At 38.4% G+C, this 288,358-nt stretch overlaps 5 protein-coding genes across 5 annotated transcripts in view; 4 read left to right on the forward strand and 1 right to left on the reverse strand.

The window, feature by feature from the left end:
- The first annotated feature begins 8,437 nt into the window (after positions 1-8,437).
- Positions 8,438-46,446, forward strand: LOC145994275 (protein takeout-like). Its single transcript, XM_083130379.1, has 6 exons — positions 8,438-8,560; positions 13,855-13,947; positions 29,699-29,846; positions 42,748-42,881; positions 43,885-44,037; positions 46,222-46,446. Exons 1-6 carry the CDS (start codon positions 8,485-8,487, stop codon positions 46,371-46,373), a joined length of 756 nt encoding a protein of 251 aa, XP_082986505.1. The 5' UTR covers positions 8,438-8,484; the 3' UTR covers positions 46,374-46,446.
- Positions 46,447-48,250: 1,804 nt separating this feature from the next.
- On the forward strand, positions 48,251-204,182 carry LOC145994038 (circadian clock-controlled protein daywake-like). The gene is made up of 9 exons (XM_083130121.1): positions 48,251-48,398; positions 92,189-92,281; positions 93,851-93,998; positions 95,189-95,322; positions 186,018-186,110; positions 191,241-191,388; positions 195,536-195,669; positions 196,009-196,161; positions 203,943-204,182. Exons 1-9 carry the CDS (start codon positions 48,251-48,253, stop codon positions 204,095-204,097), a joined length of 1,206 nt encoding a protein of 401 aa, XP_082986247.1. The 3' UTR covers positions 204,098-204,182.
- On the forward strand, positions 95,190-114,457 carry LOC145993837 (protein takeout-like). Its single transcript, XM_083129673.1, has 3 exons — positions 95,190-95,322; positions 99,120-99,273; positions 112,933-114,457. Exons 2-3 carry the CDS (start codon positions 99,171-99,173, stop codon positions 113,085-113,087), a joined length of 258 nt encoding a protein of 85 aa, XP_082985799.1. The 5' UTR covers positions 95,190-95,322; positions 99,120-99,170; the 3' UTR covers positions 113,088-114,457.
- Positions 128,797-142,694, reverse strand: LOC145993836 (protein takeout-like). Its single transcript, XM_083129672.1, has 6 exons — positions 142,541-142,694; positions 139,646-139,738; positions 138,025-138,172; positions 137,332-137,465; positions 133,892-134,044; positions 128,797-131,859 (listed from the first exon to the last, which is right to left on the reverse strand). Exons 1-6 carry the CDS (start codon positions 142,605-142,607, stop codon positions 131,705-131,707), a joined length of 750 nt encoding a protein of 249 aa, XP_082985798.1. The 5' UTR covers positions 142,608-142,694; the 3' UTR covers positions 128,797-131,704.
- An 81,150-nt stretch (positions 204,183-285,332) lies between the features above and the next one.
- The window catches only part of LOC145994276 (protein takeout-like), a 16,828-nt gene continuing 13,802 nt past the window's right edge, over positions 285,333-288,358 (forward strand). Inside the window, exon 1 of the mRNA XM_083130380.1 lies at positions 285,333-285,515. Within this exon, the coding sequence (XP_082986506.1) occupies positions 285,446-285,515 (70 nt within the window). The 5' untranslated portion in view covers positions 285,333-285,445. The remainder of the gene's footprint in view (positions 285,516-288,358) is intronic.

A 288,358-nucleotide genomic window follows, 5' to 3' on the forward strand; every position in this document is an offset into this window, starting at 1 on the left:
ATTAAAAATACATTTTGAGATGACAAGGTGAAAATTGTATTACTGGGATGTCAAAGCTTTGTGAAAATAATGGACATCCTGAAACTACAAGTTACACCATAATTTTTTTTTCAAAATTAAAAAAATGAACTTCACCTTCTAAAAAAGAACCATAATGATTACGGAAAAATAATATCTGAAGTAAATATCGAGGCTTACCAGCAACTAAAAAATCTCAATTTCAAGTAGTCTCGATTAACAGTTACGTTCTCTGAACGAGTAATAGTTTCAATACATATTTTCCTATTGGCACGCAAATAATAACAAAGTTTTAGACTGCAATTGGTGTGACGACAATAAAATACATTATGTAGCACTTATATGGTAAGAAAAATATTTTGGAGACACGGGGATCCGAACCTAGGATTTCAGCTTACAAAGCTAGTAGCCTTTTACCGACATGGCCACAAGCCACGGTAAAAAGACGAAGCTATTAGAATAATTTATCCATAAGTATGCATCTTTTCCTGTCCAGCTCGAAACTTTTGATGTCGCTTCTCGCTAATTACATTAATTTTAATGCAATACGCTTCATCAGATAGTGTTTGTGTGCTGTGCACATTACCGACAGAATGCAAGTCAAGCTTGTGCATGAAAATGAAGGAAAACCTTGCAAAGTAGTGCTTTTGCGGAAGGCGAGTGTTTCCAATCCTAAATGATAATCGTGTTCTATGTAGCTTCCATCAACATAGCGGATTCTGTTACGTGGCGTGGAATGTTTTTAACCAACGGCACATATATTATATTATTTTTAAACTATTTATTTAAAAAAGAAGAGTCATTATTCTGGAATCTACGGAGAAATTCACTCAGCCGGTAGTGATTTTACGAGTCACAATTTTATTTTTTTGCTCCATTACGAAACCAAAATGCACGTGTAAAAAAGGAAAGCCCCGCAATTTTCATTTTACAAAGAATCCATTTACTGTTAAAATTAAATGAGAGGAATAACGTTGACTTATTGTTAATAGCCTGGATGACTGATGTGTGTGTGTTTGTGGAGTGGGGTACCTCCTCTCATGTGCCTCCCTGGTTGTGACATAAACTCATCTTTCTTCGGGTTTCTATTATTTTTCCCATCGCATATTCAGTGCCGACTTTGCGGTTATTTTTGCCAAAGTGGATGGGAAAGGAGTTTATATATTCTTCATGTCTTCTCCCGGGCTACGATAACACATTTTCTGAAAGAAAAAAATAAATTTTCATTTCTTGCATCATTTTCAGGAACTACAACAGCACTATTTCCGCCTCGGTTATTCAAATTACGTTTTTCTTTCGTTATTTAGTGTTTCTTTTCTTCCATTTTCGGCTACTCGCAACGATGAGTAGAAACTCAAAAAGAACACCCATGCTCAGGCCAAATTCGAACCCGGGACCCTCACATTCTAACGCATTGTGATAACAACTTCTTCACGAACGTGAAAAATACGTTGTTTTTTTAAAATATATTTTTCACTAATTTTTCGCATTTACATTACTTTCAATGTAGACGTGGACAGTCTAGTCAATTAATATTTACACTGCAATTTTTCCGTTTGACCTTTTCTTTGAGTCTGAGTGACACAAAATTCCCTGCATGTGGTTAAAATGTTTGACAGTAAGGAACAGTGCTGATTTCCGAACACTTACTTCGGCTGTACTGCCAGACCCGAAGCTGGACTTCAACTCAAACGAGTGTGCCACTTTCTGTGAACAGAAGTGTACAAGGTGTACAACTACACCTGTGATTATAAGTAGAGAACAGTGCTTCAAAACAAACAAAAATGCTGTTCTAAAGATTTTAGAGTGTATGAAGAATATCGATTCGGGTGTAGAATACTACAGACTCTAGACAGGATTCTATTTTGAGTCTCCCACGTTCGAACATTTGCAATGCAATATCATTTTAATGTAACAATAATCGTAGACACATGTATGCATAATATCCGTCCTAACTGTTTTAGCCCACAATCATCTTTTCATTTTCATATATCACTGCAATGGTAAGATACTAAACTACATTTTTACTTAGTTTAGTTTCAATTTCACTGTATCTTTCAATTCACGATCCATATTTGAGGACCCAACTCCACAGACAAATTACGACTATACGTATACTACTGGGCTTTAAGTGTACAATATACCGCTCGTTCTGCCTGTTCGAGGGTTATTCGCTCGATCGACGAAGCTTTCAATTCCGTACGCTATCTGGCGTCGACCGTGCGAACTATTTGGTGCTCGAGCAAAATGGTCTGTCTCCCTGCAGCACTCTAGCCTATACTAAACGTGACTGCCTGTCGATAATTTCTCTCTGGCACCATCACTGGAAAACATTCACATCGTCATTACGATTACCATCAGGCTAGCGAATTACATTCCTTACGTCGTTAAGCGATCTTGTACCTGCGTAATTATCTCCTTTACGACCGAAATGTCTCAACGTTACGTGCACAACACTTCCACTGTCTACATTGTGTTACGTAACCTGGAATCGTCTCTTAACAGCCAATCGCGATAAATCATTTCCTACTTGCACAAGGACAATGTTGCATTGACCTAACCTTGAAGGTGCAACGCGAGCACTCAACAATGTTAATTGCAGAAGCATTCTTGCACTAGCAAACACTTAATGTACGCAATTTGCTGGTGGACATCCTCGAAATCCTTCACGCTTGGGTCTAGACTTGGTTTCCAAGTAAAAACCTAGAGATCATGTAACATCACGGAGGGGATAATGTTCCCTGCTAATGCGCTTGTATTGACAAAGAAATCGACGCTTTGAACACAAAGATTACAAAGCGTTTTAGGGTATAGATCAGAAGAGAAGATGCGTTACCTGCGGAGGGGGAGGGGGTATTGCTTTTCTTGAAATAGTCACATCCCAAAATAGCCAGCGTTAGGAATTACCAGAATCATAGATCAATGATTAGCAACAAAGAGAGGGAGGGACTGAGACCAAAACACATTAGAAATGGGCTCCATGACAGAATAAGGAACTACTGAGAGGTTCCAGGTTCGAATCTTGAGTAGGGCATGGATATATATGTTGGTCGTCATATAAATCACTCCATTCCATCACTTCATTATTCAGACACGGTTTCGCGTTTTAGCCAAGATTATAAAAACAATAAACCCAATAGAAAAAATAGATCGAATGATTTGGTTTACTTTAGGCGTACTTTCACTTTTCCGCCACTTTCTGCTAATCGCGAAGATGAGGATGCGTGATGATATGAAATCGATGAAAGAACACTCACAAGGAGCATCCAGGCCTAGATTCGAACACGGGACACTTGGCGTCGTAGCGCGCTGTGCAAAAAGTATATAGAATAGAAATAAAAAGAAATAAGAAGGAAGGAAGGAAGGAAATAAAGGCAGAGAAATATAGGAAGAAAAAGGATAAAAATAAAATGAAAGAAATAAAAACAAAGAAATGGTAGAAAGGAAGAGATACATTGAGAATCAGATATAGAAATTAACAAAGAAAGCAAGAACGAGAGAGTGGGAAAGAGAGAAAAAAGAAAATATAAATTCAGAGAAAGAGAAAAGAGTTGAGAGAGAGAGAGTGAAACTAAAGAGTAAGAGAGGTATATACAGAATAGGAGTTAGAGAAAGGTATAGAGAGAAAGAGTTAGAGAACGGTATAGAGAGAAAGAGTTAGAGAGAGATATAGAGTGAAAGAGTTGTAGATAGGTATAGATAGAAAGAGTTAGAGAGAGGTATAGATAGAAAGAGTTAGAGAGAAGTATAGAGAGAAAGAATTAGAGAGAGGTATAGAGAGAAAGAGTTAGAGAAAGGTGTAGAGAGAAAGAGTTAGAGAGAGGTATAGAGAGAAAGAGTTAGAGAGGGGTATGGAGAGAAAGAGTTAGACAAAGGTGTAGAGAAAAAGAGTTAGAGAAAAGTACAGAGAGAAAGAGTTAGAGAGAGGTATAGATAGAAAGAGTTAGAGAGAAGTATATAGAGTAAGAGTTAGAGAAAGGTGTAGAGAGAAAGAGTTAGAGAAAGAAGATAGAGAGAGGTATAGAGTGAAAGAGTTAGAGATATGATTAGATATAAAGAGTTAGAGAGAGGTATAGAGAGAAAGAGTTAGCGAAAAGTATATAGAGAAAGAGTTAGAGAGAGGTATAGAGAGAAAGAGTTAGAGAAAGGTATAGAGAGAAAGAATTAGAAAGAGGTATAGAGAGCAAGAGTTAGAGGTATAGAGAGCAAGAGTTAGAGAGAGGTATAGAGAGAAAGAGTTAGAGAAAGGTATAGAGAGAAATAGTTAGAGATAGGTATAGAGAGAAAGTGTTAGAGAGAAGTATAGAGAGAAAGAGTTATAGAAAGGTATAGAGAGAAAGAGTTCGAGAGAGGTATAGAGAGAAAGAGTTAGAGAGATGCATAGAGAGAAAGAGTTAGAGAGTGGTATAGAGAGAAAGAGCTAGAGAGATGTATAGAGAGAAAGAGTTAGAGAGAGGTATATAGAGAAAGAGTTAGTGAGAGGTATACAGAGTAAAAGTTAGAGAAAGGTATAGATAGAAAGAGTTACGGAGAGGTATAGATAGAAAGAGTTAGAGAAAGGTATAGATTAGAGACAAAGAAAGAAACCGAGAAACTTGCCATCCACGAAAATATTTCGTAACTTTTGAATTCAATGAAACGAAATCCCACTCCTCGTTCGTATTTACACCCCCCCCACACACACATATATATATATATATATATATAAACACAGTCAAAAAAGTTTTGCATCAGGACGCAAAATGACAAAAGATATATGAAGCACAAGGTTTAATGACAGTGACAGTGGGAATACAAAAGAAAATATGAAGATCAAGACATGTTGAATGAAAAGGGAACAAAACACGTACAATTTTCTCAGAAATGTGTTTAAAAAGAAAATGGCAGAATTCATGATGGAGGCGAAGAAACAAGGAACTGTCACAAGAAGACTGTTCGTCATAGCGGATCCATCAGAAACATTTTCTACCACCAAGCGTGTCCTCCCCTGGTTGCAGGAAGGTCTTAAACACGCTGTGGCATAGTGAGGATGCGACGATCAAGATGATCTTGCGGTAAGCGATCCTATTCGTCCTGTGCCGCAAGTTGAACTTCACAAAGATTGGTGGGAGCCACAGGACGGTTTGCAATGGCATTTTTTAGCATTGCCCATGCATGTTCGATGCAATTCATGTCGGGACTTTGCGCTGGCCAGAGCATGCGACGGATGTTCGCCGCCTGCAGATAATCGTGCACCATCTGTGAGCGGTGTGGACGGACATTGTCATCCACCAAGTCAAGTTCGTCACCAATTTCCTGATCAAATTGTTCCACAGTCGTCTGGAGAATGTTCCTGACATAACGAACAGCTGTTTGTGTCCCTCTAATTGAAATTAGGGGCGTTCTACGTCCGAGCATGATCCCTGCCTACACCATGATTCCTCCTCTTTGGTATGGATGGACCCCCTGGACACCACGGAGGCGCTCCTGCAGTCCAGGGCCTCGCCACACCCGTCCTCTTCGTGAATCTGGCCTTACACAGAGCCTACATTCATCGGCGAAAAGCACATGAGCCCAATTACCGGGTCCTTAATTTCGATGTGCACGGGCCCAATGCACACGGTCGCGCCGATGTCGTGGCAATAGGTACTGGCGCCGGATAGGTCTTCTGGAACGTAAACCACTTTCTCGGAGTTTGTTACGGACAGTTTGGTTTGACACATCACACTAGATGCTGCCTGGAGGGCATGAGTGATGTTCCTTGCCGTCATGGTATTCTGTCGCCGAGCTGAGAGTCGTACATAGCGGTCATGTGCTGGTGTTGTGACCCGTGGACGACCTGTCCGTTGACAATCTGCTACTGTTCCTGTGTCTGTATACCGCCTCCAGGTCCTACAGACAACGCTTTGCACCACTCCAACAGCCCTAGCTACAGCCAGTTGTGACATGCCAGTCTGCAGTAGCGTGATGATCCTGGCCGATCAAACTGCACTATCGTACGCCTAGGCATGCCTTGCACACAGCTGCACTCGCTCGCCTTTGCTAACTGGACACAAGGAATACCTACCTAACCTTCGCCGACAACCGTGGTGCTACTCTCGAACACACGCATGCGCTTGCCGACTCCGGTAGTCGTCTATGGTGATCGGTATTGCACGTCGACCGTGTTATTTCGCACAATGAGCTCTGCTTCATCGTTTCTTGTCGGCTTCGGCATGTTGCGGACGCTATTTTCATCACTTCTCGGGTGATGCAAAACTTTTTTGACTGTGTTTATATATATTGATTTTCAATTGTTTGCCTACCATAGAACGACGAACGCAAAACATAAGATGATTGAAGTCACAATAAGACAGTAATCTGCAGTTATTTTAGTAGAGTTAAGTACAGTAGTGTCATTAATTCTGGACACTTTTAGTAAAATGTTATTTTTTAAAAAAATCTCGAATGTACAGTATATGTATATTCTGTATAGAAATATTAAACAAGTTTAAATGACATCGTTCAGTAACTTCAATAATTGCATCTGAGTGTAGCATTGTTGTCTGATTATAATTGTTATTGCTATTTTCAACCAACAGAACGCTTGTGTGCGATTGTTGTATAGTAGATCAACTTCCAACTGCTGCAAACAATGAAGCTCACACTTAACCCACAGTACAATACAGAAAATACCAAAAATCAGAGAACAATGCTGCAGTAAGATGAAATTCTTGAAGCTACTGAACAATATACAGCAATGATGCTTCCAGTTGACCTACTATACAACAATCGCACACAACCGTTCTGTTGGTTGAAAATAACAATAACAATTGTAATCAGACTACAATGCTGCACTCGGATGCAATTATTGAAGTTACTGAACGATGTCATTTAAACTTGTTTAATATTTCTATACAGAATATAGTTTCTACATTCGAGATTTTTAAAAAAATAACATTTTACTAAAAGTGTCCAGAATTAATGCCACTACTGTATATTTCTATCTCGAACAGTTTGTGAGTAATCGATTATTATTCGATTATTTATTTATGATTTTTTCATTGTTGATTATTCCATTATTGAATAGAACAGACAAGTGGGCAGACCAATCGAGAAGATGGATATCGCGTCATTCGACATATTCCCCTTGAGAACGCACCAACCGACAGCAACGTTATACACCGTACTGGCATGACAGGCCGCACAAGCATGTATTCATCTGCTGGAATCCTAAAGTAACACGTCATCATGTGTCCCTTGGAAAATGAACTTCAGAAGGAAATGCTTCCTTTTGAACCGAAGCGACACGAACAACTTGGCGTGTCATTTGTCGCTTGTTACTTCGGTCTGAAAGCTACCTAATGGAGCTTACAGATCATGACTACAATCGGCACGAGGGTTTCACACCGAAGTGACAACTGGTAAGCGACAAGCTACATTGATCCTACCCAATCCTTAGAAAAGCGTTTACTTCGCATGCGCTATCAACAGACCGAGGAAACACGATGCACGCCATTGAGAAAATAGCCCAGTCCGAGCAACACATAAGCGACAAGCGACTGAAGTTTTTCGTGTCCCCTCGTTTGAAAGGTTGTATTTATTTCTGGATGTTGGTTTCCAAGAGACACGTATTGCTTGTAGCCAATCGCCTGTTGCTCGTTCCTGTTGCATGTATCTTTGGTCTGAAAGCTCCCTTGCACTATTTCAAGGTCTGTGACTCCCTGGTGGTGAGGCCCGCGACACCTCACCCCCCAAACAAGATGTTTTATTCGGCTATGCGGTCTAGTCGGTAAGGATTCTGACTTCCACGCGGGGGATCCGGGTTCGATTGCAGGGATGGGTGATCTTAGGTCAATTTTTTCAGGCCTTGTCCCAGCATAAAGTGGCTCTGGGGTTCACCCAGCCTCAAATTAATGGATACCTGGGGAGAAACCTGGAGGATATAGGCGACCAGAGCGTGGTGCTTATCACATCACCTTCAAAATGGCCCAGATCGAGAATGTGTGGGACCCTTTCATGCCTTCATGTTACGATGCTACGTATATGCACGGGGAACTTTACCTTCTTACCTAAAAAAGATTGAAACTACAACCACGTACACTTCTCCTCGTTAAAATCCGTCTGATAACGGCTGATATACATAAAACTCATCGCATGGACACCTCTGTAGGTCAAAAACTCTAGAATCGCACAATCTTTCAGTTCTGTTCAAACCCACGATGCGAACTTTAGCGAATCCTGTGCATTTAAGCTAAAACGTAGCTATTGGATCCAACATGGCCGACCTTCACACGCACTGTCAATACGAGTGGGAGTCTTAAGTGTGTGCACAGATAAAGACATTTCAAGGCCATCTCTCTCTTATTGATGATAAACCATGTTTTCGAACGAAACGTTACGAAACGAGGGGTGTGAGGGGGATCGAATGCAATGGGAAGGAAATTATTCAAATTAAAATCATTACTTATAGACTAGCCCTTGCAGAGAGCTGTCGCAGTTGCAACCATGGCAATGAACAGAACGGTGTGCCTCGTGTTAATCCTAGCTGGGATCATTGAGGGTTCTCTCTGCCTGGAATTACGTGAGTTGGTCGAAGTGTAAAAGTGTGGCGTGAAGTAACACCTACAGCTTACCGCTCACGAGAGGATCCCCAAACGAGGGTTGACGGGGAGCGGGTGTGAAGGAAAGGATCGGTCCATTTGCAGATTTTAGGGGTAGCAGAAAGCCTTCCGCTACGGCTTTTCGAAGTGCGTGAGAGTTGATTTGCGTCAATCACGCAGAGCGTGTGTCCGCAGCAACAGTTTGTTGCTTTTCTTTCAGTGGCCAGAATACTTTTGTATTGCTTATCCTGTGCATTATTTAGACTGTATTTCAAAGAATTTTAAAAAGAATATACGGCAACGAATTTAGGGTTACCAGTTGACAAACTTAAAAAAGAAGGCATTTTTAGATTGCAAAATGTTGTTAACCCTTAACAGGAAGTATGATTTTTTATTACATAATTGGAAGTATGTGTCTGACAGACACGGAACGCCGAAACTTTTGTTTCCTTGCAAAGTATTACATAGATTTATTCTTATAATCTAATATTATAAAATTTATTTCAAAATACATACACAACGCAAGTGCTACGTAAGAAAAAATAACTATTATTGAGAAAAACTTTTCTTTTTTTATGAAAATGCAACTTTGTTTGTCTCCTTCCGTGTTTCTCTTGTTTGAGAGTCGTCAAATCAGAGGCAGAGTAACAAAATTTAGAAACGCTTCACTGACATAGCTGATCTAAATATGGGTCTATCCATAGAATCAGTAGAAAATAGGAAAACCATATCCTCATGTCCAGACTTACAAATTGATGTAAGCATAAAAAGAGCTAAAAGTGCCTTTATTTCACACTTATGAGTTGGTCTGTAATTGCTCTTTTGATGCTCTTTGACTTTAATTCTTGTTTTCTCTAATTTTACATTTGTCCACAACAGAATATGATCAATAATGTCGTCATCAAAAATTAGAGACCAAATATCTTCCATTTGAGGATTTTCACCTAAATTTCTAACAATCTTTGTCAAGCTTGGAATTCCTCGTATTATATTTTGACGAGGAACACGTCTAGTCTTTGTTGGTTCTTTAGATTCCCAAGAATATCCTTCCTTACCTTGAAAGAAAGCTGGAACGTCATTCTCTTTACTTGTCCTGCAACTTACAGACGAAATACTAGCTTCGATATTACGACAATCTTCATCATCAGTGGAAGAACCATATGTCACAAGAATGAACATGGAGTCCACATCGGAATCATCATCAGAAAATAGATCTTCCATCTCCTCTTCTAGCCCATCTTCTTCTTCCACTTCTTCCCACATTTTTAAAACCTTGGCGCAAAAATTGGGTTCACCCAGTTAAGCTACATCGCTTAGTTTCCTTTTCCTAGATGTAGAAGGTCCTTCCTCCATTATAACTAAGTTCTAATCATCAACATCAATAATACTTGTGTGTAAGAAAACTACACTACTGGAAGTATGTGTCCACGGGACACGCAAAAAAACTTACGTTATTGGAAGTATGTGCCTCTCAGACACGGTAGGTTACAAAAAAGGTCTTATCAGCTAACACACAAGCGCGACCGACAACAATGAATCACACCACCAAACTAAGAAAAAAAAATTATGAAGGTATGAGGAGCTCGCTTCACAGAAACATCCAGGGTTGCCAGCACAACGAAAAGAAAAACCATGCGTGTCTGTCAGACACATACTTCCTGTTAAGGGTTAACTTTAGACGAAGAGACACGTTTTGTGCTTACTGGTGTTTTGGGGGCTTATAGATCACACACCCCTGTAAAATAATTTTACACCTTTTTCGTATAACTAATAATAGGCCTCATTGTAGGCAAATGTCTTAATACTCTAATATTTATTCACTATGCTCCTAATATTATATGACTATGAAGCTTGGTCTTTTTCTTTAAAAGAATAACATAAATTAACATTCTGCCTCGGATCTTTTCTCTTACAGGCCTAAAGTCAGAAAACCGTTTTTGTAAGACGTTACTAAAACACATTTGCATTTTGGCATGGTTCAGATCGCTGATCGACAGAACTTCACTAGTCTTCTGCCATATAACAACTAAGAGTACGGCAGTTAAAAAATACTGTTTATTTCTGAATTCTGGCATGAAACTCAAATCAAAGTAAGCCGAGGTGAATTGCATATTCTTACCTATTGTCAGAAACTTGCTGCTCACCAAGAGCCGCGGTAGATGTCACAAATGCTTTGAAATCAAAACCTCACGCGGCGCGGCGGTGACAACAGACGAGACGCAAAGGTCCAACAAATTTTCTTCGTTGTAAGAAAAGTTTATTTTCTTTGCGCTTCCAACTGAGAGTGTTGTATTTCTTTACTTTGAAATTGAAAACGGAAACAATATTAACAATTGTTTACAAATAACCTTTTGTTACTAATCTTGAAGTTAAGCAGTTGTCTATACTACAAAAAATAGGATATTTGCAAATTTTCCGAAAAACCCGCCAGGAGCATATTTAGTACCCGAAAAACAGTATTTGTCCGGGTAAAAGAGAACTTGTGGTAACCCTAAACGACTTGCGTCGCTGCACCGGTTACTGCGAGCCCACATGTGTTTTTCACTCAGGGTGCACACCCACGACCCTAATAGTGGAGTCGCCTGCTCCTACGTCACTTCACTTCCGTCAGGGATCATCTCCTGAGCGGTCAACTGTAGTTTGGTGTTACAATACAAGCATAATAGAACACACCTTCTGGTGATAATACGGAATTGGGGGTGTTTGGTGTAATGTTACCAATGCTCGAAAATATACTTTATGAAAGTAACTGAGTTACTTTGGCACAAAAAGTAATTGGATTACTTGGTTTGAAAAGTAACAGTTTCACCCATTCATTTCAAAAAGTAACTCTCTGTTACAGTTACAGCTATTTACTTTTAAAAGTACCTAGGTACAGTTAAAATTTCTCAAAGAAGTAACGGTTACTTTCAAACACGGTTTGTTACTAACGTTATATCTGTCTGCTATCATCAACGATGTACAGTAACCCCTCGAGTTACATAAGTAATGCGTTCCGTAAACGTTTACGTAACTTGAATTTTACGTAAGTCGTATTTGTAAATTGCTTAAGTGTATGTATGTATGTATGTATATGTGTATATACACGACAATAGAAGCAAAAAAGTCTCAGTAAACATGGGTCTGCAAACGAGCCGTTTTCGAGATAATTACGAATGTGTGTTTACAAGCCGCCATTGACTTAATTGATTGTAAACGTCGTCCTAGTTGGTAAAATGCTAATAATGTGTGCGAATGTGTGGTTAGAATTCGTCACTGATTGCATTTTGTAAACACTGAGAGCTTCACTCCTTGCGCGTTCCGAGGTTTGCTCTTTGATTACAAAACAGAACATTTCCGAGAGGTGGCGTTGTAATCAAACTGGATGGATACAATCAGTGCAGAGAATTCTACATGCTTGTGACCAATTCGAAATGAACCGGGGGTGTTCAAAATAATTCGAAACTCAATCAGTACTGCTTCCAGATGCAAGGACGACACTTTGAACACCTCCTTTAACAGGTACGAGTGTACAGTAATTGTAACATGTGACATACTATACGGCGCACGCTTTTAGAAGGAACATGAGTTCGGCCAATGGCCAGCCAGTGCTACTGCTCTGTTGCCAAACTAACTGCTAGCGCAAGGGAAGGACAGCAAATTCGCGACGTGTCCATTATTTTGATAATGCATGCACAGTATATATGAGTACAGTGAAATAATATAGTGAATATTTCTACACAGGATTATAATATCATATCACTGTAGCATATACGAGAAACCCATACTTGAAAGAAGCTTGAAGGAATTAATTCATCACCGCTCTCGTCGTCTTCCTCGGTCTCCGTGTCACTGATTTCACTCATTTCCGAGTCACTCTCCTGGAGGTTAATGATTCGATTTTGGACCCTTGGTGCCTGCTAGGTTTTCAGAGTGACATTATTTAAAATAAAAAGAACACACGGAACACACACTATCGCACGAAAGGGCTGTATTTAATCTTTTCACAAACTGTTCTTTGTGGCGCACGAGTGAACGATAAGCGAATAATTTTACACCGGCCTTGCTACGAAAACAGTGAACTCAAACTGACTCAGACTTTCAATGTTCGAGAACGCCCAGAACAATGAAGGGTCATTGTTTATATCGAGGCGAATTTAACACCCACAGTTTTCCCTAGACACAACAACTCAGCTGCGTCAACACGGTGGCAACGGAAAAAACAGGCTGAAGGAAATGAAAGGTGTTGTTTCCCTTGTTTCTTCAAGGAACGATAACTCCGGCTGTAGGCGACGGAAATTCATGGGATTTGGACAGTCAGGTTCAAAATGTCTTTCCCCATCTTATGATGAACCTTAAAGTGACGTGTTTTATGAAAACTTCTTGCGCGCAAGAAATATCCAGAACCCGGCTTTTAACTTCCGCGCCGCAGTCTCCTAACTGTACAACGTTGCACTCCTGCCATTGGTTGATCGCCACGCACACCCTCTGCGTGGCCCCACCTGATATCGCTTCTAAAAGCGTGCGTCGTATAACGTTTGTTAAAGTAAGTAGAATGTTCAATAAAAGCAATGAGATCTCCAATTAATTTTCTTACTGTATTATTAGCATTTTACCAACTAGGACGACGTTTACAATGAAGTCAGTGGCGCCTTGTAAACACACATTCACAATTATCCTTAAAACGGCTCGTTTGCAGACCCACGTTTACTGAGACTTTTTGCTTCTATTATCGTGTACTTTCAACTGTGTCAGTTTGCGCTATTACTTATGATACACCCTGAATATATGTATATTATTTACACAGTATTATTTTATAAATGAAACATCATCCAGCAGTATTTACTCGGATATAAACTATAAAAGTATGAAAAATATATAAAATAATATAAAAACAAACTGAAATAAAAAAAATGTCTTGCGACAGCTAGGTACGTACAGTTATTACGTAACTACGAATTTACGTAAGTTGCGTATTTAATCAATATTTTAGAAATAATTAAACAATAACAATTATAGGTATTAGAAACATCATTTCTAGTGTGATTAATGTGAATTCTGTAGAATATTACTGAGGATCAAAGGAATTATTGATTTATCCTACTATAACCTGTATTAGGACATGTAAGTAATCAATATGTAAGATTCACATTTGATATTAAGATATCAATGTTTGCAACAAGAAGGTCGTTTTAAGTTGTAGAATAGCGGTCTCACATCTCTGCTTGGCTGGATTGCAAAAACGCAGCGAACGCTTACAGATTATTAATAACTTTCTTTCTGCGTTTCTTTTCAGCTTCCTATGTAACAGCGTGCAGTAGAAATGACCCCAAAATCAACGACTGCGTTCTTAAGTCAGCAACCGCATTGCTGCCACATATTGTGTCAGGTAATAAAGGTCTAATTTAAAGGAATTTACTATGTCACTCATTTGCTCTGCCTCTCTGCCAGTCATATATTCTCTCTATCTATCACCATGCCCCCGGTACCGAATTTTGGGACCTTTTACCAACTACAGTAGCAGATCACAACACAATCACATGATTTTTTTGTGGAATATTTCATAATATATATATATATATATATATATATATATATATATATATATATATATATATATATATATATATATATATATATAAATGTATGTGGGTGTGTGTGTGGTTGTGTATATTTGTTTGTTCCGGCATAACTCTCGAACGCCTGGAGCAATATCAACCAAACTTGGTACACGTATCACTTGCAATCTGGAAATTATATTTTGGGGTAAGACATCTCTGGCACCATTAGGGGTGGGATGGGAAGGGGTGACATGTAAAAATAATCGACAACAACCGATATTAAATTCCTCACAAACAGACATCCGTGACTCTATGCAATCCGCACAGCGATAGCGTTTCTCGGGTTGTCTAGCATTCAGGCTGTGTTGCGAATGGATACCATAGTTTTCGTGACACTCCCAATGCGGTTCAACTTCAAGTTCATCACCTATCGGCATGGGGGGGGGGGGGTGAGAGGGTGTGAAAAATAAAATTTCACAAATTACCTAGTTAGTGTCGAATCCATAGTTTTCAGAGTCGCTAAGCTAATTGGTGACATTCACGATCACATTTAAAATTAGTTAAATTTTACACTACAGTTACAATTCATTATTTTCCTCTCTAATACAAGATTGGGATAAATAAATACCCGGGCAACGCAGGATAGTAGTTGTATATAAACATGGATAAGGTATGGACTAGAATATTATTCACCAAATAAAATAAAACTTTTAAAGAAGTTTCTTATTTTGAAATGTTTTAATATACATTTTGAAGTTGGGAAAGGCATGTTCCATATTAAAATGAGCTAGAATTTTAAGAGAAACATGATGGTATGCTTAATCTTTTACGTAACGTTAAATCGAACCTTGTCCTTAAGAGTCTTTACCGACAATGTTCTATTCGGTATCCATAGATTACTAGAATGAGTTTTATAATTGCTATATATATTCCTCTTAAGTAATATTTGATTGGGCATTTTCTGTATGTTTGTGTTTATACCTTCAATACATGCTATTACGAGGACACAAATAGTTATAGGATAGTTAACAATGGTAATTGGTACTTTTAAAAGTTGTCAGTAGATGGCAGTACAACCTAGCGTGGTAGCATGTTAGGTAGAATGCACTGGATATGTCATGCGCCTGTGCAGTTCAGTATCAAAAATGGCGAAAATATTCGAGGAGTATGCAACTGAGAAGCCAAGATCTGTTGTTTTAATTTTCGTTGCCAGCAGAACTTCGGTAAATATGCGATATCGCCCGGACGGATTTCTTCAAATTTACAGGAGAAAGTACTTACTGAAATGAGTTTATTTAGCATTCTGGACGTTCTTGGAGGTATTTTCTTTCACGGAAAGTAAAAACTTTGTAGTTTAATGCTGCCGAACAAGAATTAATCACTTTTTACGTAAAAAATTGGCATTCCTGCCACATTATGCCGTTGTTTCCATTGTGTGTGTGCAGATGGCGAGAGCGTTGAAAGTCACGCGATCTCTGCAGTGTTTCCAAACGTGCCTTCTTTTTACGAAAATTTCTATTTTCGCCGCGCTTTCTTTTTTCGATGAATTTAGGGGTAAAATGAGTGCTAATGGAACCTAACCTAACAGGCCTAACCTAACATTGAGTGAATGGTTTGTGGGGCTAGCCGTAGATGGATTTTGGGACTAACGTCAATGGTTTGTGGGGCTACCCATGGATGGATTTTGGGGTTAAGGTCAATGGTTTGTGGGGCTCCCCGTGGATGGTTTTTGGGTCTAACGTGCATGGTTTGTGGAGGTAAACATGAAAAAAAATCGAAATAGTACGTAATTTTCCGTCATGAAGGTTTGAAACACTGCTTGCGCACTGAAAATCGACAAAACACAAGCTGGCGCGTCATGACGCGCGATGATCCATTACGAGTGCACGCCATATTGTCTATTACAGGAGCGGAACAAGTAAGACAAATAATCAATCGTAATATGAAAAGTTGACAGTATTTTATGGAAAAAGTCATAACTTCACCTTAAAGAATGTTCCGCAAGGCAAAATAGGTAAGTACCAGTGGTAAAATTAAGGAAATAAATGAGCGAAAGGTGTCCGGGCGTTATCGCATATTTACTAGAACTTCTTACTAAGGATGTTCATAACGAAATGGTTCTTGTTTGCTATACAGTAGTGTAGCCACATAAACAGTTTTCGCCCATTGCTTCTCTCATCTCATCTACTTTCTACATATTGCTTCGGTCACAGTACCAACAACGCTACCATATCACAGGTCAACGTCCAGAGCCTAATTAGAAAGCCAGTCTCTCTGTTGGATAATAAACCTTATTTATGCTCGAACAAAGGTTTATTATCCAACAGAGAGACTGGCTTCTAATTAGGCTCTGGATGTTGACCTGTGATATGGTAGTGTTTGGTACAGCAATTAAGTTAATTATTGGAAGGGAGTTTCAGGAACATGATGACGTCAAACTGAATGAGCGTTTTTTTTTAAGAGGGCAACATTATTATGGGGGAAATAGTGTATCGTCCTCCCTGGACAAAGTTACCTTGCTTGCCCCCTGGAAAAGTTCTGCGGACGTTCATGGTCACCAATACTTCAAAGAACCAAAATTACGTGTTTATCCGTTTCATGTGATATACCGAAAGTGCATCAATATTTGTTTGAAGCATTTCGAGTTCTGTGTCTACAGCGAAATACATGATTATTTCTTTTGATTTGTTTTATTTTACTTCGCTTTTTTGTGCCACTTTTGGATAATTTCCGAAGATGGAGATGAGTGATGACATGATGAAATTGATGAATGGACACTCACAGACTTTCACGCCCAGGCCGGGATTCGAACCCAGAACCCCTAGCGCCGTACCGCGATGTGCTAACCACTCTTTTTTTCATTTTAAATCAAACAATTACAGTAAATCTTTACAATTCTTACAGATATGTTATTCAAGTATTACATTTAAAAAGTTGGCATAATGTAATTTTCTATCATCTAAAGACATGTGTTCATATTCTTGTATTAGAGTTAGTCCAAAATGCAAGTAATTATAATTTTCTTCCACAGGAAATAAAAACATTAGGTATTGTGTTATGAACCACTGAACTGATTTTTGCTTTCTACTTGGGAACAAATGAAACTCTGGTAAGATAATGTATTTTGCTGATACCTGGTTTGGTGAAGTACGACAAATTCTACTGAACATTGTTCTTAATTTTGACCAAGCTGTGGCTGCTTTCTTACATTCTGTTATCTTATGGTTAATCGAATCTGGTACTTGGCAATTATAACAATTTGGAGAATTACTAAAACCATATTTATGACATCTATCTGCCGTTACAATTACTTGTTGAATCAATTTGTACCATATAGATAATGCCTTGTTCGTTAAATATTTCGCCGTTACATTGTTTCATATTTGTTTCCAATTACATTTTGGATTTTCTCTTTCAATTCGAACGGTTATTATATTTGCTTTAAGTAAATCTGTTTGACAGAAGGACTGTCATAAGTATGTTGCACAGTTCTATAAAATGTATGAATAGCGATCTCGGTATAAAACATTAATTCTCTGGAAAAAATTTTTATATCCATTGGTGCTGTTAATGGTACATCTTTAACAGTGTAGTAATTATTTGTTGCGTGGTAGGGTCAATTGGAGAATATATCGCTGAAAGACCGCTTTGAATAAATAAAGCTCTTGATTGTATCGCCACACTCTTTAAGTTCATACCTCCCCTCTTTTCCGGGAGATATAGCTCGCTCATAGCCACGCGAAACACCGAGTCATGCCAGAGAAATTAGCCAACCTGTTGCTTTACCCTAGCCATTTGCTTCGCTGACAAGGTCAATGTCTTGGATAGATACCAAAGCCTTGACAAAGCGTAGATGTTTACGTATCTCACTCGCGATTTCAAACAAAGAAACCTGAGTTGATTTGCACGTAAAGTATATATCACTTTGATACGTTCTTGAAATTAGACGCGTCATATTATTATACTATTAATATTAACTTAATAATACTCAGCGGTGAACGATGAGACTCGGTGAAGTACACAAACTCCTCTCAGGTACAGGGATAGTGTTAGGCAAAGACAATATTCACAGCACAGAGAAATAAAACCACATTACTGCAGTATGTATAAACTGAAAGGTTTTATTCTTTATTTATTGCAATTTTAATGCAAATGTACTTGAGACGAAGGCGAGGATTTCGCTTTGTCGATGAATTGACTCAACTAAAACGCATAAACTCAATGCGTGGCTATCGGCAAGCCTATGATCACATAGACCTAGCTTGCGCCCCGAACTACCACACCAAGAGATATGCCATGATAACTGAGCCAATATTTGCTCTTTAGCCTTTTATTTCCAAATTAATCCTTAGGCTAGCTTTATTATTTAACGTCGAATGGTTGCAGTATTGTGCATATCATCAATGCATGGCTATCGGCGTACCTATGATCACATAGGCCTAGCTTGCGCCCCGAACTACCATACCAAGATGTATGCACAACACCAAGAAGTTCTTTTTAAGTTTTAAAAGCTTCGTCGATATCCTCGCTTTTATACTATTTTCGAGAACACAGATTAAAGTACAGATGAATCACTCACTATCTACAAAAGAATACTACCAACAAAACTGACATCTATACATCTTTAGAAATACAAATTCGTATAGTGCACTCTTGCAAACATGAAGATACATTAAACTACTCATAACAGAGCATAAAATACAATAAACATTAAACAAAATGTATATATATATTACAAACAAGGTGCAATATTACATAAAATAACAAGGAAATTACGCTTTCTTTCACAAAATAAATATATTAGTGACATATTTTCTACTGGTGACGTCACATAAAAATATGGATCATATCATCTGCCCCTTCCTTTCGGAAACTAAGTTTCAGGAAGGAAGTTATCTACATGGAGGAAACTTAGTTTTAAAGTAAAGTAAACTCTTTCTTTTTATCGTCCGAAAAACGCACCAGTTTTAGGTTATCCAAGTTAACCTTATCATATAATTCTTTAGTCCTTGGAATTAGCAATGTCACAACACTATTTTCCACTTTGTCCACTAGATAAGGTCCTATCCACAACATAAATAACTTTTGAATGGTCCTATCTAGTGAGGAGCTTAAGGAATGGTTTTTAACCATCACGAAGTCTCCAACTGTCACTGTCTTGGCGTTTCCTTTCTGTTTTAAATCCTTCGACAGCTTCTTCTTCTCCCTGACTTGGGCTAAGAATAATTTGGACTTCCAATCCGGTTGGGCTTCTTCCCGTTCGGGCCAATTGAAATGAGTTAGGATCTCTCTGGGTATAGGAAGATTGAAGAATAGTTCAGCAGGCGAATATTCAGTGGTCTCGGAAATAGAATAATTAATCAGAAAAACGACTGGACGCATATGTTACCATCAGGCTCACCAAAAATTAAGGAGCTCATACAAGATGAATATCAAGGCACAGTAACATCTCATTGTTTCATTTTATCAGTTCTTTATTCAGGAGCTTTCTTTAGGCTATAGGTATGGGATATGGAAATCGATACACAGGTTCTGTGGTGGTGAGCTCAATCTCACACTGGAAGTTTTTAATAGTACCTGGTCTCTCGGAAAATACATCTCTATGCTTCAATAAGACTGCTTTCAATTGGCTTCTACCCCTTTCGCATAAAATCTCATTCGCATTGACCTTCTGAAGAAAGTCGTCAGGACTATCCGTCCACTGATCGACATGGGAATCTTCACGGATATACATACGTCCCTGTCGAAGATCCATTATTCACGAGGTCCTGCTCTACCGGAACTCCGTCTACGGTGAGGGGTAATTTCTCGCGCTGTAGGTCAATTCCTGCTTCATATTTCCTGAGGAATGGGTAGCCCAAAATAAAGTCAGCTTCGATGTGAAACGCCCTCCCTTGCCCGGGAAAACAAATGCTACCACTACCAAGATAGAGGCGGCAAAATCTCCCTCGGACAAGCGAAATAGCGTTACGGTCCAGGTTAAGTTCGTGTGTAGGAACCGGTGACCGACAGTGCATAGTGATAAGCCATATCGAATAAAAACAAAGACATATGTACTTTCAAATAACCACCTCTTTACCTGTAGCGGCTAGCTGCATACCTGAAAATCACGGGTAGCGACATGCGTACGAAATGATATAGCCCAAAATTAACATGAAAATAAAAAGTATATTCTATTCATAATCAACAAAAATCAATTTACTACATCTCCCCCTCTTTCACTCTCACTTTCACTCACAGAATCAATCCTCACGGGGTCATCGACACAAAGAATGATACATGACATGTACAGGTGTTATGACGATAAGCCCTAATTATTGCATTCTCAATTAATTTTACCTTACTTTTTGTCTAATCAGGTCATTTGTGATTTTGCTCCAGTGCTACTCAAATCCTAGCCAGCCCTTACTTAAGTTCACTCTTTTTTAAAAGAAACTAGCCGGGGCGGTGACAATACATTATTTGACCAGCATATACAAAGGCGTCTCAAAGGCAATTACATTCACGTGGGCGGACGTTTTCCTTTTACAAGACCTCACGTGGTTCAAACATAACAAATAACCTCCGTTGAGTGACGCAAACATATACTCTCTAGCAGGCGGGACTTAAACACTTCGCCGCGACGAGCAATTCATATTACCAGGCAAATACTTTTAACAAATAATCACACATGCGGCCTGACGTAGCTAGCAGCGACACAGCACTGACACATAAAAAATGAACAAACCTCAAGTAGATTAAACAATTAAGTGGGCGGCGCTTTACTCTAATAGTACGCACTTTAAACAAATACAAAGGAGCACAAACAACAATGAATTTAAGATCATAAAAAAAATATCACAAGGAATAAGAAAAATTGACCTGAGACGAATAAGTTACAAATGACAAGCGCGACGGGAGTTTTGATATGAAGTTTCGAGTTGTGTGGGCGTTTTCAAAATGTGGACGAATTTCAAGGGCGTTCTCTAAATCAATCGGGCCGTCACGTGCTGACAATCACACAGATGAATACATTACCATCTCTCAGCTTCCGAGGTGCATCCTGGCGTCTTTATGGGCGATTGAAAAACACATAGTATTTACGCGAAAGGTTTCCTTGGTCGCGACGATGAAGATGCGAAAAGTGTTCATACTTCTGGTTCCTCGGTTTCTCTTCCCCTCGGGATCGGTGAACATCTCCGTGGTCTGGGCGTCGGGACGTCAACGTGGCGGCTGGTAGGCATCATCGGCGTATCAATAGGGCGGCGTTCGACGTCTCTCTCTCTCTCCCCGTGGCGGCGGATAGGCATCATCGGCGTATCAATAGGGCGGCGTTCGACGTCTCTCTCTCTCTCCGTGGCGGCGGATAGGCATCATCGGCGTATCAATAGGGCGGCGTTCGACCTCTCTTTCTCTCTCCATGGCGGCGGATAGGCATCATCGGCGTGGCTCGTCGTTCCTCTCTCTCTCCGTGGCGGCTGGTAGGCATCATCGGCGTAGTCTCTTCTGACATCGGGCGAATCGACGGTAACGCCCTCACCTCTCTTCTTCCTCTAGCCCGTCATAGTTTACGGTGTTCCTCGTTTCTCAAAAATTATGAACGGCGTAAGGTAATCACGGAAACACGGTCTCGCTTCAACTTCTCCCAGCGGTTGAGGTAGGCGCACTCCTGTAGACTTACTGTCTATCACACACACTGGTGTTCGCAAAACACAACAAAGTCCACTGTACACGCAGAGGTAGCACGAAGGTGCTCTCGTTACAAGGATCGCGGCAAAACTGTACACGGAGAGGTAGCACGGAGCTGCTCTCGCTACAAGGATCGCGGTAAGACTGTACACGGAGAGGTAGCACGGAGCTGCTCTCGCTACAAGGATCGCGGTAAGACTGTATGTCGGAAAACCATGTACTTCGTTTTATTTGGATTTTGAAAAAAGACGCTAGGCGTTCGTTGAAGGGACGCTTCCGAAGAGGTCGTTCCACTTTGCTCTATTGTCTCCCAACTGGGACGGGCCGTGCTCGAAGTTGAGTTTCTGCGGATTAAGCTTCCGCCTGGCCGTCGCCCATAGCTCAATTGCAACCGGTGTCCACAAACTGATCAATTACAACCGATTTGATCTGGCGTCCGTAATTGTTGCTTGATCGCGACGAAACTCCACACATCCGTCCTTGCACACATGCCGCTGCGCTGGTATAAGTTCACATGAATCTGACCGTTGGAAACCGAGATATTTAAATGTTTGTCACTACTACGGTCGAATTTCCTAAGCTTTAGACGCATAACGTGACCCTTCAGGTGCTCACCCTTAAGACACGCGAACGTCTCGTTCCTCCCGTCGGCTTGGCAAAAATCAAATATGTATTCTTACAAATTAAAACACTCAACACTTTGAATCAACACATCTTTTTACCGCTACAGACATGAATAATAATAATAATAATAATGACGGTAAATCTGACTGTCACATCGAGACCTTTCAAGACAAACATGTCCTCCAATAAATTTATTCCAGCAATTTCCAGATATACTTGTCTACATCCCACAACTCTAGTTTTGTTTCTCACAGTGAAATCAGTCAGCCTAACATCTGGACATGGTTGTAACTGCAATGACGGCAGCTTCTCTTTAATCTTCTTCCAAATGGCGTAGCTCATGAGATTACATTCGCTGCCAGTGTCCAGTACACAAATAAAATCAACGCCTGTTACAGTTGCTTTAATTAACGGAGCCCTGGGTAAATTTTCCTTTCTAACTGCCTGTTGTAGTGCTCTATCTAAACTTTGTTCTCCTTCATTGAGAGTCAGCACCACAAAAAGATAATTGTGTTCACTATTTATAGCGCTGTCATCTGTTCCCAGAGAAGTCCAAGATTTTAGCCCAACCGTGATCGGGAACGAAGAATTCACGTTGGGCGACTGGCTAAATCCGACTGCATACCACTCGGATTAGCACTAGTCGATGGTGCCCGACAAAAGTCTCTTGTCATGTCGACGCTTTGCCGTTGCTCGTTCGTCAAACGTGAAGCAGAAGGTTCAAACGGAGGCGCCGTCGCTCTGAAGTTACTGGGTTCCGAGGCGTTACGTGAAGAGTCACGGGAATGGTCTTCTGGATCAGATCTGGAACGACACAGCCCACGTGCGTAGTTGTTCCTGCCATCCCTTCTCGGAGGATTACGCCGCCTGTTGTAATTGGAATAACCATTTGTATGGTTCTGCGTAACTTGTCTCACCCGGTGGGGTTGGTTTGCAATTCTATTTTGCCTAGGAGCATTTCCCTGACCAGCACCTTCTCTATTCCACACCGGCTTCCAACTGTACTGCTCCTCAAGCACCTCGAATCTTTTCAAAAAACTGTCGTATAGTTCGAGGAGAATTAGCCAAACTCAAACTGCGGGCTCTATATGGTAGCTGGGAGATGATTAAGTTCACTATCTCTGGTACTACATAACGGGCAGATTGCGGTAGGCTGAGTAAATGGACCAAGCGTATTCCTCCATACTCATGCCAGACTGCTTTGAACATCTTCGAGATATCACTGCCGTCAGCTGCCTCTCTTTGGCCTCTTCAGAAGCATATTGCTTGCGAAAACGGCGGCAGAAATCAGAATAAGACCTGAACTCCAACTGATTTGCTCGAAACTAATGCTCAGCCTGGCCTTTGAATAACCGAGGAATAATTTCCAATCGGTATTCGTATGGAACTTGCATTAAATCAAAGTTGATATTGAGTTCTTTTAAATACTGTTCAGCATTCTGGGCTTCCAGTTCTCCCTTGAACTTGGACAAGGAATTAAGGTCTGCCATCCTTCGGGTTCCTGTCGCCGTTGATCGCTGAGTTCGCGGTGGTGACTCATTTGACCCGCTTCTCACATTTCCATGCCTTCGTGTTCGCTTCCAGATACTCGCTTGATACTGAGAGTCAGAGTTGGTGCTGGAAGAAGAAGAACTGCGATCTTTCTTCCTTGCTAGACGTTTCCTCTTTGCCCCTTCTTCATAACGACGATGCCGTGTCCTGGGAGATTCACGCTCTCTGTAACCTCTATCATCGCCCGAAAGACTAAAGGTAGGTGGAACTGCAGAGGCCACTTCATTAGCTCTTGAATCAGCAGTAACTCGTGGGCGACATACTTGTTTGTCTTTTCTAGTTCTCTCTACACCTGTTCTGTCCATCGCTTCATTTAGTTCAATGTTAATGGTTGGCAACACTGCACTCTCAGCAACTGCAGACGGATGACCAGCTGTTCGAGATCTAGTTTTTGTTTCCGTTTGCCGGGAAACGTGCATAGTCTCTAACTGATTCGTAAGTTGTTCTACTTGAGTCTTTATTTCCTCAACATCCTTGCTTCTTTGAGACACTACGGAAATCTGACTATTTTCTTGGACTTCAGCCCGGAACTGTATTTTGTCAGTCTCGGCCTCGGCCAATATCTCTTCCATCGTCAGCTGTTTTTCAATAATCTTACTGCACTCCTCAGTGAATCTCGAATTAATATCCTCTACATCGATGCGAACACTTTCCGTGGCTTTATTAACATCGGCTGCCAAGCTACGCCGGAACTCATCAAAGTCCATCTCTCTAACCTGTTGAATTTCTTCAGAGAATCGGGTCCTAGTTTTCTCGTTCTCAGACTTTAGTTGTTGTATTTCACAGGCCATCTCGCCTATTTCAGCCCTTAAAGCTTTCATAGATTCATCGTGCTGCTTACCGATATCATCCTTTAATAGCGCACATTGTCTACCGATATCAGCCTTCAAGTCGTTAATGAAATCAGCTTGCTGTTTAATGTCAGCCTGTAATGTTTCAGACTGTTGCTAATATCAGTCTTCAAGGTATTAATGGAATCAGCCTGCAGTATTTCAGACTGTTTGCTAATATCTTTGCTAATCCCTTCAATCATGGCTTTTAATGCTTTGAACATATTTATTTTATCAGATGAACTATCCGTAGACAATGATTCACAATCTATACAAACCAAATCGTTAGCATCGTGGCTTTCAGTTCGAATATCTAAGCCACAACACTCATAATGTAGAAGCCTTGTACATTTCTTGCATACAAATGTGGCTCTTTCTTTATCAATAGCCCGACAACAATCTGGAGCATTAAGCTCTGAACTTGAAGCAAGATTTTTATTTGCGCTACGCAAATGTTTTCTTTCCATTTTGAACGAAGTAATTCTGTGCTTTTCTACAAATATAAAAGTTTAGTGCTCTTGCACAATGAATCTCAACTTTAAACAATTGTCTTGCCCTTGTACACTACAAAATCGAGCCAACACGTTGAGCTGCCACTTGATACGTTCTTGAAATTAGGCGCGTCGTATTATTATACTATTAATATTAACTTAATAATACTCAGCGGTGAACGATGAGACTCGGTGAAGTACACAAACTCCTCTCAGGTACAGGGATAGTGTTAGGCAAAGACAATATTCACAGCACAGAGAAATAAAACCACATTACTGCAGTATGTATAAACTGAAAGGTTTTATTCTTTATTTATTGCAATTTTAATGCAAATGTACTTGAGACGAAGGCGAGGATTTCGCTTTGTCGATGAATTGACTCAACTAAAACGCATAAACTCAATGCGTGGCTATCGGCAAGCCTATGATCACATAGACCTAGCTTGCGCCCCGAACTACCACACCAAGAGATATGCAATGATAACTGAGCCAATATTTGCTCTTTAGCCTTTTATTTCCAAATTAATCCTTAGGCTAGCTTTATTATTTAACGTCGAATGGTTGCAGTATTGTGCATATCATCAATGCATGGCTATCGGCGTACCTATGATCACATAGGCCTAGCTTGCGCCCCGAACTACCATACCAACTATTCCTGTTCGACTTGAGGACCCTAATTTCCCACTCTGTAATACATCATTGACCCATTGTGTGATAACTTCCCCAAAGAGATTCCAAAAGGTTTGATAAAAGTCTGAGGGTAAGCCATCCTCTGCCGTTGATTTATTTCTGGCAGCTTTGAAAACTGCATTTCTTACTTCGGTGTTCGTAAAGGGTTTACTAATTTCCGTTCGCTCTTCTTCAGTTAGTCTTTCTGTTACTTGGTTCGTAAAGTCCCAATCGGATTCTAAGGGATTATGAGCTTCACCCATTAATTTTAAATAATATTGTAAAAATGTACACTGAATTAATCTGGGATTAGTTGTAAACTCTCCTGTGTCATCTGTTATCTCTGTTATTAGGTGACTTTTAACGTGTCTATGCTCTTGTAAAATATGATATAAATTTGCCTCTTCATCATTATCCATCATTTTGCTTTTAATTTTTACGATGATTCTCTTTTTTCGGTGTAGAGAGAGTAATTTTGATTTCATCTCGTTAATGTAAGGCATATTTACATTACCTTATAATGCTAGACTTTGTAAATCGTGTAACACGGCATAATAGAAATTATACATGTTGTTAAAATCTCTACTTTTTTCTATACTATACATTTTACTAATATAACGAAATTTTGGTTTTACAATGAATTCACACCATTCTGTTAGGGTATTACTGGGTGATCTACGCCTAACAAGCTCTAGCCAAGTGTCTTTTATTAGCAGGTCATAATTTTTATCCGCCAATACTGAACAATTTAGCATCCAGTATCCTCTTCCCATACATGATTTGTTTTGTTCCAATTTTATTTTTAAAATTAAGGCACTGTGATCACTGAAGCAAACGGGAAACACACTTACACTATGTACGTTTTCTTTATAACCCTTCGCTATATAAAAACGGTCAATGCGTGAAGAACTTTGAGTTGTAAAATGTGTAAATCCTGGTTGGTCTCTATGTTTACAACTCCATGCATCTTGTAACTGTAAACTTCTTGTTAATTCATAGAGTGCCCGAGAAAAATTATAACCAGGTTGTTGATCTTGCCTATGTAGGACGGAATTGAAGTCACCCGCCACTAACGCATTTAATTTATGCGATGTTAATTCTGGACTTAGGATTGTAGAAAAAAATGTTCCCGTTCATGCTTATTGTGACTTCCTGATGGCGCGTATACATTGCATAAAAACAAAGGACCTAAATCCGCACTTATTAGTCTTCCTGATGGGTGGAGGGTAACATTATGTAAATCAATTCTTTGATGCACCGCTATTGCTGTGCCTTGATATGTGGCAGTAAAATTACTGTGAACATTGTACCTTGCCAAAGATGAAAAATTGTCAAATCCTACCTCTTGTAGGAAGGCTATATCAATATCCGACTTTGTCAAAAAATCATTTAACGCCATTAGTTTATTCTGACTTTGTAATTTGTTAAGGTTAATCGTTGCTAATGTGAATATGTATATTATGGCTGTAAGGATCTGATTTAAGAAATGCATTAATAATTGTTAGTACTTTACGCTTTGCAGTTGTTCCACTTTTGACGTTGGGCAGAATCACTCATATCACTTCGTCTCTACCTGAATCAAGAACTGTACGCATTACCTATTAGTTCTAACTTTTTTCTTCTTTTCCTAAAAAAGGGGTAGGTTGAATAGGTTTTTCACTCTTGGACTTAAGCTGTACTTCTACTGCTGTACTTACCACGTCATCCTTTTTTTGTTTCTTCGGACGTAAGGTTATATGGTCTGTAACATTTTTTCTCGCTTTCCTGGCGGATCGTGAGCGGGGTTTTTTGGGGGTAGGTTCTGGAAATTTGTCTTCTGCGAACATCGAACTTGTAGGGATTTGGGGGTCTTGATTCGGGATATCGAATAGGGTAATTGGAACTACAGATTCGTTCCCTCTTACACTTTCACTTGCACTTCCGTGCACACTTTCCATGTTACCATCACTTGCATTATCTTCTTGCTGATTTAACTGTGGGGGGTTGGGAATCGTAGTACTTGCCTTTGGTTCGCTGTCTTCATTGACTACCATCTGCTCCTGTTGTTCCTTGTGGTCCTCTGGAGTGGCCTGTCGATATGCCGGTAATGGTAAAATGGTTCTGGTATTTTGGTCTTTAACAGTTGATTCCGTGTGAGGGTTGAAGAACTGGGGAGTGTATCTTCCACGGCTGCAGCATATCCTGTAGTACGTGTTGACCTTGCCACCCTATGCTGGCACTGATGCTGTAAGTGGTTCTGTGCGCCACATCGAAAACAGAGTTTGGGTTGCCCTTCATACGTAGTCCAATAACGCACTTCATTTAACATAATATAAGAAAGCACCGGTTTTTGTAGAATGATACGGACTATCTTCCTGCCTGTTCTGAATGGATAGGGGAGGGAGGTGGAATACATTTCATCTCGTACTGTTTGTACTATTCCGTATTTAGACATTTCAGTTGTTATAGCACTTTCTGGTAATTCCATGGGAACTAGATGAATACGAACGATTGTAACAGGTTTATCTGCTCTGTGTACTGGAATTTCATATTCTCCCGTGTCGTCTGAGAATACGAAAGTTCCCGTACTACGTGCTATTACTTCCTTGCAAAATTGCTCGGTACTTACTTTGAAACACTTGGTGTTTTACAAAGTCTACTTAAATACTCAAAACATTCGACGCGCAATTTCACTACACCTCTCAGCCATTCGTGAATGGCAAGCGTGGTCGGTCTTTGCTGCACTCTTGCAAAAGAAAATTGCAAAGTGTTTAAGCTTTTGACCGGCATGTCTGAGAAATTACATACGTTCACTTAACTTCACTGCTACAGAGCTTCTCGCTCTGCTATAATATATTCACCTGTCTGTATAAAGTAAATTCCGCTTGTTGATTCTACTCTACTTGACGAATATTCGGGGAGCGCTCGCTAGACACGTCTGTTCTCTACCTCGCCTCGTCGCGGAAACGACTCCGCCACGGAGGCCGGGAAAATACATGATTGTTTCAGTTTGTATATTTTAAAAGTGTGCTCACGGAAACAGCTAAGTATCGGGAAACTACACCGTGTGTCTAGGAAGTTCGGTGAATATCAGAAAACAAAAGATGCGAACAAAAGAATTACCTTCATTGGCCTTCAAAATAATCGCAATACGCCACAACACACGTTTGGCAACGTTCCTAATGCTTCTGGAAACTGTCAGCAATGGCTTCTATAGGAATCTATCGCAGAACCCACTGTCACACTTTCTTGGATTTTCCGTGTCACACTTTTTCCGTGTCCTTGCTACGTTCTTGGATTGCCGTCGACAAGCAGAACCCCAGACAATATCGACTGAGTGCAACAAATGCTGCCACATATATTTTGGAAAAGTGTATAAATTTTGAATTTTATAGTATTTGAAGGGAAAAATTCCCCAAAAAATCTCGATGGCGCAATCTGCGCCATAATCCCCTCACCCTGTAGGCACCCCTAACTTCACGCTAGATGGCGCTTCCCGACATGTCTCTGGATAGCCATGTGCATGTGCGTGGAGCTGGCTCATGTTGCCGATGATATATCAGCATTCACCAAACTTTTTAGACGCAGGGTGTAAAATAAATTGTTTTAAAGTTTTTAATTTTTAGTAGTGCCTTATTTACACACACATATCATCTTATTTCTGTTTCCATATCATTATTCCCCTTAAATACTTGAAGTCACCAGGCTTCTTACGCACCTGTGTGAGTAAAATTATAAGAAACACTCCACCACTTTATCCTCCACAGGTGACGAAGAGTACGACATCCCAGCGATCGACCCTCTGGATGTTGACGAGCTGATTGTCGACAAAGGCATCGGAGCAGTCGCAATGAACATACACTTATCCAACGTCAAGTTCCACGGGTTGAAGGATTCCGTGTTTGTAAGAGCAAGGTGAGTGGTAGGTTGAAGGATTCCGTGTTTGTTAGAGCAACGTGAGTGATAGGGTGAAGGATTCCGTGTTTGTAAGAGCAAGGTGAGTGATATTTTGAAGGATTCCGTGTTTGTAAGAGCAAGGTGAGTGATATGTTGATGGATTCCGTGTTTGTAAGAGCAAGGTGGGTGATAGGCTGAAGGATTCCATGTTTGTTAGAACAAGGTGAGTGATAGGTTGATGGATTGCGTGTTTGTAAGAGCAAGGTGAGTGTTAGGTTGAAGGATTCCGTGTTTGAAGGTAAGATCAAGGTGGGTGATGGGTTGAAGGATTCGGTGTTTGTAAGAGCAAGGTGGGTGATAGGTTGAAGGTTTCCGTGTTTGTAAGAGCAAGGTGAGTGATAAGTTGAAGGATTTCGTGTTTGTAAGAGCAAGATGACTCACAATTCTTAGTGTTCAGATCTTCAAAATTTGTAAAAAATCGTTATCACCAATTTTTGGGAACAAATTTTTCTAAGGATTGGATAGTCCTACAAATAAAATATTGATCTTGTTTTGAAGCTCTTCGAATCTGATTCCAAAATTCCTTATCACTGTCAATTCACATTACGAAACCGATTTTATACAGATTTTTATTCAACGGAGTAAAGATGTACGTGGAACGTGCCAACACCGTACGCACTGGCTGGCAATGACAGCCCGCAGTTCCCACGGTTCAACACTGGATGCTAGACTCGCGCAGTCAGCTGGAGATGTTACGAAAGTAATCTGACTTTACATATGTCGATATCTCATCTTAATGGTGACGTCACGAGCTGACAACTGAGCAAGATTGAGTCCAAACAAGTAATATAAGTTCATTGTTTCACCGAACAATCTTGTACAAGGTCATTTGATACCATAGCTTATTTTGGCCAAAATTAAGCAATATTTTCATATCTTCGGATGGATTTAGTTAATTTGTAGGTGTAGCAAAATGCCCAACCCTACTACGAATTCTAAAACCCTCGTACTAGGGTTTAACATAGTAGAGGGCTGGGGTAGGTGCTGACTCATCCGGAAGATCCAAAGCCATTTATGACCTTACTTTTACAGTTTTTGTGTGTGTTTGTGTGTGTGTGTGTGTGTTTTATGTTCTATTTTGCTCATGCGTGTGTGTGTGTGTGTGTGTGTTTCAAAGTTTTTCATGAGCCTCTGAGGTAGAGGAAGTTTATTTGTTTCTGCAGACAAGTTTTGTTTGATACCATATCGTATTTTGACCAAACGTAAGCTATATTTTCATATCTTCTGGTGGATTTAGCTAATCTGTAGCTGTAGCAAAATGCCCAACCCTAGTACGAACACTAAAAAAAACTTTCTACTAAGGTATCTAACATTCTTGAATATCTAGCTTGGGAATTCTATTCTTAGAGTCATGTGACACTCTGTTGATTAGTTGTGAGTGTATTTAGGGTTATGCTCCAAGCAGGTGGCTAATTTTGTTTGCGAATGGTCTCAAGGTAGTTTCTTAGGTATGAAAAACTACAGACTACTTGAATAATAGTTATTTTTTAGATACTCATATTTGCTCAGATCTAGTAAATACTACAAGTATGTTACTTATTATATACTCTTATTTAAGAGTTTAATCTTATAATATTTGGATCTAAATAATATTAAAAATCATCAAGAGAGTTTTGACAACTTTAATTGTTCTGTGACTCTTTCATTCTTCACATCATAAACAAAAGTCTTCTCTGCAATAAGAATAACACTACATGGAATTCACATACAATCTTGATATTAGTTTTGTCATTGTCTACCACTTGTTTTCTTTTTGATGTGTTAATAACAAACATTGGTCGTGTGCCACAATTTACATCCTCAAAACCCTGGATACGTTCGTCACTATAATAAAGATTAGAGGTATTAAGATAACTAACTAAGTCTGATGGTGGTATTCCCCCAAAAGAATAAAAAACAAAAGCTATGTTAGCTTGTTTGTAATAACAAATCCAGTGAGTGCCTTGATTTTTCAAACTATCTAAATTGACTAGTCCACACTCTATTTTATATGGTCCCGTGATAGGTCCCATTCATCTGACATGAAAACACCTCTGAAGTGTTTTCAGTAACTTAATCATATTTTCAATATCATAGTTGGATAATGGTTCTATTTTTTATATATTTTCTGAAAACATTAATACCCTTGCCTTTCTACTCCATTGCCAGATTATGACGTTTTTGCTCATCTAGTTCACCTTTGTTCTTCTTTGCGTCAATTACTGTTTTGCTATAGCTGCACTACCTCCTGCTAGAGTCCCCACAGCACCCAGAGCTGCTAAAATAGCTGGAATACTGAATATGTATCCACCAGTGTGTTTCTTTTTTCTAGAACTCTGCAATATTTTCAACTGAGGTGTAGTAAGTGCTAATTTCATTCCATGACCTCCACTCAAACAAGATTATTTTCTTCTCCTGTTGTTTTTTTAGTGAGGAGATTGTCTAAGGATCCTAGAGATTTTAGATCTGAATAAGGTACTTGGTATACAATACCTTTAGGTTTCATGGGTATTTATATATATATATATATATATATATATATATAATTATAGTCCCCACCCTAAATTTTTTAATTGTATTCATGACAATGGTTATACCTAATGCTTCTATTTTTTCACCAAAAGAAGCATCTTTGCTGATTAGTCTTCCAAATGGTACTTGTTCCAATTTTTGATCAGCCTTATGACGCACTAAGATCATTGTGAGTATTGTAGGCAATGTCATGGTCCTTACCAGCTGCATCCAAAGGATTAATTCCTTTGTCTCCTTTCTCCAGTCTTTGTTCTAGTTTAGTCCCTGGACCACAGTATTGGTAACCAGGTAAGTGCATTTCGAAAGAAAGTTTGTTAATAATGTCATTTACTAAAAAGACCCTGACCCTTCCAGAATTTTGGAGGTAGAGTATTAATAATTTTAATTAAGTATCCTATGCCTTTACTGTCATTTACAATAAAATTGGCTAGTTTTGCACTAATCATATCCACTATGCCTATTTTCTCATTATTTAAATTATTATTGCCAGCATTTTCTTCTCCTGCTATGACCAACAATCTATCTATGAGTTTTCTCACATCATCCACCCACACAAACTCTCTTGGTAGAGTATTGTAGTGTTTAATGGCACTACCAGTTTTAACTTGGTTCCATATAGGTTTAATCAATTCTTTGTATTTGTCTCCACTGCTAGATTTAACTCTATTCTGACTAGCATCGTTGTTTTAGTATAGAGCATCAGATAGTATTAAAATTTCTGAGTAAGTCTGGTAATCTTCATCTGTATACTCTCTAGGATGTTTCTTGGTGATGAGTTCCCACTGTCCCACAGTGCCAGGATATCTGGACCAGCTATTTGCTCCACCCAAATTGATTTTTACGTCATCTCCTTGAAATGTAATTCTAGATTTTCCAATTTTCCAAACTACACCCTCATTAGGCTCCATGGTTGGATATAATCCAAACACTTCATCTTTGTCAAATTTCCCAGTACTCAGGTATTCTCTTGCCAAGGGACCCAAATCATTTTTTTTTCTGAATCTCCTATGGCCTTAGTAGGTGGTTGTTGGAGTACTAGAGGAGTATGAATAGTAGATAATGGTGTAGGAGGAAAATCTGCGTAATTTTTAGCAGCAAGAGGCACTAGCTCATTTATGAGATTCATATTTTGTTCTGTGACACCCTTAATTTCTCTACCAAGACCACTGATAGCATCAATAATTGGTTGATCTTGACGTTTGTGTTGTTCATAGTATCCTCTATTCTCAGATTTCCAGCCTTGAAATCTTTTAGCCAGATAGTCACGTAAATTCAAATTGACTTCAATTTTATGTTTTGTCATTTTTGTTTATAGGTTATTTATAAAGTCACAACGTATTTTATGGGGTCTCCCGATGGCGCAGTGGTAGCGTCGTCGCCTTGCAATCAAGGGGTCCCGGGTTCGATACCCGGTTGGAGGCACAAGTGGTTCGGATTCCACTTTAAACTGTAGGGCCAGTCCCGATTAGCCTTACTGTGCATAAAGTGGACTTTAAAACACCAAATCAATCAATATAATGACTCAACATTTATAAAATTGTTAATTTTGTTTCTATATTTTTCATTGTTTGGCTTTTGAGTCATATAAATTGTGACAAATCCAAAATCATCAGTGTTCCAGCAGGAAGAACAGAATTTTGAAAATTGACTGTAGTTTAAATCTCCTCCTACATAGTCATCATATACATGTTTAAGATTAGTGTGGTCCTGACGAAACAGATAAACTAGATTTGTATTATCACGAAGTAATCTTAGAATAAGTCTGTGCCAGATGAAAGCAGTATATTCCCCTATGACGACCCTGAGTAAAACAAATTACGTACTTCATTTTTTGATTTTCTAAAATTACATCATCAAAAACTACAACTTAGTTTTCAAGACAATGGTCAAGTGGTTTTATTTCTGATTTAAAGGTAGCTATGCACACTCCCTTATACAGTTTCATAAGCTGCTGGTATTTGGGTTGTTCCAAACTTTTTGAGAAAACATACAAGTGTCTGTTCTTCCAGTCTAACCAATTGGGGGCAAGCAAAAAAATTATATACAAGTAGTGTAGTTTTTCCACAATCAGATGGACCTACAATGAGACACCTAATATTGTTAGGTAGCAACTCACCATTTTTCTTTCTAGTTTCTAGTAAATCAGGCAAACGTCTTACCACATTCCATGTTGTTGTCATAGAATTATTTGGTCTGTGGTAATCCAACTTTTTTCTGGAAGTCCCAGCCATTTCACTAATAACTTTTTTGTTTTTCTACGTAATACTTTCTCAATAAGATATGTATCTGGGTACTCAGTTTTGCTAAGTTCTTCTTCATGAAATCTTCCTTTCAATATTTCATTGCAATTGTATTTTATTATATAAGTATATCTGTTCCCTGTTAAGACTTCAACCACAGTGAACAACTCTGTACTCCAATTTTTAGTAAAACCCTTTTGAAAATGATGTTTCAAATTACTAACTCTCACTTGATCTCCTACTTTGTACTTGCGTTTCGTGGTTCTATGTTGATATTTATAATAGTAAACAGTAGAAATCAATTGTAATTCGTCAGATTTAGCTACTTCAGCAGGTTTCATAAGTATGGTTCTATGTATAGAGTTATTGTAATTATGAACAAGATCAGATAAAATTGTTACCCGATTATAGTTACCCTGCAAACAAAACTGTTTCCACATATGATTTTTTAGTGTCCTGTTGAATCTCTCAACTATGCTAGCTTTCAAATTATTGTATGTAGAATAATATCTAATATCATGCTGGACCATTAATTTGGTGAATGTGGAATTGTAAAATTATTTTCCTCTGTCTGTCTGTAAGAGACGAGTTATTCTGCTTGTTCTAAAATAGACTTGAAGGTCTCAGTGACACAAGCTCCTGTTTTAGATTTCAGGGGAACAGCCCAAGCATATTTACTAAAAGTGTCTATTAAAGTAAGCAAATACTTAAAACCATGATTTATCTTATTCAGATTTTTCAAATGTCCTGCGTTCATTTCAATCAAAACAGCCTGCAATAGATCATCAGTTCGTTTTGTAACCACAGTTAGTCGTTTGTAGTTACGACGACGAGCTGGTCTGTGTAGTTTGTTGACTATATCTTGTCTAGACATTGAGTCTGGTAAGATAAATATACATAAAAAGGATTATCCTCAGGGTACAATTGTTTAACTTTAAATAATAATTGGTCACCAGTTCAACATCAAAAACAGACAATTGTTTAACTTCATGTATTTTATGTTTGTTGTTTGACCAAAAATATCATTAGGCATTTTGGTAATGATTATTTATTATAGGATAAGTGGTTCTCAACTCTATAAATAAAGGTATACGTTTATCATAATCTCCCAACAAATTCTATATACAAACAATCATTTTCAAATATATCATATATAGTGACAGTACAGTAGACCGTCGATTATCCGAAGTAATTGCGGGACATGGGTGTTCGGAAAACTGGTTTGTTCGGATAATCGAACTGTACATGTTTATTTGCCAAAAAGAAGTACTGTACAGTAAATTTATTCATAAAAACAGGCATCTCTTTAAGTATTACAAAGTAACGTACAAAGGCAACTTTAGTAGGAATATATAGTATGTGGTACAGTTTATTAAACAAAAATATGTACATATTACATACGCATTTTGCATGAACAATACACACAGTACACAAAATTAACGTTTAAAAAAATCCTTTATTTTGGTCTGTCTAAGCAAGCCTACACGCTTACGAGCAGCTAAGTCACGTACTTTTTTCATTAACAGATATCTGAAAGTGGTCACTTTCATCTTGGGCTTCAAACCATCGCGACTACTGTGGGAAACTTGGTTTGGGAGTGAGGGGGATGATGGACGGTAGGGTGGGAGAGTAACAGGTGCGAGCGAGTACACAGTTCGGTTAAGCGGTCGTTCGGTTGACCGACGTTCGGATAATCGACGCTCTACTGTATCTATTTTATCATATTTAATACGATAGATATTACTCCCAGTAAATATTTTTATCTCACCCTTGTTCTCAGGATTTATGGTGAATTGCAGTTTCCCACCAATAGGGAATTTGTAATAATTTAGATTATTATTAAAATATAAAATATTTGACCAGTGTCATCATTATATTCTGTTAGGATACTGTTCAAGTGGATAATTAGTAGTTCATTTAGTTTAGACAAGAAATTAGTGAAATTTGGTAATACTGTTTGAACAGGCACTTCCATAGCTTGTTTTCTAAATCCAAATAGATTTTTTGTTAATTTTATTGGCAAATATTACATTGGTTGTCATCTCATAGGCAATAGTGACCCCATGGTGATGTATGTATTTCACATGAGAGAATCTGTCTCTTGTCAGTCTCTGAATCCAGGGCAATTTTTCTTATTTTATTTGTAGTTAATATATGATCAACACTTTGAATTCTTTTTTCTTCCCTTAGTTTGAGACACTTAGTTTTGAGACAGTTGCAATAATCATCAAAGGAGAGTTTATTCTCTACTATGGTTCTACCTACTCCCTTGGCTTTTTTTTAATAATATCTTTTTCTGATCTAATTGCATACATCTTTACTCGTAATCCAATAAATTCCTTAATAATACCATTACTTTTTCATCTTTTAGTTTCTGGCCTCCCCGATGGCGCAGTGGTAGCGTCGTCGCCTTGTAATCAAGGGGTCCCGGGTTCGATACCCGGTGGAGGCACAAGTGGTTCGGATCCCACTTTAAACTGTAGGTCCAGTCCCAATTAGCCTTACTGTGCATAAAGTGGACTTAATACAACAAATCAACCAATCAACCAACCAATCATCTTTTAGTTTGACAGGCACCTTTTTGTTGTGGGAAGGAATATCAAAACCAGGAGGGTATGAAGATGTGCCAAAATAATCAACCAACTTAGGATGTTTTATATCTTCATACAGATTAGGTGTCTTGATATGATATATAAAACTATCTGTGTCCATATTCAGAAGAGAAAGGTCATCTTTATAAAAAGGCTTTATTGTATCATAGTAAAGTTGCAACATGTGGAGCTTAGACATATCCAGAACTGCAGCTCCCACATAGATAGGTTTGTTAAATTTGAACCATGGCTTCTCCATTTGAAAAAGTGACAAATCTTCATGATATATTGTTTTCCATTTACATTTTGGATCTGCCACTAATTTATTTCACTTTTCTGAATCAGAGACTAGTATTACATCTACATACTTTCTAATATTCTCCATGGTCTTACCATAGACAGAATTAATCGTTAATTTATAGAAATTCTTATCTAAATCTGAAGTAGCAAGTGTCTTGTGTTAGTTTCAATATAAGTCCTCAACCACTCTGAATGCTTGAATCTAAGAACTCTTCGAATTTGCACTATATGAACCTTATTCTCTATAAAAAATTTGAGATTCTTTTGTGTATGACATATCTCTCTTTAGGGTCAAGAGTCATCAGAAGCTTCTTTTCTTTTGATTCAGGTTGACACTTGAACTCAGGGGGTGGTGGCAAATCAGAAAACAGATTATGTAACTCATGAGGAAAAACAAGATCCACCTCAGCAAAGAAAACATACTCAGTGTCATCAAAATTTTCTATGTCCATTGATGTAGGGTTTATCCACTGAAAATCACCATAAGGAAGTTTCTGCATCATTCAATAACCATATAAATTATTCACATCAACATAGAATATATAGCTAAAGGGTTCATTTGGATTATATTCTGTCATATGTATGATGTTGACCCTAGCATATCTTTGTGTGCATTGTACCATCCCCACGTATAGCTTTTTCTATAAAAAGGAACATGTCCACATCTGAAATTAGTTCCAACTCAATTTTTGTTTTTTGCAACATAGCTGACCAAGCTAACCCTGGCAGAAAAAATGTGCAGGGTCCAATTTATAAATATTCATAGACAATTTTCTAAAAGCTTGAAATACGTCAGCAAGAATTGTCACATCTAATTTTAGATAAGCATCATGGTAATCTCCCAGTGTCTTACACCCTAATTTCTTCCACATTAATTGTGCATGATGGTAATCTTTATCTGTAATATTAATTTCTCTGAGTTGGCTGTAGAACTCCTTGAAAGGAGGAAGAGTTTCATCATTAAAGTTAGTATGGTCAGTCACATATTCATATGGATAAAACCATTTTTGTCTAATATGTTCTATGCTCAAGCCAGGAAAACTATTAGCTGTAATTTTGAACTGTTAATCAGATAATTTGTTGGTAAGAGCATCCAGGCGAGCAGAGAGAAATCTCATCTTAATAGTAGCACCACCAGGAATCTTCACTGTTTTACTAAGACTAATGTATCTTTCTTGATTTTCTGCTAGAAGATCTATATGCTCTGTCTCATAACTTAGATGCCTAATTAAATAGTGGAAATCATACCTACTGCCATTATGAAAGAATATGGAGACAAATTTGTCTTTTTGTATTTTGAGTTTACAGCTATTACACAAAATCCACAAATTTGTTCCTGTGAAATGGTCATGATGATGAATTTTCTTATTTTCATTTGTAAAATATGAATTGCACTGTGGGCAAATATCAGTAGTATCGTATAATTGTTATTCATCAGCAGATAATGGTACTCTTGGTTTTGACACAGATAATATTTTACCAATTTTTCTTACTTCTTTTATTTTTTGGAAAAAGTGTTTGACAGCATTAGATCCTCTGTATACAAAAGGCTCATTAGTTTTTAATGAATTACGCCACACAACTACGTAACCATAACTACAGACCTCATGGAGCTTATAAGGTGCAGTAGAACATATTTCAGGCTTAGGGTCTGAATAGTTGAATGTTTTGAGTAATGCCTCAAAATCTGCTATTATTATAGCTGGATGCTCCAACAGGGCCTTGTATTGTTTGAATTTCTCAACTTCTTTTGGTTTGGGCATAATCATACGTACAGGCTTGTTCTCACCACAGTATTGTTTGTGTTTTTTAAGTTTCTGGATGGCAATTTCTTGATTATTATATTTAACATAGTTCTGTTGTTTACGATTATCAAATGTAGTCAAACACCTACGACAAATTTTAATTTCCCCAGGATATTTAGTTATTTGACTTCTAACCAAACGAGAAAGATTACGAATAACACAGTAATGGAAATTCTTGTCATCTGAAATAAGCAACAAATTAATCTCAGTAGCATTATCATTATTGATGGTATTTATTCTGAGAGGATATACAAAATTATTTTCTGTATAGGCATACACATTGATTGCTAAGAGTTCTTTTGCTTGTTTTTCAAATTTTGTTATATCAGATACAGCAACAGGATATTGGATATCTGACATAATATGTTTATACTCTGTCTCATACTGTATATAATGATGAACTAGCTCTGGTTTGTTTTTCCAATGAATTGGGTAAAGTTTTGCAGACACACAACAGAAAACACTCATTATCTTTATTTTTTATATAGACCTCTGCTCTCTTGTTCTGAATATCTACTGGAAGAAGGACATAAGTAGAAGCAGAGAGAGGTGGAAGTTGATTTAATTTATTGTAAGTTTTACTTTGTGTGGAAGTCCACATAATTTCCAACCAGATCCTTTAGCCTCAAATTCCTCATGTTTTGTAAGTAATGTGTCCATATGCTGGGTATAAATTTGTTCCAAATTATCTATATCACTTAAATATAGAGGCTGAGTCTTGGAACAATGGCAAAATGTATGATGTGTTTCATAAGGTTTCTCATATTTAGAAGATAGAGTAGTATAAAACTTGATAGATTTATTTTTAAGTTCATTTTTCAGGAGTTCTATTATTGAAGATTTTATGTTCTTCAAAAAATGATTGATATCACAGTGTGATCAAAGGAGTAATCTGAATCAAAGGAATTATCACTTAAATATAGAGGCTGAGTCTTGGAACAATGGCAAAATGTATGATGTGTTTCATAAGGTTTCTCATATTTAGAAGATAGAGTAGTATAAAACTTGATAGATTTATTTTTAAGTTCATTTTTCAGGAGTTCTATTATTGAAGATTTTATGTTCTTCAAGAAATGATTGATATCACAGTGTGATCAAAGGAGTAATCTGAATCAAAGGAGTAATCATTGCACCTGTTGCACTAGGTGTAGTCAAAAATTTACTTTGTTTTGATTCAGGACCATCAGTTGGATCTATATCTGCTTGTCTTTTTCTAGGATTGGTCAGGCTAGTTAATAGTTGAAATTTGCAACTCATTTTCTTATGTCTGTCCATTTGAGTTATGCTAATAAGATTTCCACAATAGGGACAGGGTTGAGTTGGTAATTTAGGATTTTTGGGTTGGCCAGTGCATATTACCAAGTGTTTTGACAAATTTGTTTTAGATATGAATTTACCACAAATGTGGCACTCAGTTTTACAAGTAGGATTAACCATTGTTTTTATTTGGTATTTATACATACATTTTTCTGAATATATCACAACTCAAGAGTGTGTTAATATTTCAATCTCACTTAGAGATAATATATTTAGCACAAATACTTTTAAAAAAATTGAATAAAAACTAATCTGTGCTTAAGTGTAACAAAAATAGTAAAATATTTTGGGTATTGTATTTATATAGATTTTGCTGGAGACACAAGTCTATGCTTGGCCTCCCCGATGGCGCAGTAGTAGTAGCGTCGTCGCCTTGTATTCAAGGGGTCCTTGGTTCGATACCCGGTGGAAGCACAAGTGGTTCGGATCCCACTTTAAAATGTAGGTCCAGCCCGACTAGCCTTACTGTACATAAAATAGACTTTAAAAAAGTATATGCTTAAGTGTATCAAAAATAGAAAAATATTTTGGGTATTGTATTTATATAGATTTTGCTGGAGAGACAAGTCTATGCTTAAGTGTATCAAAAATATTAAAATATTTTGGGTATTGTATTTATATAGATTTTGCTGGAGACACAAGTCTATGCTTAAGTGTATCAAAAGTACTAAAATATTTTGAGTATTAGTATTTATATATAGATTTTTGCTGGAGACACAAGTTTATGCTTAAGTGTATCAAAAATTGTAAAAAAATTTGGGTATTATATTTATATATAGATTTTGCTGGAGACACAAATTTATGCTTTAGTGTTTCAAAAATTGTAAAATATTTTGGGTACTAGTAGAATTTACATCAACAGCACAATTATAACTAAACATATATATCACAATTGCTCTTGCAAAATCTTACTACAACAACTCTCAGTAACAACTACTTTTTAACAACTGATGAAAAAACATTTCTCAAACAAAATTAGTAATCTGTTTGGAGCACAATCTCCAAATACACTCTCAGCCAATCAACAGAATGTCACATGACTCTGAGGGCCCAAGCTAGATATTCAAGAAAGTTAGTCACCTTAGTACATACGTTTTTTGTTGTTTTTTAGTATTCGTACTAGGGTTCGGCATTTTGCCACACCTAGAGATTAGCTAAATCCACCAGAAGATATGAAAATATAGCTTAATTTTGGTCAAAATAGGATATGGTATCAAACAAAACTTGTCTGCAGAAACTAATAAACTTCCCCTACCTCTGAGGCTCATGAAAAACTTTTAAACACACACACACGCATGCGCAAAATAGAGCATAAACACTTCCAGGCACACACACACACACACACACACACACAAACACAAACACACACACACAAAATCTAAAAATAAGGTCATAAAAGGCTTTGGCTCTTCCGGATGAGTCAGCACCTACCCCAGCCCTATACTATGTTCAACCCTAGTACGAGGGTTTTAGAATTCGTAGTAGAGTTGGGCATTTTGCTACACCTACAAATTAGCTAAATCCATCAGAAGATATGAAAATATAGCTTAATTTTGGCCAAAAATGGCTATGGTATCAAATGAATTTGGACAAGGTTGTTCGGTGAACCAATCAACTTATACTACTCAAACAAACCCGTCACATGGTTGATTGATTGATTTTGAGTTTTACGTACACTTTAAACACAGTAAGGCTAATCGGGACTGGACCTACAGTTTAAAGTGTGATCCGAACCATTATGTGCCTCCACCGGTTATCGAACCCGGGACCCCTTCATTACAAGGCGACGACGTTACCACTGCGTCATCGGGAGGCCTCCGTCACATGGTGTCTCCTTATGCAATAGTATTGTATTTTATATTAGGGTAAATTTTAAAATTGCGTCTGATATAATTATGTGTATCGTACATCAATGTGAAAATGAGATTTCTGATAATACTAGCTATATTACACCTAACTACACCACCACTAATATGGTCCATTTTAAGAGATGTGGGTGCTTAAAATTCCTAAAAATTGGGACGGAGAATAACCATAATTATCAGTATCGGTAACAATAGCTGCAAATAATATCGTTTGAAACATGTTCTTTCAGAACTGAATTGGATAAGAAGAGAATAACCATCGGATTGAAAGTACCCAGCGTGAAGGTGGTTGGACCTTACGAGATCGACGGCAAAATCCTTCTCCTTCCTATCCAAGGAAAGGGTGACTGCAACCTCACTTTCGGTAAGTTCTGTTCTTGAGATGTGGTGCATAAGTAAGGTGGTTCGTTTGAATTGTTGAGGGCAGTGGTGAAGGAAAGAATGACACAGAGTCAAAACCAATAGTTCTTTCAGAGGCGGGTGCAGTCTCTTACTAAGTTATGAATCGAAATTGCACCTCATTGAAATACAAAACCCTAGAATTGCAGATACTTCAATTTAATACTAAGACACTCAGAGCCGGGGTAGGGTGTCTGACTGCCACACGGGGGACCCGGGTTTGATTCTTCTGCATGCAGAGAGGCCTGGGTTTCACCTAATCTCTAATACGTGGATACCTGGGAGGCGTAGAGGTGACCGGAGCGTGATGCTGATCACGTCACCTCAACGAATGTCAGAGATTGTGATTGTTTGGGTCTCTACCTCCCCTCATGCTTTTACGGTATGATAAAATGTGCACGGACTATACCCTGTTCCTCCTATCTCTCGAGCAAACAAACGAAAAGAAGTCTCTGCGCAAGTAATGACTTGAGACTACTCCACCAATGAACACGTGAGATAAATTTGTTTACCTGAAGACGAGGCAGTACAATGAATATTGTCCAATTAACATTGCATAGCTACTATGGTAGAATCATTGTCACTAACGCAACAAAACAAGCACATAAGTAGTGTACCATTTTATTATTAAAATGCACAATCCAGCCTGATTTCTGCACTGGTCGTAGGTTCAATTCCCTGGGTTAGTGATCTCAAGTATGAGTTTTCTTCATTATCTCTGCTCTCGGGTTTACTCAGCCTCTCATCAATCGGCTACTGGAAGTAAGAGCAAGAGAAGCAGCTAACCGAAATCGAGAATATGCAGAGCAGTGTACTCATCACTGTGTATCTTCAAGACACGGCGAGATTCACGGCATATGTACATAACTGTCAACAGTTAATTAATAATTTTAATTTCAAACTTTGACTGATTCTTTTAAGGTCTCTGCAGCGTTCCTTTTCCTAATAAGATTTTTTTTTCCTTCCAGCCAATGTCGACGTCCACCTGATCATCAACTGTGCAAATTCGAAGAGGAGTGACGGATTGGAGTACCTGAAGATCAGCCGCACTGATCTCGCCCTACAGGTCAAGAGAATGTATGTGCAGCTGGATAACCTGTTCAACGGAAACAAATTTTTAGGTGAGTATGGGAAGTTTCAGAACTTGTGGTAACAATTTTTTAGTTATTCCTGAAGTAAGGATTGAATTATGGACTGAAGACAGGATTGAATTCAGTAATGGATTAAGGCAGGGGTTCCCAAACTTTTCCGTTTTGCGGCGCCCATACTGTTTCAATTTCTTTCCGCTGCGCCCAGGTCAGAATGTAGGCCCAAACCTATCAAACAGGTGCAACGCTCAGCTAGTGTGGTTAGGTTGCTTGCCTTAAGTTAAAAAGTAAGCAGATACAGAGTGAACCAAAAGTAGGTGGACAGTAGTGGAATAGGGTTTGTGTTGGGGTTATACTATGGTCATTATAACTATGTAGTTTGTGTCTGCAAATGCTGAAACCGTTAGAAGAAAATGGATTGAATCATTTAGTACCCAAGCCCCAAACAGACACACCATTTACAATAAATGTTATCATTCACTGTCCACGTACTTTTGGTTCACTCTGTATTTCAAATTCCGAAACATCTTACACAAAAAAGTACTAAATAAGCATATACATTGGAATAAGTGTCATATCAGCGAAGGAAGGGCGCTAAGGAGCACACTTTGGGAACCACTGAATTCAGTATTGAATCGAGGACTGAAGTGAAGTTTGAATTAAAGACTTTATTCGGTTCTGGTTTTAGGACTGAATTGAGTACTGATCTAAGGCCGGCCAACGCCAGGACAGCTGCTGTTTTCGAATTTTCATCTCCTTTCCAAAAACAAAAACCGCTATGTTATTCCAAAACCTGAAAAATTTCATCTGCTTCTCTAGAACATTCACGTGAATCTAAGTATGGTTTACTCTCGCTGGTGTCTACACACAAAACCCGAAACGTGTCAATTGGCACATACATGTTGACTCCAATAACACACTAACATGAATAAACAGCAAATGATACACTTTTTGTTGTGTCAAGATACACACAGGATTCATAAGAGGACACTTTTATCAGCTGGTGTTCCGGGTGACGCACAAAAAATGCATGAATTGGTAAGATCAGTCAGATCATTTCAAGCAAAAGAAAATTACACACTTAGCTATGTCAATTCGTGCGTTGAAGTGTAATTTTGTTGTCTGTGTTTTATTGGAGTCATCATATATGGGATAATTGACACGTTTTGGATTTTGTGTGTAGATATTCTCAATAGTTTCATGGCCATGTAATTCCATTAAATTATTGAGAATATCTTGACAGTAGTGAAAGAAAACCACACGGATATTTACGTAAATGCTCTAGAAGTAGTTCTAAGGATATTTACAGTCGCCGGGAATAAAAATGGGACATGTAGATTCTGAAATACTTGCTTCTCTGCAAAGTGTAACGCTAAGGCTGTGGTAGAATTTGCCATTGAAAATTTGCTGTTAAAATCCACTTATTGCCGTAGATTTAGGCAACACACATAACTCCTTGGAGGATCTAGGTGTTCTATTTTTACGGCCTGTTTCGCCTTATTGCATTTTAACCTCCCCAATACAATTTCGCGTGATTTATGTGACATTAACTTTCTAAGGCGAAACGGGACATCCCATTTCGCCTTATTCTGTTTCGTCTTACACACAAAAAATTCCTACTAGGGAATATTATCGACATGAAGGGTCATTATTATTAATGTATTATTAACCTAACCTAACCTAACCGACAGGACAATGGGATCCAAGGTAGGCAACATCACAAGCTCTGCGCTCCCATTATGAATTACCCTTCAGGTCGATAATATTCCCAGGTGGGATTTTTTTGTGTGTGTAAGGTGAAACAGGATAAGGCGAAATGGGATGTCCCGTTTCGCCTTAGAAAGTTCGTGTCACATAAATCATTTGAAATTCTATTGGGGGAGATGAAAACGCGATAAGGCGAAATGGGATAGGGCGAAACGGGAGGACACGCCGGTGACCGTAATTTTTCAGAATGTGATATATCATAGCGATTTTCCGAAAGGTGAGGAAAATTCGAAAAAAGATTCGCTTATCTCAGCCGAGCCTTAAGTACTGAATTCAGCTCGGACTTCAAGACAAAATTCAGGTCCGATTTAAGGATTGAATTTAGTCTTGATTTGAAGACCGAATTCGATGCAAAATTTAAGCTGAATGCAACTGAGGACCATCAGAATCCTACAATTATAGGAAAATGTACTTATGCAATCCAATAACGATCTACTTTTGTCATTACAGGCGATCACATGAATAAATTCATGAACGAAAACTGGGAAGCCATCTTCCAGGAACTGAAACCTGCAATTGAGAAAGTCCTTGGTAATCTAGTCACGAACATACTGGAAAAAATTATTACAAAAATTCCTTACGACACTTTGTTCCCCGAATAATATGAACGTCTCTACATAAATAATAATAAGAAATACACGATGCAAATTTGTTAGAGTGCTATCGAATATTGTATAAAATTATGATGATAGTTACATGCAAGTAACTATACTTCTTAATCCAAACCAAGTGATGTACAGGTTATGTAAATATGAATAAAAGCATATATTGTGAATGATACATTTCTTGACTGTTTATTGTAATATGTTATTGTCAGTGGCGCATACTGAGTCCAAGATCTCGGCTATCTCACTATGTCACATGGTCCTAGGCTATGAATAGAAATAAATTTACCAACTCCTAAGAAATCACGTTGCCAACTCATAAGAAATCAGGTTGCCAACTCATAGGAAACCAGGTTGCCAACTCATAGGAAACCAGGTTGCCAACTCGTAATAAATCAGGTTGCCTACTCATAGGAAATCAGGTTGCCAACTCATAGGAAATCATGTTGCCAACTCATAAGAAATCAGGTTGCCAACTCATAGGAAATCAGGTTACCAACTCGTAATAAATCAGGTTGCCCACTCCAGAATCATCATCATCATCTCACTGATATGAATAATATTATCTTCAATTATGATCGATTTTTCTCCTGTATTTTATTCTCTAGACTTCAGGCTTTGCAGATAGCGTAGCTAGCCTAGAATATACGCTTCTGGTTATTTTGTAACGGATGTTGAAAGAAAAGGGTCACAGGAACACTCACTTACAACATCCTGGCAAGTCTTACTGTAAGCTGATGAGGTTCTGGCGACCGGACTCAAAGCTAGCAAAATCCTCTGTTGAGCATAGTATTCTATGTGTTTGTGACTGTTCCTTCGTCACTTTCATCTAATCATCATTCATCCTTATTGTCGCGATTAGTCAAAATGGCACAAATGTAACGTACACTAAAAAAATCAAAACACATTATCTACCCTTGTGTACTCTAACCTAATGCAGCCATATATGACCTAACCTATCATTGTCTTGCATTTACTGTCCTAACCTAACTTTACCTAACCTTGCCAAGCCTAACGTAACCTAACCTATTCTTGTATTGTCCATGTGTTGAGAGGCATGGACCAGACCCTGTGGCCGAGTGATCCAGTCTGCCTGCAACTCGTGCAGGAAGCAGTTCGAAGCGAGCTCCGCTCTTCGCGTGAGAAGGTGATCGAACTGTCCGAGTTAGCTAGGGCCGTATACGGTTTGCTAGTGTTGTGTTAGTTTCTTCCCTTGGAGTGTAAGCGAGGTTTTGTATGCAATTACCGAGAGCCAGTGAAGATACGATTAAATAGATCACGATGAACAAACAAAGAGAAAACACCATGAAATTTGTTTTCACTGACGTAAAAACGCGACCCACGTCAATGGATTTTCATCGATGGTTTCGTGAGGTATACCAAGTGCCTACGATCCAAGTGCTCAGTTTTTAAATAGATTTCTTTCGTAAGTGTTTGTACGTAACAATTGTGAAAAAGTGGTAGGAGAACGGTTACTAAATGATTTTGGTGCTAAGGTAATCTATAGTGACGTAGATGGTGACCATAAGGTTGAAGTAGAATGGGCCCAACAGCGACTTGTAATTGTCAGAATCCATGTAGTCCCAACTGAATTAAGTGCAGAAGTGATAAGTCGAGTCATGAATTCTTATGGGGAAGTGGTGAAACTTGACGACGAGACATACTCTGCGAATCACTTTCACCCTACTCGATCTGGACGTGTCTTGATCAAAATGATACTACCTAAACCCATACCCTCATATGTAATGATGAATCGAGACTCATATTGGGTTACATACCCTGGGCAGGCCTGTACGTGCCTCGCGTGTGAGGAAGTTGGGCATAATGTGGCCCCCCGCAGGAGGCCCGTCAATATACCCGCTGACAATGTACCGATGGTATATAAACCCACCGTGCTAACCGTGCGGACTAAACCAAGAGATTCAGCTCCAACAGGTGCAGAAGTCACTGCGTCAGGAGATAACAAAGTAGGGAACACTGACAGCCTCATAATCACCGGAGGAGACAAGTACCAGACACGAAGTTAGTGTGGAGAATACACCAACAGGAAGGGAAGAGATGGATCAGCCAGCCTTGACCACTTCAGAGGAGATGCATCACATACCCTCACCCCCCCCCCCCAACCAAGTGCTTTATTTCCGGAGGCAGAATTCCCCGTCGTTACCTCCCCTAGGAAATCACGGTCAAGATCTGCATCAAGGTTACGGTCAGTGGCGGAAGAGTCAATGGTGCTACGTAGAAAGAAGAAGAAAAATAATGAATGCGTAAGTTCCACAATAGTTCATAACGAATTTAGAGTAGAAACTGGTACCCCAAAGCAAGATGTTCCAAAGGTTAGTTTAACAAGTAATTCAGCAAATGTAACTAAAGAAAAACCTTCAACGAGTAACAAACTTACTCCAGATTTATTTAGTGAAAGCATAGTTAATGCATTCTAGGCAGAAGTTGGAGATCTGTAATGTTGAAGAATTTAAGTAACTTTAGTTTTCTGTTGTGGACAGTTTTAATCATGCAAACATTTACCTTGGCATCTATAAATTTGAATCAAATGCAAAATAAGACCAAAATAATTGCTCTCAATGAATTTCTCATTAAATCGGCTATCGATGTCGCCCTACTTCAAAAGAGGTCGAAATAGACGATTTTCCCGTACTGAGCATGTTTAAAGTATACAACAATTTTACTCCCTTAGCACAAAGGACTGCCATAGCAAGAAGGCGACACTTGGATTTAAGTTATGTAGTGCCCCATCCTACTGGCAGGCAAATAAGTGCAAAATTAGGCTCCGTTTTTCTCTGTAATGTGTATGCTCCGTCAGGAAGGCCAAACAGACGGGCACGAGAAGATTTTTTTTCAACAGTTGTAGGGCCTGAGTTGACATCCCACACACTAGACACTATACTATTGGGGGATTTCAACTGCGTAACTCGTTCACAAGCTCAAAACTCAGGAAACAACTTCTCACGTACGCTCTATGAATTAACGCAGGGGTTACAACTGCGTGACGCTTGGATACACGCCAACGGTGAAAGTCCAGGTTTCACACATATCACCTCCAATAGTGCGTCAAGAATAGATAGGTTTTATGTCGCACCAAGATTTCAGGAATATATAATTAGTGTTCAAAATTTTCCAGTATGCTTTAGTGATCATAGTGTACCAATTCTCAAAATAAATTTAGGTTTGATCAAACCCCGACAAAGTAGAGGATACTCGCTTTTAAATAGCACATTATTACGCAATGGTAGTTATGTAAAGCTAATCAGGGAAACGTGGAACGAACCGAAGGCCTCTCGGCCAGTGCAAAAGACACTAATCGAGTGGTGGGAAACTCGAGTTAAGCCTAAATTTCGTCAGATCAGTAAAGTTTTCAGTGCAGAGGTTAGTAGAGATCAAAGAAACAAATATATTTTTTTGTATGCAGTCTTGAATGATCTCCATCGTTTAGCACTGCAAGGTAATTTCGATCGTCCCTATGCAAATGAAATAAAAGCGCAATTACTTTCTATACATAGGAAACGAAAATCTGCAGCAATAATAAAGAGCAAGATTCTTCCTATAGACCGGACGAGCAAGCCACACTAAGTCACATTCTTCAAGAACATAAACACGCCAGGAGTCACGTTATTCCGGTGAAGTTGTCACCAGCCCTCATAGTATACACGACAGGTTTATGCAATACTATAAAGATCTTCTTGGACTTTAAAACAACAGAAAATCAATGTAATTTTTTGAACTACCTCCCTGCATCACTGACGGAAAATGAAAGAACTGAGCTCACACAACCGTTTAGTAAAAAGGAGGTTCATGATGCAGTATTCAAAGCTCCGAGAAATAAAACTACAGCCGAAGATGGATTACCATCAGAATTATATCAATGTTTCTGGGATTTAATAGGAGACGAATTAGCGAAATGGGTCAATGAAGTGTTGACAACAGGGACAATAGGGAAGACCAGTAGCACGGGAGTTATAGTGTTAGTACCTAAAAAGGCAAATCCAAAGTTCGTCACAGATTTTAGGCCAATTTCAATATTGAGTAGTGACATCAAACTTATCGTTTCGTGCGAGGTGCGGTTTGTTTTGTAATTTATTTATCATGGAAAATCTTTTGAGTGAATTGGAGTGGTCAAAGGATCAAATACCGAACTTACGTTAGTTGAATAGTTGCGCGAGAAGCCTGCCCTTTGGGACCAAACTTACCCATAATTTCAATACAAAGACCCCAACAGGTCACTTCCGCTATAATTAGCTCTTGCCGGCAGTGAATGTTTCACCCAGAATCTTCTTTGTCGTCTCTCTTGAGCAAAATGACACATGCTGCCGCAGAGAGTGCAACTTCCTCCGCAGTCTGCGTCTTGCAGCCAAAATGTTAACAAAAGTTATTAACAAAAAATAAAGTCAAACTAGTGTTCTGGTTACCAACACCTGTTGTTAACCGTGTTGATAACAAAAAGTTGATAACATTTGTTGGTAACATTCGGTGAAAATGCGACATTAGTTGAGATTGTACTGTTGCAGGGTCCGGATTTTGATGACCTAAAAATGCTGTAAAATGACCTAAAATCTTTGAAAAATGACCCAAAAATTCGTACAAAACTCAATCTGCTTATTGAAAATACAGAGTGTCCGAAAAGTCACGCAACCCGGTGTTTACGACCGTATAACGGAATAGCGAAACGGAATGAGAAGAAACGCTTTCTGCCAAGAGAATGCCCTGTATATTGGGAAAATTTAGAGAGACAAACATATGTAAGAACATGCACGTTTTAATAACAAATAAGCAAAGTGTTGCCAAAGGCGGAAAAAAAATATTTGCAAATCGTGTATATTGATGCACAGAACTCACTCAGGTAAATTATTGCAACATTTCACAATACCAACGAACAATTTGGATGGCCATCTAATGAATTTGACACAAAAAGAACTTTGACGAAGTTTCAAAAACATTGCAGCAGGGAATAAATGGGCTGTTCCAAAAATCGATGTTTTCACAATATTACGAGGGACACTGGCTACACTGTTGGTGTCACGTGTCACTAACAGACGTGTTTCACCTCAGGCTATCACACTAAGGCACTTTTAACGACAAAGGAGAAAGTTGGTTATTTTCGAACATATGCAATAAATTACATACACCTTGCAACCCTGAAATGTGGGTATCATTACAAATTAAAGCAAATGTTCGAAGTGTCCACCATTTTCTTGGATACATAAGTTGGTTCGCTTGATCATGTTCTCAGATACCTTCCTGAGGGTTGCAGCACCGATATTATTAATTTCCTGTGTAATGTTTCGTTTCAGCTCCAATGTTCTGGGTCCCGTTTGGTATACTTTCCCCTTTAAGTAACCCCACAGAAAAAAAATCGGGCGAGCGAATGGGGCATAAATCCTTGGATATTAGACGATCACCAAAAATTCTCTCAGCATACGAAGAGATTCATCAGATGTATGGCAAGTTGCTCCATCTTGTTGTAGCCAAACATCACGTCCGTCTTCTTCCAGGAGAGCAACGAATTGCATTATGAGATCCCCGTACACAGCAGAATCCACTGTTGTCTCAAAGAATAACGGCCCCACAATACGACGTCGCGATATTCCACACCATACACCGATTTTCGGAGAGTGCAAGGGTAGTTCATGCAACTGATATGGGTTTTCTGTCGACCAATGCCTGGAATTTTGGCTGTTGACATACCTATCCAATTGAAACCACATTTCAGGGTTGCAAGGGGTATGTAATTTATTACATATGTTCGAGAATAACCAACTTTCTCCTTTGTCGTTAAAAGTGCCTTAGTGTGATAGCCTGAGGTGAAACACGTCTGTTAGTGACACGTGACACCAACAGTGTTGCCAGTGTCCCTCGTAATATTGTGAAAACATCGATTTTTGGAACAGCCCATTTATTCCCTGCTGCAATGTTTTTGAAACTTCGTCAAAGTTCTTTTTCTGTCAAATTCATTAGATGGCCATCCAAATTGTTCGTTGGTATTGTGAAATGTTGCAATAATTTACCTGAGTGAGTTCTGTGCATCAATATACACGATTTGCAAATATTTTTTTTCCGCCTTTGGCAACACTTTGCTTATTTGTTATTAAAACATGTATGTTCTTACATATGTTTGTCTCTCTAAATTTTCCCAATATACAGGGCATTCTCTTGGCAGAAAGCGTTTCTTCTCATTCCGTTTCGCTATTCCGTTATACGGTCGTAAACACCGGGTTGCGTGACTTTTCGGACACTCTGTAGTATATATATTCAAAGACAAACAATGTAACAATTGCTTCTTCACCTTGGTGTGTTGTACGGACTGTGAATAAGAAACTCGACAATGTTGCATTTCGCGATTTTCAGACAGGCTTTGTTGCGCTGGTAGTTAAACACAGAGTAAGTACCGCAAGATAACATTCAGACAAACAGAAATTTTTGAACTTCTTATGTTTCAGCATGCAATGACACAAAATTTTTAAAAAGATGACCTAAAAATGACGCAAAATTTTACAAAATGACATAAAAGTGGCGAAAAAGTTTAAAAAATGACCGAAAAATAAAAAATGGTAAAAAATGACCAAAAAATAACCCAAACAATTACATTTCTACAACCTGAGGAGGGTGTTCAGGATTTCTGTACTAGTTAGCAATGCCTACGTTTCACCAGTTAAAAGATGAAATGTCATCAAAATGCGGGATCTGCATGATAAGCTATGAGGTGAAACGGGTCTTACTGGAAGTTCAATACGGCGGGCCAAGGGACGAGAAACCCGTGAATAGAAGGAAATTACTATTTACTTTGGGAGCCCTCAAACATAATTAGCTCTCCTAACCACCTCTGTATACAAAACTCAACGCGTCAAACCGATAGAAAGAAAGAGAAAAAATCGTGGCGGAGTGGTAAGTAAATCTCGCTACGATGCCAGGTGTCCCGGGTCTGAATCTCGGCCTGGGCATGAATGTTTGTGAGTGTCCATTCATCATTTTCATCATCATCACTCATCCCCATCTTCGCAATAAGCCAAAAGTAACACAAAAGCGAAGTATAATAAAGTAAATCAATCAATGTTAGCAAAAATAAAACGTCGAAAAAAAGCAACGTCATTTTGAAATTACTGCAGCCTTTTGGTGCAGGATGAACAGTCCGCACTGAAGCACTGACATGTTTCGATTTCGATTCTAACATTTTGGAAGCTAAGATTATGTAAACGTCTAACATGTTAAACATTTCGTTTCCAGAAAAATTAATAAAAAAACAGATATTGTTAAAATGTGCCTCACACCTGTTAGAATATTTAAAAAAATCCTTTATACAATATTGACAATTAAAATTACTTTAGAATTTGCTACTTAGCTTGTAACGCATATGAAGCACATCTTCATCTTCGGGTATGGAAGAATTTTTCATACCCTGAGTAATTTGTGCATTCTATGGAGCTTCATGTTTATGTTTTCTTGTGGTTTAGCCGACCTTCGTGGAGAAGTGGTTAGAGTTCAACGTGCTGCGATGCCAGGGGTCTCGGGTTCGAATCCCTACCTTGGCAAGGGTGTCTTTTGTGAGTGTCCCTTCATCAATTTCATCATATCATCAATCATCTTGGCGATTAGCCAAAAATGGAATAAAAGCGAAGTAAAATAAACCAAATCAAAAAGTCATTAACAATCGTACGTTTTTTTTTATATAAAAAAAATAACGTGTTAAGTTTTGTTGGAATCATTTGCAACTTTCGACTGTTCTGAATTCTTTCGGTTTGTCTCCTTGACTAGACCTTCACGTACATTACTACAACGGATGGGGAAAACTTGAAAATTTGTTTGTGAGAAAAAATTTGCAAAGAAGCTCATGGCGTGTCGACAATTTCGGAACTCCATCTGCGAGGCGCGTGTGTACTAGATGTTACATTGTGTAAAGCGTGGTTAATGCCCATGAGGAAAAGAACGGAATCTGTTGGAAATCTTTCCTTCTGGCGGGAATGTTGGGGAAGTTCAAGGTGAAGAATGGAGTTAATTGGCTGCATGCCGTGAACAAGAAATGGATTCACAATTGAGGCAGAATCTTCAGTCAACAATATGGACTTCCAGAAGACGGTTGTTCTCATCTTCATCGCCTGTGGTGTCCAAACTTTTTGTCTTCCACTACGTAAGTATTGTCTTAGTAAGCATTGGCGAATTTAGAGGGATGGGCACGGGTGCACGTGCCTCTCCTAAAAGATACGACTAAATATCGTTTTTGTTTTTCATTTTTGAAACAAAAACTGTTAATTTCAAGAAACGTCAGACGCCTTTAGTGGAGAGAATACCAAGAATTGACCACTTTTAAAATACGATCATTTCGAATTTTTCGACTGTTCGGGATCCAGAAAAGTTAGGAAATTATATCACGAAGTTAGGCTCTGACTTTATCAATTCACACGCCGTCGTTTTAAATTACTTAAATTCTTACCGTAACCTTCGGCGCTTAAAAATACGGAATAGCTTATATTAGGTGTTATCTCTTTCATATGCCTGCATCATGACCAAAGAAAAAAAAATAACTATTCACCAACAAAGTGAGAGATCTTTATGGAAAAGAAGCAAATTGAATCCAGTTTCTGTTTAAATAGGGGGCTTAAGTCTGAATTGTCAATAACGCCAAAGTATTTTCAATTCAATTTCAATTTTTGATTTGCAAAATAATAATAATAAGGTAAAAAATAGTTTCTATGACTGAACGGCAAGATGTGAGATCTCACTCTGCCCCCCCCCCCCCTGAAAGAAAATCCTGCAGGCGCCCTTGGTTGAAGAGTAACACCGCATTCATATGTTGCATCGCGTCATTTTTTGGAGAAAAATGGGACATTTTCAAAATGCGTTCCTTGAAAGTTGTAACAATAAGTACCTAGGTGTATTGTTTTGTCATTCCAGTATGTAATACCATCATATGTACGTACATCGTCGGTAACGCAAAAGGTTTCTTGCGCGACAAATGCCGACGTTACGGTTCCAGCATGACGGTAAGTATGACTCAATCTCCCATGAGAACCCCACCACTTTGCTCGGGTCCCTACAGGTGGTAAGATTTTGTTTAGGAAATCACTGTAAGGTTTCGTTAAAGGGATAGATTTTCGTTTGCTCATGCAAAGACGCCGACCTGCGTGGCGGAATGGTTAGCACAGAGCGCTACAACACCAGGGTCCTGGGTTCGAATCCCGGCCTGGGTGTGGGTGTTCTCTGAGAGTGTCCCTTCATAAATTGCATCACATCATCACTCATCTTCAACTTTGCGATTATGCAGGAGTGGCAGTAAAATGAATTGATTGGTTGATTGATTTTCTTTATTTAAGTTCCATTTTTGTGCACCTTTTGGCCAATTTATTTACGAAGATGTGGATGAGTGATGATGTAATGAAATTGATGAATGTCCTCTCACAAACTTCTATGACCAGGCGTCGTAGCGGTGGTAATAAAATGAAGTAAAATAAACTAAATCAATAAGTACCGTGCGTGCATTTCCTTGCGAAGTATGACGGGCGGCGCTAGCGGAGATGCCGACAATTACGACCAGTTACGTCCCGCTTAAGTTTACCCTCGAAACCGGTTTGCTTCGCTCGGAATCGTTTGGAGGTTTTGAATGTGCAACAGTGTATCAAAATTACGTTGCAGATTAAACCGTTAAAGGTCAAAGGTTTTCGTGCGCCTTGTTTGCAATCTGAAAGCTCCGAGCTTGAGTTGTACAGGTGCCCTGGAACCGAGCTGCGAATGGACTGAGGAACAGACCTTGAACCAAGAGCGTGTTAATTTCGTACCGTGTAAAAGAGTGTGGTTTTTGTTACTTGCCGTGCTACTTCTTTGTGTAATTGCAGTGTGTGTGTGTTGTGTGTGAGGCGATTGAAATGCCAGCCGCAAAGTTCACGTTAGAACAAATTGTTTTTATGTATGACACTTACGTGAAAACAGACTCGTCTCGAGACGTGTGTAGGCAATTTGCACAGAAATTCCCTGGTGTTTCACCTCCAGGTAGAGAGACGGTTAGGTGTCTAAATTACGAGAAACTGGATCGTTAAATTTTAGAACCCCTAAGCAAAAACGACGGACTTTTTTCGTGTGAAACATAATTTCATCAAACGATGACAAGAATGTGTGAATGTAGATGGACATAACTTTGAACAACTCTTATAACACAGGTTAGTGCTAGTTTTGCAATATTAATATAAATATCTGCATGCTAAAGATATGTCCATAAAAATAAGCGGGACGTTACTGGTCGAAAATGCTACAATTCTACCGATCTCTCGGCCTCGCAAGGAAATGGACGCGGCGAGAAAAATGCGTCTGTACTTACCAAAAAAACGGTTGAATCCTGTTTTTGTAAATTAAGTGGTAGACAAATTTTAACGGTACATTATTTGCTGTAACTAATAAAGGTGTACCTGAACATAAGTGGACTTTGAACAAATTTTGCATTTAATTAACATTGTTGCAAAAGTGTTGAGTTGTTGTTTTAAGTCCACTTTATGCACAGCAAGGCTAATCGGAACTGGGCCTACAGTTTAAAGTTTAATTCGAGCCGCTATGGGCCTCCGCCGGGTATCGAACTCGGAACCCCTTGATTACATGGCGACGACGTGTTTTAAGTCCACTTTATGCACAGATAGGGTAACGTAGGGCGAATCGGGTCAAGAAATAAAACAATATAAATATTTCTTACAATTTGATTCAAATTTAAAATTATCGGGAATACGGTAACAAATCGATCCTTGAACAATAATTGACATTAAAGAAGAATTTGTTAAGTTCTCTTATTTCTTGCCCACACCATTCAGACTTCAACTCTGCATGTCTCTATTCACCCTTTAGAATTTGGATGAAACGTGTCACATCTTGGGATGAAACGGGTCAGCTAATTAACATTGGAATATTCAATATTAATATGTAATTTCAAATACAAATCTTATGTTCGGAGTGTAAGACCTTATATTTTGTTCGCACATCTTCCACAAATAAACGTTTATATTCTTTGTGCATCCACACATTTCTCGTGATACCAGTCTTGAGATTTTCCTTGGCGCTGTATTCAATAACTCAGTTTCAGAAACAGGATCGTTGTATTACCGATCCCACAAACGTCATCGGCTGGGATAGGATTTTAAGGTGCAAAATTTTGGTAGGGAAAGGGGAAGGAAAGGATTCTGAAAATATTTTCAAAACGGTGCAAATGAAAGGTGGTGATAAAATGCCGTTATTCAATGCTCTCTTTTTCTTCGCCTTCATTATATAATGAGCGTGGACCGCATAGGGAACCTGTGGTTCAGCCGAATAGGTTTTTTTGAAGTTTGTGTTTTCTCTCGCGGATTTTGCTACATTATCTTTGGAACTATTGGGTTGCTTGAATTGGTGTTTAACAGTAAGACTAATCTGGACTGGAACTACAGTTTAAAGTGGGATCCGAACCACTATGTGCCTCCACCGAGTATCGAACTCGGTACCCCTTGATTAGGGAACTCTTTGGGGTGCTATGATTAAAATACACCATTTTATAGCTCTCGTTCTGCTATACAAAATAAGACTATAGGATTTTATGTAGCTCCTCAAGAAGAATGAAAGTAATTTATTTTTTGGTCCAATCTTTTAACAAAGCATGAAAGAAATTGAAGGAAAAAGGTGCTGAAGCATTAAAGAGGGTGTAAAAAGAGGATAAAATTGCTAATCTCACAAAAAAGTGCAAGAAGAAAAAAACAAAGTCTGTTCATTTTACATGCTTTCGTGTCCTAAAATACCGGGTGACCAGAATTAAAATTACCCAACTCAGAGCCCTCTGTAACCTGTTTGAGGCATCGTAGAACTCTGAAACTTGGTGAATCCACTATGCACACCATGGGGAAGAAGATGGCGATTAAAAAGAAAATAGTTCAATTTTCCGCCACCAGGTTGAAATGTGGCGCTGTAGTAATGAATATTGAAAAACATAAGTGATTTAGCTGAGTTATTAATTACAAAGACTTTTGTTAGTGGCTGGAAGTTGCGAGAAAATAATCTCTCGTTTTTTGCAAGTTTGCAAGGTAAAGGAAAATTCATAACCAATTAGAGCAGTTTACGTCATTATTACAACCCATCATGGAAGTACAGCGCCACATTTCAACCTGGTGGCGGAAAATTGAACCATTTTACTTTTTTTATCGCCATCCTCTTCCCCATGCTCTGCAGAGTGGATTCACCAAATTTCAGAGTTCTACGATGCCTCAAACAGGCTACAGAGGGCTCTGAGTTGTGCAACTTTAATTCTGGACACCCGGTATATATCTGAAACGATCTGAAAACAGCTATATTTTTGAGAAGGTGCTGCACCTTAAAATCCGTTCTCTATTCATCACTAATTTTTCCGATCCTGACATGACCACGATGATTATAGCGTGCGGGTCCTTGTCGCACTTATTTTTATATATGCGTTCTTTTGTTTCATCTTCTCTCTGATACTCGCCGGGCCCTGTAGCCGAGTGGTTAGTTCATCGCGCTGCAACGCTAGGGGTCCCGGGTTCGAATCCCGTTAGGGCTTGGTTGTTTGTGAATGTCCATTCATCAATTTCATCATTTCATCACTCATCCCTATCTTCGCAAATTAGCCAAGAGGCACAAAACGCGAAGTAAAATAAACTAAATCAATCAATCAATTCTCTCTGATACTCGGTTTTGGCTTGGAAGTCCTGAATTTTTTTCAGGAGATTTCAAAATAACTGCTTTCTGCTTCTTTCTGGGGTGGTACTGTGGTGGTCCCTGCTGGAGACGGCAGCGATCATGGAACGTTTTTGATGCCGACGGAATAGAGGAAGCAATGAGCAGTATTCCCATCTACATCTTCTGGTAGTACTTGGGTTGAGGAAGGCATGAAATCGTGCTACTTCGTTCATTCAGAGTATTAACACTTGTGGAACGGAAACCACTCTCTGTAACCCGCTGGAGTTGCTGCTGCCTTCAAAATTCTTTATTTCTTGAAGTCGTGTAGCCAATCCATTCCAGGCATTATTTTTTCCTTAGAAAAATGATTACACTGGACTTGGCAAAATTCGAACGTAACCTTCCTCACACCATTGGAGTCGAAGCCAAAACCACATGAACAGAATTTTAGTAACTGTGATACCAGTTCATCTTCATGTTGCACTGTGAAAGTAGTCCCCCCCTCCCTTTTCTCAGGAGTTTGTCCTGGCCTCTTTGTCTCTTCTTTGGAGGCACGGAAAGGAACACCAAACAGTCCTAAGGCATGTCGTTGGTACCTTCCCTAAATGCCTCAATCGCCTTCTGCATTTATTCCTTATCCCATGAAGTTGACGATTTCCTTGTATATTCACCCATCTGTGGAAGACAATTTAATTTAGAAGCCTCGGTCAGGAAAAATTGGAATAAATGTGTTGACCCTATTTACCCGATTTTCCTGACCTTATTCCCCCCAAAAGTGCAACATTTTTCTATTAATTAATTGGATACACTGAAAGAACGACAAAAATGACTGGAAATCTTATAATCCTTTCTACGACAACTAAATACCATGTTACGCACAAATGGTCTTAAATAACCAATAAATACACATAGCCATTTTTAAAACACAGTTGTACTCGTCTACTTACATTTAACAAGAGTATTATCTGTAATTTTTAGCAATTTACACTTATTCTTAGTACCCATACAGCACAACATGGTTTCAGATATGTTACGGATACGTAACTCGTGAAACATTGTAACATTGCTGCAACATTGTGAAACATTACTGTGATGTTTCAGGTATGTTTCAGCAATGTAAAAATGACCGCGAATCTAACATAACATTCGTAGTGTTACAGAAACATGTCAGTGCAACATTACAGAAACGTGTCAATGTAACATTGCAGAAACATGTCAGGGGAACATTACAGATACATTTCCGTACAGTTTTGTGATATTTCAGTTACATTGCAGTGATATTATTTCACATTATTGTTATATTGAATGGAATCAGTACTGTATTCATAAATGGCATATTTGAGGGGGGTTTGGGGTTAAACCCCCTTCAAAAATTATTACAATACTTACTTGTAAATAATTTCCTGAAAATCGAATTCACAGTATTTCTTTTAAAATCAAGTATTGTGATGCTGTAAAAGTGCCAGAGGTCTTGGGTTTGAAACCTCATTAGGCATGATGCTTAATATTTATTTTATCTCCCATCAATTGACCACATATCTCAATTAATCTAGTCAGGAGAAAAAGTGCATAAAATTGCCGATTATGCATTCGTTCATGTCAGACAAAGCTAGAGTTAAAAAAAAAAAACTTTAGACACCTCAAAAGAAAATATGAAACATTAAACTGGTAATCATCATTAATACCTTCAATTGTTTGCAAAGGAATAGAGTTTTACATGCAATAACAAAGATCTTTGTGGTTTGCTGTGCCACGTCACAAGGAAGGTTGTATTGAGGGTGATGTTATCAGCATCATGCTCCAGTCACTTTTCGCCCACTTTACCAATTCATGATAGACTGGAAGCATGTAAACATTTTACAAAATACTAAAATTTACTTTGTTCATCGTGTCACTTTACGATGAAAAATCTGGTACAATAAGGTATACTCTATATTTGAATTACAAAATAATGAACAGGTAATTTTAGAATATCATCCCAAATAAAAATTCAAAATTAATGTAACAGTAATTTATCACCAACTTGTACATAGCTATTGTAAATTATTGACAACATTTAGATTCTAATAATGTTGATTCTGAAACATTATGCATTATTCTGGAAACATCTGAGATACCTTACTGGATACTTTCTGGAGATCATGCAGAGTGAAATACAAGTTACCTGAATTGGCAGTCTATACATTTGATAAGAATATCCTACATACTTACATGATTGGAGAAATTGACCACAAAGTTGGCAACCCTTAAGTATGCCGTGCCACTCCAAGGTCTGCGGAGCCATGGATTATTATTATTATTAAAAGAATCAGTAAAAAATAAAAACTTGGAAAAACTATCAATTAAAAAAAGAGCAAAATGGACACAAGCTAAACTTGGGCAATTTTTGGGAACTAACAATATAAATAAGAATTGAACAATAACAGCAAATCAAAGTTTAAAAATTGATGAAATGTGTTTTGACATTCTCTATAATCTCGAAAATGTGCAGTATCAGAGGTTGTGCTTGCCAGTCAGAATTATTAATGCTATTACTGTTTCTTGTGAGAAATTTCCATTGTCTTGTTGCTTCAAAGATGTTCTACTATTTCCTACATTACCATTTCTTCATGAAAACAATTTTACATAGATTTCCTAACTTATACCAAAACATTTCAAAATGAGAACGTGCAAGACATGATTTTTGAATGATTTATATTATATATTTCATTGACTTTCAAAATGGTTGTGCTAGGCTAGGTTCGTCATTTTCAGAAGATAGATTTTCTCTCTCTCTAACTTGTTCAGTAATTCCTCTTTCTTCCATTCCCAAAGCCTCCAAGTGTGAGCTGCACTGTCCTGGAAGAAAAATTCTAGCTCCCTTACAAATTATTCAAACTTCTTTGAAATTTCACAACATTACCAAAATAATAGAAAGAAAATATGACAACGAATCACATTCACATTTTAGTACACCAATAAATTAGTAAAATATTACCAGATTTTAGGCCAAAAACAATGTTTACTAGAATTTCGATTTTTCTTAAGTTTGATATATCATCTAACTAGCCCAGAAATAAAACAGATGGTGATTCATTCCTCCTCTGCTTTTTTTTAATGACTACCGTATTTTATAGTTTTCACATTAACTCTTAAGAATCTAGATATCATTGAAGCACATTTTTTGGAGTATAAAATTTTAAATAGCGTTTTCATGGATGCCAGGAACGCAGGGCATGGAAGGAAAAGCCAAACTGATGCCTTACTGGTGGACCACCAGATCAACTTGGCAATTGGACAATATCTTCACTACTTGAGAAGCGGTTGGAAAACTATGAAGTGCTTTTTGTTGAAAATGGCTGGCTAGTGCATGCTAGTACCTTGGTATATCAGTAGCCATAACGTGCTCAAACACTACACAAAGTCTCATCCTACACCGAGTGATCAAATCTACAAATTGTAATACAAGTTACATTCCTCGTTAATTTTATTCCATGTATTAAAAAGTTCTAGTAGTATTCAACTACTTTTTAAGATGTGTCTTTGTCATAGTAAATGTAAATAAACTAATATTAGTAATTATAAAGGTAAGAACAAAACATTCATGGTTGACCACAGGATGTTTTCAGGTAGGGCTAAGCACTGAATTTTTTTCAAAACGGAGGGGGGAGGCATATTTTCTCCATAATAGTGTCACTCCCTGAAAGAAACACCGTCAATTCAAAGTTATCATATTTCTCAAATGACTGTGACTGAAATAAAATTATATAGGTGAAGTATGAAATTTTAAGGTGACACCTTCCTGGCATCCATGAAAACCTTATTTAAAATTGTATACTCCAAAAATTGATTCTGTGATATCTAGATTCTTAGAGATAATTTGAAAACTATAAAATGTGATATACATTTTTAAAAAATCAGAGAAGGAATGAAAACACCATCAATTTTATTTTTGTGTAAGTTCGATTATATATATCAAACTTTACTTTAAAAAATATTTGAGTTGGTGTTGCAACTTTCCCTTTAAAAAAATCGAAACCTTATTAGTACATGTTTCTAAATATCAGAAACAATGTTCAAAAATATTTATTGTCTTTAGTTCTCCTAGAACATCATTTTTCCAACATTGCAAGGTGTTTTTTTTTCTCATGTAGCAAATTACGGAAACCTTAATATCTCAAAAATCAGTAAAGCTAGAGACCTGAAACAAAATTCATTCTGTAGTTAATGAATCATACTTTCTATGATACTCAAGTATGCTTTGCTCAAAATTGCATCCTAAGAACAAAAATTATGGTGGTAATTTGGGTAACAAGACAAAAAATTGGATTTTTAAGCCAGATGTTTTTATAGGCTTATCAAGGAGTTTAGTCTAAGGGTTGATTTTTTTAATGTGCACACCTACCTGCAGCGTGTTTGCTAATAAAATATCAGTGCTTGGAAATGCAACCCTTTTTTCAGCATGGGCTTAAACGTGGCCGATTATGGAATTCTGACAGTTTCGGTTTTAAATATCTCAGATGGGTCCTCTTGAAAAATTCTGATATTTGGCATGGAGGAAGCCCTGCATGAACCTAACTCACAGTAAAAATCTCAACTTTTAGACTCAACTTGTTTGGTGAATATAACGTAATATATGCGATCTAATTTGTGACATTGGTGTGTAATGTTAAGCTACATGTATACCTAGAATAATGAATGAAGCATTTCCTTTTTCTTTTTTAAAGTTGGGTTTAAAAAATCAGAAATATAGTAACATAGGATTTTAATAGTTGACTTACCAGAAATTAAAATTACAAGGTATGACAATTGAAGATCTGTGAAATCCATCAACTTCTACATGAGCAAAAAAAGTCACGGGCAATGTTGGAAAAATGGCTGGCCCAGGAGAACTAAATACAATATTTTTTTGGGATATTGTTTTTAATATCTACAAACATGTACCAACATTTGTACTAATTTTTTTTTTTTTTCTAAAATGGTCATGCAACCAATTACTTGGTTGGTTTGACATGGAATGACCCAGAATTGACATGAAACTATCCTTGAGTAAAATAAAAGCAAGCCATATATTTGAACTTCTGCAACCCATATCTGTTCTACAGGGCTACAAAATATTTTTACATTTCAGTCTTATTTCTAAAATAAATACATTGTGGGTGTGTTTGTTGCAGCCAACTGATAAGAGGACGTGATAGAAATATGAGCAAAAGCATACTTATGCCTCGCTAGGGCTTCTAACCAAAGGCCACTTTCCATTAACCAAAAAGACCATTATTCATCACAGTTTAAGACAGAACATCGCACAAATTTTCATGGGGTGGTTAGCACATTGCACTGCAATGATAGGGGTTCCAGGTTAGAATCCCAGCCTGGCCGTGGCTGAACTGCATCCATGAATAAAGAATTTCTAATAATAATAATAATAACACTGGGGAACAGTGAAATTGCGGCACAGTGTTTGAGAGCTAATTTAGGGCAATTTCATGCTGCTGAATAATGATATAATAATATATTTCCTGAATTGGCTCTAATTTATGAAATAAATGCAACTAAACCAAAATGGCGGAAACATAAGACATACATATAAATGAACTTCCAACAACAATTTAATATTTCTTTTTGTGATTAAAATCATTATTATAAAAATAAATTTATATAGGCCTATGATCAAAATAATTAAGAAAATATGTACACAATGAAGTAACAAACTATATGTGAAACGTTTTCTATACGATTTCCTGCTGTATTGCTTTTGAGGACAATCCCTGTGTAAGCTCCAACAGTAGTCGGCCATCACGTGGCGATCCCACCATCCCTGGTACCTTTCTTCCATTATCCTTATATCCTGATGGAACCTTTCTCCCCGTTCTTCACTAAAATCACCAAGGTTCTCAGGGAATCTGTCAATGTGGCTATGTAGAAAATGTATCTTCACACTCATATTAGCTCCCAATTTCTCAAAATTTTTCAACATATTTCCAACTATATCGGGGTACTTTTCTGCTCTGTGATTCCCCAAAAAGTTTTTAACGACGGACACAAAGCTCGGTCAGGCCTCAGATTCGATGTAAGACATGTAAGTTGTAAAATTGGCATCATTTATGAGTGTACGAATTTGTGGTGGTCCGTCAAAGATTCCTGCCTTCAATTTTTCAATACTTAGTCCTGGAAAAGTGTGGCATATATATTTGAAACAATCACCACTTGTATCTAAGGCCTTGACAAACTGTTTTATCAACCCAAGTTTAATATGCAGTGGCGGAAGGATGATTTTGTCCCTATCTATCAGCGGTTCATGAATGATATTAGCTTTTCCCACTAATATTTTCCCTTGTGGGCCAAACTTTTATCGTCCAATGCTTTTCTCTAGCACGACTATCCCACAAACATAGGAAACAGGGATACTTTGTGTACCCACTTTGCTGTCCTAGTAAAAAAATCACCATCTTCAAATCCACACACACGAGCCACTTATGTTCAGCATATTCAATTTTTTTCTAAAACCATTTTTATGTTTTGGTATTCTTCCTTAAGGTTTGTTGAGTGTCCGATATATTGCCTAGCAATGCTTCATAAGTTGCCTAGCAACAATTTACAAATAAATAAATAAGTTTATTATGGGAATTTCAGCCCATTATCAAATTTTGATATTACCGAGAAAAGCGTAGAGTAATTTTACCTCCTATATTTTCCATGGTGTGTTTATTTTTATAACTGGAGTCAATTCAACTGAACCAATCATACAATTGTCAATAACAGCTGTTTTGTGTGCTGAAACTGTTATTAAACTTTATGCCGCAAAATAAAATCTTTTTTTTGTTCCCCAGTGTAATCTTTACGATTAGCAAAAATGTGGCAGAAAAGTGAAGTAATATAAACCAAATCAATCAATCATCACCGGCGGTCGGTAGATAGGCCTTGGTCCTCACGGGCTGTTGCGCCACGGGTTATTACTATTTGGAAAAGAAGTTTGCATTTCATTGTCACTGGATGAAAAGAAAGAAAATAAGGTATGACTGAAGACGACCGGACCCCTCTCAGATTTTCTTCATATTTGGCATACTTACTAACTGAGGCCTGCTAATGATGAATCTGAAGTTAAAATTTGTCAAAAACATCTAGAAATTGCAAAATAATTGTGAATCATTGACGCTAGCTCCACGAACCATTGACGTGTGGTTAGGTTAGGCAAACATAGTTAAAATTTCATGTCGTGGTAGTATCAGGATCTAGAAATTGCAAAATAATTGCGATCCATTGACGTGTGGTTAGGTTAGTTTCAGTTAGGTTAGGCAAACATAGTTAAAATTTGGTGTTGTGGTAGTATCAGGAATATATATTTGCTTGTGAAACAAAAAATCTTGCGAAAATCGACGGTTACCATCCCGAAAACTAACGCCTTATTTTAGCTTATTTTGCAATTTCTAGACGTTTCCGACAACTTTTAACTTTAGATTCGCGATTTGGAGGCCTCAATTAGAGAGTATGCCAAATATGAAGAAAATCTGAGAGGGGTCCGGTCATCTTCAAATAACTACTGTGTTTACACTTGGCAAATATGGGGAGGGGGGGGGAGTTTTGCTAAGATTTCTTGCTATCTTTGACTTTACATGAATATTGTGGCTAGTGGCAGATATAAAAAAGGTGCTGATGCCATCACTGTACATTATGGAGTATATAATGAGAGATTACACTTTGAAACAAGCACAATAATGAATCCAGCACATGTGTAATTTCTACATGTTAATTTGGATCATCAACACAATGTTTTGTATGACTCCTTGAGCTAAGAAAATACAAATTAGCCCATTACCGAACGTTATTGCTTACTTGTTTTCTCTGTCTAGCCAAGTTTGTCCTGCATAAACCACAACATCAGAGACCTCTTGCTCTTTAGTATTTGGCTGGTGTTGGCAAACAGTGGCTAGAAGAAAAAAATCAAAAATTGTATAAGGAATAATTCATTTGTATGCAAACTGAAATGCAAAACTTTCTATAATTTGAACCCATTGACTAAGCAAGTAGAAAATATTGCATTTCACATAAACTATTTATAAAATTACAGAACAGTAAAATAAAACATTCTAGAAATCTGACAATACTTCCAGTGCCTGCATAAAATACCATACTGCTACACCAACACAAAATATAAAATGAGTGAAACATGCTGCTTATCCATTGCTGATTAATATGTATCTCTCATAACTAATAAATAAGTAATAAAAAAGGCTCTAGCTGAATCACCTGGCATAGCTAGTCACTCTATTATAATATACACTGTGTCCAGTCATGGCACTGTGTCACTTTCAGAGGATTGCAGTCATTTAAACCAGTACCACATCTACTTTGTTTACAATTGCACTTCAATGTACATGGGCTATTTTTTATTGAAGGGTTTAGTCACCAAATGAGAGCTGAACTAGTAAGAATTAAGTTTCAGAAGTAATTTAAAATTTGGCTGTAACTACTTTCACCAAGTGGTGAGAATACTCATGGAACTCTTTCACCAGGTTGTGAGAATAGCAGGAGGTGCTGAAGACCAGAAATCACATTATAAGATGTTGGAAGGGTAATGGTTCCGAATGTTTAATGATCTTTTTCAGTTTCATAGGAAGATTAAGTATTGCAAAATTGTAGAATTTATTGTTACAATAAATTTGAACCCTGGTGAAAGTAATTACCACTGTTTTGAATTCCAAAGTGCAACTCATTAGCAAATAAATAAAAACACGAAAAAAGTACCTTACGCAAGCATTTGTCGACAAGGCATTTTTCATTTGGAACACTTGGAGCTATAAAACTGGCCCACCCAACCTAACTACAAAAGCATTTAGAGGCGTTTTTTTAAAACTAAAGAGCCCTAAACCTTACTTGCCTAACTTCATTAAGAAACCCCTTTACATCACGCACACATGGCAGTAGTAGTCCGTAATCAAGATGGCAGTAAACAAATGGCTAATTGCAATTGAGAAGTACATGTAAGTGAAACATTAATCTCAAAGCAAAAACACAGAAAGTGATTGCTATAACTCTGAAGTACATGTGTAAACAGACATTAAACCATGAAAAAAATGCCTGTGTACCATAATGAAATTGGAATTAAACAATTGGAACTAGGGCCAAACCATTTATGAATGTAATATTATCTTCATCACGTGATACACTAGTCCATACATGAACACATTTTTCCAACTGCATGGTGTGGAGGTAAAAAAGTAATGATCGCCTGCATGTAAACACACACCAAAGTAATCTTTATACCCACCAATAACTAAAGAATGTGTGTGACAGTGTAACAGGCCAGGTCAGGTCAGAGATTATTCGCATGCACAGATTAAAACCTGGTGAAACAACTCTAAGCTAGATTCACTACTGGTGAAGCTAGTCACTCTGTCAAAATTTGACTTTGGTGGATGCTGTATATTCCATATTTAGATCAAATTCTGATTACATAAGTTTGCAATAATGTGACAATTATATTTTGAAGCATTGTAATCACAAAATTGGGAAAAGTATTTCTTGTGTGCATTGCTGATTAAAGGTAAATTAAATCACAAACACAAAAATTAGTTAGCAAATAAATTTTAAAAAAAATATTGTTTCTGTTACTTGTTCTTTCACCCACTTCAAGCTGTGGTATTGTAATGCAGCAACATTTCATTGCGTACTGTAAAATTAGAATCTGAATTATATGAGCACCATGTAAATCATGCTGTGATCTTCAGTAGTAGCCTGTTCGCTAAGACTCGAGCTACAATCCACACAGCTAAAAAAAAATTGCACGTAACAATGCTGCAGCCTTCGATTTACGTATCGAAATCACAGAATGAATTAGTAGAAACGTATTTCTTATTAGATAAAAACTACTAACGTAACAACTTACGTAGTTCAAAGTATTCTACGCCTCTTCACTATGCACAGGGAGGTGAGAAACCTTTTTAAGAGGGCAAGTTTTGTACAAAATTAGGAAGGTGGTAATTATAATGTAACCGAAAATTGAGATATTTTCAGCAACAAGTACTTTCCGTCTCTTCCATTCAATTTATTTTCGTTATACTATAAATGTGCACTGCTTATAGGTAAGCACTTTATTCCCTGTTATTTTAGTTTCATGAGGTGCGAGAAGTTCCATGCTTCTTCACATCATGTATTTTCAATTAAACAAACAAGATGAAATACTTCTTTAAACATTGGTTTGATAATGCCTGCCTTGTTTCCACTCACGTTCTCACACAAGTTACACAACACAGATTAAATATATAGCGTGCATAAGTATAACACAATTAAACACACTTTGGTATTAATAATATTCAACTTACGGCTCAAAAAACAACATTATTCTTCATAAGATGTGCACAACTCCCGGTCAGCGTTGAACGTAAACACAATGGCCGCCTCAGAAAATTTCCCAGATGGCCGATGATGACCGAATCCAACGTTGCAATGTCTCTGAGACGTTCCAGAAACTAGACAATGAAACGATAACATTGCAATGTTTCAGAAACAAAACTGGGACTTCATGTGATGCTTTCTGTAACGTCAACGCGAAACCAGAATGTTAGAAACGTATATGAAAGATTGCAATATTTCTGAAATATGTCTGAAACTTGGTGTGCTGCATGGGTAGTTTTTACAGTCAACAGATACTACAAGTTCCAAACTTCAGTGCCAGATCGAAACACTTCCTTCAATTGTTTGGCTTCGTGTAGGGAGAGAGAATTTCAAAAGTGACCCTATTCACCCTAAGTTATTCTAGGCTAATCGGGATTGGGCCTATAGTTTAAAGTAGGATCCGAACCACTATGGTCCTCTACCTGGTATTCAACCCGGAACTTCTTTATTGCGAAACCACGACGTTACCATTACGCCACCGGGGAAGCACCTTGTTCCAAACGAACGCTAAAAAAACGATATAGGAAGAAGCTGATCCTAACTCAATAATCTTGAAAAATAAAATGTTTTGAAGGTCAACGTAAAGCTTGCTTGTGATCAAGTTCGTGCGAATCTCTTCATCGAATCTTTTCCTTACATGCCACAAACTATTAAAAGTTGTTGGATCCAGTAAAAGGGCAGGACAACGTGTACACACCCAAGGCCGTCCCGCCAATAGATTACGTAACGTCTGCATTTCTTACACCTTCATATCGCATTCATATATTCCCTTGAGTGCACGCTATCCTAACCGATCTTGGGTGTTTCCTAAAAACCGACCACAGGCTTGCACATATAAAAGTAATTATGCTTATCGCTACTACTCGAATTTAAATCTTGAATGAGAAAAAACTCTCTAAAAAATACACCGTAAAATAAGTTGTATCGAGTCGGTCGGTCTAAGACCGTTAATTGCCGTTAATTGCCTCCGCCACCGTAAAAATTAACTTGACTGTAATGTATAAAGGTGAAGGTAATGTACAGCGATGGGTATTGCAACGTACCATGAGACATATAAGAAACTAGCCTGCATTTGCCTCTCCCCGCAACTTATAAAACTACTTGCTTCATATTTACAGAATAGACGACAATAGTCATGCACCAAAGACTAAGGTTTTCCTATTACATAGCCAGCTCCGGTGTCCCACAAGGTTCGAACCTAGGTCCCCTGCTGAACTTGATTTCCATTAATGATTTACCCGGCGCACTAAAAAAACTCCGATAAGTTAATCTTGGCTGACGATGTCAAAATTTTCAAACACATTAAAAGCGATCACGACTGCACGAAATTACAAGACGAACTTAACGAAGTACTTGATTGGTGCAAGAACAACCAGGTTAATCTCAAGAAATGCAAAGTAGTATCATTCACACGTAACAAACATCCCATCCAATACTCGTATAACATTTCCGACGTTGAAATCGTAAGAGAGAATATTGTAACTGACCTTGGAGTCACATTCGACAAAGCTTTAAATTTCCAGACACACACTGCGCGCATCCTCAGTGAAGCGAACAGGAACCTAGGATTTGTGATGAGAATAGGTAGCCAGTTTAAGAAAAAAGAAACCTTTTTGCTACTTTACTATACGTTTGTTAGATCAAAACTTGAATATGCCTCAGTCGTTGGGACCCGTTATTTATAAAGGAAATCGAAAAAATAGAGATACTCCAAAATAAATTCTTAAGGTATTTAGTATATAAATTAGATGGCATTTATCCAAAATTCACTTCGGGTGACATCTTACTCAACATGCTGAGTGTCCCGTCCCTTGAAAAAAGAAGACAGATGCACCAATTAACCTTCCTTTCGAAACTTCTCAATGGAAAAACAGACTCCTCCGCACTTCTCGCAAAAAATAAACTTTTATGTTCCATACTCAAAATTAAGACCCAGAAATGACCTCTTCCAAATTTCACGCGGTAGAACCAGGATGGCCGAAACGGATCCCATGAGGAGGATGTGCGTGTTGAATAATAGCATTGTAACCAAATATGTTGTTACTTTATGATATACCACCCTTGCATTATATATTTTTGTTATGTAACGATTATTCTGTTCCTTCTTATAGTTTCTTCTCTTATTGTTTTTGTTGTCAAATTCCAATTCTTAATTACTTTTGTTTGGTCAACATATGTGTGTGAAGTTAACTCCGAATTTAACCTGAAAACACTGTAACTGGACATTTTGCCTGTAGTGTTTAATAAATAAATAAATAAGGAGTATGTGGGTGTAGGGTCGCACACATTCTATCAATTTCGGCTATTTTGGAGGTGATGTAATGAGCACCACGCTCCGGCCGCCTTTACATCTAGGGTTACCCAAGGTTTAATTGAGGCTGGGTGAGCCCCAGAACCGCTTTATGCGTGGACAAGGCCAGAAAAAATTGTACCTTAGATCTCACACCCCGGGAATTGAGCCTGGGTCTCCAGCGTGGCAGTCAGATACCATACCGAACAAACCATCGCGGCTTGTGTTCACGTAGTCACACATATTCACAATCTTGACCGTTTGTGCAGATGATGTGATCCGTACCAAGCTCCAGCTGCCATTACTCACCGCAATCCGGCCTTGGCAGTGGAGCAGAATCAGACGACGCAGGGGGCACATTGTAGCCCCTCAAAATTTTAGGAAATGGGTACAATAGGCCGTGAACCCTTTGATCCGAATTGTATCGCCTGGAACTTCCCTCAAACACATGTGTAAATTGACGCTGGCCTTCAAAGAATCTAGTTTTTAATAGCTAAACTTTAAGAAAAATGTGCTTACAAACAATATATTCCATTGCGCGTCCCATAGACCGAACCTAAAGTCTGACTCCTTCAGCATATAGGCCACTGAGATGCAGGAAAACGCGGCAAGAGAACTTCTGTTGTCTGGTTTTATTAAAATCAAATAATGTAACGCTCACTACAGCGAAACACGCGGAACCGAAGCGCGGTATTTCCGTGCCAGAAGTCTGCAGGTTTCTAGGCTGGAAAATTTCCGTTGGCAGAGTCTCCAAATGCCCTCTCGTGTAATTCCGCGTCTCTTCGTTTAGCTCCGGCAGCTTCATGCTCGGTTCCGCGGTTCGGTATGACGTGTTTCCCCGCGTCTCAGTGGGCGATAGGCTTTAGACCGTACGACTACGGTACGAGACCTCCTACCTCAAATACATATGTAAATTGACGTACGCGCCTCTGCACTTCAAATAACCTCGTTTCTAATATTAAAAATTGCCGGGATTCGACCTCGGGACCATGAACGTCAAAGCGCGCTGTGCTAACCACTCCGCCACGAAGTCAGCATGTAAGAAATATTAAATAAACCTTGACTACGTTTTTTAAAAACTTATACAATGGCGATAATATAAGATTGAAATTTGGCTCAATAAATGTGACATTTTTTTCGCGCATCAACCACGCCAGGTGTAATTTCAAAAATGTTTCTACGTCAAGTTAAGGTCTTTCATATCCGTACGCAATACTTTAGTTGATCTTCAGTGTTCAGGCTTGAATCTCCGGCTGTTATGGCAGATATCGTGGTCATTAAATTGGCGACCCGAACCTCCCTCTTCCCTCCTTTGTTACGGAATATTTCAGAGGTTTTTATTGTCAATTGCTGCAAGTGTTTGTTGCCCAGGGACTCAAGAATGTAGTGTATAACTACTTTAAAACTGTCAAAATTCTGTAAACCTGGATATGCATAGGAGATTTCAAACCTAAGTGAAGAGAGAAAGAGATAGAGCGACTTAGAGAAGCTAGACAGGGAGAGAGAGAGAAAGATAAACTAGAAAAGAAGAGAGAAAGAAGGAAGACAAATATAGAACAAGAAGTTTCAAAGGGATAAACAAGCAAGAGGGAGAGAAGAGAAAATAAATAAAGTATTAAGACAAACGGAGAAAAGGGAAGGGAAATAACGAAGACGGAGAGAATGAGAGAAGAGGAGAGATGAAAAGCAAGGCAACGACAAGAGAAGAAGGGAGCTATATAATGAACTGGATCAGGGAGAGAGAGGGAAGAAAGAAATAAACTAGAAAAGGACAAGATAAGAAAAGGGAGGGAAAGAAACGACACAAAGAGAGAAAGAGAGAAAAAGAGAAGAGACAAGGTTAGAGGGATACAGTAGTAATGCAGAAGGAAGAAAAGAGATAAGGAAGAAATAAAGACTCGAGGCAGACACAGGTGAAGAAGGTTCATGAGCAAACAAGACAAGGCAAAAGAGAGAGAGGAGGGAAAATGAAGTACCTGAGACACTTGCAGAGAAGGTAAACAGAGAAACTAAGCTAAATATACGTAAAAGAAAGGACACTGCGTAAACAGTAGTGGCAACAGAGGAAAAGAAATAATCAAGAAGGGTAAAAATAAATCATAGAAAGACATACAAGGTCTGAAAAGTAAGATAAGAAAAACAAAAAATGGATGGGAAGAATAAGGCATTTTTCCCCTCATTCCAAGCCAACCGTATGACTTTCCTAGCGGTCGCACTTGATGCTACCATACTTTGCTTAAATATCTGCACGTGCGGGAACACGAGTAACTTGAGTCAAGGCTGACTCTGCTTACAATTAGATCCGGTTATTGCTCGCACGGATATCTCACGTCCTTTCCCAGAGTTGCAAACAAATATAATTGCTTGAGGAACATGTTGGAAATTCCTACAGCCCTTGTAGTAAACTAGTGGGATGCTCCATAACCACTTAAACTGGTAATTTATGATTCACAATTTTCGTGTGAAGATTGGAAGCTGTTCTGGTATTCCCAGGCAGTTTGGTATTGTTTCGGGAAAGGTTTTTCTAGGTAATCCACCTTGTTCATAATCGCTACCGTTCTTCATTTGTTTGGTAGTTATTGTATTTTGCCTTATACCTTCGTGAGCCCGTGGTCTGTTAAATTCGTTTTTTAGAAGTCGATGCAAATTTCTTAGCAGAGAAAAATAACTGTTTGTAGCCTTTCTGGATTTAAAGGCAGCATTTGATACATTACCACGACAGCAACTATGGTCAGCGTTACAGAAAATAGGAGCCTCAGAAAAATTAGTAAGAAGAATACAAAGTGTCTACAAGACAGTTAAAGGAATATTGAGAATAGGAGGGGAGAAATCAAAAGAATTTAACATGAACGAAGGAGTTAAACAAGGAGATAGCCTCAGCCCCTTACTATTTATAATACTAATGGATCAAATACATAAACAAAGTAGAAGAAGAACACGAAAATGTAAGGTTGGAAATAGGAAACTGAAACCAGTTTATGTACAATCACTTCTGTATGCTGATGACATAGCATTAATAACATCCACAAAACAGGAACTACAAAATACAGTAATAGAATGGGCCAGTTCAATACAAGATAGAGAAATGATAGTGAACCCAAAGAAGAGTAATGTAATGCATATATCAAAGCATGGAAATGAAGAGAGATTGTAAATAAAATGGCAAGGAGAACAGCTAGAACAAGTGAATAGATATGAATATTTGGGAACAATAATAACAGCCGACGGAAGAAGAAATAAATAGCAGGGTTCAAAAAACAAATAAAATATATTACCAATAAATAATACAATAGTAGGGAAAAAGGAGGTACAAGAAAATACTAAATTAAGGATTTAGAAAAACCATAATTATACCAACAATGCTCTATGGCATAGAAAGCTTAACGCTCCAAAATAAGCATAAAAGTAGATTAAGAGCAACAGAGATGAAATACCTCAGAAGAGTCGTAGGAAAAACCAGACGAGATAGAATCAGGAACACTAAAATCAGGGAACAGCTACAAGTAGAATCAATTGAAGAGATAATAGAGAGAAGAACACTGGGCTGGTATGGCCATGTCATGAGAATGGGAGAAGAAAGAAAACCGAAACAAGTAATGGAAGCGAGACCAGAAGGAAGGAGAGGAAGAGGAAGACCTCGGATAGAATGGGAGCAATACCTGTCAGAGATGGTTACGAAAAGAGGGAAGACACTAATGGAAGTGAAGAGAATGGCACAAGATAGGAAGAGTTTTAGAAGATGGCTGAAGGACCCCGACACCTAACAACCCGAAGGGGAAGAAGAAGTAAGTAAGTAAGAAGTCGATGCCCCAATCACAATAATTTTACTCGTAAATAGTTCTCGAATAGCTGTTTAACGTTATGTGTTAATTACTATCTACCCTTGAAATTTAATATTAATAAATAATTTATGCCATAATGAGAGTTTTAGTTCGATTATGTCCAGGCTTGTTCTAAAATACGAAATTTGGTTTAAATTAGTTTACAACCACGGGATCTAATGTGGAATCTTTTAGTTTCCTCTGGCCAATATCATTAAATTTATTTGGTATTTATTTTGGCATTTTCCATATCGGGCACCAAAAATGTCCAATGAATCAGAATATTTTCCCTTATTCGTTAATGAAGATTGCTGCGCAAACAAAATTGACCGTGGTTTCCGTCCGTCAACCTCCAAATTTGGAGGTGGGAAGCAACCCCCCCTTTTTTTTTATGGTTAGAGCGTTTGATCGCTCATCACATCACTACTGTCACTAATAGTGCAGTCAGTCACTTTAGACGATTCTTTTCGAAATAAAGGAACTAATTCATAACAAGCTCAAATTTGGTATATAACTTCTTAGTAACATTAATAACAACGTATCAAAAGTTCCCGACGATCAGCCGTACGCTAAGTCCGCCATATTGAAAAATGGCGGACAATGAGAAAGTTTTCACGAAATAAGGGAAATATAATTCATAACAGGTTGAAATTTGGTATATAACATCTTAGTAACATTAATAACAACATAGCAAAAGTTACCGCCGATCACCCTGCCACTATGTCCGCCATATTGAAAAATGGCGGATGGATTCAAGTTTTCACTAAATAAAGAACTAATTGACAATAGTGTGGTGTTTTATATATATATATATATTTTCTTATAACACTAGTAATATCAATTACAACACGATAAGTTTTCTGCAGATCATTGACAGGGTATGTAACGGCGCCATATTGGAAGCACTGCGGATAATTTCAATATTTCGCATGAGAATGGAATTGACTTGTAACAGAATGGGATTTGGCAAATGTGTTTGGTATGATAACGTGTATCGTTCTGTTCACAAACTGAATCAGATTGTCACTATACGAATGCACACATGTCGGTAATACACCACAAAGGCTATCAGAGAGTTTCTTGCTTTCATCGTTGTCACGTTGGTCATCGACGTCTTTACGATCGTCTTCTCTGGAAAAACTGAAGACAAGAATGAAATCCGTACAGGATACACCTTGGCAAGGGACACATAAACTGAAACATCTTACGCTTGCTTCCATGCAACTACATTCTCCATTACTGTTTCCTTGGAACAGCCTCGTGAAAATAAAACAGCATTTTCTTTTATTATAAAACATAAACTAAACGTATATAACGTTTTCTTGCAAACAAGAAAAAGGAAAACAGAGAAGAGGAAGGGATTATCTAAGAAGTGAAATGTAAAAAATGTCAGAGTGTGTACATAGGAGAAACGAAAAAGAGGCTGAAAGACAGGTTGAAACAACATAGGGATGATGTACGACTTAAGAGAGAGAGAAATGCGATATTTAAACACACGAGAGAAACAGGACATGACATAGAGTGGGATGAGGCTAAGCAAATAGGAAGGGAGAAGAGAATACTAGTGAGAAAATGGAAGGAGGCCAAGGAAATAGAGAAGAAAGGTGAAGAAGACGCAATGAACTGGAATGGGGGACTGAAGATAAACAAAGAATGGAAGAAGGTGTTAAAGAGTGGAAAGGACAAGAGAGAAAGAGGAGAGAAGAAGGAAGAAGAATGAAGGAAAAAGAACATGAGATAAAAGTCCAACCACATTCTACATGGAAGTAAATATGTTTAGCCTTTTAGGTGAAAGCTCCTGCTAGAATGTTCCAGAACAACTTTCTAATAGTCTGGAGATTAATGTTTATGTATATAAATCATCCTGTTTTTGGATCTTGTTACATTTGTACTTGGTACAGAGTCCGAAGAAGACCTTGCTAGAAGGTTGAAACGTTACGTTTAGTTTATGTTTTATAATAAAATAAATTACTGCCTTGGTCATCATATTCATATCATGGAAACAAGGCTTAATGGTGTTATAACAGCATTTTCTGAAAACCTTACGAAATGCCATCTTTCCAGATGGTTGCCAGCTCGGGCTGCAAGTCAGCCTTAACTCGAGAACGGACTCATGAGTGTAATTCAAATTTGGAAGCTGCACGCGTGACTGTCCGCTCTCAACAGCTAGCTAACCAGCACTGGCGAGAGAGAATTATCTCTTATCGCTGGTGAACGCTCAACGAAAGGCCATCTTTCGAGGTGGTTGCCAGCTCGGGCTGAAAGTCGCAAACTTCAGAGAACCTCTCGCGACCCGTTATAATCGACGTCAGGGCCCGACGATTTAGAAACTCTGGTCTACACTCTAAACAGTTCAATTCATATTTAAATCGTACTCTCCCCTTCTCCCAGTGTAAATCTGATTTGTCTCAACAAGTTTCAAAAAACGTGTTCTCTTCTTCATAGTATTTCTACCTTGTTAAAGAAAAGAGCACAAAACACATAATTACCTGCAAAGATGCAGCATTCTATAAACACAATAAAGACAATTTAGATCTGACACCCTAATAATTCCATCTAGTAAGCAAACTAAGAAAAAGTTCAAAAATATCACTGTAAGACTAATGCATCAATTTGTAAACATATAAGGACGAGCAAGATAACAGACAAACTGCAAGCACTGCCGTCTACTGGATATTACTGAACTACCGTCACATGATCAGAGCCTGCTCGAATGTTGCAAAACAAGATAATTTTCGTAGGGGAATGTTTTCACACCATTTTAATCATTCTATTTCATTTTTGTGAGTCATTTTCGTGAATAACCTTAACAAATTTAGTGAATTTTGTTCGGCGTTCCCGAAATTCTCAAATAGAATCAGTAGCATAACTAACATGCTATCCAGCTCGTCCTTTTTTTCTTTTAAGCTTTCCTTTCTAAAATGTTAATTCACTCCTACATTTATATTAGATATGTACAAATGTTGAAATACATACATGTAATTTGAATCAATGTAAAAACTGGTTAAAAGAACAGATAAACTCTAAAAATGTAGTATATATTATAATTATATTTGAAAATATATTGTTACTACAAAAATATGATTTTGCCCATTACCAATCCTCAGTAATTTTTGATGGAAGCAAATTCTTGTGCTATTTTGGTCAAGTCCAGTTTTAGAGCTAGATCGCTTTCGATATTAAACAGCGCCACTCCACTCAATCTCACTCCTGTCATTGTGCTCCTCAAGTTATTAATCTGCAGTGCATACACGTCAGGAATGCTACTTACTACCCAGACTTTTGCTTTCTGTGAAGAGGAATTCTTGCAACTTCGCTGATGTTCGACAGGTTTCTTCTTTTGATTTCAGTTGACACTACATTTGAAAACAAACAACTCCTGTAGCCATAGGCGTAACTTAGCGGGGGCAAGCCAAAAAATTTTCAGGCTACTAAATTTAAAAGTTAATTATACTTTTGTTAACCTCTTGGTACCTAAGTAGCAAAGTATTGAAGTGTATTTTATTATGATTGTACAAATGTAAGCTATTCAGCAAAATAGTTCTGGACGCTAATTTTATGGGATAGGGAACTTATTAATTCTACCCCCGCCAAGTTAAGTCCGAAGTTTCATTCTGCCCCCCAAGTTAAGTCCTAAGTTTGATTCTGCCCCCCAAGTTAAGTCCCAAGTTTCATTCTGCAACCCAAGTTAACTCTTAAGTTTGATTCTGCTCCCCAAGTTAAGTCCTAAGTTTGATTCTGTCCCCCTTAAGTTAATTCCCAAGTTTGATTCTGCGCCCTCAAAAATTAAGTCCCAAGTTTGATTCTGCCCCAGAAGTTAAGTCAAGTTTGATTCTGCCCCAAGTTAAGTCCTAAGTTTGATTCTGCGCCCTCAAAATTAAGTCCCAAGTTTGATTCTGCCCCCAAGTTAAGTACGAAGTTTGATTTTGCGCCCTCAAAAATTGTCCCAAGTTTGATTCTGCCCCCCCCACAAAGTTAAGTCTTAAGTTTGATTCTGCCCCAAGTTAAGTCCTATGTTTGATTCTGCCCCCCTCACGTTAAGTCCCAAGTTTTATTCTGCGCCCTCAAAAATTAAGTCCCAAGTTTCATTCTGCCCCCAAGTTAAGTCTTAAGTTTGATTCTGCCCCCAAGTTTAGTCCTAAGGTTGATTCTGCCCGCTCAAGTTAAGTCCAAAGTTTGATTCTGCGCCCTCAAAAATTAAGTCCCAAGTTAAGTCTTAAGTTTGATTCTGCCCCCCAAGTTAAGTCCCAAGTTTTATTCTGTCCCCATAGTTAAGTCCTAAGTTTGATTCTGCCCCCCCCCCCAAGTTATGTCCCAAGTTTGATTCTCCAGCCCCAAGTTAACTCCCAAGTTTGATATTGCGCCCTAAAAATTAAGTCGCAAGTTTGATTCTGCCCCCCAAGTTATGTCCCACGTTTGATTCTTCAGCCCCACGTTAACTCCCAAGTTTGATATTGCGCGCTCAAAAATTAAGTTCCAAGTTTGATTCTCCCCCCCCCCCAAATTAAGTCTTAAGTTTGATTCTGCCCCCCAAGTTAAGTCCCAAGTTTTATTCTGCCCCGAAGTTAAGTCATAAGTTTGATTCTGCCCCCCCCAGTTAAGTCCTAAGTTTGATTCTCCAGCCCCAAGTTAACTCCCAAGTTTGATATTGCGCCCTAAAAATTAAGTCCCAAGTTAAGTCTTAAGTTTGATTCTGCCCCCCAAGTTAAGTCCCAAGTTTTATTCTGTCCCCATAGTTAAGTCCTAAGTTTGATTCTGCCCCCCCCCCCCAAGTTATGTCCCAAGTTTGATTCTCCAGCCCCAAGTTAACTCCCAAGTTTGATATTGCGCCCTAAAAATTAAGTCGCAAGTTTGATTCTGCCCCCCAAGTTATGTCCCAAGTTTGATTCTCCCGCCCCACGTTAACTCCCAAGTTTGATATTGCGCGCTCAAAAATTAAGTTCCAAGTTCGATTCTGCCCCCCCCCCCCAAGTTAAGCCCCAAGTTCGATTTTGCCCCCCCCCCCAAAGTTTGGTCCATAGTTACGCCCATGTCTGTAGCTTTAGTGCAAGATACATCTTGTTCATATTTCTCCCTGAAATTAGTATCGGATTCTACTAACTGTCTGTCAGTGTGTTCCGTTTGGGCGGTGGAACTTAAAAAGGTGAAGCATTTATTCATTTGTTTCATACTCTGAAATCAAACAATAGATTTGCTAGAATAACTAAAGCATGGTAAAAAAAGTTAATTTTCTTGCCTGCCATCTACCCTTCGGCGACGCAATTAATTATATGAACTATTCAGATAATGAAGGTTTTCTTCTAATCTGGTAATTTACTTTCTACTTTTCTAGTGATTATTTTTTTCTGTTTGCAGTTGTAAGGCCATAAAAATAAAATATGTTTGATTGAAAATATATTTTAACGCCGAGAGGACTATTTTTTTTTTAACTATTGGTCTTTCTTAATTTATCATTCTTACTGCGGCACCCGCACCGTTGGGGATGCGGGGACGTTATTTACGCCACTGGATGGCATCAAAATGCCACAAATTCGCAGGTTAAAAATTGTATTATTTACTGATGAGTATCACGCCTACTTGTTCTTCATAACATTTTCTGTTTTTCAAATTTTCGCGTAGTTGGGAGAGCATACTTAGGTGTGCACGAATGGGAGAGTTTACAGGATTCTTGTTGGGAAACCTGATGGTAAGAGACCTGCAGGAAGGTCAAGACGAAGATGGTGGAATAACGTTAAGATGGGTGTAATAGGATAGGGACAGATGGAAGACTTGTGTTCCTGCAGCCATAAACCTTCGGCTTTAAGAAGGCTAGATTGGATTGGATTGAGTTGGTTATAAGTCCACTTTATGCACAGTAAGGCTAATCGGGACTGGATCTACTGTTTAAAGTGGGATCCGAACCACTATGTGCCTCCACCGGGTATCGAACCCGGGACCCTTTGATTACAAGGCGACGACGGTACCACTGCGCCATCGGGGAGGCCCTAAGAAGGCTAGAGAGATGGTTAGTAAGCGTATTTGGGATTCGCGAAATTTCACGGTTTGTAGTTACAAGAATTTTGGAAAAGCATTATGTTATCTAAAAAACGAACGGATATATTTTCTCCTAAAGCGGGCCATACACTTTACAAGATATAGATGGTAGCACTGTCGCATCCGAAAGAAGCACTCGCATCTAACCTGAAAACGAAAAGTATGACCTACCATGCTACATCGTCACGTTTCTACGTATAACACACGTGTATACGGCAAATGTTCCTAACCTTGGTCTAATATACGCAATGCTCCTTACAATTATACCAAAAGTAATGATATGGGAACCCGTGAACATTGAACATATGCACGCAATGTTTTCATTTCTCAATTACTACTTTTGTGTGAAAAGTTACTTTCAGGCTATCCCAAGAGAATAGAACATTAGCATACAATCCTAATATGGCAACAATATATTCTCTAATTGTCGTCTCTTTCTCTTGTTATCAGCCGAAATAATTATTACTGTATTTTCCATAGAAAAATATTCTAATGGCCATCAAGCGCCCCAAATGTGTTTTCCCTCAGATTTCAGGTCCGCCATCATTAGTCGTTGAGTCATTAGAGCCAAGATTTTGCTTAATTGAGACCAATGACTACCCTCGAGGTACCTCCGTGGGCTGTTCAATAAAGAATAATCATTATTTTTTATTCACATAATTTAGCGCGCTAGATTTTTATGTTACATTGTTAGCTTAATGTGTACTGTACACGCGGTACTAGTTTCATTGTTCTGACCTTAGTTGTACCCCTGTGACAACCGTTGAGTTTGAGACATGTTCAGTTCCGCCTGCGGCAATAATGGAGGCAACACGCTGAAAGAACAATAAGCTGCGTTGAAATTCTGCTTTCGTCTAAGGTGGATTGATTTAAAACAAATTGATTTAACTCAAGATTTGAATGAGGTGATTTTTTTTAAAAAAAAATCACTCATTTAAATCACTTGAAATAATTAAATTATAGAATAATGTAGGCTACATAATGATTTTGCAGATATCCGAATCACTTTTGGTGAAAGTACATTCATCTCGCAATCATTTAATTAGGCTCCAAGATAGGAAAATAAAGGAAATAAAATATATGTACTGTTGGTGTGAAGCTCATGAAGAAAATGTAAACACATTGTTTTTATTTATGGTCAAAAATAGCAAACATTTTATGTAGAAAAAATATACATAGGCCTACTACTAAGCATGTTAAACCATAATAGTGTCATTATCACTAAACTGTAAATAAACATAGCAACTGATATTTTTCAAACCATCATTAAAAAAAACTCCAAAATTCAGCAACAGAGAATATAAAAATATATAAGTTAATATTTTATATTTCAATTATAAAGTACATCCAGAATGTTTTATTTTCACTGGAAGAAAAGTTACGGAAATTATTATAAGTTTCATTAACACACTCAACAAACATTTCCATAATAGGTACAGTATCAGAAACAGAAAAAAAATATTTGCTTTAATCAAACTGTTAAAATATTTTACAGTGCAGTTTACTAGGAAAAGCCTTTCTATAAAAAACATACAAGTATGGTGCCAAAAATCAAACAAGCAATTTTAAACGTGTGTTTATTAATCGATTTGAATAAAAAAAATCAACATGGGTATTTTTTTAAAAATAAAAATCATGATTTCATATACTCTGCTTTCTTCTGAACAAATCGTCAATTGAGACCTACGAAATGCTACAGGAGGCCTATGGGGAGACTGTTCTTCCCTATAGAACAGCTAGCAGGTGTATTAAAATGTCTAAAGAGGGGTGACATTTAACATCGCTGTTACGGAAGAAAATATTAACCGTTGTGAGAGAAGATCACAAATACTATGACAAATACTGAAAATTACCCAGATGTTGGTAACAGAAAAATTTACACATGAGACATGTGTGTGCGGTGGGTTCGTAGACTGCTCGTACCCAGGGGCGCCGACTTGTCAAAATTATTGGGGGGGCTCTGATCACTGAAATAAAGGAATGAATGACTTGCTACCTCCCTTTTTTAAAAATAAAAATTACGTCTTCGTATAGCAGTTTTTAAGCAGCTATTATATTCCTCATGCAAATGAAATGTAACATGAAAAACTTTTAGAAAATGTTTCAAAGTCTCTTTATGTCTTTTGTGTCTGCTCATTTGTTTATTAGATAACAATTAACATTTTTATTGAAAAGTATGTATTTACATTAAGAGACCAACCTAACAGTTTTATGCCGGCCTCGGTAGCTGAGCGTGTTTGGTGGTCAACTCAACTCGCTTTGATCCAGAGATCTCGGGTTCGAGTCCCGGCGAGGGCATGGGTGTGTTTTAATGTCCACAACAGACATGTGATGGGTTGCAAATAACCTTAGTGTTGACATACCCATAAATAACCAATATTTAACAGTTTTATTTAATTATTTACATAAATGCTAACACAAATCGCAGGAAAATAGTTTTACTTTTTTGTTATTGCTACAATATTTTACTTTTTAAATTTAATTTTGCAATAATAAAAAAAATAGCATGTACACTAAGATATAAAGTGACATACACAACAAAAACATATGAACATGATTTAAAAATAAAGCAAAAGTTGTTCTACGCAGTGGGTTATTTTTTTATGAACTCATTAACGAGCTGTCTCAGGTCCAAATTATCAAGCACAGTTTGGTGTGCTAAGCTGCTTAGTCTCTTCTGCCTCATTGTAGATCTCAAGTATGTCTTTAGTCGGCGAATAGCACTGAATGACCTTTCGGCTGTGGCTGTCGTCACTGGCACAGTGCGGAGGACCATCATGAATTTGGCAACTTCAGGCAGAAGCTCCTGGAGGGTGCTGTCTTCCAAAAGAAACTTCCTTATATCACACATGCTAGTTGGAACCACTTTCTTCTGTTTGGCGATATCACCAAGCATGGACATGTGTAAGGAGATCCTATCGGCATCCAAATCTTGGAGAAAGAATTCTCGCGTTTGCTGTAAGCTTGTTGTGCAACTGCTCACAGTTGAGATGCATTCTTTCTCTACGGCTGTTATTTTTTGTAGCCCTGTAGATTCATTGATTGATTGAGTTAAAATTTATGGGTGCGTCGGCACTTAAGGCCATTTCGCACCCTTCTATGTATACGGGGAAATGTCCCCTTATCTAAAATTCTGACTTAATTTTAAAAAAGGGGGTGTAGATAGCCCCTTGGGAAAAACTAAAAGTGCAAGGTTGTAAAAAGACCTGCACGAGACAAACACAACACATTAAAAAGTCAGAATAAACTAAAAACCTCCTTACAGACGGTGGAAGAGTCCAGCTCTTCGCAAAAAACTAAAAACACGTGATAAAATACTGCTATCATCACCCAAGAGGGATGACAAACAGCCGGAAAGGTTAAAAGTCTGCCGGAGGTAAGCAAGATCGACACATTCAACGAGAATGTGTCGGATGCTTAAAATAACATTACAAGTACGACACAACGGAGGGTCCAGCCCTTGCAGTAGGTGACCATGCGTGAGACGGCTGTGTCCTATACGCAGGCGGGTAAGAATAACGTCTTCTCGCCGAGAGGGACGAGACGAGGAACGCCAAACACCTATGGTGGGCTTAACAGCGTGAAGCTTGTTCCCCGTTTCCACATCCCACTCGGTCTGCCAAGTGTCAAGAAGGCGAGAACGGAACACATTCTGCAGGTCGCTAGCTGGCAAAAGGTGGACGAGAACGTCGCCATCTGCATCAGCAGACTTGGCGGCAGCATCAGCTGCTTCGTTCCCCTGGATGCCCACGTGGCTAGGGACCCAACAGAAGTGTACATCTGTGCTGGCAGATAAGGACACAAGCCGTCTGAATATGCGTTGCGCTACTGGATGCCGGGAATACGGCGAATCCAGAGACTGCAACACGCTGGTCGAATCACTGCACACAAGGACTTTCTTCAGACCATTGACGTCTGCAAAGTCCAGTGCCTTTAGAATGGCGTACAACTCTGCCGTATAGATGGAACAGGCAGGATGTAGCAAGTAACTGGAACTTTGAGAGTCTAGGACGAAGGCGCAACCAACTGATTCGAATGTCTTGGACCCATCCGTGTAAAACACATTAAAATTGGGGTGCTTCGCACGAAGTTCTAAAAACCGTTGCTGGTATACAACCATTGGTGTCTCTGACTTTGGAAGAGCAGTCAGAGAAAAATCGATAGAAGGTGCAGGAAACTCCCAGGTAGGGAGAGGCGAAATGAGTGGAGAGACGCCAGGAAGATCACTGTCAACACCAAGTGCTGAAAGGATCTCGTCTGCACGAACACCAAATGGTCTAGTGACACTGGGGTGGAGCCGATACCTTGCCAGCCTACCCTCGTCTGAGATGGTGTGGAATGAAGGATGTGAAGGCATCGAGCGAAGATGGAGGAAGTAGTTAACTACCAGCCGCTGTCTTCGCAGAGACAGCGACGGCTCAGATGCCTCTACGTACAAACTGGCGACTGGACTGGTGCGAAAGGCACCAGTGCACACACGTATACCAGCATGGTGGACAGTGTCTAGGATGCGAAGTCTAGATGGGCGAGCAGAAGAATACACAACACATCCATAATCAAGCTTCGACCTGATGAGTGCACGGTATAGACGAAGCAATACCGTCCTATCAGCACCCCAAGAAGTATGAGATAAAACGCGTAAAAGGTTGAGAACTCTAAGACAAGAGAACTTTAACTGGCAAAGGTGAGGTAGCCATGTTAATTTCTTATCGAAAATGAGGCCCAGGAAGCGGACCTCATTCACGAAGCACAGGGGAGACTTCCCCATGTACAGGTCAGGATCTAAATGACATGTACGCTGACGACAAAAGTGAACACACACGGATTTCTCGGATGAGAAGGTGAAACCTGTTTGGGAGGACCACTCAACCAAACGGTTTATCGTCAGTTGGAGTTGACGAGAAGCTGACGCGAGATTCCGTGAGCGACAAAAGATCGTGAGGTCGTCGACATAGAGGAGGCCATGTACAGGGGAAAGAATGTTTGCCATAACACTGTTTACTGCTATGGCAAACAGAGTCACACTAAGTACGCTGCCCTGCGGAACACCGTTCTCTTGTTCGTGAAGATCCGAAAAGGAGTTCCCAACACGTACGCGGAAAAAGCGATCTGATAAAAAATGTTCAATAAAGTACGCCATATGGCCACGCACGCCCCAAGAATGGAGCTGCTTTAGGATGCCAAAGCGCCACGTTGTGTCATATGCCTTTTGGAGGTCAAAGAAAACTGCAACTAAATGTTCCTTGTTGAGGAATGCATCCTGAATATGTGTTTCCAGCTGAACCAGATGGTCCAGTGTGGAACGGTTGGAGCGAAAACCACATTGAAAATTACTTATCAATGAGTTTTCCTCCAAAAACCAGGTGAGACGCTTGTTGATCATGCGTTCCATCAACTTGCATACACAGCTAGTTAAGGCAATAGGCCTATAACTCGAGGCTGCGGTGCGTTGTTTACCTGGTTTCAGGATGGGAACAATAATAGCTTCTTTCCAGGAAGTGGGGAAAGAGTCCTCCAACCAAAGCCTGTTGAATACCGCCAAAAGGAAATTTCTTGCTCCAATGGGCAGATGACGAAGCATCTCATAGTGGATCTTGTCCACTCCAGGAGCTGTGTTCTTAGAATCTCGAAGTGCCTGATCGAACTCCCGTTCAGTGAATGGAGAGTTGTATGGCTCGGTGTTATGACTTCGAAAAACTAAACGGCGTCGTTCCTGACGGTCCTTCTCACGGCGGAAACGTGGTTCATAATTTACAGAGCTAGACGCATCAGAAAACTGCGTGGCCAAGATATTAGCTATGTCTCCGGAATCTGTGTACAACGTCCCATCGTGCTCCAGAGCGCTCAGAGGAGTACATGCACCCCCCTGGATGCGACGTACTTTGGTCCAAACGGCTTTCGACGAAGCCTGCTTCGTCAGAGAAGACACGTATTGGACCCAGCACGCCTTCTTACTGGCTCGAATGAGCTGACGGGCACGGGCACGTTTAATGCGGAACTGCTCGAGGTTTGCGGCAGTGTGGTTCCTATTAAATCGATCGAGAGCATGATTGCGGTCCTTGATGGCTGCACCGATCTCCGCAGTCCACCAGGGGACTGGGCGTCGCCTCGCAGGTCCACTGGGATGTGGAATGGAGGTGCGTGCAGCATCATGCACTACTGACACAAAGACATCTAAGGCGTCGATTGGTGGTAAAGTCGACGCAAGATCGACTTCAAGGTCCACTGCACGCTCGAAGGCTTCCCAGTCGGCCCGACTGAGATTCCAGTGAGGGTGTTGTTCACGTGATTGCTGAAGATGTTCGAAGGTAAGAATAAGAGGGAAGTGATCACTCCCACAGAGATCAGGATGAACGCTCCAAGATGTGGTAGGAGCAAGGCTGGGACTGCAAAAGGACAAGTCCAACGCAGAATATGTGCCAGAGGAAGGGCTGAAATATGTGGGAGTCCCATCATTCAGCAACGTTAAATCTGATGCCTCACGGAATTGGTCTACAATTTGACCCCGGGGCTCTGTACGAACGGAGCCCCACAAACAATGGTAGGAATTAAAATCGCCCAAAAGAACTACAGGAGACGGAAGTTGTTTGAATATAGAAAGGAGGTCCTCAAGAGAGAATCGCTCCTCCCTTGTGATGTAGACACAGCACACAGATATTGGCTGTGGTAGATGGACCCGCACGGCGACAGCTTGGAGGGGGGTGGTGAGAAAGATTGGCGTTGAGTGGATGTTATCTCGAACACCGATTGCAACACCACCGTGTGCACGACGACCCTCAGGAAGCTTGTCGGTGCGGTAAAGCGTGTATCCGTTCAGAATCACTGATTCATTTGGACGAAAATGTGTCTCTTGGAGACATATAATGGCAGGGTCAAATTCAGATATTAGAATTTGCAGTTCCTCGAGATGTGTACGGAAACCGTTAAGGTTCCATTGGAGACAATAAGCCATAGCTGTAGGAGTGATTGTTACCTTTTAAGGCGTACTCTATTTCTAGGCCCTGTCACCTTGATAAATTCTTCATCCGCGGCTTCGTCCTGTATCATGTCCTCGGGTAAGGACACAGAGGGCGAACGGGATGAAGGAGGAGGAGTGGGGGCGGGTGCTTTGAGCGCCCGCCGGGCAGCTTTCAGCTGCGCCTTAAGTTTCAGGGTGGTGGCTGCCACCCTGACTGGAGAGCTACTGGTCTTCAGGAAGTATTCTTTTGTGTGAACCTGCTTGAACTTTTTCTCTGTGGAGCGAGGAGTGGTTGCTGGTTTCCTCGAAGCAGGACGAGCTACTACAGGAGGCGTTGTTGTTTGCGTGGACACGTCGCTGGTTTGTACCCCTATACTGCGACGGGTAAGAGCAGCTGCAGCAACTGTAGCGAATGGCACAGGTAAAGTGGTGCGTATACTGTCACGGAGACGTTGTTTTGCTTCACCAGCAGAGATTTTCTCTGTGACGACCAACTCTCTGATTTTCTTCTCTTGTTGGAAAGAGGGGCAGTCACGATGCCAGACTGGGTGCTCGCCTTGGCAGTTAATGCATTTGGGACCTGAAGAACAAGGTTCGGTCCCATGATCAGGCTTACTACACTTACCACAAAGGGCGGTAGTGGCCTTGCAGGAAGGCTGAGTGTGCCCAAAGTGCTGGCATTTGAAACACCGCATCGGGTTAGGTATGTACGGACGGACTTTGAGTCTCAAATATCCAGCCCGTACAATATCTGGGAGAGTGGTCGTTTGGAAGGTCACTATGAGTGAAGCAGTTGGTACTAGTTCTCCGGACTTACGAGTCTTTATTCGCTGTACTGCGGTCACATGTTGGTCCGAGAGTGCTTCAAGAATCTCTTCCTCCTCAGCATTTAGCAGATCCCAGTGGCGAATCACACCTCTACTACTGTTAAGTTGACGGTGAGGTTCAACATTAACAGGGAAGTCGCCCAAAGATCTTAACTTTAAAAGGTTGTTGGTCTGGCGATCTGTGCTGGTCTGGATAAGTAGACTCCCGTTTCTCAGTTTCTTTATTTCTGGTACGTCTGAACCAGCGGCGTAGTCTAGCTGTTTCTTGATCAGGAACGGTGACAAGTCCTTTAATGTAGCAGCTCCATGTTTCTTTGTTGTTGCAGATTCATCGTTACTCTCGGTCTTCTGCACAATACTAATCACAAGATAACGTGGCACGTTACTTGTCTTTTCCAATAATTGAAGCGGGCTCGAAGGCCGCGCTCGTTTTGGGGGTTTCCCCCCGTTTGAGTTGTTTTTTGTACCCATATACAAAAAGATTTATTGTGGAGGGTCCATAAATTGTCGCCTCGACATGCCCTCTATGCCGAGGAAGGCCTACCCCCAAAAATGGAGGCTACTCGAGGACCAAACCGAAATCCCCGAGGCCACGTTCGCGACTGCACCTACCCCTGCAGCCAACACTGTCCCATCGGCACGTGCAACTCACACCTTGGGATAGGGGTTTTTTATCGAGGTTGTCTCCTCTAGCAGGACCCTTAGTTATAGGGAGGTCAAAGATATGGAGATGAATGACGTGATGGAATGGTGAAAACGTGAGATATGGATGTGAAGAATGAGTGAAATGATGAGATGAAAATGACCTCCCTACATAAGTTTCTTAGAGGGAGGTCAAATATATGGAGATGAATGACGTGATGGAATGGTGAAAAACGTGAGATATGGATATGAAGAATGGGTGAAATGATGAGATGAAATTGGCCTCCCTACTAAGCCCCCTCGCCCCGTCAAGGCAGTCCTACATGGAGGGGGCCCTGTAGATTCATGTCCTTGTTTAACACATGATTTTGCTGTGTCACACATGTCAGTGTATATTGATTTATAATACTATTTTTGAGTGTAGAACTTGTGATGTTTGGCAGCATCAGGATTTTCAAGTCTCTTAGGGACGTGACGTTGCCGGGGCAATTCTAACTCATCAACGAGGCTGGGTTTGCTCTCTGTGCATTTCTGCCAGAACTTCTCAAAACACATTCGCTTTTCTTGAAAGATGTCAGTCAAGAATTTTAATTTTGATTCCACTTCTGTAGCACCAATGCGTGGAGACTGAATATTACAGTTTACCTCTTCTATTGGACCCATCACATGGCAGTAGAGGGAGAGAAAGAAAAATGTCTTGAAGTGAAGCATTGTCTCCAGGTATCCAGCACATTTTAATGCTGCGTCAGTAGAATCTTCTTCAGAAAATTTCTCAACAAAATTTAGAAGGTTTTCATAGTTCCTTAAGATCGGTTGCATACTGGAGGCTCTCAACGTCCACCGACGTGGGCAAATCGGTCGCAGTCCAGTATGGCCAGCCTTCTCATTCACATCAATAATATTCCTAAATATTTGCATTCTTTTAGCGGATTCCCAAACAGTCTTTAACAAGTCGTTGGCTAAATTCATTATGTCTCTGATTAATATATGTATAATAGTAAATAATAATTATATACTTAGTATATAGTAATGAGTCATGTGTTTTGCTGTCTCCGGTCATAGCCCCCCAAAAGTTGATGGTTTAGCGGTCTCAGCCCCCAAAGTTGATGGTCTAGAACATTTCAAATGTGTATTTAAAGTTAAGTTCATGTGGCACAATTCAGAGTAAATTTTCCAAGAGAAGAATAATAATACATTAGATCCTCTTAAGCAAAATTATTTTGGGGGGGCTCTGCCCCCACATCATTAACATTGGGGGGGGGGGGCTCGAGCCCCCCTAAGCCCCATGGAGTCGGCGCCTATGCTCGTACCCGAACAACAGGACGTTCGCGTGCAACTTGGCTCGCACTTGAAGATGATGTTACACGAAGAACAGGAGTTTCCTTCAAAGGTAATCACTGCAGATGAAACTTGGCTACATCATTTTCATCCGGTGAGCAAGACAGCAAAGCCTTCGCTGGAAGCATTTTCTATCATCAGAAGCAGTTGTGAAGGCTACAGGGGCGATTCTGAAGTACCTATAAAAAAACGGGTTCTGCCATGTCTGAAAACTGGCAAAAGCACTGGGCCAATGCATTGCATCCAATGGGGGATACTTTTGAGGATCGGTAAAGGCATGTTGTCAAAAAAAAAAAAGTTTAATGGTCATTCTTTATTGAAGAGCCCTCGTAGATACCACAAAGCCAGCTTGTTTCCTCTGCTTTGAGCTCAAGTTTTTTTACAAAAATAAAGTGATCGGGTCCTTTGAGGGTCATAGAGTACGTTCGGTGTGGGATATCCCTACCTTCTGGGCATGCAGTCCTTATGGGAAAAAATGAAAACACAAGGGGCATGGCCGAAAAATGTTGCCCCAATCCCAAACTTAGTGTAGGGTGTTTTCAGGTCTATTGGCACCCATCTAGAAGGTGAGTAGCTAAATTCCCACCTTTTGAGGATATTGAACCTTGATAGTGCTGAGGCTCTTGCCACAGCGTGACATGTATATGGAAAGACAGTTAAAGTTATCATTAAAATTACCGTTTTCCTGAGATGTTTTATCTTTTCAGTGAAGGGCCAGCCACTATTCCCAACTGGTTATGTGGTTAGGACCTCATTGCACTGTGTTCCCTTACCATCACTTGAAATGTTTACTAATGGACATTGTTCTTTTAATTTTTTAGCACTAGTGGAATATTTACATTCATTAAATTTCTAAAAATTAATTTCATTATCTTTCTTTTCAGCAAAATATGTCACCCCATGTTCCTTGAGAGATCCACAGCTGAATGAATGTATAAGGAAATCTGCCCAAGCTGGGATCAGGAGTATTGCAGGAGGTGAGTTTCATTGTCCATTTGCGTCATCGAGATTGTTGTGCATGTGAGTACAATTAATCTTCCCATGAAATTTCCTACATTGTATTCTTTGTACATTTTATTTAGAAACCAAATTAACCAACGCGAATGACTGAATTTTTAAGTCAAGGGCAGCATCGCAACAGCAGTATCCACTGTCAGACAATTTCTGTTCTATTCGTGGTTAGACCGTGTTGCACCATGCGTACTTTGAGTCATAGCTGTCCGCCGGCTGGTCTTTTCCAGAGAGCTTGTTCCGCAGTTGACTACCAGAAGCCAACTGACATTTAGGCAGTCTAGAACACCTTATATACAGTTTGAGCCGAAGCATCAGCGCCTCTAGTAAGGCTTCAAATGCACTACTTGTACGTTGGTCGCGAGAGTCGCTATCTATGCGCAGCACAAATGAATTCCGTGCTCGGATACCATGATAAAAATTAAGGTGCTAAGATATGAATAAACATATCTATACTACAAGATGGTGCAAAAGTCATCACCTGATTTTCTTAGCCTATAGCTTGCGTTTTAAATTAAACAAAGTAGGTTTTTTTGTGTTAAACTTTTATTGATACATGTAAGTTTTATGACCTCGATTTTTAAAGATAACATTCAATAAATGACCACCATTCGAATTGATGCAAATTTGGGTTCTCTTTATTGCATTGGTGGTGTTGGAAAGAATCTGCGGGGAAATATTTTCAGTTTCATGCTGAATATTGTCCTTTAGTTGCTGCAACGTATCTGGCTTATTCACATAAACCAATGACTTCAAATATCTCCAAAGGAAAAAGTCTGGAGCGGACAAATCGGGGGACTTGGCTGGCCATGGCAAATCACCAAAATGGGATATTACTCTGCCCGGAAAAGTGTCACGCAAAAGAGCTAATGTTTCGCGGGCTGAATGTGCGGTATACTTATTCATTTTCGCACACAATACATTTCGTGAGTATCTTCTATTTAACTGACAAAACACTACTGATATAAACAACAAGATGTCAAAATAAAGGTCAGTTCAAATAGGATGATGACTTTTGCACCACCTGTTAGATTAGCATACAACATAAACACTCAACAATAAAAGATATATATAAGATAAACTAAAGCAAGAGATACTTTATGAACTGTGTGCATGGCATCAGATCGACCACCAGTTGCAATAGAGATCTTACCAGAAAAAGTAGTTTATGGCACCGTGGGAGGAGGACCGGAAGAAGAAGAACAGAAAGGTAACAAAAGTAAATACACATATAGGTCGCATGATATATTTGTGAATCTGGTAAATTTGGACATTTTTTTTTATCTTAGCCTTCCCTCCACATCTTGTCACACAACACAATGGTGTCTATACTAATAAAAAAAATTCCAGCAGACTCGTGAAGGTGGTTACTCTGCAATCTCGATGAGTTCTTGCAAGATCTTTGCATTTCCTTTAATCCATGTTAGTTTAAATATTCTTTATTACTATCCACTTCAAAATATTCCTCCTTCACCACCTATTTTTTTCAAAATAAATGACAGGTAATAAAGTTATCTATTACGTTATCGTTCCAGGTGACCCAGAGTATAACGTACCGGCCATCGATCCTTTGCGAGTGGGGGAGCTGGGGATAGAACAAGGTATCGGAGCGGTCTCAATAAAATTGAAGTTCAAGGATTTCGATATAATCGGGCTACTGGAGTCTCGGGTAAATAAGGTTAGGTAGGTAAATCTTAGGAGGTAAAGAATCAGTTCCATTTTACCTCACTGGAATTTTCTCATTGGTTTTCTTACCCACCCCTGGAATGGAACCTTTAACGAAGGCCACGCGCACATTTCTTCTCTGTTTCACATATCCTTCTCTCCATCTACTCTATGTTGGTCCTTCACATATTTTGAAAATAATTATTTGTTTCTTATGGTTACAATAAGTTCTCTCGAATTGAATGCTTTGATATTTCATTATTTTCTTGCTGTAAATTATCCCTAATTGAAATTTATAAATTTATTTTTATTGCTGTAAATTCTCACAAATTATATGTCTAATTTTTTCAGCCTCTTTTAAGCAAGGGCGTAACTTGAGGCAAAACTTTGGAAAGGGGGGAGCAGGTACGAACTTGAGGCTTAAATTTGGGGGGCGGAGTCGAAAAGTTTTTGATCCCATAAAAATAGTGTCCAGGATTATCTGCTAAATAATTGTTACATTTGCGAAATCATAAATATTATTATTATTTATTACTTAGCTCCTCAGGTCTTAGGATGTTAACAAAAGTGTCCTTAACTTGTAAATTTTAACAAACGTTAAAATTTCGGAAGGGCAACTGCCCCTTACACACGCCAAATTACGCCTATGCTAATAAGTGTAAATTATCTTGAAGTACTTTAATTTTTAATGTTCTTATTGCTGTGCATTCAGTGAAAGTGAACGGCTTGATTTACTTTCTCTTAGTTATACATTTTCTCAAACTCAATGTACCTATTTCTTACTTTCTTATCCAGATATGAATTCTGTTATTGAATGTCTAGTTTCCTTACTGTCTTATTGTTGGAAATTTCCTAATAAAATGCTTCGAGTTCTTATTTTCTAAATGTATGCTTTGATTTCTTATTTGTTTCTTCTTCAAATTCCCTCGAACTGAACGTCGTAATTTCATGTCCTTCTTGCTGTAAATTATCACCATTTATATGCGTGAATTTCTAATTTTGCTTTGCCAGTAAATTGTCTTATTAAACATTTTGATTTTCTAGAAGTAAATATTTTGGATTTCTTACTTCCTTTTTGCAGTAAATTCTCTAAAGGTCAAGACTTCTATTACTTATTATTGTTATTACTGTAAAGACTCTAATAGATCCTTGATCCTTTAATTTCTTGCTGCTTGAAATTCTCAATAAATTCTATCTTTAACTTCCAGGACAGATTTGAAGGCGAGATGGATTGAACTGGATTTGACGCTACCTACATTCAAAATCCTAGGTCCTTACAAAATCAACGGGAAGGTGCTTCTGCTTCCCATACTTGGAGAAGGTCAGAGCAACGTAACATGCAGTAAGTACAAGCAGCTGACGTGATTGGCTGAACTTCAAACATCTAGAAATGTTTAATGACACTTGTATGTAACGCCTTATATTTAATGCTAACATCAACTTTCAAGCATAAAATTCAAGCGTCCCAGTAAACTTAAAACACATTCGTTACATAAATTAAATAAATCAATAAATCTCACCATTCAATTACAGAGTTAACAACAATAATAAGGTAAGAAATTGATTACGTTTACTTCTAGAGAATGAACGTCTTAAATAAGGCAATTTATAATTTTAAAAAAATTGAAATTAATCGTTAATTTTATACTACAGTGAGCATTATCAGGACGTACGATTAGAAAAAGAAATAGCTTCTTGCCATTTTACAAGTTTAATAACACATTTTACCTTTAAACAATCACTGCAAAATAACACAACGATATTCACAAATACAATCACATTTCAATTAAGCTGCGGGTTTTCCTTTATAACAGTGTTTTTCACAAAGTTAACATCATCTCACGCAACTCAACTTACTTTTCGTCTTTTCACGCCCTGTTGTCCTGGCAATGGAATCAATAAAAGATTGGACAGTTCTGCAAATGTTTATAAGCCGAAAATGAATTTCGCTTCCGTTATCACTTGAATCACATATAAATCCAGAAACTATAAATTTTGATAACATTAACAGAAAACAAATAAAACATATTCATGTTGAAAATAAGCAAGGCGTATCAAAATTCAAGCACAATTCGTAAGAATTTACATCAACAAGAAAATTATATTTTGTACTCAAATATAATGGTTATTATTAAAATGTTTGTCATGTATGAATGTTGCATTAATAACACAGGCCTGCGAAATTGAAGTTGTTGAAAAATACAAGAGACGTGTTCGCTGAGTTTTATGTTATTGGGTGTGCTGATTTCGAAAATGACCTCCATTTTTTTCCATCACGTCAGGATTTTTTGTAAAATCGATATCAATATTTTTGCTAAAATCCTATGTGAAAAGGAATTTTCGCAAACAATTTTGCATACACTATCTGGAAACAGTGGTTTTGATCCATTTAAATCTATGTAAAATCGATGCTTGGTGATGCAAATTGATTTATTGCAAATTGATTACAACCACTGTTGCCAGATCGCACGAGCCGCCTCTGGTCGAGAGAAAAACACAAACTTCCCTTGCGTTTACACTTTTTACATCCCATTATGGTGAAGTTTCTAGAAAAAAAGCACCAACGTATTCTGTTCATTTGTGTTTATTAAGGTAACGTACATAAAATAGACGATTGACCACGAGGAGCAATGTATGTGTACATGAACGTTTGACACAAATTGTAAACTGAACAAACAACAAAACCAAAAACAAACAAAGTTTATATTTACGTACGTACCCTTTTGCCTTTGAAACTTCTTTTTGACGTTCTTCTTTTATATGCAATCTCAGGCCTCTCTCGTGTTAACATCCAACAGTAGTCGGCGAGCATGTTCTTGTCCCATCGTCCTTGATATTTGCGCTCCATATCTTTAATATCTTGGTGGAACCTTTCACCCTGTTCTTCGCTGACTGCTCCTAAATTTTTGGGGAAATAGTCCACATGTGAGTGAAGGAAATGTAGTTTGACACTCATGGAGCAACCCAACGCTTGAAATTTGTCCAGCATATTCATAACAATTGCTTTATAGTCAAGATCCTTGTAATTCCCAAGAAATTTACTGACCACATCTTTGAAGGTAACCCAAGCTTCTCTCTCCTTTGTTGTCATGCTAGTCTCAAAGTCTTTATCCTTCATGAGCTTGCGGATATCTGGACCAACAAAGATTCCCTCTGTCAACTTGGCTGCGGATAAACCTGGAAACTTTTTGCACAGGTATTTGAAACAATCGCCATCTTTTGGAATAGCCTTGACAAAATTGCTTCATTACACCTAATTTGATATGCAACGGGGGTAACAATACTTTTTTTGGGTCAACTATAAGCTGTTCCGAATCACATTCTTGGTGCCTGGTTCAAGATTTTGTCTTTTAGCCCATTCTTTCTTGACCCAATGTTGAGTCTTTGCACGGCTGTTCCACTCACAAATGAAGCATGGGAACTTTGTATATCCACCTTGTTGACCAAGAAGCATGGAGATAACTTTCAAATCACCGCAAATGGTCCAACTGTGGTCGGCATATTTTATGTTGTTGAGGACGAGAGCCAGGTTTTCATAGCGTTCTTGTAAATGTACCGAGTGTGCAACTGGTACAGATGCATACTGGCTTCCGTGATGAAGAAGGACAGCTTTCAGGCTCCTTGTCGATGAATCTATAAACAGTCTCCATTGATCTTTATCGTAGGTGATATTAAATTTGCTCATCAATCCGGGAATATCAGAACAATAGACCAGGTTCTCCGCTTCCTCAAAGTACTGAACAAAGTCCTTTTCTCTATTCCTGTACCAATAAAAAGTGGTTCCTTTGGGCAATAAATGTTTTTCTTTCAATCTGGAGCCCAACAATTCAGCTGCCTCTTTCGAAAGACCCAGATCTCTAGTCAGATCATTAAGTTCAACCTGAGAGAAGGGCTGAGGTGAATCGCCTCCAGAGGGCTTATATTCGGTATCGGAGCCTTGGCCGTCTGGATGTTCCGAGTCTGAAGACTCTGAAGAGATGACTGGTAATTCAGTTGGAGGCAAAGGCACTGGCACATCAGGTCCATGAGGAACGGGGCGTATGGCCGATAGAATGTTCTCAGGATAAGAGATTAGCTTATGATTTTTTCGGTTATACCCACGGACATGGCAGGCACAAAAGTAACAGTCATCACAGTGGTTCCTCGGCTCCCTCCATGTCATAGGAATTCCAAAGCGTAAAGCAGTCTTCTTTCCGTTGAGCCATAAGCGTAGATCATTGAGACACTGCACACACACTTTATGAGGAGCCCACGATTTGCCCTGGTCTCCGAGTTTCATGCCAAAATACGGAAGATAAAGTTTTCTTACATAGTTTGTAATGCTCCTCATGCGATGTTTAAGAGCACTATATTCGCCGCATATGTAACAAAAGTCATCTGGCACATTTTCACAACGTCTCGAACTCGAAGCCATGGTTCACGAAACGCACAGAGGAAAACACCAGTTACAATTGTTTTTGTGATGCAGTTTCCACTTGTCACTGTATCAGCGCACGCACGACACTACACATGAAAGACAAATTGAGACGAACCTACAAATTTCCACGTCTTTTATCTTACTATGAACATGGTAAGTACATGATCTGCTGGGTTAAAGAGCGATAAACTGAGTCCCTCATGAGGACATCTGTTTTATATCGTTTCTGCTGCCTCCAGACAAGTCGCGAGAATTCAGTCTTACGAATAACACGTTCAGGATCAATCCAGATAAAGCTCGACACAACTGGAAGGTGACTGCCGATTACACTGGCTTAGCGAGCGTTCCTGCACAGTAGGCGAACCAAGATAAGGATTTGCGCGACGCTATTGGTCGAGAGCGATTGCGACAGGGAGGGAGGGAAGTCGATGGGGAGTCACCGAGGGGTAACGTTTCACCACGGTAGAATGATGGTCAGGCAGGGAGGAAAGATATTCCATGCCTAAACAACATATTAATGGTAAATGTTCATACAAATCCAAGTACAATTAAATTTTTCAAGAAAACGTGACGTGATAGACATTTTTCTTTATTTTTTTTTTAACTCAGCACCACAAAATACATAAAGTTCACCTATCACTTCCCTTGTATTTTTTTCATCGCAGGCCTGTGTAATCCATCATAAAATTATATGTATGAGTGATCACTTCTTATTCTTACAGTTAACACAAACGTGACAATGACGAACACATATGACCTTATAACAAAGAAGGATGGCTTGGAGTACATTAAAGTTAAAAAAAATATTTTTCAAGTTTGACACCGAAAGAATGTATATCGACCTTGAAAATCTTTTCAACGGTGACAAAACGCTTGGTAAGTGTAAATCGTATGTAGAAGTCTGCCCTTGTATGTTATCAAAAAAAATTGGATTAGTCAAGTATAGTCCATTTACAACATTTAACAAAGTGCTTTGTAACAGTATAATATTTAGTTTTATGAGTGAATAGTCCCCTCTTATTCGTTCAGAATGTTGCTTTCCCCTGAAGAACGTTTCAAATGTTATATGACATTGAAAATACGTAAATAATATTGATAAAAAAAATCGAATCTTTACCGTTCTCCATAAAGTACCTTTATTTTTCAAATTACCAATGGAAAAAAGGCGATCTCGTAGATAAAATGTCATCCTACATTTGGAACTTACGGCAAGGTCGTAAAGAATTATCGTCGTTAGTATAGAGGAGAAGGTCTAAATATGGGCGTAGGTTTAAATATGGGTTTTGGGTTATCAGCGCTTCCGGGTGCTGCAGGCTGGCAGAGGCTATGGGAACTGGTTATCTGTCAAGGACAAAGGTTGCGACACTAATTCGCAAGAGAGAGTAGTGGTTAGTTTCGTCTTTGGACGCTGTTATAGAATTGCGACCTCCGAAAACTTTTTGAAGGTATGTTTTAACTCAGCGTTTTCTGAATTCTCATCTGCTTTGTATAGGCTATGATATTAGCGGTATATAAAACAAATGTGGGCTTTTATAATGCCATGATTTGTTTGTGAAATATGTACCACAGAGAGCGAAAATAAATTGAAGAAGAAAAATAGCGTGATGATCTAAATATGAGTTATGACATGAGGTCTAATGTTGGGATCACATTTCCAACAAATATTTGGATGTTTTTTTAGTTTCGATTTTTCCAATTTCGCGTGATTTTCAAAACAACAGATTATTCATAAATATTAATTTTATAATGTTTTAACGATGACTGTTTTTTTAAAATTTTGGTTGCTTTTGTGATATTGTCACTAGTAGCCCATAAGTAAACCACAATTTTAAAATACATCATTTTACCATTTTATGGAAATTCCTTTTTTTTAAAAAAAATGGAGACCTTCTATACTTTAGCATGCTATTACATTTAAGTATATATTTTATACATATGCATTTTAAAGACAGGTACTTGATATATTAATTTTTTCCCTCCGAAAATGACAACATAAAAAGACCTTTTCCTCTATAATTGCTATTAATTTGCTGTGGAATGAGAACTTACTTTCCAAGTTATGTATGCAAGATAATTTTGTAAACGTTTACGTACAGATGGTTGAGGAAAGAGCTTGTAAGATCAGAATTTCGTATTAAATAAGCTTTCCAACTTTAGAAACTCAATTCCCGTGTCTAATTTGATAAATGTTTAATTTTCTAGAAATGTGGTAAATATTTGGATGCACAAGTTCCCGTGGTTTGGTTGTAGGTTACAGTTTTTTAAAAAAATCTTTTCCGCATCAAAATCTTAACATGCAGCAAAGAGAGAAAGTGTACAAATGATAATGCAACAATCGTCTAGCCTAACCTATTCGCAATACCTAAATGCTAGGAATAGCAATCTTAAATCACCTAACAGTAATTCAAGCCTATGAAAAGGGATTTTCGATCACACGGAACATTAAACTCGTTGAGAATATTATTGCAACTTGCAAGCAACTTACTTTAATTAAGAAGCCCAAAGCAAAAAGCAAGAGGATGCAATAAACCTCATGCTCTATCAGGAGATTATTGTTAAAAGAATATCGTATTCTAAAGTCCTTATAATTATATTCCTTTTTGGTAAGCATACTAGATAATGGTAAAAAAAAACAAGAGACAAGTTAGCCAAGTTATTTTCAGGATAAGGCGTAAGATATATATATATATATCAGCGTGTTTCATTCACCCCTAATAACGACAATTTAGTTCTAACTATACCTGGACATGTACTGAAATCATGTCATGCAAATATTTGCTGACATATAAGTTGATAATTATATTTTCCCCTTGTTCTTGCGATATTTAGAACAGGTTGAGAGGTTGAGATAATATCTCGCTCTCCTACTTTTCCACAGAGCATAAATGTAAATCAATCAAATGTGTTACATGAAATCACAATGACTGACTATCAAAATGTAATAATCGTTATTCTTTACATAGTATATTTTCACTTTAGTAACTTGTCTACAACTTGTCTACATTCCCGAATACCTTAAATGCTGGTGACACAAGTACACGTTTTTATATAATTAGTTTGTTAACTACGTTGCAATAACCAAAAAGATCTTCCTGTTTTTGACAGAAATAATCGACAAAGCGAAAATATAACATCCATTACCGAGTACAAAGGTACAAAATTATCCACAATGTATTTGTGAAATATGCTAATAAAATTGAACAAAGTCGTAAAATTCTATTGATGTATATTGTGTTTCTGTCACGTCATGTATATCAATCACATAATTCTTGTAAACTGGAACATAGCGTGAAGAAGTAAGTGAATATCCTTTACTGTGACTGGAAAGAAAATGTGTTAAAGACGTGACTCTTACACTTTAAACTGCACAATTTCAGACAACGTATGAGCAATAAAACAGACACATAAATAACAATCAACATTTTTTCGTGTTAAATAAAGTAATATAATAGATGAGTCATTCCATGCGAAATCAACACAGCCTTTGACCTGACCATCTCCGATTTTCATGAAATTTCGGGAATTGAAACTATGCATGGAACTTAGTAAGTATAAAAATTTTTAGTTTCGTGCGTCTTGTAATTGTTAAATTATTCAAGGTCAAAGTTAGCATAAATTGCCCTTTTTGAGCCCGCTTAGCTATACTAAATCTGCTGTAACTCCGCCCCTATTTTGCCTAGGAAGCTCAAATAAAGCTTATTGTACAGGCAATTGAACAAGCTTTCCAGTTATATATAACAAGCCTACCTTTGGATAAAAATATAATTTTGTCACGTGACCTTGACTTTTGACCTTGAATATCTCAAAACATGTCATCACCAAAAATCGTGACAAAAATATATTTGGTCCCTCATACCATACTCTAAAACATACCAAAAAATCATTCTGGGACTGCAATGGGATCAGAAGATACAAAATAATATGTGTAACTATGTGACTGATAAAAGCCCCATTCCATGAACTATGAACAGTCAAATGTCCCTTAACACTCCCTACAAAATGTGAAGGAGTTATCCTGGGTATAATTGGTCATGAAAGAAATAGGTTAGGCACAGGGCGATGAAAGAAATAGGTTAGGCACAGGGAGATGAAATAAATAGGTTAGGCAAAGGGAGATTTCTAGGCGTGTGTGTCAAGCGCAGGTCCGGCATATTATTGACCGCCATTATGAATTCAACGCAAACATTTCAAAGGAAAGGGGGTGATGTGATATATCAAATGAGGCTAGAATTTCACGAGAAATGAAGTGACGAAGGATTTTCCAACGTATCTTACGCCTGCAAAAAGTCATACATATATCTTTCACTTACGATATATGCACATTATAATGTTGTCAATGTTCCTGTGAGCACACTCGTTGAGTCTCTCACACTCGCATAGAACATTTGGCAATGTAGCATGTGCAACAACATCGCAAGCAGCAACTATGCCTTCTCTCAGATGGTCAATATCAGGGACTTTTAGTGCATGCACCATTCTCTTCAAATGTTTCTGAAGGTAAAAGTCCTCTTAAGATGTTAGATCTGGGGAATGTGCAGGCCTTTTAATAGATCCCCGTGTGCCCATCAATCTACCTAGAAAATTACCATGAAGAAATTGCGAAAATATCTACATAGTGTGGTCACACTCTGTCGTGTTTCAAAACTCTCGAAAAGTGCCATATCCCGTAAGCAAGGGTGAAAAAACCTGTTCACTTAAAAATCCAAGAAGCCCTCACCATTTAAGGTTCCGTTGTTGAATATGGACCAACCATTTCCGTTCGCCATACATTATACCACATAATTAGCTTACCAGCAACAACCATTCGACTGAGCAAATCACAGGTTTTGCATATTATTTTTATTAACTTCACCGTGAACATAAAAATTTGCCTCGTCACTGAATAATTTTTCATTCCAAAGGAAGTATCACGTAATTGTTTGAGATACTTTTCCCAATATTCTTCACTATTCAACTATTTGGTGAATGTAGCTGATTAAAATCATGTGCAATGGTGCGTATACTTCTTTCTCTCCCAAGATGTCAGCGTGATCTCGATGAGTTCCTAACACGTTAGGAGCATTCCAATGCTTTGTTTTTAACACCTCGAAAAGGAGAAAATGGTTACAAGCATGCAGTAATAAATTTTTGATGGTTAAATATATGTTGGAAAATCCTTCGTCACTTCATTTCTAGCCTGATTTGATATATCACATAACCCCCTTTCCTTTGAAATTTTTGCGTTGAATTCAATATGGCGGTCAACAATATGCCGGACCTGCGCTTGACTCACACGGCTAGGGATCTCCCTGTGCCTAACCTATTTCTTTCATGACCAATTATACCCAGGATAACTCCTTCACATTTTGTAGGGAGTGTTAAGGGACATTTGACTGTTCATAGTTCATGGAATGGGGCTTTTATCAGTCACATAGTTACACATATTATTTTGTATCTTCTGATCCCATTGCAGTCCCAGAATGATTTTTTGGTATGTTTTAGAGTATGGTATGAGGGACCAAATATATTTTTGTCACGATTTTTGGTGATGACATGTTTTGAGATATTCAAGGTCAAAAGTCAAGGTCACGTGACAAAATTATATTTTTGTCCAAAGGTAGGCTTGTTATATATAACTGGAAAGCTTGTTCAATTGCCTGTACAATAAGCTTTATTTGAGCTTCCTAGGCAAAATAGGGGCGGAGTTACAGCAGATTTAGTATAGCTAAGCGGGCTCAAAAAGGGCAATTTATGCTAACTTTGACCTTGAATAATTTAACAATTACAAGACGCACGAAACTAAAAATTTTTATACTTACTAAGTTCCATGCATAGTTTCAATACCCCAAATTTCATGAAAATCGGAGATGGTCAGGTTAAAAATTCCACATATCTGTGTTGATTTGGCATGGAATGACTCAGTTACAAAGTCGGCATTCATGTAATTATTAATATTACCATTCAGCTATATTCACAAATTCCTAAATGTCGTACACATAGCACTGATTGAACATAGACTTATTTTTCTAACATCTAATTAAATGTTGTACTACATACAAACCCATAATTTACTTGTAAATGATCAGGAGCTTACTATGTTTAGTTTGCGATGACAATTATTGTTCTTGCTCTGAAATGAATAGATTTACAGGAACTTTTTATCGTACAAATCTCTCATTCAAATACATGTATTTCGCCAAAACAAACGACTAATCTTTTGACGTCATCAGGTTGCGGCCCGTATACGGAGTACAGTGGGATCCACGAGTATTACCGTGCAAATTGTCCATGATTATTTTCATTAATTTTCCCCTTACATCCTGTGTGTCTTTAAGCGATGGATTTTTATGAATGCTGGTGAAGAAGTTGTCAACAGCTTGTTTTGAGTTTTCTTTTAATTCTTGAAGCTCTTATTGGGTCAAATAAAGTGCACGAATATGGTGATGGACAATTTGCACGGTAATACTTATGGATCCCACTGTACACACGAAGTATATATATTTTTATATATATATATAAATGTATATTTGGTTGTAGCTCTGCTGCTATGCACCAGTTACAGTTGCTTTACATTTTATAATTTTACAATTTCATAATGTTATACATAATATAATATTTTCTCTCACAATATACACTGTAAAAAAAATACACTTCTTGTACACTTTTGGTACACTTTCTTGCATATAATATGCACAAGATGTGTACTGAAGGTGTTGCAAAAGTGTACTTAAAGTGTTCTAGATGTGTGCAACCCGAAATGACGAAATTTTGTACACTTGTTGCACACTTTGGGGACACATTCAAAGTTGTGTGCACTTCTTCAACGCTTTCTGTACACTTTTGTTTAAAGTAAGTCTGTACACTTCTTGGACACTTTTGTAGCACATGATTTCATTTTGTGTTGTTGGTCATATCGATTGTTATTTTATACTTTTTTGACAAATGAATATCTTATGAACATAAATCAATTTCATTATATAAAGAAGTAACACACTTGAAAGCAAGCAACATTAAACAATAACAAAATATAACTATTTTTTTCCTGGAACATCTGGAAATCGCATTGCATCATGAAACTATCAATACTTTTTGTTTAATGTACCAATTTGATAATTGGATAAATCTCATTAAAATTGAAGAAGGAGCAAGTTGAATGTTCCGAGGAAATTAATAGATTTTCTTAAATCGAACTATTCATCTTTAAAGCACACCAAAACAGATCTTTAACTTCGGGGGGCTGGTTGTTGCTGGAAACTTGTCATCATCATTATTATGTAACGCCACTTACTTCGCCTTACACAGAAAAAACTGGTTTGTTTGGAATTACCAAAAAAGTTTGGTTGAGCTGTTTGGTTATGCTTTTTGTTTCCGATAACCAAATGTTGCTTGTAATTACTAAATAATTTTGTTTAAGAATACCAAAAAATTTGGTCAGACGAAATTTGGTACTCGTAAACAAAATCATATGACAAAATGATATATATGTAAGTAAAGAGAAACAAAACGTTTGGTTAAATTTACTGTATGTGCGTGAGCGTGCTTCTGAATTTGAAATAACGATTGTCCAGTTTCGTCGAGTGTAGTATGAAAATACTTTGTCGAAAATTGAAACTCATGTATATAGATAATTACTCGAAGCGAGTCTTTATGTTGTTGTGTAACCTAATATTCTGAAAAAAACTCAGAATATACTTACTTTATACTGAGTTTCCTACACCGGCCGCTAGATGGTACTGTCAAAATGTGTACAAGAAACATAAGTTTTTGTACAACAAATAATGATACGTTTGATTGCAATCATAGTGAAAAATTGTGCTTTAACACTCTTCAAAAAATATGTGAACATCTAAGATACAAATTAAAGAAGAAAATGTACTGCAGTGAATAAAAGTGAATCTCCCATGAGCAATCTTTTTGATTCTGGACTATATAAGTAGAAGGTACGTGCGTTGCAGAACACAACCCCCGATGTAGTTTTTGTATCACCTTCCTTAGCTGACAAAATTAACATAGAAGTCCTAGCACCGATAGGAAGTGATCATGCACCAATTAAAATAACTCTACCAGTGCACCACTATACTCAACACAAACAGGTTCCTCCAAAGCGGATCTATGATTATAACAGAGCAAATTGGGAAGGTTATCGAGAAGATCTCTCCACTGTCTTTCAAAATTTCACCCCTCCAACGAACTCTAACGAGCTAGATAAGGCTGTAGAAAACATCACGACAGAAGTCAAACAAGCAGCAAGTACACATATACCACAGATAACTGTGAACAGTTTTAAACCTAAACTACCACCTAAATACCTTCATCTAGTGACTGCATCACGTCGTGCCTATCGGGAATACGTACAAACAAGGAATCCTGAATGTCTGCGAGTTCACCGTCAATGGATAAGAACTGTCCATAACTACATAAAGGCACACAAACAACGTCAGTGGATCGACACTTGCAATCACCTTGATGCTGAAAGCCATCCTAGCAAATTCTGGAAACGATTTCATATGCTTACAGGAAAACATACAAGTACTACGTATCCTCTTCTCTCACAACAACAAGCTCTTACAAATGATTACGAAAAGGCAAATGAATTTGCACAAATTCTCCAAGACACATTTACTCCTCCGCTTCCACTTGCTCCTAATAGCAGATTAGAATCTCAAATAACAAGGAAGGTACATCCTGAAAATAGACAACTGCAACCCAGCCCTCATCATGCTACCAACGCAAATCACCCTCTTACTACTTTAATTACCACAGATGATATAACAAACGCAGTCCGAAACAAAAGAAACACTGCCCCAGGGTTTGATTCCATAACATATGTTTTGATAAAGAAAGCTCCACTAGCAATGTTGTCATTTCTCGCCTTGATATACAACTTAATCCTTCGCACTGGATATTACCCTGTCGAATGGAAAGTGTCGAAAGTACTCATGTTTCCGAAACCTGATAAAGATCGTACAGATCCAAAATGCTATAGACCTATACAACTAACATCAATACTCAGCAAAATCCTTGAAAAAATTTTAGTCCGCCGATTACACTCTCACTTATCGTCAAATAATTTTCTCCCGATCCACCAAGCCGGATTTAGGCCACACTTTAGCGTCTTGGATAACCTACTAAGACTCTCAAATCGAATCTACAACCAGTACAATACATCTAAACCCTCTTGTTTAATACTATTCGATCTTGAAAAGGCATTCGATAAAGTGTGGCACACCGGCCTCATATATAAACTGCATAAGTTTCGCCTTCCTCTCTGTTACATTCGTTTAATTTTCAACTTTCTTACCAACCGAATGGCATATGTAACAATAAATAACAACATGTCTCACCCTATCTTCTTGAACGCCGGAGTACCGCAAGGATCGGTTTTATCTCCACTGCTCTACTTACTTTATGTCGCAGATATGCCAACATTCTCTCAGGTGTCAACATACCAATACGCTGATGATACAGCTCTACTGGCTTGTGGTTCTACAATTCAAGCAATAAATCGCATTATGCAACCAGCTATTAATGTATTTCAACGATGGTGCGACACTTGGAGACTCACCATCAATAGCGCAAAAACTCAAGCCATAATATTTCTTCCTACAGGATGTCGCTCACGGATACAAAGAAATCCAAGTCTGTTAGATCTTAAGATCCGTGGCACACGCATAATACCTACCAACAGCGTCAAATACCTTGGTGTCATATTTGACACAAAACTAACATGGACACCACACCTGCAGAACATCAAAAAGAAAGCCAAAAACAGACTACAGCTGATGAAGAGACTTGTCGGCACGAATTGGGGACTTCGAGCAAACATCCTCCTAAATACCTATCTGGCCTTTCTTCGGCCCGTACTTACGTATGGACACACAGCATGGCTCCCAGCAGAGGACTCGTTCTATGAACGACTACAAATCATAGAGAGACATGCATGTCGACTGGCATACAGAATCAAACTACCAAGCCCAACTCGACTCTTATATACACGAATAAGTTTTCCACATTTAACACTTCACCTAGAGGCATTGCGAAAAGAATATATAAATAACAGGATGAACAAAGAACACCCACCGTTGGTTCACACAATCCGTGAAGATGCAATACACGACTGCTACCCGTACAGATTGTATACTCCATTACAACATCTTTTAACTCTGTATACTCTGACCATCGGGCCCAGACATCCTGATTATGAACTATACACCATTCATCATCCACCACAATTACGACCACATTTATACCCTTCATATTGCAACTAATAATCAAACTACAAGAAAGGGTATTTATTTACTAACATAAGAATGAAAGTAGGGTGTTATATAATATAGCAATGAAAATCCAAGGTCATTTCAAGACCAGGTTAGTGTTCATTTCATAATCCCAAAAATAGAAAAAGTGCACTTAGCCTATCTATTATTATTATTATATATTTAAAAGTATCAGCACGTACCGAAGAGAGGGACATAACCCTCTAAACGGATGAACGGGAAAAAAAAAAAAAAAAAAAAAAAAAAAAAAAAAAAAAAAGCGTTGCAGAAAAACAAACACGTATGATACGTGTATCACACAAAATTTAAGGTTCACAGTTGAAAGTTGTTGCTTTTTCCTCCTTCAATTGTCAAGTTAAATGTGAGTCAACTGTATTTTTATTCTAGAAACTAAGTATGAGTACTGAATTGCGATATATCTCATGTGTGCAAGAAGTGTTTTCAATGTGTTCTGAAAGTGTCGCTCAAGTATTTTCACAAGTGTTCCAAATGTGTAAAGTGTACCAGAAGTGATCAAAAGTAGTTTCTGCAGCACACTTCTTACACACTTTTGGGACACCTTTATATTGGAAGCACTTCTTGCACACTTCCTGTACACTTCTTTTGCTGCACTTTTTGTACACTTCCTGTACACTTTTTAGCACTTCCTGTACACTATTGAAGCACTTCCTGTACACTTCTTGTGCACATTTAATGTGTACAAGAAGTGATCAAAAGTAGTTTCGAGGAAGTGTGCAGAAAGTGTATTTTTTTTACAGTGTAGTTTTTAAGTACATATATTATTTTCTTCGTTGGGTTCCTCAAAAGCTTTGACAAGGCGTATGGGACATCATATCCTGCTTCTTTTAGGTCTCTAAAGAATGATCAGGTGTTCCTTCAGTTGCACCACACTGACAGATTGGGGACTGAACAATCTTCCTAGTGTACAGGTCTTTAGGTGCTAGGGTGTAATTTAGCCGACATCTAAGAACACCTGTTAAAGAGTTTCTTGAGAGGTTAATGTCTTGATACCAAGGTTCTTAAGTGGTTGAATTGAATAATATTTTTCCCATTAGTCTTCCCTGTAATTGTCCATTGTTTCTGCCAACTTTCAACAATTCTATTTTAGCATACGCATCTCGGAGGTCCCAGTTCCACTCAGGAATGATACCGCTAGAGGCGCTGGTGTCGGTTTCGCTGCATGGTATTTGTCTGCTCATAATGGAAGTAAATGGAGTTTTCGCTGCAACGTCTGATTCTTTTTACATGAAGCATTTCTATGAATGTGATAATTGATATGATATTTAGTCGCGAAGATATTAACTAACATTCTATACAGTCGACCACGTCCTGTTATCGTTATACTTTCATTAATAATACGGGATGCGTACAACATTTTTGTGTATGAATTAGGTTCATTATTATTATTATCATCATTATTTCTTTTAAAGATATACATACTGAAACATTTGCGTTTTTGATATGTACTGTCTCGTTTCTTCCGCTTGAAACTAATCACGGTGATGATAATTGCATGAAACGACAAGAGGGAACTCACAAAACTTCCTTAGTGCCATCGACATGAGTGTAAGAAAACTCTCATACCAATGGGACAAGCGACACGGGATATTCACACTGATGTGACTAGTGACACAGACACTTCCAGAGTGTGAAATAGCATCATTGCACATGAGGGTCCAAACAGCAAACGACACGTTAAGCACATGTTCATATATCGTACTTGCGTGCTACTTGTTACTTCGGTCCGAAAGCTCCTTAAAGGAAGGGTTATCAGACCGAATCGACGCGCTACAGGGGGAGTTCCCAACTAAATGACAAGCGACATGGTGCCTTCAGTCTATTAGCAAGTGTTTGCTGCTAATAACAGATCTAGGCGACACGATAAACCGCACGTTAAAACAACAGATCTAGGCGACCCGATAAGCCACACGTGTCGCTTAAACTTGGCCATTTCCTTAATAGCTTGCGACGTGTTGCCGTGGTTTGTTGTTCGCGCATGCGCGATGCAATGAGTGTCTTGCTTCAGGGAGATTGCGCACCAGAGCGACAGGCACGCGACACTTATCGTTTGTGGATTTCACCAACTGAACGATGGCCTTTGCTGCCCGTCATGCTGCTACAATGTGAAATGTTGCTCTTGATTGGCTCGTTTCCAAGCGACATGTGTCGCGTGTCGCTTCGGTATGTAAGTTGCCTTGGACAGAAGGACACGTGTTGCTTTGGTGTGAAATCCCCATATCGTTTGTCGCGTGTCGCTTTGGTCTAAAATCTCCTTGAGGAAACGGTGCAGTCAAAGCTTGTGTTCCTACGGTTCGAAAGGCTGCATTGCTTACGGACTGCTCGCTTCCAAGCGACACTTGTGGTTTGTCGCCTCGGTATGAAATATCTATCAGGATACTATTTATATTCTAATAACATAGAAAAATATACTCTAGTACACAATCCAACACCTAACGTCCGGAATCACATTCCGATGTTTCTTCTTGTGTTACGCATGCTATTTATTTATTAATTTTATTTTACTTTTCTTTCCAAATTAATGCCTTTCGTGACTGCAAATCACTCCACAAACATAACTGTTTCCATCAATTCACGTACCGCCTTTCAAGACAAACAAATCTACACAATATACGTATTCCAAAAACTAACTAAGCCGCATTACTTTCATAAGAAAATTAGTTGCGATACTGATTGCACTGCCATCTATGTCGCCATCTGTCTCGGAAACCATTTTTTTGGGTAGTTTTCCACATCACGAGTTCAAGGCGCTGTACCATGGGTAAGCTTGTATTACGTTAACCATTTACACCGTGTTTCAAAATGATTTGAACGATAAAAAACATATTCCATGAGCAATACAACATAATCACGGATCGAATATCCCATGAAATACATTCGAACACATCCTTAAGTTTTTTTGCGGGAAAGGTTCCAGTAGTTCTAAATTCTGCCGCCAGGTGCTGACCAGTTGTAAAATGGCTGCCAATGGTGTTGAGAAAGCATTTTGCGAGAGCAGGTTCGGTCGTGATTTTGCAACGTGAGTTTCATAAATTCACCAGCAAAGAACTCTATCGCATTTGTGCTGCGGTGCAAACTAGATTAGAACATACTGACATGGTGAAACGTGTCTGGATGGGGCTAGATTACCGTATTAACGTGTGCAGAATAACGAAAGGGTGCTCACATTGAGCATTTGTGAGATAACTTCGCGATAACGATTGACACTTAAACTTCAACAGTTGCATTACATATGTGCGAAATTGTACAATACTTTGACAATTTATGAATAAAATTCAACGAGTTGAAATCGTTCAAATAATTTTGAAACAACTTTATCTTAACAGGCGCAAGGCTGCCCGACGTGTACATTTTGCAATATCGCACGGTAACAGCGCACTAGACTGTCCGGCTCACCGTAATCACTTTCAAGGAGCATCAATAACAAACCCATTTTACCTCTAACATAGGCACCAAGGCACTAGCTAGCTCGGCAGTCTAATTTCCGTGCAGCATTGCAAGAGATTTGTCCTGCAATGCAAACCCATTGGAGCTAAACAGCCTCTCCCTTCCAAGTCACAGTTCCAACACCCAATCTCGCCCACGGCACTACTTTCGAAGGTTTTAACAAGTATAAACGGTCACATTCTCTTCCTACAACTTTCGAGATACCATAAAAATACAAAGAGGATACATGGTGGATTTACAGAGAATTTAAGAACCTAAATAATACATAATACATTTACTGGCAGTTTTATTTTACTTCGCTTCTCTGTCACATTTGGCTAATCGCGAAGACGAGGATGAAAGGCGATAAGATGATATCCATGAAGATAAAATTATAAAAACATATTAACAGAACACAAGTTCGATAGAGGATTATACTGACTAAGTCCAGACGCCAGTGCCTCGTTAGCCTGCACAATTCAGTCCAGAACGTGGAAGAGAAAGTGATATTTCGCTGTCTTCACAAAAGTCACCTTCCACCCCAGATAAATTGATGTAAACTATAATAGTTGAAATTTGATTCGGCCTCAACATACACACATTCATACAAAATATTGTAAAAGAACATCTAATTAATTATCATATCAATACAGCATTATAATAGGAAAAAAAAACTTGTTGACCTGACACGTGGACAGGGTAATATCGTTCAGATTTCACCATATGGGAGTCTACAAGAGCATTTTCCTTAGTAGGTTAGTATATTAATAAGTTTGAAGTTATGCAGTATTGCTGTTTCAACATACAAATAACACTTATTTGTCCTCTTTTTCAGGAAAGCATATGAATGGGTTCATAAACGAGAACTGGAATGTAATCCTCGACGACCTACGACCAGCGATTGAAGAAATGTTCAGCCAACTGGCAGAATACATATTCTCCCAAATTATTAAGAATGTCCCTTACGACCAAGTATTCCTAGACAAATGATGATCACTCTAGCAAGAACGTACTTTTAAGACAAGGCTGTGGGATCAGAAAACAGATCAGAGTAAACTAGAGGACACTCCAGAAATGTCTTGAATTCATCTCACATTAATTTATACCATCAGGTTTATTCAACTTCAATTAACACGTAGCTGATAGTTACTGATCAGGTTTTAACAAAATACTGCATCCTTGGACTGCAGATCAACATTTTACTCTGTTTTTCGATTTGGGTACTTGATTCAGTATGCTATCTTCTTCACTGCGTTTCATGCACTTCACTTGAAGTTGTTGGCTCAAGTTTGTTCACGACAATAGTAGCCTTTTTCGCTTGGAATCTTCACTGAAATGTTTTATTTTTGGTTTGAGGTCAAGGCTACGCAGACTGTATGTTTCATTTTCCTTTGTCTCCTTTTCCATTTTGCTCCATTGATATCCATGGGATTCATTCCAAGTAAGTTATGCTATTTTCGACTTTTCTGTTCCTTCCTTTTGTGTGGGTTTGTTGTTTTCCTCTATCTTCTTCTCCAGAGTTTGTCCGGACTCTTTTATGTTAACTCTTCCGCATGCATTCGCTTCATATCTGGTTATTTTAGAGTTTTCCGGTGTGTACCATAGGCCGAATCACAGTATTTGCTCAATATGTCCTCCATCAACTTCGGTAGCCAGAACGGGAAACGCAATCTGGAGGCAAATTCACAACAGAACTCGTTCTTTTGAATTTATCCAGCAATATTTCCAAGGTGGTGTGGGACAAGAATAATTTTCGCTGGGAATGTCATACATTGAACCCTCTGGCAACGTCTTTGTGCGAGTAATCTTAACTCTGCAAGGTATGGTTATGATACCGTGGTTCTTGGGTCTAGTGTTAAACATTCAGTACACTTGGCTGAATGTAGCTTTATTTGTTATGGTTCGTGGATACATATAGATTTTCATTGCACTCAGGTATTCGAGCAGATTAAACAGTGTGTTGTAGTGTTCTATGTACTATTGAGATGATTTGACTTGTAGAGGTAATAAAAAGCTTTGAAAATGTATTTCCGAAAAAGTATTATTGTAAATTATATGCTTACGAAGAACCAAAGCCTACACCCGTAAACTACTATGTGTATGGAAATATTCACTGTTAGCTATACAAGTTCATATTCATGTTACCGAAACTTGTGTTATTCAAAATATCTCCAACGATATATTTTCTAAGGTTCTCCTCCTATCTGTTATTGCATGTATGTTACTTGAATTAATAAAACGTGATGATTTTAATGTGTGTATGTTTCCCACTGCATGTTACAAGAAACTGGTGACAAATTACGTCGCATTATTACCAAGTCTTCTACGTAAACTTCATACACACTGAAAACATCATTGGTGTTAACACCACACAGCAATGGTCTCAGGAAGTTCATACCACATTTTGGCCAGTGTGTAGCCTCAGTGGTATTAAATAGTGGTGATACAAACATTTGTCTGTTTTATTTCAACCTCACTGGGGTATAAGAGGTAAAACGTTGAGTAACGTGTGGTGTGAACTTTCTGTAAACACTGTCTATGTCGTATATACACTTCTTTTTTTGTAGGACACTTTCTAGCGTTCTCTACCCTTAGGTATATCTGGAAGCGAATGCCAATGGGAAAAATACTTCAAATTTTCACCACTGAGTGGAAATGTGGCACTAAATAATGACAACAATAATATACCAATTCGTAGCATGCCCTGTTCGATTAAGAAATATTGACCCTGGCAGACCTTGTCAGCTTTTGCTCAGAAATGTGTAGGATAAGCTTTCTACAGGAAATGGTAAGAACACTGGCCTTTAGCAAGAGGTGACGAGAGGCCAAGCGATGGTTTATATACGTGCGCATGAGAGCGACACGAGGTCTTTGAATCTGGAATCATCTGAGAAGCAGGAGCTACTGGTCTTATTTCTAAACCGAACAGGGTAAGCTAGTCTACATCCATTCTGCCATTTGCATTGCTCAATTCAGTCTAGAAACGAATCATGAGTCTATTTTTATGAATAGTTAGATATTTGTACCTGCCCGTTCAGGGCTGTCTCTACCATCAACTAGTACTAATAGTACACCCCTATTTAAGATCCCCGCGTTCAGAGGAACGCTACGTGGTGAGATGCTTGGGCTTTTCATCCATTTTACGGAATTGTGATGTAAATTAGCGCTACGTAGTGGAGTTGCGGAATTTTTTCATTTATTTCACTCTGAAATAAATGAAAATTGAAATTTGTTAAATAGTGACATGTCAGAATTGTTTTTTTCTCCGCGAATCTTTATTTTTGGGGAAAGCTGCGTAGCACGCAGTTTTAATGTTAATGATGGTTAATGTCGATAATCAGCTTTAATTCAGTCCTTACCCACCACACCCACCCAATAGGCTAATCACCCGCTGCATTAAAGCACATGACAATGCGGAGGAAACGAAAACAGAATGTTTCCTTTGGTAGCCACGGGCAATGAGGCAACAGCTCTGCGCTCTTGCTTCGTCGCGGTTTTCCGCGTCGATGCGATGTGGCGTAAGGTACGTCCGTCATTCCGCGCGCCGGAAGGTTCGATGTCGGACATTCGAGTGTCATATTCCGCCCAGAATTTGGCCAGCCCGGGCACGTCTACCGACGAGCCCTTGTCATTCCGCTCCTAGTAACACCGTGGTTCGCTCGAACCCGGTACCTTCGGTCAGGCCCTGATGGCTATGACAAAACTACCACCTGGGAAATTTTCATCAATTCCCAGGATTTTATCTAAATTTTGAAAGTGGCACTTGATTTTGATGAGCCTTGTTTTTGCGGTAGTCTCTTGAACAATTTGGTATTTTTTTTAACGAAAATTTGGTGCGTAACTTATGATATTTCGGCTATAAACGATACGACATAATCACACCATGGTGTGTGTACTTAGTGGGTCACAGCAGAGAGTATTGCTGAAGTTAATTGTGTTTTTAATTAATTAAAGTCCTTTAAAGTTTCAATTTCATATATATTTTTAAAACAGACCGTAACTTGTTAATGATCCGAAAAGTAACGCCGTTTGTGTTTATGTGTTTTAAGTTAAACTGTTAAAGATTATCGCAAGGAGGATATTTAATTTTATCACGTATAGTTTTGAAATGCACAAGGATCAGTGGTCGACTCACTCGTAATTTAAAATGACTGAAATCTCCTCGCCCCGAAGATGGGAGCCTTGGTACTAATAATTGTAGTGCAAATTGATAAGGAGATAGTCGAGAGAATACACGAGTCAGTCGCAGAGCATTTTTATTTTTACCTTGTTTAAGGAATATTTTTTTACTAAAGTAAAGTTAATATGTGAAAAAACGAAACGCTAATTATATTTCTAGGAATAGAGGAGCAATTATATGTCCGCTACTATACGCTGGCGTAAGTAGTAAGAGTGACGCTACCATTCGGTTAGAGTATAACCCGCTCGTTGATTCAATGTTCTAGCTAAGGATTAATAATAGGTGTTTTTAGTTGTACGCGCAGAAATACCGGTAGTGAAATATAAAAGAGTGCGCAAGTGTTTATATATATATTTTAAGGAATAGAGGGGCAATGATGTCCGCTACTAAAGGTAGTAAGTGTGACGCTCCCTTCCATTAGTTTTAAGGTTATGTCTTCCCCTACGAATTAATTGTGTACACAGAGGTACCCGTTGCAAGAGGAATGACACTGTCATTGTAGCGCAATGACATAAGAATGACTTAGTCTGCATGACTGTTAGTTTGTTAAAACACCATAGTTAGGCGTAAGCCAACTTGTAATGAAAAGTAGAACGAGACGTAAGCGGTATTCAAGGCGTGGAGTATTTCACATATTAACGAGATTTGTTTTGTTATTATCCATATATTTATTGTCTCCTTCAGCTATTTATTAAAGGATAGCTTAATATTCCTCCTTTTGCGTTTTCTAGCTTTGAATTTTAAATACCTTAAATTTCATGTGTATTTATATTATGATATTTATATTTCAAGTTACGGCATTCCTTAATGTTTAAATAAACACTCTTCAGCATTATTCAACAGATTTCGTGTGGTTGTTTAAACGCATCGCAAATCACTAAATCACTAAATAGCGATAAAAGTTAAAAAGGTTGTTTAAATTAAGGCAAAACTGGTTGTCGTTTTTTTCATTAAATAACGATGAAGTATTGCGAATAGTATAATCAATCAAGCCATCCCCTTAGGTATAATCACGTTTACATTCCGTCAGCTTACGATAGGTTTAAACACGCAAGTTTAATCTCTGCACCGAAAGCACGATTCATTCGTTGTTTTCCTTTTGTTCCTTCGAACTCAGGATATGTGCAGTCGCAAGACTCAAGTCCAGGATTTTCCTTCCATGTAAGTCGCCAGATTTCCGTGCGTAAATTTCCAGTTTCGCGTTAGCGGAAGAAACGTATCCTATTTCAGTCTCCAAGAGAGAGAATTTGATGACACCTTTTTTTTCGTCTAGTGTCGGGATGGATGCGGAATTTGTTGTAGATGAACTTTACACTCAGCTGGCGTCGACACTGAAATTCCTAGCCTCCCAACGAGGTGAGAATAAGAGTCTCTTCAAGGGCGCTTATTTATGCGTTTTTCTCGTTCCTTCAGAATTTTCAAAAGTTTCCCGAATGAAATTTAATTACTTCTTACAGATTAATTTCATGTTAATCTTCAAAAGTAGGTAATAGCGAGTAATTGTGCTTATATTTTAATCTCCCACACGTCATAGACTTTAGTTGAAGTAATATCATACGAAAGGAACGTGATTCCCAGGTTATTTGTAGGGGTGAGGAAATCGTTACTGTTATCCTATTACTAATTTGGAACTTCATTTTAACTGTTTATTTATGCTATACGTCAGGCGTATGCAAGCGCAAACCAACCTCGACTAGTGAGCGTTAACAGTGCGTCACTATGTCGCCTTGATTTATTCATCCATTTTTATGTATCTTTCGTAATTAATGATCTTAACGTCATTGGAGCCATGTCATTTACTCTTTTATTATATCTTAGTGATCCCGAATTTACTTGTGGCTAGGTCCGTTTTAACGGTTGTGATGTTACCAAATTTTGGGTTAATTATTTTTTTTCGTCAGTTTCTCATTTTTACAATGCTTTGACACTTCTGACATGATATTAATGGATTTCGTCGGGTTAATTTTCTGATACCAGGGGATATATTTGATACCATCTACATATTACTTTTATATATTTATCAATATTTAATCCTACATATTTTCGTTTATTTTATAGTGCCATGTCATAACTTTAGTTTCATATTGCACATTATTTTATATTTGGGAGAAGCCAGGGGCTATATATATATATAATTTAGTCAATATATACATATATTACTTTTGATGAAGTCAGATTTTCATTTTAATGGTGTTCCAGTGTTAAGGCGTCAAATGACATTTTCCGCCTTTTATTTTCTTTAGCCTTCATTCAAACTTTGTTTTTATACTTTATATCACTTATTGGGCAGTTTATTTTTACTTATTTTTACTCATGATTTTCACTTGCCTATAAAAGACGATTACTTCACACATTTTTTATATATTTTCAATATTGAATGACTGAGAGCAATGTAGTTTTTCCCATGTCCAACCTATTTCCTCCCCTGTTCGGGAATTCCACGAGTTCAAGGAATTTCGAAAGTCGCCCAGCGATTTTTTTTTGAGGCCGCAAGAAGAAGGCATTCCTGAAGGCTTTGGAGCTCACCAGCCTCCTTTGGGCTTCAGCGGTGTATGTCACGTAGCAGCACCGAAAACCCTATTCCAAGTAACATCCCAGGATCAGAAGAGCGTCAGAAACATAAGAAGAAATGTCATCTTACAGAGCAACCTCCCCCCCCCCCCACGTCTCTAACCCCCCTTAAGAAGAAGCATGAACATCTTTCATGTACATCGTTCCCTTTTGCTCTGTAAGGCCAGGCAGTGTATTTCACCACATATTGGAACTTTCCGGGTACAGTCAACGACCCAAATGTGTTGAGACCCACCCCTATGGATCAGCAACCTGCCAGCCACCTGTGAACAGTTTCATCCTACCAGTGGCCATATTTACTGTTCCCCTTCTTGGAGTGTTCGCAGCACGGTACACCTTCCGTTTTCGCATTCGTGTCGCCATTCGCTGTGTGCCGGAAATATGCACTGGCGTCTGCTGTGAACTTTCGGGGGCCTATCCTAACATTCCCTCCCCCCCAGTGTTCGCCATTGGACAACGCATATTTTGGGGCTTGGAAACGCTACTTGGAGTGGCTTCCCATGGACTACCCTGTGTTCGCCCGCCCCACGGCCAACGTCTTTTCATCTGACCTGTACTGAACAGTATTCCAGAACTTTCCACACCGGGATTCGAATCCGGTCCCCCAGTGCAATTGTGATCGGTCAAGGACCGTGTATGTCCCGGAACAGTGCTTCGTACCCCAGGACTCCGGGGTTTGAGTGTATTTGGATTGCCCTGCCTTTTGATTTCTCAGGTCATAGTGTGCTACGAACGTCAGTGAAAACATCATCTTCAAATATTTTTTTTTTAATCTTCGTGTGGTTGTGCGCAGTCCAGTGGAGCTTGGTGTTTACCATGGTCCTTTTGCTCTCGCCTCGAACTGTCATCCTGATGAGGCGGAAGATTGCGAGCATGCGGCCTTAAGGTTTCTCACGGATTAAGTTCGGTGCTTAGATAGCACTTGTTCTGAAGACATTCGCATGTATCGCGTTACGATGCAGTGTGTTGAACTTTCCGCTGACTCCACGGACCTCCGAACAACACTTTATATCGCATGTTGACCAACCGTCAGCATTGTTGATTACGAAAGACTCTTCCAGCGTGTGGCTAATGAAAACAAAGACTCTCTTTCAGCATTCAAGCTTGAGCTTAATTCTGTTCCATTTAATTTTCGGTGAAGGGTCTCCGACATTTTTTTATTATTATTTTATTTTATGTATCCTTTTTGTTCATGTAATAAACAAAACCTTTTAAATTTTGGTGAATGGCAGAAGGTTCAATTTAAACTTTTAATTATTACAATTTCAATTTTGGAAATTGTTTCGCAAGAGGGAGTGTCGTAGCATGCCCTGTTCGATTAAGAAATATTGACCCTGGCAGACCTTGTCAGCTTTTGCTCAGAAATGTGTAGGATAAGCTTTCTACAGGAAATGGTAAGAACACTGGCCTTTGGCAAGAGGTGACGAGAGGCCAAGCGAGGGTTTATATACGTGCGCATGAGAGCGACACGAGGTCTTTGAATCTGGAATCATCTGAGAAGCAGGAGCTACTGGTCTTATTTCTAAACCGAACAGGGTAAGCTAGTCTACACCCATTCTGCCATTTGCATTGCTCAATTCAGTCTAGAAACGAATCATGAGTCTATTTTTATGAATAGTTAGATATTTGTACCTGCCCGTTCAGGGCTGTCTCTACCATCAACTAGTACTAATAGTACACCCCTATTTAAGATCCCCGCGTTCAGAGGAACGCTACGAATTGATGTCTGTACAGCATTGTTTAACATTGTCAGCGTAAATGACCATTTGAAAGAGTAAGACAGTGTGGTCGTAATAAGCATTTTCCGGCGAATGGCAGCGACATGCGGTGTTATTCTGGCTTCTAGCTTTGACAGAGTCCGTACACGTTCATGAAAAACACGATCTTTCAGGAATCCCTACAGCCCGCCAAAAATCAAGTTGGTTCAAGTCCGGAAAACGGGGTGCAAACCCTCTAGAGATGACACGTTAAACGCCAAAGTTCGCACACAGGAAATGGTCACCTGTCGACCAAAAAGGGGGGTGCTCCATCTTGCACGATGATACGGTTTTCTAAACATCATCGTTTGTGCTAGCAGGAGCCACACACATACTGTGCAAGTTGTTGATTGTAACGTCCACTTGTAAAGGAAAGCATGACAGGACCTTGCGGTGTCAGCTCCTGAACGCAAAAGGGGTTCACAACTAAATCACCGGGAATCAACACCATACAGTAACGTAATCGGAATGCATTGGCTGTTTCAGCGCCACATTTCCACCTGGTAGCGAACATTTTAAGTTTTTTTCACGTCGGCAATGGCTTTCCCATGGTCTACATAGCCTCTATAACAAGTTTCACTGCAATAAGTTACTTCGAACGGACTGCAGAGGACTCTGAGCAGGGGAAACTTTAATTCTAATCATCCTGTATTTTATCTCACAAAAGCAAATATATAAGATATTTCTTATAAGATGAGCCGCGGTAGCTCAGTCAGTAACGCGTCGGACTACCATGCTAAAGGTCCCGGGTTCGATCCCCGGCCGATTCAAACCCAGGAACTTTTCTAACGTTGGAAGCGGCCCCAGCGCCCACCCATCGTCGAATGACATGAGTAGTACCTGGGGGAAACCCTGGGGGGTAAAGGCGGTCAGGGGCGTGATGCTGATCACATAAACCTCTATTGGTAAGATAGACTAAACTACATTTGGCATGGAGATAATAACTATGTTTACTTAAGTTTCAATTTCACTGCGTCTTTGATCTCACGATCCATATTTGAGGACCCACTACCACAGACAAATTACGGCTATACGCGTACTACTAGCCTTCGAGTGTATACCGTTCGTCTTGCCTGTTCCAGCGTTATTCGCTCGACCGAAGAAGCTCTCGATTCGGTACGCTATCTAGCGTCGACCGTGCGAACTATTTGGCGCTCGAGCGAAATGCTCTTCCTGCAGCACTCAACTTTATTTTTACTTTGTCTCTGACTATTACACTGTCGACATTAAATGGCGCGTTTTATTGCAGTTAATGATAGTTAATATTGAAATATTTACAAAATACATTGGACAGAATCTTCTGGGATTTACTTCCTTTAAAAAAATTAAAGAGTCGGATATCTTGGCAATCGACAGACAAACCGCAGATTAAGCAGTTAAGAAACTAGCGTCACTTACGTAGGAAGAGATTTGTAACAACATGTGACTCATATTCCTCAATTTCATGTGAAAGTGGAGTTGAGTAATGTTCTTCTCTAGTACTTAATATGTGTTGTTTCTCAAGACGTCAACAATAAATCTGCTGAGCTTGGTATCAGAAATGTAAAAAGCAAGTCGGAAGAACGATTTGATGGGAGTTTATCGTTAGGATAATCAGGGAAAATATAAAATTCGAAAGTATGAAAGAAAAAAGAATTACCATAAAAAGAGAACTTAATTTGTGTAAAGATCTTGTGCAGGAGGATTGTTCTGTCAGAACAATCGAATCCACAAGACACGACAAATAAACATAATTAACATATTAAAAAGTAAAAACAAGAAGCACATGGCACAAAAAAGATGAAGGCAACAAAACACCATCATATACTCTGCTACCGCATCTCCACGTCGAGAGGAAGCTAATATTGATTGATTTGGTTTATTTTACTTCGCATTTCTGCCACTTTTGGCTAATCGCGAAGATGAGAACGAGTGATGATGATGAAATTGATGAAGGGACACACAAAGAACACCCATGGCCAGGCCGGGATTCGAACCCGGGGGGAAGGTAATATGAATTCCATAATATGTATGGAGGAAAGTACCTAAATATGGAATAGGTTTGTAACAGGGAATAGCAGAATATCTCTTCTGTATGGCGCTGTAACCTAGTGATGGGAGCGGTAAATAATTACCAATTTATATAGCCTAGTGGAACGTGCCACCACTCGTAACTCCTGGACACGGAGCCACGAACACTCTGCTTCTTGCTCCGGCTGGTCAGTTGGACGCAAGAGTTCTCACTGAGGGATCGGGATTAACACTAGAAGCGCCAAGCCGGTCATTTTGAGCGTTTTTCAAATTGAAGTTTCTGCTTTGTACAGAAACCTTTTTCTTCGTGCGTTGAAATTTTGTGACTTTTCCTAAAATTTGCAGTACATTATTACTGCTATGCGTTATTTACAAAAAAATAATAATAATGGAAATATTTGTGTTTCTACCTAGAAGCGCCGTTGCCGGTCATTTTGACAGCTAATGTATTTCAATGGAAAACCACTTCTCGATTGGAACGTTGCACTTACAGTTTCCACTCCTATTCTTCCTTCCTCTTTTGGACTCGCCCATATATGTTTGGCGTATTGTCGAAGCTGATAAGAAGGAGAAAGTGAAGACTCAGTTTCGTTTGAACACTGCAGTTTGTAAGCATGTTTTCTAGACAATGTGTCCTCAGGGGACACTCCAGGGGTAAATCTGACAGTTGACAAACAATGGTTTCCTTCGAAAGCGAGGTGTAGATTTACACAGTACATGCCAAACAAACCAGAAAAATTTGGTATAAAATTTTGGATGCTAGTGGACGTACATTCCAAATACATGTGCAATGCCTTTCCATACCTTGGGAAAGATGAATCAAGGAATGATAATGTTACTGTACATGAAAATGTTGTATTGAGAATTACTTCACCTTATCTAAATGCAGGTAGAAATGTAAATACTGACAATTATTTCACATCGCTAAAACTCGCTGAGAAGCTAAAGGAGAAGAAGACAAGCCTAATTGGCACTATGAAGAAAAATAGAAAGGAGATTCCTAATGAAATTGTGAACATTAGAACACAAGTGTATGAAACATGTTTGCTGAAAAAGGGGGACATTACATTGTGTGCATACCAATCTAAACCAAACAAAAATGTTCTACTCCTAAGCTCCGTGCATTCAGATGTAGAAGTAGATTTGCAAAGCCAGAAGAAACTCCCAGAACCATTCAAGTATTACAACAAAACTAAATGCGGTGTTGATGTTGATCAAATGGCACGCAAATATTCAGTCCGTGGTTCTTCACGTAGATGGCCGGTACATGTGTTTTACAATATCTTAGATCTGGCAGCAATAAATGCATGGGTAGTTTACAAGGCAGTCATGGGGAGGAACGTTACGAGACATAACTTTTTGATAGAATTAGCTGAGGAACTGAGAGAAAGACATTTGAATGCAAAGCCCAATAAAATATTGTCAACATCAATATCACATGCACGGAATGTAAGTGGCTCTGTTTCCAGAAAGAGGCACCAATGCCAGGTGGCATTGTGCAATGAAAACAAAACAGGTGACATTTGTTCAATGTGCAACAAATATGTTTGTCGAAAATGTGTTTCTGGTGTAGAAAAGGTACTGAAATGCAAAAAATGTAATATGTGAAATTTCATGACGGAAACTTATTTCCTTGAAGAAAATGAATATTTATTGTTGTAGTTAGTGCATGGAAAATAAAAATCGCTGGGTTTCATGATATTTTGTATTTTTTTCAAAAATATTTTGTTTTATTAGTAATAAGATGATTATTGGCAATATTCATTTTGAGAAATAGTCAAATTTTAAATACCGGTCATTTTGACCGGAGGTGGCGCTTCTAAGTAGTAAAAAATCCTGGCGCTTCTAGTGTTAAGACGATCCACACATTCCCTGGAAGGTAACCATCGACATGTGACGAGTCATCGTAAATAAAACTAAAAGCAAGTATTCTTAAGTTTAAAATGTTCAAAACACTTAAATACCGACTCACGCGAGTTAAATACTTATTCGCACAGTTCAAATAAATCATATGTTGAGTCCTGTTCGCTCGAGAGCAGTGATTAGTAAAATTTTGTCACGACAGAAACCGCGCACTGCCTCCTCTACCGTAGATAAGACCTCAACTGCTTCCCCAAGCGCGAGGCGCAGCATAACAGATTGTTCTTTTTACAATGCTAGCAACTCATAACATAAAAATATCACAAGAAGAACTGATAATTTATATAACATATCAATGTTAATTAGCGATAGTAAGCTAAAGTTCAGGTTGGCAACAATTAAAAATGCCAACGTGGAAGTTTTTACATCGTCAAAAACACGTAGCGTGGTTCCCCCACTCCCAAAATTAACAGCCAATAGGAAAACGATATATTATTGAAAGTGAGATAGTGAATTATATGCTTACATGTTACAATATTAAACTAGGACAACAAATAACGAAACTGACTTTATAAAGCAATTCATATTTGCCCTTGCACATAAAATGAAAAAAGAAAGATTTAGTATATGAATTTATAACGAAGATTAAAATACTTTGATCTTGTCTACTGTTGAACAAAAATTGATATTAAGAAGAAATATATTTAATATGCGCTTAAACAACAACATGTGTGTTAAAGTTATAGATAATCCTAGCCATCTTGGATTTAATGAAAACGCTGCCAAAACATAAAACATAAATATATACATGAGTTATGAAAACAATTAAGTATAAATACTATAATGCAAATTATTAACTTAAAAGTATACGAATAAGATATTTACCAATATACGAGTGCAATTTGGCTAACAAGGAGGTCGTTACACTAGTTATGCATAGCAATTCAGTCTGTTGTGAAACGTGTATGGAACAGATGCATTCTTTTGTCTAATTTGCAGTTGGTAGATTTATCGGAAGTGAGTTGTTTTTGATGCTGTCTCTTTTCCTAACGTAACATAAACTTAATGAGGGTTGTTTGGATATAAGGTAGAGTTTTGTAGTGTAGGTATTGTGAGATTTCAATGCTTCTGTCGTTGATTAGGTTCGACGATTGCGGATATGAAAACAAAGATGGCCAGGTTAATAATATGGAATACCAAAGGGGGTTGCAATATGGAATAGAATGTATTCCATGTATAGAGAGCCTTGCCATTATTTTCGTTATCTCTATACAGATGAATAAGAAACAAAAATATGGGAAGAGCAAAATGTTATTACTGCAAGACGTAAGAAATAAAAAAAAATGGGCGACAAGAATTTTATAACATCTCCAGAACAACTTTAGTTAATTTAGTTGCATGAAACCAGACGCCAGAGGCAGCGATATTGCGGCAGCGGTGAAAAAAACATTTTTTTCAACCCAGTTGGAGGAACAATTTGTTAAGTTTCTCGTTATGGACAGCAAATGTTTTGGGGTGCTACCTCTGAAACACCTCTCGCTCTTGTCCTGCTTGCACGCCAATCTTTGCCCACCATGATATCGCCTCAACGTTGCCAACACCTACTACGGCAAAGAAATGGGCGGTTTCTCCAGTGTCGATGGTATAATTGAATTGATTCCGAAAATTTCAGGGGTTCAAACCCCTCCCCCCCCAATCTTCTCCGTAAATTCTTTAGATATAGTCTTGTAGATATTCCGAAACGGGATACCTCCTAGTTGCTTTAGCGGATTTTTACTAGTATTCTATGTTATAAGCCCTTTTTTGTTCATTTCCTGTAGTATTCCACATTTTAAACACTTTTTCTTAGGATAGAATTTCACTTGTTTTTTTCTTTTGTTTCTTTTGTTTCTTTTGTTTTGTTTTTTTGTTCCTGTTGTGTTGTTAAGGTAACTGTTAAAGGGGGATATCGCTCCCACCGCCACCCCCCCCCCCCCCACAGTAAGAAAATGAACATGTACAGGGTATGGATCTGTGATGAGTCTGTCGAAACCTTTGGCTGAAGACATTGAGAATGAGTGATCACTTGTAAGCAACGCTATTAGTAGTAGCCGTAACGTTTACAACAGTCTGTCGTTAAAATTTAACAGTCTGGCCAGATAATGTCAAAAAAAAACCTGACACAACCATTTCTCATTTAATTGTGAAACGTTTATCGTGCATAAAGATGGTAATGATTATACATTGCAATGTGTTTATAATCAAACATATTGTTAAAAATGCCTAATTAAAAATTACATTAATTAGTGGTCTAGTGGTCGTTAATGCTTTAAAATGGTCATGGTCACGATTACGTTAGTTGGATGGAAGAGTAAATTGCCGGTCTCAGAGAGTCATTTCTTCAGACAACGTTTTACAGTGAAGACATCTGGCAAGCTCACATATTGTGCCAGAAGAACTTGAGTACTGGATACTAAGATTCGCTCTTGAGCTTCAGTGTTGCTTTCGCGCAACCGACTGCCCAGTTGGCGAGTCTGCGGTTTCAAGTTTATCTGCTCAGTGATTAAAACCAATCAAGCCCATACGTGCTAATGTATGTATTATTTTGTCTATGGATTACAAATTAAGTAACTGTTTTGTTGCAAGTATACAGTCATGTCGGAATGGAACCATTCTCAGCGGAACTATATTTTGCGCGCACGTTTGGGTCTATATATGTGAAAATTTGCTGAAAACTTAACCTGTCGCGGGACTTACTATATCTTCATTAACATGATCTTGCACTGGAGTTGTTGTTTTTTCCTTTTGATAGATGGTTCTCTTCATCTAATTATTTATACAGATGTCGTCGTACGACAGCGACAAACTATCACAGCGAGTAGAGGACATACAGACGAACAAATTGATTTTTTAGTAACGTTTCGTTAGTAAAGCCCTGGTTTCGGCACTGTATAATGCAATCAGGATCAACAAATTCAAAGTTGCTAGTAGTAGAATTTTTCTTTTGGAAAATATACTAAAAGTGATGATAACCTACAGAAACAGTGCAATGCACAACGACGGAGTTGCAAGGTTCAATTCTCCTTCTGTACTCTATCCAGGGAGTCTCTGGAGCAAGGTCGCGTAGAAGGATTGGAAAAAGGTGAGCGAAACGAAGCAGTACACGCTGATAGAAGCAGCTGGGAGCTGCAGTCGCTTTCCTCCTCCACGCAATCACGTTCCCTCGCACGTGTTCATTGGTCGAGTCACTACTTGCGCAGAGAATTGCTTTCGTCCGGGACAGAGTATCTATAAAACCATGCATGTGCAGTGCATGTTCTGCAGCCTACACTCTGACTCGGTAATGTGTGAAGCAAGCCCACGCATAACGGTAGAAAAGGGGAGAAAAGCAATGCGCGTTAATGCAAACGACTGATAGCTGCAGTTGTGCAGAGACTTGCTTTCGTTAGCTTTCTCTAGAGATTCTCGGGACAAAGTGAAGTCAACAACAAGGGAATAAATGACTAAATAAACAAAACGTATTGTTGTTTCAAATGTATCCGCCAAACTACAGTAAAAACTCGTTAATCCGGACTAATGAGGGGGATACGTTGACCGGTTTAACGAAAGTCCGGATTAACTGAAATAACCTAAAAGAACAGTAGGAAGTGAGTTAAAACTCCGTTTATAGCAACAAAACACGTTCATTATGGTGAATTTAAAGAGCATAGGCCTAAATACTCTATACAGTCAGTGCAAAGTCTGCGGGAAACAGAATTTCATCAGTGGTTGACTGCCTTTTTTTTTTTTTTTTTTTTTTTTTTTTGCAAGTTCTGTTGTTGACTTCTAGTCACATTTAAATCCTTGCATTCTGTTGTTTTTTTTTCTTTTTTTTTTTTTTTGCTGTCCGTATTAAGCGAACTCCGGCTTATCGGGGTCCGAATTAACGAAGTTTTACTGTATATAGGGTTAGGCAAAGTATGTATAGCTCTTGCCCAGTATTACTTCGAGTGCCATAGATGCTGGCAAGGGAAGTGGGGAGCTGGGAAGCGACCAATCCAGCACGATAAGAAACACAGCAGCCTGTAGAACAAGCTGCGCGCAGCACTTCCTCTTGCGACGTCGTAACTCTCGTCGCCACCGCTGTTGTCTGGTTGGTCTGCGGCGTATTCTCCGCTCCCCACTTCCCTTGGCAGCATGTAGGCCGCCCGCCGTAAGACTAGACAAGAGGTACAGTAGAATAAAATATTCTCTTCAATTTTCGCGCAGGAGAAAAGTTTATGACTTAAAAATATCGAAAACTTCTGTTAAAAAGGGTGTTTTTCAGGTTCTAAAAATGAAATGCTGTTTGATTTCTTTGGACATATAAAATGTATTATCACTTTATTGTCACTGTTATCAAACAATAGCCTAAATTAATTTACACTAATCACAGTTCTGTAGTTGTTCAATTTTTCATTTCCCAAAATGTTTATAAAACTCATGTTTAAGTTTTCAACACATAACAATGGAACTATCGACCCTTAAAATTTAGAAATTGGTGGCTTTGTGGTTCACTATATGGGTACTTTTAAACAATAAAAATGTTACCAAAGTATAGGACTACGAGATGCAAAGGCTGGTTGATTAAACACACCTTTCTTGCTAGTATATAGACGAATGCTTGTACTCTTTTAATTTTGAAAAACAAAAACAACTAAGAACTTACATTATGAAAAGCTATATGGTTAAACACTATGAAAACTAAAAGAAAAACTCTGTTAAAGCTTTCTTCTTAATATGTTAATACAGGAGATCCATATAAACCTCATATGGTATAACTTTCTTGCATCTGGTGGAAACAATATAGCAAGAGTTCGCAACACTGCTGAGTTGAAGATATTTTGCTTGGAAGAGAAGAGGAGTTGTTGTAAAAGGAAAAGCTTATTTGATAGAAAGTCCACTCTGTTTTTGAGGATAGACCAATGCACTTTATTATACAACAGAGCATTTACAGTCCATTGCGTGTTTTAGCCGTTATGTGTTCTAGAAAAACTTAGTTTCTTTACACAACCAACATCTGAACTAAAATAATAATTGTTGTATTCTTGTATATGAATTACCAGGATCAGTTCATCTTCTTGCGAATAAATTTGATGTACGAATGACGAAATGAAACGCTTAACAGCGGTGTGTTTGTTTAAATTATCAAGTATTACTCTTTCCTCGCCAATAATAACAAATAGTTATGAGAAATGAGAAATAAACCGTCGATAGAGCACACAGAGAATGATCATATTACGTTACATTAGTGTGAGAAAATGCATGATTTATTATGAAGTTTTAAAATTATTTTGTCGTTCTCCTCAAATATAATACTTCCAATAATTAATGTGCATTTGTCTGATCCAAAGAGAGGGCAGATTCCCTACGACCCAATCGCTAATACGAAAATTTAATTCACACACTTAATGGGCTGTTGCCCAGCTTGTTTTTAGTTAAATCCTACAGGATCCTAACAATCCCTTGATGGAGTCCATTAGTGGTGACGTCACAAGCAGACGACGAGCTGGAACCGAGTCTAAACAACGGGCAAACGTGTTTTCTCCCTATTCAAATCAATGGGATTTTTCATCGGAAGGGGTAGTATTAATTATTGTGACATCGATGTACAGATGAGATTTCGGAGAATACGACTATATATCACACATATCTTACAGAGAATAAGGTAAAGAATAGCCGGAGTAAGAAAATCATGCATTTTCATACAAAAGTTGGATATTCCAGTTCCGAGCAAAGCCGAAGCCGGGCCGAAGCTCACCCGATCTCAAGTTAGTCACGCTGCCGCTATGGATGATGGGAAACCAGCAGCTTCAGGCGATTAAACCGGCGGCGCACATTGCCTGCGATTCCGGATTGGATTCCTTTTGGACATTCGCTGTACTCATTTTCCAACTCCATTTATTCTTTACATTCTCATCTCATATATAGACGTATTATCCGAAATCTCATCTTTACATTGATGAACGATGCACATCACATTTTTGTCTTGTAACTGCTGTCACGATTCTTAAAGTTACCCTTTGCAACGCGAAAGTCAATGTATTTGAATGGCGAGAAAAGCACGTTTTTATTTGTTTAGACTCAGTCCAGGTCCGCAGCCAGAATTGGTCTCCAGGGCTGACTCACAGGTTATCAAGGGGGCTTATAAGCAAAGTTCATTTTTCTAAAGTTTGACAGTATTAAATAAAGGTAAATTATGTGTGTCGGGGTCATTAAGTTAATGTAAAATATAAAATTTAGAGATATTGAAGATACTAGGATTTGTATATCTTCTAGAAGAGTTAATTGACTGGTCGTGACACAATCCCTTAGTGCAGACTCCATACTACTTTTGATGACAATTATTTATTTCATACAAATTAAAATGAACAATATTCACTTCAATCATAGTTCCTACCGTACATTCCACCCCCAGCAGACGCAATAACACTCACCTTGGTTCCCAAAACTTGTGATCTACTGACATTTGACGCAGATGTTGAAGGAATGTGGATGATTACGTCAAAGTCACAGATTTCTGTCAAACGAGAGGCTTCGACAGGGGTTGTGAAGTTACAGATAAATAAGCTCCCCTCTGGAAAAAAAATTCTAAAGTCTAGAACTGGGATTCCCAAACTTTATAGGTATAATAGCTGCGCTTCATGTTCTGTGAATTTATCTTTTATTAACTTGAGACAAATAATATTTGCTGTCTACATTTGCACTCTTCACTACAAACAAATTAGAATACAAAATAGTTTTATCTAATGTCAAGGGGGCTGGCGGCAGTGCCAGGGAGGGGGGGTTGAGCCCTTCCTGGCTCCTGCCTGGCTCCTGCCTGGCTACGGGCCTGACTCAGTGAGGAATCATTACTTTATCTACAATGACCTGATAGAACTGTAAACCTTCACTCATCCTTCCAGTATGAATAATATAGTGTTATGCACACTAACGGAGTCCATTGCTCATGCTAAGTTTAGATCCAAGCACGTGAGTCACACACTTAAAAAAAGAAAGAAAAGAAGATTGGGAAACATTAACGACGTGTGCAACCTAGGTATCAAGTCTCCCCCTCCAAATCTGAGTGCACTTTTCAAAATCAATTTCGCACATCTCCTGGAGGAAGGAAAATGTTACAAGAACAGAGGCAAATATGGATAACCCTATACAATTGCAAGAGAAATTTTATTTATGGGATGACTTTGCGACAACACAACTTTTCTTGAGAAAGGTATTGGTACCCAAAGCGATCATTTCGTAGGGAATGCAACGTGGTAAGGAACATTTTTAAAAATCTGGGTAAATATATATTCTGCCAGTCGACTGAACACGTCTTCAATTGCAGGGCGCACGTCGTCGAAAATCAGTTGCCAGTTCTCGTTCATGAACCCATTCATGTGTCTTCCTGAAAAAAGCAAACAAAGAATAATTACTCAATAGCATACACACGCACACAAGTAATTGTAACGGTAATTCGTTACTTTGCCTTACTTGCGTTTTTTACCTTGATAAATTCCAAATTTGGGGACTTTTTGCAAGCACAAAGCATGCTTTGTTGTATTGTTTTAAAGTTCTGCGTGTAGGCAGCCAAGATTTTATTTCGGGGGGGCTCATCCCTTATCAGTACAGGAGTCGGCAGAAATATTTGTAGGGGGGACAGGCAACTGATAAAACTTGATTAGTAGAAATAACGATGATAATAATAATTATTACCATGGTTATAAATGTCATTTTGCAATAATAACTATTATAAGTTAAACCAATTTCAGTCCAAATTTATCGTTGTTATTATTGTTATTATTATTATTATTATTATTATATAAACGGAGTTAATATTCAACACAAGTGTTGTCCATTGCTTTTCTTATATTTTGTACAGTTAGTGTACTGAAATTTATAGTCACTGTACTTTGTTATTAACTTTTACACAATGTGTACTGAAATGTATAGTCACTGAACTTTGTTATTAACTTTTACACAATCAGTTAAGAAAAAGTCTTTAAAAGTTTTGGGCCAAATTTTACTCATGAAGTGTATATTGTGTGACCTCTCACAAAGAAAACTATACGTTTTGAGAGCTGTGGGTCCATATATTCTTTGGATTAAGTTGTAGAATATTAAAATATAACCTGGTTGCTCTAATATACACTAAACCTTTTTCGATCTAATGTTTAATCCTGCTAAGGAAGTAAAATTAACTATCTCTATATATTATTTATATTAGATATTTGTGGGATTTCTGGTGGGGCTTCAGCCCCCTTAGCCCTCCCCCTGGCTACGTGCCTGTGTGCGTGTGAACTTTCCATTGTAAACTTACACTGGATGAACATGCACTACAGAGAGCAGATGTGATATATGTGAAAATAGATAAATGTTCATGTGACAAAGCAACGGTAAGCTTTCATTTGATTTGATTACATTTAGAATTTCCTTGTCGCTTTTCTGGCACTACTGGCTACGATAATTATAATGCTTTACTTATTAGAAACTTGCTTTATTATTAATAGTAGAGGAAAGTCACCAAAACCGACATACCATTTTGTTTTTTACTCTTAACTCGGAGTAGGGAAGGAATTTTCCGACGTGGAATACATCATTATGTACATCAACTCCATGCACAATTATAAGCTGTGTAACAATGTATATTACAACAACATTTTGTTCCAAAAAATAGTTTTCTCAAAAAGGTACAATTTTACCATCTGAGAAAATGGGTTCCTAAACCGACATACCTGTTTAAGTAAGGAATTAAATTACAAAGCAACACAAACAAATATATGTAAATGGTTTCCATTAGAGAATAAAGCATTTCCTTTAATCATCATGAACAAAATGCAATTTCTTTGGACTATTTAGCCCTCAATGGCAAGTAATTTACAGAAAACACTGACGTATAGGTCATGTTCTGCACCTGCACATTGAACAGAGCCCAAAGATTGCACATGATACACATTATCCACTCTTCACCACTATGCATGTTCAGAATAAAGTCCTTCACCAAAATACATTCAACATCTAGGATATCTTCATCTCACGCAATTATTAACGTATGTCGGTTTAGGGAACGACGTCATCAATAACAATAACCTCAAAAATTTACAAACACACATCTTCACAACTGAAAGAAATACATGTTCGGAATCGTTATTCTATCTACAATGACCTGATAGAACTGTAAACCTTCACTCATCCTTCCGGTATGAATAATATAGTGTTATGCACAGACAAACAAAAGTATTGAAATCACCCCAAAAAAAAATCTCTCCCTGCAAAAGCGCTCGTTTCACTGGTCGCACATTATCTTGGAAGCCTAAAGATTTACCCTGTTACCGTAGTGTGTCAGGACTTCATGGCTGTGAAATAGTCGTGTGTCGGTTTAGGAGCCCTATGTCAGTTTGGTGACTTTCCTCTACTAATTTCAATATCATTATACTTACCAAGTGTTTTATCTCCGTTGAAAAGATTTTCCAGCTCGATGTAAAGCTTTTCGGGGTTTAACTTGAAGGATAATCGTTTTATTTTCACATACTCCAAACCATCCTTCCTTGTTATAAGGTCATACATTAACGTCATGGTTGCATTAACGTTGACTGAAAGGAAAAGAAAACTCAAGATTGTGACTGTTATTTGCACCACAAATTATTTTTTTGATGTTTTACTTGTAAATTCAAAAAGTATCATTCATATCTGTTTAAACTTCAAATGTGCATGTTTTGTTAAGGTGTGCTTCAAGGTGTTATATTTTTTAGAAAATGGGGGGTGGGTTCACCATGATGACTTTCTGCTCATTAAAGGACAATATTTAACTGCCATCATGTTCATCCAGAGCTTCAAACATGGCGGTTTTTGTGTTTTTTCAGTTTCCGGTCAATCTTTCCACCTTAATAAGTTGGACATTAATAAATTGAGAAACTCGTGCTTTTAATTTAGTACTCTCTATGTAACTCTAAATCAAACTGCAAAATACAGCAACTGTAGACTCGTTATTTTCCAGGCTGTAAGGCAGTGAAGTTTGTTTAGCCAGATGTCAACGTGAATTTTTTCCTATTTTTAGCCAACATTTGCAAGAAAACTACGGAGCTTGGAGTCAACTTGACTTTATTTTTGAAATCTACACAAACGTTGTATAAGAGATGTCATTTTTGGACCTCTCAGACCATTTATGGCTTCACAGGAGGCAGCTAAACATGCCTTCTGGTAACGTTGTCAGCCCCGTGTCTCCAGTGAGGTGTCCCAAGGTTGGGGCATTTTGGGCAAACTATAGGAGATACTGAGCTAAAATTTTGAATAATTTCATTTAGGCCTCAGACCATCTCCTGTACCAAATTTCATCAAAATCTGAGATGGTGAGGCGGGGACCATCTGGTGAGTTGGCATGAAATGACCCTATAATAAGTTGTATGCTTGTAAATTTGGCAATAATGTCTTTGCTATGATAATAAGAAAAAACATACTGAGTTATGATGATACAGTAAAACGTCGTTATTCCGGACCCCAATAAGCCGGAGTTCGCTTAATCCGGACAGGCAAAAGGCAAAAGAAAAGCAGAATGCAAGGTTCTAAATTACGCTAGAAGTCAACATGAGAACTTCTCAAAGAAAAGGCAGTCAACCACTGATGAAATTATGTTTCCCGCAGACTTTGTACTGTACTGTTTAGTGTATTTAGGCCTATGTCCTTTAAAAACACCATAATAAACGTGTTTTGTTGCTATAAACGGAGTTTTAATTCACTTTCTACTGTTCTTTTAGGTTATTTAAGCTAATCCAGACTTTCGTTCAACTGGTCAACTTATCCCCCCATTAGTCCGGATTAACGAGATTTTAGTGTAATAAATGTATCAAAACTTTTAATGCATTTTCTTACATAAAATTTCCAGGTTAATCGAATGTATGAATGTCTAGATTAATTTAATTAATTGATTAATTAAAATTTTGGGGTCGTCGACACATATGACAATTTTCCACTTTTCAAAGCATACAAGGTAAAATTCTCTTATCTAAAACCCTTACCTAAGGGGTGTTAAAAGCCCCTTATAAAATCTTTAAATTACAAGGTCATAAAGACACCTGCACAGGGCATATACAACACATTAAAAAGGTAAGGAGAGCCTTAAAAAATCCTCCGAAACAGTATGAGGTCCGCTCTTCTCAAAAAGCTAAAAAAAAACTTTGTTAAAACAGTGTTATCATCTCCCAAAATGGATAGTAAAGATTTGGGAAGTTTAAAAGTTTGTCTGAGGAAGGAAAAATCAGCACATTTTGGAAAAATATGCCAAACACTTAAAATAACATTAGATACACGACACAATTGAAGTTCCAGCCCTAGCAGCAAATGACCATGTGTGAGACGGCTGTGCCCAATACGAAGCTTAGTTGAAATTAATTCTTCTCGACGGGAGGGATGAGGCAAGAAACGCCATGTACCAGTAGCGGGCTTGATAGCGTGAAACTTGTTCCCAGTTACATCATCCCACTCTCTTCCACGTGTCAATAATGGAGCAACGAAACACAATCTCCAGGCACATGGCTGACAGAAAATGGACGAGAACGTCGACATCTGCAAAGGCAGACTTGGCTGTTTCGTTACCCTATTACCCACGTGACTGAGGACCCGCCAGCAGCAACACACAGAAGATAGCTTCGCATTCGCGATTTCCTAGAACAGTCGACTTGAAATTACATCGTGATCATAATTTAAGGCAGTACACATATTATTAATTATAGACGTTGCAACGTCCACCCCGGTTGTACACCAGTCGTCACAAAGTTAGTCCGCTACTCCTTTAGTCGGGAACATGAGAATATTTGCAAATCATCAGGGCTTGCTGGGTAGAAAAGAAACAACACTGTTTTCAAAGTTAAAACGCAGTTTTATAATCGCGTATATTTCATAATCACTTACCAGTAAGACACTAGAACATTCATAATTAACGTTGGGCAATTCCCTAACTTATAGCGAAAGTCAAAGTACATAATTAATTGCTTACTTTCAACTTATCGGCAAGAAGAAAACTCGAAACCCCAAAATCTTTACTTGAATTCTCTCAGTTTCCAAGTTCTTATTTATCCTTCACCTTCACCTGTTTTGCAAACTCAGTCTGTCGTCAGGTGAGAAACATTCAGGTGGGTCCACTTCCTCCGCTGAGATGAGAAAGTGACGTCAACACGAACAGATTGTGACGTATTTATAAACATATATACAAGTTCCAACTATAACTGTATCAATCTAACTATAATTGTCTGTGACAACTTGCACATTATTTGAAGTAACAAACATTTTAAAAATCTTAACTTCTTACAAATATAAAACCTTAAACTCTCAGGTTCGTTACAACGTTCACAGCACAAGATGCTGGTTTCTTCAGGTTTTAACTTGTATAAACAACCTTAGCTTCAATAGTCTATATGAAATATGTAATAACTTGTAATGAAAGTAGTTTTAACATAAAAAAGCAATTACAGTAGTGATTGTAATAAAATATAAACAGTTTCTCAAGATAGGTTTGAATTTCTGATAAACGCACGAACATGAAAATAGTAGTCTGGGCAGAATTGCGCTGGTGCCACATATAGAAAAGCAAAGCGAGATCGGGACAAAAGTAGCTGGTTCCCGCGTACTGTGTGGCAACGTTGCCTAGTTCCAGCGTCAGACCGACCTCTCCGGGGCACTTTTGTGTCATCCCTGGCCTTTCGAGCAAATACCGTCAGTTTGTATCACATGGATTACAAAGACCAACTCTACAACGAGATCTTTCATTTTCTTAAACCTCGGAACACACGGGGTTGTGCTCCGACGTGGCAACAGCGCGAACTTCTGCCACCCGCCTAATTTCATGACCGTGCTTTTAGACATATTCATGTGGCTATGTACTTACTGCATGTTATGTTGCTTTGGCCTTCTCCCACTATAGGAAGCAGAAGGATCTTTCCATTGATTATGTAAGGACCAAGGATTTTCAAAATAGGAACCACAAAATCCACCTCAATCTTTCTCGCCTTCAAGTCCGTCCTGGAAATTTAAACAAAAAAATAATTTCTTGAGAATTTACAACGGCAAGACTAAGAGTGTATAGTAATAAGTAAATAATACGTCAACCGTGAAATTTGTGAGAATTTACAGCAAGAAACAATTCAAAATGAAAGCATTCACAGAATTTACACCAATGAAACAGTAAGGAAGAAATCGTTCAGAGAATTTGCATAAGCAAGAAAATTAGAAATCCAAGAATTCAATTAGTGAGAATTGACAACAAGAAAATAAAAAAAGAAGGGATTTGTACGAGAGAATTTACAGAAACTAGCGAGAAAGAAATCATTGTTGAGGATTAATAAGAATAATATTAAGACTCATAGGAAAATGCATGAATATAAGAAAATGAATTAAATTTAACTCAAGTACAATGAAACATTCCTGTGTGAATCTCTGGATGAGTGCTTCTCAGCTGATGCATTACAAATGCAATCAAAATAACGAAACAAGAAACAGTTGTATGAATTGACACATTTGAAATGCATGAATAAAATGTAATTCATTTTATTTTCTGTGTATACGGAAACAGAAGACTTACTTGTCCACAAGGATGTGAGTGTCCGACAGTCCAACCATATCGAAATCCTTGAAGTTCAATTTTATTGCGACTGCGCCGATACCTTGATCGATTACCAGATTATCGATATGTAAAGGATCGATAGCTGGTATATTATACTCTGGATCACCTGCAACGAAAGTGTTATGAATTTTTTTAGTAGTACTTATGATATATACGGCACAGACACACAACGAAATGTGGAAAGTATTGCAGTCGATCTTAGCAAGTGATATTTTTTTCTTTATATATTTTGACAGGACTCGAACCTGTGACCATTGATGGGGAGATCGTGAATCGAGATATCCTTTAATATGGATAAAACTAAGCCAACGGACTTTAGAAAACCGCAATATTTTTTGTAAATTTTCAAGTGAAGGTTAGGAAACGAAAATCATGGGGTTGTTAAGGCACTACTAGCTTGCCTCCGTGACGGAGTGATTAGCACAGCGCGCTACGACCCCAGGGGTTCCGGGTACGAATCCTGACCTGGACATCAGTGTTCTTTGTGAATATCCTTTCATCAATTTCTTCATATCATCAGTCATCCTCATCTTCACGATTAGCCAAAAGTGGAAGACAAGCAACGCTGAACAACAAAGATCAAATCAAATCAAAATCAAATGTTAAGGCGCTATATTGATTCATTGAGTTGGTGCTTTTTAAGTGCACTTTATGCACTGTACGGCTAATCGGGACTGGACCTATAGTTTAAAGTGGGATCCGAGCCACTATGTGCTTCCACCGGGTATAGAACCCGGGACCCCTTGTTTACAAGGCGGCGACGCTACCACTGCGCCATCGGGGAGGTCTGTAATAAAGGCACTGGTGTTTACAATTTCGCAATAAAACATTTGAAATATAGTACGTGCTTTAGTAGGGTTAGAAACACCAAGAGGAAAAGTCACCAATTTCTAGAACATGATAAACTGCATTCAATTTTGAGTTTTGCAACAGAATTTTGTTTTTGGGAGTTTACCTGGAATTAGGTTTGAGCGACAATTATAGCCATTGCAAATTAGTGGACGAAAACTGTAATTTCCTATGCTGGGGACACTCTAAATTGTGACAATATTACAAAGTCTCTATCTAGACACTTTCGGAGCTTAAGAAACTACCTCATAGAAATTTTAGGGAATCGCTTAAGGTGAAATTGCAAGAGTGAGGTAATATGCGCATAAAAAGTGCGTGGAATGCACAAGTAATGCTTGGCAAAATGTCAATGACTATTTTCATTAATTTTTTATCTTTTATGTGTTCTTAGCAAAGGATTTTTATGTAGCGATTGTCAACAGCTTGTTTGAAGATTTCTTTCAATTCTGGAAGCTCTCATTGGGTAAAACAGAGTGCACGAACAGGGTGATGTGTGGTAATACTTATGCATCCTACTGAACTGTTGCCGTTTCTGCATTCACATTACTTAAAATTGCAACTAGATTAAGTTGGTAGGAAATAAATAACAACGAATATAGAAATGTCCAATTCTAAAATTTTCTAGCAAGGGTAATGATCTAGTCCACAAGAAAAATCAAAACACTATACGAATTATAACGCAACAAGGAATATGGTATTTCCGGGATGTTAAATCAAAATCAGAACTTACCACCTATAAGATTCCTGAGGGTAGCCTTCCCGGATTTCTTGATGCATTCGTGAAACTCCGGGTCATTCGCAAAACACGGGGTGACATATTTTGCTGCAAAAAATAGACAACAAAAATAATTTTGAAAATTACATGATATTCAATTAACGTTGAACAGAAAAATTAGCCATGTATTGTATCAAATTTCAGTTCGCCGAATTCTTCGTATTTACACGTGAATGAATTATCTTATATTGCAATGTTAAAAACACATCAATTTTTGGAGAGATTGGTCGATATCCTCACTGGCAGAGAGATATTAAACGAAAATTATGTTCATTTTTAAAAGTTTTCTTATTAAGTTCACTTTAAGTTCAGTTATGCTAATCAGGACTGGGCTTACAGTTAGCAACCCTAATCTTGATAGTATTTTCTAAAGATATTCACCCGGTAGAGGCACATAGTGGTTCCACTTTGAACTGTAGGTCCAGTCCCAATTAGCCATATATGTGCATCGAAGTGGACTTAAGACAAAAGAGTATATAAATGTCGCTAAAACGACTGAAGCGGTTTCCCGCGTGAAGCTAATTGGATCTCCGTGAAGCAAAAATAAGCTCGCAAAAGAACCAAAACTCTGTATGAGGGCATGCACAATAAAATTCTCGGTGATAAACAGAAAATAGTGCAAATGTGCTCAAGAGCTCTACATCAAAAGTTTATTTCTTAGGTTTTAGAACATTTTATCAGTGTTTTAAATCTTACAATCGCGTAAATTCGTCGTTTTTCCACCTCGCAACATTGAGACAGCAACTGAAGCCTAAGAAATTCGGTATTTACTTGTACGTACGTATACAGTGCCTTACAGGTAAAAAATAAAAAAATAAAGTTTTGTTGGAAAATAATAGGTTTTTGTTCACTAGCGAGTTATACAAGGTTCCTAGTGCACAATTAGATGCACTTATTACTTATTATAATGGTAACGTTTACAAAGTATGTAGCGTTAATTACGAATAAATTGTTCTAAAATCGAGTATGAATTTTAGTTATCTCGAATTTAAGTCATGCCCTACATTTTTCTTCAATTCTGGTTATAAAAAGTATACCCTACACACTTATAAATACAGTATTACAGTAGAAAGGATGAATATCAAACAACAAGAAACTGCGCCATCTCTTGCCTGCCAGGAAAAATTGCCTTTGAAAAAAGACAGTCTACTTTCAGCTTTTCGCCGCTCTATCATATTTCAATATTCACTGACACGATCCGTGCAAAGGAGAATCTTAATCAACTTTACAGACTTAAAAATAAAATCTCGAACAATGGTGCTGAAATATGATGCAATTAGACAATGGGTAATAGACTGTATGCTAATGGTATATTGTATGGGAATATCCTTAATGCAAACTTTCACAGAAAAGCTGAAGTTCGGAAATGTAAATATTGCGAGCACTTGTTCACAGTTTTCACATTACCATAGCATTACCATTGGTAACAATGCTAACTTGAAACATAGTTATATAAGGTAAATTGTAAGGTTGAGGAAAATGCGTGTGAACAATTCGTCTCCAAGCAGACAGAACTAGCCTTGAATTACGTAATTTCAATTCTCAAACATATCTCCACGTGAAAAAGAAGGAAAATATTACAAAAATGTGCAAGGAAAATTTAAAAAGTTTGTTTTGCGGAGAGAAGAAGAAAAGTTTCCCGTTTCTGTTTTCTTTCTTTGCAAAATATATAAATTTAATGGATTAATTGCTTTAATTAGGCCATTGCATGTCAATTTTCTGCCACTTTTGGCAAATCTCCACGATGAGTGACTGATAATATGATGAAATTGATGATGAGATACTCGCAATTGATATTGATGCTCTCGCAATATGCCCTTCCCTCTACCTCAAGTCAACCACACAGTCTGTACCCTTTTATATGACATTATTATCACACTTCATACTTAAGCCACAATCCAAACTCTTAATTCCCTTTTTTGATTAACTTCCCCTGCCTTCATTACCTTCAATCTCCCTTCACACACTTACAAATAAACAAAACTACACACACATAAATTCACCAAACAACAATACAGCATGAGAACACGCACACATAACGTCACATCTACCCGCTCAACTCCTAACACTATCTCAGCCAAACAGATGTACTGAAGCACACACTACATACCCAAGAAAAAGACCACAAAACATGTAGTATCATATTAACAAACTTTGTAAACCGGTCTTGTTCTGGATCACCGAACCATCCCGGTACCAGATCCTGTGAATTACATTGCAACTTGCAGGAATGTATCTATGTATTCTTTGAACCAAATAAAGTCATGTGGAAAATACATAATCTGCTAAACTGAGACTTTATCATAGCATAATAAGATCCGTAATCGCATATGCATGCGAAACTTGGACCCTCAAAAACTCCTGTAAGCAGAAACTCTTAATATTTGAAAGGAAAATCTTATCAATTTATGGACCTCTGAAAGAACTTGATGGTAATTGGAGAATACGAACTAACGAAGAACTCAACAAATTAACCAGGAATGAGAACATCGTAAATTTCATAAAATCACAAAGACTAAGATGGGTAGGGCACATAAATAGAATGTCTGATGAAGGATTAGTAAAATTAAATATATAGATGGAAACACTGCGAACACGAGCCTTAGACAGGACAAACCAACGATAGGAAGATGAAATAATTAAAGATTTGAAAGACATGGAAGTAAAGAATTGGACAGATGTTGTTGAGAAGGTCAAAACATTCAAGACATGAAGTTGTAGTTCCGGGAGAAGAAAAACATGAGCGCATATCCTCGAATGTATGCGGGGTAAGGCGGCATCTTACGACGGTTCCCTCCTTTTCTTCTTCATACCTTCGACTACAGCCCTGGCTGTGTATATTAAACTTACGTAATGGCAGTCCTAAGGCCTGTAGGCCAAAGAGAAGAATCAGAGCGAGCGTTCCGTAAAAATGCATCTTGCTGACTGAAGATCAACCTACCACACTGTTCTAATATGACATGCATTGTTTCATTACTGCCGTTTAGTTCACGTAAGAATCACGTGTACAGGACCAAGCGAGTAATTATCTCCGTTGATCACCTTGAACATCCTGCAGAAATTGCAGCTTTTGGGCAAGTGTGGATCACAATTTTTCCTCCTTCCCCCCCTAAGCATAGCTTTTGTGCGCTAGGTTTGGGAGTTTTATAATGAGACAAGGTGTATAAAAAAATACCTGAGCGATGAAATTTTTACGCAACGGTTAACACAACTGTGAGACTTATTCGCACGGGCAATTGAAATCCGTTTTCGTCGAAGTAAATGCTCGAATGTATTAAAGCACGTACTAGTCAAGGTCATGTGACTTTTCCCACTCTGTTTCGTTGCTTCCCTTGTCTCTCTCTCTCTCTCTCTCTCTCTCTCTCTCTCTCTCTCTCTCTCTCTCTCTCTCTCTCTCTCTCTCTCTCTCTCTCTCTCTCTCCTCCCTCTCTCTCTCTCTCTCTCTCTCTACTGAGCCCAAGTGGCGGCTGATCTGCATGGCTCCATATGTCCACCAATCATCGTCGGGGGCGTGTGCCTCGATGGGTGTCACCAACTTCAGTTGCGATATTAAAGTTGTAGGGCTAACATCGCTCTCCCGTTACAACGTTGCCAAGTGTACGTCTGTTTTTGTTAGTTGTTTTGTAGCTCGCTTATACAGTGTTTGGGTGTTTTGTATACTAAATTTCCGTGCTTTGTGTACTCACTCTCCCGTTTACCAGTACGTTTAGCAACATACGTTGTATCTCACGTTCATTTGTTTCGTCCCGCCAAAAACTTTCGGTGCCTTGTGACCCCTCTGCTACTTTATCTACGCTTGTGAGACGAAAATGCTCGATCTTAGTCGAAGAGAATTCGACTGATCGCTGATTCGTTCTTTCCCATCCGCTAGCTGGAAATACGAGCAGTATAGCTTTTCGCCAAATGTATCTTACGGAGCTTCCAGACCGAAGCTACAGTACAAGGGATGCATGACAGGGTGGTTCACACCAAAGCGAGAAGCGCCCCTTCAGCCCACCAAAATGCCCATGACGCACTCCCCCCAAAAAAGCAGAACATCATCCCCCCCCCCCTTTGTGCCGAATAAATGACTAATTTTATTTTTGTCAGACAAAATGTGTGGAAAAACATAATACCAGAGGTGCAACCACGAATTTTTGTGGGGGGGGGCAAGTACCAGGATAAACGTACCAATAATAATAACATTAATAATGGTTTTACCATTATTATTATTATTATTATTATTATTATTATTATTATTATTATTATTATTATTATTATTATTGATTGGACTGCTAGTAGTCCCAGGTTCGATTCTCCTTACGAGGTGTTCTCTTACCATTGCCTGCCACTACCTGAGGAATGCTAATTTTTGTGTTGAAACTCTTTTATTTAACTCATTTCTGACTGGAAGAGAAATATTATTACAAAAATCGAATTTCATATTATAGTAATTATTTTATTGCTTGTTCCCATTATGGGAGCATTGGCGTGATATTGGACTAACACTAGACCATTACATTTCTAATAGGTTTACAGAGTTGCTGAGATGTCTACAGAGGAATGATACTATACATAATGTACATACATGATATATGTAAAAGGTACTACACAGTTAACAAAATTGTACATAAGTCAATTGTAATCTATTTATGAGAATGGAAACGCCCAGAGCACATTTTATGTAACATCACGTTACGCTTGATGCATTTTGTTCTTGTGTTTTTTTTACACAATTTGCATCTGGATTGTTTATTTGCTTGTTGTATGTAATGTTTAACACCATCAAATCGAACATTTTCATTTGTGGGTGCAGACGGACCTGGACGAACTGATGTAATCCATCCTATTTCCTCACTTCTCATAAGCGCTATCGTCACATCTCTAAGGAATAAGAGCTGAGGCATTGTGCCTTTGAGGGCTCGGTGCAGTCTCCAAGCTACAACAACAGCCATATTTAAAGTGTTGCTAAAGAAAGACCACCACCACTTCTTTCCATTGATACATGGTCGATGTTGACTCAGATAACGATCCAAGGAATCCACTCCTCCCATATGTTTGTTAAAGGAATCTACCAAATGTGGCTGCTGAACATCAATTTTCTTATGCTGAGACTTGCAGTATCGTTTAGCAAAACCTACTGGATTTGTCGAATCATAATTTGATGCAAGGCATACTACATGGTTATCATGCCACTCTATGACACAAATGTCTCCAGTAGAACACACATCAGAGATTCCTCTTTCCTTTTTCTTCATTTCTTTAGTGTCAAGTAAAGGACACTCTCCCAAACGATTTTCTCTGACTGTACCCGAAGCTGTGAAACATTTTGACTTCAGTTCCAATAATAGTTCAGGAGATGTGAAGAAGTTATCGAAGAACAGTTGGTGGCACTCCGGTTTCTCAATGCACTCAATCAATTTCAACACAACCCTTGTGCCCAATGGAACATCACTTCTGTCTTCCTTTCCAACGTATGGTTGGAAATTGAAAGGATAACCATCTGATGAAGACAAAACGCACAGTTTATATCCAAAACGGACAGGCTTCCCATGTATAAACATTTTTGCTGAATGTCGTCCAGTGTAAGGTATCATTTCTTCATCTACACAAATATATTCTGAGAATGTGCCAAACTGTTGAAGTTTCTTGCGAAACAAATCCAAAATCATTCTCACTTTTGATAATTTGTCACTTTCATCAATGTAATCATTGTTTGAAACATGAAGATATTTTTTACAACACGAAATCTACGTCTTCACATACTATTGTGCACTAATGGAATGCTGCAGACATCAGGTTTGCTCCAGTATAAATCTTCGTGTGGTAGCGAGTGGTATCCACTGAAAAGAATGATCCTCCAAAACTTCTTCAGATCACGAGCATCGATCTGAAAGTTGACATTGTTCTTTTGTAGTGCATATCGTAAGGTTTCATCTAGAAGATATCGCAAAATTTCATTATGAAATATCTCCTGAATAATTGATACGGTGTTTCGCAGTTCCGGATGATTATCATTCAAATTTTGGGAGAATTGCACCAGGAATGTGTAACACTTCACTTGCTTTTGTCCAATTTATTTTCCGTTTCTTTCGCCTTGGTACGTATTCATTTTCGAAACTTGTAATTCCATCTTCGGTGGTATGAACTAGAACTTCACCGGCAATGTCTTCAGGAACAGTGTCCAAAAGTTCATTATCATCAATGTTCTCTTCATCCGAAACAACTGCAGGCTCGGGAGGCAAACACACAATGTCTACATTAGATCCAACTTTATCACTGTCTAAAGAGTCCAAGTAGTCCTCTTGCGTAGTAAGAAACTTTCGAGGCATTGTCGAATCCAATCAACTCACAACAAACAAAAGCGCACTCGTCAAGAGCGAACAACAGAACAAAACAAGTCAGTCTCACATGAGATAGCAACTTCTAGTGCCACAGCTTGGCGGTTCCAGTAAATTCACAAGTCAAGCCAACGCTCCCACTTTGGAAACAGGAAGGGAAAATGCTTCTTATAGCACATTACGCCAATGCTCCCATTCTGGGAACAATAGACAAATAGTCCCCCTTATCTTACAATCGAACATTTTAGGAAATGTTTTCATTAAATAATGAAAATATGGATATATTGATACAATTTCACTGACATAAGCAAAATGTGATGATACTATGGTTTAGTGGATTATTTTTTTAAAAAAATAATGTGAAAAACAGCTTTTCTCCCAAAATTGAAAAAATATTATTTTTTTACCACAGGGACTTGAGAAGGTAATACAATTTTAATATTTTATTTACTTCATATACAGTTGAAATAAAATGAAAAAAATACATATTTCAATGCGGATGAGAAAATAAAAACAAAAATATGTTCCCATAATGGGAACATTGGCACCTAATGGGTTAATTCTCTTTTAATTAACGAAGGGCATGGTGACATTCTTTGTAATAGCAGAGTAAAGTGGTTACATTGTTCTGCATCTGGAATTTATATATATAAGGCAAATGAATTGACACACGTTCAAAGGGATATTTTCATGTATAAGATTGTGAATTATGATACTCTAACGATAATTGTGTACTGCTTCAAAGACATTGACAAATATTAATGAAATAACTATTTATATTTGTGGCAATTCAAGACACACTAATTTTACCCATTTTTCCACTCGAGTTCAATGCAAAGATATCTCCACAAATATCTACTGAAAAGTTTTCATCGTGTGCAATTCTCCATTAAATGTTTTCGCCGATTCGTATTACCTTCGTTTGCTTTGTTACAAACAATTATTCTTTGCACATTACATGGACATTACATTTCGCATTTGTCAGCTCCTTCTACCTGCTTCCAGGAGCGAAAGCTTGTAGCGTAGTTGTTACCGTTAAGGATTGTTAACCTGATGGTCGTAGGTTCAAACCCCTCCGGTGTCAGAAAATGTTCGTAAGTTTTAGACATATCCCATTGTGTTCATTGTCCACGCCGTGTGAAACGAAATGATTCAGTTTGGAATTAACGATGGGGGGAGGAGAATAATTAAATTACAAAATCTCCATTCAACGAACCGAGAAGTGGATAAAAATTGGATAATATTAAAATTACATTCATGTTTTTAGTGATATAATCGCAGATAAAATCAAAGATCTTACGTGTAAGATTTTATCTTGCTCTGAACTCAGCCAAAAGGCATTTCGCACCGATCTAATACATTCTCCAAATACGTTTCAAAGTGTTATTGAAGGTTTCATGTCGATAATTTGATCAATGTATCAATTCTTGACGCTCTCGTCTCTTCTCCTTCTCCTTCTTCTTTCACCTCCTTCTGCTCTGCTTTTATCACATATCGCCTTCCCTACTTTTTTCTGGCATCTTGTCTCCATCCCACTCTCCTCCACTCCTCTTATCTCCTCTTCTGTATTCGATTTTCGACTACACTGCACTCTTCTTTTCGTTCTTCTCTTTTTCTCTCCTTTACTCTACTCTCCACTCCCCTCTTCTCGTCTCCTCTCCTCCCCTCCTCTCTTCTCTTCATTGCTCCATTTTCCTCTTCTTTTCTCCATTTTCCTCATCTCTTCTCGAACCTTTTCCTTTCTTCTCACTACTTCTCCTCTCCTCGTCCACCCTCTCTTTCTTCTCTCCACTACTTTTCCTCTTCTCCTTTCGCTTTCTCTTTCTCCTCTCCTTTGTCACTTCGTTTCCCCTCACCACTTTTCCCTTCTGTAGACTCATCAGCGATGAAGTACTAGAAAACCTTTTTTTTTTTCAGAAATAATTTTGTCATTTGCGATATAATAGTGACATTTTTATAATTTTATACAATAATACTTGTTTTATTTCTCTCGCGTATTTCAAAATATATATTGTGCATGTAGCAACCCTGAAATTGAGCCTAACTCTACACGCAACCCACCAACGCCTTGAGTAAATTGGGTTGCCTAGTTTAAAATGTCGTTGTCCTAAGACTTTTGAGATACACTGTACAACATATGTTTTACACATATCCAACAGCGACATAAAACAGAAATGCAACAAGCTAACACTAAATTGTGTACGTATTGAAATCTTATTCAATACAAATATACAACACATATTAATTACATACGTACACATTACATTACAGAAAAGCAAAGAATGCGAGCGAAGCGAGCAAGAAATTTTTTAGATCCAATTATGGCAATTGAAAACATGATTAAATTGGGCGCAAATAATTTCACTGGACGCCATGGCATTCTCTCTTTTACAACTTTTTTTTAGATCATTCGGTGCCGCCCAAGACCGACTCCCGCCGCCCCTAGCTACAGTTATGAACTTGACGAAAACGAGAATAGCAGGTACTGTGAGCGAAGGAAGCAAGAAAATTTTACAAAATGAATATTTATTTGAATAAAATTTGAAATCGAAGGGGGTAATTGCTCCTCTGTGCCCCCACCTGCAGGTGCCCTTGGCCGTCAATCTTTGTCCCCCCTTGCTACCCTAGAATTGACTTCCGTCGAAGGTTGAGGTGGGGGGGGACAATGACCCCTGCCCCCCTGTGGTTGCGTCACTGTATAATAAAGACATGTTTAAGCAATATATGTTTACTTTAGATACTTTAGGCTCACTGCCATTGTTAGTCAACCTTATTGTGCACAGTCTGTCTGCTCGACTAACCTTTTGTTAATGCGAATACCACGACCCCCTCCTCCAACCAAACCAAATCTAAAGGCATAACGCGTCATGAAACCCTCCTGTAGGCAACCCTGCTTCAGTCTATAACATCGTTCCTCAACCAATGGGGCGCGAACCACTGCTGGGTCATTTGATGGCGTTTGGTGGGTCGCAAAGTCAGGCTCGAAAATTCATTTACTGTGTCTTAAAAACCTATTACATTTAAATTACTACAATACGAGGGTAGCAGCAAAAGTCATGGCAACTATTTTATTCCACGATAATGCGCGTCAGGCAAGACATTGTAAAGTATACAATTGGAAGGTCACGATATGTGCTAACGTTTAATGTATTATTTTTCAACAACATAGAGATCTGTATCAGGATAGAGAAAAAGCCAAAATATACGCAGTCACAGATGTTCCTGAACGTTGCATGTCGGCAGTTGCTTCTCATGCACGCCCGAATGCTGCTGCCTACCTTGCAACAGTTCGGTATGGTAGAGCATCATTTCCTAAAGCTTCTACAAGCTCAGTGTGGCATTTTCTCGCATACCTTGCACGGAAAACTGCTATTTTCATATATGAACATCCTTCACGACTGTTAAACACGCACCGACTTTCCCACTTCCCTCAGTTCAATGTCTTGGCAGCCACTGCCATCTTGTGGCGTCACAATACATTGCATGTGACGGGGTCTTCATTGTATATTTTAAAATATCTTGCCTGACCCGCATTATCGTGGAAAAAAATGGTTGCCATGAGTTTTACTGTAACCCTTATATATTGCCTTAACAATTTAAATACAACCCGTGTTGTAAGTCCTAAACTACAGTTCTGTTATTCGCGTTCTACCATTACTTTTTACCGGCACCTCTCTGATATTTAACTCAAGGGAATCGGATATCTGTCATTTTAGTTTCAGTCGCAACAATGTGAAAAGGAATTTTCATCTCAGATTCAAGTGAAAAACCAAGTACAGAAATAGATGACGCGCACTCAGATTTACAACTTAAGTCAACCACCACTGAATCCAACATACCAGCAGCTTATGCGGAAAAGGCAGCGCCAACCGTCACATTATACCCTGTCCCAGCTAACTGTGGAGCAGGGCTGTGCATAGCGGCAGAGGAGGAGGTGGGAAATCGAGTGGTGAAAGCGCAGCGTTGCCAACCGTACTGTCCTGGCCGTACATGTAGGGACGCACGGTCCAGACCTTAGTCCGTACGGTAAATGTACGACTTGTCAAAATTTGCACTTCCTGTTTAATCCCTAATATTTCCCTAAGAAATTCTTAAACCAATCCTACGGACCTGGAGACAAAAAACAGTCCGTTTGCCATGTGCGCTCGGTATTATCATTTTCAAAAGTTTGCAACACTGACAGAGCAAAGCAGAGAAATGGGGTAACTCCAGTCGTCCATTACGCAATCCCGTTTCTCTCACTGTCCATTCGTTGAGCCGTCTTGCGTCATTACTTACGCAGAGACTGTTCTCGTTCGCCTGGTCTACAGTTAGCTGGCACAGAGTATAGTTCGGTGAGTAAAAAATATATATTTTGTTTTCAATTTCAGCATGTGTGTTTAGTTAGGTGTTAAGACTTCAGTAAATTAGTATTTTATATTATATATTTACTATTCTAGCATGAAGTATGTGTAATTTGTATGATTACAAACTTGGTGCACACCCCTACAAGTAATTCTGCCGGCTCCCATGCTTATGGGTCCCATGAAGTGTAATATCCTTCAAGGTGGGTCCCGGACTGAAAAAGTTTGAGAACCACGGCTGTATAAAGCAAGCAGGCGACCTGCAGAATGTGTTTCGTTTTTGCTTTCTTGCCACTTGGCAGGAAGAATATGATGGTGTTCCTCGTGCCGTCCTTCTTGTCGAGAAGTTATTCTTACTCGTCTGCGTATTGGGCACAACCGTCTAACCCATGGCCACGTTGCATGTGCTGGACCCTCCGATGTGTCGTTCTTGCAATGTCGTTTGAAGTATTCCGCATATTCTTGTTGAATGTGGCTATCTTGCTCCCCTCCAGCAGACTTTTAATCTACCCAGCTGTTTGTCATCCCTGTTGGGCGATGATAACAGTGTTTTAACAAGTGTGTTTAACTTCTTGCGAAGAGCTGGTGTCTTCCACTGTCTGTGAGGAAGCTTCTATTTATTTATTTATTGAGAAAATTTGAGATACACTTAAATCATCAACAATGATAATAACAAAAATAAAAATAACGCAAAGGATTAATATAAATAAGTCAAGATAGCACAATTAAATATTTTTTAACAACATATATTCTGATGTTAGATCGAAAGATGTACTCTGTGGAAAATACATCAATACTTGAAGGGAGGTCATTGGGTGGGAAGTCTGTGGAAGAGCGATATTTTTTGAATTTCCAGTCTAGGCTTTTCTGTATAAAATACATTATTTGTGTTACGTGCTGTGTGCACAGGCACTCGAAAGTGAAATTTGATATGATCCATATTTTTATGTGACGTCACCAGTAGAAAATATGTCACTAATATATTCATTTTTGTGAAAGAAAGCGTAATTTCCATGTTATTATATGTAATATTGCACCTTGTTTGTAATGTATATATTTTGTTTAATGTTTATTGTATTTTATGCTCTGTTATGAGTAGTTTAATGTATCTTCATGTTTGCGAGAGTGCACTATACGAATTTGTATTTCTAAACATGTATAGATGTCAGTTTTGTTGGTAGCATCTTTTTGTAAACAGTGAGTGATTCATCTGTACTTGAATCTGTGTTCTCGAAATAGTATCAAAGCGAGGATATCGCGTAAGAAATAACACACTTGCGCCACGGATCGACGAAGCTTCTAAACCTAAAAAGAACTCCTCGGTGTTGTGCATACATCTTGGTATGGTAGTTCGGGGCGCAAGCTAGGCCTATGCGATCATAGGCATGCCGATAGCCACGCATTAAGTTTATGCGTTATAGTTGAGTCAATTCATCGACAAAGCGAAATCCTCGCCTTCGTCTCAAGCATATTCGCATTATAATTGCCATAAATAAAGAATGAAACCTTTTAGTTTATCTACTGCAGCAATGTGGTTTTATCTCTGTGCTGTGAATATTGTTTTTGCCTAACACTATCCCTGTACCTGAGAGGAGTCTGTGTACTTCACCGAGTCTCATCGTTCACCAATGAATATTATTAAGTCATTATTAATAAATATAATGATACGTTTAATAGATAAATAAATCTTAATGAACGTATCAAATTCCTGGAGGAGCGTGTTCCAACGGATTTTGCCATTGACAATTTTTAAGGATACCTGAAATCATTCAGTAAACGGCGCTGATAAAGAGTCTGTAAGTGTAGATGGGACAGGAGATGCTGTATTGAGAAATTGCGTAATGATGGAACCCTGTAGCGAACTATAGCTAGGAAAAAGTGGAAGGCTGAATTGATTCCACACGCCATGGACCATACGGGAGAGCAGAATTCTATTATTGAGAAATGAATGACTTGAAGTACAAGGTGAGGGCTGAGATGTCACTAATTTCAGTGAAACGATACAGTAAACCTAAGAGACGCATTTCCTTTTTTTATCGTGCCTGTAATATGTTCGTCAAATGTGAGTTTTTGGTCGAAAACAATGCCTAGGTCTTTGTCAGAGGATACTGCTTTGATGTTATTGCCAAAGATGGAGTAAGATGACTTTAACAGGTTCTATTTGAGAAAGTTATTATGTTCTTACTTTTTAATGTGTTGTGTTGTCTTATGCAGGTCTCTTTACAAACTTGCAGTTTTAGTTTTTCAGAAGGGGCTTTTTACACCCCTTGTTTTAAATTTTTCAGTAAAAATTTTAGATAAGGGGATATTTTTCCGTATACATTGAAGGGTGAAAAATGGCCTCAACTCACCCAAAAAGTTTAACTTAATCAATCAATCAATCGCGAACAACAAACCGAGGCCACATGTTGCACGGTATTAAGAAAACGGCGCAGTCTGAGCGACAGGCGACACGTGTAGCTTGTCGTGTCGCTTCGATTCTAAAAGTTGCCCTTATTACTTCGGTTAGTACCCAAGCAACACGAGAGATTCAATATCTGAACTGAACGCAGAAAACAGGGAGAGCTAGTGATTCTGTAAAACTAAGGATCTTAACCGAACGGAGAATGTGAGAATAGCAATGATCCCATTCTGTGTGCAATGATGATGGCAATGTTTCATCCAACTCTTGTTTCAGTCTCCACGGATGCTGAAGAAATACCTTTGCTTTGAGGATGACTGGTCCTATTATTCCTAATGGATCGAAGATACCAGCAATGGTGGATAAAATAGATTGTTTGGAAATTCTTTCACTTCGATTTATATGCTTTATTGTGAAGTAAAATTTATCTATGATAGGATTCCATAATAATCCTAAACTTATTATAGTTAGTTGTGCTTCATCAGTGTGATCTTGTCTTGTTTCTTGATGTTGTACTTGAATGTGAGATAATAACTTTGGGTTATTAGCAAACCATTTTCTCAATTGAAATCCTCCACGTTGTAACAATGTGATGAGCCTGGGCTGCAATTCGTATTTCTTCTTTTGTATTGGAACCTGTTAGAAGATCATCAACGTAAGACTGAGTAAGACTTCTGTAGCCTTTGGAAGTCATGCCTTTCATCTAATGCAAGTTGTTGAAGACATCTAGTAGCAAGAAATGGTGCTGAAGCTGTCCCTTACGTCACTGTTGAGAACTGGAACGTTTTGAGAGGTTTCTGAGAGTCATCACGCCAAATAATCTTCTGAAGACAAGTATCTTCTGAATGAACCTTAATTTGTCTATACATTTTCTGAATGCCACAAGTAATATCACTTTGTACATTAATTAGATTAAATTTGTTTTGATTTTTGCCATTTAGCGCCGATTTTCTGCCACTTTTGCTAATCGCGACGATGTGCATGAGTGAAGATGATGAAAATGATGAAAGAACATCCATGTTCTGACCGGGATTCGAACATGTTTGTGTTGTCCACTCCGCCACTCAGGTTGGTTTATGTGGCCTGGAAATTAAATATCAATAAAGAAATTAAGGTATGATCATAAATTATTATATCTAGGCATGTTAACGAAATATGATGAAAATTGCTGCACAAAGTGTGATAATATGACAAATTTCAGGACAACCTATCCTGGCCAAGAATTATTACTGGACCGCGGACCAGAAACTGAGAAGCACTAGTCCACTGTAGAAGCACGGGCGCGTTTGGTATAATAAGCTGGTCAATACTGCAACAAAGCAACGAAGCCTTCTCCAATTGTATCTCTAGTTACGACTTTGAACATTGTTGAGTGTATTTTTCTCTTTTAGTAACAACACAATAATTCGCCTAATCAAGCATGAAGAACTGTTCAGTTGGATATTTCTTATAAATGCAGAGTAAGTAAGTAAGCAAGCTGTGTGGGGTCTTTTAACTATGTAGCGTGAATTATTTTAATGTGGGGGGGGGGGGTATGTTAGAGAGTGAGAAGGCGCACCTCTAGTACAGAAGTCAAATAAGGTCCGGTACATTCGTACATAGGAGTCTATGGATCAGTGGCGGCTATTGGATGCTAAAATTAAGGTGGGGAGGACGAAGAAAGTTTACTTTCTCTTGTCACACTAGGCTTAGCATTAAGAGGTCACAGTGCGGGGTAAAAAGTGGTAAAACGTTGGTCTCAACTGCTCCCTCCCCCTAATCCCTGCCACTGCTAGGGATGACATTGTGACGACACAAGTCCGAAGACAGACTTTTTCAAACCTTTGCAAGACAAGGCAAGACTTAACTGTCCAAGACTTAAAATCTTTAACTAAACCGAAATTACTTTACCATGCGACGTATCCAGACGTAACAAGCGGGTTATGTGTAGATATATCCAGGTTTCGAAATGGACCGGAGCGGACCGGAACGGCAGCCCCCCCCCCCACAAACATACACACATTTTGCCACGTTTGCCCCCTCACTATGCTAAATCTTATCTACCAAAGGAAAGTAAGCTTCCATGCCTCCCCCCATTTTGGAACCTTGCCCCTGCTCCTACCTAGTTTTGGAACCCAATCGCCGCCACTGCGAAACTTCTGGAACCTTCTCCTTCCGTTTCGTCAGGAATAGCAACAGATCGTTCATGTTCCTCTTTCTTTATATAAATATTCCCTTTTACCGCCTGAACTAAACTGTTATTTAATAGTAGCTAAGTACGTACATGTTATGGCAGTTATGTAAGCATCTATCTCTACGTGGAGATGTGTTGTTTCCATTTGTGGGCTTAGAGTATGATGTTGCCTACGTTGCCATATCTTTATGTTTCTTATTGTTCTTTCTTATATTTTCATGTGTTAATTATTATTATTTGTCGGGTCATTACTTGTTTATTATACATCGCTATTTTTCGCGTCGTTACTTTCGTCGCTGTGGTGATCAGAGATCAGAAAATACTGACAAAAGAAAAGCGTTCCGTTTCGTGAAAATGTCCATTTCGAACCCTGAGTGTTCTAATCGAAAAGTCAACCCATTAGTGGCAATGGTGAGTACATGTTGAGTGGTTTGATGTATGCAATGGATAAAATGCAGATTTTCGAGAGTTCGTAGGTTCGAAACGAGGCGTCAAACATATTTTTTTATTGTGAAAATGTAGTTTGCCTGAATGATGTCGTTTGTGTGGATTAAACTATATATCCTGAAAGGAAACGAGAGACTGTCAAGTCTTTTGATCCTACCCTGGAACAAGAACAAATGATGATATCTCCTATTTATTCCTTTCGTTCGGGCCAACCGGATCTAGAATATTTTCCTGACAGGGGCACAATATATGCTTTAAGCATAAAGAAAGGAACAATGTAGCAGTGTGTGGATTTTTCTACAATATTAAAAATAGGCTCAAATATCGTAACTTAGTAAATATGAAAATTTTGAGTTACTTTTGTCTTGTAATTGTAAAATTATTAAAGGTCAAAGTTAGCACAAATTGTGAGCTCGTGTATCTGTACTAAATGTGCCGTAACTCTGCTCCTGTTTGGGCTAGGAAGCTGAAATAAAGTTTATTGAGCAGGAAATAGAACCAGCTTTCGAACGATATGTAACAAGCTTACCTTCGGATAAAAATAAATTTTTGTCACGTGACCTTGACTTTTGACCTTGAATATCTCAAAACATGTAATCGCCAAAATTAGTGAAAAAATATATCTCGCACACCATGCTATACTCTAAAACACATGAAAAAATCAAACTGGGACTGCAATGGGATCAGAAGATACAAAATAATATGTGTAGTTATGTGACTGATAAAGATCTCATTGCAATGTACTAGTGTGAGTCAAATGTCCCTTTACACCTCCTATAAAATGTAAGGGAGTTATGCTGGGTACATTTGGTCATGATAGAAACATGTTAGGCCCAGGGGGAACTATAGTTGTGTGTCAAGCGGAGGTCCGCCATATTGTTGGCCGTAATATTGAATTCAACTGAAACGTTTCCAATGGAAAGGGGGTGATGTGATATGAAATCAGGCTAGAATTTCACGGGGAATGCAGTGGCGAAGGTTTTTCCAAAGTAATGATTGAATACTTTTAAACATGTTCTCCTTTTCGAGGTGTTAGAAAAAGAAAAGAAGCATTAGAATGTCTCTAACGTATTAGGAACGCATCGAGATCACACTGACGCTTTCGAATAGTTGAATGTTGTGAATAGTGTCTCAAACCATTAGTGTGATGCTTCACAGTGACGAGTCTAATTTTATGTTCACGTTGGAAATGACCAAATATACCCAGCATAACTCCTATACATTTTATAGGAGGTGTAAGGGGACTTTTGACTCTCCCTAGTACATTGTAATGAGGCCTTTGTCAGTCACATAGTCACACATATTATTTTGTATCTTCCGGTCCCATTGCAGTCCCAGTTTGATTTTTCCATATGTTTTAGAGTATAGCATGGTCTGTGAAATATATTTTTTTCACTAATTTTGGCGATGACGTGTTCTGAGATATTCAAGGTCAAAAGTCAAGGTCATGTGACAATTTTATTTTTATTCAAAGGTAGGCTTGTTACATATCATTAGAAAGCTTGTTCCACTCCCTGCACAATAAACTTTATTTCAGCTTCCTAGCCCAAACAGGAGCAGAGTTACGGCACATTTAGTGTAGCTAAAAGAGTTCAGAAAGGACAATTTATGCGATTGATTGATTTGGAGTTTTTAAGTCCACTTTATGCACAGTAAGGCTAATGGGGACTGGACCTACAGTTTAAAGTGGGATGCGAACCACTATGTGCCTCCACCGGGCATCGAACTCGGGAACCCTAGATTAGAAGGCAAGACAATTTATGCGAATTTCGACCTTTAATAATTTTACAATTACAAGACAAACGAGACTCAAAATTTTGATAGTTACTATGTTCCATGCATAATTTGAATTCCCCAAATTTCATGAAAATCGAAGATGGTCAGGTTGAAAATTGCACATATCTGTGTTGATTTGGCATGGAATGATGACTCTTGTCACATTCGCATGAAGATAATTAGAAGGGTTCATTTTAGGTGCGATTATGTCGCCAGATAAACTTATTGCGACTGCGACTGAACCTTTAAAGTTGAATCCGAACCACTGTTTACAAGGACGCCGACAGGGAGGGGCCAGGGGGGCACTTGCCCCCCCCTGAGGTTTCTGGAAAGAGTTATCGTAATTCGAATAGTGAAATTGTAGATATATTGTACAACAAAAAATATTGTTTTTTTGCGACATACAGGCTGTAAGTTACAGCAACAAGCATTATTATTATTATTATTATTATTATTATTATTATTATTATTATTATTATTATTATTATTATTATTGAAGTAGGGTTACATGTAAGCTTTCAGTCTAATATCTAACTATAAAAGAAAGCTTTTGGTCCTACATGAATTAATATGTTACGTATACAGTTATGCAAATATGTATAGATATACGTAATATGAAAATTATAAATGTATGTAATTTTAAAAAAATATATAAGTAGTAGTTGTAGTAGTAATAATAATAATAATAATAATAATAATAATAATAATAATAAAAGTTTATGTGACTCTGCTGCCCTGAGAACAAATCCTACGGGTGCCCTTGACTGTATACAGTACCTCAAGCAGGAAACGAACCTCATACCCTTTTATGATACGGCGATACTATTAGTTGCTTTTGTGAAATAGAAGTAGTTCTAAATTTTATTTACATTAACAATGATTACAGACAAAAATAGATAAGCTAGAGATTTCATTTTCTCACAGAAACTATCACAAACACGGAAATATTGACCTAGAATGTATTCACTTTGTGGCATCAATTAACCAGTTAACATTATTGCATTGTAACAAAAAAGCTCTGGATTCGATTTCGATATCGAGTTCCAGTAAATCTAGTCCTGATTAATGTGTATGTACTAAGCTTTCCTTTCTTCTCTTCTTATCAGGAGAAAAGAGATTGTTTGTTTGTTGTAATATAGCGCGATCTATACTTCTTATAATATTCTTCCTTTTTTGGAGGGGCATTTGCCCTCCGTGAGCCTTCCGCTAAATCCCTCAATGCTTTTCGCTCTGTCTGTTTTCTTCTGGTATATTCTTTCTGCTTCATGTACTTTCTTTCAGTATTAGAATCTCTTTCTTCTTCCTTACACCCTATCTTTTTGATTTCCTTTCTCTGTCTATTTATCTCCGCCTCTTTCTTTCTCGCCTCTTTAATTCCTCCCTGCCTCTCTTATCCTACGTCTCCTCTCTTTCTTACTTCTTTCCCTATTTATTTCCCTTAATGTCTTGTTTTTCTATTTCTCTGCCTCTTTCTTTCTTCTCTTTCCCTGTTTTTCTTTCTCTGCTCTGGTTCTTTATTTCTAGCTCTCTCTCTCTATTACTTGCTTTTTATTATCTTTCAATCTCTCTCTCTATGTGTGTCTTGATTCTAAATTCTCTCTCTCTCTCTCTCTCTCTCTCTCTCTCTCTCTCTCTCTCTCTCTCTCTCTCTCTCTCTCTCTCCCTGCCTATGTTGCATATATCTTTTTCTTATATTTTTCTCTCTGTCTTTCTTATTTCTCTCTATCTCTCTCTGCACATTTTTTCTCTTCTCAATTTCTCTTCTATCTCTCCCTTTATTTTCTCAGTTTGCCTATCTTACTTTTCTTTTTCTTACTTTTTCTCTCTCTCGGTTCTACTTCATTCTCTTTCTCTCTCTCTCTCTCAGATTCTTCCCTCTCTTGTTTCTTTATTACTGCTGTCTCTTTTTCTCTCTGTTTTGCTTCTTTATTTCTCTCTCTTTATCCTCCTTCTTCTATATTTTTCTTTCCATGTCTCTATTGCTTCTTCTCTCTCTGCTTATTTTACTTCTTTCTTTCACTCACTATCTCTTTCCGCTTATTTATTGCCTTTATTTCTTTCATCCTTTGCGATTCCCTTGTTTTCCTTGTGTCTCCATTTATTTCTCTCTGGCTGCATCGCTTCTCAATTACTTTTCCTTCAATAACTGCAATAGTACATTTCTTACGATCAGGCAATCTATTAAATTATGCTGAAGACCTTGAATATTTCCGGCCAGAGGCCGAATTGGAAATAAATTAGTGCCGGCATGCTCGCATGAACAGACCTGTCATTTGATGCAACGCTTCTCTTTTTGCAGTGCTTACGTGTTTAGCACTTTCAGGTTCAAATTCAGTTATATCGCGTTTGTTGGAAGGTGTCCATTTTAGCCACAAATCTAAACTCATTTTTCTCTTGTAATACCCACACGCAAGGTACAAGTCAGCCCGTGGCGCCAACTGAACAAAAAGCAAAAACTTGTACAGTACAATAAAGCTTTTTATTTATATCCAATCCACGACCATAAGAATCGAGATCAGAACTGAAAATACGAGTGGTCAGTAATGATAAGTAAACGGATAAACCACGTGACTGTACATTTTTGTCTATAACATTTTAAATAGTTTTGATGAACCAAATAATTGTTAAAGGAACAAGCAGTTAATGCTATATTTTTAATTATCCTGTGCAAAAAGCGAGCTTTACATTATCAGCACTTATTTAAATTATTATTTTAATTGCAGACGCTATTGTTGCTTTTCTCACGTCCTGGAAGGACACCACATGTGTAATTTGGAAACGTTCACTTTGTCCAGTCCTGGAAGGACACCACATGTGTAATTTGGCAACGTTCACTTCGCCCAGTCCTGAAAGGACAAACCATGTGTAATTTGGCAAGGTTTACTTCGCCCAGCTCTGGAAGAGCCTCCCCATGTGAAATTTGGCAACGTTCACTTCGCCCAGTCCTGGAAGGACACCATATGTGTAATTTGGCAACCATTACTTCGCCCAGCTCTGGAAGGGCCTCCCCATGTTTAATTTGGTAACGTTCACTTCGTCCAGTCCTGGAAGGACACCGCATGTGTTATTTTGCAACGTACATTTCGAGAGTCGTGGCACCACATTTCGTCCAGTTCGCGAAGGGCCTCACCATGTGAAATTTGGCAACGTTCACTCCGTCCAGTCCTGGAAGGACACCACATGTTTAATTTGGCAACGTTCACTTCGCCCAGTCCTGGAAAGACAAAACATGTGTAATTTGGCAACGTTTAATTTGCCCAGCTCTGGAAGAACCTCCCCATGTGAAATTTGGCAACGTTCACTTCGCCCAGTCCTGAAGGACACCACATGTGTATTTTGGCAACGTTCACTTCGCCCAACCTGGAAGGGCCTGGAAGGACACCACATGTGTAATTTGGCAATGTACACTTCGTCCAGCTTTGGAAGAGCCTCCCCATGTGTAATTTGGCAACGTTCACTTCGCCCAGTCCTGGAAGGACACCACATGTGTAATTTGGCAACATTTACTTCGCCCAGTCCTGGAAGGACACCACATGTGTTATTTGGCAACGTTCACTTCGCCCAGTCCTGGAAAGACAAAACATGTGTAATTTGGCAACGTTTACTTCGCCCACCTCTGGAAGAGCCTCCCCATGTGAAATTTGGCAACGTTCACTTCGCCCAGTCCTGGATTGATTGATTGAGTTAAAATTTATGGGTGCGTCGGCACTTAAGGCCATTTCGCACCCTTCTGTGTATACGGGGAAATGTCCCCTTATCTAAAATTCTGACAGATTTAAAAAAGGGGTGTAGATAGCCCCTTGGGAAAAACTAAAAGTGCAAGGTTGTAAAAGACCTGCACGAGACAAACACAACACATTAAAAAGTCAGAATAAACTAAAAACCTCCTTACAGACGGTGGAAGAGTCCAGCTCTTCGCAAAAAACTAAAAACATGTGATAAAATACAGCTGTCATCACCCAAGAGGGATGACAAACAGCCGGAAAGGTTAAAAGTCTGCCGGAGGTGAGCAAGATCGACACATTCAACGAGAATGTGTCGAATGCTTAAAATAACATTACAAGTACGACACAACGGAGGGTCCAGCCCTTGCAGTAGGTGACCATGCGTGAGACGGCTGTGTCCTATACGCAGGCGGGTAAGAATAACGTCTTCTCGCCGAGAGGGACGAGACGAGGAACGCCAAACACCTATGGTGGGCTTAACAGCGTGAAGCTTGTTCCCCGTTTCCACATCCCACTCGGTCTGCCAAGTGTCAAGAAGGCGAGAACGGAACACATTCTGCAGGTCGCTAGCTGGCAAAAGATGGACGAGAACGTCGCCAACTGCATCAGCAGACTTGGCGGCAGCATCAGCTGCTTCGTTCCCCTGGATGCCCACGTGGCTAGGGACCCAACAAAAGTGTACATCTGTGCTGGCAGATAAGGACACAAGCCGTCTGAATATGCGTTGCGCTACCGGATGCCGAGAATACGGCGAGTCCAGAGACTGCAACACGCTGGTCGAATCACAGCACACAAGGACTTTCTTCAGACCATTGACGTCTGCAAAGTCCAGTGCCTTTAGAATGGCGTACAACTCTGCCGTATAGATGGAACAGGCAGGATGTAGCAAGTAACTGGAACTTTGAGAGTCTAGGACGAAGGCGCAACCAACTGATTCGAATGTCTTGGACCCATCCGTATAAAACACATTAAAATTGAGGTGCTTCGCACGAAGTTCTAAAAACCGTTGCTGGTATACAACCATTGGTGTCTCTGACTTTGGAAGAGCAGTCAGAGAAAAATCGATAGAAGGCGCAGGAAACTCCCAAGTAGGGAGAGGCGCAATGAGTGGAGAGACACCAGGAAGATCACTGTCAACACCAAGTGCTGACAGGATCTCGTCTGCACGAACACCAAATGGTCTAGTGACACTAGGGTGGAGCCGATACCTTGCCAGCCTACCCTCGTCTGAGATGGTGTGGAATGAAGGATGTGAAGGCATCGAGCGAAGATGGAGGAAGTAGTTAACTACCAGCCGCTGTCGTCGCAGAGACAGCGACGGCTCAGATGCCTCTACGTACAAACTGGCGACTGGACTGGTTCGAAAGGCACCAGTGCACACACGTATACCAGCATGATGGACAGTGTCTAGGATGCGAAGTTTAGATGGGCGAGCAGAAGAATACACAACACATCCATAATCTAGCTTCGACCTGATGAGTGCACGGTATAGACGAAGCAATACCGTCCTGTCAGCACCCCAAGAAGTATGAGATAAAACGCGTAAAAGGTTGAGAACTCGAAGACAAGAGAACTTTAACTGGCGAAGGTGAGGTAGCCATGTTAATTTCTTATCGAAAATGAGGCCCAGGAAGCGGACCTCATTCACGAAGCACAGGGGAGACTTCCCCATGTACAGGTCAGGATCGAAATGACATGTACGCTGACGACAAAAGTGCACACACACGGATTTCTCGGATGAGAAGGTGAAACCTGTTTGGGAGGACCACTCAACCAAACGGTTTATCGTCAGTTGGAGTTGACGAGAAGCTGACGCGAGATTCCGTGAGCGACAAAAGATCGTGAGGTCGTCTACATACAGAAGACCATGTACAGGGGCAACAATGCTTGCCATAACACTGTTCACTGCTATGGCAAACAGAGTCACACTTAATACGCTGCCCTGCGGGACACCGTTCTCTTGTTCGTGAAGATCCGAAAAGGAGTTCCCAACACGTACGCGGAAAAAACGATCAGATAAAAAGTTTTTAATAAAGTACGCCATATGGCCACGCACGCCCCAACAATGGAGCTGCTTTAGGATGCCAAAACGCCACGTTGTGTCATATGCTTTTTGGAGGTCAAAGAAAACTGCAACTAAATGTTCCTTGTTGAGGAATGCATCCTGAATGTGTGTTTCCAGCTGAACCAGATGGTCCAGTGTGGAACGGTTGGAGCGAAAACCACATTGAAAATTACTTATCAAGCAGTTTTCCTCCAAAAACCAGGTGAGACGCTTGTTGATCATGCGTTCCATCAACTTGCACACACAGCTAGTTAAGGCAATAGGCCTGTAACTCGAGGCTGCGGTGCGTTGTTTACCTGGTTTCAGGATGGGAACAATAATAGCTTCTTTCCAGGAAGTGGGGAAAGAGTCCTCCAACCAAAGCCTGTTGAATACCGCCAAAAGGAAATTTTTGGCTCCAATGGGCAGATGACGAAGCATCTCATAGTGGATCTTGTCCACTCCAGGAGCTGTGTTCTTAGAATCTCGAAGTGCCTGATCGAACTCCCGTTCAGTGAATGGAGAGTTGTATGGCTCGGTGTTATGACTTCGAAAAACTAGAGGGCGTCGTTCTTGACGGTCCTTCTCACGGCGGAAACGTGGTTCATAATTTACAGAGCTAGACGCACCAGAAAACTGCGTGGCCAAGATATTAGCTATGTCTCCGGAATCTGTGTACAACGTCCCATCGTGCTCCAGAGCGCTCAGAGGAGTAGATGCACCCCCCTGGATGCGACGTACTTTGGTCCAAACGGCTTTCGACGAAGCCTGCTTCGTCAGAGAAGACACGTATTGGACCCAGCACGCCTTCTTACTGGCTCGAATGAGCTGACGGGCACGGGCACGTTTAATGCGGAACTGCTCGAGGTTTGCGGCAGTGTGGTTCCTATTAAATCGATCGAGAGCATGATTGCGGTCCTTAATGGCTGCACCGATCTCCGCAGTCCACCAGGGGACTGGGCGTCGCCTCGCAGGTCCACTGGGATGTGGAATGGAGGTGCGTGCAGCATCATGCACTCCTGACACAAAGACATCTAAGGCGTCGATTGGTGGTAAAGTCCACGCAAGATCGACTTCAAGGTCCACTGCACGCTCGAAGGCTTCCCAGTCGGCCCGACTGAGATTCCAGTGAGGGTGTTGTTCACGTGATTGCTGAAGATGTTCGAAGGTAAGAATGAGAGGGAAGTGATCACTCCCACAGAGATCAGGATGAACGCTCCAAGATGTGGTAGGAGCAAGGCTGGGACTGCAAAAGGACAAGTCCAACGCAGAGTATGTGCCTGAGGAAGGACTGAAATATGTGGGAGTTCCATCATTCAGCAACGTTAAAGCTGATGCCTCACGGAATTGATCTACAATTTGACCCCGGGGCTCTGTACGAACGGAGCCCCACAAACGATGGTAGGAATTAAAATCGCCCAAAAGAACTACAGGAGACGGAAGTTGTTCGAATATACAAAGAAGGTCCTCAAGAGAGAATCGCTCCTCCCTTGTGATGTAGACACAGCACACAGATATTGGCTGTGGTAAATGGACCCGCACGGCGACAGCTTGGAGGGGGGTGGTGAGAAAGATTGGTGTTGAGTGGATGGTATCTCGAACACCGATTGCAACACCACCGTGTGCACGACGACCCTCAGGAAGCTTGTCGGTGCGGTAGAGCGTGTATCCGTTTAGAATCACTGATTCATTTGGACGAAAATGTGTCTCTTGGAGACATATAATGGCAGGGTCAAATTCAGATATTAAGATTTGCAGTTCCTCGAGATGTGTACGGAAACCGTTAAGGTTCCATTGGAGACAAGCCATAGCTGGAGGTATTATAGTTACCTTTTAAGGCGTACTCTGTTTCTAGGCCCTGTCACCTTGATAAATTCTTCATCCGCGGCTTCGTCCTGTATCATGTCCTCGGGTAAGGACACAGAGGGCGAAGGGGATGAAGAAGGGGGAGTGGGGGCGGGTGCTTTTAGCGCCCGCCGGGCAGCTTTCAGCTGCGCTTTAAGTTTCAGGGTGGTCGATGCCGCCCTGACTGGAGAGCTACTGGATTTCAAAAAGTATTCTTTTCTGTAGACCTGCTTCGTCTTCTTCTCTGTGGAGCGAGGCGTGGTTGCTGGTTTCCTCGAAGCAGGGCGAGCCTCTACGGGAAGCGTTGTAGTTTGAGTGGACACGTCGCTGGTTTGTACACCCACACTGCGGCGGGTAAGAGCAGCTGCAGCAACTGTAGCGAATGGCACAGGTAAAGTGGTGCGTATACTTTCGCGGAGACGTTGTTTTGCTTCGCCAGCGGAGATTTTCTCTATAACGACCAACTCTCTGATTTTCTTCTCTTGTTGGAAAGAGGGGCAGTCACGATGCCAGACTGGGTGCTCGCCTTGGCAATTAATGCATTTGGGACCTGAAGAACAAGGTTCGGTCCCATGATCAGGCAGACTACACTTACCACAAAGGGCGGTAGTGGCCTTGCAGGAAGGCTGAGTGTGCCCAAAGTGCTGGCATTTGAAACATCGCATCGGGTTAGGGATGTATGGTCGGACTTTTAGTCTCAAATATCCAGCCCGTACAATATCTGGGAGAGTGGTCGTTTGGAACGTTAATATAATAGAAGCAGTTGGCACATGTTCTCCGGATTTTCGCGTCTTGATTCGCTGCACTGCGGTGACATGTTGGTCTGAGAGTGCTTCAAGGATCTCTTCCTCCTCAGCATTTAGCAGATCCCAGTGGCGAATCACACCTTTACTACTGTTAAGTTGACGATGGGGTTCAACATTAACAGTGAAATGGCCCAAAGATCGTAACTTTAAAAGGTTGTTGGTCTGGCGATCTGTGCTGGTCTGGATAAGTAGACTCCCGTTTCTCAGCTTCTTTATTTCTGGAACATCGGAACCAGCGGCGTAGTCTAGCTGTTTCTTGATAAGGAATGGTGACAAGTCCTTCAATGTAGCAGCTCCGTGTTTCTTTGTTGTTGCAGAAACATCGTTACTATCGGTCTTCTCAACAATACTGACAACAAGGTAACGTGGCACGTTACTTGTCTTTTCCACTAATTGGAGCGGGCTCGAAGGCCGCGCTCGTTTTGGGGGTTTCCCCCCGTTTGAGTTGTTTTTTGTACCCATATACAAAATTATTTTATGGTGGAGGGTCCATAAATTGTCGCCTCGACATGCCCTCTATGCCGAGGAAGGCCTACCCCCAAAAATGGAGGCTACTCGAGGACCAAACCGAAATCCCCGAGGCCACGTTCGCGACTGCACCTACCCCTGCAGCCAACACTGTCCCATCGGCACGTGCAACTCACACCTTGGGATAGGGGTTTTTTATCGAGGTTGTCTCCTCTAGCAGGACCCTTAGTTATAGGGAGGTCAAAGATATGGAGATGAATGACGTGATGGGATGGTGAAAACGTGAGATATGGATGTGAAGAATGAGTGAAATGATGAGATGAAAATGACCTCCCTACCTTACTTAATAGGGAGGTCAAAGATATGGAGATGAATGACATGATGGAATGGTGAAAAGCGTGAGATATGGATATGAAGAATGGGTGAAATGATGAGATGAAATTGACCTCCCTACTAAGCCCCCTCGCCCCGTCAAGGCAGTCCTACATGGAGGGGGCCCAGTCCTGGAAGAACACCACATGTGTAATTTGGCAACGTTCACTTCGCTCAACCTGGAAGAGCCTCCCCATGTGAAATTTGGCAACGTTCACTTCGCCCAGTCCTGGAAGGACACCACATGTGTAATTTAGAAACGTTCACTTCGCCCAGTCCTGGAAGGACACAATATGTGAAATTTGGCAACGTTCACTTGGCCCAGTCCTGTAAAGACAAAACATGTGTAATTTGGCAATGTTTAATTAGCCCAGCTCTGGAAGAGCCTCCCCATGTGAAATATGGCAACGTTCACTTCGCCCAGTCCTGAAGTACAACACATGTGTATTTTGGCAACGTTCACTTCGCCCAACCTGGAAGGGCCTGCAAGGACACCACATGTGTAATTTGGCAACATTCACTTTGCCCAGTCCTGGAAAGACAAAACATGTGTAATTTGTCAACGTTTACTTCGCCCAGGTCTGGAAGAGCCTCCCCATGTGAAATTTGGCAACGTTCACTTCGCCCAGTCCTGGAAGAACACCACATGTGTAATTTGGCAACATTCACTTTGCCCAGTCCTGGAAAGACAAAACATGTGTAATTTGTCAACGTTTACTTCGCCCAGGTCTGGAAGAGCCTCCCCATGTGAAATTTGGCAACGTTCACTTCGCCCAGTCCTGGAAGAACACCACATGTGTAATTTGGCAACGTTCACTTCGCACAACCTGGAAGAGCCTCCCCATGTGAAATTTGGCAAAGTTCACTTCGCCCAATCCTGGAAGGACACCAAATATGTAATTTGGAAACGTTCACTTCGCCCAGTCCTGGATGGCCACCATATGTGAAATTTGGCAACGTTCATTTCGCCCAGACCTGTAAAGACAAAACATGTGTAATTTGGCAACGTTTACTTCGCCCAGCTCAGGAAGAACCTCCCCATGTGAAATTTGGCAACGTTCACTTCGCCCAGTCCTGAAGGACACCACATGTGTATTTTGGCAACGTTCACTTCGCCCAACCTGGAAGGGCCTGGAAGGACACCACATGTGTGTTTTGGCAATGTACACTTCGCCCAGCTTTGGAAGAGCCTCCCCATGTCTAATTTGGCAACGTTCACTTCGCCCAGTCCTGGAAGGACACCACATGTGTAATTTGGCAAAGTTTACTGCGCCCAGTCCTGGAAGGACACCACATGTGTAATTTGGCAACGTTCACTTCGCCCAGTCCTGGAAAGACAAAACATGTGTAATTTGGCAACGTTTACTTCGCCCAGGTCTGGAAGAGACTCCCCATGTGAAATTTGGCAACGTTCACTTTGCCCAGTCCTGGAAACACAAAACATGTGTAATTTGGCAACGTTTACTTCGCCCAGCTCTGGAAGAGCCTCCCCATGTGAAATTTGGCAACGTTCACTTCGCCCAGTTTTGGAAGGACACCACATGTGTAATTTGGCAACGTTCACTTCGCTCAACCTGGAAGAGCCTCCCCATGTGAAATTTGGCAACGTTCACTTCGCCCAGTGCTGAAAGGACACCACATGTGTAATTTGCAAAGGTTCACTTCGCCCAGTCATGGAAGGACACCATATGTGAAATTTGGCAACGTTCACTTCGCCCAGTCCTGGAAAGACAAAACATGTGTAATTTGACAACGTTTACTTCGCCAGGTCCTGGAAGGACAAAACATGTGTAATTTGTCAACGTTCACTTTTCCGTGTCCTTGAATGGCACCACTGGTGTAATTTGGCAACGTTTACTTCGCCCAGTCCTGGAAGGGCACCACATGTGTAATTTGGCAACGTTTATTTCGCCCAGTCCTGGAAGGACACCAAATGTGTAATTTGGCAACGTTTACTTCGCCAGCTCTGAAAAGGTCTCCCAATATGTAATTTGGCAACGTCCACTTCGCTCAGTCCTGGAAGGACACGACATGTTCAATTTGGCAACGTCAACTTTGCCCAGTCCTGGAAGGACACCACATGTGATATTTGGCAACGTTCACTTCTCCCTGTCCTTGAATGGCACCACATGTGTAATTTGGCAACGTTTACTTCGCCAGCTCTGAAAAGGTCTCCCAATATGTAATTTGGCAACGTCCACTTCGCTCAGTCCTGGAAGGACACGACATGTTCAATTTGGCAATGTCAACTTTGCCCAGTCCTGGAAGGACACCACATGTGATATGTGGCAACGTTCACTTCTCCCTGTCCTTGAATGGCACCACATGTGTAATTTGGCAACGTTTACTTCGCCAGCCCTGAAAAGGTCTCCCAATATGTAATTTGGCAACGTCCACTTCGCTCAGTCCTGGAAGGACACCACATGTGTAATTTGGCAACGTTCACTTCGCTCAGCCCTGGAAGGACACAACATGTGTTTTGGCAACGTTCTTTTCGCCGACCCCAGGAAGGGCACCGCATGTGCAATTTGGCAACGTTCACTTTCGCCCAGTCCTGGAAGGGCACCACATGTGTAATATGGCAACGTTCACTTTTCCGTGTCCTTGAATGGCACCACTGGTGTAATGTGGCAACGTTCATTTTGCCCAGTCCTGGAAGCACACCAGATGTGTAATTTGGCAAAGTTTACTTCGCCCAGTCCTGGAAGAATACCGCATGTGTAATTTGGAAACGTTTACTTCGTCCAGGCCTGGAAGGGCCTCCACAAATGTAATTTAGCAAGGCTGAATTTGTACAGCCTTTGAAGAGTTTCCAAATGTATAATTTGGAGACGCTTACTTCGGACAGTCCTGGAATGATCCATTACTGTGAAATCTGGCAATGTTTACTTCGAGTGGTTTTCGAAGTGCACCATACATACTATTTCTTGTTGCAGTATTTGGTTTTCTTGTAATATTTTGAATTGAATAAATATATAAGTGATTCATAACGCGTCTGACTACCATGCTAAAGGTCCCGGGTTCCTTCCCCGGCTGGTACAAATCCGCGAACTTTTCTAACGATGGAACGGCCCCGGTGCCCACCCAGCGTCGAATAACATGGGTACCTTGGGGAAACCCTGGGGGTTAAAGGCGGTCATAGGCGTGATGCTGATCACATCACCCCCACTTACGACCGGATCAAGAAAGTGTGGGGTGTTACCCCCACACCCACTATACGCCTTCATGGCGGGGTGCTATGCACAGGGGAGCACTTTACCTTCTTCACTTCATTATAGTAAAATTATTTTACATTAAAAGCAATATATACGTAGATGCTGTTGTTGATAATAGAATGACTCAAATTGTGTATCGTTATCAATACTGAGTTATCATTTTCTAATTGTATAGGATAGGGACTTTTTACATAGTAATTTATGTTTATCGTCTAATAACGCGTACAATCCGTTGCTTTCAAATCTTATCACTATTCTTGAAATGTTGTTCTTTGTAATTATGTAAGTTTCACATTTAATTAGATGCCTTCTTTTTAATATGTTCCTCTTGTGAGTTTATTCTTCTCCTGGATTTTATTTTATCTTATACTTTCTTTATTGATCTGTTTGTGTTTCATATATTTTTCTAAAATTCTTGAATTTGATGTTAACTTTTGTTGAATATTATGGAAAATATTTTTTCTTTCTTGCACTGACCTCTATGAAGATTTTTTTCGGTATTGTTTTTTCTGTTAACAATTGCCAAACTTTCTTTTCACCCGATGTGTTATTGTAGAACTTTAACGAAATGTCTGTACCATTTGTGAGAATAGAATTAGACACCTCATTGCTTGATGTACGAAAAATACTTATGTTCTTTAATATTACACGCAAGCAACAAACAGGTTTTACATCCGTGAGAGACTTGAAGGAATGCAACGGCGAAGATGGAAGTATATCGTTCAGGGGGACCTAAATGAAATCGATACGAATGGAAAAGATTGGATTGATTTTGCCCAAGATAGGGGCAGATGGGAATATTGTGTTGTTGCAGTTACAACCTTCGGGTTTAAGAAGGATAGCGAGTTAGTTAGTTAGGTATGTTGTAGGGGTTCGCTAGCAGCCAAAGGTGGTGGAATACTTCCCTGAATACATGACATGTCGGAATGGAGTGCTGTTGTTTTGATGCTACTTTGCCAAACAGCCACCAGTGTTGCCATGTTGCTGTATATAATGCATATACGAAATCTAACAATACCCTGGAAACACTGCACAACTGAATGCAAACTGGCCAATGTTGATGGGATCTGAAACAGCAAAGGATGGCGTGATATACTGAAATGCGACGTGCCAGACCATCAGCAGTGTTGCCATATATACTAGAGTTGAGCTGGGTCGGTTGAATGTGCGCTCTCCTACCCCCCCCCCCCCCTTTTCTGTTACGCCAAAACGAGAGCCAATCGAACTTTATTTCCGTGTTCAGCATCCTCAGATTAGCAAAGAATGGGTACTTCCATTTCTGTAACAAAATGTGTGTAGACCAGTGTAATGAGGAATCACGAAATAAAGAAGATATTTTTTTCACTTTATGAATTGCAAGCACACTTAACTTCATAATTCTAGACATGTGCTAAACTAAAGTACGAATGCTCAGAGACAACAATGTTTTAAAATTTCATTTTCACATACCTAGTACATACTTTCTTAAAAAGGAACATGAAGTTACAACATTGTCCAGACTGGCAATTGACGTACGAACCGATTAATTTAAATTACTTAAAAATATACTGACCATTGTTGGTTGAAACTTCCGTTAAGGTACCCCTAAATAAAAAAGTTCTCACACGTCTATGAATGAAACTAGTAAAATCTATAGAACTAAGCATCCTAAATCATGGTTGTTAAAGGTTCAGGAATATTATATAAATCAACTCCGGTCCAGGAAGCTTAAATAGGTTCTGGACCGCAAAGAAACTTTTTATCTGTAAAGTATTTCAATTCGATCCAGGAACCTTTTTCCCGGATGAATTTAAATCCGGTCCAGGGACCTTAAATACGATCCAGGAACCTTATTTCAGGATCGATTTAAAAACGGTCAAGGAACCTTTTCTCCGGTTCAATTTAATTCCGGTACAAGTTCCGTATTGAAATGAAACGATACGCGACTTGTACAGATTTTAAATTGTGCGAGAAATAAAATGTTCCAGTCCTATTACGAAACCCAATAACACCCATTAGAATTCCTGGGTACCTGGAAATTTTACAACCCTTTCCTAAATGAACGAAGATTGATTGATTGATTGATTTGCTTTATTTTACTTCGATTTTCGTGCCGCTCTTGGCTAATTTGCGAAGATGAGGATGAGTGATGATATGATGAAACTCATGAATGGACACTCACAAATATCCATGCCCAGGCCAGGATTCGAACCCGGATGTGCTAACCACTCCGCCACGAGGGCCGGCTAAATGAACGAAGATTGCGAAAAAGCTTCAAACTAAGCTTCTAAACAGAACGGAGAACTGAGATATATGTTCTTTTTGTCGCAATCTGGAAACTCCGGAACTAGAATGAAACATGCAATTAAATATAAGATAATTGTTCCATCAGAATTTCTTCTTAGAAAATTGTGAAAAGACTACACCTGCAGACAAGGGTAGATCCCAATTAAACTGTGAGAAAGACTACAATAAGAAGAGGGGTAATGGGTACTGTAACATTGCTACTAACATTTGAAATTCCGAAACGTTCCACACGCTAGGAGTTATGCAATGGTTTAATAATGTGCCAACTCAAGGTTACATCTCTTTGCAGACTGGAAACACCACTTTTTTACTCACAGTCGCATGCCATTATTCCAAAGCATTGATTAGGGCTGTTGTAAGCTTCTCCTATCTATGAGTTTCGAAGAATCAAAGTCTGTTTTCTACCTTTTGGGTTAATCGTGACGATAATTAATGATGAACTGATACAATTTATGATGGGCCACACAAGATATATCCATGTCTTACTCAGGGTCAAGGAGGCTTAATTTAAGTCGAGATTTAAATCGCTTTAAAGAAATACTTTACAGAATAATGTATATTAGGAACTTAAAGATATCGGAATCAATTTTGATGAAAGTACATTAATCCAGTAATCATTGTAAATCACGATGTTTATTAGGCTCTAAGAAAGGAAAAGAACAAAATATATGTAGGCTACTGATGAGGTGAAGCTCATATGCAGGAAACGGGTTTATATGTAAATAGCTACATATTTATGTATGAAGCCAGGGGCGGTTACTGATACTGTTGCAGTGTTGCACAACGACCGAATATTTTACCATGAAATGTCATGCTTTTTGTTAGTATTTTTATCATTGCTTTCCTATTATATATATTGAACGTAAAGAAATAATTTTACCCTTGATTGCTTCAAAAAAGCTAATTCCATCATGATCCGTTAAGAAGGAAGCAACTTGCGAGATTTCACAGTATGTGAGTAGACGTGCAGGTCGACGTTGCAGCGCCGAAGCAACGCCCTGATCTCTACAGCGAGTAGTGTTGGAGCAAGGTTCAACGCCGTTGTTCCTATCCTGGTACCTAAACAGACTCCTCGTTGCAGAGACTATGCAACAATGGTCACCCACCAGCAGGACCGGCGAAAGGGGGGGTCGAACCGTGCCACCGCCCAGAGCGGCAAATTTTCAGGGCGGAAAAATTTGAAGAGAAGAAAAATATAAGCCTATTGAAAATTTGAAAGTTATAATATTATACGAGGCGTATTCGGAAAGTAAGTACGAAAGGATGTAAAAAATAAAGTAAAATAGTTTCGTACCTTTTTTATTTGCATTACATTTTACAGACCTTAAACTACTTTTCTACGTAGTTTCCACCATTGTTCAAGCATTTGTCGTGGCACTAGTTTTTGTATACCATCATCATAGAATGTTCCCGCCTGTGACGAAAGCCATCCGTGCACTGCTGCTTCGACGTCGTCATCCTCGTCGAAACGCTGACCAGCAAGAAACTTCTTCTTCAGATGAAGAAAGAGATGGTAGTCACTTGGTGCCAAGTCAGGGCTGTTGGCGGATGAACAAATTGTTCCCAGCCGAATGACGTGATGAAATTTTGAGTTTGTTGGGCCGTATGCGGACGAACATTGTCGTGAAGCAACACAATGCCTTCGCTAAGCATTCCGCGTATTTTGTATTGAATTGCACGACGCAGCCGGATTAATCTGTCACAGCAGGCATCTTTGTTTGTGGTCTGTCCTCTAGGAAAGAATCCAACCATTCTTGCATTGAGAAAACTAATCACAGTAGGCGGGCCGATTGATTTTTTTGAACATTTTAAACCCTCAGAAAACTACGAAGAAAAAGCATGACCTTCTCCCACGCGTGCCTATGGCTAACTAACGGATGAAGGACATCAGCGAGAACTCACACGGTCGCGACTGCAACGCTACAGCGGCAATATTTGCAAACGGTACTTACTTTACGAATACGCCTCGTATTATATAATATAACTTGTAAGTTAATATATGCCAATCCACCGTTTTGAAGGAAGATATCAGTAGTTTCACTTTAAAACTTCTGAGTGCCACAAGATGGGAAAGCAGATTTGGTGAGAATAAAATGGGAGAGGTCTATGATGCTCTCCTTCAAATAATTGGCGACAATAAAACTGTCCAAATGGTCGCACATGAGGCTCAGTATATTGCAAGCCAGTTGCCTGGCTTTACATTCCTTTGCTCACTAGTTATCTGGTATGGCTTTTTACTCCACGTAATGTAATAAGCAAATGTCTTCGCTGTGTTAGAAATGTTGTTAGATGATTTATTGCAAACATATCATCGTGGGGGGCGGCGACCCTTCAGTCCCGGTTGATGAGAAAGAATTGGCATCGAATTTAGATATAGATGACCCAAAGATAGGCAACACTGTACAGGGCCGAAATCGAAAGAAGAAGCAGTTTCAGTATGATGAAACTGTTGAAGATCCACAAAAACGGTACAAAGTCGATTTTTATTACCAGGTCCTGGACGATTATTTTAGCTCTAAGAGAAAGATTTGAGCAGTTTAAACATCATAGTGAATTTTTCAATTTCTTTTATGATATTAATAAGCATAAAGACATGCCATCTGATCTTTTGTCTGAAAAGTGTAGAAAATGTTAGCACATGAAGGCTACTGAATTAAAACATGAACCAAAAGTGTTTTCGGCTATAATAAAACAATCTTCGGTCAATCATGTCTGAAACATAGCATTATACGAAAAAGAATATTACATGCAAAGGTAAAGTTCCCTGTGCATATAGCACCATGTCATGAAGGCAAATTTAGGGAATGTGGGGGTTGGGACACACACATTCTCGATCCCGGCCTAAACGTAACATGAGGACAACGCAGGAAAGCATTCAGACCTTAGATCAACCCTGCGGGAAATCCGGGAATATTACATAAATTCTTTTAAAAATCTGTTCATATCACAGACCTACAACTGTAAACATATGAAGTCAAGCCTTCATTTCATTCATAATACCTGTTACATTTAAGATACGTTTAAGAGAGAGAGGGAGGTAGAGAGAGAGAGAGAGAGAGAGAGAGAGAGAGAGAGAGAGAGTTTTCATAAAATATAATAATAATAATATGAAATTAATGTAGTGTGCTTAGTAGTATTGAAATAGCGTAACAAGTCTCATTATTTATTTTATAGTTTGATGTTTCATTGATTTTCAATTTCCCGGTGCTGCATAATGACGGGGTGGGGACGTTCGAAAGAGAGCGGCATCTGCCGCCACCGCCCAGTGCGGCAAAATGACTTGCGCCGGCCATGCCCACCAGGCGCAGGCAGGGAAAAAGAATTCGCGACGGACCGGCAGGAAACACTGAGATTTTAATTATTTTTTACGCCGTTAGAGGGCAACAGCGTGCGAACAGTAGGCAAGGTCTTATTGTCCCGTGTCGTACAGCAACAGGCAAAAGGTCCATGTTAGGCAAAGAAAAATATTTTCCTTTGGGGAGAATTTTAACCTAATTTACTAACCATACCAACAATCACCAATCCAAATTCAGTTTAAAATATAACTTATCGTATACAAGTGGAGTGCTAGTTATCTTCCCTGATGTTGTATCGTGGGCGCTGGGACTAATCAGTGACGTGCGGTGACGTCGACACTTGGGGTAGCAGTCAGTGGCGTGCTCAAGGGGGGTGGGGTTGGTGTGGGTCACACCCCTCCCCCCTTTACGGCCCAGTATTCTTTAAAAAAAGAATGTCAATAACAGGAAAAGATTACAAAATGATGAATGAGTACTAAAAAATAGTACACGTAAACCCCACCCACATTCGAACATAAAAAGCGATTTGATTTGACTACTAATCCAGAGATCCTGGGTTCGAATCTCAGCTTGGCCATGGGTATTCTTTGTGTGTGTCCCTTCATCAATTTTATCGTATCATCTTCGCGATTAGCCAAAATTGGCGGAAAAACGGAGTAATATAAACCAAATCGAACAATCAATCAATGATTTGATTTCACTTTTGTTACTTAGCGTCGCTTTTTTGTCACATTTGGTTCATTGCGAAGATGATACGATAAAATTATTGAAGGTACAAACACAAAGAACACCCATGCACAGGACGGGGTTCGAACCCGGAACTCCTGGCGTCGTAGCGTGCTGTGATAACCACTCCCGCACAGTTGGTTGATTTGGTGTTTTAAGTCCACTTTATGCACAGAAACAAAACAGGAAACAAAACACACTTTTTTGTAGTTTCTTCAATAATATTCATTTGGCTTTTTGATTTCTGAGATACATTTTTCATTCCAAATTATTTCATTATTCACTGCGGAGTACAACACATAGGACAAGAATGCGCACTCATCACGGGTTCGAATCCTGGCCTGGATTGTTCATATGAGGTCCCTTCATCAATTTCATCATATCATCACTCATCCTCATTTTCACGATAACCAAATGTGGCAGAAAAGCGAAGTAAAATAAACCAATCCAACAACAATATGAACGCACGTCCTCTTGCCCAAATAAATACATCCGTATTTATGACTGTTAGAGGCCAAGAGTAGTATATTTAAATAAAACACTACTAAAACGAGAGTCAGAGAGAGCCCGAGCACATATTTGTAATTTAATCATTATATATTCCATACTTGTAAAAAAGAAAGAAAGCATAACATTATTGTCTGCACATAACAGGTTCCCATTTCATAAATAATAAAACTACATCCCATATTATACATACATATTGTACAACGTGTAAAATGTTGTGTAAATACAGAGAACTGCAGAAAATTTTACCCTGAGTTCATTAGAGGATCTACAAAAAAATCTATGAGAAACCAATCCCCTATCTGTCCTATAGGAGATAGACTGGGGGACCTGAAAGCCTGGGCTTTCAACCATTGCAGCGGGGGGCGAGGGGACAAGGGAGGTAGAGGTAGAAATCTTCCTTTTCCTTGGGCCGGCCGTTTCTACCTGGAAACTGGTCAGGCGGAAGAAGAGCGAGCTAGGGTATCCAATCAGCTGCCCGCCGATCACACCGATGGACGAGAAAGCGCGTGGAAAAAAAGGTGTGGTGGCTTTAACAAGACAATAAATATTGTGATTTGAATATAATTCGAGATGTGAGATTGATTGATCTATCTCTGCTAGACTAGCTACTACTCAGTGCACGTCACTGAGACTAATTGTCTATTGTTATAGTTGCGATAATAATAACAAATGAAAATGATATTAAATAAGAAATAAAAAGTAGGCTTATTTCAGGAAATGCATGTTACTTTTCTATTCATAAACTTTTGTCTTCTCGTTTAACATCTAAGAAACTAAAAGTTAAAATATACAAAACAGTAATTTTGTCTGTAGTATTATATGGATGTGAAACTTGGTCCCTTACATTGAAAGAGGAACATAAATTGAGAGTATTTGAAAATAAGATCCTTAGGAAAATATTTGTACCTAAAAGGGATGAGGAGACAGGTTATTGGAGAAGGTTACATAATTTAGAACTACATAATTTGTATTCATGTCCAGATATTATTAGAATAATTAAATCAAGAAGACTTAGGTGCGCACGCCATGTGGCACGAATGGGAGAGGAAAGAGGAGTTCACAGGATTCTTGTTGGGAAACCTGATGGTAAGACACCTGTAGGAAGGCCAAGACGAAGATGGAGGGACAACGTTGAGATAGACCTAAAGGAAATCGGTAGGGATGGAAAGATATGGATAGATATGGTATATAGATCTTGCTCAAGATAGGAACAGATGGAAGGTCTGCGTTGCTGCAGCCATGAACCTTCGGGTTTAAGAAGGCTAGAGAGTTAGTTAGTTATAGTTGCGATATTTAGTGTACTGTTGTTAAGTCGTGTTCCAATCGATACCAATGCTTGAAAATTTTAACAATTAAAAATTGTTCAAAATACTTATTAATATTATTGGGCGAGCCAAATTAGAAGCATCGATTTATCAGAGTTTTCCTTCAAAATATTCAACAGTTGAATCTGAACATTAAAGTACTTCTTACGTAACACAAAAACACAATTCTGTACAATATTGTTGCCGAACAAATGGAAACTTTAAATTTTGCAAGATAATTATTAATTATACCACCTCGAAAGTATCACGACGAATTTTGCGGATCCTGCGAAAGGGCCGCTACCGGTGAGCAAAATACAACCGATACTTTCCGATACCGATACATCGACATCGGCTCAGCCCGAATATAAATACATATAAAATTATGAATATATAGAATTACATTACACAAAAATTAAAATTATATATAAATACATTAAATATATATTTGCTGCAACCGCCAACTTTCCGAACCACGAGCCGCCACTGTATGAAGCTGAAATCAGTTATATTTTGTATTATCTTTGGTCATCATGGCATGTAGAGTAGAAAAGTTCAGTTTTTACTTTCCATATTTTTACATATACAGGGTGTCTACAAAAGATTGAAGCGGTTTCATTATGTTACTGTGCATGTATTACTGAACGTATCACGAAGTAACTTTGCAGTTTTGTATAATAACTCAACAAGTTTTGTGACACATTACAAGTTATGGGGGTTTTCTCTTCCCCGTGGCGCCGTTGAGAATATTCGTGACTATCCGAAACTCAATGCTTTCTTGTGCAGTCTTAAGGATTATAGTTTAGGCCCCTTCTTCATCATCGAACAACCATTATAGAAAATGAGCATCTTGGCATGTTAGAAAATTGGCTCATGCCACAGTTGGAGACAGACAGTGAGAACTTAATCCACCAGTTGGATGGTGCTTCGCCCCAGTTCCATCACGATGTCCATTTCTTAACCACCAGAGTGTGAGACTGATGGATTGGTCATTGTGGAAATGATGAGCAACAACTGCTGTCATGGCCTCCACGCTCCCCTGACTTAACTCCGTTCGATTTTTTCGCGCGTGGGGTTATGTGAAGGATTTAGTGTTTGTGCCTCCATTACCGAGTGAACCAGCAGAACTGCGGCTCGTATCATCATTGTTTTAGATCGAATTGATAGGAACATGCTGCATCACGTTTGGGGAAGAACTTCATTATAACGTTTATGTTTGCAGAATCACAAAGGGGGAACATATCGAACACTTGTGATGTGTCACAAAACTTGTTACAAAACTGTAAAGTTACTTCACGATATGTTCAATAATACACGTACAGTAACATCGTGAAACCCCTTAAATCATTTGTAGACACCTTGTATTTGGTTTCGGCTCATATTTAGCATATTTTAGTTATTTTTGCCTATTATTTCCATATTTGAGGACATTTCTTCATATTCCAGTGTGACCGAAAGAGTTTGGTTGAGTTGGGTTAATCTCTTGCAAATAACTGACAAATTTGAAATACACTCCCATTACTTCTTAGCGCTATTGAACACAGTTTTAGTCAATACAAATCTTAAGATACAACAGAAGGATGTTCACATTCGAACACTTTCTAACAAAATTTTGCTGCCATAACCTCTGCCAGTGGAGATTTCCACCACGCCGATTCGTCAAGTATCTCTTCTTATTCAGTAAGCAGATTGCTACCTGTTTACCTGTTTCCTTCTTGTCACTCCAAAGTTTCAGGAAATCTGTACACACTTGACTCTGGATAATTAAAAAAACCTCAGAGGAGTCGACAGCTGGTGAAAACAAGTGAATGATCCCCGGTCAGATTGAAGCTTCTAGAGAAAGTATAATTCTATAATTCTTAACGTTATTAAAAGTATATTTATTTTACAATTTTAAGTTCATATGTAACTTCATATTTTGGTGAAAATTATTAAATATGTATTTACATATTTACCAAATTTTATCCACATATAAATCCGTTCCCTGCTCATATTTAAACTGTGAACACACTTAAATTTCTCTTGATTTAAAATTCAATAATTTTTGTAGGCAAAAATAATCATGGCAGCTGATTGCAAACTATTGCTAAAAAATTGCCAAAATTTAGCTACGAAGACTATAAAATTGTTTTAAGTTACAATTATATAGTACGTCCAGAATGCTTTATTTTCACCGGGAAAAAATGGTACTAAAATTATATTAGATTCAATAATACACTCAACAAACATTTCCATAGTAAGTTCATATATGAAGTATCAGCAACAGAAAAATGTATATTTACATATATTTTTTTTATTTGCTTTAATCAAACTGTTCAAATATTTCACAGGGCCATTTACCGACCTTTAGAACCTTTCTATAAAGAAATATATATATATATATATATATATATATATGTACAATGTCATAAAACATACAAGTAATTTTAATTGTGCTTTTTTAATTTAAAAATCGATTTAAATATAAAAATTATCAAAAATTATTTTTTAAAATAAAAATCATGATATTTATCCACCCTGCTCAGGGTTCAAACTTGTTACCCTTGACTTCGATGAACTTACCACTTTAAAAAATCACATACCAATCATTTGAAATAAGTGTACAATTGAAATTGCCACGTAAAACAACTAAAAAAAGAAAACGTGTGTTCTTTATCAGCCAATATCCTGTCTCACAAGACCATTTCACAAAGATATGTTTGAAACGAAAACGGTTTGAATTTCTTAATAGGAAATATGATATCTACATTTCTGAGGCGGAATAACAAAGTGTTATGTTTTCGTCTCCCCGCCTCGTCCGTTCATTTAGTAAGCTTAGTTTTATTAATTGAGACGTTAATTATTAACGTTGAGATGGACCTAAAGAATATCGGTAGGGATGGAAAAGAGTGGAAAGATCTTGCTCAGGATAGGGACAGATGGAAGGCCTGTGTTGCTGCAGCCATAAACCTTCGGGTTTAAGAAGGCTAGAGAGTTAGTTAGTTAGTAATTATTCTTAACAGGGCCATATCAAGGTTTGTGGAGGTCCCTGGGCAAAATGTTTTGTGGGGGCCCCCATTTTTTATTAGAAGCTTTATTAGCTCAATATGTTAACCAAGAATTTTCAGCAGTTGAAATGGTAGACCTGATTTTAGAATCAATAGTCATTCACAATTGAACATATCGCAGATAGGTTTGCAGGAAGATTAGCGCTGTAAAATAAAGTTACAGGACGAAAATTGTAGCGCTATAGCAGCAGTAAAATTCTGCGTCTAAATGTGGCTGTTTGTCGTTCGTGTGCTTCAAGCCAACTCTTCCAATCGAGCCCTTGTACTCGTATCTACTGAGAGATAGGTACATGTAAAATTGTAATACTGATCTCTTTCCTAGAACTTCCCCATAAAACACTTTAAAATAGTCACAAAATCTCTTACCGAACTATTAGAGCAAGAGGTATCAACATTTACACAAAATTTTCATGCAACATTTCAACATATACCCTGTAGCTAAGTGTAGCTTAAAGTTAGATGTCCTGTCAGCGGCGTATACTTTGGGTCACCTAGGTAATCGGAGATGACCCGACTATAATTTTAAAAAAAGTTGTTTTTTATTTCTTCGCAATATTCTTCCGAACCAATCTTTGATTCGCATATTTCTTTACTTCCAGCGCGCGAATGTTTTTCAAACGTTTGCCGCTGAATGTCCGAGAGGCTTTCAGCCGCTTTCTCCAGCTGGTGGAATCTGGTGACGTCAGGGTGAGATTCCACCGGCTCCCTTTAAATCCCTTGACGGGAGGGCAAGGAAACACTGTTTCTCAGGCGCGGTTATTCCGTGGCAAGGGTAAGCTGCTTCTGGAGAGAGTCCATCGGTCGCACTCTCCACCCCAGAGCCTTTGCCGTTCCCTCGGCTGGCACCCTCTTCTGCCATTCTTCCCCGGTGGCCTTTGTATCGTAGGAGCTGTGTTGTTTACGACAGGGAAATTTCTCAGGAAACAGAATTCTGGGTTCGCAAATTACGTACTGAAAAGGAAAGTAGAGAAAATACATCTGAAAGTGCGCGAGAAACGGAAATGTGAACAACATTTGCGAACCAATTCTATGTTAATTCTCATTTTACATTTGCTTCTGTCTTCCTGATATCTGCTATTTCAACAGATATTGTCATAGGAAAAAAAAGCTTTAATATTGAAGATGACGGTAATTAAATAAATTAAAATTTTAACTAGAAATTCAAAAAATTACACCGACCTCTGTGGCGGAGTGGTTGCCACAGCTCCCTACGACGTCAGAGCTCCAGGGTTCGAATACCGGGCTGGGCATGGGTGCTCTTTGTAAAGTCCCTTCATCAATTTCATATCATCACTCGTAGTGATTAGCCAAATGTGGCAGAAAAGCGACGTCAAATAACAATTTAATAAATCGATTAATGAAGTAATTAAACTATTTATATGCTTACTTTTATTCATTTTTGTATTTTAAAATGCGTGATTACTTTCTTTGTAGCCTTCAAAACCAGTGAGAGTATTTCTTTCACAGAAATTAATAATTTTTAAAAGGGAAAGCTATCAGAAATAAATTATATATATATACGTACACATATATTAGGTAATTTAAGTTGCTTCTCCCCCATCTCTAGATTAATAATGATCATAATGATAAAAGATGTTTGAATGTAAAATATATAAACAAAAAACGCAATGATTCCAACTTATAGAACCTCGCGCATCGCAGGGAATATGAAGTCTGTGTCAAGCAGTAAGGAACCACAATAGAAGATTGGCGCAGGGAATTGAATGCGTGTTGTAGCTATTCGAGAATTTAATATTTGTTTAGCTGTTAGTGGTTTAGTATTCGTGCTAGTGCTGTGTTTAAAGTTAAAGGCAATGGATATAATATAATATTTTCGTGTGAAAATATTTGGAACGGGATCTTTTCAGGAGAAATTGCAAATAGTTAATGTAGGTAGGCCAGTAGAATCTCTTGTACCACATGTCTTGGAACTCAAACTTCCGTGTATAAAAACAAAACTCAGGAATGCAGGAGTAGCTGGGTACTGGGGTAACTTGAATTTTACACTTCAATTAATATTGAGGGTTTTTATTTCACTACCGAATTCCTTTCATATTCTTTGTTACAGGTTTTTCTTATAGATTTATTATATTATCTTGTTTTATTGTTTGAAATTCTAAACGTAGATTAACTGCAAGTGCAATCACAACAATTATTCGACAGTGGTCGCAACAATAAGGTAACATTTTTCACACATACATTCGTAAATCCTGTATGAATGTTGAGGTAAATTTGCAGGGAGACTTCAGGAGTGGGTGGATAAATCAAGTGTCTGAGATTACCCACTAGTTAAAACCAGCATACGCCACTGTGTCCTGTAGTTCACTGATGCAACGAGAGAGAGCTCTAGTATCTCCACAATTTTTCCCCTAGAAAACTCAGTTCTAATACGATGTTATTAACGAAAGAAAGTTATGTACTTCGTAGGATTATTTATTTCGTATCTGAGATTGATTGTTTGAATAAGTTTGCCTTATTTCCACATCACAGCCAAATCAAGCTGAGCTTCCGATATCTACAAACAGATCGACTGACAACTGTGTTACAATTGGATCCAGAAGAGTGTAGACATACGACAATATTGAAGGGTTTTTTTATTTTTAAAATACAACTTCTTATGTAATTTTTCACAATCATTGGCAGCTGGTTAAAATATTTTTTGGTGGAGGCCCTTCACAGCTTCCTTTTGGTGGGGGCCCCGGGGCAATTGCCCCAGTTGCCCATAGGTTAATCCGGCCCTGATTCTTAACGAGCTTTTCTTTGTTTCCTAATTTCAAAATTCAAGGATGTACGAGTAAACATCACAAACCATGTCATAAGAAGATAATATCGAAGGACGCACATATGACGATGCTTGCGAGTGAGGGGGAGAGTGTTGACCACAATCCTGCCTAAGGCCTAAAATATCTAGCAACGGGACTGCTAGTTTTACAGATTCCACTAGCTTTAATTTGATAGTACTTTTAGATAAAAAGAGGAGTATGCCCTGTACGTAGCATACAATGGATTAGGGATTATCAGTGCCATTTGTGGTCTTTGTTAAAAAATATTTTATATTATTCAGGGGAGAGTGAATCTTTTAAAATACTCATAAGCCTCTAGGTAGAAAACAACAATCATGCTGAGAATATACTTCATTCGAAGTTCACAAAGAAAGATTCATCAAGTGTGTTAAACCCAAGGTCACGTTGTAGGATTGGGGACAATCATGCTGTATGAGTAACAAGTCCCATTTCTAACGATTGATCACAGGGAACCTGGAAAGAATATCAATGGACCCAGCCTGTAGAAGTTCACCTTGCAAGCGAGTCTTAATTCAATTACACATACATTTAAATTTTATTTCGCTGGTACGTTTTATTGTCGCGAAACAAGTTCCTTTTCATGCATTTTCTGCTTCGATTCTTTTTTGTTTCTCGATCGACTGGGAAGATAGAACACGAATGTGGATCAGAGGATCAATGTCAGGGTGAAACGCGGTGAAGTGATTTGACTTTTTTTGCTAAATATCAAGGACACTTTGGCACTTATGCGAGTGGAAGGAACATGTGCGAAGGGGCAGGAGAGGGAAGGGGAGTTTAACATCAGGGGTGGGTCAGAGAAGTATTTTAAAGCAAGTTTTGAGCTGACGGGATCATTTCTGTTTCAAACTTGTGTGCAAACTTTTAGTCTTGCGAAGATGAAGTACCTGGCAACGCTGGTTCTGATACTCGATGTTCATTTTCAAGTCATACAGTGCTTGGATCTACGTGAGTACCAATAACTTGTAATGAGTGTGTTAAAATTGAAGATTGTAGAAACGCGAATATTTCGAAACTTGCAATTACAAGTATCGCATATTCTGTTTATTAACTTCCCCATGAACATAAACAATAGCTTCGTCACCGTGAAGGATTTTTCATTCCAAATGGAAGCGTCACACTGTAACTGTTCGAGACAACTATTCATAATAATAAACTCTTCGCGGATGTATCCGATTAAAATCATGTGCAAGGGAATGTGAACTTCTCACCCTAGATGTCAGTAAAATGGGTACAATAATTCATTAATAACTTTTTACTGCTTAAAGATAAGTTGAAAAAAACCTTCACCATTTCTCGTGAAATTCTAGCCTGATTTGATATATCACACCACCCGCTTCCCACTTAAAAATCTTTGAGTTGAATTCAATATGGCGGACGTCCGCTTGGAACATACCAATATGGTTCCCTCTAGCCCAATCCTGTTTCTATCATGGCCAATTGTACCCAGCCTAACTATTTTACATTTTATAAGGCGTGTTAAGGGACTTTTGAATCACCCGGTATAGCCTATATGTGTGTGTAAACTGAAACAGCACAAATGGAAACTGTGAAAACTACACGATAGCGGAAGCAAAAAAAAGTCTCAGTAAACATGTGGTCGGAAAAGAACCGTTTGCGAGATAATTGTAAATGTATGGTTACGATGATTCTTTGCACAGTGGGATCGATAAGTATTACCTTGCAAATTGTCCATGACTATTTTCATTAATTTTTCTCTTACATCATATGTGTTTTTAAGCAATGGAATTTTATGTATGCTGGTGCAGAAGTTGTGAACAGGTTGTTTTGAGTTTTCTTTTAATTCTTCAAGCTCTTATTGGGTCAAATAAAGTGCACGAACATGGTGATGGACACTTTGACGGAAATACTCATGGATCTCACTGTACACATCGTACGGTTGTCACTTTACAAGTAACGTGCCTGTTATGCCTCTTGTCCTCTACAGGACGAATGGTTTGTTTACAACGCCCCCTTTCGGCAGTGTTCACTTTTAAACAAAGAAACCTCGGAGTGCGCAAGGAGACAAGCGTACGATGTGCACAGACCAGTGGCGGATCGTAACCATACATTCACAATTATCTCGCGACCCCGTGTTTACTGAGACCTGTTTGCTTCTACTATTGTGTACTTTTCACAGTTTCCGTTTGCGCTATCACTTCTGATACACCCTATATATATATAGGCCTATATAATCAATTGTAGTTCCTTCAGTTCCAACTTTTTACATCAAGGTGGAAAATACAGGTTGAACTTTACTTTCTCTTGTTCGGGAATTGTCTTGTGATGCAAGTATCAAGCATTTGAACAAAACGACTGCTATTAAGTAACTTTTTCCTCCAATGAGAGTTTCCGCCTGCTATAAAACATAAATGACCCAATTGTTTACGTTTTACTAACATTAATTTTGTTTCCGTTTCAGCTTCGTATATAACCCCTTGTTACCGGAACATGATAAAATTGAATGACTGCATTGTGACTTCGGGAAGAGCAGCTTTACCATACTTTCAGTTAGGTAAGTGGCATAAGATAACAAAATAGTATTTTCATTGAATTCTAGAATTGATTCCTATAATAGAAAAATTCCTAGTGCATTCTAGTTTAAAAAGTATTTTGAAGTACGAGCACACTGAACACATCTTGTAGCTTCTCAGAAAGGGAAAACCTTTTTTAACAAGTTTGGTTTTTCATTATTTCATTGCGATATTTGTGTTTAATTTTAAAGTCTTTATAAGAAAGATAATGCACGTATGAGATAATATGCAAGGAAATTCCAGTTTCTCACAACTCTTCCCATCCATACATTCTAACTTTTCATTTTCACCATAACTCCCCACCTTGTAATCAAAGGTTCTCGAATTCCATACCCGGTGAACTTAAACAAACATATCTAAATTTTCACCAACAGTTTAATACATTTTCCTATCATAATCTACTGATATAATCACAATATTTTATGAAAATCCGTTTGCAATTGAGAGATAAACTGGAAGGCGGGCATAACGCGAACCACAGTGTTTATCCTTAAAAATGGCTCTGTACGTTCCCCGACGAATCTACTAACCACCAAAATAGTATGACGCTTCTCGCAAGAGACGGCAATAGAGAAATATTTTAGACTTGTTTCCGCTTATCCCTTCAGGCTATATTTTCTGAGTTATGTCTATCTTTCAGCTAACCATCCAATTTGTTCATGTAATTCGCGTACTGGAAACCAGATGGCAGTAGCAACCTGATGGCACGATTGCAGTTCCATCTGCAGGCAATACGTATAACTTTTTCGACGATAGGTGTCCTTGAATTCGATCGTAAAGTATCTGCGTTGATTAGATAATAGCGCATCATAGTTAAAAAGGTTACGCCTTGTGCTCGATCTTTCATATAAATTATCCACCAATTGTTAACCTGTAAAATACAGTAAACGTTTACGAGCACTCAACTGTATGCATTACATGGTGGGAATGTGACACTAATCGTGAAGGCCTGCTTTATGCACTTCAGTTTAAAGTGAATTCGAGGCCACCGTGACAACGTTGTCGCCTTCCAATCAAAAGGTCCCGGGTTCGATACCTGGTGATTCGGATTCGACTTTAAATTGGATGTCCTGTCCCGATTAGCTTATCTGTGCATAAAGTAGACTTAAGAACTAAAAGTGGGATCCAAACCTGCACGCTTCCATGGAGAATCGAACCTGATAACCCTTGATGGCAAGGCGGTAGCGATATCCAATACGCTATCGAGGAGATCACGTCAGTAAGTGGTACTTTGTTTCGTACTAGTGCTGTTTTTATGCGTTCCTATGTACGCGTATGATTAGTATAAGAATTGATGTGTAGATGTCCTACTGTAGCAATGTGGAGATCGTCACCGGAAGCCCTTGAGAGGGTTTCTCATTTATTGATAAAATTTTTCACAGAATAAAATATAGAATTTTAAGACACGTACAGGGGCGGATTCAAGGGGTGCGGAGGGGGGACACCTTAGCTCTTCCCGAGGACCCTGAAGAGGGGTCTGATACATAATTTGCGCGGTTGGGATGAAATATAGTAAACAGTGAGCATTTATCGACATACATGACAAGGCTGTAGCTACTGGGATAGAGGCCTTCTGACACGGGGGCTGAAAGATGTAGGCGAGGGGCACCGAAAATAACCTTAGACGATTGAGTGATTGATTGATTGGCTTTATTTTACTTCGCTCTTTTTGTGCCAGTTTTGGCTGATTTGCGAAGATGGGGATGAGCGATGAATAGATGAAATTGATGAATGGACACTCACAAACATCCATGGATTCGAAACCGGGACCCCTGGCGTCGTAGCGCGATGTGGTAACTAGTGTTGCCCACGAGACGAGACTTTGGCCTGTCTCGTCTCGTGGAGTCTCGTGGAAATGCTGTCTCGTCTCGAAAATATTAGTTTGTCTTATGGCACATAGTCAATCTCGTCTCGTCTCGAATTTTTAAAAGCCTATCCCGTCTCGTCCCGTGGGCAACACTAGTGGTAACCACTCCGCCACGGGGGCCGGCGAACCTTAGACGTAGTTTGTTTCGTAGTTTTGTAGAATGTAGGACAATTGCGATGGCGGACAATTGCGAAGAAGCCAAAATCACGGACAATTGCGATGATTTTGACGGTGAAGGTCATTTTACAAATTAATGGTCGGACAATGGCGACGAACAGGACCTAACCTGACCTAACCAAAGACGCCACAGAACTAATAATGCGGTAGAAGGTTGGAACAACAAAATGAGTAGGTGGCTTGGAAGACCGCATCAAAAAATTCATGATGTTCTGGCCAGCCTGAAGAGCCAAGCAGAAGACACCAACATCAAATACATGCGGATGGAACTTAATCTAGAAGGTCAGAAAAAGAAGAAGCGGGACATTAAAATCGACGAGAGAGTTGGAAAGTGTATTCGCACATATGAGGAAACGGACGGGTGACTTCAAAAGGTGTCTGTTGGCTCTAGTTCATGTTCAAAAACTTGATTGAGCCAAATTCCCAGCCGAAAATATCAATATTTCACATAATTCTCTTATAAGAGGTACTGTACGAGGTGTTAAATCACCCTTCGATTTGATAGAAGATTTAAAACGTCATCACAATTGTTCACCCGCCCTTTTACTTCTGTGTTCATCGCAATTGTCCGGCTACCGTTTTGTAGATGGCGCCGTAAAGGCATTTCCTTCCCCCAAGAGAATGTCGATAATCCGCCACTGAGCGAGCTGGAGAAGCTCTACATCAGAAAGTCTTGCTCTAAGGACTCCTGCCGGCCTCAGTTGCCGAGTGGTTAGCACAGCGCGCTACGGGTTCCGGATTCGAATCCCGGACTAGGCATGAATGTTCTTTCTGAGTGTCCCTTCATTAATTTCATCATATCATCACTCATCCATTCTAACCGTCGCGATTAGCCAAAAGTGTCAGAAAAGCGACGTAACCTAATTCAATCAGTCAATCTAAAGGTTCTTCTATTCTTACACACACACACACACATATATATATATATATATATATATATATATATATATATATACACGTAGGGTAGATTGGTGCGAATAGGGCCACTTTTAAGAAAATCACCTTGAACTACTGTATTGAATGTTTTAATGGTAGGATTTTTTTTGCAGAAATATAATGACCCAAATGTCTACTACAAAGTCCACATCAAATTTTGCAATTCAAAAATTTCATAATGTTATATAATTTTTATATATTATTAAAAAAATACATGCATTGGCCCTATTCACCCTAACATGTCCGTCTGAATAGGGCCACTTGTAAGATGAATAGGGCCACATATATTTTTTGCATATAAACTGCACCAATCATACATAATTTGGAAAATCACACAAAAGAACAATATTTCAGAAAATAAAATTATAAAATGCCAAGATTTAGCATGCTCATAAGTGCTAATTTTTGGAACATTCCTTTTCTTATGTTCCTGGATTGTTGAGACAACGTCCTGCTTTCCTTGCGTCATCTTCACTCCATTTCTGCTGTCTTTTACGATTATACAGGGTGGTCCATATGTCTTGTCACCCCCTCGAATCAATATCTTGTTATCCCAAATTCAGTGTTTCTATTGCAGAGATAGCTGACACAAGTTCCTACAATGTAGAAGAGCGCCTTGTTGTCAGTGTTTGGACCCATGAACGTCCACATACCAGCAAGACCATGGAGGATGTGCGACGAGATTTCACAAGACGATTCCAAAAAAATGCACCACCAAAAGTGACAATACTGCGTTGGGAAAAGAAACTGTTTATGTTGAGATGTATCACAGACGTGGTGCACCAACCAAAAGACAGAACACATGTGCAGGAGTGGAGGTATCTGTGCTTCGTTCACCACAGAAGTCACTGCGCAAACGGTCTGCTGAGCTTGGTTAAGTGAAGTGTTTCCCAATAGGTGGATAGGACGCGGATCGGTACATCATCCGGTGCCTCTGGATTGGCCTCCCAGAAGCCCTGATCTCTCATCTTGTGACAATGCCCTCTGGGGTATTATTAAGGAAAAAGTATCACAACAACGATACCAAACAACAGAACAATTAAAGGACGCTATTAGGGCAGCCTTTTAGACAACAATCACGAAAAATTTGCTTCGTAAAATCTCACACAGGTCATGGCGCCGTGTCATTTTGTGCAATGAAAATAATGGTAGTCATACTGACCTTTTGGATGCGTGAACAACATCCTGGTGACGCTGAATCCAAACGTCTTACAAATTGTTATATTGTTATTATCATAATATAAAATTATGTAAAATTGTTGGTGTCACACGACATATGGAATGAATGGCTACCTTACACTTCATTATATTAAATTGTATTATTATCAAGTTATGTAAAATTATGGGGGTAACAAGACATATGGACCACCCTGTATTTCACCATCTGAAATAAAGAAGAACGAGAAAAAAGAACATTACTTTTATTTATCAACGTCAGGCCAATTTCATACATTTCACATTTTAATCAGAAAAGTGGCCCTCTTCACCCTGATTGGTAATATATATAGAAAAATGAGTTGGCAACCCTGCTTTGGTTCATTTCCGATAAAGAAGGAATTCATGACAAGTTGTCTCGGTCTTTGTTGAAGCTAAAAAAATTAAAGTTCTAAACTTTCAACAAAACAACAAAGCGTAACAAGAATGAATACATGACAGAAATATTAACAATAGGCCATATTTCGTAACACTTACCTTCGATTGTTGAAAACTGCTGCCCAATACAATCAGCACCAACGTTTACGGAATCCAACTGCACAATAAACAGACTCGCAGTCGACACACGGTGTGGCGCCGGCTTCGCCTCGTCAATTCTATAAAATGTTAGATTGATTTGTGTTGTGAGTGGGCCTATTCATCTGACGGCTCTATTCGCCCCAAACTACCGTATATATATTTCAGTAATACAGGGATGGTTATGACCCCCGCCAACTCCCCCTTGGGCACGCTACTGAATATAAACACATGCTATGTAAGACTTGAACCCTTCAGACTCTTCATGACCTGTTGCTTTAATTCTCAAAATAATAATATACTTCCTTTATTTAAATATGGTTTATTTGTAGATAAGTCAAGAAATCGCCGAGTTGGAGTGTGAAGTCATTTTTACACTCTCTTTTCTTTAAAAAAACAGGGGATAAGGAGTATGGAATTCCAGCGACAGACCCTTTCGATGTTAAGGAACTGATTGTGGAACAAGGAGCAGGTCCGGTGTCCATTACTATCAGGTTTAGTAACATATCGTTCATTGGAATGAGGAATACGGAAATTATAAGTGCCAGGTATGTTGAAACAGTAATAATTGAAACAGCATATTCTTGAAATCTGTAGGCTTAATGACATTATATAGTGTTAGTTTGTCACTGTAAGATGAAAGTGACCGCACTCGCCTAATAATTAGAACCTGGATTTTGGCCTAAATGCCTACCTTTTTCCTGTGCACAGATATAGGCTCTCAGAAAGAAGTTTAAGGGAAAAATCATTCAGTGATGTAAATTCTAGTGTGTCTAAAATTTACTATTTCTCCTGCCAGTGTTTATTTCCATTGTTAGTGCCTGTAAGTGCCAAAAAGACGTGGCAAAAAATAATGTATTAAGTGTGGAAATTGTGTTTTGATGCCCTACTGTTGATATTTTCGCACGGGAGGATTAAAAGGGTGACAATGAAAGGTTGGACAATATGCATGAGAATAGATTATATTTTTGAAAAATAATTGGCAGCACAAAGTGCAAAAATATATTGTTAGAGGAGAAGTATCGATTTACTGAAAGCAAATGTAAGGTACCTGAACCCAATATGGCCTAGTACCCAATATGGCCTATTTGCTCTTTCCAAGTAGTTATAAGTAGGCCTCTGGTTTTAGGTTTTTAACCTATTTTATTCCTTTACAGGTATGTAAGAAATAATAAGTTATGTCAGCGTTTGATTAAAAAACGCAACAACTGATGAAGTTTTATAGGGCCTAAAATAACCTATTTTGCTTGTCAGAACCTATTTTAGGTCTATGCGCATAAATCAAGCCTTTTTTAAGGTTTTTATATATTTTTAAAGGTTTTACAAGATTTTTATGTCACACAGAGGCATTTGCTTTGTTTGGTCACGAAAAATTCAATGACGAATGTGCTTGAAACGTTCTCTCTGTCGATTTCCCTTCCTCCAAGTCCATGGTGATTTTTCAAAGCTGTAAACAAAGCAAAATGTCTGGTGCCACTGTTATCTGTAGAATCCAAAGTGGTCTGATCTGTGTTGTCTTGCTCACTTTCGTGTCACTTTGGTCCTTTGTGGCATTCCCGCCTTGCAAACTTACATTTCAGCATTGAAGTTTGTACCACTGACTATGTTTTTGTTGAAAGATTATTTTCAACCTATAAGATGATCCTCACAGACAAAATTGCGGAGTTTGACTGTGTATAACATGAAAAAAAGATTGTTGCCTAATTATACGGCAAAGGGTGGATTTTAATAGCAAATTTCCAATGGTATGTTCTGCCATCGCCGTAAGGTTAGGCAGCACACATAACGTTATGCAAGACAGTGCGTATTTCAGGATATAGGTCCCATTTTCATTGCCAGTGACTATACCTAATCAGGACTTTTGAAATATTTTAAGTTTTTTAACCTACTGCAAGATTTTTCGAGCATAACTTAAGATTTTTAGGGCCCTATTTTAGCATTTTAGAACCTATTTTAGGATTTTTAGAACCTATTTTAGGATTTTTAGAACCTATTTTAGGATTTTTAGATCCTAATTTAGGGCTTTTTGAACCTATTTTAGGGTTTTTAGAACCTATTTTAGGATTTTTAGATCCTATTTTAAGGTTTTTAGATTCTATTTTAGGAATTTTAGAACCTATTTTAGGGCTTTTTGAACCTATTTTAGGATATTTAGAACCTATTTTAGGGTTTTTAGAACCTATTTTAGGATTTTTAGAACCTATTTTAGGGCTTTTTGAACCTATTTTAGGGTTTTTAGATTCTATTTTAGGATTTTTAGATCCTATTTTAGGGCTTTTTGAACCTATTTTAGGATTTTTAGAACCTATTTTAGGGTTTCTAGAACTTATTTTAGGATTTTTAGAACCTATTTTAGGGCTTTTTGAACCTATTTTAGGGTTTTTAGAACCTATTTTAGGATTTTTAGATCCTATTTTAAGGTTTTTAGATTCTATTTTAGGAATTTTAGAACCTATTTTAGGGCTTTTTGAACCTATTTTAGGGTTTTTAGATTCTATTTTAGGAATTTTAGAACCTATTTTAGGGCTTTTTGAACCTATTTTAGGATTTTTAGAACCTATTTTAGGATTTTTAGAACCTATTTTAGGATTTTTAGATCCTATTTTAGGGCTTTTTGAACCTATTTTAGGGTTTTTAGAACCTATTTTAGGATTTTTAGATCCTATTTTAAGGTTTTTAGATTCTATTTTAGGAATTTTAGAACCTATTTTAGGGCTTTTTGAACCTATTTTAGGATTTTTAGAACCTATTTTAGGGTTTTTAGAACCTATTTTAGGATTTTTAGAACCTATTTTAGGGCTTTTTGAACCTATTTTAGGGTTTTTAGATTCTATTTTAGGATTTTTAGATCCTATTTTAGGGCTTTTTGAACCTATTTTAGGATTTTTAGAACCTATTTTAGGGTTTTTAGAACCTATTTTAGGATTTTTAGATCCTATTTTAGGGCTTTTTGAACCTATTTTAGGGTTTTTAGAACCTATTTTAGGGTTTTTAGAACCTATTTTAGGATTTTTAGAACCTATTTTAGGGCTTTTTGAACCTATTTTAGGATTTTTAGAACCTATTTTAGGGTTTTTAGAACCTATTTTAGGATTTTTAGAACCTATTTTAGGATTTTTAGATCCTATTTTAGGAACCTAAAAGCACACTTTTTAGAACTTAAAAATCCGAGGGCTAGTTATAAGGTTCATCCAACAGATGACTTTTATATGTCATTTAAACTGTCCGAATGACGTGATTGAACTTGTTGGCTGTTACCAATGTACGCGTACTATGTACCAATAGTGCAGTAACTTGAGGACAAAGAAGCAGAGTAGCTGAACTTCGTGATTGTGTTCTACATGATCTAATATTGCATAGTCAGGTTATTACTTACTACATCTTTCAAGTGATAGGTGTTTGTATCTCTAGTACATATTATGATAGCTCATAATTTGTACTTTACAACAATGAACTTAGTTTAGACTTTAATCTAAAGTAGCCTACTGTTCATAACGAAGGATAAAAGAACACTATGTAAGGTGTACTCATTATGGCCTACATAGAAATACATTAAGAATTCGTCTACTTTCGATATTCAGGATCATTCACCGAACTTTATTGTCAGAGGTTGTATATCGTGAAAGACATGCACAAATGTGACATTTGTTACTTTTATATTCACGTAAACTGTGTGTGGAAGTCACTAAGGACGAAGAAGGACCTTTCATATGCCCAGACTGTCTTCTGGTGACAAGTTATGACACTTCACTTCCTTGTTTATTGGTTTGTAAACGATGTTATTTCTTTGCGTAATCTCATTATGTCGTTATGTAAATAAAACATAAGTGTATCACTGTACTTATCTACCTAGAAAATAACATTGCGGTACATTCTTTACAATTTATCTTGCATATATATGACTAGGCCATATTGGGTTCATATACCTAATATGGCCTAAACGTTACTTTTTGAGAAAATCTTCACTGCACTCACGTTATTATTTCTAACTGACTCCAATTTTTGGTAAAGGTCCAGAAATGTTCCCCCTTTTGGATGTTGAGATTAGTTTTACCTTCCTGACTTTGTACACCATTAGAAACAATCACAAACCTTGAGTAGGCCATATTGGGTTCAGGTACGTTATCATAAAAATATGTAGAAATGATTAATGAAATGTTTAAAACTATAGATAATGGATCGAGAAGAAAATAGAAGTGATTTTCTACTTTCAGTATTCAACAAGTTCAAACCTACAGTCAATTGTTAGGCAAGGATAAAGATGAACTCAACGAAGTGAAAGAAAAGACCTAAAAACTCCAGGACTGCTCTATATCAATATAACCTTTGTCTTCTTTGCTACAATTTCTCCAAAGGAGAAATATCTTAATTTAGTGCTGCATAACATGATATGTGCATTGCAATTCATGTAGGAATTTAAGCTAACAGATTAAATGTATGTATTATTTAACAGTAACAATTACAATATTTTAAATAAGGCTATTATTTTCTTGAGTATTGAAAGAAGGGGCGTCAAAATTCCACCTTCCCCGCTTGAAAATCTTATCTTCAGCCGACAGCTCCCTCTCTGTGTCCAACCAGCATTACTCTTATTCACCAACTCATTTCAGCAGATGTACTTGTAAGAATTCCTATTTTACGTTTTCCTGTATCTACTTAATGAGACGTACTAGAAAATACCCGTCTATCTTTCAGGGCCGACCTGGACAAAGGAACCATTCTTATTGGTCTGACTTTGCCGGAAGTAATGGTCGTTGGACCCTACAAAGTGCAAGGAAGCGTATTGTTGCTTCCGCTTCAGGGAGAAGGCCACAGCAACATTTCGTTCTGTAAGTACTCTTGAATGAGTCTTATTTCTGCACCATTATACAGGCACCTACACTCTGTCCAGGGAATCTATGGAGCAAACGAAAGAAAACAAGTCCTCTGAGCAAGCAGGACTCGACAAGGCTCAACCAGTGAACGCACGAGAGGAAAAAACTCGACTGCAGCTATCAGCCGTTTACAGCAGCTCCGCTCACTCGCTTTCTCCCCTTCTCTATCGTTATGCGCGGACTTGCTCCATAGATTACCGAGACAGGGTGAAAGATTACACTAATATCAACACAAATGTATTGGTCGTGGAAAGACGCTGTCAGATGTATAAAAAGTCTTACCTTTTCTTACAGCGAAGGCAAATGCGACGATGACCCTTAAGTATGACCTGATCAAGAGGAGCGACCAGTGGGAATACATGAACATCAGCAACATCCACATAAAAGTATCTGTGAGGAAAATGCACGTGCGATTGGAGAATCTCTTCAACGGAAACAAGTTCCTAGGTGAGTACCTTAGTAAGACAATTCATTGCCGCTCTTGCCCCAATTTCACTTTCCTCTGTCATTTCTTCTACTCGCAATTTAACTCAATGTTTCATATATAGATTGATGTTTTTACAGTCTCCATAAATTTTGCCACAGAGAGAGGGAGAGAAGAGGGAAAGAGAGCATACCCTCCCCCCTCGAAGAGAGAGAGAGAGAGAAAAGGGAAAGATGAAGGAGGAAGGAAGGGGGAGGGGTTATCTTTATTTCTCTCTCTCTATCTCCCCTAGAAAGAGAGAGAGATATATTTCTTTTTGAGAGAGAGAGAGATGGGGGAGATATCTTTCCCTCCTCTCTTCTCCTCTTGTCTTCCTTCCTTCTCTCTTTCTTTCTTCTTTCCCTTCTTTCTCTTTCTCTTTTCGAGCTCTCTCTATCTCTCTTTCTCTCCCCGGAAAGAAGAAGAGAGATAGGAAGGGGAGAAGAAGCAGAGGAAGGGAGAAAATCTCTATCTCTCTCTCTCCCCTCGACTCCCTCTCTTCTCTCTCTCTCTCTCTCTCTCTTCCTAGAGAGAAAGAGAGAGAAGCAGAGAGAACTGAAAGAGAGAAAGGTATGAAAAATAGAGAGAAAGGGCGGGGAGACGAAAGAAAGAGAGAGATCTCTTTTCTCATATGTCTCCCCTCCTCTTTTCTTCTGCGAAAGAGGAGAGAAGAAGGAAGATGAATGTTTTTCTTTCTCTTGTTTCTCTCTCTCCTTTTTTCATCTTTCTTCCTTTCTCTTATCCTTCCTCTCTCTCTCTCTCTCTCTCTCTCTCTCTCTCTCTCTCTCTCTCTCTCTCTCTCTCTCTCTCTCTCTCTCTCTCTCTCTCTCTCTCTCTCTCTTCTACTCAGAGAGAGGAAAGGTTGTACGTCGTTTCAACCATTTCACTCTATCAAAAGCTCGCTCCAATTCCATAATGTCATTTCCTTAGGTATCTTTCTAATAAGTTTTCTGTTTGTTTACAAAAAATAAACAAGTATACTTTGGCATCTAACACACGAAATTTCCCAGCTGAGGGAAAATTCATTTCCTTCAAAATACTTGGGTGCGAAATTTTATATAATGCCCCTCCGGGTCATTCGACGAAACAGGATTCGGTAATACGGGAAGGCACGTTATACCTAAGGTGAGGACCTTACATTAGGCATGGTATCTTTTCTTAGATATGTGAATAAAGTTAAGTAACTTCTACTCCTCTTTGTGTTATTAATCATCGGGGTCTTTCAGCCTTCTTCTAAACATTTTTCTATCCGAGTCATTCTGTTAGCTTCCAATATATAGTCTTCCCTCTTTTATTAACCATCTCTGACACTGAAATATTTGTTTTACTTCCACTTTATGTACAGATAGGTTACTCGAAACTAGACCTACAGTTTAAAGTGGAATACGAACCAGTGTGAATGTGCCTCCATAGGGTATCGAACCCGGAACATTACAACATAAAAATGAAATATATTGCTTCTTTACATATTTTACACGTTTAATTAATATCTTTACAAAATTACTAGTTTTAATTTACATAAAGAACCCTGATTCCCGGCTTTCAACGGTTCAAAAGATCCTACTAAATACTTTGATTAAACCGAAACTGTGGTTATTTATCGTAAATTGCAATATAACAAGCTACTCATAAATGGAAAACCATTTACTTTGGAAGAATTGAAATCCAACAACGTTCCGTCAAAACCACTTCCAGCAAGTTCCAGAGACGCACAAATAAATTTGGCAACAACTTCGAACAAAGGACCCCGATCGTCTCCAGGAAAGAAGGAAGTCGTCGACCTCGGCGGAAACAGCAGGACTCCCCCCCCACCCCCTCACACAGTGGACAATCGCCAGCGTCTGGAACTGCATCTGATAGAACGTGGACGTCCAAAACCCCCAGGCCATGAGTTTCGGAAGGTGCGTGCAGCTTCTATGGAGGGATGAAGACGAACAGTGTTGCCAACAGCACGAGAGACAAACGGGCTAAATCGCACCCAAAATGGAGCTAAAATTCACATCGAAGGGGCTAGATTTACAAAGGTGCGGCTGCGTACTGAAAAAAAATCTGGTTCTTAATTCTTGGGTGTTTTGGTGCAAAATTTCTGAAACTCAAGCACGCACGAACTATACTCCATGAGGCCTTAAAAAGATCGCTTCGCTGGCTTGCAGCAGACGACAATATGAGGTGTGTCTGCGAGAACCAATCACATCCGCGAATGAGCGAGCCCGGTTGCCATAGCTAGCTCGCTCCACCCTTCTGGAAGGGTGAATGACCTCTGTCTCTTGCTACCTCGGCCTGTTTGTTCTGCTGAGGAGCAGACGGCACAAGAATATCGGCAACAGTGTGCGAGCGACGTCTGCTGTTAGCCCGCGAAGAGCTCTTTCTAAGGCCTCCTGCAGTATAGACTCTGGTCGAACCTCACTGTTACGAACGATTCGTCGATTCCGCACCGCATTTCTGTGAACTTTCAAGGCAACTGAACAGAATTTCCTGGAATCGACGCTATCCGTATCGCACTACACAGCATACCAAAACCAGACACAAGGGGATAAAGTGACAATGTGCACTTGCTGCTCCCCAGGAGGGGTCGCAGGACGAGCTTGCAGGTACAGAGGAGGGTCGGTTAAGTGAATTCTTCTTTGCAGTGTTGCAATGTTTCTTATTAGGCTGAAAATATGAGTTTACTGAAAATACCAAAAAACATTTCATTACTGAAAGGGCTAGATTTGTAGCAAGATTTCTCTCTGTAGGGCTAAAAAGCCCCTTGGGGCTTTTGCTGAATTTTGGGGCTGAGTACGTACTCAAAAGGGCCAGTTCTGGCCCCAAAAGGGCCAACTTGGCAACACTGAAGACGAAGGCCAAATCTCGGAAGCAGGTTGGAAATCCCCACCCCCTCCCAAATCCCACCCCTCCCCCAAGTGACGTGGTAGCAGTGACAGCAACGGAGGAAGAATGTCAGCCCGGGGGCAACTCCCACAAACGTAAACACGTAAGTTCTCAGACTAAAATATTTAGCATAGTGTACCAAAATGTTCGCGGGTTGCGTACCAAAATGCAAGTGTTCTCTCAGAACATATTATCTAACAATTACAGCATCGTAGCAATTACAGAGACTTGGCTTAATGAAAACCATCTAAGCACGGAACTTTTTGATGATCGCTATAACGTGTTCCGATCTGACAGGAACCCGACTGACTCTGGGAAAAATCTGGGCGGGGGTGCTCTTCTGGCAATTCATAACAAATACGCAGCGACGCTCGTAGGCAAATTTAACGACGACCCTAACGTCGACTCATTGCTTGTGAAAATTGTAATTCATGGACCTTATACATCTGTATTGTTTACTTTACTCCATGCTGTAATGACAAGTCTTACAACTTATTTTATAATTTTCTTGAAAGGCATTGTAGACCCACACATAACATTCTCCTCATAGGGGATTTCAATATCCCTTGCATAACAAGCAACGAATACAACCTCGTTAACGCCACTCCTGTATGTCGCGAATTATACAATCAAATGTGCTTTTTTCAATTACGCAGCGTAAATAACATTCAAAATAGTAACGGCAAAACTCTCGATCTTGTGCTAAGTAACGTTTTTGGCATGCAGTTGACACGAGAAACTCAGCCACTCGTGCCTGAGGATAAGCATCATCCTTGTCTCGTAATCGAAATAAAGCACGGAAAAATGACACAGAGTAACAATCCACCAAACAACCTCTCGTACAATTTCAAAAAAGCTGACTTTAACAAACTATACAACAAACTATCGGTCGTTAACTGGGATGCACTAAAACTCTGTGATAACGTAAACGAAATGACAGATATGTTTTATAACATAATATACGAAGCATTTGACGCGTGCATCCCCTTAAGACGCATAACCCCTCCTAAATATCCATGCTGGTTTACCGCCAATATAATTAAAAAAATAAAAGCCAAGGCTCACCACCACCAAAAATGGAAGCAAAACGTAGGTAACCCAGTTCACCATGCCAACAAATTTAAAGAACTCAGAAAAGCAATCAAAAAAGAAATATCAGCCGCCCATAATAATTACTTGTTCGACATCGAAAGCAATATTCAAAGTGACCCGTCACTTTTCTGGTCGTACATAAATCGCAACAGGCAAAACAAACAGTTTCCAGTTTCTTCAAACAATGAACCCATATTAAACCTGAATACCGTCGTTGATGAATTTGCGAAATACTTTCAATCTGTGTATGCAAACAATACGGCAAAGTATAACCTCGAGATCATGGCGGGGCACACAGAGTGCAAAACGCTAGATTCACTCAACATTCAGATGATCAGTATGTCTGAAATTGAAGCAGCTGTAAAAAAATTAAAGCCAAAGAAGTCGGCAGGGCCAGACAAAATCCCACCCTACATCTTCAAAGGATGTGTAGACATTTTAAAAATTCCACTCTTTGTTATCTACAATGCGATATTATCTTCCACGCAGTTTCCCGAACGGTGGAAAGTTACTGCTGTATGTCCAGTACCGAAATCCTCGGAGAACAGAAACATACAAAACCATCGTCCTATAGCTCTTTTATCTGCCCCTGCTAAAATATTTGAGCAAATCTTATATTGCCACATATATAACCATGTCAAAGAAACTTTATCTGAATTCCAGCATGGCTTTCTGCCCAACTGCCTAATACAAACAAACCTTGGCGAGAAACTGCATTATATAAGCACGGTGTTAGATGATGGGGGGCAGGTGGATGTAATATACACTGATTTTTCCAAAGCCTTTGATACCGTAAATCATGATGTACTACTAAGTAAATTGGGCACTTTCAACTTTTCCCTTCCCCTCAGGAAACTTATGGCGTCATATTTAATGAATAGAAAACAATATGTCTCGTATAAAGGCCACGCATCCAGCGAATTTCTAGTACGTTCCGGAGTACCTCAAGGGTCCAACATAGGACCTCTTCTCTTTCTTCTATTAATCAACGACTTACCGGAACATTTGATTAATTCTAGAAAACTGTTATTTGCAGACGACCTGAAATTCTTTCAAAGAATAAAAAATATTGAAGACTGTGTGTGTCTACAGCAAGACATAAATAGGTTGAGTGCGTGGTGCTTGCGCGACGGTCTTTCTCTTAATGCAGCAAAATGCTATTCCGTTACTTATTCTAAACAAAGAACGATCTTAAATTTTCAATATCAACTTAATAATACCAATCTAAAAAAATCTGAAACAGCAAAGGACCTAGGAATATATTTTGACTCTAAGCTAACTTTCACTCACCATATTAACAAAGTAATAGGCAACGCTTACAAACTTATAGGGTTCATTATTAGAATGGGCAGAGACTTTCGAGACACCCAAACACTTAAGGTATTATATTACTCATTAGTGCGTTCAAAACTTGAATTCGGGTCTGTTGTATGGAACACTGACAGTATAGTACAAACTACAAAAATAGAGCGAGTACAATCAAAGATGTTACGTTATATGAAGTATAAACTTGAAGGTACTTATCCCAAATTTGATTCGTACAGTAATCTAACAGAGGAGCTCCGAATGCACAGGCTTGACGATCGAAGGACAGTGCGCGACCTGCTGCTGCTCTGGAAAATATATAATGGAAAACTTCGCTCTCCTCATTGGATCTCACAATTTAAATTACGCGTTCCTAACAATAAGACGCGACCCAATCATCAAACCTTTTTTGTGAATAGAGCGCGAACAAACATTGTCAAGAAATCCCCTATCTGGAGAATGAGTATTCTCTACAATGCCTTAGAAAAGCGTAACAAAAAAATTGATTTGTTCTCTATGCCATATATACAATTTAAAAACTGTGTAATGAATACAATATCAAATAACAGTCACTGAAGCATGTATGAAAACCTGTATCTCTGAACTCTCTAACTGGGCGCCAGCCTGTTGAGTTCATTATTGAAAATAAATAAATAAATTACTATAGCCTGACAAGTTAAGTCCCGATATGCGCAGATCGCTGCGGAGCACTTCCTATTACGTCATCCTACCCACCACTCTTCTACGTACTGGTCTGGCCTTGAGAGTACGAGTGGTGCCAACTCAGCAAAACTAAGCTAAAACAAATATGACAAACAATTTTTACTGTGTGGATTGACGGTGCCGGCTCATATTATATCAGTTTACCAGTGGTTCATTTGATTTAATCCGGTCTTTGAAAATGCGTGCGGTGCGCGGATCGTAAACTGTAGTATTACGCACGAGCGTTAACCTTTATAACGAAGAGAAACTTCTGGGCGAATGACTTCATTTTCTGAAAGCGACATCGAGCAGTGGCCTGTTTTTTTTTAAGCCGAGTGGCTTAACCATCACTACAAGAAGGCAATCTGATAACACGCTTGCCTGTGTTCTTTTTAAAGCATTGAAATGTTCTTGCTCTTTACTCTTGGCTGCATATTTTTTTTTTTAAATGCAAAAATAAAATCATACCGGGTCCAACGAAATCCACAATCTGCTCTGGAAAGCTCCTTAGAGGACAGGCCAGATAAATTGTTTACAATGTTGTAACATATTTGAGAAATCAGAAGGAGTTTCATAAACTTAAGTATAATGTTGTCGAGTCCACAAGTGTCGCCACGGGAGTGTCTAAATGGATGGTTTCTCAAGTTTTAAAATAATTGGATTGGATTGATTTGTTATTTTAAGTCCACTTTATGCACATTAAGGCTAATCGGGACTGGACCTATGTGCCTCCACCGTGAATCGAACCCGTGATTCCTTGATTACAAGGCGACGACGCTACCACTGCGCCATTGGGGAGTTCAAGTTTTAAAAGAAGGAAAAGAGTCGTTGGCGAAAGGTGAGCTGAATTTCTGTACTCCGACAGGTAGAAAACAGCCCAGGAAAAAGCGAATACAAGTTTCGTTGAAAATCCTCAGAGCATTCCGCTCCCTCCAGGCTGCAACGCTGCGAAGAATGGAGTGGGGAAATGTTGTGTGAGATGCGCAACAGCTATTTGCAGCGTCTTGTTTTTAAACTTGTCAAGTTATAGACAAATCAAGATAACAATTAATAAACAAAATAGTTGCTGCTTATACTCAATAAACTACAAATTCATTTACAAGTAATCTTTCAATGTACCAAATAGTATTCTTCTTTGGCATGCACTCACACTATCAGTGAACACTGGTACGTTAGCGCTAAACTGGCAACTATATAAACACCGTGCTGAAATCTCCTTCGTTTTTCTCCTCCTTATTAGATTCTTCTTTGTTGCTTTACACTCCGCCTCAACGCTGGATCCAGGCCCGTAGGCAGATGTTTATTTTTGGGGGGGGCTCATCCCTTATCAGCATGGGCGTCGCCAGAAATATTTGTACGGGGGTGAGGCCGTAGATAAAGCTTGATTAGTGCAAATAATAATGACAATAATTATTATTGTTATTGTACAATAATAACTATTATAAGTTATTAAAATATACCAATTTCAATCCAAATGTATTGTTATTACATAAATGGAGAGTCTTTGCTACTCAATCCACCGTATCAGTGAATATCTAACACAATTGTTGTCCATTATTTTTCTTATATTATGTATAGTTAGCGTACTGAAAATCATAGTTATTGTATTTTGTTATTTAATTTTACACAATTGTTCAGAAAAATGCTTTAAAAATTGCACTACCTAGTATTCGTGGACACGTTACCCTCTCTTCGTTGATTCCAAATACTTGTTTTCTTATCCAAGTGATGTACATTACATTTACTTCCGCAGTTCTGATTCACGAATCTTCATACTTATTTTCCCTTCCCACAGGCGACCACATGAACGGATTCCTGAACGAAAATTGGGAAGAAATCTTCAAGGAGCTGAGACCGTCTATTGAGAAAGTCCTGGATAGTTTAGCAACGAAGATAGTGGGGCAAATAGTCACGAAGATACCGTACCACAAAATATTCCCAGTCAAGTAACATCTTCACCGCTGCATCTTGTTATTCATTTTCATATATTTAGCATGAAAAGTACATTACCTTATCACAAACCTGTATCATTCATTGTGTCATATCCATTTTGTCAATAAATGATCATTTGTATGTTAAATGCGTTTTATTTTAGTGCTGAGGTATCATATTTTCGCTAACAGTGAACACAATATTTGATATGAACATCTGCACCCATTATCTCAAACAACATGCAAAAAGCAAGGCTTTTTTGTTCAGGTAAGCTCTCTACCTCGGTGAGCATGGCTATCCAGACCCTCTGTTAAGCTCTATTTTCCCACTTTCTCTTATTATCCTCCTATCTCCTTGCTTCTCCCTTTCCTTCTCCCTCGTTCTTCTTTTTTCCTATTCTTTCTCTTTCCTCGTCTCTATCTCCTTCTTTCTTTCTTTGTCTATTCCCTTCTATTTCTTTCTTGCTGTTTCTTCATCTTCATTTCTCTTTTCGTTTTCTGTCTCATTCTTCCTTTCTTTGTCCATTCCATTTTCTCTCCTTATTGCTCTGTTACTTTATCTCTCTTTTTGATCATTCTTTCCTTTCTTCATTTCTATTTATTTCTTGTTTTTTATCCTTTTCTCTCTTTTCCTACTCAGTTTCTCCATCTCCGTTTCCTTTTGTCGATCTTTCTTTCTATTTCTTTCTTTGTCTATTCCTATCTTTTTCTTTCTTGGGTTTTCTTATCTCCATCTATTTTTCTCGCTTTCTTTCTATCTTCCTTCTTATCTTCTTTCTTTATATAATCATTTGCCTTACCTTCTTACTCTGTTTCTTCATCTCCCTTCTTATTCTCGCTTTCCTTTCCTTTCTTCCTATTTCTTTCTTGCTTTTTCTATTCCTTTCTCTTTCTCCCTTTATTTTTACTCGCTCTTTCTTTCTATTCTATTCTATCTTTCTATGGATGGATGTAATTTCGCCGAGTGGCATAATTGTGGCTTCCTTGTCTGACAAAGGGAGTGAAAACCAATTACACCAAGAAAGCGTAGTGTTTGATAAAAAAAAAACACGTTCGCTAACATCACAACGCCATCTAATGCTTTTTCTTGAATATCCCGGACGTTCACACCTGTGTAAAGTTCACCTTCTGTTGAACACCACTGCAGCCGAAAGTAAATATTTTACTCTCATTTCAGACGAACTTTTTAAAAAAGGCAAGGAATCTTGTTTGACCAATTAACCTACATTTTGGTCGGTGTTGAATGCAAAACAAGAATTCGTCTACACGTGATACGTTGATTAATAGATCACTACACGATCATATGTGTCTAGAAAAGGGAATCGGTAACACTGGATGCCGAAAGATCAAATAGTTGGTTTTGATTGATTTGGTGTTTTAAGTCCACTTTATGCACAGTAAGGCTAATTGGGACTGGACCTACAGTTTAATGTGGGATCCGAACCACTAGTGCCTCCACCGGGTATCGAACCCGGGACCCCTTGATTACAAGGCGACAACGCTACCACTGCTCCATCGGAGAGGCCCAAATAGTTGGCTAAGAGTTAACGGCGCAACACCCAGCGAAGCTATTGGCGCCATATTAAATTAATGTGATTGGTTGTAGATTTAATATGAATGTTCTGCTACTTTCCCTACCAATGCAAATACTGATTCACTTCACGTTATATTACGAGGGCTGATCGCAGATTGGTGAATAAACTAACCGGGGATCTGGAATTCATAATGTAAATGTTCAACACTAAACGCATGGTCATGAAATTAGGCGGGTGGCAGAAGTTCGCGCTGTTGCCACGTCGAAGCACAACTCCGTGTGTTCGGACGGATTAACAGAATGAACGACTTCGTTGTAGAGTTGGTCTTTGTAATCCATGTTATACAAACTGACAATACTTGTTCGTAAGGCCAGGGAAGACACAAAAGTGCCTCGCTTTGCTTTTCCCATACGTGGCAACAGCGCAATTTTGCCCAGTCGACTAGTTTCATGGCCGTGCTTTTAAGGATCACTATAATATTTTAGAATTTAAGATGATCAGTTATAACCGGGTGAGCAGGATTCATATATTGATAAATTAGGGTGAGCAGATATAATAAGATATATATATGTGAGCTTCACAAACATGCATTCAGTCCCCCGTCCCCCGCTTTCGTTGTATTTCTTTCCCCATTACTTTTTAATGGTGTACATTTTCTTATTTATCCATTACATACCTTTATCCTCACCTTGTCGCCACCCTCTCACACACACAAATGCATGCACGTAATCCTTTCAACATTTTTTCTCATCTGAATTATCTCTATTCACTCCACTCTAGAAAAGGTGTCGAAGAGTCTCGATGCGGTCGTCTATTGAAAAAGACACTTGGCAGGTTTTGGTCCAGGCCCGTATCCAGGATATTATTTAGGAGGAAGGGGGGATCATCCTTTATCAGCAGCGCCATCTAAAGTCGAAACAGTTGGGATGATAGAAGCCCTGTAGAAGAATTTCTCAGTTTAATCCTGCTTAAGAAGTAAAATTAATTACCACCATACACTATTTAAATTTGATATTTGTAGGATTTCGGGGGGATTCAGCCCCCTTATCACTTCCCCTGGTGCTGTGCCTGTCTTGACCCCTCAAAGGTCTGCTTCTGCTCAGGGTTTCTCCTCTCTACCTTTTCTTCTGTGTCAGTCTTAATATATTCCCCTATTTGCCTCTCATTTCAGTCCCCCTTCCTTTCATTGTATCTTTGCATGCTTTCAACTACTCACTGTGTACTTGGCTTTGTATAGTGGATATATTGTCTCATTCCTTTAAGTTAAGAAGGAATTTTCCATACTACTTTTTTAGGTGAACGGAGCAAATAAGGTACCGTATAGCCTACTGTTTAATTCATGCGAAAATTATGAAAAATATGAAGGAAATTCTTTACCAATGCAAAAGGCAAGCAAAAAGTTATTAGGTTACAAGAAGTATTTGTGTTTGTGAAACCAGCACCTCCCTTAGGAGAGCGGCAAGGATTCGCCCTACATGAAGCCTAGCAGCAAAAATATTTTAAATGTAATTTTTAGCATACCTGGCGGTTCGCATTCCATTCTAAACTGAAGGTCCAGTCCCAATACTTAGAACAAAAACTCAAATGTAATTTTAGCGTTTTAGATTCGGAAATCAAGTTACGCCAAAATTCGACATTTACAGTTGCACAAGTTTCAACTGCCCTACTTTATGTGCCACTATTAACGTCCCTTACAAAACGAAATACCTTGTTTATCCTTTCTATACAAGACACATGCTGATTGTACATTATATATTCAAGTATGGCGACAGAAGATATGTAAACCCAGACAACAGTGAATATTTCTTTTGTTTTCGCCATAATTCAAATAAATGATCTTGAATATGCAGTTTTAATATTGTGAGATTTTAATGAAGATAGTGCTGCTTCCTGGATGAGGGTCAATGAATGATCATTTTACTTGGCACACGGGGTTTTACAAATTGATAAGTGCATGTGAATCCTTGCATTAATGTCCTATTGGGAAAGTTTTAAAACACACAAGGAACGCACAATTTTTGTTCATTCTACATTAAACTCTCCCAGCATAAAAACATGAATTTTCACACAAGATATCACTGAAAATGGTTAAATAAAGGAATTTCCGCAAAGTGAATATCGAAAAATGTCATATTTACTGAAGTAAATCTTCATCTGGCCAATGCAGAAAAGGAGATTTCTCTATACGGTTCAATAGCATGCATAGCGCTTGGGAAAACAATTTTTCACATACTTGTGAAAGTAATTTGGACCAAAAAATTAATCAGATTTGATCATGGTAGCTACGTAGCAATTCTTCTCTTGTTCATAGCGCTTCATTTACTTACAATTATCACCATAGGCGTGGACTTTAGAGGGGCAAGGCACTTTCTGCCCTCCAAATTTCTCAAGAAGTACATACCTAAAACAATATATTCTTGTTAATCTTGCCCCCCACCCCCTCCCCAAATGTTTACATGAAGTTGGCACCCTTTGATTATTATCATACTATCGAAATAAAACATCCATTACCAAAACGCTAGGATAGAAAGCCTTGTCATGAATCGAAGATCTTTTCTCATACCACATGGAAGTAATGTGTTTTGTTTACGTGTTGGGTTGTTTTCTATATTTGTTCCATTTTGTATGATTTTGTACTCCCCACCTCTGAAAACGTTCATTTTTACTACAGACAGATATTCCACTGCTTCTATAGCCACAGAAGTATTAATTGAATCATGTCTCAAGTTTTAAATAAGATATAAGTTTGACAGGTATTATTCATCAACATATATGCTAATGATTTTCCTTTTCTTACTCGGAAAACTAGTGTAAATCCAAAAACAGTGAATAAGCGAAACTTCTTAGAGGATAAGTCGTGACACTTTCTAGTAATTTTTTTTTTATATATAAAATATTTATTGGTTGTGGACAAAATCCATGCACCAGTTAACAATTTATCAATTGGTATTATATACATGTATGCACTTAATATTTACTCACAATTATTCGTTTCATAATAAATAGTTTCCAAATTTCATTACACTTTTACAGAATTATATTAGACTTATTAAGATATTTTGTAAGAATATGGATTACCGAGGATGAAGGTGAAGTCAGTAAACAAGGCAGTGTCAGTGGCGCTTGATGTCCACTCCTGTACAATTCCTGTAAAAATGGTTCTCTGTAAGTTTCATAAAGTTTGCATTGAAATATAATGTGGTTTGGAGTTGCAGTATATTCATTGCACAAACAAACTGGTGAAGTCACTAAATTCTTCTTGTACAGATGAGCTGCGGCGATAGTGTGATTTAACCTGCAGCGCATTATAGTTGTGAGGGAACTCCGGGAGAGTTGAATCTGTTTAAACCAACATTCCTTTGGAATTCTTTCTTGTATAGAATAGTAGGCCTTACCGCACTGAGTGCCAGTATTTGTCCACAAGCTTTGCCAGTCAGTAAATAGTTTTTTTCTAGTGTGTGATTCCAAAACTACGGACGGAATCTTTATTGAAAGCGGCCGTTGGATTGTTTGATTCGCTGCATATTTTGCCAAAGTATCTGCTATATTGTTCCCTTCTATTAAAGAATGTCCAGGTGTCCAAATAAAGTTGATATCATATCCCAATCTCGTTAATTTCAGTGTGAGTATTCTTATGTTAACAATGTACCATTCCGTATGACATGACCATGATGCAAACTGTAAAGAATTTAGCACAGAGGCTGAATCGGTTGCAATTAGAACTGAATTTAACTTCTTCTTTTGTACATAAAGCAATGCCTGTCGTATTGCAAAAGCTTCTGCAGTGTAAATGGACAGATACGATGGCAAAGGAAAAATTTTGAACTCTGCAGAATTATCACAATAAAATGCTGCTCCTGTTTTTCCAGACGTTGATTTTGAAGCATCTGTATATATGTGATATTCGCATTGTAATTTTGAATGTATGTAGTCTTGATATATATTATTTGAAATTGTAGGGATTGTCTTTCTGAAAACTCTACTTGGGTAGGCAGGAAAATGAATCCTCATGGGAGATATCATATTGAAGTAGTCTGTCATGAAGCATGGTGCATTAGGTAAACTAATAATATTAGCTTGAAATTTATTAATGTCCTTATAAGCATAATATAGTATAGGTAATTTGGATTTATATTTTGCTGTACGTCTGTTGAGCATCAGAGAGTCTAACAATTGAAGTTTTGGTATGATCGGAGATGTCGTGTAGGCAATTTTCTTAAGTAAAAATTTGCTCGCAAGATATTTAACTCTAAGTTTGAATGGTGGATCTCCCACTTCTACGAAAGTTGCTTGTTTTGGAGTTCCTTTCCAAAGGCCATAAATCCTGGATAAACTGCTATATTGGATAGAAGATAGCGTGTTAAAAGCCCAACTTAAATTATCATTGTACATAAAGGAACCATACTCTAGTCTTGAGTTTAGCATCTGTTTATGGATCTGATGTAATAATTTAGGATCAGCACCCCACTTTTTCTTAACTGTCAACATTTTTATTATGTTAAACACTTGAGATCCCTTACATTGTGCCAGTTCTACTTGTGACTTCCATTTAAGTTTTTCATCTAATATAAGTCCCAAAAATTTATGACTTCTTTGTTGACTGATAGTTTTTCAGTTTATATTTATTGATATGCATGAATGAGATCTCTTCTTATTAAAAACTACCACCGAAGACTTATCTGGATTTACTTCAATTCCATTGATATCACACCATGATGATAATTCATCCAGAGATTTTTGAATTTTTTGAGCCCCTTCTTGAATATTTTTACTACTAGTGTATATAACAATATCATCTGCATATTGTAATAGACGAGTGTGTTGAAGAATTTTTGAGCCTAAATCTGCCGTGTACATATTAAATAGCATGGGACTCAGCACTGCGCCTTGTGGTAGACCTTTATGTGTATAACGTGCGGTGGATAACTGTCCTCCATATCGAATGTATAACTTACGTGCCAATAATAATCCAAGAATACTTTTTATAAAATTACGTGGAACGTTCATTTTCTCCAATTTTTGTAACAGTATATTTGGAAGGACAGAATCATAGGCGCTACTTAGATCGAGAAAAACTACGATACAAAATTCCCGCCGGATGAAAGATAGCCATATATCTAAAATTAGTGTCGCTAATACATCTACTGTTCCAGTTCCTTTCCTAAATCCCATCTGATGTTTCGGTAATTTCTGATTATATTCGACCCACCATGTGAGTCTGTTCAGTATTAAATGTTCATATAATTTAGCAAGGCATGATGACATTGCAATAGGTCTATAGTTCGTATGTATTCCTGATTGTTTACCTGGTTTTAATATGGGTATTATCACCACTTCTTTCCACTGTGATGGAATTTCTCCACTATTCCATATTGAATTGTATGTATTTAGTAAAATTTCATATCCATTCAAAGGCCAGTGTTGAATACATTCGTATGTAATACCATCTAAACCCGGAGACGTTTTCTTTCGTTTATGAACAACATATTCTAATTCATCCATAGTGAATAGCGATTCTAACGTGGATGTTTCTGGATATTTCATAGAGTTTAACAATTGACAAAGATTAGTTTCAACCGTATCTGGTGTCAACTTGCGGTGAAATTCTTTTATCCAGGCTGAATTGATATCTCCTCCAAAATAATGACAAGTATTATTATTGGACATACTTCTTATTATTTTCCAAGTCACTGAAATAGAAGAATCTTTAGTTAATGTAGAGCAAAATGACTTCCAAAAGTATGATTTTGATTTCTTTAGGAACCTCTGAGTTTTTGCTGCAATTTCTTTATATCTAATAAAATGATTGATGGTAGGATTCTCCATATAATTTATGTATGCTTTTTGTCGTTCGTTTACCCATTTCTGGCAATCCGTTGTCCACCACGGAGTCACTTTTCTTCTAGATCCAAAATTAGATACTGTTGCATTTATTTGTTCTTGTCGAATGAGAGACACCAATGTGTCATACGATACTTCTTGTTTCAACAATTCATTCTTTATTGCATTGTTTACATTTCCGGAGAATTTCTGCCATTCAACCCTTCTTGATATATATTGACTATTGTTTTGTTCAGAGCGCATAGTAAACCACGTTATATTTTTATTATGTTGAAAGGTTATCATAATTGGCATGTGATTACTGTTGTAACACTTCTCTAATACACTCCAATGGATTTTTGAAGCTATATCATTTGAGGTAATAGTTATGTCTGGAGCACTCGGCTGTTCATTAGGTCTTGAGATTATTGTAGGTGTTCCGTCGTTGAGTAATACAGCTGAGAAATCTTGCAAGTAATTATACAAATCTTTACCTGATCGATCAGTTAGAGAACAGCCCCACATAGGGTGGTGTGCATTAATGTCCCCTGCCAGCACAAATGAAGTGTTTGGTGGAAGCTGCCCAACGATATTCTGCCACACTGTAACAGGGAGGTGCACTGTGGGAGGGCAGTAAATTGATACATAAGACGTATCAGCAATCCGAACACCTGTAATCTGAATTTGACTGTTTATATTTTGAAACAAAATAATGTCATACTGTATATTTCTTTTAACACCTATAGCTGAACCACCGTATCCATCTAAACGATCATCTCTTATCCAATTGTAACCTTTAAACTTCAATGTTGAGTCAGTTTTCAACCACGTTTCTTGTATAAGAAGGACATCTGCAGAAAAATAAGATAAAATATGTTGTAAATTATGTCTATTAGGAATTAAACTTCGTATATTCCATTGTAATATTTTCAAGACTTTGTCTGGCATGCTGGTTGTTGAAATAAGTATTGCAAAATACTTGTAGCAATGCAAGTCCAGTCCTGGTTAACGTTCAATGTCGAAGTCCCTGCTAGGCTACATAATTGTTCTATAAATAATGAAAAATTATTTAGGAATTTTGTAGAATTTTGTTCTTGTGCCCGATTTGGCTGGATAGCTTGAGCCGCCTCTGCAAGAACAAATAGTTTATTTTGTTGGCATGTTGTCGACAAATCCGGAGCATTGTCTTTTCGAGATCCTGACAAAGAATAATCAGGGTTTGTCATTCTCTTTTTATATTCATTTTGTCCAAATGGTTTCAATGTTTGAGAAGATTTCTGGCGTTTTCCTTGAGAAGACTCAGTCTCTTCCAAATATTTTCCAGCTTTCTTTGAACTGTACAATGGCCTTTTATTAGATACACTGTATTGATCTTGTATTATATTATTATGATATGAGGTGCTACTCGAATTGTTAGATATCGAAGCATATGTAAATGGCATTACTGTCTTTTCTATTTCCTGAACATGGCCAGTAGATATCTGTTCATATCCATACATATAGTTAATTTTTGGGACTTTCTTCATAGCTTCGTTAAACGTAACATTCTGAACTGTCATAATTTTGATTATTTCCTTTTGGCGTTGTTTTTCAGGACAGTTTTTGTCAATTGCAGTGTGCTCCTGATTACAATGGAAACACTTGATCTTATTTGTGCAAGAGGACGATTCGTGATTCTCACCACAGCGTTTGCATTTTAATTTACTTTTGCAATTAGCCCTGAAGTGCCCATAATAAAAACAATTAGTGCACTGTTTAATCAAGGGAATGTACCTATCAATATCAAACTTTTTGTAAAACAGTGTGACATATTGTGGTAACGATTGCGAGTCGAATGTTACAATTATGGTTCGAGTTGGAACAGCAATGCGAGTACCCTCCTCGTACTTATACTTCACAATGCGTTTTACCTTTATTACTTTGGCTGTTGATGAATTTATATTTTGCAAAATTTCATCTTCACTTATTGACTGATGTACATCTTTCATAATTCCCATTCTTCGTACTCGGTGTGATGGAACAAAACCTTCCCAATTTTTGTGTAACAGTAATGGATTCGAAAGGAAATCATTTGCATAATTAGATGTCGTAAATCTAAGTCTAGCTAGATTTTTCCCAAGGCTATCTATCTCTTTCAAACCTCTAATATTTTCTTTGCTGACTATTTGGCCTAATTTTAAAATATGAAGTTGACCAATGTTTCCTTTGCCATTTGCACCTGAGGCATCCTGATGTTTAGATTTCACAAATATTTCATACGGACCTAAATGATTACTTCTGTACTTCAATACCTGTTGCTCATAAACTTTTTTGGAACTTGATTTAGTAATTTGTTGGGTGTAATCTATATTATTACACTGAGAATTCAACTTATTAACTTCTTCTACAGAAGTTATGATTTCCACGTTGCTGGAAAGTTCCATGGCACTAATGTCCGTGTCCATGTTGGATTCAGCTGGTTTTGTACCAGCAAATTTGGCTTTACGGCCTTTAGATTTTTTCATGAATTAATGTTCACATTGTCGCACATATATTTAAAACGACACTAATATTCAAACAATAAACTATAAAGTCTCAAATTCTAACTTAGAACACAAAATTATCTTTGCATCAAATCACTTACACAATCACATCTGTAACCACAGACTCAATTCACTTTCTAGTAATAACAACATTCATAAGAAAAATGTCACCTTCTTATTGAAATTATTGAAGATTTCATATTTTCTTAAACTCAATAAAAGGTTATGTAATAGCCGAAGCTGTGTTCTCTGATTGGTTCTTGCAGGCCTCGCGCATCTGGTGGACAGCTGAAAAGAATGCAGATCTTCCAGCTGGTGGTTGATGACCGGATCAGCGAATTCGTTCGCGAATGGCATGGGCGTCCGGAAATAGGGGAGGCGTAAAGGGGGCCGCCCCCCCCCCGGAAAATGAAAGTCAACCAAAAATTATGCATTTTACACATATGATTTCATTTTAGCCACAATAATATGTGTTAATTATTGCATGAACACTAGAAATTCAAATTTAAGCAATGTTTTTTAGGGAACAACACTATTGTTGGGGAAAATGTGCCTTGTTTGCCCCCCCCCCACCCCCTGGATAAAATACCTTCCTTGCCCCTCTCTGGAAAAAATCCTGCGGACGTCCATGGCGAATGGATTCAGTCAATTCATTCACGACCTGTTTCGAGCAAACAGAACACCCAGCTTGTCGGTCGTTTGCGACCGGATCAATCTATCCGTTCGCGAACGGATTCGAGGAAACCGATCTTCAAGCTTGTCAGTCGGTCGCGAAGGCCTTGGCAATTTTTTCGCTAGCAGATTTGTGCGGCTTGAAGAAAATAATACAAATCATCTAGCCAAGGAGGTATTTAGCGCGAGTCCATGGGGACCGGGCCCCTTAAAAAGGTTTACCAAATATTTAAATTAAATAATGAAAATATATTTGTTTAGCATTTTTGTAATTAATCAGTTAGTTATTTATTTTCTCCTAACTTATTGCAAGTCAAGGATTTTATTGGGATATTACGGGTTTGGAGGACAGTATCAAAGAAGAGTTAAGCACACTACTACTTAGGATAATATGCAAAAATACCATTCAAGAACTTTTCTTTCCGTCAACTGGATCTCGCATACATTTTTCTTATTCAATTCCATATGTATTTAACATTACGCAAATTTACTTACAGGACATTATATATAAACGGCCGGCCATGGACTCTGGAGGAGCTACGAAAGAGGCAAGAGGAGACGACGCTGGACTGCAACGTGGCAACGCCGAGCAACCAGGACGGGAGACCGACATCAAGTGGACAGTTTACCTCACAGCAGGAGGGTCAAAGAAGGAGTGCCTCGCAAAGAGACCCTCGCCTCAGGGAACGAAGACAGGATGACGGAGAAAGGATCCCACCCGCCACCCGCAGGGGGCGCGGAGGGTTGCACATATGATGGCCATCGCCGGACGTAGAAGAAGAGGAGGAGGGGGCGTCTAATTTTGGAAACTTGCAGGCGGCAGGAGAGAGTGACCAAACCGACAGAGAAGGTAAGAGGGTCAATGACTCTAAAGAGGGGGAAAGTTTGTGCAGGAACAGTTTATTCTGGTCTCAAGGGGAGGGTCCCAAGGGAATTTACCCGAACGATGATCCCAGGCTACGGGTGGTAGTATGGAATGTAGAAGGGCTAGCAAAAAGATTTTGTGACGAGAATTTTAGGGAGTATGTGGAGCAATTTGATATACGGTGTTACGTAGAAACGTGGGGAAGCTCTAATAACATGCCAGAGTCATGGGGGGAGGGGTTCTCAAAAATCACGCGTAGAAGGGCCAGCAGAGGGAGGTACCCGGGGGGCTTGGCAATCATTTTCAAACAAAAATGGAAAAAGTTTATAAAACAGATATGTATAGATAAGGAGGGAATCCTGGGGATCCATTTTGCAGCGGGGTCCCTGAACTTAATCGTGCTGGCAGTTTACAGACAACCCCCAAGCTCCAAGTTCTATTCAGAGCAACATTTTGACAATTTAGGGGCAACTATTCAACAACTGACGGAAGAACATCCTGGGGCCAATTTCTTGGTGACTGGTGACCTAAACGCCAGAATTGGGGAAGAGGAGGTATCCTGGGACGACTATGGGGGGCAAGATAGTGACCAAACGACTCATGACGGCATGTACTTAGGACAACCTAGACAAAGCAGGGATAAAATAGTAAACGCGGGAGGGAGGCAGCTCCTAGAACTATGCGGGTTACATAAGCTCCAAATATTAAATGGGAAATTTTTCACAGACTGTCCGGGGCACTTCACATACGTGGGGGCGGGGGGTAGTAGTACTATTGATTATGCTATTGGCTCCCTCGAACTGTTACAAAGAATTAAGGGTTTTCACGTCCAGGCGCAAACGCAATCGCATCATATGCCACTTGAAATCGACGTTCAGTGGGATACTCATAGTAACGTAGACACTCCCAAACTCGCGTTGGAGCCCGAGAAAATATTACGCAAATACGTGTGGACTAAAGAGGGGGAGGAACAATACAAGATAATTATGACCGATGACGTAACAAAAATGTTGCAAGAGCGTTTTAAAACAGCCATCGAGGGAAATAATATACAGGAAGCAGTGGGATTAGGATATCATATTCTCGAAAGGGCCGGAAGTCATATGATAAAGGGAGAGGGTATGACAAACTTGGTCATAAGCGACATTCTGCTGTGAATTAATTTGCCATTTACTCAAGTGAGTATTTGTAAGATATTTGATTCAGGACTGCCAACCTCAAATGGCTTATTTAGCGTAACAAGTTACCTAATTTATTGTTTGCACGTGAGATGGCAGCATCAGGCGGTAATACATTTGAAGTTCTTTAGTAATACCATTTGTACTCAATAGATGTCCTCGGTTGACACTTTGTAAAGAAATAGTCTTCTTTCTTAATTTTTTTTTAGTCGCTTGTTATAAAAATACTTCTGTGAATTATAATTTAATTAAGTAATGACATTATGCAAATTGTACTATTAATACGAAATCATCTGGGACTTATGCATTCATCTTGGGAAGAATGAATGTGCATATGATCTGAGGTGGAGAGTACGGCAGGATCGGAGTGTTTGGAAAACCCGGAAAAAAGGACGGAACGAAAGGATTCTGAAGGGAAGATGGAGAACGAAATGGACGAGTAAATTGGACATGATGATGGAAATCGAGGGATATCCGCTCAATCATAAACGTACGAGTTGATCTAAATAGAAAGATTGGAGCACGAAAGATGATGTTTGCCGATTTGATGATAATATGAAGCCGATGGACGCTTTTACGAAGGATAAGTGAATTTTCTTTTCGGCTTACAGGAATTGATGGTTGATATGCACAGGGACTATGTAAGTACGTAAAATTCTTTTATCTAAGTGACTACCAGATGCTGATGTAAGGATAATTGAGATAACCACCAATCATCGCATTCTGTATTATGCTAGCAGTCGTGTGCAACGGGTTATGGCCATAACATATTCGCGTTAACGCAATACCGCATAACGTGGTCGGTAACAAAGGATTCTAAGAATAGCTACGTGAAAGAATATCGTTGACTAGTCATAATAAACATTTATGAACAACATAGGTAATCTATTCATATTGACTGTAAAAGAGTATTGATTTCTCATGCATTGGCTTGTATGTAGCGCAAAGGCGTAATTAGGTCAAGGTCACGTGACGCATGATATCATATGATTTAGCTCTTATCAAAGTAGATGTTGAAATCTCAGTAAAATTCGTTGTTTATGTAACCAACGTCTCATTTAAAAACAAAAGTCTTATGATATGTTCATTTTGAACTCCGGCTGATTTTTTATTTTATTTTTATTTTATTACGCATCCATATCTGTAAGAGATGCATAAAGTCGGGAAAGATTGAATAAAAGGTACACCGCCATCCTTTGAGTGATATTAAAGTGTTGTCTGTCACAGATCGGTGTACTTCCAGAAAGTTTTGAGCAGGGTCAATTTAATTGTTTCATACCGACACGAGTAAAAACGTAGTATTTGTTATTAACATATGGCCTTTGTTCAGCGTTAATTAATAATTGTGAACCTTAATATACGAATTCTTTATCATGTTAATTGGTGAATAAAGTTCCTATTGTTAACTCGCGGTGTTGCAATTTAACCCAAAGGGTACCTCAGTGTGTAGAACATATTAGCATTTTGTGTACTAATACCAGTTTCTTTCCAGAAGGGGGGAAGCCCACCTCCCACTTTTCATCCTGAGATTTGTCAGTAATAATTGAATCATGAGGATATCTAGGGGCATACATTACTGTTAAGTTGTTAACCAGTACTACATTGAAATGGTGTTCTCAATCATCGGAATGATAGTTCCATGGTAATTTCAAGGGAATCTAGTATGGTGGCATAGGCCTTAAGTAAAGTTCTAGTTTCATCTCTCGCGGGAATTGTCAGTGGTTTTGATCCCAGGTGGCATACCAATTTAGTATTACCTGTCACTTTAAGAAATGAAATTTCAAAAGCATGAGATTTCGTAGGAATATTCAGAGGGATTATTTGAGTTTGGTCTAATTCAGTATATAGGGTGTGCCTAAAAAAGGGGGTACATTTTAGTTAAATGAGAAAGTCACATAGTGTTATGAAATTTGATAACTAACAACTTGAAGACTTAATCAGGTTTGGCTTAACTTAACGTACAGGGTGTATCTAAAGGAAAGGTATAGTTTGTCAATAAATAAAGAAAAGACTTTGTGATTTATTGTGGAAGTTAGGCTCCACATTGCCTATAACGAGCGTTTATTCAACAACGAAAGGTGGATTCGTGGGAAGTTTATTAGATTTATTTGGAATCACATTATATGAACATAAGTTTAACTTGTGGCCCTCCAGTCATAGCTTCTAGCGCTACTGGCGAGACGTACGAGAACACATTGAATGGTTTAGGAATTTAGTTGGGAGTTTCGGGCAAGGTTGAAATATTAGTTGGTGGTTCTTGTCACGCGGTGGAATGTAGGGAAGACCCCTCCACTGGCGGATACGTCTCATATAAGATTATGAGACTCAGTGGCTGAGTGGCTACAGTTGTAACTTAAAAAAAAAAAAAAAAAAAAAATTTGGATTTTTTTTTATATAATTTTCTTTGACTAGTAAAATGGGTACTGAGAAGGAACCAGTAACTCTTGAAGCCCTCTTTGCTCTAGTTATGCAGAGCAAGAAAGAGACTCAAGAGAACTTTGAAAAATCAAACGAATCGCTCAGGTCTGAGTTACAAGCGAGTCATGAAAAGACTACAGAGCTACTCAGATCTGACCTGGCTCAAATGCAAAGAGATACCGCGGATCATATTTCAAAGCTGAAATCTGAAACTGAAGAACTTCGGCGTTGCGTATCCCAGTATCGCGTGGAGTGTATGACCAGGCAGAGGCGGTAGAGAAAAAATATGATGCATTATCTAGCAGACTAGATGATGAGGTACAGGGTGTTCATGAAGTTTTGGATCAAATGAAAATAGGGCAGATGGAACAGTTTGAGATCTTTAAGGGTCAGATAGATGAGAAGTTCAGAGATAGAGTACAGGATAGTAAAGGGGAAATAGTACCGGTGGCGCTGCAAACGCGGGAAGAGGTTGAAAAGCTAGTAGATCGAGTGAAGTCTGAGAGGGTCGAACCTTCTTCATCTCAATTGTTTGTTCAGGAAGCTGCAACCCAGTGGGGGGTGAAAAGTAATCTGGGTGGTGACATGGTGTCAACAGAAATACTTTCTACCCTCAAATCATTAGATATGTTGATGGGAAAATTCAATCACATGATCACTTGTTTAGAAGATAGACGTTCTTTGGGGACGAATCATGATACAGTGGAAAATGAAAGGTATCTTTTGAAAGGGGGTTTGATCTCCCGAAAACGTGGGGTTGATAAGGCAACTTCAACGGAGGATTCGGATGCTGAGGTTAACCATGTTATGTTCAAACTTGGCTCTCACCAAGTGAGGGGGGCAACAAGTAGAGATTCTTCGAGTAGTAACGTGGAAATAGGGGAAGGGGCTTCTTCTAGTAGTAAAAGGAGATCCATGAAATCCCGCTACAGAAAATCTTTGAAGCATAAGGATAAGGTAGACCTGAGAGAGGGTGGTGATCAGGATAATTCAGGTGTTCGAGAGGTTTGTCGTTCGTCACCCAGGAATGTAGTTCAGGTTAAGCCGCAAGACTTACTGAAGTTTCCTAAATTCAATGGTATTATCACAGATGTCACTCCAACCGAGTTCTTAGAAAAGGTTGAGGAACTTTTGAGTTTGTACAATTTAGACGAAAATGAGTATCTTAATTATGTCCCAAAATTATTGCTAGATAGTGCTAAAGTATGGTACAATGGAAGAAAGGCTGACCTTCTTTCATACAAGCACTTTAAGGAGGAGTTTATTGGCCATTATGAAAGTTCGAGATGGCGTAGCTCTTGCCTAGCTAAGATCTTGAATTCCCCTTATGTTCGTTCTTCAGAGGAGAATGTCTTGCAATTCTTCTCTAAGAACTATAAATTACTTAGATCAATCCAACCTAATGCAGAGGAGACACAAATAATTGCTCAGCTCAGTACGTTGTTACCGTACAAATTGAGAGAACACTTTGTAATGGCTGACCTTTCTTCATTCTCTGATGCGATCCATGCAATCGAGAATTTCGAATCCTTAAAAGAGGTAAATTTGAAAAGGGAGCCGAATCCTTTCTCCAAGCCAAAGAGCAACAAGGTAGGGGTAAATAAGGTGTCTATAAATTCTCAGGATGCTGATGCTTCTCTTAAGTGTGAATCTCAAATTCAGAAAAGGTCACCGTTGGCGGTCAGGAAAGATGGGAGGACTAGTCCAAAGTCAAAAATGTTTCGATCTAGTACTACCTTCATTCCTGAGAACTCGTGGCAGGGAAACGAAGCAGATCTCACATCGTAGGGGGTGATGTGGGTGATCATAAAAGTAATCCTCCTGTAAATACCAGCTCGTCCGTAAATAGGGGTGCGAGGGGTTCTGGGATTGACTTGTCTGGACCCATGTTGGAAGACAAACAGTTCATTGGTGACAGCATGTTTGTCAGATTAGCACAAAAGTTTGGTGACCATCAAGTCAGTATTGATGAGGACGGTAACCGTCGAATCGGTTTGTCAGTGAGTGGTCAAACTTCTGAACAATTAAAAGCACGTATAAGGTCCGCTCCTAGATTGGCAGATTCTGTTGTGGTCATGGTAGGCACAAATGATATATTAAAATTTAGGCCTGGTGATGAAATTAAAAGAAATTTGAAGGAGATTGTTGATCTTTTAAAGGAAAGAGTTAAGGATATTACGCTTCTTTGTCTTCCACCCATTCCGAAAGTTATAAAATCCAAAGATAGTATTGTCTGGCGGAAATGGCACGAAATTAACGAGTTCATTCGCTCTCTTAAGGAGGGTGATATTGTCAAGGTACATGACCTGAGTTCGTTGTTTCTAATAGATAATGCTAATATTCGTGAGGAGCTGTTTGAAAGTTTCTTAGGCAATCCTTCTCATAGGAGAATAGATAAAGTACACTGGAACCGATATGGCATGTTACTAGCGCTGGAGTATCTGAGACAAGTAGGGGTCTTACAGAATTTAGGTAGGAATCAACCTAATCGTGAAGCTCAACGCGTAGTGGAGTCAGGTGTCCAGTATGAGGGTGTGCAATCCCGGGAGTCAGTTGTTAGTAGAGGTTCGGAAAACGTCAGGGGAACTTTCGTCCATGCGCAGGGGGCGGGAGTACAGTAACCATTCCTGCCATTCGATTTGTAAATATGTACAATAGTGATTCTGATTCAGATTTTTGTGATCAGATTAGTTCTAAAATACCGATTAATGTAGATTTTCATGATAAAGGTTCTGCCCTGATAAAAGTAAAAATTCTTGATAGGGAATTTACCGCACTCTGTGATAGTGGGGCTGAACTGAGCTTGCTGTCCTATGATGCGTGGAAAGAATTGTCTTCCATTATTTCTACGCCAAGATTGGAGCCTGCTTCACACATCAGGTTGTTTGATTATACTGGAACCAAATCAAAAGCAGTAGATGGACTCACTAAGTTAATGATTAGTTTAGGTGGGCATGACGTATTTGTTCAATTAGTGGTGGTAAGGAGTTTAAGTGTACCTTTGTTGTTGGGTTTAGATGTTATCTACAAAATTCACGGTGAGCTAAATTTTGATTTAAATGCCTTTTTTTATAATACACCCAATGGTAAGGTTTTCCTGAGGTTTACTCCACTAGAACAGGTCGATCCAAGTCCTCAAGATTTAAGTATAAGAGAAGTTCGTTGTTCACAAGACTCCTCGAGCAAATGTTTTTCTGAATTCGGCGACCAAATTAAACGATCCTTAGTTCTAGACGAATCTCATTCTTCGCAATTAATTGCAATGTTACAAGAGTTTCAAGACATGTTTACCGAAGTACCGGGTTTATGCAAGGAATATGTGCATAGGATGGAGCTAGACACGAACGAACCCATTGTACGAAAAAACTATCCCATTCCATATGCGTATCGTGCAAAGGTAAAGGAACAGCTGAATCAGATGCTTGAATGGAACGTAATAGAACTTTCTGATTCAGAATACCATTCACCTTTGCTGGTTGTTCCAAAACCCGATGGTGCTATCAGGTTATGTGTTGATCTAAAAAAGATCAATCAGCATGTCAAACTCAAGCAACTTGCACCGCTGAAGATTAATGAGTTACTTACATCATTCCAGGGGTGCAAATACTTCACATCCCTTGATTTGGGAAATGCCTACTGGCAGGTTCCTCTCGATCCAGACAGTAGAAAATTTACGGCCTTTTCGTTTGATGGGATATTATACCAGTTCAAGAGAGTGGTATTTGGGTCAGTTAATGGGACTTCAGTGTTTGTCGATGTGATGAACCGTGTTCTTGGATCCTTTAGCGACTTCACTGTTTTATATGTCGATGACATAATCATTAAATCCCAAGATTTCGAGTCCCATCTTGAACATGTAAGGTTAGTGCTGTCCAGATTGAAACGTGCAGGATTTACATTGAAAGTGGAAAAGTGCAAATTTGTGGTGCAAGAGTTAAAGTTTCTTGGCCATGTCATATCCACTCAAGGCTATCATAAAGATCCAGCCTATGTGGTAAGCATAGAACAATTACCAAAGCCGGAGAACCTAAAACAATTACAGAGGGTTCTGGGTTGCTTCAATTGGTTGAGCAAGTATATTCGTAACTATTCAATGTTGGCACACCCCCTTTATGAACTTCTCAAACAGAAAAGTAAGTGGAAATGGAGTGTTGAAGCAGATGTTGCTTTTAAAGACTTAAAAGAGGTAGTAAAAAGGGAGGTTACTTTGTTTTATCCGGACTTTGAGAAAAAATTTTACATTCAGACCGATGCGTCTTTGGTGGGCATAGGCGGTTTCTGTTATCAGATGGTAGACGATCACATCAGACCCTTGGGGTTTGTAAGCAGGTTGCTGAAATCGTACGAAAAATCTTATACTTCGACTGAGATAGAAGTTTTAGCAATACTCTTTACGATATCAAAATTCTCCTCCTTTCTCAAAGGAAGGCAGTTTATAGTAATCACTGACCACAAGGCACTTACCTGGCTCGAGACCGCTCATACCTGGAACGCCAGACTCACCCGATGGTTTATACAGATACAAGAATATTCTTTTGTGGTGCAGTACTGTAAGGGATCAGAAAACGTTGTGGCTGATACTCTTAGTCGTAGTTTTCCTGGTGTGACCCTCTCAGAGTTTAACGTTAATTGTTCAGGTGCTCAGTCCTTAGGTAGCTTAAACTTAACCAAGGAGGAATTGGTTTCGGCGCAAAGGGAAGATCTCTACCTGAAAGAAATTATCTGTCACGTATTGGGAGAGGTACAGTCCAGTGTGTCTCGCTCAAGGTCTTGGGGCCAAACTTATGTTGTAGAGGACGAAATTTTATATATCAAGGATTTTCATGATCCGAGTAAATTGAGGATTTGTGTACCAATAAATTTGATCGGTAGGATCTTAATACATTGTCATGATAACTCGGGACATTTCGGCGTAGCTAAAACTCTCGCTCTGATTTTCAAAAGTTTTCATTGGAAGAACATGAAGAATGACATCAAAGATTTTGTCAGGGACTGTGATGTTTGCGAAAGAACGAAACCCAATAAGCATCCGTCAAAATTTGTTTCAAGGTCTCATATAATTGATAGACCAGGTAGAACTTTGTTTTTGGACTTACAAGGACCGTTCGCGTCGGGGCCTAAAAAGGAAAGATTCTTGTTCACGGTTTTGGATGCCGCATCCAGATACTTAGTTGCTTATCCAGTTGTAAATAGTAATGCTCAAACTGTCATCGCGAAATTGATAAAAATTTATTTTGTACATCTTAGCATACCTATGCAGGTATTTACAGATAACGGACCACAATTTAGGTCAAAGTTGTTTCAGGAGGCGATGGAGAAGCGGGGAGTAAAGGTTGCATATACTCCAACATATCATCCTTCCTCAAATATGGTAGAACGTTACCATAGTGAACTAAATAGGCTTATGAGGGTCTTATGTTTCGATAATCATGGGAAATGGCCTGAGAGAATTGAGCAAGCTCTCTTCCTTTTGAATAATTCAGTATCGTCGCAAACAGGTTTCACTCCTGCTGAACTGAAACTGAATGTGAGTAGAAAACTTGTAGATTTTCATTCTATACTTAACGATGTTGGGAATGGCACTTGGAATTCAAAATTGCTGATGGCAAGTTGGTCGAGTTCTTCTAAAAGACGAAATAAGCTGAATCAAATCAATAAGAGAAGATTCAACAGACCAGCTATTAAAATGGGGAATTTAGTCTTTGTTAAAAACCATCAACTTGGCAACTTGAGTGACAAGGTTACAAAAAAGTATTGTGAACTTTACTTAGGACCGTACTTATGTATAAAAAATACCAATGATTCTACGTTGAATTTGGTAGATTGCATAACTGGAGATATATTGGAAAATCATTCCATTGAAAATTGTAAAGTGTGGAGTTGCACTCAGGAGAAATTAAAATATTGGTTGCAGAAGGTTATGGCTATGGGATTGGATATTATTACAGATATTAAGCCTAATCTTTTAGACTTGTGCAAAACTGATCATTCTAATAAAGATGTAGTTCAGTTGTAAGGGTTAGTGGCGAAGGAAGGTTCGTGATTGCGACGGCCATGTGAGTTTATGCCAGCGGCGGACAGTCTTGTCAAGTGGGCATAATCTTACGACAGGTCAACATATGACTGAAGGGGTTATTCAGGAGTCAGTATCTATATTGAGGTACTTCAGGAAAGGGTGACAAGTGCGAGCTTGGGCTTCTTACTCTTTGGTAGAAGGCATGCAACTTTATCTTGTAGCAAGATCAGATTCGTGTAAATAATGTATATTATAATTCATAATTAGCTATTATGTAAATCTTGTGCAGTATGTCTAATGTCTATGTGTGTACTTTGAAGTGAGATGTTTGTAAGGTGTTGAATTTCAAGAAGAGATGTTAGTGTACTGGGTTCAGCCCTTGTTGGGCGCCATTTATGACAAACTTGGTCATAAGCGACATTCTGCTGTGAATTAATTTGCCATTTACTCAAGTGAGTATTTGTAAGATATTTGATTCAGGACTGCCAACCTCAAATGGCTTATTTAGCGTAACAAGTTACCTAATTTATTGTTTGCACGTGAGATGGCAGCATCAGGCGGTAATACATTTGAAGTTCTTTAGTAATACCATTTGTACTCAATAGATGTCCTCGGTTGACACTTTGTAAAGAAATAGTCTTCTTTCTTAATTTTTTTTTAGTCGCTTGTTATAAAAATACTTCTGTGAATTATAATTTAATTAAGTAATGACATTATGCAAATTGTACTATTAATACGAAATCATCTGGGACTTATGCATTCATCTTGGGAAGAATGAATGTGCATATGATCTGAGGTGGAGAGTACGGCAGGATCGGAGTGTTTGGAAAACCCGGAAAAAAGGACGGAACGAAAGGATTCTGAAGGGAAGATGGAGAACGAAATGGACGAGTAAATTGGACATGATGATGGAAATCGAGGGATATCCGCTCAATCATAAACGTACGAGTTGATCTAAATAGAAAGATTGGAGCACGAAAGATGATGTTTGCCGATTTGATGATAATATGAAGCCGATGGACGCTTTTACGAAGGATAAGTGAATTTTCTTTTCGGCTTACAGGAATTGATGGTTGATATGCACAGGGACTATGTAAGTACGTAAAATTCTTTTATCTAAGTGACTACCAGATGCTGATGTAAGGATAATTGAGATAACCACCAATCATCGCATTCTGTATTATGCTAGCAGTCGTGTGCAACGGGTTATGGCCATAACATATTCGCGTTAACGCAATACCGCATAACGTGGTCGGTAACAAAGGATTCTAAGAATAGCTACGTGAAAGAATATCGTTGACTAGTCATAATAAACATTTATGAACAACATAGGTAATCTATTCATATTGACTGTAAAAGAGTATTGATTTCTCATGCATTGGCTTGTATGTAGCGCAAAGGCGTAATTAGGTCAAGGTCACGTGACGCATGATATCATATGATTTAGCTCTTATCAAAGTAGATGTTGAAATCTCAGTAAAATTCGTTGTTTATGTAACCAACGTCTCATTTAAAAACAAAAGTCTTATGATATGTTCATTTTGAACTCCGGCTGATTTTTTATTTTATTTTTATTTTATTACGCATCCATATCTGTAAGAGATGCATAAAGTCGGGAAAGATTGAATAAAAGGTACACCGCCATCCTTTGAGTGATATTAAAGTGTTGTCTGTCACAGATCGGTGTACTTCCAGAAAGTTTTGAGCAGGGTCAATTTAATTGTTTCATACCGACACGAGAAAAAACGTAGTATTTGTTATTAACATATGGCCTTTGTTCAGCGTTAATTAATAATTGTGAACCTTAATATACGAATTCTTTATCATGTTAATTGGTGAATAAAGTTCCTATTGTTAACTCGCGGTGTTGCAATTTAACCCAAAGGGTACCTCAGTGTGTAGAACATATTAGCATTTTGTGTACTAATACCAGTTTCTTTCCAGAAGGGGGGAAGCCCACCTCCCACTTTTCATCCTGAGATTTGTCAGTAATAATTGAATCATGAGGATATCTAGGGGCATACATTACTGTTAAGTTGTTAACCAGTACTACATTGAAATGGTGTTCTCAATCATCGGAATGATAGTTCCATGGTAATTTCAAGGGAATCTAGTATGGTGGCATAGGCCTTAAGTAAAGTTCTAGTTTCATCTCTCGCGGGAATTGTCAGTGGTTTTGATCCCAGGTGGCATACCAATTTAGTATTACCTGTCACTTTAAGAAATGAAATTTCAAAAGCATGAGATTTCGTAGGAATATTCAGAGGGATTATTTGAGTTTGGTCTAATTCAGTATATAGGGTGTGCCTAAAAAAGGGGGTACATTTTAGTTAAATGAGAAAGTCACATAGTGTTATGAAATTTGATAACTAACAACTTGAAGACTTAATCAGGTTTGGCTTAACTTAACGTACAGGGTGTATCTAAAGGAAAGGTATAGTTTGTCAATAAATAAAGAAAAGACTTTGTGATTTATTGTGGAAGTTAGGCTCCACATTACCTATAACGAGCGTTTATTCAACAACGAAAGGTGGATTCGTGGGAAGTTTATTAGATTTATTTGGAATCACATTATATGAACATAAGTTTAACTTGTGGCCCTCCAGTCATAGCTTCTAGCGCTACTGGCGAGACGTACGAGAACACATTGAATGGTTTAGGAATTTAGTTGGGAGTTTCGGGCAAGGTTGAAATATTAGTTGGTGGTTCTTGTCACGCGGTGGAATGTAGGGAAGACCCCTCCACTGGCGGATACGTCTCATAAGGGGAAGGGGGGCAAACATGTTAAGGGGGGGTGGTACAACGAGAGATGCAAAATAATGAAGAAAAGGTTGGACCGAGCTTTGAAACTCTACAGAAACACAAATAGCGAAGAGGGCAGAAATAACTACCTCATGGTCAGAAGAGCGTATAACAACATTTTAGAGCAAGAAAAAGAAAAATGGCAAGTTGAAAAATTCGAAGAAATTAGAAAGGCAATCTCGGAGAGGAATATTTCGGCATTATGGGGAGTTCTACGCACATTGAGGGGTCAGAAAAACAACTGGGTGCATATTGAGCCACATATTTGGGAATCTCACTGTCGTTCTTTACTTGGAGGGGAGGGGGAGACATCTCGAACAGAAATTGCACGGGAACGTTACTTCCTAGGGGACTACATACCGATACTTGATGAGGATATACGAGTGGATGAGCTAAGAATGGCGATTGGGAAATTGAAAAAAGGGAAAGCGGCTGGATTGGATAATATCGGAACGGACTTCTTTAAAGCAATTGGGGAAGACATTAATATGTTAGAAAATATCCGTAGACTACTAGATAAGATTTTCAAAGAGGGACATTTCCCGAAGGACTGGGCCACATCAATAATTTGCCCTATATATAAAGGCAAGGGGGATAGGAGCGACGCGGGCAATTTTAGGGGTATCTCTTTGCTTCCAATATGGAGCAAAATATATACGCATATTTTAAACCGTAGAATACAAAAGTGGTCAGAAATATTTGATAAAATTTCCCCTTTACAAGCAGGATTCAGGAAAGGGCATAGTACCCTAGATAATATATTCATATTGCACACATTAGTACTTGAGCGAATTAAAGAGAAACGAAAAAAGTTGTACGCGTGCTTCATTGATTACGAGAAGGCGTTTGACAAAGTTCACAGGGGTATTTTGTGGGGGAAACTGCAAGAAAAAGGAATGTCGGCGCGCATGATAAGGGCGCTACAAGCTATTTATGAAAACGTACAATTTTGTGTGAGATGCGATGGCCACAGAGTATCATCATTACAACCCTCGCATTCCGGGTTAAAACAAGGATGTATCCTGTCGCCAATTTTATTCTCTCTCTTCATTGATTGGGTGGCGAACGAAGTATCATGGGAGCAGGGCGCAACCCCATCTATAGGGGAGCAAGAGATACCTGTACTCTTGTATGCGGACGATATAGTCATCATGTCGGAGACAATAGAGGGGCTACAAAGGGGACTAAATAGCATATACGAGGGGTGCCAAAAATACAAAATGACAGTTAACATTAAAAAAACTAAAATCATGGCTTTCAAAAATGGGTATACTTTCAGCAAACAAGAAAAATGGAATTACGGGGGGGAAGTAATTGAGCCTGTCAAGCGTTTCACGTACTTAGGAGTAACATTATCTATGACTGGAAGTTGGACGCAACATATACAGACACGAAAAAGCAAAGCAAAGCTCGCAATAGACCAAGTAATACGTACCATAAGTAAAGTACCGCAAATGCCGTTCTCAGTGATTCAGGGTTTGTACAAGTCAATAATAACAGGAACTTTGAACTATGGGGTTGAACTGTGGGGGGCAAGAGGAGGGAGCACAGTCGCAAGCATTCAAACAGAATACTACAAAAAAGTGTTGTGTGTAAGTAGAAGTACTGCCAATTGTGGGGTACTTAAAGAATTAGGTCTAAGCAAAGAGACAGTACAAGCTAGGATGAGAACTTTAAAGTATTGGCTTCAGCTAGCAAGGGAGGGTAACACGACACTTAAGGGTCAATGTCTGATAATGCAAGTAAGAGAAGAAAATACACGGAACTGGGCGAGGGATATAAAAAACATGTTGAACTCTATTGGGATGGGGTGGGTTTGGGAAGCAGGAGGGAGGGTAGATACATCAGTTGAAAATCAAATTAGAGGGAGACTTATGGACATAGACAGACAAGAAATACTAGCCGACTGTCAGACGAAGACTTCACTAAGAGATCATTTGAAATCAAGGGATTGGGGGAAAGCAAGATACATAAACTTGGTAGGCAAAAAAGAAAGGGGAGGGATAGCATGGTTCAGACTGGGGGGTTGGAAACAAGTAAAAATTAAGAATGAAGCAGGGGAAACTATATGCTCTTTGTGCGGGGAGGGAGAGACGGGCGAGCATCTGCTCTCTGCCTGCCCCTCTACGCGTGATTTACGAGACAAGTGGGTTGAGAACGTAACAGAGAGGGAAATAATGGAAGTGGTAGAAGACAGAAGAGGAATCATAAGTGAGATAGTGCAACGAGTGGGGAGATATTTGTGGGAAGTGAGGGAGCGACGAGGAAAGGCGTTAGCGGACAGCGATAAGAACGAAGAAACCGCACAAAGTGAACCGAGCGTGTAATACGTGTACTGTGGGTCTAGCAGTGTGCAATGTATATGTGTTTTGTTTTGTTCTGTTCTGTTTTGTTTTTCACATTATTCAACAAAGAAATTCAAATTCAAGTAAGTCTCCAGACAGGAGGCCGAATGAACCGGACACACAACTTTATTTGCTTGTGCAATATTTCGATTGTTAAAATATACTAATTATGTTTAATTTTTTCTTTTGTATCTGATCAACTGCTAAGAGTTATTTGTATACTAACGTAAAGAAGGTACAATATTAATACATGACTTTGAGGGAAGAGAAAGTGTGTGTAATGTAAAATTAATGTAGTGCGTACAGCGTACAGCTCGCACAAGGAAAATGTAAATAAATACAAATACAAATAAATTGTTTCAACTAACAACTCTGTCAAAAAATGTAAATGACAAATATAGAATTAATTTGTATTATACATTAAAATGCTTGCTTTGAAGTTGTTTTTTTTTGGTTTTTTTTTTCCCCGTTCATCCGTTTAGAGGGTTATGTCCCTCTCTTCGGTACGTGCTGATACTTTTAAATATATAATAATAATAATAGATAGGCTAAGTGCACTTTTTCTATTTTTGGGATTATGAAATGAACACTAACCTGGTCTTGAAATGACCTTGGATTTTCATTGCTATATTATATAACACCCTACTTTCATTCTTATGTTAGTAAATAAATACCCTTTCTTGTAGTTTGATTATTAGTTGCAATATGAAGGGTATAAATGTGGTCGTAATTGTGGTGGATGATGAATGGTGTATAGTTCATAATCAGGATGTCTGGGCCCGATGGTCAGAGTATACAGAGTTAAAAGATGTTGTAGTGGAGTATACAATCTGTACGGGTAACAGTCGTGTATTGCATCTTCACGGATTGTGTGAACCAACGGTGGGTGTTCTTTGTTCATCCTGTTATTTATATATTCTTTTCGCAATGCCTCTAGGTGAAGTGTTATATGTGGAAAACTTATTCGTGTGTATAAGAGTCGAGTTGGACTTGGTAGTTTGATTCTGTATGCCAGTCGACATGCATGTCTCTCTATGATTTGTAGTCGTTCATAGAACGAGTCCTCTGCTGAGAGCCATGCTGTATGTCCATACGTAAGTACGGGCCGAAGAAAGGCCAGATAGGTATTTAGGAGGATGTTTGCTCGAAGTCCCCAATTCGTGCCGACAAGTCTCTTCATCAGCTGTAGTCTGTTTTTGGCTTTCTTTTTGATGTTCTGCAGGTGTGGTGTCCATGTTAGTTTTGTGTCAAATATGACACCAAGATATTTAACACTGTTGGTAGGAATTATGCGTGTGCCACGGATCTTAAGATCTAACATACTTGGATTTCTTTGTATCCGTGAGCGACATCCTGTAGGAAGAAATATTATGGCTTGAGTTTTTGCGCTATTGATGGTGAGTCTCCAAGTGTCGCACCATCGTTGAAATACATTAATAGCTGGTTGCATAATGCGATTTATTGCTTGAATTGTAGAACCACAAGCCAGTAGAGCTGTATCATCAGCGTATTGGTATGTTGATACCTGAGAGAATGTAGGCATATCTGCGACATAAAGTAAGTAGAGCAGTGGAGATAAAACCGATCCTTGCGGTACTCCGGCGTTCAAGAAGATAGGGTGAGACATATTGTTATTTATTGTTACATATGCCATTCGGTTGGTAAGAAAGTTGAAAATTAAACGAATGTAACAGAGAGGAAGGCGAAACTTATGCAGTTTATATATGAGGCCGGTGTGCCACACTTTATCGAATGCCTTTTCAAGATCGAATAGTATTAAACAAGAGGGTTTAGATGTATTGTACTGGTTGTAGATTCGATTTGAGAGTCTTAGTAGGTTATCCAAGACGCTAAAGTGTGGCCTAAATCCGGCTTGGTGTATCGGGAGAAAATTATTTGACAATAAGTGAGAATGTAATCGGCGGACTAAAATTTTTTCAAGGATTTTGCTGAGTATTGATGTTAGTTGTATAGGTCTATAGCATTTTGGATCTGTACGATCTTTATCAGGTTTCGGAAACATGAGTACTTTCGAGACTTTCCATTCGACAGGGTAATATCCAGTGCGAAGGATTAAGTTGTATATCAAGGCGAGAAATGACAACATTGCTAGTGGAGCTTTCTTTATCAAAACATATGTTATGGAGTCAAACCCTGGGGCAGTGTTTCTTTGTTTCGGACTGCGTTTGTTATATCATCTGTGGTAATTAAAGTAGTAAGAGGGTGATTTGCGTTGATAGCATGATGAGAACTGGGTTGCAGTTGTCTATTTTCAGGATGTACCTTACTTGTTATTTGAGATTCTAATCTGCTATTAGGAGCAAGCGGAAGCGGAGGAGTAAATGTGTCTTGGAGAATTTGTGCAAATTCATTTGCCTTTTCATAATCATTTGTAAGAGCTTGTTGTTGTGAGAGAAGAGGATACGTAGTACTTGTATGTTTTCCTGTAAGCATATGAAATCGTTTCCAGAATTTGCTAGGATGGCTTTCAGCATCAAGGTGATTGCAAGTGTCGATCCACTGACGTTGTTTGTGTGCCTTTATGTAGTTATGGACAGTTCTTATCCATTGACGGTGAACTCGCAGACATTCAGGATTCCTTGTTTGTACGTATTCCCGATAGGCACGACGTGATGCAGTCACTAGATGAAGGTATTTAGGTGGTAGTTTAGGTTTAAAACTGTTCACAGTTATCTGTGGTATATGTGTACTTGCTGCTTGTTTGACTTCTGACGTGATGTTTTCTACAGCCTTATCTAGCTCGTTAGAGTTCGTTGGAGGGGTGAAATTTTGAAAGACAGTGGAGAGATCTTCTCGATAACCTTCCCAGTTTGCTCTATTATAATCATAGATCCGCTTTGGAGGAACCTGTTTGTGTTGAGTATAGTGGTGCACTGGTAGAGTTATTTTAATTGGTGCATGATCACTTCCTATCGGTGCTAGGACTTCTATGTTCATTTTGTCAGCTAAGGAAGGTGATACAAAAACTACATCGGGGGTTGTGTTACTCTCTGGACGAGTTGCAGATGGTAAATCTTGAAATATACCTGTAGTATTGTTATCGATGGTAGTGTGGAAAGCTGTTCGTTCTGCATTTGTTCGACTATGTATATTAATATCAGCTAGTATGAAGTAGTGACGGTATGTAGAAGCGATATAAAGAAAGAAGTCCGTAGGTAGAGGGCTAGTGGGTCGTATATATACAGTAGCCAATGTCACATTTATACTTTTGAGATAAAGTGTGGCAATAGAATATTCTTGGTATGGAAATTGAGGTGGTAATATATTTGTTCTATAGGGAAATTTTGGCTTGATCCCTAGGGCTACTCCACCACATAATCGTTGCGCCGTTGTAGGACCAGGTGTATGTAGTAAGGAATACCTGGGTATGTAAAGGGGTGTGGCTTTGGGGATACGGGTTTCATTCAGTGCAAAGAAATGAATGTCTTCTTCCAGGAGTAGTTCCTGGAATATAGCTTTATGTTTCGGTAGAGAACGGATGTTCATAAATAGGAAATTATATTGTATATATCCCGCCATAATTGTATGAATAACAGTTAGGTTTCTAAACTTCAGTTTCCAGTGGTACAATTTGAAAATGTACATGTGGACCAGAATATGTAGCGAACAGGTGGACACGAAAAAGAGTCTTAGCTGTCTGTACTATCTGTTGTAATATATGTTGGCGTAGAAATGGGTGGATATTTTGTAGGGTTAATGTTTGAAATCTAAGTAGGTCTTCAACAGTCACTGGTTGTTTCAGAGAGTTCTGTGGTGGAGTTGTAGAGTCCATAGTTCTTAATGGTACAGTTAGGTCAGGGCGTGAGGCTTCGGGGTTTGGGCGTGCAGCACAGCGGTAACTATATGAGGGATGAGCCTGTTTGCACGTGTTACATTTGGGTGGTGCATTCAGATTTGTGCACTCTTTAGTCGTGTGTTGGCCAGAACAATAGCCACAGATAGGTGTTTCGGGGCAATTTGCCGTAGTGTGGGCGTTGTATTTCTGGCAGCGTTCACATCGTAACGGAAGAGGTGCCCTTGAATGCGATGGTTCAACCCTGTGTCGTTGGCGATATATATAAGCCCCTTCATGAAGTAAGCGATCGATTGTGCTGGAACAATCTGTTATTACTCGCATCAGGTAAGTTGGTCCGTTGTTGTTTTGGATTCGAACGCATTTTATAACTTCATGCCCTTCCAAACGTAGTTCTTCTAGTACTTCTTGGTCAGCAAGTTCTGGATCTACGCCTTTAATAACGACTGACATGTGAGGTGGTTTGTTTGGGGGTGGTGTTTGTTTGGCAGTTTTGGGTGTCAGTTGGGATAGAGCAGCCTGTGGTCCAAAGATTTCGAACGAAACTTTGTTTCTCAAAGTGGATAGAAATTGCGGATCTCTGGATTTTATAATGATGCCATTTCTGGTGAATATAATTTGTTCTACTTGTGCTCGGGGGAGGTATTTTTGTAATTGTTGAAGGAGCAACTTAGGAGTTCTGTACTTGGGGTCGTAATTTTGTAGTAGGAAGTTGTAGACAGTGGAATTTTCTTCAGTTTGGCCATCAATTTGTGTGGTATCTCTGGGATTTAACTTTGGATTGCGTGTTTGTTCGTGGTATTTTTGCTTCTTTTGTTGTTGAAGAGGGGATCGAGAGCGATCCCTAGCTGTCTTTGAATCAGCTGAAGTGCTTCTTGATTTTCCTCGGTCTTGTTTTTGTATGTTCCTGTCTCGAGCGTGTGCACCCCCAACTTGTTGGGGGAGCCCTTTATGCATGGTGAACACAGGGAGGAGACCTACCGATACTTAAAATCAACAAGGCGGAAACAACAATGAGAAACAGAGTTACAAGTGCTGCAAACGGGAATTGCGTGCACAGTTTGCTCCAGATATTACTGGGTGGCAAACACAGGTTGCTCCTGTACAAGCACGTGTTGCAAGCGTGGGTTGCAAAACACGGTTTGCTTCAAGATAAGCAGTATTGATACCTCTAAGCAACCGGGGGAAGCAGACGGCTTTTGCGGTAACTGGGGCGACACTAGAACTGCCGTGGCAGGCGGACGAAACTCGAATTCCAGGATTTGCGAGAATCTCGGAACTTGTGTGAATATCGGGAATTATGAGAATCTCGGAGAGCCTACACGTTACCGACGCACCGAGTTTTGAATTTAACTGGCAACGTCTTTATATCGTCGAACCTGCAGTGAGTTTTTGTTATGTGTGTTTGCCGATTTTCCTCGAGTTTGTTTGTTCTTTGGTGGATTTGTATCTTTCAAACATGTTACGTAATGCAGCTAGAAGTCGAGAGTTCTCAACGTTTAAAATTTCCGAAGATCTGGCGAGGTATGTACGATAAAAGTTTATATATTTTTTTCTATGTAGAACTAGTTTTCAGAAATTTATCTAACTCTGAAAGTTATTTTTACAACTATGCCTGATACCATTGAACGTACAGTAAAAATAATATTTATTTTGCCTAATTTCATGTTCATCTCGTGCTTGGACGTGTGCTAGCTCGATACAGCCTTTCTTTCTAGTAATAGTCGAATCTTGCAACAAAATTGAGGATGGGCTTATGTTTCCGTTATTGTCTAAAAAGAAAGCTGTGTGTACAGTCACGGCACGATGCCATTTTTGAATAAATGCCAAGTGTTTCGTCTGTTTTGTACATAATTGCACCACGTAAAAAAACAAACAAAAAAAAACCTGCCTTGTATATTTCCTCATATGTATATATTGTATCATCGACAGTTTCGTATATTGGCTAATTTTAAATTCTACCATGTATACTTGTGTTTAGTCAAGGCTTGCATGAGATGGTGATAATGAAATTGGTTGTGTGATGGTTTCTGCAAATCATCTTCACACATCTCTCTACTTTTGTGCCCAGCTTGCAATGTTGGCTTATGATGCAAGGAGGAACAACTCCCTCATTTTTCAACAAAAATGGAGAGGAAAGATGTTTCTGGGCAAACATATGTATGGTAATCTGCGGGAATTGTTTTATGTCTTTGTAATTAAATTAATTATTATTTGTGCTATGTGCTTGACTTTTTAAACTTCAAAACTAATAAACATTTGTTCTTATTTTCAGATTTGCAACTGGTTAGCAACAATCAAAATGATGGATGCAATATCTGCTTCCCTGCTTTTACTCTGAAGTGGCACTTCACAACTGTTCCCAGTTTAGATGCAGCAGTTCAGTTTGAGCCACAACCAAAATATTTCAAGACAAGTGATTTATGTACTAATGACATTCCCCTGACAATGTTTAAAGGAGATCTCAAACTAATGCACATGTGTGATGTCCTGCTTGGCACAATCCAGCCCAGCGGTATATAACCGCAGTGAAACTGTTCCGACATAAATCTTGCAAGATCCCTGTGTACTTACTTGCTTAACAAAGATGAAAAGTGAATAGAAAAAATATGAATGTCAGTATCAACATTATTAACGTTTAGTGAAAATAGGTTTTGAAAAAAATTGTTTTTCAGTGATTTGATCAGTTTATGGTGAGACAGATTCCTTGCAGTGGGGAAAAAAATAGTGTATTCTGTTTCTAGTTTTATGCCATACCCCAGTTTTTGTCTAATGCTGCTAAATAATATGAATGTTGTGGGGGGGGGGATATGTACTACAGGTAAGTTATGTGAAAACAGTCCAGGCAGATTGTGTAAATGATGTGCTAATGATGTATGATGTTTACCCAGCATTGTGAGGACAATCAGTTTCTACTTAAAACCAATAATTTTGAGCATTGGGTTTGAAAACCAGTTGGTATGCCTTGGTTTTCGAAGGACTGTTTTAGTTTACGGAGTGATTAGTTTCACCAGGTGGTGAAGCTAGCGTTTGAGCAATTTTCAGCAGATTTTAAGCTGCATGTCAGGGTGTCTACCAAAATAACAAATCTAAATTTTTTTCCTTTTTCTTAGCATGTATATAATCACGCCCTACTTAGGTATGGTTGGAAATTAAGAAAAATAGTTATTTTTATTCAATGAAAAACCAACAAGGCTGGTTAAGATGAAAACTGAAGCTGTACTTTAACAAGAGATTTAGACTTGCTTTAATTATTAATGCTTCAGACTTCATCCTGGATGGGGAATGGCCACATTATTTTAAAATATTTTTACAAACCTTTACGCATGCAACAATGCAATTCGGTAAAATTTTCAAAGCCGGGAAACTGGTTTCTTCAAATTTACAGGAGAAAGTACTTATGTAATTGAGTTTCTGTAGACTTGTGATAGGTCCTACAAGTGTTCTCTCTCATCGGTAAATTTATTTCACCGTTAATTCATGTTTGTGTGTGAGTGCTAATGGAACCTAACCTAACGGCCATAACCTAACCTTGTAGTCATACCTCGTCCCCGTGATGGTTCGTGGGGCTATAGTGAATTTTTGCCCTTCCGCAGGTATTTTTCTATGAAAATGAGTGCTAGTGGAACCTAACCTAACCTCGTAGGTATACCTCGTCCCCGTGATGGTTCGTGGGGCTATCGTGAATTTTTGAGGCTAACATCAATGGTTTTTGGGGCTAACATCAACCATCCACGGTAGCCCCAAAAATTCATGATAGCCCCACAAACCATCACGGGGACGAGGTATAGCTACGAGGTTAGGTTAGGTTCCATTAGCACTCATTTTCATAGAAAAATACCTACGGAAGGGGAAAAACAAGGAAGATTAATTAATATTGACTGGTAGACATATAGGCCTACATGTGCATCATCTACAATCTGGCTTGGCCTGCTAAATGGATGTGTGTATTCTTTAATTGCTGATGTGTTTGAAGCTTACATCAGTGTGCATTTGCTTTCATTGTTAGGTTAGGCAGGTCATGTTTATGGCTATTAGCATTAAAATTACTTCTGTAAATACTTTCCAATGCCTGATCATGTAATTTCTGGTCTTGAGCACTTTATACTATTCTCTCTACCTGGTGACGCACCCATTTTTAATTTAAAATAAATTCTTAAGAGTAAGTTCAGCAACACTTCTTTTGTTTTTAGTTGAACAAATTTATTTCTGCCGTCATGGGCAACATGATTGTAAAGAAACAAATATTTTTTTTTCTTCTGAAATCAGACTGAGTATGTATGCTGGCAACATATACATAGTTTTTCTTGTATGTACGCATTGCTTGCATTATAGAACTATTTTCCTGTAGTTTACGGTTATTACATTTAGTCAAAATGAAAATAAATGTCTGATGAAAGGAGCGTGTGTTCTCCTGAAACGTCACAAAGAAAAACTGTTTTCTTATGCTTGTAATAACCGTAAACTACAGGTAAATAATAATACAACATATACATTCAGGCATGTTTTGTTGCTTAAAAAAATGCAAGACACCAATGAAATGACACTGTTAAAGAATATGGTCACCCAATTTTTTTATTGACAATGTTCTATGAACATCACTTACAGTAATTCATGTTGTAAACATCTTTTTAAAAATCAGGGTAACACTTTACTATACCAGAGACGGATTTCTTCAAATTTACAGGAGAAAGTACTTACGCAAATCATTTTCTGTAGCGTTGTTGATGTTCGGGAATGTAGTTTTGATCCATTTTAATGCGAATGCATGTGGTTTTCTACGAAAATCTATTTCCAACGCGCTATTGCTGCTGCTACAAGCCGATGTCCGTATATGCTAAATTGAACGAAAGGAGTGCTAATGGAACCTAACCTAACAGGCCTAACCTAACCTAGTAGGTATACCTCGTCCCCGTGATGGTTCGTGGGGCTATCGTGAATTTTTGGGCTAACTTCAATGGTTTTTGGGGCTACCCGTGGATGGTTTGTGGGAAATAAACAGTAATTTTCGTTAGAAATTCATTATTTCACCTAAAGAAATGTTCCGCAATGTAAAATAGTACGTTAGCAATGTAAAGAATTGCGAAAGAAATCATTGATAGGTGTCTCCGGTATAGTAAAGTAGTACCAAAATCAGTATTCCATGGTCAATTTCCATTTTTTAATATTTTTACCTAATCTGTGGTGGTTGATTCATGATTACTGTTATTGGCTTTGTAGGGGAGGCAGAATGCCTGGTTAAAGGTTACCGAGGTTCCAGCTTGTGTAGTGGCCTGGACGGTCGGGCATATTGATCTCAGTCTAATAAAGAGTCAGCCAAACTGAACAATACATTTTACAGTGTAGTATGTGGACTAGCCTATGGAGATAACTGCTAATTAGTAACAGTAAGTTCTTTTCTGAACTGTGTTGAGTGCTGGTGTTAAAAAAGCAGTTTTTTTGTTGTTTTTTTGCAACAAAGTGAAATAACAAAATTTGCATGCAAATTGTCACTGGTTCTTATTTTAATTGCTGAAATCCTGTTTTTCATATTTACTTTAATGGTGACATATTAGCAGTAATTATTTCAAATTGAATGGGATTTTTTAAATTCAAAACTTGTAGCAAAAATTGCAGTACAAGCACCTCCACAAGTTGTAATGTAATATCAAGGGTCTATTTTTCACAAGGGATGCTTATAAGGTCTTGTGTTAAGCAGTGTTTTGTGTGAATTATAACAGCTATGTGTTTCCTTATTTTAAAAATAAAATTGAACTGTTACATTAACATGTCTCTTTTTGCCCCCAGAAGAAATAAGTTCTTTATGGATGGATATTGCCGCTCCAATGCCAAAAGCACGAAAGTGCTAAATCTTACTTTTGAGATGAAAGCATTTTAGTCAATATCCCAGATTATTAATAACTTTTGCATTTAATTAAATGTTGTCATTGGGAGAATATGCACCCACTTGTGACTGTTTATTACACCATGTAAATGTATCAACAAATATTGATGAGCAACTGCACTAGATAAATAGTCAAAATTTGCACACTCGTGGTTTTGGCATTGAACGACAATATGTGTTGCGTGTTGCAATATGTTCTGCATGAGGTTAATATATGATATAAGCGATTTGTTGATTTTAAGTTGATATGATCGTAGGATGGAATTAAAAATGTGCAATGCACTTTGCTTCTTATGTTTTGTTCTTTGGCATTGTAATTCACAATTATGGAATTTTGTTTCATATAATTACCCCATAAATAACCACAATTTCTAAAAATCTGATGTAGTGAAAGCAATTTTGGTCAACTGAAGAGAAATTGTTATTCATTTCAAACCAATTGTATAGCATAGAATGTGATAATTGAGAATCAGAGTGGAACCATGATTAATATAATGGCAGAGTAGCTAGATATACATATTTTCTCTTCCTATCCTTCAGCATCAAATATAAAATAATGCATGCAGACGGGGGGAAGTAACTTGGAATTATTTAGGTAGGAATTGCTATTTTTGCTTTGTTGCATTACTGAAGGTCTGTCAGCAAATTAGTTTTCAAAAACCTCATTCCAAATTGTGAGAAAATATTTACAATTCCTTCTCGGAAATTCAAGTTCCATCTTTCTGTGGTTTGTTTTCAGTGAAACAGATGAGGGAGAGAAATTTTTGAATAGTACTTTGCTGGCATGTACCAAAGGCCCAGTGCACTTTTTTCACAGCAACATATTTCAAGAGAATCTTAAGGAGCTGCCTTGAGAGAACACCTTAGTGATCAGCATCTATGGTAAAAAAAAATATTTTGCAAATAAATTCAATTCATGCCATAATGTTTGGTGTGAATAAACTGTAGAGGTGAGTAACATGAAATATCTGTATGAATTCTGTTTTGAAACTGCTACCAACTATGAGGGCAAGTGCAGTTTCTCATGCCTTGACCTTGCTCATTTTGTGCAAATAAAATTTAACATTTCCAGAAGTACTGCATTGATTTTTGCAAGTGAAGTTGGATGTTCATGTAATTACAGGTATCAGTAGACAAGGGACGTAACTTAGTTCTCAATGAATTAGAGGTTAGAGTTTTTTTAAAAAAGGATTGAAACCTAATCTTGCCTAATACTTTACAAAATTTTCATTTCTGCCACATTTAATTTGTGTGCTTTCATCAAATGCAGTGATTTTCTGTTATGAGCATGTTTCACCTACGTCACAAACTATTGCATTCTCTCTTTGAGAAGCCATCATGGAGGCCAAATCTTGTGAACACACGGAATTCAAGCAAGTGGGCTGGAGATTTGAACCTTATTGATGATGTACTTGGTGCAATATTCACATTCTTGAATCCTGAATTCAATGCACTTTTCTGCCATTATAGTAATTATTATTCATTATATATAATGTTGTTCAAACAAGTTCACTATTTTTTCTTACACATGGTGACTGTGCATCACATGAAACCCACCTGTTGAATCCTGTAATTTTTTCATGATAGATTCTGCTAGTTTTTGCAACTAGTTTGATCAGAAATTGCATTCTGTAACTAACGTAATGTAATGGAGTCTCAAATGTTTTATTTTACAGTACAGTTCTGCAAACATACAATTATAGTCTGTACAGTTTGTTGTAGGTTTTATTTTTCTACCATGTGTTAAGAAGATGCACATACTAAAGTTCAAAACTACGAAATCCATACTCTTGGTTAGGGTTGCCAAATATCCTTTATTGTGCAATTTCGTTTTGTTCCTGTAAAAAATTATATATTATTTCAATGTAATATGTAATGTGAATTTAAATGTATGAAATATATCACCTGTGTGTTAGTGTAACTGGTTTTTATGTACCCGTTCTGTGTGCAAAAAGAGAAATATGGCAACCCTTACCTTGGTGTATGTGTAAGTATTTTCTTCATCTAGAATATTTCTCGTGCAGAAAAAGAAAATTGAATACATTGTGAACAGAATTTTTCGGAGAAATTTAGCTTTTTTTTTTGCCTAAAAATGTCTTTTAGGAACTCATTGAAGACAAAAGATTATTCTTATTACGTTTCACGAAATTCTAACTAGTTAATAAAAATAAATTTATTTGTCTAAAAGATAAAATATTGGCCTATTTCTTCGAACGAAAAAGGCTTTCTTTGCGAAAATGGAAACTCAAAGCAGACGATCGGTGGTTCTGAAAGCAAGCAGACGAACGGTGGTTCAGGGAATGCTGTACGTTGCCATGGTAACGGCATGACGGAATCATGTGACGTCACGCTCCCGGCGATACTAGCGCTGCGGCGACAGGCGGAAGAAGCACGCTAGCAGACGACAAATGATTTCCACGGGAGGTATAGGAACATTCCCATCTGTAAAACCTATTTCTAATCTGTGCCTCTAAGTACTGTGCCCTGGAGGATTAGTTACTGGTGACCAGAGCTCCACCGTTGAAAGTTTGGGGCTACAACCTAGTTGCGGCCACGTGAAAAGTGTCGTTTGAGCTAGATATCCCTTCGCAGCAAGGCGTTCAACAATGTACCTCGGAAACACCAAACCACTGTATAGACTGCAATTACCTCCAGTCGTCCGTTCCAAACGTACTGAAATTACAGTCACAGCGAATGTTCCAAGGGGGTTTTCTCTCGACGCACTGACGTGGCTTTGAAGTACGTCAATCTTTCTTATACCTCAAGAAATTGAGAATATACATGCGGGAGTTTTGAAAATGTAGAAAGTATTTTGAAAATGTTCTTCATAAAAGTAAATAACTAAGCTGAAGCATATTTGCATAATTAAAGGTAAATACATTTCTTAACTCTACGCCTTTATTTCTATTTCGTTACATTTCTGACATAAAAGAAGATAAATTAAAGTTAAATTACGCTCCTGCCATCTACTGGTGCTCCAAATGCTAAATTCAACAGCCAGCTTTCCTGCGAGTCTGCACTTCGTGCTGCCATCTATGCGTGTTTAAAGATACTAATACAACAGGCACGAGGAACGATTTGGCGATGTTTGGGTAAAAAGCTGTTCTCTCTCTATTGAAAAGGGGCGCAGGAACGGAGCATCCTCATTGGCGGATTTAGATGAAGGATTACGGGGGCACGTGCCCGTATCTAAAGTACATATTATATATATTTTCTATTATCATTTTACGTATCAACGAATCTGTCTCTTCACATTTGTGTCAGTGTTGCCACAATGTGAGGGCACAATTTTCCTTTCCAAGGGGCAAAAATTTCCATTCACCTCCCTAAATAAGTAGTAGTAATATTTCCGTTGGTCCAACCCGGTCAAGAAGACCTACAACAACGGCTGGGGGTTCGTCGGGCTGATCACCCGTTACCCCAATACTGGTCTAAGATCTCCACGCTATAACAGGCGACGGAGGAACAGTGTGGGAGGGAGACCAGCAGTCGGTAGGTAAGCCAAGGCCCTTCAAGGGCTGTAGCGCTGTGGGTTTATGTTCCTATTGTTACCTACCCCAAAGTAACATACTCAAGAGAGAGTGCCTGAGGGTGAGCGACTGCCTTTTTCCATTCCCCTCCATAATATAACACCCATGTAATATAACAATAATGACAAACTATAAGATACAAGTAATAATTATAGTGAAATGAAATATAAAATATAAAATTGTGTGCGAATCGGTGACCTCATGACGGCAACAGAGATGAGTTTCCCACAGTGGATAACAGATGGCAGTGCTGTTAATGAGCATGAAAACCATTAGTTTTGAAGGAATGTTTAAGGATATTTTCAGCTAGAAAATTGTGAAAAAAAACATATACTTTAACACATTTTAAAAGTTTTGTAGACATTGAAATAACAGTGAAGAAAATATATATGTGTAGTGTGTAAATTAGAGCTCCCGTGACCGATTTATCAAGAAAAGTCTTCATAAGCAGGAGCTTTTGTATTTTTTCTTTTGTTGTTTGTAACTTCTGCCTGTGTGGGAGCAGGAAAAGGGTTATTATCCATTTTGCCTTGACCCATCTCACTCTAGTTTTTTTTATAGGAGATAACTTCCTGGAAATGAGGCCTTGCCAGTGTTGCCACATGAAGGGAAATTTTAAGACATCTGACTACATTATTACAGTTTATGGGAAGTTCCAGTTTCATTTTTTGTGCTCCCTTGAATATAGCCTGTATCTGTTTATATCTCTGTTAACGCCATGGATCAAGGAAACGACTTTGCCACGATGAGGATTAACGATAAAATGGATTGCTGACCAGGATCCAAATCTGGTACATCTCGTGAGGAAGCGAAGTGATATGTATGTAAAAAAATTGACATTTTTTATTCACGCGGACATGCCAATAATAATAATAATAATTACAGCAACTGCTACTACCACTACTAATACTTATTATTATTATTATTATTATTATTCCAAGAAACTCTTGTACGCGGATGACCTGAAAATATTTAAGTCTATAACGAACGAAAATGATACCTTGGAACTGCAAAACGACATTGAATAACTAAAACTCAATTTTAACAAATGCAAAATTATGACTTTCACTCGAAAGAAACAACCCTACACGCACACTTATACAATCAGTGGCCACACGTTAGACAGAGTGGCAAGTTATAAAGATCTTGGTGTTCAGTTTGAAGAAAATAACAGTTTCCGAAAACACATCGACCGCATTGTAGCAGAAGGGTACCGAAACCTAGGGTTTATAATGAGAATGGGAAACGACTTTAAGAAATTAGAAACATTCCAAACGCTATACAATACCTACGTAAGGTCGAAATTGGAATACGCGTCTATCGTCTGGTCCCCACAAAACCTAAATTAAACCAGCAGAATAGAGAATGTACAAAGCAAGTTCCTTCGATTCCTAGGACTGAAAAGAGACGGCGTTTACCCCAAATATACTGCTTATCATACCCTAAAAAAATACTTCAATGTACAATCCCTAGGCGATAGAAGAAACATACATCAGTTACTATTCTTACATAAACTTTTAAACGACTCATTAGACTCCTCTCAGAAATCCCTTTTTATGTACCATATATATAAGGTAAGACCACGGAAAGAGCTGTATCAAGTACCGAGAGCTCAAACAAAATCAGCCAATGCGGCACCCACTCGGAGAATGTGTAGGTTATATAACGAAATTGCAAAGACATATGATAAGATAGACATCTTCCAAAGTTTTCGAAAATTCAAAAGGGAAACAGAAACTTATTTCCAAAGCGAGACTTAACTTTGTTTATTAGTTCAGTCTCTTTATGTCCAGGCGTAGAGTCCATCCTATTTTTCTTTTTTCTTTTGTGTTATTTACTAATTACTGTCATTACATCTATATATCATCGTTTTTAAATGTAAGGTGAAGTACATATGTTTTTCCTTGGTTATTTTCTTGGTTTTCATGTATAAATTCTAACCCAAACTGTCAGGTTAATACTTTATACTTCTCTTTCATATCTAAGCGTATATTAATTTTTATATTACTGTAACACATATTATCATATTATTGTACTTTTTGAATTCTTCTGATTGCATATTTTGTGTACCAAACAGTGTTATAATACAAGACACTGTAAATGGGCATTTGCCTGTAGTGTCATGTCTTTAAATAAATAAATAAATAAATTATTGTATGATTTGCTTAGGTGAAGGGAAAAATTGGTTCAAAAAAGGAAATTTTGCCCCTTGGAAAGGGAAATTGTGCCCTCATATTGTGGCAACACTGGGCCTTGCGCGATGAAAAGCTTTATTATCCATTTTGTACCTTCCTGGTGATGAGACCTTGCTCGAAAAGGTTTATTATACTCGAAAATTGTGTTACGTCAGTTTTAGAGGCGAACTGCTGCACCAATTCTTCGGGACAAAACTCTGCCTTCAACTATTTACATTATGTTTTTTGTTTTGATTTGTGAACTTCAATATTTTCTATTTCTACATTGAACCGAACGAGTCGGTGACTAACTCTGCTGTCGTCCAGATCTTACGGAATCCCGCTTATAATCCAACATTCGAAATTACATGATAACAAAAATGAATTTTCCACTGAGTTTCAAGTGTTAAGCGAGACGCATGTAATTGTAAATAAAGTGAACATTAACTCGAACTGTCAAATGAACACATTTAGGAAAATGAACTTTCCAGTGACGTTTTTATAAATTGGGAAGAACATTGAAATTGAAACAAATATTAATGCTGAACTGTCATATTACCTATGTATTGTTATATTATATTCAACATGTTAATTTTATGTACGTCAAATTAATCCTTCTTATTAAATCCTTGTTCGAAATTTAACAAACGCATCGTCCATTACAAGATAAGTTAAGCATTTCCTTTCCTGCATACAACTTGTTCTACCGACAACTAAGCCCCGCGGTCGAACCAACGCTACGCAGCCCGCACCAAAATAATTGCTGAATCCAGGAAGGAGGCACTATGAATAAAAAATGTTACACACATTTTTCACATACATGGCTGCATCATCCCTTTCTGGCCAGATCCTTGTTACTCCTCATCGTTACAATTATCCGAAGATACAGAAAAGCGACCTACAATAAACTTAACAGATATATAAATAGATATAGCAGAGGCGTGGCGTGCATGTAGCCGCTGTTACCGCAGGTAACACCAAAATATAAAGAATTGAAGAACCTGTCTTAAAATATTATTACGTACATAAACTGGTAATATTGTCGTAAAGTAAACATTGCAGACTGACATTTTTTCTGACACCGGCAAAAGCGAAGAGGAGGACTGATCCGGTACCCTCCACAGGCAACATGAGGAAAGGGCCCTGAGCCCACGCAAGGAAGACTTCGCGTCGCGGCAAAGACTGACCGCGGGGGGAGGAGGAGGGTTTATGGTATGCCTGTTTAGCCGGCGCAGTTGTCGGTGACCCTTACCGGAAACATACCAGTGTTGCCATATTCAATTGACAGAAAAGAGCTAAGTCGCCTAATCGGGTCTATCTTACTCTGAAGGTGTCCAGTCACACTGGGGAACGATGGCGCAGTGTTAGTAGCGTCGCCGCCTTATAATCAAGGGATTCCGGGTTCGATACCCGGTGGAGGCACAAGTGGTTCGGATCCAACTTTAAACTGTCCCGATTAGCATTACTGTTCATGAAGTGGACTTAAATCGCCAAATCGAAATTTTAAAAAATCAAATCACACTGGGGCAAAAGCAAACTACCAAGTGATATTTTGTATTTACACTAAATATCAGCGATTATGAAAGTCCTCTTTGTCCTTCTTCGACATCATGGGCGAGAAGGAGAGGAGAGGGATGGGTATGGTCAAGGGGTCCGCTGTCCTTCTAAAAATGTCAACCTAAAATTCTATATTTCACACATATAATATTATTTCGGTTACAGGAATTTGTGATAATTGTTGATAATACAGATTGACATTGACATACGTTGTCGCAGGAATGCAATAATTTCGGATTGAATCAATGTTTTTGAGGTGGTACAACTGTTTTTGGGTGAAAACAATACTTACAAGCATAATTTCCCGATTGTTATCTTAGCACGCTCTGAAGTGTCAGGTGTCGCAGGTTCGAATCCTCAGCAAGAAATAGTTATTTCAATGTTCGTTGTTATTATTTTACTTACATAATTATAAAAATTAATAATTACATACACAAAGAAATAATAATTTTATTTCAATAATTCACCACGCATCGTCATCGTCACGATTATACTATAAAGCGAAAGCCTTAAAGGTAGCAAAGGACGTAAAATATACGAAATAGTAGTGGTGTCAGAAATGAGATTTCAGTGGATTTACGAAACATGGGAGTGGGAGTAGTTAGGAAACAGATGAAGACTACATCTACTCTACATACGTCTTATTTGAAACGAAAATGTTTCGCGATTTGGACAAATCTGGTTTCAAAAGAACCAAGATGGCAACATTGGTAGAACTGGACTTCTTGCAGGTTCCGAAGGAAATATTGGGGAAGGGCCGATGCTGAGAGGGGAGGGGGCAAGGAGGGTGCTTCACGTGTTACAAAAGTAAACAACGGTTTGTGGGAGGGACTGTGCAGGGGGAGTTTTGTGACTGGTGTCTTTCGTCTTTATGTTGTTTTCCGGCATTGTCAATTAATTTATGAAGCTTGCTCCGAGTTCCGAGGTGGCGGGTTCATCCTATCTGAACAGTGTGTGTAATCGTGCGATAGAAGATATTTTGAAGCAATCTTTCGGTTCGTTATTTTGCAGAAAAAAATCGAAATTGTGGCGAAAGGGAGGCCAAAGCCTATTTTGAACGATTTAAAAACCAAGTCGTCTGCTGAATATGGCCGACATTTCAATGTTTCGTGGTATAACGACTATCCGTGGTTATGTGGATGTGTGCAGTTCTCGAAACTCTTTTGTTGGCCATGTACTCTATTTTCGGGTGAAAAAAAAAAACGTGTCGAATTCAGATGTGGATAACATGGACCATGACCATGACGCACCCAAAAATTCAAATTCAAATGAAAAACTTCTCTTTATGACAGCATCATAGAAGTTTTTTTATTTGATTTGATTGATTTTGCTTCGCTTGTGCCACTTTTGGCTAATTTGCGAAGATGGGGATGAGTGATGATATGATTAAATTGATGAATAGACATCACAAACGCCCATGCCCAAGCTAGGTTTCGAACCCGGGATCCCAGCATCATATAACTATTTTCAAAGTCGGATTGATCTGCTCTATAAGTAACCTTCGATGTTTCTGTAAGTATCAAATTACGTATTATTGTGTCAACAACCAATGTTTGCGATTTCACTTTAGTCCTTATGTCAACATTTTTTTTTCTGATTAATAACTTTACCTAGTTTACTTTAACTAGTATTGAATTGCATACGTATCAGATTAATATTATATGAACTACTTGGAAGACATTGGGGGGAAGGGGCATGAGGTGGGGAGGCGCCCAAGTCTCCCTTAAATGTCCTACTGATAACCGGTAACAGTTTTAAAAATCCACGCCACGCCACTGAGATATAGGCTTATATTCAAAGAAGCAGTAATAAAAAGGAATAGCAAAATAAATAAATAAATAAATAAATAACATAAGAACGAAAAATGTGGATATGAAACTTGAACTTAACGTAAACTGTAATGCTGTAGAATCAGATGTCTTAAAATGTTCCTGAAATTGTGATATTTTTAATCGAATTTCCCCTTTTCGCTTAAAAAAAACGGTCCGAATTTCCCTACAAAAGGGAAATTTCCCTTCATGTGGTAACACTGTTCTGATTCTTCCTCATAGACAATCCTAGTTCCTGATCTTTTCTCCACAGGCATTAGCCTCCTGTCGTTTATGTGTATACATTCCTGACATTTTTTCCACTTCTTTCCCAACAAGAATAACAGAAGCTTTTCATCTGTAATTACATTTCCAGTATGATTTTTTTTCGAGCACGGTACTTAGCGCTGCGCGAATTAAGCTTTTTGCTTTGGGGGGGGGGATGATACCCACTCTGTGCCGTATTTGTGATTTTATTTTGGGAAGTAGTTTCTTTTTTTTTTAGGTATGCAATTTTTTATATCTTATCAACCAGTAAGCTAAACTATTGACTTGCGGTTCTAATCAGGGGCCAGGGGGCTGAGCCCCCCCTGGAAATTCCGTCAGCCCCCCCCCCTCCCGGCACTGCCGTCAGCCCCCTTGATATTAGGTAAAACTATTTTGTGTAATTTGTTTGCAGTGAAGAGTGAGAATGTAGACAGTAGATATTATTTTGCTCACAACTTTGGCGAAGGATAAATTCACAGAGTATGAACAACAGCTATTACATTCGTTCATCTTATTTATAAGAAGGAGTCTAAGTAGAGGCAAGTATTTAAGAGATTCTCTTCTCTAGACTTTAGAAAGTTCCTTCACAGGGAGCTTCTTTATCTGTACCTTCGCTGCTCATGTTGCGACCTCCCATTTATACAGAAGTATGTGACTTTTATGTCATTATGCTAATTCCCTCCGCATCTGCGTCAAAGGTTAACAGCTCCCAGGTTTAGGGAACGACGGGGTGTTTTATTGTTTCGGCCGTGGGTAGAATGTATGCTAGGCACTATGATTGAACATTGTCCATCTTTTCTTCAGTGATATAAATATCTGCATCATCAAACGTATAATATGGAGTGTGTAGTAAGGGATGATTTTAGTAGCAGCCAATTAACACTTCAAGCGATATTTTAAAAGATATAGAAAAATTTAGTATTTGTGTGATATTTCTAAACTTTATGTAACTTATTTCCCCCCTCCCCCACACATAAACTTTTGAAAAATGGACTTTATTTACAAAGCCCCCCCTGATAACCCTTGAGCCCCCCTGGAGTTCAATTCTAGCTACAGGACTGGTTCTAATTTCCATAAAACAGTTTTTCTAAGGTAGATCATTAAATCTTATGATAGCATTAATGTGCGCGCATGTAATTTAGAGAGATTTAGTATACATCCTAAGAAATCCCAAACCCGTACACAAAAGAGCTATCGAACTAGAGACACCGAAACCTGGACCGAATTTCTATCGCCAAGTTCAAACTTAATGTCCATATAACGTACTTACAAGTTTCTTCTGAAGATGCAAGAACCCATACATTTTAATGGGTTCTATTTTTTATCACGCAATTTAAATTCGGTCCAAGTTGCGTATTGTTTCATTTTAAAAAAGGTTGCTGGAGCGTATTTAAATTGGTGCGGGGAAAAATGTTTCTGGACCGAATTTAAACTCTTCCTTGAAATAGGTTCCTGGACAGAATTTAAATTGATACTGGAAAAAAAAGGTTCCTGAACCGAATTTAAATTCTTCCGGAAAAAAAGTGTTCCTTGGCCGAATTTAAATTGATCCTGGAAAAATATTCCCGAATCGAATTTAAATTGATCCTAAAAAAAATTCCTGGACCGGATTCAAATTTATTCAGAAATAAATGTTCCTGGACCGTATTTAAATTCATTCACAAAAAAAATGTTCCTCGACAGTATTCAAATTCATCCGGAAAAAAGTTTCCTGGACCGAATTGAAATACCTTACTGATGAAAAAATTATTTACGGTCCAGAACCCATTTACGCGTGCTGATTTTCTCTCCTGAACCGGAATTGAATTTATTTAAAATTCCCGGACCTTGGATACAAGTGGATTTAAAGGTGGATTTATAATCTTTCATTTTGCCATGGTCTTGTCTATCGGATTAATCTCTCTGCAGGTGCGGATCAAGTTGCCACGGTCGAGTGAGTGACGTCACCTTTCAGACTGAGGGCCGTGTCCTGAGCAGCCAGCGTGGAATCGTGGCACAGCAGCACACAAAGCCCACCCAAGAGCATGGAAAAACGTAGTGATTTTTTTTTTTTAAAAAAAAAAACACAACATTAGCTCCATACTCTGGGCACTAATGCTAGTGAACTACACATCCTAACATGACGGCGTACATCTTCATTGTGAAGGTATTCTTCGGTGAAGCCTTATACTGTGAACCTTCCGCCAGATGCTCTAGTTGAAATGGTAATTACAGCCAGAAACCTGGGAATCGAGGAACGTCGCACGTAATGCATCGATTCCTGAAAGTTCAGCACTTTAGGCTCGTTCTGTCCAGACCACATTATCAGAAATGAAAACAGTTGCTTGCATGTTCGCTGTTTTATCTGGGAGCAATGCATACAAGACTGGTATGACAAGCGTCTTGGCATGTGTGCTTCCTATATCTGCACGTATGCTGCACAATTGGGAAAAGTGCTTGCAGAAACTGCTAAACGTTCCGTCAAGAAACAATTGCTCGCTGTCCCTCAGTACTGTTTTCAAACCCTCGTAACCAAAACAAAGAATTCGTTTGCCTCCTTCCAGTGCGTAATACTGTAAAAACTCACTCACTCGACGTTGGCAAATTGCTCCGCACCTGCAGAGAGATTTACCCGATAAATAACATCGTGGCGACTAGCACGCAATCGATTTAAATCGTGTGATTTTTTTATTTTAAAAAAAATCACCGATTTAATCACTTAGAATAGGCCTAAATAATTTATAGAATAATGTACATAAGGAGTTTGTAGATATCAGAATCACTTTTGGTGGAAGTACATTAATCTCGAAATGATTTATTAGTCTCTAAGAATGGAAAATAAAGGAAACAAATGGGTGAAGGTTATACGAAAGGAACGTAAGCTGTAAACACACTCAAATTTCTCTTGATTTAAAATTCAATAATTTTTATTGGTAAAAATTTGCAAACATTTTGTGCAGAATAATATACAAAATACTAATCGTGTTAGACAGTAAATAGTGTCATTATCATTACACTGTACATAAATATGCACTTAATATTTTGCAAACTATCTTTTAAAAAAATATCAAAATTCAGCTACAAAAAGTATACAAGATATTTTAAGCTACAATTATAGAGTACATCCTGAATGTTTTATTTTTACTGGAAGAAAAGTTAGTGAAATTATTATAGTTTCATTAACGCACTCAACAAACATTTCCATAGTAGGTTCATATATACGGTATCAGAAACAGAAAAATGTATATTTACATATATTTTTTTTTATTTCCTTTAATCAAACTGTTCAAATATTTTACAGGGCCATTTACTAGAAAGCCATTTCTATAAATAAACATTTTATATATATTGTGCCAAAAAACTATCCAAGCAATTTTAAGTGTGTTTTTAAAAAATATATAAATAAAAATCGATTTTAATAAAACAATTATCAAAAAATATTTTTTTAATAAAAATCATGATTTTTTTACACCCTGGTTGGATATTTTCAACCAGGAAATAAAACTTCTTTACCCAGGAATAAAAATGGCACTACATACTGTTCGTGGATACGTTGCTGTCTCTTCGTTGATTCCCAATACTTGTATGCGTACCAAAATGACTCGCGTACTATCGACGTGGCCTTTCGCCACGTCTCGTAAGCTCGCCGACGTGCTTCTCTTATTTGGAAAGTTTTGAACCTAACTTTACATGTGTTCGGGCTCTAATATGGAATAAATATTCAAAGTATTATTGCCAATTATTTTAATAATAAAGTGAGTAAGCAATAACAGATTCAAGATAGTTAGATTTCTTGTATAAACGAATTCAATAGCGACACTAAGTTGAAAAATCAATATTTTCGTCTTTTGTAATTTTCACATTTTTAAATGTAATTGAAAAATAATTGTTTTCCGTCATTCCCCATCAAATTTCTACCTCTCCTCTGTAATAAATTCTGATGCTCATGTTTTGAAATTCGAAAAGTCTAGCATTATTCCCTTACAGTAGTTTCCCTAGCAACGTCCGTTTCCATGGACAACAACAAGCACGGCAAGGTCTAAAGAATTGTTTGTTATTATACCCCTAAACATTTAGTTTAAACAAGCACGATGTAGATATTTTCGCATTGAGTATAACAATATATGCATAATTGTATCTCGACTGAATCATCTTATGTAGTCACCCTTTTTGAGGCACCTTTTCAAAAGCAGGAGTTCATTCATCTGTGTGTGATGTGTGAGAAATATAATGCAGCTTGACAATTTAGAATCGAAGGAAACAATGTGAGCAAAAAAGAAAAGCCATGGAAACGGTTGCTAAGAACGTGAAAAAAGGGCATTTTCACCCTTAAAAAAGGGCCAATTAAGGGATTTCTTAACTTTCTCGGTCATGGGAGGTCGTAGTCGGGCATTTTTTGTCTCAGGGGCTTCCTTCATGGAGAACATTTATGTCAGTGAGTCAGTCAGTGGTGGAATTGGGGCTTTATATATATTGGATGTACATTACATTTACCTAGAATATTCCCGTAGCTCTGGCTCACGAATCTTCTAAATGCTTATTATCCCTTCCCACAGGTGACCACATGAACGGATTCCTGAACGACAATTGGGAAGAAATCTTCAAGGAGCTGAGACCGTCTATTGAGAAAGTCCTGGATAGTTTAGCAACGGAGATAGTGGGGCAAATTGTCACGAAGATACCGTACCACAAAATATTTCCAGTCAAGTAACATCTTCACCGCTGCATCTTTTTATTCATTTTCATATATTTAGCATGAAAAGTACATTACCTTATCACAAACCTGTATCATTCATTGCGTCATATCCATTTTGTAATAAATTATCATTTGTATGTTAAATGCGTTTTATTTTAGTGCTGAGGTATCATATTTTCGCTAACAATGAACACAATATTTGATATGAACATCTGCACCCATTATCTCAAACAACATGCAGAAAGCAAGGCTTTTTTGTTCACGTAAGCTCTCTACCTCGGTGAGCATGGCTATCCAGACCCTCCGTTAAGCTCTATCTTCCCACTTTTTCTTATTATCTTCCTATCTCTTTGCTTCTCCCTTGTTCTTCTCTTTTCCAATTTTTCTTACCCTGTTTCTTCAACTTATTTTCTTGCCTTCTTTCTCTTTCTTCGTCTCTGTCATCTTCTTTCCTTCTTTGTCTATTCAATTTTATTCCTTTCTTGCTGTTTCTTCATCTTCATTTATCTTTTCGTTTTCTGTCTCATTCTTCCTTTCTTTGTCCATTCCATTTTCTCTCCTTATTGCTCTGTTACTTTATCTCTCTTTTTGATCATTCTTTCTTTCTCTTCATTTCTATTTCTTTCTTGTTTTTTATTCTTTTGTCTCTTTTCCTACTCAGTTTCTCCATCTCTGTTTCCTTTTGTCGATCTTTCTTTCTATTTCTTTCTTTGTCTATTCCTATCTTTTTCTTTCTTGGCTTTTCTTATCTCCATCTATTTTTCTTGCTTTCTTTCTATCTTCCTTCTTATCTTCTTTCTTTATATAATCATTTGCCTTACCTTCTTACTCTGTTTCTTCATCTCCCTTCTTATTCTCGCTTTCTTTTCCTTTCTTACTATTTCTTTCTTGCTTTTAATATTCCTTTCTCTTTCTCCCTTTATTTTTACTCGCTCTTTCTTTCTATTCTATTCTATCTTTCTATGGATGGATGTAATTTCGCCGAGTGGCATAATTGTGGCTTCCTTGTCTGACAAATGGAGTGGAAACCAATTACACCAAGAAAAGCGTCGTGTTTGATAAAAAAAACACGTTCGCTAACATCACAACGCCATCTAATGCTTTTTCTTGAATATCCCGGACGGTCACGCCTGTATAAAGTTCACCTTCTTCTGTTGCACACCACTGCAGCCGAAAGAAAATATTTTACTCTCATTTCAGACGAACATTTAAGAAAAAAGGCATGGGATCTTGTTTGACCAATTAACCTACATTTTGGTCGGTGTTGAATGCAAAACAAGAATTCGTCTACACGTGATACGTTCATTAATAGATCACTACACGATCAGATGTGTCTAGAAAAGGGAATCGGTAACATTGGATGCCGAAAGATCAAATAGTTGGCTAAAAGTAAACGGCACAACACCCAGCGAAGCTATTGGCGCCATATTAAATTAATGTGGTTCGTTGTAGATTTAATATCAATTTTCTGCTACTTTCGATATCAATGAAAATACTGATTCACGTCACGTTATATTACGAGGGCTGATCAACAAAGAGTGAGACTGTTTTTTTATACATATATACAGACGTTTATTACTCTGGAGGAAGGGTTATGTGTACCTTTTTCAAAGTAGTTCCCCCGACTGCAAATTAATAAACGTTTTCGAGCAGGCCTCATCTCCAAGAACTTCAAGGTATCATACTGCAGACAACAAATATGCTGATTCTTTTAAAACTCCCAAAACTAATGATTTGTAAGAGAAATCACCAGGTGCTTTTTTTCACTGATTTATCCAAAAAATCACGCTCACTACAGTGACTGAATTTCTTAAAAGCGATTTACGGAAATTGGCGAATATACTAACAGGGGATCTGGAATTCATAATGTAAATGTTCAACACTAAACGCATGGTCATGAAATTAGGCGGGTGGCAGAAGTTCTCGCTGTTGCCACGTCGGAGCACAACTCCATGTGTTCCGAGGTTTAAGAGAATGGTATATCTTGTTGTAGAGTTGGTCTTTGTAATCCATGTGATACAAACTGACAGTATTTGCAGATATAATAAGGTATACGTATATGTGAGCTTCACAAACATGCATTCAGTCCCCCGTCCCCCCGCTTTCGTTGTATTTCTTTCCCCATTACTTTTTAATGGTGTATATTTTCTTATTTACAGGGAAGAACTTACATACCTTTATCCTCACCTTGTCGACCCCCTCTCACACACACAAATGCATGCACGTAATCCTTTCATAATTTTTTCTCATCTGAATTCTCTCCATTCACTCCACTCTAGAAAAGGTGTCGAAGAGTCTCGATGCGGTCGTCTATTGAAAAAGACACTTGGCAGGTTTTGGTCCAGGCCCGTATCCAGGATATTATTTAGGGGGGAGGGGGGATCATCCTTAATCAGCAGCGCCATCTAAAGTCGAAACAGTTGGGAGGGTAGAAGCCCTGGAGAAGAATTTCTCAGTTTAATCCTACTAAGGAAGTAAAATTAATTACCACCATAGACTATTTAAAGTTGATATTTGCAGGATTTCGGGGGGCTTCAGACCCCTTATCACTTCCCCTGGTGCTGTGCCTGTCTTGACCCCTCAAAGGTCTGCTTCTGCTTAGGGTTTTCTCCTCAGAATCTCTTCTTCTGTCTTTCCTGTGTCAGTCTTGATATAATCTTCCCATTTCTCTCTCATTTAAGTCCCCTCCCATTCATTTTATCTTTACATGCTTTCAACTGTGGATATAGTCTCATTCCTTTAAGTTAAGAAGGAATTTTCCATACTACTTTTTTAGGTGAACGGAGCAAATAAGGTACCGTGTAGCCTACTGTTTAATTCATGCGAAAATTATGAAACGTATGAAGGAAATTCTTTACCAATGCAAAAGGCAGCAAAAGTTATTAGGTTACAAGAAGTATTCGTGTTTGTGAAACCAGCATCTCCCTTAGGAGAGGGGCAAGGATTCGCCCTACGTGAAGCCTAGCAGCAAACATATTTGAAATGTAAGTTTTAGCATACCTGGCGGTTCGCATTCCATTCTAAACTGAAGGTGCAGTACATTATATATTCAAGGATGGCGACAGAAGATATGTAAACCTAGACAACAGTGAATATTTCTTTTGTTTTGTTTTCGCCATAATTCAATATGCAGTTTTAATATTGTGAGATTTTTACTGAAGAGAGTGCTGCTTCCTGGATGCGGGTCAATGAATGATCCTTTCACTTGCCACACGGGGTTTTACAAATTGATAAGTGCATGTGAATCCTTTCATTTAATTAATGTCTTAATGGGAAAGTTTTAAAACACACAAGGAACGCACAATTTTTGTTCAATCTGCATTAAACTCTCCCAGCATAAAAACATGAATTTTCACACAAGATATCACTGAAAATGGATAAATAAAGGAATTTCCGCAAAATGAATATCGAAAAATCTGATATTTACTGAAGTAAATCTTCATCTGGCCAATGCAGAAAAGGAGATTTCTCTATACGGTTCAATAGCATGCATAGCGCGTGGGAAAACAATTTTTCACATACTTGGTAAAGTAATTTAAACCAAAAAATTAATCAAATTTGATCTTGTTAGCTACGTAGCAATTCTTCTCTTGTTCATAGCGCTTCATTTATTTACAATTATCACCATAGGCGTGGACTTTAGAGGGGCAAGGCACTTTCTGCCCTCCAAATTTCTCAAGAAGTACATACATTAAAAAAAAAAATAGTTTTGTTAATCTTGCCCCCCACCCCTCCCCAAATGTTTACATGAAGTTGGCACCCTTTGATTATTATCATACTATCGAAATAAAACATCCATTACCCAAAACGCCAGGATAGAAAGCCTTGTCGTGAATCGAAGATCTTTTTGCATACCACATGGAAGTAATGTATTTTTGTTTACGTGTTGGGTTGTTTTTTTATATTTGTTCCATTTTGTATGATTTTGTACTCCCCACCTCTGAAAACGTGCACTTTGGTTACAGCCAGATATTCCACTACTTCTATAGCCACAGAAGTATTAACTAAATCATGTCTCAAGTTTTAAATAAGAGATAAGTTTGACAGGTATTATTCATCCATCAAAGTATTTGCTAACGATTTTCCTTTTCTTACTCGGTAAACTAATGTAAATCCAAAAACAGCGAATAAGCGAAACTTCTTAGATGATAAGTCGTGACACTTTGTAGTAATAACAACATTCATAAGAAAAATGTCACCTTCTTATTGAAATTATTGAAGATTTCATATTTTCTTAAACTCAATGAAAGGTTATGTAAGAGCCGAAACTGTGTTCTCTGATTGGTTCTTGCAGGCCTCGCGCATCTGGTGGACAGCTGAAAAGAATGCAGATCTTCCAGCTGGTGGTTGATGACCAGATCAGCGAATTCGTTCGCGAATGGCATGGGCGTCCGGAAAGGGGGTAAGGGGGGGGTAAGGGTGTCCGCCCCCCTGGAAAATGAAAGTCAACCAAAAATAATGCATTTTACACATATGATTTCATTTTAGCCACAATAATATGTGTTAATTATTGCATGAACACCAGAAATTCAAATTTAAGCAATGTTTTTAGGGAACAACACTATTGTTGGGGAAAATGTGCCTTGTTTGCCCCCCCCCCCTGGAAAAAATACCTTCCTTGCCCTCCCTGGAAAAAATCCTGCGGACGTCCATGGCGAATGGATTCAGCCAATTCATTCACGACCTGTTTCGAGCAAACAGAACACCCAGCTTGTCGGTCGTTTGCTACCGGATCAGTGAATTCGTTTAGCATTTTTGTAATTAATCAGTTAGTTATTTATTTTCTCCTAACTTATTGCAAGTCAAGGATTTTATTGGGATATTACGGGTTTGGAGGACAGTATCAAAGAAGAGTTAAGCACACTACAACTTAGGATAATATGCAAAAATACCATTCAAGAACTTTACTTTCCGTCCACTGGATCTCGCATACATTTTTCTCATTCAATTCCATATGTATTTAACATTACGCAAATTTACTTGCCAGGACAGATTTTTAAATCAGTTTTGGCGATCTTATCACCTATATACCTATCGATTGGTTTGGTTTATTTTACGTAACATTTCTGCCAGTTTTGACTAATTGCGAAGATGAGAATGAGTGATGATATGAGAGGATTAATGAGGGGACATACAAAGAACACCCATGCCCCGGTTGGTGTTCGAACCCTGGACCCCTGGCGTTGAAGCACGGTGTGCTAACCACTCTGCCACGGAGGCCGGCCTCTATTGACGTAATAAAAACAATATAATATTAATATTAAGGAATCCGTTGCCCAACCGTCGCGCCGTCCCTGCATAAAAACATAACGGAGAGATGTTCAATTCTCTTATTCTTTAAGAATTAGAATCGTTAGGTATCACAATAAATTGTTTCAACCAACAACTCTGTCAAAAAATGCAAATGACAAATATAGAATTAATTTGTATTATACATTAAAATGCTTGTTTTGAAATACGTCAATCTTTCTTATACCTCAAGGAATTGAGAATATACATGCGGGAGTTTTGAAAATGTAGAAAGTATTTTGAAAATGTTCTTCAGAAACGTAAATAACTAAGCTGAAGCATATTTGCATAATTAAAGGTAAATACATTTCTTAACTTTACGCCTTTATTTCTATTTAGTTACATTTCTTACATAAAAGAAGATAAATTAAAGTTAAATTACGCTCCTGCCATCTACTGGTGCTCCAAATGCTAAATTCAACAGCCAGCTTTACTGCGAGTCTGCACTTCGTGCTGCCATCTATGCGTGTTTAAAGATACTAATACAACAGGCACGAGGAACGATTTGACGATGTTTGGGTAAGAAGCTGTTCTCTCTCTATTGAAAAGGGGCGCAGGAACGGAGCACCCTCATTGGCGGATTTAGATGAAGGGTTACGGGGGCACGTGCCCGTATCTAAAGTACATATTATATATTTTTTTATTATCATTATACGTATCAACGAATCCGTCTCTTCACATTTGTGTCAGTGTTGCCACAATGTGAAGGCACAATTTTCCTTTCCAAGGGGCAAAATTTTCCATTCACCTCCATAAATAAGTAGTAGTAATATGTCCGTTGGTCCATGTTCCTATTGTTACCTACCCCAAAGTAATATAGACCAGAGCCGAGAGAGTGCCTGAGCGTGGGCGACTGCCTCTTTCCATTCCCCTCCATAATATAACACCCAGGTAATATAACAATAAGGACAAACTATAAGATACAAGTAATAATTATAGTGAAATGAAATATAAAGTGCTAAATTGTGTGCGAATCGGAGACTTCAAGACGGCGGCAGAGATGAGTTTTCCGCAGTGGGTAACAGATGGCAGTGCTCTACATGGGAATGAAAACCATTAGTTTTGAAGGAATATTTAGGTATATTTTCAGCTAAAAATAATGAAAAAACATGTACTTTAACATATTTTAAAAGTTTTGTAGACATTAACTTCCTGCCTGTGGGAGCAGTAAAAGGTTTATTATCCATTTTGCCTTGACCCATCTCACTCAACAGGTTTTTTTATAGGTGATAACTTCCTGGAAATGAGGCCTTACCAGTGTTGCCACATGAAGGGAAATTCGGACCGAAATTTTAGCCAAAAGGGAATTTCAGGGAAACTTTAAGACATCTGACTACATTATAACAGTTTATGGTAAGTTCCAGTTTCATATTCACATTTTCAATTTTTCTGCTCCCTTGAATATAGCCTGTATCTGTTCATATCTCTGTTAAATACATCACTTTTCTACACCTTCGGATAATAGTAACGATGAGGATTAACGATAAAATGGATTGCTGCCAAATTTGGTACATCTGGTGAGGAAGCGAGGTGACATGTATGTAAAAAATTTAACATTTTTTATTCACACGGACATGGACCAACGGAAATACTACTACTACTGTTTCGACCACCATCACTAATAATAATAATAATAATTACAGCCAGTGGCGGATTACCAAATAGGCCCACTAGGCACGTGCCTAGGGGCGGCAAATCTTTTTTCCAGAATATCAAGAATAATAAAAAGTGTCTTACGTACACAGTGACAATTTAGACCTATGAAACCAATGTTTCAAATCAACGGTTTGCAACACTTTCGCTTCATACGAAAGAAACCTTGATGTATCGGATTTTTGTGTTATCAAGAAATGTTTCGTCGGCTCTGCCTCCTTCAAGCGCCAATCAATTTGTTTTTAACCCGTGCTGTGGCTTTTATCGCTTACAATGACAATGCAAGCCGCCTTTGTTGGTTTGTTTTTGTAAATACATATCCTTCGATCTTCCACTAAGCGTTTGTTAATGGCCAGGCAGGAAAGAAGACTGATTGTTTGAAACACGCATCTGTAACAATGCCAGTCTTAAAAAAATAAACTCATAAACACTGCTGATAAGTGAGTGAGTGAGTGCAGCTTTTGCGTGGACCGCAACTAGTTTTTGTCTTACTGTATTCTCTGACTGGTGCATTCAGTTTGTTGCTAGTGCGTTTGCGATTTGGTGGGTTGTTTTTCTGTATGCAGCAGGCAGCATGAAGCGAACAAAGTTAAGTGGGGCGGCTTATCGTAAACTTGCAAACGAAAAGCGTGAAAGAGAAACAACCTTACAGAAAGAGCTTGGTACAGTGAACACCTTTTTTAGGCGAAAGGAACAAGTGATTTCCGAAAGCAGTTCAAAAATTGAAGTGGAAGCGGCTACATCGAGTGAACTCTGTGAAACACAAAATGTCGAAAATATTGTGGGTTTAATGGAGGAAGAAAGTGCACCTGAGGTAGTGTCCCCTCAGTTCGTAGGAGTTACTGATTGTGACAGTGAGAGTGCAAATTTCGTTAGTGACGATCCTGCCGAGTGGTGTCTGAATGAGTCTACAATTGACATTCTTCTAAGACGTGGAATTAATCAGAATGCTGGAAACGATTTTTCTAAATCGCAAAGACTCATAACAGGTAAGACAAGATTTTTAAATAATAGTGTTTTTTTTTCGTAAACTTGTAAATGGCAAATTTGTGATGAAGTTATTGAACAGCTTGCTGATAGAGTGAGAAAAGAAATTATTAATGAAATAAAACAAAGCAAATATTTCTCCATAATTGTTGATTCAACTCCAGATATTTCGCATACTGATCAGTTAGCTTTTGTGTTAAGATATGTGAATGAAGATAGTAAACCTGTTGAAAGGTTTCTTTCGTTTCTGTCAAATCCAGGTCACAATTCTGAAAATCTAGCCGAAGCTGTAATAGATATTTTGACCAGACATTCTATTGACCTTACTAATTGCAGAGTTCAGTCGTACAACAATGCCAGTAATATATTGGGGGCATATACATGTTTACAGGCTCGAATTAAAGGAATAAATTCTAAAGCATATTATTTGCCCTGCGCAGCTCATTCTTTGAATTTGGTCGGAAGTAGTGCAGCAAGCAGTTGTAGGGAAGAATGTTATCTTTTCACTATTCTTCAAAATATTTACAATTTTTTTCCAGTTCAACAAAACGCTGGAACTTACTTGCTTCTTTCATCTATCCAGGAAGCAAAACACTAAAATCCTTATCACAGACACGTTGGTCAGCACGAGAGGAGGCTTGTACATGTATATATGAAAACTGGGATAGTGTAATGAAAGCCCTTACTCATGTAAGCGATGACCCTTTCGGGAAACCACTAGTTCGAAATGAGGCCTTATCTCTCTTGAATCAACTAAACAGGCTGGAGACAGCTTTCATGATCACTATTTGTAAGGATATACTGCAGAGATTCCAAAGTGTCACCGTGAAATTACAAAGTGTCAACATAGATTTAACAATAGTACGTGATTTATTTGAATCACTTGTGAACTTTATAACTTCTCTTCGTGATATGTTCGACTCTTATGAGCAAAAATCCATGGAGAAAACTGACATGGATTATGAGTGTAGTTATAAAAGGTTTAGAAATCGTAACATTCAAGCCGATGAAGTAAGAGACAATGAGATTGTTCTAACAGGAAGATAAAAAATTAAAGTTGAGGTGTTTCTTCCTATTCTTGATAAATTGCACGCTGAATTAATTAGAAGAAAAGAAAGCTATAAATTAATGTCTGACAACTTCATGATTTTCAGTAAATTTCTGCAAAGTTCTTCTTGTGTCATTTCTGAACGCGCAGCTAACCTTCAGGCTGCATATGAAACTGATCTGGAATCAACCTTTCCAAACGAATGTGTGCATTTTGCGGGGTTCTGAAGACCAGAGGAATCTGTGACTCGCCAGCAGAAATATTAGCCTTTATACGGAAAGAAAAGCTGCAGTCTGTGTTTCCAAATGTGGACATTGCATTAAGAATATTTTTGTGTACTGCTGTAACAAACTGTTCAGCCGAACGTTCGTTTTCAGCCCTAAAAAAACTGAAGATTTATCTCCGTTCAACCATGTGTAATGAAAGACTGAACGAGTTATCTATTCTCCACATCGAAGCAGACATCTTGACTGATGGACACATCAACTTTGAAGAACTTATACACGAGTTTGCAGCAACCAAAATGAGGCGGAAGCGGCTTCATTTATGACTGGTGAGTGGTGAATTTAATTTCTCAATACATTACATAATTTTAGGTATAGCACATACAGAAAATGAATTGTTTGTTATTGATTTTTATTCTTTGTATTTTTTATTTCAGTATGTTCACTAATTTTTATATTAGCCTGTAAAAATACTGCAAATAAGTTACTACTTTTCTTTTGAGAAGGGCGCACATTAAGTTTATGCCTAGGGGTGGCGATGAAAAGGTTTATTATCCATTTTGTACCTTCCTGGTGATGAGACCTTGCTCGAAAAGGTTTATTATCCTCGAAAATTGTGTTACGTCAGTTTTCTATTTCTACATTGAACCGAACGAGTCGGTGACTAACTCTGCTGTCGTCCAGATCTTACGGGATCCAGCTTATAATCCAACATTTCGAAATTACATGATAACAAAAATGAACTTTCCACTGAGTTTCAAGTGTTAAGCGAGACACATGTAATTGTAAATAAAGTGAACATTAACTCGAACTGTCAAATGAACACATTTAGGAAAATGAACTTTCCAGTGACTTTTTATAAATTGGGAAGAACGTTGAAATTGAAACAAATATTAATGCTGAACTGTCATATTACCTATGTATTGTTATATTATATTCAACATGTTAATTTTATGTACGTCAAATTAATCCTTGTTCAAAATTTAACAAACGCATCGTCCATTACAAGATAAGTTAAGCATTTCCTTTCCTGCATACAACTTGTTCTACCGACAATTAAGCCCCGCGGTCGAACCAACGCTACGCAGCCCGCACCAAAATAATTGCTGAATCCAGGAAGGAGGCACTATGAATAAAAAATGTTACACACATTTTTCACATACATGGCTGCATCATCGCTTTCTGGCCAGATCCTTGTTACTCCTCATCGTTACAATTATCCGAAGATACAGAAAAGCGACCTACAATAAACTTAACAGATATATAAATAGATATAGGCTTATATTCAAAGAAGCAGAAATAAAAAGGAATAGCAAAATAAATAAATAAATAAATAAAATAAGAACGAAAAATGTGGATATGAAACTTGAACTTAACGTAAACTCTAATACTGTAGAATCAGATGTCTTAAAATGTTCCTGAAATTGTGATATTTTTCATCGAATTTCCCCTTTTCGCTTAAGAAAACGGTCCGAATTTCCATACAAAAGGGAAAATTCCCTTCATGTGGCAACACTGTTCTGAGTCTTCCTCATAGACAATCCTAGTTCCTGATCTTTTCTCCAGAGGCATTAGCCTCCAGTCGTTTATGTGTATGCATTCCCGACATTTCTTCCACTTCTTCCCCAACAAGAATAACAGAAGCTTTTCATCTGTAGTTACATTTCCAGTAAGATTTTTTTTTTCGAGCACGGTAGTTAGCGCTGCGCGAATTAAGCTTTTTGCTTTGGAGGGGGGGATGATGCCCACTCAGTGCCGTATTTGTGATATTATTTTTGGGAAGTAGTTTTTTTTTTTATCAACCAGTAAGCTAAACTATTGACTTGCGGTTCTAATCAGGCCCGTAGCCAGGCAGGAGCCAGGGAAGGGGGGGGGGGGCTGAGCCCCCCTGGAACTACCGCAAGCCCCCCCTGGCACTGAGGTCAGCCCCCTTGACATTAGGTAAAACTATTTTGTGTAATTTGTTTGCAGTGAACAGTGGAAATGTAGACAGCAGATATTTTGCTCACAACTTTGGTGAAGGATAAATTCAGGGAGCATGAACAGCAGCTATTACATTCGTTCATCTTATTTATAAGAAGAAGTCTTAAGTAGCGGCAAGTATTTAGGAGATTCTCTTCTCTAGACTTCAGAAAGTTCCTTCACAGGGGAGCTTCTTTATCTGTACCTTCGCTGCTCATGTTGTGACCTCCCATTTATACAGAAATCTGTGACTTTTATGTCATTATGCAAATTCCCTCCGCATCTGCGTCAAAGGTTAACAGCTTCCAAGGTTTGGGAACGAAGGGGAGTTTCATTGCTTCGGCCGTGGGTGGAATGTATGCTAGGCACTATGATTGAATATTGTCCATCTTTTCTTCAGTGATATAAATATCTGCATCATCAAACGTAATATGGAGTGTGTAGTAAGGGATGATTTTAGTAGCAGCCAATTAACACTTTAAGCGATATTTTAAAAGATATAGAAAAGTGTAGTATTTGTGTGAAATTTCTAAACTTTATGTAACTCAATGACCCCCTCCCCCACACATAATTTACTTTCATTTAACACTGTTAAACTTTTGAAAAATGGACTTTATTTACAAAGCCCCCCCTGCCCAGATAGCACATAAGCTTGGGGCAAGCTTGCGATAGCTTCCTTTTAGCTTGTCAAAGCAAGTTTGACATGGCAAGCTCGACGTAAGCCTGATGCATGTGATAAGGATGCATTTTTTTAAATAATAAAACAATAAACACACACATTTAATATTACAATAGAGATACTTATTAAACATAAACAATAGTGACAAAATGAAATAAAACTGAAATACAGTGGAATGAATTCCAGTGTGAATAAAGCACCAAAGCTTTTATTTCATGCGGCGTACATTAGATGGCAGTGCAACTTAAATGTAAAACAAACATAAGTTTTAGTAACATAAACAAGGATAACTTTGATTGTAATTAGTGAAAAAATGTGTTTTATTATCCTGCGAAAGATATGTGAATTTATTACAAGTGTATAGTTAGAGATTGATTAGTTCATCGAACTCTTCAGCCTAACTATTGCCTATTTTGGGGGAGCATGAAAAGTTTTTATAAACTGCAAAGAGAAACTGTGTCGTTACAAACATTGGTGTTTGTTGTTAATTAGCCCCATTCGTTTCTAGTTTTGCTGTTATGTGTATACAATGTACATTACAGCCATGTTTATTCAAATATATATAAATTTAGCTTGAAGATACATATTATCGCTTACTTCGAGCATTGCATTCTGTAAGCTTACAGCTAGTTATGAAAAGCTTGATGCAAGGATGCCTTGGCAAGCTTGCTGCAACTGGTAACTAGATTGCTTTATGCAACCTTGCATCCAGCTAATAGCTTGCCATGGAAAGCTTGCTGCTAACTACTTAGCTTGCCATGGTAAGCTTGCTTCATGTTTGCAGCAAGTTGTCTGTGCTATCTGGGTGATAACCCGTGAGCTCCCCCTGGAGATCAATTCTAGCTGCGGGCCTGGTTCTATTTACCATAAAACAATGGTTCTAAGGTAGATCATTAAATCTTATGATAGCATTCATGTGCGTGCATGTAATTTAGAGAGATTTAGTATACTTACATCCTAAGAAATCCCAAACCAGTACACAAAAGAGCTATCGAACTTGTGGCACCGAATCCTGGACCGAATTTCTATCGCCAAGTTCAAACCTAGTTACAAGTTTCTTCTGAAGGTCCAAGAACCCATAAATTCTAATGGGTTCTATTTTTTCTCACGCAATTTAAATTCGGTCCAAGTTTCGTATTGTTTCATTTTAGAAAGGTTCCTGGAGCGTATTTAAATTCGTGCGGGGGAAAATGTTTCTGGACCGAATTTAAACTCTTCCTTGAAATAGGTTCCTGGACAGAATTTAAATTGATCCTGGAAAAAAAGGTTCCTTGACCGAATTTAAATTGATCCTGGAAAAATATTCCCGAATCGAATTTAAATTGATCCTAAAAAAAATATTCCTGGACCGGATTTAAATTAATTCAGAAACAAAAGTTCCTGGACCGTATTTAAATTCATCCGGAGAAAATGTTCCTGGACCGAATTGAAATACGTTACAGATAAAAATGTTCTTTACAGTTTCGCTTGCTGATTTTCTCTCCTGGACCGGAATTGAATTTATTTAAAATTTCTGGACCTTTAACAACCCTACTTAAATACATGTGAACTATCACCACAATGTGATGAAAACTTAAGTGGATGTTGACACGTCTTGATGAAGTTGGTCAGTTGCACAATGGTGTCCTTCAAACTACCAAAAAAAAAATATTGATTCAACCGCAAATTCGTGTCATCGTAAATAATGCAAAAAACTAACTATAAAAAGACTTGCCGCAAAATGAAGCTAAGGAAAACAATCCATATAAGTAGTTGTATTTGTACTATTATAAGCACCACTTACAAGTGTAGAAAGTATGAACCCCCCTCAAGCAGAATTGCCTATACTTAAACCTAGCTCAACATGCCCATATGAGCTTTTTGCTCAAGTGTGGAACCCCCTCTAATCCAAGATTTTTGTAAAAATGCCCTCTGGAATTTCTCAGAAAGTATGAACCCCCTCAGATTGATGTGCCTACACTTATAAAAGGCACTTCTGTGAGATTGTTGTCCATAAATTTGTAAAAAATATGCCCCTCTTGATATTTTTTTTGGCTACACTTAAAACTAGGCCAAGATACACACACATATACACATATACACACATACATACACACACATATTTACTTCCGGTTTAAGTTCAATTGGACCCCAGGTTCAAATTGTATATTAAAACAATGTAATATGCAGAGACCCTCTAGAATTGCTCCGTGACTCTCTCATTTCTTACATCATAAACATATGATTTTTCACCTATGAGAATAACACTACATATGGTGTCATCAGGTAATGCCTCATGGAATTCACAGATAATTTTAATATTTGTTCTGTCATTCACCACAACCTGTTTTCTTTTTGAAGTGTTGATTACAAACATGGGTCTCTGTGCCTTGAATTCATCTGGTGTGTAATACATGTCAGTATTGCCAGTAGTGACCCTTTTGAAAGCCGAAAATGCCTCATATAATTTGAGGAAATCATCCTTGGACATGTCTAAATTATAATTTTCTCTAGGAAATACCTCATTTCTGCCATTTTTAAGATATATGTTCTTGATGTTGCAGCTATCAAATTTACTTGAATTTTTTTCCTGATTGTTGTGTCTCCTAGTTTGAAACAATACCACTACAAAATCAGGCATGTCATATTGTATGCTGGAGAATGAATTTGTAGCATCAAACTCATAATAAGTACCAGATGCGGGCTTCTGTACACATTGATATGTATAAAATTGTAATGGAATCTGTGGATTTTTTATTATATCTGCTTTGTATTTAAGAGCATAACTGGCCTCGTATTCAACAACAGGGATTCTTAACTCCATAGTCTGAATAATGCATTTGCCTGCATCTGGTAGGGTATTGGGCAGAGCTTCCCCTGTAGAGTTTAATGCACTGTACCTCATCAAAGCATTATTATCATTTGCAGCTCTTCTAAATGTAATTCTTAACCCACCCTTCCACATAATTTCTTTGAAATCCGAGAAGAATCCTGGCAACAGGCGCATAGGAAACAGCACTGTGTGGTTTTTAGATAATATCTTATCACCAGCCTCAAATCCTCCGATTTTGTAGTATGAAGCCTCGGTTTTGGATAATTTTAATGTAGCCAAAGCTGTGGAGGTAATGCCGGGATAATCCACTCTGTTTATAACAACACCATGCTTTCTGACCTCAATTTCAGAGAATAGATGAGGCACAAAATTATCTACCAATCTTATATTTGAATTTGCCGGATAATCTGTACCATCGAGCTTTACAACATCAAATTTGATGTATAGATCTGCTCTGTGGGGGTGTATAAATCCATCCCCTACATCAAGATCAACCTCAATTTCTGTGTTGGGTTGATTTAAATTTGCAAATGTCCTCCTGTTTGGGGGAAATGATTGTAGCTAATAACTCTCAATATTTTCCATTTTTTTTCTTGTATGTATTTTTATTTAAATATTAATCTCTATGATTGCAGTTGTTGTGGCTCCAGCAAAATCAACTAATTCTTCTTTTTCATTAGTGACCATCAATTCAATATAATCTATTCTATTATGGCACACAGGAAAATATAATGTTGGGGATGGATTGTAGATGATGGGCTCCATAAATTCAGAATTAGGTTTGAATGTTGCAATGATGCCTGTTTGTTTGTGAGTGCCTATGCCATTTGATTTGGTGATCATACCCTCTGCTACATTACAGTGAATATTCAGAGTCTCTATGGCTAAGAATTTAGGTATATTCATAGCAGTGTGTTTGATGCCTGGTTCAAGTTTTGTGTTGTTCTCAAAACCTAACAGCTCTCCTATGGTACCCAGATCCACTGTTTCTGTAGCAGATACAATTTCTACTCTGTGAGTGACAGAATTTTGACTTAACACTATACCTCTGGGTAATTGAGCATTTAGAGTGGACAGATTATACTGCCCTGGAGTGATGACAATTTTTTCATCCCCAACTGCAATTTTGTTGTTGTGGTGTGTAATATTAGGGATCAGGTACATGCCATAAAATGCCCTGAGAGCTATTGTTTTGGGATATACAATGTCATCATGTAATTTGAGTTTCAATATTGAATTTTGGCTGGTGAGATGGAATACCCCCATGATGTTTCAGATACCACAAGGCTTTTTGAAAATTTTCAATTGATGGTTTATTTATTTGAGACATATATCTAAGAACAGATAAACACAAATGTCCACAATTAACATCTTTGAAGTTTTGAACACGGGCATTATTGTAATAAAGATTAGCTGAATTTAAATATTTTATTAAATTTTCAGGTGGAACACCTCCAAATGAATCAAACACAAATGCCTCATTGTTTAAATATTTAAGATAACAAATCCAGTGAGTGCCCTGATTTTTGAACTTACCCAAATTAACAATGCCACACTCTTTGTTGAGTGGTTGTTCTGGCAAAGAATCAGACATGTACACACCTCTAAAATGTTTGATGCCCAGTGGCTTGATTAAAGCTTCAATATCTTGGTTTGTAAGCGGCTCTTGTTTTTTTTAAACTTATTCATGGCTCTCTTAACACCTTTCCCTTGTTTCTCAATGGCAAGGTTATGGCGCTTCAATTCATCTAATTCTGCCCTATTTTTCTTGGCATCTATTACTGTTTTTGCTATGGCAGCTGATCCCCCCGCCAAGCTCCCAACAGCCCCGAGAGCAGCTAAGATGGCAGGGATGGTAAATATAAATCCCCCCACATGTGATTTTTTTCTTGATTGCTGTAATTTTTTTAATTGGGGGGTGCTAAGCAACAATTTCATACCATGACCCTTGGCAATACAAGAATTTTTTTTCTTGCGCTGCTTTTTGGTTAAAAGACTGTCAATAGTTTTAAGAGATTTGAGACCTGCATAAGGTATTTGATACATAACACCCTTGGCCTTCATTGTAGGTTTATTATATATATATTCACAACCCCCACCCCAATTTTTGTTTGGTGCTCATAGCTATGGTGGTTCCCAATGCTGCTATTTTTTCACTCAAAGATGCATCTTTGCTTACAAATCTGCCAAATGCAGCCTCTTCTAATTTCTTGTCTGCAACATGTCTCTTGTCAAGATCAGAATGTGTGTTGTATGCTATGTCATGGTCTCTACAAGCAGCATCTAGGGGATTAACACCAGGATCCCCTCTGTTTAATCTATGATCTAGTTTTGTACCTGGACCACAATACTGATAGCCTGGAATATGCAGTTCAAATGGCAGCTTATTTATAATATCATTAACCAAGCCCCGACCCTCAGAAATATTCCAAAATTTGGAGGGTAGAGTATTAATTATTTTTATAAGATATCCAATCCCCTTAGTGTCATTCACTATAAAATTAGACAATTTGGTGCTTATCATGTCCATAATTCCAACCTTTTCATTGTAAAAATTGTGGTTCCCAGCATTTTCCTCCCCAGCTATCACCAATAACCTATCTACAAGTTTCCTGACATCATCAACCCACACAAATTCTTTGGGCAGGGTGTTGTATTGTTTGATTCCACTGCCAGTCTTGATTTGTGACCATATGGGCTTGATTAAATTGTTGTATTTTGCCCCACTGCTCGACTTGACTCTTTTTTGTGTGGGATCATTGTTCTGGTATAGAGCATCTGATTTTATTAATATTTCTTTGTAATCCTCATAATCTTGATCTGTATAGCTGCCAGGCCTTTTCCTAGTCATCAGTTCCCACAATCCAGGTGTTCCGAGATACTTAACAAAAGCACCTTTTTCTCCAAGTCGAGATTCTGAATATACAATTATATCATCTCCCATAAATGTTACTCTGAAATTGCCAATTCTATGTATGATGCTACCATCAAGCTCTGTGTCAGCATATAAGCCAAACACCTCATCTTTATTGTCTTTAGGTGTGGTTAAATATTTTTGAGCAAGAAGACCTAATTCAATAGGATCCTGACTAGCCTCAATTCTTCTAGGAGCAATAGGACTAGGTGTATGAATACTTGAAAGTGGAGTGAATGGATAATCTAATATGTTCCTAGCAGCTACAGGTACAAGCTCTGTGAGCAAATTTTGATTTTGCTCTGTAACAGTTTTGATATTCTTACCTAAATTATTAATAGCATCAATTACAGGCTGTTCTGTTTGTTTGTGTTTTTCATAAATTCCACGGTTCTCTGATTTCCATCCCTTAAATCTTTTTACAAGATAATTTCTTAATTTAAGATCATCAATGATTGGCCTTTTCATGTTTATTTATATATGTTTCAATGTCTAGAAAATTGTTGATTTTATTTCTGTATTTGCCACTATTGGGTGTTCTTGTCATATCAATTGTGACAAACCCATAACTGTCCTGGTTCCAGCACTTGCTGCAAAACTTGGAAAAATCATTGTAGCTCAAGTCCCCACCTACATATTCATCATGTATGTGTTTGAGGTTGGTATGGTCTTGATGAAACACACATATAAAATTGCTATTGTCTCGGATCAGTTGCTTCGGAATTTTTGAAAAAGTCTGTGCCAGGTAGAAGCAATCAATATTTTTGTGCCGGCCCTGTGTAAAGAAATTTCTAACCTTGTTTTGATTATCCAATATAATGTCATCAAACACAACAACAGAATTATCGAGACATTCATGAAGTGGCTTAACATCTGGTTCAAAAGTGGCAATATCCAATCCATCATAAAGCTTCATCAGCTGCTGATATTTTAATTGTTCCAAGCTCTTAGAAAAAACATACAAGTGCCTGTTTTTCCAGTCTAACCAGTTGGGTGCCAATAAAAAATTATCAACTAATAGTGTAGTTTTACCACAAGCAGATGGCCCAACAATAAGACACCTAATATTATCAGGTAACAATTTGCCATTTCTCTTATTCTGTTGTTCAGGTTCTGGCAGCCTTTTTATAACATCCCAGGTGCTCATATTATTATTTTGTTTGCATCGATCCAGCTGTGTTCTGGAAGTCCCAGCCATTTGACAAATAATTTGTTGCCTTTTCTGCGGATGATTTTTTCTATGAGATATGTGTCAGGCTGTTTAGTTTTGCTGAGCTCTTGTTCATAGAATCGGCCTTTGAGAATTTCTCCTCGGTGGTCTTTTATTATATATGTGTTAAGGGTCCCAGGTTTAATTTGAACCACTGTAAATAATTCTGTGCTCCAGTTTCTTGTAAAGCCCCTTTTGAATAAGTGCTTATATTTGCTGATTCTTACTTGATCACCAATCTTGTATTTGGCCTTTCTTGTTGTTGGCTGATATTTAGGATAATAAACAGTGCTGATCAATTTTTGCTCATCAGATGAAGTTACTTCAGAGGGTTTCATGTTGATTGTGGAATGGACAGAATTGTTATATTTATGTAGAAGTTCTGGAAGAATATTAATCCATTTATAATTACCCTGCAGTGTAAATTGTTTATACATTAGATTTTTTAAGGTTCTGTTGAATCTCTCTACAATTGAGGCTTTGAGATCACTGTAACTCGAGTAATGTTGTATTGCCTGGCTTTTAATAAATTGTTGAAACACTGAATTATAAAATTCTTTGCCATTATCTGTTTGCAAATAGCGCGGGGATCTTCCACTCTGATTGATGATTGTTCTAAAAGCTTCTGTAACACATTTTCCAGTCTTGGATTTGAGTGGCACAGCCCAGGCAAATTTTGAAAATGTGTCTATTACAGTGAGTAGATACTTGTAGCCCTTGTTGATTTTGTCTAAGTTTTTCAACTGCCCACTTGCCATTTCAATCAAGTCGCTCTGCCATAAATCATCTATGCCTTTTGTGACTACTGGGAGTCTCTTAAAATTATGTCTGGCCTGTCTGTGTAATTCATCAACAATAATTTGTCTAGACATAATATGTAAACAAGAATATTGCAACTATGGGGTGTTCAGCAGCTGATACTGCAGGATTTTCTAAATATAATTTGTCCCCTATTTGTATTTTAAATTCCAAAGAGCCATCATCTTCAGCATAGACTGTTTCTAATGTATTGGGGTCTGTAAAATCCTGTAACTCTACACTGGTGATTTTCACTTTGTTATCAGCATTTGTTATTGATAATGTAGGGTAGTGGTGTGCCTGTGGTTGAAGCCAATATTTGATCTTGATTGGTCTCAACGTGCCCCCAACAAAAAATTGGTAATAAAATTGTGCAGGGGACAGCATATATATTTTGCCACCTGGTGTAAATGGAGAATCATATTCTTTGTTGGGGATGCTGTACAATTCAAGAATTACTGTATGTTTAGGATTTTCAATTATGCCTGTTATTTCTTTTTCTGCTGTGAGCAATCTGCTTGTTACAGATTCAAGATGCTCATTGATGGTCCTAACAACATCATCATGGCCTGGCTTTATTTTTATGTCCACAGCAAGTCTCTTGTATTGTTGCACAATTTCTTGTAGCTGGGTGGCAAAAACAGACAGAGCATTTGCTTGATTGGATTCCATGGTCCCTAGCTGTTGCTTGATATTAGCTACAATTTGTTGCAAATTTTCAACAACTGCCAATTTTGAATTTTGAGCTGTAAGATCATGGACCTGTCTTCTGATATCCTCAAACAGGGCATGCAGTTCATTAATATGTTGATTGGTTGGAAGAGTGGCCACTGTCTGAGTGAGATGTTTGATCTCTGCTTGGATATTTTTGATATCTTCTGATTTCAATATGCGATTCACTGCTCTCTTAATATTTTTAAGTTCCTGTGATGTAGGCAGATTTGATACTGTATTTTGCAAAGATTCAAGTGCCAATTTTACATTGTGTAATTCAGAAGCATCAGCCACATTTTGCATAGCATTTTGGAGCAGGGCTATATCTGCCTGAGAGGGTGTGGATTGTTGTAAAATTTCAAGTTTTGTTTGGATATCATCTATCAAGTGATGAAAATGAGACAGTTCAGATTCAGTGTTGAGGTTTTCAAGCTTTGTGATTTGTTGCTGGACACTGACAAGGGTATCTACAATCCCAGGCAATTGGGATTCAAGTACATTTGCCAAATCACTTTGCACTGCTGCTATTGTACCTTCAAGATGGGTTATGGAACTTTGAATTTTTCCAAAATCTTCATATGTTTCAAGTTGCAGCTTAATATTTGCAACACTCCGAGTTATTGCACTCAAAGCATCAGAAGATGGCAAATTGTTCATAAAATTTTCAAGTGTCTCAATTTTTTCTTTAACCTCGGCTATGGCATTGTTCAGAGGGTCCAGATTAGGTATTTGGAGTGACTGAATCTGTTCTTTTAGAGTGGAAATCACCAGATCAAAATCTTCTTGTGATTTTATGCTTTTGACAATTGTTTGGAGCTGTGCCTGGACATTATTTATCTGCTCTTCCAATTGTTGTTTCAATTGCTCAGAGTTGTTAGCCTGGGTCTTAAATTTGGCTTGAAGAGCTGCTACAGCTTCTTCTAAACTTTGAAAATTATCTAATGTGGCCAAATCAGTATATTTTTGAAGCAGCAATTTGAGTTCAGAATCAATTTTAAGAAGAGGGTCCATGCATTGTGATTGCAAATTTGTAATTTCTAATTGAAGACTGGCATTGAGTGTAGTTTGTAAAGCTTGTAAATCACTTCTTAATTTCTTGACTCTAACATCAAGCATCAAAATCTCATCACTGTGATCTTCATGTCTTGTATGGCCAAAAATATCATTAGGCATTTTGTTTAGTAGTTATTTATTATTGAATATCTGATTCTTAATTCTATAAAAAAGGGTATAAGCTTATCATAAGATCCAGGGACCTCAATATATAAGCAGTCACCAGCAGAAACAGTATAAACAGTGCCAGAAATCATGTTTGAGTGCTTAATTCTATAAATATTTCTCCCTACTGAAATTTTAACATCACCCTCAGGAGTTGTAATAAATTGTAATTGCCCACCTACAGGTAATTGGTAATGATTTAAATTATTGTTAAATATGTACAATATTTTGCCTGTTTCATCATCAATATCTGTAAATATGCTGTTCAGATGAATAATTAAGAAACCACTCAGTTTAGACATTATATCAGAAGAGGGTTGTGGTGTTGGCAGCTCCATAACAGCCCGTTTTTTGAACCCAAATAAGTTCATAGGCATGTTTATTTATTTCAAATCATGCTCTGTGCTTGGGCATTGATTCCCATTTTTCAAATCACGATGCCCCCATGGTAGAGTATGTATGCCACATGATAAAATGCATCTCTTATCATCATGTGGGTCCAGAGCCACTTTTGTTACAACATTTGAAGTCAATAAGTGATCCACACTCTGAATTCTGGATTCTGATGTTCTGATTAAATTCTGGGATTTGAGGCAATTTTTATAATCTTCAAATTCAAGCTCTTTTTCCACAGCTACTTTGCCAATGCCCTTGGCTTTTTTGACAACAGCATTACATGTTTTAAACTATACATCTTGGCACTTAACCCAGCAAATTCCACAATAACATCACCAAGTGTCTCATCTTTTAACTTGCCAGGCACTTTTTTGTTGTGGGGTTGAATATTCAGATGGCCTGGCAATTCACTGGTATCAAAATATTTAAACAATTCAGGCTGGGTCATATCTTTATAAACATCTTCTGTTTTAATATCAAGAATAAAACTATCCGTGTCCATGTACATCAATTTTATATTATCACCATAAAAAGGTTTCAACACATCATAATACAATATTAACATATGTAATTTGGCCAATTCCAATATTGCAGCCCCTACATAAATAGGTTTATCAAACTTAATCTTTGTTTTTTTCATGTTGAAAAGTGCCATATTTTCATCATAAATTCTTCTATAAGTGAAATTAGGCTTTGCAACCAATTTTTTGCTCAGGCTGGGGTCAGTAATTATTTTAACATCGGTATGTTTTCTGACATTTTCAATTGTTTTGCCATATACAGAATTTACCATCAATTTAAACAAGGCCTTATCAAATTGGCTCTTTGCAGATGTTCGAAGCTCTGTGTTTGTATCAATATATGATTTCAACCATTTTGAGTGTTTGAACCTCAAAACTTTGCCAAGTTTGGTCACTTGAACACCATGTTTCATCAGGAACTGGAGGTTCTTGTAATATATGACATAACCCTGTTTTGGCTCCAGTGTCATCATCAATTTCCTCTGTTTAGAGGCAGGTGAGCACTGAACCTCGGGAATTGGGGGCAGATCAGAAACTTTGTTATGTAAATGATCTGGAATTGTCAGATCAACCTCTAAGAAGAGGCCATGGTCACGGTCATCATAGTTCTGAAGATCCTCAATATTGAAATCTTCGACCCATTCAAGCCCTGCATATGGCAATTTATCCATCATAGCGTGACCATAGAGGCTATTTGCATCTACATACACTATATAATTTGATGGCCGTGCTGGATCATAATCAGGCATATATTTGTTATTTGCTCTGGCATATCTCTGAGAACATTGCACCATACCTCCTTTTATATTTTCCTCCATAAACAGATACATATCTTGATCCTGGATCAGATCCAATGGCATTTTGGTATTTAAAAACATTGCATCCCATGCTAGGCCCGGGGCACTGAAAAAATATATTGGGTCCAGTCCATAATTTTGCATTGATGATTTTCTGAATGCCTGCAATATATCTGCTAAGAGGGTCACATCAAGTTTCAAATATGCCATGTGATAATCACCAAATGTCTGGCATTTTAAATTGTTCCACATCAATTGGGCATGGTGATAATCTTCATCTGTGATTCCAGAACCTCTGATTTTGCTGTAAAACTGTTCTTGTGGAGGCAGGGAGCACTCATCAAATTTAGAAAAATCTGTAACATAATCATATGGATATACACCCTTCCGCCTAATTAATTTCAGATCCTGATTTGGAAACAATGCACATGTAATTTTGAATTGATCATCAGATAATTGAGTGGCCAGTGTAGCCAGGCTAGCAGATAAAATTCTGTAAGAATCAAGAAATCTTATGTGAATAGGAACACCATTAACTTTAATTATTTTGCTAATAGCAATATATTTCTCATCATTTTCAGCTAAAATATTTAAATTCTGCTTGTCAAACCCCTCGTACCTGATCAAATGATGAAAATCATAATTGGATGCTCCATGGCAAAATATGGGGACAAATTTTGGTCTCTTGATCTTAATATTACAGCTATTACACAGGGCCATTTTGAATTTACCATCTGTATGAGAATGGTGTTTTACCTTGATATTTGTATCTGAAAATTCAGAATCACATACCGGGCATTTTTCTGCATTGTTGAAATCTTCAATCTGTTTCTCTGTTAAAGGCAACATGGGTTTTGATTTTAATAAGATGTTAGATGCTATGTCATGGCACTCATTTTCTATTCTATGTGCAAATATTTTGATGGCATCTGGCCCCATGTATGAATCTTTTTTACTAACAACACCATCTTGTACAACCACATAATAAAAGCTGGAAGGTTGATGTAGCTGGTATGGTGTAATTGAAGATTCTTCAGGATCTGGATTGCAGAATGCAAGAGGTTTGAGATTTGATTCAAAATCACAGACAATATATGCTGGGTGTTCCAACAAGGCTTCAAATTTTTTGAATTTTGCTTTTTCACTTGGATTGGGCATCACCATATGAACAGGTTTATAGTTGCCACAGTATTTCAGATGCTCAATTAACTTGTTTTTGGCAATTTCTGCATTTTTTTCCTGAACCCCATTCACCATTTTCCTGCCATCAAATACACTTAAACATCTTCTGCACTACTTGAATATTGTATTGGATTTGTCTAGTTGTGTTCTCACTAAAGCTTCAAGATTATGTATCAGAGTGTAATGATTTGTGCCATCCCCTTCAATTAAGAGCAAATCAATTGGAATAGCAGAATCTTCATCAATTGTACTGATTCTGAGAGGTGCTATCAAGCAATTGCCACGGCCAGTGGAGCAAATAAATACATTAATAGATAATTGTTTGCCATTAATATCCCGGGCCTTTTTTTCAAATTTATCAATATTCTGAACAGACATTGGATATTCTAAACCCTAAACCCTTTATTGCATCGTCAAAAAGATGTTCATGTTGTTTGTAATAATTTATTCTCTGAGGATTCCTTGAAACTGGATACAAAGCAGCTAAAATACACCACAAAAAGCATTTCTCATCATTATTTTTAATATTAACCACGGCTTTTATGTTTTTAATATTGGCAGGTAATGGCAGATATGTAGATCCTTGTAATGGAGTGAATTCAGAAATATTAACATATAACTTGTGTGGAGAGCCACATAGGCTCCATCCAGACTCTTTTGCTGCAAATTCAGAGTGTTTAATGTTCAATTGTTCTATCAAACTGCTTATTATTGTGTCTGAATTTGCATTTGAATATACAGGTACAGTTTCTGTTATGTGGGGCTGTGTAAATTTTGTGCCATTTGGTTTCTTATATTGTGTAAATAATTTGAGGGAGAGCTTATAAGAGCCATTTTGTGCATTTAGAATTGCCTGCAGATCAGGATTTATATTGTTCAAAAAATTCTCAATGCCACATCTTGGCTCTGATACAAACCGATAATCCCTAAGTTGGGCATTAAAACTGCTGTGGATGGGTTCATAGCGTGGCTGCTTTGCTGTTCCAGCATTAACAGGTGCTTCATGCTTCCTTTTCAGACCAGATGTGGATGGTTGTGAGGGCAATGTTGATGACTGTACAGAACAAGTATTTTTATGTGCATATGTGAAGTATTGCATGCTGTATTTTCTATTGCATTTGGGGCATATTTTTGTGGGAGCTCTGTATTTGTCTGGGTCACAAATCTTTTGGTGCTTGGCCCAATTGGGGCTGGATATATTCTTATTGCATTGATTACAATATTTTTGATTCGGCATTTTTGTTGTTGTTTATTATATACAATTTCCTGGGATTCAAATCAAAATTCTATGCTGGATAAAAATATCAGTTGGGTTCAGCACTGTACTGTGTGTGTGTGTGTGTGTGTGTGTGTGTGTATATATGTGTGTTAATATTTTTGGCTTTGGTATTTATATAAAATTTCTTGGGGTTCAAATCAAAACTCTATGCTGGATAAAAATATCAGTTGGGTTCAGCACTGCAACAACACACCCTTTCTCTTCAACAGCTCTTACAATACTGGCTGATATGCAATGCAAAATCTCTTTATATACCCTAAGCACGGACCGCATTGAAACAATAAGCCAATCAGAATATAACACATCATCAAATTATGTCATAAGCAACCAATCAGAAAACAACACATCTGAAACAATAGGCCAATCAGAATAAAACACATAATCACATTATGTCATAAGCAACCAATCAGAAAACAACACGTATCTAATAATTTATTGGATAATAATTTGTTGCACAGCATGATGCAATATAAATAAACCAAAAATAGGCCACAACTTGGCCACAAGTGGACCGGAAGTGGACCGGAAGTGGACCGGAAGTGGGCAAAATAGGTAGAAATAGCCAAAAATAGACCGGAAATAGACCGGAAGTGGACCGGAAGTGGGCAGAAATAGGTAGAAATGGCCAAAAATAGACCGGAAATAGACCGGAAGTGGGCAGAAATAGGTAGAAATAGCCAAAAATAGACCGGAAATAGACCGGAAGTGGACCGGAAGTGGGTAGAAATAGGTAGAAATGGCCAAAAATAGACCGGAAATAGACCGGAAGTGGGCAGAAATGGGTAGAAATAGCCAAAAATAGACCAGAAATAAGCAGAAATAGCCAAAAATAGACCGGAGGTAAATATGTGTGTGTGTGGCCTAGTTTTAAGTGTAGCCAAAAAAAATATCAAGAGGGGCATATTTTTTACAAATTTATGGACAACAATCTCACAGAAGTGCCTTTTATAAGTGTAGGCACATCAATCTGAGGGGGTTCATACTTTCTGAGAAATTCCAGAGGGCATTTTTACAAAAATCTTGGATTAGAGGGGGTTCCACACTTGAGCAAAAAGCTCATATGGGCATGTTGAGCTAGGTTTAAGTGTAGGCAATTCTGCTTGAGGGGGGTTCATACTTTCTACACTTGTAAGTGGTGCTTATAATAGTACAAATACAACTACTCATATAGACACTCTGCAGCAAATAAACATTCCACATTAGGTAAGGTCAGAGGTAAGGTTCCCACCTGAATACAGCAAATGTGCCATGAAGGCACATTTAGGGTATGTGACGGTAGCGCCCCACATCCCCACTACATATTCTCGATCTCGGCCATTTTGGAGGTGATGTGATCAGCACCATACTTCGGCTGCCTTTACCCTTTAGGGTTGCCCCCAGATGCACATTGATTTGAGGCTGGGTGGCAATTCCTGGGGAGGGGGGGGGTTGTTTGGTTGACTTTGTAGATAGAAGGGGAGATCCTTGTGTGGATCTACATGGAGACAAAACAGTAAGTGGGGGAAAATGCTTTTGTAAAGTTATCCCAGCTGAGGGGGTGCTTTATGAGAAATTTATTAGCAACTCCTCTCCCCCCACTTGGAGCACCGAATTTAATAGAAAACTATGTTTTCAGTATTCATTCATTAAAAGCTTGAATAAGAATTGTTTTGGAATTCCATACACAGAGTTTGAGCAAATTTAAACATTATTTCCATAAAAACCGCTAATCTTCTCGTTTAACTGAATTTCTGATTTCTCAAAATACAATAATAATGGATGGAAATAAGAATTCAAGAGCAATAAAATACAATTAAAGGCTTATAATATTACAGGGTGATTCAAAATTCCCTTAACACACCCTATACAATGTAAAGGAGTTAGGCTGGGTACAAATGGTCATCATAGAAACAGGTTAGGCCTAGGAGGTAACCATATTGGTGTGGATGTCCGCCATATTTGTGGCCGCCACGTTGAATTCAACTCAATTTTTTTTTAATGGGAAGGGGGTGATGTGATATATCAAATCAGGCTAGAATTTCACGAGAAATGCAATGGTTAAGGATTTTTGAACCTATATTTAATCAGGAAAAGTTATGACCGCATGATTGTAACAAATTGTCTCATTCTACAATGTCATTGTTACTACAGCTAAGTAACAAAAGTAAGTAACGCATGTATTACTTACATTTATGCAATATTTTACTGCTCCAAAGTGAACTCTTAACACCCCACTCCCCACTCCAAGCAATAACTTGCATGCTGGTAATAAACTTATTGTACCACTTATGCAGTAAGACTAATGGGAGAGGGCGTACGCATACTTTCACCTCGACCAGGTCAGGTTTAGCTCGTTAAGAGTTCGTGCCTCAATTTTATTGGATGTACGTTCGGTCATCGTCCACCACTCATTAAGAATTCATAAAAGGTTGTTGCCTCTTGGAAATCACTCTCTTCTTGCACTGGTACCTATGGCCACGTAGTGGTAACATCGTTGCCTTGTAATCAAGGGGTCCCGGGGTCGATACCCGGTGGAGTCACATTGCTCATTGGTTCAGTTTCCAATTAAAACTGTAGGCCCAGTCCCGATGAGCCAATCTACATTTTACTGTATTAGAATACATTTTTACGGCACACTTACAAGGGAGGTTATCTAAGTGTCCCCCTCCGATTTCCATGAAACTTGGCAGGTGTATATAGGGGCCCAAAGGAAGAAATACGTGTTTTTTCGTTTTGGCTAAAAAAACTGTTCTAGTGGGCAACCCCCCCCCCTTCAAATGTTATGATGAGGACAAATTGAATTGGGGATCTGACCCCTGTGTCCCAATCCGATTTCCATAAAATTTGGCAGGTGTATAGAGGGGCCCTATGGCCCCTGTTTCTTCCTATGCCATATTTACGTGGTTTCGGGGTCAGATCCCCACTTCAATTTCTCCTCATCTTGACATTTGAGGGAGGGTGCCCCTAAAACAGTTCTTTTTTAGCTGAAACACAAAGACACGTATTTCTTCCTTTGGGGCTCTCTACACACCTGCCAAGTTTCATGGAAATCGGAGAGGGACACAGGGGTCAGATTCCCACTTCAATTTGTCCTCATTTTGACATTTGAGGGGGGTATTTTCCCCCTTAAAACAGTTTTTTAGCCGAAGCAAAGAAACACATATTTCTTCCTTTGAGACCCTCTACAAACCTGCCAAGTTTCATGGAAATCGGAGGGGGGACACTTAGATAACCTCCCTTGTTAGTTCAAATCGATTACTGAAATTTTGTGTCCAATATATCGTCAGGTACATTGATTGAGAGTGGGTCTACACTTTGAGCCACTGCGCAATGTACAGTCAGGGGCAGTGAAAATGAGACATCTATACCCTGGAATACCTTCTTCGCTGTATGGCGTTATGTATGTTGCCTAACTATACAGCGGTGAGTGGATTTTAATAGCAAATAATCAATGGTAAGTTCTACCACCGCCATAGATATAGGTAACAGATGTTGCAGGGAAGCAGGTATTACAGGATCCAGATGTCCAATTTCTATTGCCAGTGGTTATACATTGCGCAGTAACTCTAATCCCACTTTAAAGTGTAGGGCCAATCCCGATAAGCTTAACAAACGAAAACAAATACCTCCCCTCCCCCGAAATATTTCGTGCGTCTGTGGTAAAAACAAAGACAAGAAGGAGATTGTTTCAATTGCATAACAGTCTAAATATTGACTGAGGGCAGGAGAGCTAACAAGAATAACCATGCAGACATGGGATCTTTTGCTACACCCTCAACTCTCACAAAATTAACATATTCAAAGTCAAGGCATCTAGACTCTTATCCTAGCACTTGGGCGCTGCTGGGAAGTTATGGATCGACATGTCCACGAACAGAAAACGAGGAGAGAGGTGAGTGACATCCATTACATAACAGGTCGTGTAAAAGGATTTTCACTTCAATCCAATATGGCCTCGGGTGACCATTAAAGTCGACGGACCAGCGGAGAGAGAACTTTCTCTGGCCAATAGCCTCGCTGCCAGTGTTGCCAAATCGGATCTTCATAAAAGATCTAAGTTGCACCTTTATGATGGTTGTATGAAATCGAAAATATAGGCAAATGAAGTGGCAAAATGCATAATCAGGGCGTTATTGAATTATCCATTCATCTTTGGAGGCCGGAGACAGTGATGGTGCCGTAGGGGATCAGGGAGGCGGGCGTCTCCAGTTCAGGCATGGGCATCGTCAGAAATTTTTGAGGGGATGACAGGCCATTGATGAAACTCGAATAGTAAAAATAATAATTATTATTATAATTATCATGCTTATGAATATTACTATACAATAAGAACTATTATAAACTATAAAACAAACCAATTAAATTCCAAATTTATTATTATTATTATTATTATTATTATTATTATTATTATATCCTTGGGGGTAGTTTTCTACTCGATCCACCAGATGAGAGAATATCTAGTAGTACTTTACCTTGTTCAAGGAAACCCTTCGAAAGTTAGCAAGAAATTTAGTCACAGTGTTAATGCTGTGTGACGACTTGCATAAAACTCTATTTTTGGAATCTTGAAAAAGTAAAACCATTTATTTTTGTTTTAAATGGTAGAAAATGAAAACATAAACTGTTTCTTGTATTTTACACTAAACATTTTCGATCTAACACAATTTTTTACTTCGTTATTCTGTTCAAATAATAACTAGCCTGAACTATATTTCATTTATTAACTATAATAATAACTTTTTTTTTTTTGTAACTTGAAATGAACAATGCTAAATTCCATTGAGGTCCGTAGACCTGTCCGACCCTCCTGCCGACGCCAATAAGTTCAGATACTTACATTTGTATCGACACGTTTTAAAACCAATAACAGATATCGTAGTTCGTAAATAACATAAGGCATCTCGTCACAATTTACGTAAGAGTTAAAGAACGACTTAACTTAAAATAATCAAAACGTCTTTGGGGACGATACTTCAAAATCTCCCCAATAAGCAACAGCTGAAGAATGTCTCCCATCTTCCCTTTGTTATAGCTTACCTCCCTACAAGAAAGAGCTTCGTAAACCACCCGTCTGACACATAATATAATTCCTACGTTCGTAGCTCTGAACGAACAGTGTTAGGTATCAAGAAGACCATACTGTGTACACATGCACTGGCGTATTTTTCATTTTTTTTTTTTTCAAAATTTCGGAGGTGGCTGTTGCCCTATCAATCCCCTCTGCTGTAAGGGGGTGACCTTTCTCGAAGGCTTTCAAATATCAACCTCACTTCCACGTAGTACACCCTGGACTGCAGACTAACGAGGCTCTGGCGACTGGCCCTATGGTCAATCCTCTATTGGACTTTGTTGTGTATTGTCCATATGTGTTCGTATTTGTCCCTTCATCTCTTCAATAGCATCACCATTCATTCGCGATTGCCAAAATTGGCAGAAAGGCGAAGTAAAATAACTTAAATCAATCAATCAATACTCTGTACGCGAATACATTGACATTTTAATACTAAAAGTGCTAGATTTGGAGCTAAATTTACCCTTGCAGCATTTCGAAATTTAAGAAACCAGACGAGAGTACGAAAGAGCCAGATCTGGCTCCAAAGTAGGTGAATTGGCAACACTGGCTGCAGCCACCATGCCTTCTCTCTCTAAAGCGTGCGCCATGCGGGGAAAAAAAAGTAAAAAGTAAGCCCCACCAGGAAGTCGTAAGAAAACTCCAAAGGGTAGCACACTTTTCTTCTTCTGCTGCACTGGGGATCTAATCGAGTTTCAGTTTTGATTTGGCTTGTGGTGGAGGAACGTAAGAAAGTTTGTTGTGCGTCCATCATGAGGTGTGCTGCTTGCAGCTTCGTTCTGCTTCTATGTATCCTTCCGCTGATGACATTGGCGAAATTATGTAAGTATAGTGTTTTGTTCGCACACGTAGCATACAAACGTATTACTGGATCAGTGGTATTGTGTAATAAAATCTGTTGTGGTTGCTTATCTTAGGCTATTACAAACAGAACCCAAAATGTGTGAATTAACACCAGGGTGTTAAATCACTCAAGACTGTTGGGAGGAGGAAGATCTTAATTTATACACACATGATGTTGTTCAAAAAGTTAATTACTGAATATTTAATAATATATATTATTAAATTTATATAGGTAATTTGTTACTTTATTACAATATGTTTAATTATAACGTAACAAATTAATTCCTTTATCAAATGATTAAAATTGTAAATGAATTACAAAGAAGTTTGAAATAGTTTCATTGGTTTTTGCTTTATATTATTATAAATCAATTTCAATACTTATATTTATTTTACATTCTTGTTTCACTTTTATTTGTGTAGATCTGTTGCTGAACTCATGAAAATGTAAAAATATGAGAGAGAAAGCATACGACATTCACAAACATAACGACATTGAACAGCATTCTTTTTACGCTCGTGTGTGTTTTCGATATTGTCCTCAGTAAAATATATTTGAAGTCAAAACTAATTGATTATCTTTTGTGAAAAAAAACCCTCTCCCAATCCCCCACCAGGACTTCCCAGATGACGCAGCGGATAACGTCGTCGCATTGTAATGAAGGGGTCCCGGATTCGATGCCCGGTGGAGGCTCGGATCCTAAACACAAAAAAGCTAAATTTAGAATTATTTCTTCTGTTACGTCACTTTTCTTCCAGCTTTTGGTTAATCGCAACGACGAGGATGAAAGGGGATTAGTTGAGACTGATCAAGTGACACGAACAATTCACGCCTGGAATCGAACTCAGAATAGTTGATGGCCAGAGCGTCATCCGGAATAATAATTTATTCTCGAATATAAGTACGCAAAAAAAAATGAAATAATTTTTTTCCAGCATTCGATTATGGTTATCAGTTCTAAAAAAAATCCTATGAACTTTTGCTTGAAATTACATAGGTGTGATTCAGTCATCTTGAAATTCCTATAATTTCTGTTGCTTAAACTATACATCTAATGAACATAGCTGTGTATATATTGCCTTTCTTGATAATGAAACCTTGATTAATTTGATCTATGGAGATTGTGATCGTGAACGTAACATTGCAGCAAGTTTATTTTGAATATGCTATTAAAAAATTACCACCACATTGACAAGATAACTTGATTTTAGAATATGATACTTTAATCTCTGCTCAAGACTTTTCAGAATCCAATTTTGTGTAAAAGTAGGATTAATAGAGAATTCTGGCAGGCAACTAATGTTAATTATTAAGCCTTGTTTTCGAGACAAATAAAATTGACAACTGTTGGAAGTGTGATTCTTTTCAATTTTATAACATGTAATTAGATTATTTCTTTCCTACTTCGAGATGTAATTTTATCTTCTTCTTTTTGTTATGTAACATGTTCATGAAACACTTACTCCACTTATACTTCTTGCAATGCTACTAAACAAATTGTTTCTTGTTGCGTGAAATGTGGTCTTATGTAACGAAAGATCAGTAAAGGTTATACTATACTATAAACGTGTGAAACAACTTTCCATTTATAACTGTGGCCGGATGAGAAATGGTTATTTACTCTTGTGTGTCCTCTCCTACGGCTTAGCGGTTAACGTTGTAACCTTGTAATTAAGAGGTACCGGGTTCGATTACTGGTTCCGAGGCGCCAGCTTTAAATAATTTGTGGTGGAGCAAAATTGACACAGAGTACAAAGTCACTGTATATGTGTGAGCAGATGAGTGCGTTTTATCACACATACTTACTGTATGTGTATGTGTGCAGGGCCGGATTAAGACGAAATTGGGCCTGATGCTGTCACGTTAAAACCTAACAATGAAATACCGTCGAGTTTTTCTCTACAACTAACTTTCAAGGTGAAAAATTTACTACGTCGCACTTACCGAACAATAATGAAGTGGCAAGATTTTGCAAAAACGCAGCTAAATTACTAAGTAGACTGTTTAACGTAAAATTGATAGCATTAACTTGAAATCTTCGGTGAACAATAAACACAACGACGTTATACTAGGGCAAATCAAAAAGTAAGTTACACCCCCCTGTGTAAAACAAACAAGACACATTAGAAAGAAATAATTATTGGAGAAAAATGCATGAACACTTAACTTTTTTCGACATAGTTACTAAGGTATTCCAAGCACTTTTCCAATCGTGTGACCAGTTTTTTATATTTCATGTGTGTAAAAATTCCGTCCAATTTCAATTGAGTTGACTTTTTCGGTTAACAATCGTGGAACCCATTGAGAGCACAGTTTACTATACACCCAACTGGTCATGAATCAGCATAGACACACTATTGTATGATATGTTCAGTTCACTTGCAATCTCTTTTAATTTTCACATGTTGGTTGGCAAGGATGATTGCATTCACATGTTCCGTTTTGTCGATAGTGTTCCAGTTGCAGTCTCCCCGACACACTATTCGTCGTTCACGTTCGTTCTTTCGAACATCTGGCAATTTCCTGATCATGGGATGTGACATTGCATTCCCACAACACACCTCGACAATTTGGCGATGGATTTCAATCTGATTATGCCTTCGTGTCCACAAAAATCGGACGACGGAGCGCAACTGAAGGTTGGACGCCACCTCAGTACGACACGCCATACTGACACGGCGACTACTCTCATATTAAAGCAGCTGCAGCATGGCTGCTTTGGGTATGGGGAGAATACATTCCGGACAGTGCTGCCACCAGGCGTGATTATTTTCTCTCTTTTAGTACAGGAACACGCCTCGGGTGTAACTTACTTTTTGAT

This window comes from Lepisma saccharinum, chromosome 10 (assembly GCF_977018435.1).
Source record: "Lepisma saccharinum chromosome 10, izLepSacc3.1, whole genome shotgun sequence".
NCBI classification, from domain to species: domain Eukaryota; kingdom Metazoa; phylum Arthropoda; class Insecta; order Zygentoma; family Lepismatidae; genus Lepisma; species Lepisma saccharinum.

What these genes read in the sequence shown, in the direction of transcription:
- LOC145993836 (XM_083129672.1), bottom strand. Translation starts at nt 142,607, where the DNA reads ATGCATTTTTACGGAACGCTCGCTCTGATTCTTCTCTTTGGCCTACAG. An exon ending in GGCCTTAGGACTGCCATTAC is followed by an intron (nt 139,739 to 142,540) that starts GTAAGTTTAATA and finishes TATTTTTTGCAG; the next exon opens with CAAAATATGTCACCCCGTGT. An exon ending in CAACGGAGATAAAACACTTG is followed by an intron (nt 131,860 to 133,891) that starts GTAAGTATAATG and finishes TGCTTTTTTCAG; the next exon opens with GAAGACACATGAATGGGTTC.
- LOC145994275 (XM_083130379.1), top strand. Translation starts at nt 8,485, where the DNA reads ATGGCAATGAACAGAACGGTGTGCCTCGTGTTAATCCTAGCTGGGATC. An exon ending in GCTGCCACATATTGTGTCAG is followed by an intron (nt 13,948 to 29,698) that starts GTAATAAAGGTC and finishes TATCCTCCACAG; the next exon opens with GTGACGAAGAGTACGACATC. An exon ending in TGACTGCAACCTCACTTTCG is followed by an intron (nt 42,882 to 43,884) that starts GTAAGTTCTGTT and finishes TTTTCCTTCCAG; the next exon opens with CCAATGTCGACGTCCACCTG.
- LOC145994038 (XM_083130121.1), top strand. Translation starts at nt 48,251, where the DNA reads ATGGTATATAAACCCACCGTGCTAACCGTGCGGACTAAACCAAGAGAT. An exon ending in TCAGAGCAACGTAACATGCA is followed by an intron (nt 95,323 to 186,017) that starts GTAAGTACAAGC and finishes TTTCCGTTTCAG; the next exon opens with CTTCGTATATAACCCCTTGT. An exon ending in TTTACCATACTTTCAGTTAG is followed by an intron (nt 186,111 to 191,240) that starts GTAAGTGGCATA and finishes TTAAAAAAACAG; the next exon opens with GGGATAAGGAGTATGGAATT.
- LOC145993837 (XM_083129673.1), top strand. Translation starts at nt 99,171, where the DNA reads ATGGCTTGGAGTACATTAAAGTTAAAAAAAATATTTTTCAAGTTTGAC. An exon ending in CAACGGTGACAAAACGCTTG is followed by an intron (nt 99,274 to 112,932) that starts GTAAGTGTAAAT and finishes CCTCTTTTTCAG; the next exon opens with GAAAGCATATGAATGGGTTC.